General features: G+C 49.1%; 2 protein-coding genes across 6 annotated transcripts; both read right to left on the bottom strand.

Annotated features, from left to right (window-relative positions):
• Positions 1-27,982: 27,982 nt before the first annotated feature.
• Positions 27,983-185,982, bottom strand: LOC144729273 (semaphorin-3A-like). 5 transcript variants are annotated; one of them, XM_078609404.1, is made up of 18 exons: positions 185,742-185,982; positions 102,510-102,693; positions 66,060-66,217; positions 62,007-62,069; positions 60,238-60,357; positions 55,645-55,738; positions 54,590-54,709; positions 48,417-48,562; positions 46,790-46,904; positions 43,964-44,033; positions 38,055-38,199; positions 36,333-36,552; positions 35,026-35,117; positions 33,649-33,690; positions 32,763-32,920; positions 31,922-31,992; positions 31,022-31,167; positions 27,983-28,696 (listed from the first exon to the last, which is right to left on the bottom strand). In XM_078609404.1, exons 2-18 carry the CDS (start codon positions 102,643-102,645, stop codon positions 28,178-28,180), a joined length of 2,415 nt encoding a protein of 804 aa, XP_078465530.1. In that variant the 5' UTR covers positions 102,646-102,693; positions 185,742-185,982; the 3' UTR covers positions 27,983-28,177. The 5 variants fall into 5 exon arrangements, with proteins under 5 accessions (XP_078465530.1, XP_078465529.1, XP_078465531.1 ...); XM_078609403.1 differs by lacking the exon at positions 185,742-185,982 and adding an exon at positions 102,821-102,900; XM_078609405.1 differs by lacking the exon at positions 185,742-185,982 and adding an exon at positions 102,821-102,900 and having other exon boundaries at positions 31,922-31,989.
• Positions 185,983-211,940: 25,958 nt separating this feature from the next.
• Positions 211,941-244,722, bottom strand: LOC144729272 (guanine nucleotide-binding protein G(i) subunit alpha-1). The gene is made up of 8 exons (XM_078609401.1): positions 244,244-244,722; positions 242,057-242,099; positions 241,351-241,492; positions 239,789-239,946; positions 219,480-219,608; positions 217,059-217,188; positions 215,912-216,065; positions 211,941-215,224 (listed from the first exon to the last, which is right to left on the bottom strand). The coding sequence occupies exons 1-8, from the start codon at positions 244,359-244,361 to the stop codon at positions 215,034-215,036; spliced, it is 1,065 nt and encodes a 354-aa protein (XP_078465527.1). The 5' UTR covers positions 244,362-244,722; the 3' UTR covers positions 211,941-215,033.
• Positions 244,723-270,661: the final 25,939 nt, after the last annotated feature.

Here is a 270,661-nt window from a genome sequence, read left to right as displayed (position 1 = left end):
CAGCTAGCTGATGAAAGTTGCAAGCGAGAATTTCATCATTGCTTGCAGCTGGGGTTGGCATCGTCCCCCACTCCACCTGATGTCGAGGGTAAATGGGCGAGGTTTAAGACTGTGACTCATGCAGCTGCAATGGCTGCTTTGGGTACGCGGTCCAGACCTCCCCAGAAACCCTGGCTGACGGAGGAGGTGTTCAGGTTAATTGAGAAAAAGCGACAGGCCCACTCTCATCGCCTACAGCATCCCACGTCAGAGAATGAGGAGGTTTACCGCAGCCTTCGCTCGGAGGTTCGGAGAGCCGTAAGGCGCTGTAAGGATGGGTGGTGGTCGCGGGTTGCTGAGGAGATGGAGTCTGCCTCAGTGGCCCGCGATCACAAATCACTATTTAACTCCATCAAAAAAGTAACCTGCAGCGCCACACCTATTACCATCATTAGAGGAAAAAACGGTGATCCAATCTCCGACCCCCAGGAACAGGTTTGCAGATTTGCTGAGCATTTCTGTGAGGTCCTGGGGGAGGGAAAATCTCTCAGCCAGGAAAACATCATGGCACAAAGTGGGGATAACCCTGCTGAGGCTGCGGTGCCTCAAATATTGGAAGAGGTCACCCCCTGTGAGTGGCTGGCTGAGGTACCAGCAGTTGAGGAAGTACTGAGGGCGATCCGGAGTCTGAGACCAGGGAAGGCACCGGGCAGAGATGATCTCCCAAGCGAAATGCTGAGGGAGGGTGGCGTTTGTGCACAGACTGCCCTATATGACATCATAACAACAGTCTGGACCACTGGACGGGTTCCGCAGGACTGGAAGGATGCCCTGGTGGTCCCCCTCTTTAAGAAGGGGGACCGTACCGACTGTAACAACTACAGGGGCATCTCACTCCTCAGTGTGCCGGGTAAGGTCCTGGCAAGGATTATTCAACACCGCCTTGCTAGGCACGCTGAGGAGAGGCTTGCGGAGCCCCAATGCGGTTTCAGGAAAGGGCGGTCCTGCACAGATGCCATATTTTCTGTCCGTCTGCTACAGCAGAGGTGTAGGGAATTCCAAAAAGACCTACATCTCTGCTTTATTGACCTGGTCAAGGCCTATGATACCATCAGTAGGACTGGGCTCTGGGTTGTTCTTCGTGCTTTCGGAGTCCCTGACCCTCTGCTCACGATCATTAAGGACCTTCATGATGGTGAGCGGGCCCGGGTAAAACTACGTGGCCGGGAGTCGGAGCCTTTCCCTGTACACCTTGGGGTGCGACAGGGATGTCCTCTGGCTCCCACATTATTTAACATCTATTTCGACTGCGTAGTTCGTGAAGCCTTCAATAGCTGTACCGGGGGAATTACCATTTGGTACAGATATAATGGGAGGCTGATCGACGCCCGGGTGCGATCAAGGGATGGCTCCCTATTGGTCAACCACGTTATGTATGCCGATGATTTGGTAATAGCTGCTCATTCAGAAGAGGAGTTGGAGACGCTGCTGCTGAGACTGGAGCGTGCCACTAAGAGGTGGGGCTTTACCATCAGCCCCACCAAAACTAAGCACCTGCCTGGGTATTTTGTACCATCGGGCACTCCACCCCCACAACTCCCAATCGGTGATGGGGCAGTTGTGGAGAGAGTGGAGAGTTTCCCATACCTGGGCAGTGTGCTTATGACCGGCTCCAGTTTATCAGCAGAGGTCTCACTCCGAATCAGTCGAGCGGCAATATCTTTTCATCGGTTGCGTAACGCTGTGTGGAAGCTACCTGGTCTGTCGCTCCGCACGAAGCTTCAGGTCTTCTCGGCCACGGTCATTCCCTCCCTTCTCTACACTTGCGAAACGTGGACCCCCCTAGTGGAGCATCTTCGCCGGTTGGAAACATTTAGGCTGGCCTGCCTACGATCCATCCTGGGTTTAACCAGGCTGGATTGTGTGAGGAGCTCACAAGTCCTTGAAAGATCTGGGCAAAGTCCCATCAGTGAGCTCCTCCGGCAGGCAAGGCTGCGTTGGCTGGGTCATGTAGCCCGCATGCCCAGCCACAACGGAGGGCGGAGGAGCGACGCTCACAACAACGAGCGGAGCGCCGGGTGGCTAAAGCACAGCAAGTTGGCACAGTAGGGGGCACAGGTGGTGGATCAGCCAGTCATCTCGGTCATCTCGGTCAGTCGACCCGTGGCACCTGGGTCTGCCCCGTGACCTCCTGCCAGCGGGCGTTCGACACTTCACGTGGCCTCAGGGTGCACATGGCCTGGCACAAGCATCGTGGTGACGTCACCGCCACTTAGTGGCGAATGGCGGTTGTTGTTGTTGTTGTGTGTGATGTTCGCAGATTCAAACACAGTTTCGATGTCCACGACTGTTGCCTTGCTATCTCGAACGATGGGATCGAATTCAAAGTTCTACCGCTGCAGAAATGTGTGTCGTGTTGTAATGCGTTTGTTTGCGGCGAACGTAAAGTCACCCGACGCTCTAACGCGTTATTGAATGACCACTGATCTGGGGGAAGCAGTAGTAGACAAATTTAAAGGTTTAATTTTGGTGCTAAATTGAAAAACGTACGTCAGGAAGCATGATTGGAATATGGGGCGCGTGCAGGGGAGTGGCACCTTTGATACATCGCGAAATGTTTTTGTATTATTGTTGAAAACAAAATTCCATTCGACAAAGTGGGTGGAATAACAATAAGAAATAAAGACTTCCTTTGGACACGTCCTTATCCAAAGGACACGTCCTTTTCCATTTTAACAGAGCGAATGTCCCACCAAAAACGAGAATGTGTGAAGGTTGTTTTTGTTTGGTAACCAGTCGTCGTCAGTGGCGTGTAAATAAATGCAACGACGCAGCCATGCAATGTGCTGGCTCACAGCGCTGCTGGCAGAAGGTGCATCCACCAGAGACAGCTGCTGGAGTGCATTGGGACTGCTCCTGCACTCGATCACGAGAGGAATTGTATCGATGTGTTGTCTGAACCGCTTGAGGATCGCAATGACAAACATATATTGGGAATAGAGGGAGTACAGATTTGCTTCATGTGCTCAGTTCAAAGTGCGGTTTCAAAACCGCGACCGGGAATGTTTGTCAGCAAATCTGCTGAGGTTCTTAAATCCAGATTGAAAACTAGTTCCTTTAGAGCTGCTTCTGCGTGTGTAGTTTGTTATCCTTCCCCCGCACCTCCGATTAGCGCGGTCGGATACGTACGTGCGAGAGAAGTCCAACAGACTTACAAACATATACGACCAGTTTCGGTTCAAATAGCATACGCACCAAATCTCTGGATCTTTATCTGAGACGGGCATGCCCAGCTGTCCTTCGGACCTATATTTAAAGGTGTTACTGTTGCCCCTCACAGCAAACGTCACCTGGGGAACGAACTCAACTACTTTTATTTTACCATGTAAGTCCTGCTGAGCTACACAGCTCTTTGTCAGAATCTCCCTGTTTACATTAATAGCTCAACGAAGTGGCTTATCATGTGGAAATGTATATCAGCCAAATACTGTAAACGCGTAATGTTGATTCTAAAGGTGGAGGTGAAAACCGGAGGACTCGGAGAAAAACCCACGCGACTGTGTCGTTAATGCCGACTTGATGCCTTTTAATAGGTTTCTATTTGGTGTTTGAACATCTAAACACCTCCTCCATTTATGGGTTCCGTAGATACGCCTCAGACTGTTGACTGCTTGCTGTTTTGGGCCTTTTTGGCCTGTGCTTCGTAACTGTACAAAATAAAAGACCGACCATTCAGGTTTTTGCTCGTCGCAAAGCGGAGTTGCTCGCGATGGCGCTGAGGACGTGTGTGTGTGTCTAGAGCCCTGATGAATGCTGAGTGCCATTCAGACTGTTGTTGAAACCGGCTGGACATCGATGTTGTGGGCAACGATGGCGAGATGTTCACTCCCTCGCAAGGGGTCGTGGGTTCGATCCTGATCCCGACCCCGACGCCTGCTGTATATTTGGAGTTTCATTAATCTCTCCCCCTGCTACGCTTGAATTTGTCTCAGGGTCCTCCGGATTTTCCCTCCACATTTAGAAACACGCGTTTAAAGTATTTGGCTGCTATACATTTCCACGTGATAAGCCATCTTTTTTTCGCCAGGTCCCTTCTCAAAAAGAGCTATATAGCTCTGTGGGTCTTACCTGGTTAAATAAAAATAGTAAAGACATTTTCTCAGTTTGACATTTCGAGTAGGGTGCTATATTTTCCCTGTTTTGGAAATATCAACAAGCACGAAACTAGATTGAAAAACAATTAACTTAATTGAGTTGCAAGTTACTTTTCCATAGAGAAGCAGCGTTCTTATATTTTGTAGTTGTATCATAATACAATCTGCGTTGATAAAGTGCAGATAGCGCGCAAACACCACATCACCACAACAAGATATTACGCGTCAAGGTGCGATCGAACGTCAGGCAAAGCTGCGGTTGGCGACTGCTCAAAAGTCCGAAGAGCAAAGTCAATCTGCGCACGATTGTCGAGATAGTTCATAGAAATGCAGAGTGGCAGAAATAAACTCGGGGGTTCATGTCGATGCGTGGAGGGTAAACTTTTAGTCTCAAATTTGCGAATCAGAGACTGCCCAATGTTGCTTTTCGTTATTTTTTTGTTCACGGGCTAAGAGTGTTTTACAATGTCCAAACTCGAAAGCGAGACGCAGCCAATGCTGCAAAGTCTACTAAACCATAAGGTGCCGATCTCTTATCCTACTTGCGTCATCGTCGCGTGCTGTGCAGCAAAAGGTGTCGCCTATGACTGAGAATATTGGTCACATGAAATAGCCACATGTGTCAGACATGACCTACTCAGCGAACCACAACACACTCCAGACTTCGGCCCTGGGGGTGACCACCACGCTTCTGAGTGTACGGCACCCGTGCTCTTCGCTGCCCCCTTGGAGGTCAAGAAATCTCAGTCGCTGTGTGTATGTTGAACCACTCTCGCACCGCACGTAGCCGACCGTGCCAATCGAAGGTGGATGCAGTACGTTTAAGTTCCAGGCAAAGAACCTGTTTAAAGGGGCTAACTCTCACTCCGTTTTCTGTCTCTCTCTCGAGAGAGTCTTGCTTGCTTCTCACTTATTTTTATTTCTGAAAAATAGTGCACACATAGAGATCACTGGGTTTTTTTCGTTGTTATACAGTGAGGGAAAAAAGCATTTGATCCCCTGCTGATTTTGTACGTTTGCCCACTGACAAAGAAATTATCAGTCTATAATTTTAATGGTAGGTTTATTTGAACAGTGAGAGACAGAATAACAACAAAATCCAGAAAAACGCATGTCAAAAATGTTATAAATTTATTTGCATTTTAATGAGGGAAATAAGTATTTGACCCCTCTGCAAAACATGACTTAGTACTTGGTGGCAAAACCCTTGTTGGCAATCACAGAGGTCAGACGTTTCTTGTAGTTGGCCACCAGGTTTGCACACATCTCAGGAGGGATTTTGTCCCACTCCTCTTTGCCGATCTTCTCCAAGTCATTAAGGTTTCGAGGCTGACGTTTGGCAACGCGAACCTTCAGCTCCCTCCACAGATTTTCTATGGGAATAAGATCTGGAGACTGGCTAGGCCACTCCAGGACCTTAATGTGCTTCTTCTTGAGCCACTCCTTTGTTGCCTTGGCCGTGTGTTTTGGGTCATTGTCATGCTGGAATACCCATCCACGACCCATTTTCAATACCTTGGCTGAGGGAAGGAGGTTCTCACCCAAGATTTGACGGTACATGGCCCGTCCATCGTCCCTTTGATGCGGTGAAGTTGTCCTGTCCCCTTAGCAGAAAAACACCCCCAAAGCATAATGTTTCCACCTCCATGTTTGACGGTGGGGATGGTGTTCTTGGGGTCATAGGCAGCATTCCTCCTCCTCCAAACACGGCGAGTTGAGTTGATGCAAAGAGCTTCATTTTGGTCTCATCTGACCACAACACTTTCACCCAGTTGTCCTCTGAATCATTCAGATGTTCATTGGCAAACTTCAGATGGGCATGTATATGTGCTTTCTTGAGCAGGGGGACCTTGCGGGCGCTGCAGGATTTCAGTCCTTCACGGCGTAGTGTGCTACCAACTGTTTTCTTGGTGACTATGGTCCCAGCTGCCTTGAGATCATTGACAAGATCCTCCCGTGTAGTTCTGGGCTGATTCCTCACCGTTCTCATGATCATTGCAACTCCACGAGGTGAGATCTTGCATGGAGCCCCAGGCCGAGGGAGATTGACAATTCATTTGTGTTTCTTCTATTTGCGAATAATCGCACCAACTGTTGTCACCTTCTCACCAAGCTGCTTGGCGATGGTCTTGTAGCCCATTCCAGCCTTGTGTAGGTCTACAATCTTGTCCCTGACATCCTTGGAGAGCTCTTTGGTCTTGGCCATGGTGGAGAGTTTGGAATCTGATTGATTGCTTCTGTGAACAGGTGTCTTTTATACAGGTATCAAGCTGAGATTAGGAGCACTCCCTTTAAGAGTGTGCTCCTAATCTCAGCTCGTTACCTGTATAAAAGACACTTGGGAGCCAGAAATCTTTCTGATTGAGAGGGGGTCAAATACTTATTTCCCTCATTAAAATGTAAATTAATTTATAACATTTTTGACATGCGTTTTTCTGGATTTTGTTGTTGTTATTCTGTCTCTCACTGTTCAAAAAACCTACCATTAAAATTATAGACTGTTCATTTCTTTGTCAGTGGGCAAACGTACAAAATCAGCAGGGGATCAAATACTTTTTTCCCTCACTGTATGCATGGCGGTCTGAGATATGTTGTTAAAGGCACCTTGTATATCTAAACGATTCGTATTTTCCCACATTTTCACATGTTTCAGTGCATCGTTCTTGTTTAACTGTAGAATGACCTCTCTGTAAAACTTAAAGCTATAAATAATCTGACCCATAAACAAAGTCATTCATAATTTGGAGACATACCCATTCCAAGTCGCCATATATTTTTGTTCACTCGGACGATCCCAGAATTTGCCAGTGTTTATCGCTTGCATTATGAGATCGATTTGCACAATGTCCATTTTAGGCGGCCCAGCCAATGGCATTCAGCCTCCATTCGAACCACTCTCTCTTTTACCTGGCCGATCTCCACTTCCACTTTAGATCACCAGATTTTCAAAATTCTCCCAGAATGTTAAGTGTGTTATCACACACTGAACCATAAATGCCCAAAATGAAAAGCAACTTCTACGTTCTGGATAATAGGTGTCCATAACGGCAAAACATAAATTCTAAAAGTTGGCAAACCTTGAATCTGTCATGTTATTTGTTTCCTCGACAGATACCTCTCTGGTTCTCTGAATGTCAGGCATTAGCAAGAACCCTAAAATACTGTACATGCATTTGTCTACCAGAGTCTTGTAGTGGTGCATAAAATCAATGTGTATGAATCGCCTATTGTTCAATACTTGTCCACAATTCTATATACGTCTGGAGATGGGCATGTAGGCAAGATCGTCTGAAGTGGTCCACGTTTGTCTAATATGTTAACAACGTATCGGAACGGTTCTTAGACTAAATATATGTTTCAAGAAACATCTTTGCTTTGAGATTTAAAAAATTTGGACTCATCAGTACTGAGAGGTAATTTGTTCTGAGCCTCAACCTCAAGGCGGACCAAGTCGACGTCGAAAGGTCCGAAGTGATCCCGGAGGGGAGCTGAACGCCTCTGTTGTCGAAGCTGCCACTTCCCCCAGAGTCGAGCCAACCGCGGCTGAGCGAGTCGGCCCTGGCAACCGACGACCAACCGCCACGTGGGTCACCCTCACGCGGGTCAAGTGAGCAGCCCAACTTAAGCAGGCTCCAGGCCTCCTCCATGAGAGAATGGAAATCGGGGGAAATCCATGGCGGGTTCACCATTGCTACTGCTGTGGTGTCGTCACAAGGCACTTGTTCGTCTTCTTTCGTATGGGCTGATGTTAGACGCAAAGGAACAATTATAATTTAAAATCAGGTGGTCAAGCCAGGATAACCACGTTAGGAGCAGCGGAGTAGTGTGCCATCGCTGCGATGTCTCCTTCGTATTTGTGGATCGGGCACCGCGTCGTTATACATTGTACTTCTGACTTACCTCGAAACAGCCGACTGAAATGTCGCAGTTCCAGCCCCAAAAAACTGGCGTCCGCCTCCAAGATGAAGTCCAGAGGGGGGTTGTGGGGGGTGGGGTCTCCCAGTAGCAACCCCCAGTTGGAGCTTCCGCTGATCGGTCCACCATGACGTTTCGATCGCAACACAAGAGACCGTCTTCAGCTGAGAGTGTTTCCATGTTTCTTTCTGTTGCATCTGTCCTCCTTTGCTCACTCCCACTGTGCTACCTGCTGCTCTCAGTGTTCAACTTGCCAGTTGTTCCCACATTTCATTCACGCCCATCCTAGGCCTTACACGTTTTAAGTTCTCCACAGCTTGCCTGCAGAAGTTGTCTTTCTCATTGTTTAGTCGCCACCAATTCACCCTACTACAGTTCTTTTGTCTCACCTTTCCCTTCATAACTCCTTTCACGACGCAATCTGCCCCCAGTAGTCTGTGTTGTTGTCCAGTCACACACTCTCCAGGGATCACTTTGCAGTTCTCCACTCCTTTCAGGCGCTTCCTCCTCACCAAACTAAAATCGACGTGGCTCCTCACCTCTCAACTCTGGTAGGTCATCAGGTGTCCCTCCTGCTTCTGGAAGGAGGTATTCACCACTGCAAGATCATTCGCCTGGGCCATTTGAAGAATGTCCTCTCCTCACCCATTCCTAATGCCATATCTGCATCATCCATGGTTGCTTTCATATTCGTCCTTACCTCTTTCTACTCTTCCATTTAAGTCTGCGCCCATCACCATTGGTTCATCTACCAGTAAGCTCTGAAACTCCTAGTCTAAGCTCTCCCAAAATGCATCCTTCTCTTGTCTACTGCAGCCCATATGCGGGGCATACGCACACACATTTACAACCCCACTGTCCAGTACTCGTCTATGATCAGTCTGTCATGCACTATTCTGACTTCCACCACCTTAGTCTTAATCTTCTCACTCAGCACAACTCCAACCCCATTTCGCAATGCTGTGGTTCCATGGTATAACAATTTCGAACCACGGCCAATCTCTTTCGCTCTTCTGCCTTTCCATTTTGTTTCCTGGATGCACGCGATGTCGACTTTACACCTTCTTAAGCAGTCTGATATTTCCTGACCTTTTCCTGTCATTGTTCCAATATTCCATGTGGCCAACCTTATATTCCTCTCAAGCATACTTCTGCTCTTCACATTTTGTTTCTCCATCTTGATATGTGCAGGCAACGTGACTACCACCACCCGGGTCTGCACTCCCTGCAGCAGCAGAATCATTGGATCCCGAGATTCGTCACACCCTCTGCTCACCTAAGGGCCGCAGGGGACTGAGGACCACTTGTTTGCAAGGACTTTACATGTTTTGGCTTCAGGGTTTTACGGTTGGTTGCCACCAGGCGCCAACCCTCCTCCTTTTATACTCTTAGTTCTTTCGGTAAAGTCACGTAGGTAAAAAAATGAAATTAAAATTAATAAAAATAAAACAATAAAAATCACGACGTTTCGGAGGCAACACAAGCTTCCATCTAGAACCTCCTCCTTTTATCCTAGCTTGGGACAGGCAGAAAAAAAATGTTCTGACAGAGTTAGAATCATTTAGAATCAACGTGCGTTTCGAGTATATGACTGGCATAAATTTCCACATGATACGCCACTTCGTTGAGCTATCATTTGTGGCCAGGTGGCTTCTGAAAAAGAGCTAAATAGCTCAGTGGGCTTTACCTGGTAAAAAAAAATAGTTTCATTAAATGGTTTAGTTTATCTCATTGGCACCTGGGTCTGTTCCGTAACCTCCACCAGCGGGGCCTTCAACACTTCACATGGCCTCAAAATGCACCTAGCATGGCACTTATTGGTCTACGGCAGCTGCTGTTGTTGTTGTTGTTGACATCACGGTGTTCACTGGTGCCGCCTCGGCTGTCCCAGGGGCTCGTCGGTGCCGCCCGTAGCTGATTGCTGTCCCCTCGGACTGATTGGCCCCAGGGCTGGGCCGTGCCTTTGCCCTCTCTGCCTATCCGCGTGTCCGCGCGGGAGGGGACGGGGACTCTCCGTGTCCTCGTTCCCCCTCTTCACTCCCACCCCACCCTTGTTGTCCCGACTTTTGAAAAGTGTCTTGAGATGGAAGTTGCGTTCAGATGCTGTGCGCGATTTTAAATGGTAACATTTGTTGGGAAATGAATGAACGTCGAGTTTATGTGAATGCAACTTGCCATAATCTGCATTGTGGATGCAATTGCGCTCATTAATGGATGTGAACTTAAATTGTGTCGTGGCAATCGTGGATTTAACGGCTCAAAGAGCATGTTTGCGCCATTCCACGTGTCGCCGGGTTGCTTAAAAACGTTAAAATGTTCTCTTAATTGCCGAACGTGTGCTCTGTGATGAAAAATGTCTGATCGAATGTGATTAATGCTGGCCAGCAGTGATCACTCTCGTGTGAAATGGCGTGGGGGACTGTGGCGGTGAGGGGTGAACGTTCAAGGGCATGATTTAGAGTGGAGGCATTTCTCACAACAAAGGTGTTGTTCCATCGGCATTCAGGTGTAAACACAAGGCGATAACATTATCTTTATGACAGTGTCTACAAGCGGAGATAAGGGGCCGTCCATAAATAGCGTCACGCGATTTTGGTCGATTTTTGACCCCCCCTCGTCACGCGGCATCACAAAAAGTCACAACCCCCCCTCAAATATGACGTCACAAAGCTATGCCCCCCCCCCCCAAAAAACATATTTCCATTTTGAAAATAAAACATGCTTCAAATCACTTTAAACTACTGTCATTGTAGTGCGTATTTAATGTGGCGCTGTACTCTGATGTTGTAGGAGAAAACATGTATTAAAAAGGCGTTGGAAAGCTGAAATTTAGCATGAAATTAATTTGAAAATAGTCATCGTCTAACTAAAACTGCAGATGTTAAGAATATTTATTGAAATTATTTTATAATTATAAAATATTAAAAGTAATTATAACTATAAAAAATGCTTGAAACTTTATAGTAGAACGAAGCAAAATGGAGAGTACAATTTTAAGAATCACATATTCATTCCACAGAATGAAAACCCCTGGTAGAATCGTTAGACTCAAATGTTTAATAACAATCATAAAAAAATACAAAATGTATGCATATCCATTCTCCCATGGAGAAGCAAAATGCTCCTTCATGGAATAAATAGGGAGAGCATGGATCTCTTCATCCTGTGGATTGGATATTCCATTCAGATCAAGCTCTTCTTCGTCTATCCAATCTGCACTCTCTACATTTTCTTTGTTCACGATTACAACCATTAGTTCACGTTGCCAACGTGCAGCGGACTCTCTGTGGTCTGATGCGTTTTGGCGGAATAATAATTGATTCCTGCTTGTGTGATATGACATTTATTGACGGACAATACAAGTCATATGGAATCGACCGATAAGGATTCTCCTACGTACAAACTAGCCCGTTTTCTATCAGATACTCTGCTCCCTTTCACAGGCAAGACCTCTTCGGCAGTACTCAACTCAACCCAATTAGTCTCTATGGTTAAGGACATGGTACTATCTCCTGATGACATCCTCGTCAGCTTTGATGTAGTATCTTTGTTTACCAAAGTCCCAGTACCGGACACCCTAACAATAATTGAGGACTTAGTCCAACATGGATTGAATTCTGATGCACCTGCGCTGGTTAGGCATTGCCTCACCAACACCTATTTTACCTGGAATGGCACCTTCTACAAACAGAATGAGGGTACCCCTATGGGCTCCCCTTTGTCACCAGTTATAGCCAACATGTTCATGGAAAAGTTTGAATCAGACGCCATCCAGACATCCACCCTGCGTCCTTCCCTGTGGAAGAGGTATGTGGATGACACTTTCGTCATCTGGCCACATGGCCTCCCAGCATTGAACCACTTCTTGGACCACATCAATTCTAGACACCCATCCATCAGATTCACCATGGAAGTGGAGAAAGACGGTAAACTACCATTCTATTCTTGGATATTCTGTTTGAGAGGAGGCCTGACGGATCATTGGGACATTCTGTCTACAGGAAAGCCACCCACACAGATTCCTACTTGAAACCGGATTCCCACCACCACCCATCTCAAAATAATTCTCTCATCAAAACGCTATACCACATAGCCCATGGCATTTCTGACAAACACCACCTGACCGGTGAATTAAGACATGTACATCGGGCCCTCAGGATGAACGAATACTCTGACCGTACTATCCGCCAAGCTGTCTCTCCCACCACACAGAAACAGCCACATGAAACTCCGACCAAAACCATCACGTTACCATACATTGCAGGCGTGACCAAAAAGATCTCCAAAATTCTAAACAAACATAAGATCCAAGTCCGATTCAGTACAGTGCATAAAATCCGTGATCTGATTCCATCTGTGAAGGATGTCGTTCCTGACTTACAGTATCCTGGAGTCTACAAATTGAGTTGCATTTGTGGTGATTGCTACATTGGAGAAACGAAACGTCATGTTTCTGATCGTGTCCGCGAGCACAAGTCAGATCTGAAACACGGCAGAACTGATTCTTCTGCCGTTGCCGATCATTGCTACAACTCGGTGGGCTCTCATGAAATTGTCTTTTCCGAGACCAAGGTTCTTAGCAAACCTCCCGGCTACCATCAAAGGTTTGTACACGAAGCCATACAAATATACAAACACAGACATAATTTCAACCGTGATGATGGGTACAAACTTAGTAATCATTGGAAAGATGTTATCAACCACGCAAAAAAGACTTAATTACAATTTTTTGGACCATCTTACCTGACAGGCACTATTTTACTTTACTTTACCGAGTGTTAACATCCCCAGTTATTTTTTAACAGTACTCTCTTCATTGTTCAGCCAGCATTGGTATAAACATGGGCATTTTCGTTCTTTTGTCTATCATGTGTATCAGACCTCCCCTCCCCCTCTCTGTCCATTGTGTTGGCGTGTGCAGTAGTTTGTCGCTTGCGCACAATCGCTTCCACACCGTCGCCCACCCTTTTGGCCCCGCCCCCCCTCCCTCCCGATACGTTCCATTCATTGGCTACCATATTCTGATGAGCTCCCCCCTCCCTCTCCTCCCCCCTCAACTCGCTTTTAAGGGATTACATCTTGAATCATTGCCTCACTTGATGCAGCTAATCTGGCTGTGACGGTCCCACTTGATGACGGAGACTTGTGTTGCCTCCGAAACGTCGTGATTTTTGTTTTTATTTTATTTTAATTAATTTTGATGTTTTACCTACGTGACTTTACCGAAAAAACCCAAGAATAAAGGATTTGAAGGGCGAGGAATGATGTCATCCACTTTCAAACTTTGTGCTGCAAACAGAGATGGGAATTTATGAGATGCTCCGTCTGTTGTCCGTTCTGGAATTTTAATGCAGGGCCTTTTTACATTTAATCGGCTTCTGATGGGGCTCCACTCCACGCTGGCTTCGTTCCAATGATTGATGAGGTTGGTCCTAGCTGAACTGCAGTGGGACTCATGCTTGCTATACCTCGACGATGTTATCATCTTCAGCCGGATGTTCGAAGAACATCTTGATCGGTTACGTGCTGTCCTTCTCATAATGCATGCAGACATTCTCAAATTTAAGCTCCAAAAATGTCACCTCCTGCAAAAATCCGTGCGGTATCTCGGTCATATTGTCAGTAAATTGGGCATTGCAACGGACCCCGAGAAAACAGCGTGTGCTCGGACTTGGCCGACCCCCACGATGGTGGGGGAGTTGCGAAGTTTTATAGGATTCGCGTCTTATTATTATCGCCGTTTTGTTGCCGGGTTTGCTACCATCGCGAAACCGATCCACGCCTTGACGGCTAAGGGTCAGAAGTTTCATTATTTTTTGCGCATAAAATACTAAACCGTGCACACGATATACTGAATCGTGAGGGGTTTTAAAAATTGCATTTCCATAAGGGAACTCCTTAGTTAAATCAAAGATCCTAAATGGTTAAATTCAGTCACTCATGGTTCATAGTCGGACAATGGCGAAAAGAAGCATGACGCCATTTTCTGGGTACAAATAACTCAAATTTCATGGAGGAATGATTAATAATGGAGGACGTGTTGGCTATTGTACGTTTGCCGAAATGACGTCTAAAAGGTGACCTTAATACATTTAAATAATCAAAAAGTTAATAATGAAAAATTAATTAAAATTAGTGTTGTTATAACAATTCTATTTTATTGAGTAGAACGTGTTGTTTATATTTATTTAAAGTTGCGCATTTTTACGTGACGTCACATTTCTCAAACCCCCCCCTCGTCACACATCGTCACAAATGTCTGACCCTCCCCCCCGCCCTTAGGTGCGTAACGTCATTTATGGACGGCCCTTAAGATAACACTCAAAACATGCAAACTAGATTCGAAGCTTTCGTGACTGCAGGAATTACTCTTTGGTTCTTTCGGTAAAGTCACGTAGAAAGAAATGAAATTAAATAATAATAATAGAATACGACGTTTCGATTGCAACACAAGCAACCATCATCAGGTACAAATGAATGAGAAAACAAACATAGTGAACTTGGAAATATAATGCGATACAACACAGAGAGTCGACTAACACAACAGTCAACGCCCCACCTGGTTGATTACGTTCTTCCAAAGATTGCTAAATTTGAGAGAGAGACAAAACATAGACACGGAGACACACAGCCAGACACACAAGCAGAGATAGACTCACACAGAGACAAACAGAGAGAGACACACACATAGACACACAGAAAGACAACGTCTCTGTGTCGAGGCCTTATAGAGAGAGAGAGGGGGGGGGGCAGAGGGGGAGTTGTGTGGAGTTGCTGCCCGCAGCGGACGGACGAGCTGGACACTGCACTTCTACACAAACACGCACGGAGCATTGTGCCTCTCTCTCTCTCTATTGTGCAATCGTACTTTGTCATGCTGGTCCATTGTTTGACAATCGAGTTCACATACGACGACTATACACGCGTATGTTTTGTGCCATCAATATGTACATCTCGACGATATCCACATTTAAACTGCAGTGTCAGCTATATACGGGGAAATCTTGCCCAACGTGGCTTTATCGAGTTCTGGTTTATGTAACAAGGGGTGGGTGGGGGAATGATTTGATCTCGGCTATATACGCGGTTTGACGCTGCCAAGATACTCATCAACGCGTTGGCAAGTCGCGCCGTTAGAACCATTCAGTCGTGCCGTGGGAGTGCTGCATGGGTTGGATGGCGTGTACGAGTCGACTGTGAGAACGACGCATCCACCCTTCTATGTTGTTTTCTCGTTTGTGTTGTTCAGTGCGTTTCGGTGTGACGATGTAACACATTTTCGCGCAGCGCAGCGTGCATCTCGCCGTCCACTCTCGTCACGGACTTCGGTGACACGGACGCCGAGATGACTTTGAGGGGCCATTTGGGGTCCCCTGGGGCCGAGTTGACTCAGTGGAGAGTTTCGAGGACACGGGGGGGGGGGGGGTGAATGGGCGGCGGTGATGCACATTCACCAAATCCCCTACAAACAAAGATCCACGTTTATCATTAACGCCGCTGCCACAAAACTGCCGCGCGTCGAGCCCTTGCGGCAGGCAACGCCGTCTCTGCCCAGCAGCAGTTGGATGGGCAGGGAGAGGTGCCCGTCCAGAGTTGGAGATCACACACACACCCACCATGCACTGTGGGGCCCCGTCCAGAGCTGGAGATCACACACACACCCACCATGCACTGTGGGGCCCCGTCCAGAGCTGGAGATCACACACACACACCATGCACTGTGGGTGCCCCGAAACAAAAACGTAGAAGTTGAGGAAAGCGAATGGGTTCAATGTTTTTTGTTTATTTATTTACATATCTCGAGATATCCCAGTGGCCTAGGTAACACGACTTTTCAACAACCACAACAAATGTCATGTGGCGAGATGCCGCCGCTGGCGAAATGTTAACTACCTCGCCAAGTATTCAGGAGGTCGTGGGGTCCATCCAAACTCTGACGTCTGCTGTACATTTGGAGTTTGCGGTGTCTCTCTCCCCGTGGTCACGTGGATTTCTTCCTGGGTCCTACGGGTTTTCCCTCCACCTTTAGAATCAACATCATGCGTTCAGAGCGTTTGGTTGCTGTCAAATTCCACGTGATAAACCACTTTGTTGAGCTATCATTTGTAATAAGTTTGCTTCTAAAAACACATTCCTGCGGAGGGAGCTGGTAGGAACGTTGGGTTGCTCGGTCAATGCCCAGGGTCAACGGCGGCGTGGTGTATTCCGCAAATATGCCCGACTGTGAGGGCGGGCACAAGCCGGCGTGAGTAGGTTAAACGTTGAGTTTTATAAGGGCACCACGGGGTGACCAGCCCCTCCCAGCCCCACCCCTCCCACCCCTCCCACCCCTCACCCAGCCCCTCCCCACCCTCCCCTCCCCACCCAGCCCCTCCCTGCACGACGGACACAATAATCCCCTGTGGGTTGGTGTAACCAGGAGGTTCCTACCAGTAAAATACTTTATAGCTCAGTGGGCCTTACCTGGTAGAATAATAAAGTTTAGTTTTAGTTGTTTAGGTGATGCAATTAATCTTTTATTTTTACAGTATGTTCTTTAATATAACTATCCGTAATTTAACTCACATGCTAGTTATTTAGGTTTTAAACTGTTTCGCTGTATTGAATTCATGCATTTTGCAAATAATAAAGGACATCTGTATCCTGTTTGTGACTAGGACACGTTTTTCGAGTGAAGATTTCATTTTCATTCATCATATTCATTTTAAAATCTACTTTCATCTTAGTAAATTACGCACTTGACCCTGTTGATCCATAAAACCCTTATTGCGAAATCTCCGCTATACTTAGCTAACTCATTAACCCCATTGTCAAACCTAAGACGTCCATCCATTTGCCTTTTAACGATCCCTCTCACAAAAATTGGAATCTTGACTTACAGCTTTCGTGACTGTGAGGAATTCATATTCGTTGGGTCTTTCGGTAAAGTCACGTAAATAGAAATACAAATATCACGACGCTTCGATCGCAACGCAAGAAATCGTCATCAGGCGGAAGAAAGAGCTCTTTATTTTTATTTATATCTACGTGACTTTAACGAAAGACGCAAAGAATAAGAATTGGAATATGTGACAAAGCCTTTGCCATTGCAGCAACACATTTTTGGAACAACCACCTTGTTTCCTCCCTTAACATCGCAAATCTTCCTTCAAATAATAACATGAAGCAGAAGATTCGTGCTGGGTACAACCTCATTTGCACATGTAATTTGTAACTTTGATCCTTACCCCTGTATCGATAGTTCCATTTTAACTTACAATTTTATTGAGGGACTATGTTGTTGCCTTGGTGTGGTCTGGCACTGTTGTTTTTGTGTGTTTTGCTGCCTTATCCAAGCTTGCATTTGGTGTTGCAAAAATCGTCAGGAATTTATGTACTTATGGAATTTGTCATTATATACTTTATTTATAATTAATTAGTGTTATGACTTACTTGGCCTAAACTTTACACTCCTATCGTTGTTTGTATTGTTGTTGTAGCAACTTTTTGATCCGCCCCCCCACTGGACATCTGTGAGTGAAAGGGCTTCAAAGCTCATCGGATTCCTCCTGCAGTCTCAATCACGATTCTGAGCTTTCATCAATACACGGAAACAGTGTGACACCAGTTGAGGGGTTTTACATTGTTTTTCATTTTAATGTTTCACGCCGCAAGCTAAATGAGATATTCTCCTGATAATGCAAAACAATAATAATAAACGCTAATGAGCCAGACGGTGACGGGAATCCTGTTAGACCGGGGATGCGGCAACCTTTGAGAGAAGAAGAATACATACATTTGCTTTGTTTTTGTAATTTGAACAACTTCGTTAGAGAGCCGCACCGCCCGCAGAGAGCTACTTGTACACAGACTCAGCAGCAGCGGCGGCGGCAGCAGCAGCAGATGGCAACATCCTGACTCAAGTGACAAAAGCAGCTGATGAAATAAAGCGCGTCCAATTCGCGTTTTGTCCCCCTGAGTTATTCTTGAACAATTCAGTTTGACTGCTGTACATTATATCACCACTAAAACATTACATAGCGACACCCCATTCCCTGCCATATTCAATCAATTATCTTTACGTTCAATTACGTTTAATATTAATGTCGGGTTTCTTTAAATGACTGCCTGCAATGGGGCAGCAGCCAAAGAGCCCCAAGGGGGCAGCAGCCAAAGAGGCACAAGGGGGCAGCAGCCAAAGAGGCACAATGGGGCAGCAGCCAAAGAGGCACAAGGGGCAGCAGCCAAAGAGGCACAATGGGGCAGCAGCCAAAGAGACACAAGGGGGCAGCAGCCAAAGAGCCCCAAGGGGGCAGCAGCCAAAGAGGCACAATGGGGCAGCAGCCAAAGAGACACAAGGGAGCAGCAGCCAAAGAGGCACAAGGGGGCAGCAGCCAAAGAGACACAAGGGGGAAGCAACCAAAGAGACACAAGGGGGCAGCAGCCAAAGAGGCACAAGGGGGCAGCAGCCAAAGAGACACAAGGGGGCAGCAGCCAAAGAGACACAAGGGGGCAGCAGCCAAAGAGGCACAAGGGGGCAGCAGCCAAAGAGACACAAGGGGGCAGCAGCCAAAGAGACACAAGGGGGAAGCAACCAAAGAGACACAAGGGGGCAGCAGCCAAAGAGACACAAGGGGGCAGCAGCCAAAGAGACACAAGGGGGCAGCAGCCAAAGAGACACAAGGGGGCAGCAGCCAAAGAGGCACAAGGGGGCAGCAGCCAAAGAGACACAAGGGGGCAGCAGCCAAAGAGGCACAAGGGGGCAGCAGCCAAAGAGACACAAGGGGGCAGCAGCCAAAGAGACACAAGGGGGCAGCAGCCAAAGAGACACAAGGGGGCAGCAGCCAAAGAGGCACAAGGGGGCAGCAGCCAAAGAGGCACAAGGGGGCAGCAGCCAAAGAGACACAAGGGGGCAGCAGCCAAAGAGATACAAGGGGGCAGCAGCCAAAGAGACACAAGGGGGCAGCAGCCAAAGAGGCACAAGGGGGCAGCAGCCAAAGAGACACAAGGGGGCAGCAGCCAAAGAGACACAATGGGGCAGCAGCCAAAGAGACACAAGGGGGCAGCAGCCAAAGAGACACAAGGGGGCAGCAGCCAAAGAGACACAAGGGGGCAGCAGCCAAAGAGACACAAGGGGGCAGCAGCCAAAGAGACACAAGGGGGCAGCAGCCAAAGAGACACAATGGGGCAGCAGCCAAAGAGACACAAGGGGGCAGCAGCCAAAGAGACACAAGGGGGCAGCAGCCAAAGAGACACAATGGGGCAGCAGCCAAAGAGACACAAGGGGGCAGCAACCAAAGAGGCACCGCGTGCGGCTCCAGGGCAGCAGCGGGTTGCCGACCCGTGCGTGAGACAGATCCAGCACAGACGTCGCCACCTGCTGGACAGGTGAAGAGGCAGATGGAGAGGCGCGTGTCGCCTCAAGGCGAGGCATTGGCCATGAGATGAGATCATTGAATTGTACAGCGATAGAAACGATGCGTTACATCTCAGCACGGGTAGCGATGGGATTTTAAAAAACCCTTACGAAAGCTGGTAGCGAGAAAAGCGAAGTCCGTAGCCCACATATTTTAAATCCGAGGGCCTGAGCGATATTTTTTATCGATATTATTATCGATATTATGACCACAGGGTGAACACGGGCGCAGTTATTGGATTGGTCAATTTCGGCGACATCGGCGATTCCGTTGGAGTCCGATTTTATTGTAGCGCTGCATCACGGTGGCGATGGAATGTTAACTACCTTGCCCGGTATACAGGAGGGCATGGGTTCGATCCCGACCCCGACGCCTGCTGCTGTATATTTGGAGTTTGCGTGTCTCTCTCTCTCTCCCCGTGGTCGCGTGGATTTTTCTCCGGGTCCTCCGGTTTTTCCCTTCGCGTTTAGAATCAACGTCACGCGTTTAGAGAGCATTTGGCTGCGATAGATTTCCACACGATAGGCCGCTGTGTTGAGCTATCATTTGGTGCGTCTGATAACGATCCATGCAGCTCAGTGGGCCTTACCTGGTGAAATAAAAACAAGTCACAGTTTAGTTTTAAATCCTCAGCCTGTACATTTGGGCACGAATTGGTTCCCCGTTTCACCAACTCTCACCGTTCGCTGCGGCGGTGATCGTTCTCGATCACATTGCACTTTGCGATCGATGATTTCCAATCCAGCACAAGCCAATCGCATCCCATTGATTGCACGACGGTGGCCCTCGTGTGTTTGTCCAACTAATCAACAGAATATGCGGATCGTGATGCAAATAATATTGACCATGGTGGCATTCGCACCCCATTGATTTAAATTAAAAATGCGTGGGGTTCGTCCTCAGGGGTTCGCATACTTGAGGATCCAAGTGGAATGCAAATAAACGGGGAGGGAAGCCACACACCCGCCTGTACCATCATGCACAGAGGGGAAAAGGTATTTGATCCCCTGCTGATTTTGTACCACTGAGAAAGATTTTGCCCACTGAGAAAGAAATAATCAGTCTATAATTTTAATGGTCGGTTTATTTGAACAGTGAGAGACAGAATGACAACAAAATCCAGAAAAACGCATGTTAGAAATGTTATAAATTGATTTGCATTTTAATGAGGGAAATAAGTATTTGACCCCTCTGCAAAACATGACTTAGTACTTGGTGGCAAAACCCTTGTTGGCAATCACAGAGGTTAGACGTTTCTTGTAGTTGGCCACCAGGTTTGCACACATCTCAGGAGGGATTTTGTCCCACTCCTCTTTGCAGATCTTCTCCAAGTCATTAAGGTTTCGAGGCTGACGTTTGACAACTCGAACCTTCAGCTCCCTCCACAGATTTTCTATGGGATTAAGGTCTGGAGACTGGCTAGGCCACTCCAGGACCTTAATGTGCTTCTTCTTGAGCCACTCCTTTGTTGCCTTGGCCGTGTGTTTTAGGTCATTGTCATGCTGGAATACCCATCCACGACCCATTTTCAATGCCCTGGCTGAGAGAAGGAGGTTCTCACCCAAGATTTGACGGTACATGGCCCCGTCCATCGTCCTTTTGATGCGGTGAAGTTGTCCTGTCCCCTTAGCAGAAATAAACCCCCCAAAGCATAATGTTTCCACCTCCATGTTTGACGGTGGGGATGGTGTTCTTAGGGTCATAGGCAGCATTCCTCCTCCTCCAAACACGGCGAGTTGAGTTGATGCCAAAGAGCTCCATTTTGGTCTCATCTGACCACAACACTTTCACCCAGTTGTCCTCTGAATCATTCAGATGTTCATTGGCAAACTTCAGACGGGCATGTATATGTGCTTTCTTGAGCAGGGGGACCTTGCGGGCGCTGCAGGATTTCAGTCCTTCACGGCGTAGTGTGTTACCAACTGTTTTCTTGGTGACTATGGTCCCAGCTGCCTTGAAATCATTGACAAGATCCTCCCGTGTAGTTCTGGGCTGATTCCTCACCGTTCTCATGATCATTGCAACTCCACGAGGTGAGATCTTGCATGGAGCCCCAGGCCGAGGGAGATTGACAGTTCTTTTGTGTTTCTTCCATTTGCGAATAATGGCACCAACTGTTGTCACCTTCTCACCAAGCTGCTTGGCGATGGTCTTGTAGCCCATTCCAGCCTTGTGTTAGGTCTACAATCTTGTCCCTGACATCCTTGGAGAGCTCTTTGGTCTTGGCCATGGTGGAGAGTTTGGAATCTGATTGATTGATTGCTTCTGTGAACAGGTGCCTTTTTATACAGGTAACAAGCTGAGATTAGGAGCACTCCCTTTAAGAGTGTGCTCCTAATCTCAGCTCGTTACCTGTATAAAAGACACCTGGGAGCCAGAAATCTTTCTGATTGAGAGGGGGTCAAATACTTATTTCCCTCATTAAAATGCAAATCAATTTATAACATTTTTGACATGCGTTTTTCTGGATTTTGTTGTTGTTATTCTGTCTCTCACTGTTCAAATAAACCTACCATTAAAATTATAGACTGATCATTTCTTTGTCAGTGGGCAAACGTACAAAATCAGCAGGGGATCATATACTTTTTTCCCTCACTGTACATCTGCAGAACGTGAAGCACCAATGGCATCTATATAACATCCTTTTAAAAAATACTGGTATAAGAAGCGCGGTACATTATTGTAACGCACATTATTCTGATCTGGTCAGTAACAAATAAAATGTGTCATCCACCTGCTTCATGAAATATTTGACCATCGTGCATCATTGCCAGGTTTATAGGTTACTAACATGAGTTCCTTTGCACATCAATAATCCTTGCATCCTAGCCAGTAGGAAAATCGGAATGTTGTTTCTTCTTGCGATTTTCCGAATAGATTATTTAAAAGATGAATGGTTGTTCTCTCGTCAATGCGTGTTCTGTCTTTCGTATGGATAGAGTATCAACTGAAAATCGATGTCTAAGTTGTGAATCCAGCTTTCGGATTCAGATCTTAGCGAGTGTGAGACTCGTTCACAACGCGCTCCACTCAACACACGAGCTCCACCCCCAACACGAGCTCCACCCTCGACACGAGCTCCACCCTCAACACGAGCTCCACCCTCGACACGAGCTCCACCCTCGACACGAGCTCGACCCTCAGCACGAGCTCACAACGCGCTCCACTCTCGTGGTACCCGGCGGCGGCATTTGGATTCCGAGCCTCTCGCTCCGACGTCCTCGCGGTGCCGGTCTGCATGGCGAGAGCAGCGCGCGCGGACGCTCTGGAAGCACCCGGCGGCGGCTTTGCCTCCATCGCCAATCTACCGGCTGCGCGGTGTCAGAGTGAGAAGCACTCGACGCCACGTCCCAGATCCAACACAAGCGCAGTGCAAGGAAGATCGTTGCAATGACGGATCACAAAACAACAACGACCATATCTACTGTTAGATATTTGTTTGTGTTAATATGGTCACGTGTCGCTTTGTTATGTACATAAATTCCATCGTCTGACAAAATGTAACATTTAAACTTATGCTTATTTTATTCAAAATACAGTTAACAGTAACATGCACATTTGTAAACCAATTCTGTTCTACAGAGCATGACTGAAGTACCTTCATGTGCTCTTACCAAGTTATAAATTCATCTAAGAAAAATAGTGTAAGTTGAGAATATATGCCCATAACGGGTAAAGTACATGGCCCATAAAAGCTATTATGTGTTCTGTTCATTAATCCACAATGTAATATGCAAGAACCTTATCACAATGCAAAACAGTCATACTGCTCTATTTCAATAGGACTGACATGTGCATTTAATGCGGGAAACAGCAGATGTCAAACAAATATTAAGTTAAAATGGTATTCAATCAACGTAAGTTGATTATGAAAAATATGAGCCATGCATCTTTGTATCCTGTCACTTGTAAACTAAGTCTTATTGGCAGGCAGCACAAAATGGGACTGAACGCAACGTGGATTTCCCATGAACTTCTAAATCGCCATACAAATGTACTTTCCGGCAAACCAAGGGTCACGAGGCTTGAAATACATCCCTCGGTTGTCATCCAAGCAAGCCAAAACATGTCGCCACAACCACGTCGATATTCTAAGCCTGCCAACTACAAGACATTGCAAAACGAATGCTCTTCACAATCAAGACGAGTCGTGAAGTCAGAAGGCGAGGGCGGATGATGCTGCCGCGTGGCTCGGAGCAGGAATGTTGTCGCCACACTTCACGACTTAATTCGTCACAAGCGTAACGTCAATTTTCTCTTGAAGTTCATATTATACTGACACAAACCCCTCCGTCTTCTCCACGTGAACGTGTTGGCGGTACCACCGGTGGTGTGTGATTAAACAACAACAACAAAAATCGCTATCGTTTATTTTCCCGCGATTCTCAACCCCGGTCAGGAAATCTTGCGGGGTGGTGGCAGTGGTGATGTTGCGTCCGAATCAGTTCTCGTGATGTCGAAGCCGTGGGAAAGCGAACGTTTATATGAGCGGACCGAACACGAAGGTGCACGGTGTGTTGCCGTGTAGCAGCACCCAGCCCTGATGACGATCGGCCGATCCGTGTTGTTGACGCTTCGTGACCTCGACAGATTTGAGTCGTGCCCGAGGCTCGGTCGGACAATTCCTCAATTCAACTCGCCGGACTATCCATCGGCGGATCAAGAAGACGACGACGAATAAGATGATGCTCCAGTCCGACCTCGGGCTCATAAGGCAACGCAAGGAAGCTGCTGCTGCTGCTCCAGGCGAAACCCTCCTCCTGGTCGGCCCAAAAGGCCCTGGAACCAAGTCAACGGTCAATATTGACCTTTTTTTAGCAAGGCTCAGCCGACTGAATAAAACTTCGAATCGCGTCAAACTTTGCGACAGGATCAATTAATGACTGATAAGAAACAGATTTTCTGATTAACATTCTGATTTCAGGCTGTTTCATGAGGACCATTGGGTGCTATGCTGCACCGGTGTACCGCCAATACGTCCAGAATATCATTTGGAAAAAACCTGTACCTTGATCTGTACCTTTGCTGACACAAGCACTTCTAATATTTTCTTATTTCTATTCAATGTTCTGAAACGCCAGTGAAAATGTGAGCCAACTCGAGTTACAGGATTCGCATTGTAACCTCAGTAAAACATGATTGTAACCAATCCGATCAATTTTCACAACGTTCTATCATTTAATCGCTTATATATATGAATATAAAAACACTTGTTTGCTTTACATATTATAAATATTCTTCAACAAATTACTATAGGTAATGGTTGTGCGCGCCAAGTTTGACGGTGCTCAGAAGCCCACAACTTGCAGGGCTACACCAATAAAACGTAACGCCAACACTGTTATTTGCTCACCCACGAAGATACCAGCACCCTCAATGTTCATCGCATGGCTGGGTGGGGGGATCGTCGATAGGCCCGGGAATTCATTCACTGGTTGTGGCTTCATTCATTCTATCGCGATCCGTGCTGATGACAAGCAAAGCCGAGATGCAAGTTTGACTTGTCAGTTCAAAAGTAAAACCAAATATGTTCTCTGCCTCCTTTCACTTTGTGTGCTGATGTAGTGGTACAGCAGAACCCCTCTTCACGACTGATCGCTTCACGACGGGCCTCTATAGAGACCAATGTGTTCACTTACCGACCATTCCCCTGTTAACGACGGGCTGTTGTAAGTACAGTAAATATTAATGAATGCATTGATTAACCATGTTTCTTTTAATATTATGTATTTATAATGTTTGTATTTTTATGTATCAATATACATTGCTTAATTATTATAAAGTACGTTTTTGGGGTGACAAATTAAGCCTTTAACATGGATTTCCTAGTACTTGCTTTAACGACCAAATCACTTAACGACCGAGTTCGTGGAACCAATTTCAGTCGTTAAGAGGGGTTCTACTCTATTAGAATATCACTCGGCCGCCCGTCACCTGACCTGGTGACTCGGACGGTGCCCTCTCCATGACCTCAGGTGGAAGGCACCACAACCCAGGGCATTCTAGGGAAAAGGTGCCCCCTCCCCTCCCCCCCGAATAATTCCACTCCACCAGCCACCTCTTACTTGTCGTCTTCAGCCATGCTGGTAAGTCCATGGAAGCATTCCCGCCCCCCCCGCTCCCCAGAGAGATCAGCACGTAGCACCGGTCTGTAACACTGCAGCTCGTTTTACAGAATACTGCACACATGTCGTCAGCATGTGAGACACGAGTTGTGGTGCACCCACCAATTATTAAGCATCTGTAGTGCACCCATCGCTTGCACTATTACGCACAGACCTTTAAGTTAGGCGTATGGCATCCAATGAAACGTCAAGCAGCTGTTACCAACGCAGTAGGAAAACGCTATTCTTGTATTATGACTTCAGCCATTCAAATATACATGTCACGTTTAAATGGTTGTTTTGGATTGTGAAAAAGCAATATCCCAATTGTGCAACTGGCATTGTGGCAGAGCTGTAACCAACATCATTATTTTGGTGAACTGGTCGAGAAGCCACAGAACTCAAGCTCCTGTTGGCCTTGTCCCCTCGTGAGGGACAGAGGAAACACTGCCACCAGCCCTCACCTGCCCTGCAACGACAACAACAACAACCACCACCACCGTCCGCCACGAAGCGGCGGTGATGACACCACAGAGCTTGTGCCAGGCTAGATGAACCTTGGGGCCATGTGGAGTGTTGAAGGCTCGCTGACAGGTGGTCACGGGACAGACCCAAGTGTTACGAGTTAACTGCCTGAGACGACTGACAAATGCGCCAGCCTGCCCGCTCTCACCTACGCATACTAAAACACCGTGACCAGACACAAAACCCACTCAACATGAGACCCAAAAGATGATGATTTTGTCACATGCGTGTGCGTATTGAAACATATCGAGTCAAGATTCTTAGAAGAGAACACCTGAATTCATGTTAGCTGACTTTGTCTGAAATGCTCCAAGGCAGGAATTTACAAGATTGTGCTTTTTAAGTTGTGCAGGTAAATGGGAGGCTTACTCCTAGAAATAGTTATCCTTATGAGACTGCCCCAAATGTTCACAAGATGTTGTAAGGGTCATTTGTTGACCAAGCTACGATATTTGATGTGAGATTGTGCTTTCAATAATACTCTTAAGTTGTCTACAGCTAGGGTTCACTGGATCTTGGAAGCTGAGCAGGTTTAAGCCTGGTTAACACGTAGGTCGTCGTGACCAATATTATCCATTAAGGTTTTTTGGGGGGTAAGATCGCATGAATATAATTGTGTCGTGAAACCCACCACCAACCGGCACAGCCAATTGGTAAGGTTTGTCACGTAAACAAAACATGCAAATTAGTTACTAGTCCAACACTCCGCTTGTGTGTTGGAGAGTAAACCCACAACGTTCACAATTTAAATTACAAACCTTACTAATTGGCTGTGTCGGGCGGTGGGGGGCTTAACGACACATTTATGTTTACACGATCTTACCCAACAAAAACCTCTATTATAGGTTGAAGCCTGGTTAAAAGGTGAATGGGAGATTTCCTGTGAATTCCAAGAATTGTAAGGTTGGCAGTACAGAAAGAGGTTTTAGAATCCATCTGTCTAGAGCTTGGACAGGAAGACCCTGGTATGCGCAGCGCGTTTTCTCATGTTTTTTGTTGTTGTTCACACTCATTAATGGAACTGGACAAACATCCCTATGCAGGGACCTCTCTTTAAGGAAATATTCTTGAGACTCGGCGAGGCTTACCTGGATAAAACTAAGGACATCATTAGTATTGTTGTTGTAATGGGACTGTATGATTCTCTCCGGTATTCTCTGAAATATTAACCTTGTGACTTAATACTACTTTGACGAGAGCATTTAGTACTGGACCGCCATGACACCCATACACCACGGAAGTGGTAATCTAAGCATATTTACTTCATATTCTTGGTTCTTTCGGTAAAGTCACGTAGAAGGGAAATAATAAAATAATAAAAATATTAAACAAAATTATCACGACGTTTAGACTGCAACACAAGCAATCATCAGCGAAATCGCTGTCCGTGGTGCTGACGTTAAGAAAAAAACGCCACTTTTTTCAAATTTTCTTGTTGTGGATTTCATAAACGTCGTTGAGAATTTAATTGTTTTATAATTTTATTATTTTATTATTTCCCTTCTACGTGACTTTACCGAAAGAACCAAGAATATGAATCCCTGCAGTCACGAAAACTTTAAATCAAAATATTTACTTCCTTTCACGGTATAAAAAAAAAAGCGTTTTAACGAGCGTACGTCGAAACCTTTGTAGATGCGTATCAGTCCACGTACGAGTTGTAACTCCCAGACACGCATTGTGCTCTTGTGCGTCAGTGGTTCACCATGAACTGCCCGAGAAGAAACGCTCACGAAGGTTGGGTGGCCATAGGCGGAAAAAATGTGAAATGCGCACAACAACAATTTCAGACAAACCTGACTATGTACATTGGATAAAACAGCAAAATCAATCTTCAGACAATTTTCGAATAAGCCGAGAACAAATTCCCACCCCACATGCCTTTTTTTTTGGAACATTTAAACGACGGTTTAATAGTTTTCTTTTTTAATGTACACGAGCTTAATGGAGATACCACTTGCACAAGAACGACGAAAAGTCTTTTTGAAAAGGCGATGACAAATCAACGATGACGATGATTAAAAACCCCAGCATGTCACAGCATGGGGTTTGCAGGTGAGAAGCCATGCTGTGCCACGCACCACGCGCCACGCGCCCACCACAGTCAGGGGCCCACGCTGCGCGGAGACCTCTCGGGCTCGTGCGTGCGACGGTTGCGTCCCTTCTTGCCGTCCTGGAGGTGCTTCCACTTTGCGTGGCCGAAGCCTCCGTGGTGCCGTCCTTTGCCCTGCCGGCCGCGGTGCCGCCGCTCGCGATGCCACACCTGCTCGCAGAAGTCGTCGACGCCGCCCAGCGTCGGGTGGTTGATGAGCTGCATGAAGTCGCGGTACCACAGCCGGCGCGACGGTGCGGCGCCCGGCAAGGACGACGGCGGCGGCGGCGGCGGCGAGGAGCCGGCGCCCTCCGTCGCCTGCGCGATCCTGGCCCTGGACATGGCCTCGTCCTCCTTCCGCAGGAGCTCTTCGAGTTGCGCGGCGTCGATCACCTCGAGGCGGAAGCGCCGCAGGGTCTGCGCGAAGCCGTGCTCCGAGGCTCGGCACAGGTAGGAGCCCGTGTCCCTGCGCAGCGTGCCGCGGAAGAGCAGGCCGTGGGCCGTCTTCACCACGCGGTCGTCCGGCGTCACCTGCGGGGGGGTGGAGGGGGTGGGGGCAAAAGGGCCGCGTCAAAAGGAGACGCGGGACGCACGACGCGGCGGATAACGACGCGCGGAAGGGGGCCGCTGAATTTCACCGGAGACCGTCGATGCAGTTGTGTTCACTCCTTTCTCTTTGAATGCTTGGACGGAACTCAGAGAGTAAAACACAAAGCCCAATCGCATCCTGATCGTGATGTCTCGGATAAGAGGTTTGATGCTTAACGCATGTATGACAGGTTTTTTTACTTAACAATTGATTTTTAAACAGTAGCTCTAAAAATAGCCCCACTTCCTCCAGGTGTGGTCATTAATTTGGTATTGCTTCTGCAGGGTTTATTACAAGTAAAGTTTTCTCGCACGCATCAATCAGTTCGTGCTAATTTGCAATGAATGAGGTCACGAGGCTCCGTGGGAGAAACCCCACGAACGAGGACATTGCCAAAGTGCGTACAGTGTGTACAACAGGTAAGAGGAGCAGTACGGTACAATACAACATTACGGCACAATACAGGATGTTTTGGTTCTTAACTACGGTATGATATTTCGGTACAGTATTTTTGTCATCAGGAACGGTACGAAAGTACAGATATTGTTTTATGTACCCTTTCTGTACCAACTCAGGTGACCAATTATTTTCTGCTAATCATTCTACTATATTGTCTACAATAATTTAACAAGTCAATTATCAAAAACTAAAATGGCAGGCAAGATTCCTTTCTCAAAATGCCACTTAGCGTGGATAACGAATGATAATTTTAAGCGTTTTCAATTGACATTTAAAAATTATGCAATTTTGGATTTAAATGTGTTTTTTGTCAATTCTAACAAAACAATCAAACATGTTAACAGAAGATTGTTTTTTTTAAGAGCAAGAAGCATTCAGCAAAATATAAATCAGGCAAAACAATATACTATAAAGCTTGCTTGTCATCTATCCCTTATTTTCTTTTCTTTTTTATGGTATAAGGTACGAAATCTTACCGTACTGGTACGATACGAAAATGTTCTCAAAGGTACGGTACAAAAAATCTGAAGGCACGGTACAAAGTTACGGTCTGGTATTTTTTCGAGGATCAAATACAAAATATATATCTCCTACCGCCGCACCGTACTGCCAAGTGCTACTGCACTCATGATTCCGAACCAGGAGCCCTGATTAACTTTGTCATTGAAGCTTTAACATCTCAAAATTCACACGATCTGATTTGCAAGGCGGGTGGAAAAATACCAACCTGCTACCCACACCCGCCTGGAATTCACCGTTGTGGATTTGCTTCCCCGATGTTGGTCGTCTATTGTATTTATTCTTAGCACGTAATTAACGTCTTCTCAGTCTAAACATATAGATTTTTTATTCAGTTTTTTCCCTCTTTGCTGTTTGTTAAGTTTTTTTGCGATGTGGGTCTGCTGATATAATAACAAATCTGCCTCCAAATGTTCACACTCTTGTTGCTTCCATTTAGTTTTCAAACCTTGTAAGTTTAACAAACTTTATGAATTATTATTTGGTTCTTTCGGTAAAGTCACGTAGATCGCGTAAGTATAAATGCGTCGTAACCCTCCACCACCCAACACAGCCAATTAGTAAGGGATCTGTCACGTAAATAAAACGCCAATTAGTTACTACTTCAGCCCACCGGTGTGTTGAAGAGTAAATCCACAACATTTACAATTTGAGTAGTACGACGTTTCGCTGGTAATTACACCAAGCATCATCGAGCAATTTGCCAAATCGTCTGATGATGCTGGATGATGCTGGATGTAAATCCATTACTAATTGGCTGAGTCGGGTGGTGGAGGGTTACGACGCATTTGTAGTTACGCGATCTAACCAAAAAACCTTAATTATAAACTTTAGAAGATTAACTTTTCGAGTGATGCCCCTCAATATTAACTATATTACTTTATGCCATATTGTAGCAGTGCCGATATATTTATATCGCTATTTTGGTGACTAGTTAACGATAGTTTGAACAACTGCTTTGTGAGGAATAAAATATTCTCGAAACCGATGGTTTAACATCTCCGACTGGGAGCTTTCACAAACACCCACAGTTGCACTTTACCTTTCTCCACCACAACACCAAACCGTACCACTGCTCTATTAGCACCACTGACGCTGCATTGACACAACAAAGTCTCACTGAAGAAAGCCCAAAGTACCGACGTATTCATTCCCACTCACTGACGGAAACACAACCCGCACGTCGAAGCTTCATAGGCAGCTGCTGCCCGCGACGCTCTCCACGCCAACGTCACTAACGGGGAAGATGCCTGCCAACGACGCTGGTGGTGGGGAGTGGAGGCGGTCACCTCGTTCTTGGCGGACTGGCCGCTGGGCTTGCCGAGGAGCCATGAGACGTGCGCTTGCTGGGACTTGGGGAGGCACTCCAGCAGCAGGCTGCTGTTCTCCACTCCGTACACCAGCTGCTCCTCCATGCTCTCTGCATCCCCAGCCACTGAAGCCACACACACAGCACTCAAGCAGGCCGCTTGTTGTTGTTGTTGTCGTGTTGAGTTTGGTGTCTCCCCCCTCCCACCCGCCGCGCTCCTCCGATGAGCAATGGTTGGCTACGTGCGGTGCGCAGGAAGCTCAACGCACGTACATCCTCCACAATCGCGTTCGTGGTTATTTTGCGTGATGTGTTGTGTGGTTTCGCGTCGGACTGGGAAACCGTTGTCTGACAGAAGTGGGGAACCTTGCCGGTGAGACAGAGAACGTCATAACCCCGTCCAGAGTTTGCACGTGCTGAACCAATTGCTGGTGAAAGATTGGATGTGTAAAAAAAACGAATTTATTTTTGTGCCGAGGGATTGATACTGGAAGGAGGTGTATTGTCTTGCATAATTATTTTGTCTCTGGAGAAAGGACAAAGCCACCACTTTGTGCTTAATAATACGAAAAGCAAACTTGCTGTGTTTGAAAAAACAAAACATGTATGACACATTTTATTGGAAAGACGGTTATTCACAAAATGCCCATGTGAGTATAAAGACTAGCTCTGTGCCCTTCTCTGGAATCCCGTGGATTTCTCAATAACTTATGAGACGTCACAAATATATAAACGCAAGTTTTACTTTTAAACATCACATTATCTGAAAATCTGCCGGAGCAGGAGCAGCGCAAGGCTGCTGGGCCCTGGATCCAGGTGCTCGCGGCCGGCACGACGAGGTCGCGAGTAATCATTGTTTGAAGCGCTGTCGCACACTTACGTGAGTAGTACTGGTCGGAGCACTGCGTGAGGGGGTCTCCGTTGCGAACGTCCTGCCGCCGTGACCTCCTGCTGCGAAAGCAAAAACCGTGATGGTAATGCTCACAGCTGCACAATAGCATCGTCATGGGCGCCCCGGTGGCGAGATGTTAACAACCTCGCCAGGTATACAGGAAGTAACGGGTTCGCCCCCGACCCTGACGCCTGCTGTATAATTGGAGTTTGCATGTTCTCTCTCTCTCCGTGGTAGCGTGGATTTTTCTCTGGGTCCTCCGGTTTTTCCCTCCAAATTTAGAATCAACATCACGTGTTTAGAGTATTTGGCTGCTAGAAATTTCCACATGATGATAAGCCACTTCGTTGAGCTATCATTTGTGCCAGGTCACTTCTGAAAAAGAGCTATGTAGCTCAGTGGGCCTTACCTGGTTAAATAACAAATATTTACAATAAATGTGTAGCTATACAGTCTGTTATCCTGTAACGCGGTAGTTGCATTCCTGAAGAACACCGCGATGTGGAAAAATCGCGTTATAATAAATAATATATAGTAGAGGGTATAAAGCACAATACACGAAAACACGTGAGATGCATATGCAGGTTGAGCACAGACTGAGGCGAGTGGGTAGCATCTACAAGCATCCAGCAGCATCCCAACGCCTTGCGCGATGCTACGCCGAGGCAGCCGCACAAACCGCTTATTCCTTATCGCGCGACGTAGTCCGCTCGATTCGCGCTCTACATCCAATCCGCGTTATGAAAGCCAACACGCGTTTGCAGCAGAACTGCCCGTAACGTCACAGGCAGCTTGAGGACGCGGCGAGAGCGTGGCGGCGGCGGGCAACCTGCGCGAGCTGGGGAAGTATCGCGTGCAGGAGGCGCCGTCCCAGGCGCAGTAGGGGTCCCGGGCGAGACAGCACTCGGCGCAGGCCTTGCCGTACACCCCGCAGCGGTGCAGCGCCAGCTGCGTGAGCCCGCCGCTCGAGCCGATGTAGAGGTATTGCTGTGGTCAAGGGACGGCAAGAAGAGGCCGCGTGCGCGCTGTGTGCGATGTCCAGGCTCTGTCGTGCCATGCTCAGTGGCGCATCCAAGTGGGGGGCGACTGGGGAGATGGGGGTGATTAACCCCCTCCCCCCCCCCCCCCACGAGTATTGGTGTTTTATTGATATTTAACGGAGAATTTTTTTAAAATATTATTTTGATAATAATGGAGAGGCATTCACAAGGGGGCCCCATACCTGGGTCAACTCCCCTTCCCTATTCCTCAGTTTCCGACTCAGGTGTTCTAAAGCTGCGAGGACGAATCGGGAGTTATGCCAAAGGGTGAATGAGGGGGGTTCCCGTGGTTCTTCCAGGAGCTCAGGATACAATGTTGGGTATTATCTCGGTGCCACACATCACGCTCTACAGATCGGTAATTTAAGCACAGAACGTCCTCATGGCGGGGCAGTCCCCAGAGGCGTGGATGCAACGTTTAGATGGTGCCCAGGGGCCACCTGGGCCAGTCGGGGGGTTTGGTTGAAACTCTTTTTTTTTAAACACTCAACTTCGTGTGCGTTGTTTTTTTCATTTAAACTCGAGCAACGTTCGCTCACGTTGAAGCCTATTTACCGACTGTTGAATCCGTTTACATTACTGGCAGCAAGCAGTAGTGATTAAAAAATGTATAGTTTGTGAAAACAACATTGAATCGTACACAGGGCACTTTTGAAAATGCGTTAGGGAACTCACCAGCTTTGATGAGATTTCCATGCTCAAGATGGGTTCAGGTTCCTAAGTTGAAACACACAAATGATGACTGAAATGAGTAAGTAAATAAACACCACAATGCATTCACAACCAGCACAAATTTGTGTTTACGTTGAATTATAGTTTAACCAAAGGCCTGCGACCACATCTCCTCATGCGTTCTGAGGAGCTAAGCAGGCCTGAGCCTGGATAGTGCTTGGATGGGCGACAGCATCAACAAACAGTCTGCTGCTGTAGGGCTGACAGGTTGCTATAGGGCTGCTATGGGGTTGTGAGATGACGCGGTGGGCTTTGGGTTGTTATAGGCTGCTATAGGTTACTGATTGCTATAGGGTTTCTATAGGTTACTGATTGCTATAGGGCTGCTATAGGTTACTGATTGCTATAGGGTTGCTATAGGGTTGCTATAGGGCTGCTATATGGTTGTTATAGGTTACTGATTGCTATAGGGTTTATATAGAGTTGCTATAGGGCTGCTATAGGGTGCTATAGGCTTCTATAGGTTGCTATAGGGGAGCAATAGGTTGCTATAGGGTTGCTATAGGGTTGCTATAGGTTTCTATAGGTTGCTATAGGGTTGCTATAGGGTTGCTATAGGGCTGCTATAGGGTTGCTATAGGGTTGCTATAGGGTGCTATAGGTTTCTATAGGGGAGCTATAGGCTGCTATAGGTTGCTATAGGTTGCTATAGGGTTGCTATAGGGCTGCTATAGGGTTGCTATATGGTGCTATAGGTTTCTATAGGGGAGCTATAGGTTGCTATAGGTTGCTATAGGGTTGCTATAGGGCTGCTATAGGGTTGCTATAGGGTGCTATAGGTTTCTATAGGGGAGCTATAGGTTGCTATAGGGTTGCTATAGGGCTGCTATAGGGTTGCTATAGGGTGCTATAGGTTTCTATAGGGGAGCTATAGGTTGCTATAGGTTGCTATAGGTTGCTATAGGGTTGCTATAGGGCTGCTATAGGGTTGCTATAGGGTGCTATAGGTTTCTATAGGGGAGCTATAGGTTGCTATAGGTTGCTATAGGGTTGCTATAGGGCTGCTATAGGGTTTCTATAGGGTGCTATAGGTTTCTATAGGGGAGCTGTAGGTTGCTATAGGGTTGCTATAGGGTTGCTATAGAGCTGTGAGACAACGCGGTGAGCAGCAGAGGTCAGTGCAGCAACAGCCAGCGCAGGTCTGTGCAAGGTAGCAATAAACCCCATGAATGTGCATCGCTCTAATAACTGGGCCAGTGGCAATTATTAGGTCGAGTGTGATGTCATCGCTACCGGCATTTGCCACCATTTCACTGCAGGGCTACAAATAGAAACTCCGCTCTGTGCTTGCGGCCTTCACCCCTGGAGGTGCAGACGAACCTTGAAGACCTGGATCTCCTCGAGAAGAACCTCCTCCAAGTCCTGCCAGGTCTGGCGCGGCACCGACACCACCTTGAGCACGGTGCCCACGTCTGCATTCGCCACGCGGCACGCACCACACACAAAGACAAAGATCCCCCGTGTAGCCTTAACAGACCGTTGGGGCAAGTTGACGTTAGAGAGCACCTATAAAGGTCGGCACACGAGGGGGCAGCATCACGCACGGCCGCCTTTGTATCCCTAGTGGCGATGTTTACACACCGCAGCAGGTACTCCTTTGCGGCTGAATCGACCTAGGGGAGGCCCAGGACCGGTTCAGATAATCGTCACTGCTGTTGGCCGTGAGCGGGAATCGAACTCCGGTCGTCGGGTTCGTAGCGCAGCGAAGCGCTAACCGCTGCACCACCGCTCCCCCTCCGCACCACCCACCCACCCCATGCCACCGCACACCACAAGCACCGCACACATCACATGACACAATGCTTATATGACACGCAAGTGTGTGTAACACACAAATCGCGCACCCCATTCGTGATTTGACTTCATCACGCAACTACAATGGCTAATTCTTACAAATTACATCACTCTCACTTGAGAGCGGGTAAAGCATTTTACCAGTTGACCCAATGCACAAGATTTATTTTAAATCCCCTGCTGCTGTGCGCCCCAGCAGCATGAAAGGAGCACACAGCAGTCGATCGGCAGGTTATGCATGGTAGGGTAAAGTGTGGGTTACTCTCCCTTCTACCAAGACATCTGTCCGGCGTGGAAGTGTAGGCCAAGTACTCTCCAGACAGGCTCTCTCTGGAGTTGCCTCTAGCGGAGGCCCTTCGACCAGCGGCGCCTTAAGCAAGCAATTCCAGACCCGCAACTTTATCCTCACAGTGGATACGGTGATTCACCATGGGAGTGGCTCAGCCACTGCTGATGGCTTTTGCATCGCCAGCCATGGGAAAGACAGCAAACTAAACACAAAAAGCAGTTCTAAAGAAAAGAGTATTCAATCTCGATTATTTAAAAGTGCATAGCTCCAGTGGCTTCCTAATATCGGAAGGAAGAGCGTTCCAGACGGCCGCAGAAGTGCATCTGAAAGCGCCGCGCGATGACGTGGTGACCACCGCCTTTGTTCGATGGCCAGCCAAAAGCTGCTGCTGCTGCGAGGATGACGGAGTTCACGCGATGGTTTACGCTCCAGGACGAGAACATCACAGAGAGACGACACAGAGAAATGTCACAGAGAGACACACCACGCTCGCCCCACCCCCAGAGAGACGACACAGAGAGAAGCGCCCCGCGTCCCCGCTGACCGGTGGCGATGAACATGACGTCGTAGTGGCCGTCGTCGGCCTCCACGCGGTCCACGACGATCTGCGTGAAGCGGTACCCCACGTCGGTCTGCAGCAGCAGCGGCCGCTGAGCCGCGGGCCGCACCGGGTGCAGCATCAGCGGGTGGCCCTTCACGAAGCTGACCACCTCGTCCGGGAAGGCCTTCGTCGACTCAAACCCCCCGAATATGCGACTCGGGCACTGCGGCGCACGCACAGGTAGATCAGCGCGTGTGTGTGTGAGTGTCATTGGTATTGGTGAGTGTCTGAGTTTGTGTGTCTTTGTGTGTGAGTGTCTGAGTCTGTGTGTGTGAGTGTCTGAGTGTGTGTGTGAATGTCTGGGTGTGTTTGAGTGTCTGGGTGTGTAGACTCAAATGAGTACCTGGTGCCGTATCTAAGTGTGTGTCTGAGTGTCTGAGTATGTGAGTGTGTGAGTGTTTGTGTGAGTGTTTGAGTGTGAGTGTTTGAGTGTGAGTGTGTGTATGTATGTGTGTGGGGAGCGGTAGTGTAGCGGTTAGCGCGCTGCGCTACGAACCTGGTGACCCGGGTTCGATTCCCGCTCACGGCCAACACCGGTGACGATTATCTGAACCGGGCCTGGGCCTCCCCTAGGTCGACTCAGCCTCAAATGAGTACCTGGTGTGATGTGTAAACAACGTCACTAGGGAGACAAAGGCGGCCGGGCGTGGTGTTGGCCACCCACCCCCTCGTGTGCTGTGCCAGCCTTCATAGGTGCTCGCTAACAGCACTTGCCCCTACAGTCTGTCAAGGCTACACGGGGGATCTTTGTATGTATGCGTGTCTGAGTGTGAGTGTCTGAGTGTGTGTGTTAATGTGTGTCTGAGTGTGTGTATGTATGCGTGTCTGAGTGTATGAGTGTCTGAGTGTGTGTTTGTGAATGTCTGAGTGTGTGAGTGTTTGAGTGCATACCTGTCAACCCATACGGTTTACCCGTATTCCTGTACAGGGAAATTTAATTTTCAGGTCCATACGGCGTACAGCCGTTTCAATACAGGCAACAACAAAAAATTATTGTCTATTTGTTTGTGTTTCTCCCTGATGATGGAACTTTGTAGGATGAACGTTGATATTTATAAGGGCACGGGGTGACCAATAAAGTCTTAATTGGTCTGTAATAAGGTAGGCACTGATAAGGGGTTGACATTTACGTGAGTATGTGAATATGAGCGTGAGTGTTCACATGGATACATGCCAGCTTTGTGTGAAAAATTATTCAATGTTAAATGTTTATGCTGCTCTTAAACACACCGTGTAGCTTCCCTAAATTAAAAAAAACGTCAGCGCAAAGGACTATTTACAAAACATCCGTGGTTTACCCAATGGGCTAGAAGCACGTGGTCACAATTTTGAGGTTTATTAAATACATTTATTATCCCACTCAAATTGAATGGAATTCATCAGAAACCCCAAAATATTTGTGCGTCGAATTTTCCAAAGTTATTTTTCCCCCCCACCGGGGTATCCAGAACGTCGTCGACAAGTGAAATGTTTGAAACCACAAATGCCGCTAAACCGCGCATCCCATTAGTCTGCCGGTATGCGTATATAATTCTTGGTGGCTGAACGCCTGATTAGCTGCGTATAGAGTTCGTTCGTGTGTGTGCACGTGTTATTATTCTGGCGATTGCGTTGTTCATGGATAACGAGCGCACGCGAACACACGCTTAGTGGCGAGGGACTCACGGTGCCAGGGCGCGGGTAGGGCACGCGGCCCTGGTACGCCACCCACTTGTGGCTGGGGCCCTCCTTATGGGCAAAGGGGCCCAGGAAGGTGCGGCGGACGTCCGCCATGCTGTACATGCACACGGCCGAGCCCGTGAACACGCTGCTGCAAGGCCACACAACGCACACGCGCACCTCGTCACCGACGTGCGCAGGGAGCACCAGAGCAGCCGTCAGCCTGCTACGAACCGCGGCGACACGGGCTTCGATTCCCGCTCACGGCCAACGCCAGTGAAGATTATCTGAACCGATCGTGGACCTCCCCTAGGTCGAATCAGCCTCAAATGAGTAGCTGGGTGCGGTGTGTAAACATCAACACTAGGTAGACAAAGACGGCCGGGCGTGGTGCTGGCCACCCACCCCCTTGTGCGCCGTTCCGGCCTTCATAGGTGCTACTCGCTTACTGCACTTGCCCTAACAGTATATTATAGGCTATCTTTGTCTTTGTATGTTTGTTGAACTTCTTTTGCACCGTACGTAGCCAACCATTCGAATCGGAGATGCGGGTGAAGGACAACAAACTGAGCACAAGAAGCAGTTGTCAAGAAATAACTTTTCAATCTATATTTAAAAGTGCGTAGCTCCCAGTGGCGGTCTAATATCGGAAGGAAGAGCATTCCAGACGGCCGCAGAAACGCATCTGAAACACTCACACACTCGCGATGTGGTGACCGATGGCCAGCCAAAAGCCGCTGCTGCGAGGATGACTGGAGTATTGATCGACACAACACAACTACGAGATAAATGATTGCACATAGGTGTGTGTTAGTCACGGAGGAAATATCGTTATCACGTTATTTTAACTCGACATTTAAGGCGGTGACGTGGCACAGTCGTTGCGCTTTGTGCTATAAACTCAGTGACTGGATTCCAAGCCATATTCAATGACGTTAAAGTGATATCTAAGTAAGTAGGGAAATAAAACTCAGCTTTATAGAGCGCCATTTCCACAAGGCCTCACGGTTGCTCTACAACACAATGCCGCTAAAAACCCTTAAACATTAAACTAAGAGTAAAACAAGCCTACACAGATGGATATGCAAGGGAACATTTAAATAAGTATACAGAAAATGAAGCCAAAAGACGACAAAGATGAAGACGAGTGGAGCAGGAGCGGCAAATAAGTCCGCCAGCGTCCCCCACGCCCACTCACAGGTTGTCGCCAACCTGAACAGACCCTGGGCCTCCACCCCATCGTCAACCTGCACAGACCCTGGGTCTCCACCCCTTCGTCAACCTGCACAGACCCTGGGTCTCCACCCCTTCGTCAACCTGCACAGACCCTGGGTCTCCACCCCTTCGTCAACCTGCACAGACCCTGGGTCTCCACCCTTCATCAACCTGAACAGACCCTGGGTCTCCACCCCTTTGTCAACCTGCACAGTCCCTGGGTCTCCACCCCTTCGTCAACCTGAACAGACCCTAGGTCTCCACCCCTTCGTCAACCTGAACAGACCCTGGGTCTCCACCCCTTCGTCAACCTGAACAGACCCTGGGTCTCCGCCCCTTCATCAACCTGAACAGACCCTGAGTCTCCACCCCTTCATCAACCTGAACAGACCCTGAGTCTCCACCCCTTCATCAACCTGAACAGACCCTGGGTCTCCACCGCTTCATCAACCTAAACAGACCCTGGGTCTCCACCCCTTCATCAACCTGAACAGACCCTGGGTCTTCACCCCTTCATCAACCTGAACAGACCTTGAGTCTCCACCCCTTCGTCAACCTGAACAGACCCTGGGTCTCCACCCCTTCGTCAACCTGAACAGACCCTGGGTCTCCACCCCTTCATCAACCTGAACAGACCCTGGGTCTCCACCCCTTCATCAACCTGAACAGACCCTGGGTCTCCACCCCTTCATCAACCTGCACAGCCCCTGGGTCTCCACCCCTTCGTCAACCTGAACAGACCCTGAGTCTCCACCCCTTCGTGAACCTGAACAGACCCTGGGTCTCCACCCCTTCGTCAACCTGCACAGACCCTGAGTCTCCACCCCTTCGTAAACCTGAACAGACCCTGGGTCTCCACCCCTTCGTCAACCTGAACAGACCCTGGGTCTCCACCCCTTCGTCAACCTGCACAGACCCTGGGTCTCCACCCCTTCGTCAACCTGCACAGACCCTGGGTCTCCACCCCTTCGTCAACCTGCACAGACCCTGGGTCTCCACCCCTTCGTCAACCTGCACAGACCCTGGGTCTCCACCCCTTCGTCAACCTGCACAGACCCTGAGTCTCCACCCCTTCGTCAACCTGCACAGACCCTGGGTCTCCACCCCTTCGTCAACCTGCACAGACCCTGGGTCTCCACCTCTTCGTCAACCTGAACAGACCCTGGGTCTCCACCCCTTCGTCAACCTGCACAGACCCTGGGTCTCCACCCCTTCATCAACCTGAACAGACCCTGAGTCTCCACCCCTTCGTCAACCTGAACAGACCCTGGGTCTCCACCTCTTCGTCAACCTGAACAGACCCTGGGTTTCCACCCCTTCGTCAACCTGCACAGACCCTGGGTCTCCACCCCTTCGTCAACCTGCACAGACCCTGGGTCTCCACCCCTTCGTCAACCTGCACAGACCCTGAGTCTCCACCCCTTCGTCAACCTGAACAGACCCTGGGTCTCCACCTCTTCGTCAACCTGAACAGACCCTGGGTCTCCACCCCTTCGTCAACCTGCACAGACCCTGGGTCTCCACCCCTTCGTAAACCTGCACAGACCCTGGGTCTCCACCCCTTCGTCAACCTGAACAGACCCTGGGTCTCCACCTCTTCGTCAACCTGAACAGACCCTGGGTCTCCACCCCTTCGTCAACCTGCACAGACCCTGGGTCTCCACCCCTTCGTCAACCTGCACAGACCCTGGGTCTCCACCCCTTCGTCAACCTGCACAGACCCTGAGTCTCCACCCCTTCGTCAACCTGAACAGACCCTGGGTCTCCACCTCTTCGTCAACCTGAACAGACCCTGGGTCTCCACCCCTTCGTAAACCTGCACAGACCCTGGGTCTCCACCCCTTCGTCAACCTGCACAGACCCTGGGTCTCCACCCCTTCATCAACCTGAACAGACCCTGGGTCTCCACCCCTTGGTCAACCTGCACAGACCCTGGGTCTCCACCCCTTCGTCAACTTGAACAGACCCTGGGTCTCCACCCCTTGGTCAACCTGCACAGACCCTGGGTCTCCACCCCTTGGTCAACCTGCACAGACCCTGGGTCTCCACCCCTTCGTCAACCTGAACAGACCCTGGGTCTCCACCCCTTGGTCAACCTGCACAGACCCTGGGTCTCCACCCCTTCGTCAACCTGAACAGACCCTGGGTCTCCACCCCTTCGTGAACCTGAACAGACCCTGGGTCTCCACCCCTTCGTGAACCTGAACAGACCCTGGGTCTCCACCCCTTCGTCAACCTGCACCGACCAGCAGGTGAAGTCTGTGGCCAAGCAACCCCCACGGTTGCCGTGGCATTGGGCTGCCTTCATCAAGCAGATTGCCAAAATGTCTCTAAACCAGCGGTTCTTCACCTTTACTGCAGCCTTGCACCCCTTAGGTTCTCAATCTTTTAGAAATGTATAATGTTAATAAATACATAGCGTTTGATGAAACAAATTAAGTTGTACTTACGTGCCCGTGTTTAATTTGTGTTTCGATGGTTTACCGTCTAAAAAATTCCGTCCATTTATTATACCCCCAGAAAGGGCATCACGCATCCCCCAGGGGGTGCAGCGTGCACCCCAGGTTAAGAAGAACCACTGCTCTAACTGTTTATATTATCTCTTCTTTGTTGATCCACTACAGCGAGCACTTTCATAGGACACCTTACTCGTCATGGTGCTGCCCTCCCCCGCATGATCACAACAGGACATTTGCATTTGAGATGTAGAATACAAAACTAATTCAACCTTAGGCAGCGGATAATTTGTCTTAAAACTGGACTTGAAAATGGGGAGTCATCAGTACAAACAGACGGGGAGAAGGGAGCTCGGGGACAACGGGGAAGGAGAAAACGAGCCGAGCAGAGATTGGCGAGAGTGTCCGCACAAGGTCTCGGTTGATGTGGCAGAGGGCACGGGGAGCGAGCAGAGTGAGACACAGATTCGAGTGGTGCACAGGGACGAGGCGTGGAGAATCTCGAATTATATAAAAATAATATTTGAGATGATTCACAATTGGATTGGGAGCCAGTGGAGGAGATATGAACATCGGGGTGATGTGGTCTCATTTACAGGTATTCCTTAGGAGAGGGTGCCACGGTCGAGAGATGTTAACTACCTCGCCTGGTAAGCAGGCGGTCGTGGGTTCGATCCCCACCCAGAAGCCTCAAAATTTGGAGTTTGCATGTTCTCCCTCTGGTCGCGTAGATTTTTCTCCAGGTCCTCAAGGTTTTTCCCTCCACATTTAGAAACATGCGTTTTGAGTATTTGGCTGCTATTAATGTCCACATGATGATGATAAACAACTTCGTTGAGCTATAATTTGTGGCCTGGTTGCTTCTGAAAAATAGCCGTATAGCTCAGTGAGCCGTACCTGGATAAATAAAAATAGTATTTTAAAAAACGTCTTGTTGGAGTGTTTTGCATCATTTGGTATTTGGAAGTAAGGAATTTGGTCAAGTCCTAAAGGAGACATTCATAATAGTCGAGATGAGAGGTGACGAAGGCATGAAGGAATGTGTCCATCAGCACAGGGGTCCAGCAAGTGCTGGATGCACGCGGGTGGAGGCGTTGCGACTGATTGTGTGTGCTCAGCGTTGAGAGAATGCTGCAGAGAGAGAGAGAGGGAGGGAGAGAACCTTCCGGGTCAAGGGATGTTGATGTTGAAGCGAATATCTTTATTTTAGATGTTTGTATTATTATTATTGTGATTAACTAAAAATGGGGCAGCTTAAGTGCAGAATTTTTGCCGCGCCGTGCAACTTTGTGACTACGTCGATTGGAACGGACAGACAGTTCAACCGTGTGAGGCTCAATGTGCGATGTCATCTTAAAGATTGAGTTTGCGGAAGGGCTAATTCCACTGATGTGCAGCAGAGGGATGTACAAATGCCACTACTTACAGTCTACTTGGACTGGTTCGTGTCTTTTCTTTGCAGAAAGAGGCCCCGTGAGTATTGGAGCAGATACGAAAATTAATTATAACAGAGGAAGCTGATTTGTCTCTATCTTATAGTTAACATTGGAGTGTTTTGTTTCGTTTCTAATAAATCGCATTTTTTATGACTTCAGCTCCATGGGAACCCAGAAATGAAGCCGCGTTACTTCTCCGTACATCAATCATGAACTGTTGTGAAATGCTCTACACAACACATACACACCACTTTGATGGCAAGGCGTCATCATATCCACAACGGCTTTGCCGGTGACGATCAAGTACACTTTACAACTGGAAAATTGTTCCGGCGCTGGAAAACTGTATATCGGGCTTAGTGCATATCACTATTGTTATAATTATAGATCCGCTTGTTTACTCGGTAAAGCCTCATTGAGTCTCAAGAATCTTTTTTTCAGGAGGGTCCTGCCAGGTTTTCACAGTATGGAGCGATGTTGTTGCTGCTACTGCTGCTGTGTGTAATCCCAATTGAGAAAATGGCAGGTATTGTTTTAGCAATGGGATGCGTGGGAGAAAATTGGAGAACCTGGAGGATACCCATGGGGAACAGCGGGTGGGGGAGGGAGAACAAACTTCACGCAGAAAGGTGCCCGGGTCCGGGAATTGAACCCAGGTGCTCCTTGCTGCGAGGCACACCCTGCCGCGCTGAAGCGAAATTTTCATCTGTGCAGAGTTCTCGTCGGGTGCCGCGTTCTCATGCCTCGTCAGTCATCGGCCATTGTGAAAGGGCAGTTGCCCGAGTCATGGGAAAAGCAAGCCTCCTACCTTGTCGTGGTGAAGATCGTGTAAATCACCGGATTCTTCGCATCCCTGGTTTGCAGCAGGTACACGTCCTCTGCAATGAAACCACCCCGCCACAAATGCCTCAGCGAAACTTCGTAGTAGTAATAATAATAAAGCAGCACTTCCTGCACTCTATCGCGGCCACGGTGGTTTGCACACACCTGGGACTTGTTCGTCGAATGAATGCCGTGCGGATTACACTGCAGCCACGAATGTTGCCATCATAATGTTGATGATGGCTTGGAGGGAAACTTTATACCCAAGTGGCCCCTCGGGGCCTTACCCCCTTACATACGTCTGCGGCTCTATAGAGCGCCGATTCAGTTACAGGCGAGGATAGTTATTTGAGATACATTCTATTGAAAATGTGTTTCTTTAAAACTGCAGCGAATGTGAGAACGCACAGATGGATGAATAAGCGAGTACATTAAACGTGATGTCCCGACAGAGTAACTGTACGTTTTCATGGGAAAATTTCGAGCACTTTTTTTTATTAAACTTTTAGCAATGTTACAATTATGTTTTACAAAGGACACTGAGGAAAATGAGTGGGATAAGAGTAAAAATAAAACACTATAAAAAGGTTGAAAAGATATATTGGGAATCAGTAAATATGATTTTTATTTGCAACCCCACATAAAAGTTTGAATACATTTTATATTCTCCCATTTTTTTAATTAAAAAAACTCAATATGTGGACTGGGAAATATGTTTAATTAAAGAGGTAAGGTTTTAAAATATGCCATGTGAGCCACAATCAATCAATGGAAGGGGCTAATCCCAGACTGGTGTAAAGATCACGATTGCGCGCTGAGTGGCTTTCTTTGTCTGACATGAAGAGAAATGCGCGGGTGGAAATTTAATTCCGAGCTATTTATGGGTTGTGCTTGGACCACGTATGTTACGTTATATTTTTCCATCCAAAAAAATAATGTAAATGGAGATTCAAGATATGAACAGTTACCAGATGGTAACGGCAAAACCATTTTTCTTTTGTGGAGGTGCTTTTAATGTAACATTTCGATGACAGGATAACTATTATGTGATAGTTTTACAAATTAAAACACGTACAGTCGTGAACGCACGCGATTTTTTAAGTCAAAACATACGCAGCCTCTTTCTGTCTGCGATTCTGGAATTGGAGCATATTTAACGTTGTATTTAAATGACTCAAATTCTATTATAACTGCGGAACTTGTAAAACAATAAATCACCGCAACTATCATTATCAGGAAATTACATCGGAACTGGCCATCGGCCCCTCGATCACCAACCTGCATTGGTGAAGTATGGTCAAACACCCCCCGTGATCGACATAGCAGGGGGTAGCTTTTCATCCAGCAGTGGATCGACAAGGGCCTGTGACATCCTTTACTGCTACGAAGTTTTGCTGGCTGAGTGGCCGAGGTTCGCGGGAGGTGGCGGCAGTTTGGCGCGAGACAAGCGGCGAAACGCTTTTAACCCTCGCTTCGCCGCTCACTCACTCACACAGCTCGTCAACATGGGTGTCCATGCCGTCCTCACTCACACAGTTCGTCAACATGGGTGTCCATGCCGTCCTCACTCACACAGCTCGTCAACATGGGTGTCCATGCCGTCCTCACTCACACAGTTCGTCAACATGGGTGTCCATGCCGTCCTCACTCACACAGTTCGTCAACATGGGTGTCCATGACGTCCTCACTCACACAGCTCGTCAACATGGGTGTCCATGCCGTCCTCACTCACACAGTTCGTCAACATGGGTGTCCATGCCGTCCTCACTCACACAGTTCGTCAACATGGGTGTCCATGCCGTCCTCACTCACACAGTTCGTCAAAATGGGTGTCCATGCCGTCCTCACTCACACAGTTCGTCAACATGGGTGTCCATGCCGTCCTCACTCACACAGTTCGTCAACATGGGTGTCCATGCCGTCCTCACTCACACAGTTCGTCAACATGGGTGTCCATGCTGTCCTCACTCACACAGCTCGTCAACATGGGTGTCCATGCCGTCCTCACTCACACAGTTCGTCAACATGGGTGTCGATGCCGTCCTGACTCACGCAGTTCATCCAAATGGGTGTCGATGCCGTCCTCACTCACACAGTTCGTCAAAATGGGTGTCCATGCCGTCCTCACTCACACAGTTCGTCAACATGGGTGTCTATGCCGTCCTCACTCACACAGTTCATCAAAATGGGTGTCGATGCCGTCCTCACTCACGCAGTTCATCAAAATGGGTGTCCATGCCGTCCTCACTCACGCAGTTCGTCAACATGGGTGTCCATGCCGTCCTCACTCACGCAGTTCGTCAAAATGGGTGTCGATGCCGTCCTCACTCACACAGTTCGTCAAAATGGGTGTCCATGCCGTCCTCACTCACGCAGTTCGTCAAAATGGGTGTCGATGCCGTCCTCACTCACGCAGTTCGTCAAAATGGGTGTCGATGCCGTCCTCACTCACGCAGTTCGTCAAAATGGGTGTCGATGCCGTCCTCACTCACGCAGTTCGTCAACATGGGTGTCCATGCCGTCCTCACTCACGCAGTTCGTCAAAATGGGTGTCGATGCCGTCCTCACTCACGCAGTTCGTCAAAATGGGTGTCGATGCCGTCCTCACTCACGCAGTTCGTCAACATGGGTGTCCATGCCGTCCTCACTCACGCAGTTCGTCAAAATGGGTGTCGATGCCGTCCTCACTCACACAGTTCGTCAAAATGGGTGTCCATGCCGTCCTCACTCACGCAGTTCGTCAAAATGGGTGTCGATGCCGTCCTCACTCACGCAGTTCGTCAAAATGGGTGTCGATGCCGTCCTCACTCACGCAGTTCGTCAAAATGGGTGTCGATGCCATCAGGGCCCGGCACGGAGCACACCAGCCGCGCCTTGAGGAACGTCGTCCACTTGTTGATCAGGCTCTTCTGCCCTCCCACGTCGTTCTATGGACACAGGCGCGCACACACAAAAAGGTCTTCCCCCATATAGCGTATTAATAGACTGCTGGGGCAAGTGCTGTTAGCGAGTAGCGCACGAGGGGGGTGGGTGGCCAGCACCACGCCCGACCACCTTTGTCTCCCCAGTGGTGATGTTTTACACACCGCACCAGGTACTCTGTTGAAGCTGAGTCGACCAAAGGGAGGCCCAGGCGGAGTTCAGATAATCGTCACTGGTTTTGGCCGTGAGCAGGAATCGAACTCGAGTTGCCAGGATTCTAACAAAGACATCACTAAACAAAAACGCTGCAAGTCCGCACGTTGATCATTTTTGTCTTTAATTTCCAGGTAATAAAATAAACTTCCTTCAATTTCTCTACTTAAAATAAAACATATTTTAGTGATTTAGTCCATAATTGTAATGGTACGTGGAAACACAGGTGGGAGTTTGTTTAATTGCACACAATGCTCAGTTTACACAGCACTCATCCCATTCTGGGGCCACATCAAACACCAGTGGCGAGTGGTTGCTGTATCTGGACAGCGCTCACAACAACGATCGGAGCGCCGGACGGATAAAACACAGCCAGTTGACACAGTAGGGGCACAGGTCAGTCATCTCAGTCGACCCGTGGCACCTGGGTCTGTCCCGTGGCCTCCTGCCAGCGGGCCTTCGACACTACAAGTGGCCTTAAAGTGCACCTAGCCTGGTATAAGCGCCATGGTGGCATCACCGCCACCTAGTGGCGAATGGCGGTTGTTGTTGTTGTTGACCAGCGCTCGGGTTGGTGACGATGGTACAACGGGCAAGCCATAGGCCACGGGGCTACGTGGTGGGCTACGTGGTGGGCAGCAGAGGGCAGTGTAGCACTGTGCAGTACTTCAACACGGAGTTGGCTGTCCCGACCAAAAATATCCATGAGTTTGTTTATTGGGTTAGATTGCGTAAATATAAATGCGTCGTTAAACCCACCACCACCACCAGTCACAGCCAATTCGTAAGGTTTGTCACGCTAACAAAGCGTGCCAATTCGTAAGGTTTGTCACGCTAACAAAGCGTGCCAATTCGTGACTAGTTCAGGACTCCGGTGTGTTGGAGACTACACTGTTCAGTATTCCTTTCCTTGCCCATCTCCGTGGCCTCGGCCTTCACCATCCCACACTGACCAGTGTGGTGAAGTATGGTCAAATTAATGGTACAGCTGACAGGACGCGGGAGGCCTTCGTGCAGCAGTGGATTGACAAAGGGCTGTGTGCACGTGATACAATGTAACTTTACAGGCTCACAAACCGCCGTGCGATAAGGCACGGAGTGCAAAAGCAGCGGTTAACGGAGTCGACGGTCCGTGCAGCATTCCTCGGCGCTTGCTCTCCTCGCCCATTGCACCTCCCCCCGAGTTGTTTCTGATTTCATTTCTCATTCTACCTGATCTCGTCACTCCCCCCGAGTCGTATTCCGTAAAGCGGTGCCATCGCCACGGGCGGTTTCACGAGCAGCGAGGGTCTGCGTGAACTCACCCGGCACACTTGCCCGATGCGCGAGTACACCGCCTTGCCCGGGTGCTCCGACTCCATCGCCGTTTCGCGGAAAAAGAAGTAGACCTTGTCGTCGTCCTCGTAGCCATTGCTCTCGGGAACTCTGTGCGCTGCGATGAACTTCGGCTCTGGAAAAAAACATACATTTGCATTGAACGTCAGTTGAACACGCGGCCAATGATATTCCATAATAGAGGTTTTTTTGGGGTTGGATCGCGTGGATATAAATGTGTCGTTAAACCCGCCGCCACCCAGCGTGGCCAATCATTAAAGTTTTGTCACGTAAAACAAAACGTGCCAATTGGTTACTCGTTCAGCACTAACTGGTTGTGCATTGGAGAATAAAGCCACGACATTTATAATTCGAGTAGAGTGACGTTTCGCCGGTAATTACAACCGGCCTCGTCAGGCGACAGCGGGGGTTGTGGAGAAATCCTCCTCCTGTTTGGTTTCACGTTAGGCCACAACAAGCGCATGCTGGGACGAACTCTGCGTACGGACGGCCGGTAGATCGCACGCTACACGGGAATCGCGTTATTTGCAAAATGGTAATTAAAAATGTGTCAATTATGCAAGGACGGAAAAGTCCGAAATTGCAGTACCACAATTGCGTGCCGATGCCACCCCTGCTAGATCGGGGTTCTATAAAACCACTCTCAAGAGGGTACTTGGCCTACTCTTCCATGCTGGACAAACGTCTTGGAAAATGTGGCAGGAACCAACGCTCCTACCCCACCACACGTGGCCTGCCGAGAGTGTAACTGTGGTATTATACAAAGCAAACCAGTATACACGTGTGATTATAATCTCGTCCATGAGAGCTGGATTCTTCTGAATTATGTGGTGGGGGGGAAGAAGAAGAAGAAACCCAACAATGATATGACAACGTTTCATGCAATCGCTTTGTAAACCGGCTAAGTTATCAACTCGCTACGCTTAGGGCTGTCCGGAGCTGAAGCCACCATCTCGGCAGCGACAGCTCGGTTCTAGCCCCCCATCCCCCCGCCAGGGCACTGCGACGCCCACCGCGACGTCCACCGCAGCTTTGACTCTCGTGCAGAGGTGACTCTCGTGCAGAGGTGACTCTCGTGCAGAGGTGACTCTCGTGCAGAGGTGACTCTCGTGCAGAGGTGTCTCTCGTGCAGAGGTGACACTCGTGCAGAGGTGACTCTCGTGCAGAGGTGACACTCGTGCAGAGGTGTCTCTCGTGCAGAGGTGACACTCGTGCAGAGGTGACACTCGTGCAGAGGTGACACTCGTGCAGTGGTGACTCTCGTGCAGAGGTGACACTCGTGCAGAGGTGTCTCTCGTGCAGAGGTGACTCTCGTGCAGAGGTGTCTCTCGTGCAGAGGTGACACTCGTGCAGAGGTGACACTCGTGCAGAGGTGACACTCGTGCAGAGGTGACACTCGTGCAGAGGTGACTCTCGTGCAGAGGTGACACTCGTGCAGAGGTGTCTCTCGTGCAGAGGTGACTCTCGTGCAGAGGTGTCTCTCGTGCAGAGGTGACACTCGTGCAGAGGTGACTCTCGTGCAGAGGTGACACTCGTGCAGAGGTGACTCTCGTGCAGAGGTGACACTCGTGCAGAGGTGACTCTCGTGCAGAGGTGACACTCGTGCAGAGGTGACACTCGTGCAGAGGTGACACTCGTGCAGAGGTGACACTCGTGCAGAGGTGACTCTCGTGCAGAGGTGACTCTCGTGCAGAGGTGACACTCGTGCAGAGGTGTCTCTCGTGCAGAGGTGACACTCGTGCAGAGGTGACACTCGTGCAGAGGTGACACTCGTGCAGAGGTGACACTCGTGCAGAGGTGACTCTCGTGCAGAGGTGACACTCGTGCAGAGGTGACACTCGTGCAGAGGTGACTCTCGTGCAGAGGTGACACTCGTGCAGAGGTGACTCTCGTGCAGAGGTGACACTCGTGCAGAGGTGACACTCGTGCAGAGGTGACTCTCGTGCAGAGGTGACTCTCGTGCAGAGGTGACACTCGTGCAGAGGTGACACTCGTGCAGAGGTGACACTCGTGCAGAGGTGACTCTCGTGCAGAGGTGACACTCGTGCAGAGGTGACTCTCGTGCAGAGGTGTCTCTCGTGCAGAGGTGACACTCGTGCAGAGGTGTCTCTCGTGCAGAGGTGACACTCGTGCAGAGGTGACACTCGTGCAGAGGTGACACTCGTGCAGAGGTGACTCTCGTGCAGAGGTGACTCTCGTGCAGAGGTGACACTCGTGCAGAGGTGACTCTCGTGCAGAGGTGACTCTCGTGCAGAGGTGACTGTCGTGCAGAGGTGACTCTCGTGCAGAGGTGACTCTCGTGCAGAGGTGACACTCGTGCAGAGGTGACACTCGTGCAGAGGTGACTCTCGTGCAGAGGTGACACTCGTGCAGAGGTGACTCTCGTGCAGAGGTGACTCTCGTGCAGAGGTGACTCTCGTGCAGAGGTGACACTCGCGCAGAGGTGACTCTCGTGCAGAGGTGACTCTCGTGCAGAGGTGACACTCGTGCAGAGGTGACTCTCGTGCAGAGGTGACACTCGTGCAGAGGTGACACTCGTGCAGAGGTGACTCTCGTGCAGAGGTGACTCTCGTGCAGAGGTGACTCTCGTGCAGAGGTGACACTCGTGCAGAGGTGACACTCGTGCAGAGGTGACTCTCGTGCAGAGGTGACTCTCGTGCAGAGGTGACTCTCGTGCAGAGGTGACACTCGCGCAGAGGTGACTCTCGTGCAGAGGTGACTCTCGTGCAGAGGTGACACTCGTGCAGAGGCACAGGGGTGTCACCCCTGGAGGACATGGCCACCGCGGTGAGATCGTCCAACATTACAACAAAGAGTAACGGCTACGGCTATGTTAGTACACACGATCAACAAGAGGTACGGAAACAATGGGCGTGCATGTGCATACGTTGTACATACGTTGATTACCATATAAATAACCCAATTGATACCCATCGCTCAAGGGGTGCTCACAAGTGATGCCATCACATCTACATCCCTCTAATTAAGGAACGAAACAGGAGGATTTCTCTACAAATCTGTCTGTCGCCTGATGAAGCTGGTTGTAATAACTGGCGAAACGTCGTACTCAGATTGTAAATGTTGTGGCTTGGCTCTCCAACACACCGGTTAGTGCTGTACTAGTATACTACACTATACACTACACACTAGTGCTGTACTAGTATACTACACTATACACTACACACTAGTGCTGTACTAGTGACGAATTGACACGTTTTGTTTACGTGACAACCCTTACTTCTTGGTTGTCGGGTGGTGGCGGGTTTAACGACACATTTATATATTTACGCGATCTAACCCAAAAAACTGCATTGTGGATTACAACAAATATTTACACTAAACCCATAGCCATTCTGCTGCTCCGTGTGACACTGGCAGATCTGTCGCAGCAAGGGACGTCGAGCGGACCTCTGCCGGCGCTCGTGCCATAGGGCCAGGATGCGGAACGTGTCCAAGAGTGCGCGTGCGGGACGTGTCCACGAGTGCGCGTGCGAGAAGCGCAACGCGTATGATTGCATTTACATTCAACTGAGACGTGTGGCTCGTGATTTCGATATCCAGATGTAGCGCATCATATATTACGTGCATCGGTAATGGAAGGATGAATATTTCAAGTGAAGCACTATTTGTTAGATATACTGGCACGTGTTTGCTAGTTATTGCCTTGGGGTGTTTACGTGCAATTGATCAGCCATGCAGGGAATACTACTCCTGGAAAGACCCCGTACTCTACTGGAATACATATATGCCACGTAATTTCCAGCAAACACAATGTACACAATATAATTTATTAAGTTCTGTTGTCGTTACTGAACGATGTAATGCCTTCCTCAGATAGGGGCATCGCACAAGCCACTTGTTCTTTCTAAGAACACCATCACCACAACAGTGACAAACATCAGAGGAAAGGCATCGTGGAGCTGATCATGCGGACCCTGACCCGAGTTCAGGACCCACTGTAAAACGAGATCAATAACTGACGTGTGACCGGTTCCCATGAGGGTGGGAGTGTGCTGCGGGCCACAGCGGATGCGCGCCGGGCAGCCACTCACCCACTCACCCTCCCCACCACTGACGGTCACAGGGTCTAGCCCCGGGAGTCGGCGATTGGCGCGATAACAACCCCGCCGCGGTGGTGTGACCCCGAACATCGCGGCGTTATCTTGGGTCGGCTGTGACGAGGCTAATCCCTGTGGAGTCCTTAGAGGATACACTGACGCTGGCCAACAGCGGAGGCTTTGCCTTTCACGTTTGCCCCCATCTATTCCCAATGGCCGCGTCGCGTGCGGTGCACACACTCCTCCTCTGCCCCGATCTCTGCCACGAGGAACTCTATTTGCCATAGTGAGCGCCACGCGAGCTCCCTCCTGCGCCCACGTCGGTCGCCTAGCGTGCAGGAGCCGCCTCCTGGTCCTCTGAGAGAGTTCATGAATTCGAGAGTGGCTTTCTGGTGCCCCACGTTGCTCTTCCTGCCTGTCACGTTCACTCCGCATCACCACCTACCCTCCACATCCCACATCCTCTCGTCATAACTAAATCGCAATCGAAGGGTAGTCGTCTCTAATTCTACGACGCTTGTGTCCAGGTAAACAACATATCTCGAGCGGCGTAAACTGTACCGTTTCAACATTTAAGATCGCAATCATGAAGCACGTGACCAAAACTCGTAATTTGATTGAATTTACATTTTTTTCTAAATCTTCAATGGCAGCTGGATTTAGTAGTTTAATCAATCAAAGCTTTATATGATTAGAATACTCTGATAATATGGTCCACCACTTCCATAAAAATAGTATTCGGTTAAATTGCATGTACGTCCAATTCATTAATACGGGTGTTAGCGTGGCTATGTGCAGATCTCAAGTTTAAGAATGGCATTTGAACAGGATCTACGCAGGATTTGCAGGGTTTGACGCGGCACTAAATGGCACACGACTGTATTATGTGTCTTTGACCCGGGTCAAGTATTAATATAGCTTGTAATGTTCCACACGACGAGATGTCCGCGCGTATTCCATGTCTTATTAGCTCCGATAGGTTCTACATTCATTGCTCCGATAAGTTCCACATTCATTGCAATGGAAGCTATTGTAATAGCTATTTCTACAAAACCACTAATTATTAGATCCGGATTTTTATTTCCAGAACAAGTTCACAGCCAAATTTAATTTGCTGGGGTTTTTTGTACGGTCATTGGTAACTAGGCTGAGCCCATCAATATCTCTGCACTATTATCATTATTATGAATGCGCTTTGTTGCCGAGGGGTGTTTTTATTCTTCCGCGGCATGTTGCGACGTTGACTCGCGAAATCTCAAACAAGTAATTTGCTGGTCGTTTTTCAGCACCAGTTACAGTGCATCATCACCTCAGCTATGGGAGGGGGAACCAGATAACCTGTAGGAAGAACGATGCAAAACAGGGGGAGAACATAAAACATTCAGACGGAAATGAGCTCTCATCGAGATTCGAACCCAGGCGATTCTTGCTGCGAGCCGCCCTGCCGCCCATGAAACACGAATCAGTCGAGGTTCTGTTAGGACGGCAGCAGTGTCCCAGCTGGTGTCGCTGTGAGCATTCACCAGCAGCACCAACAGCACAAGCAGAACCAGCAGCATGGACTGCAGAACCAGCAGGGCCAGTAGCACCAGCAGGGCCAGCAACACCAGCAGCACCAGCAGCACCAGCAGCACCAGCAGCACCAGCAAAACCAGCAGCACCCGCAGAACCAGCAGCACCAGCAAAACCAGCAGCACCAGCAGCATGAACTGCTGCATCAGCAGCAGCAGGACCAGCAGCAGCACCAGCAGCACCAGCAGCAGCAGCACCAGCAGCAGCACCAGCAGCAGCATGAACTGCTCCATCAGCAGCAGCAGGACCAGCAGAACCAGCACCAGCAGCATCAGCAGCAGCAGAACCAGCAGCATGAACTGCAGCACCAGCAACGCCAGCAGTACCAGCAGCAGCACCAGCAGCACCAGCAGCATGAACTGCTGCATCAGCAGCAGCAGCAGCAGAACCAGCACCAGCAGCACCAACAGAACAAGCAGCATGAACCGCTGCATCAGCAGCAGCAGGACCAGCAGAACCAGCACCAGCAGCATCAGCACCAGCAGCAGCATCAGCAGCAGCAGCCGCCTTACCGCTCAGCCAGCGCGAGTCGTGCTGCTCCGTGCGAACGGGCATCCTGTGGCCCAGCGTGCGCACGATCGCGAAATCACGGCCCATGAAGTCCGAGGTGACCCCGGCGTACAACTCCTCTCCTGCACGCGACGCGGAGGGAAGTTCGCCTTCGCAAATCGCTCAACCAAACCACCGGCGTCGTCGGCGGTGCCCGAAGCGTTCTCCATTCTTGAATTCAAATGTGGATGACCGTCGGGTGCTTTGCATTCCGTTATTTTGTGAAGCGAGAAACGCGGCGTCGGGATTCTGTGGGCGCAGCCACGGGGAGTTTGTCGTCCAGCCCACGGCGCGCTGTCAGCGTCGACTCGTCAGCGGCGCGTTGGTGGGCTGCCCCACGTGAACCTGTGCTTTGACCTTAACAAAAGCGTGTACTCGATTCGTTGCACTAATGATTATTTTTTTTTATCTGCAAATCATTACGTGCGTAGGCATTCAATTGCTGATGAAAGTCACATGTCCGCTGCGTCCGCGTGACGTTCCGACCGACGGGACTGTAAAGCGCGTGACACCGGCGCTTGCCGCAAAACGTGCACTGCGACTTGTGGTGAGAAACAAAGTGCGGCGGTGAGACGCATGGCAGCAGCAGCCAGGTGCGAGCCAGGCAGCCGTGCCGGATAGCCACGGCGGGCAGCCGTGGCAGGCAGCCGTGCCGGGCAGCCGTGCCGGGCAGCCGTGCCGGGCAGCCGTGCTGTGCAGCCATGCCGGGCAGCAAACCAGGGGGGAGCCGCTGTGTTCCCACCCCAATTTGGCTTTGATTTACCCAGGAATCACCAAATAGATGACTGCAATGTAGCGATTACTGTCACGTTCATGTCATGACGAGGGTTGTTGGGGAACACATTCAATTCAACGTACTGCTGCATGAACTTAGTAATTAAAACATTTTTTGCACCACAAGTTAATCAGTATACCCCTTCCTGCAATCATCAGAAGACAAATCCTGGAGCGATGACTGTTGTTTGGCCTCATGAGTGCCAATATTTAATATCCTGGATAGCAACTAAATTGCACTTACCTACAAGAGTAGATGCAGTCAGCTGGTTGGGGTCATAGGGGCTTTTCCCTCGCCCACTCTCCAGGGAATGCCGCTCGAGGCTGAACTGCTGGTCCTGCACGGAATACGGTGCAAGCGAATCACGGCACGGAACCACAACACGGCACGGAACAACAACACGATATGGAACAAGGTACACTTGCTGGAGCCCCCAGGCCCAATGAGCTTCTCCGTTGTTGGTAATTAACCGAATGCTTTTTGGAGCATGGGCACACGGTGCCATCGTGGACTAGGAATCCACAGCGGACGTAGTGTGCACAAATGATGCTTCATTTAATCACGAAAAGGATATATACTGTATACTGAGAAGACTTTACTGAAAATAACACTGGACTGGTTTTGTGTTGCTTCATTCAGGTGTGGCCTGCGTGTCGGAACCCAGTGGTTACCCAGCGGGAACCCAGTGGTTACCCCGTGGTTACCCAGCGGGAACCCAGTGGTTACCCAGTGGTCCCCCAGTGGTTTGGGTGCCCAGTGCATACACAGTCAGTACCCAGTGGAATAAATGAAAACATCTAAATTAAATCACGACGTTTCAGGCGCAACACAGAAGAAGGACGCTTGTGTTGCGCCTGAAACGTCGTGATTTAATTTAGTTGTTTTCATTTATTTTATTTTTTACCTCCGTGACTTTACCGAAAAAACCAAAGAGTAAGAATCTTTTCAGTCACGAAAGCTTCAAATCTCGAAGTCCCCAGTGGGTTCCCCAGTGGTGTGGGCACGCACTGGGTCCCGACCAGCAAGCAGGAGCCATCTGTGAACACGGCCAACATCGCGCAGAAAAGTCTCTGAAATCGTTTCGTACAGTGCGTTGGCTCGTTACGGTTAAGAGGAATGGGCGAGGTAAAGGGGGCTTGATTAATTGCAGAAGACACAGACCCAAGCAATTAAAGCCAGTCAATTTGTAACCAGGCCAGGGAAATCGGGGGGGGCGATGCAATTAGACTGCTTGGGGACAAAGCCGTCTAATTGGGTCAGGGAGGTGAGGTGGAGACACCGGGAGGGGAGGGGGACGTGGCGTGAAGGGCAGGTAGGTTGGGTGAGGCGGCGTGCGTGTTGGGTAGGCTGTCAAATGTAACAATGCCGTGCGCATTGGGGGGTGAGCACGATGGGACGCGATGGGAGGGGTTGCGGACATGGGTGAGTGAGGAAAGTGATGGTGGTGTGGGCAGAGCAGAGAGGTGGCAAGGTAAGGTGATGGGTGCGTTGGGTAGGGAAGGGCTGGTGGCTTAAATTCACCCTGTCCACAGGATGGGCTGCCCTCTTGGTTTAAAAGTAAACTTGCCCTCGACCTTAAAGTACACTTCACCGCCATCAATGCGTGTGTTGTTATTCCCATCCGTACCCCTGGGGGGTTTGCGCACAGCGTTTCGGAGCTGTTCCCGGGTGGGCGACTGTCAGAGAAAGAGGCTACTACTCAAGGTTCGCGTAACACCAGTACCGGCTTAAGCGAGTGCGGGGACTGTAGCGTATGTTATAAAGGGGCCCTAAATAAATAAAACGCATAAATATTAAAACGTTAATTTTTAACTTGCATAGTAGGATAATTGTATGTTTTTATTTGCTATACAGCCAGATAATACGACAAATCGATATTCTTAAACACCTAGTCGTTCATAAAACTTGAAGGCAGTTTAGTACTATAGTAAAAGAGCAAGTGCAGAATCACTGAACCGGAATTTAAAGCTTGAAATCATTTAGTGCGGGGCCCGTAGCATATGCAGCTACTTTAGCTACTAGGATAATCCGGCACTGCGTAATACAGCAGCAACGCCAGCGTCAGCAGCAGCAGCAGCCAGAATAAGCAGCAGCAGCCAGAATCAGCAGCAGCAGCCACAATCAGCAGCAGCAGCAACGCCAGAATCAGCAGCAGAAGCAGCCAGAATCAGCAGCAGCAGCAGCCAGAATCAGCAGCAGCAGCAACGCCAGAATCAGCAGCAGCAGCCAGAATCAGCAGCAGCAGCAGCCAGAATCAGCAGCAGCAGCAGCAAGAATCAGCAGCAGCAGCAGCAAGAATCAGCAGCAGCAGCCACAATCAGCAGCAGCAGCAACGCCAGAATCAGCAGTAGCAGCAGCAGCCAAAATCAGCAGCAGCAGCAACGCCAGAATCAGCAGCAGCAGCCAGAATCAGCAGCAGCAGCAGCAACGCCAGAATCAGCAGCAGCAGCAGCCAGAATCAGCCGCAGCAGCAGTCAGAATCAGCAGCAGCAGCAGCAGCAACGCCAGAATCAGCAGCAGCAGCAGTCAGAATCAGCAGCAGCAGCAACGCCAGAATCAGCAGCAGCAGCAGCAGCCAGAATCAGCAGCAGCAGCAGCAGCCAGAATCAGCCGCAGCAGCAGTCAGAATCAGCAGCAGCAGCAGCAACGCCAAAATCAGCAGCAGCAGCAGTCAGAATCAGCAGCAGCAGCAACGCCAGCGTCAGCAGCAGCAGCAGACAGCAACTGGTTGAGAAGCCCTTGGGCTGGAGCTCGCTGGTCTCCGTTGGCCACGAGGTTATTATCCCCCAGATGTGGAAACTCTGAAACACGTGGGCACCGCTCACTGCGTCTTGCTGCGCGCGTTGCTATGTTTGATCTCTGGGAAGAAGCTGACATTGTGGTAAGTGTATTTCAAGGTTTTTGGGTTGGTTGTTTTTTTGTACGTGTATGTGCATTGTGGTATTAAACGCTAAGTTAAGCTGGTCTTTAAGCTGTCACTGATTAAGATTCCCTTGGTTTGCAAACTCGCTGATGTTTTTTTAACCCACCACTAATCCTTAAGAATCCAGAGTGTTTTGGTCTGACTCTACGAGCATGAGGCATTAACGTGGACCCCACATTAACACTGGACCCACATTAACACTGGACCCACATTAACACTGGATCCCACATTAACACTGGACCCACATTAACACTGGACTCTACATTAACGTTGGACCCCACATTAACACTGGACCCACATTAACACTGGGCCCCACATTAACGTTGGACCCCACATTAACACTGGACCCACATTAACACTGGACCCACATTAACACTGGACCCCACATTAACGCTGGGCCCCACATTAACACTGGACCCACATTAACACTGGACCCACATTAACAATGGACCCCACATTAGCACTGGACCCACATTAACACTGGACCCCACATTAACACATGATTCTACATTAACGTTGGACCCCACATTAACACTGGACCCACATTAACACTGGACTTTACATTAACACTGGACCCCACATTAACACTGGACCCCACATTAACACTGGACCCCACATTAACACTGGGCCCCACATTAACACTGGACCCACATTAACACGGGACTCTACATTAACACTGGACCCCACATTAACACTTGACCCACATTAACACTGGGCCCCACATTAATACTGGACCCCACATTAACACTGGACCCACATTAACACTGGGCCCCACATTAACACTGCACCCCACATTAACACTGGACCCCACATTAACACTGGACTCTACATTAACACTGGACCTTACAAAATCTCAAGAGTCTTATTTCGGCTTCCCGAGCCTTCAGCATTAACTCCATGAACATAAAACATTATCGCTCATTGCTAAGAATCAAAAGCCTAAATCTGACTATTTGCCTCAGGCATTAAGGCCAAATATTGTATTTATTATTGTTGTATATTGTTTCTATTTTAGTACGACAGAAATTGTAGTTTCATAATTGACATCTGTGTTGAAGGGGTTGCTATTTCACATATCGGTCTTCTTAGCAATTGGACGTTTTGGCGGTACACCGGTGCGCGGTAATAAAAGAAAGCAAAAAAATGTCCACAATAATTATTCTTGCGCGATTCGCAACCCCGATGTGCGTCAACATCGTTTCTCGTAGACCCTGAGTTTACTTGATTATACTTGGAATGGGACTGACCCCCCACCTCTGCCCCCCTTCCCTCCCCGAAGAAAATCGATCTGACGCACCCCGTACCGCACAACGCTACGGTCCTACACGTCCGCGCTGGTTGTCTGTCCGAGCCGCCTATCCCGCCATGCACCACTCGCCTGTCTCGGAAGTTGTACACCACCCGTGGTTGGATCAATAAAAAATATTTTACGGGAAAAAATCGTTACTCGTGCTGGCGAAGCGGTGGGAAGACGAACGTTACACGAGCGGGCTGAACACGGAGAAGCTGCACGGTCTGTCGCCGTGCAGCAGCACCCAGCCACGATGACGATTGGCTGCTCCGTGTTCCGACGGCAAGGTTTGACTCCTCGTGCCCTAGACTTGGTCGGACGGTTCCTCGATTCATTTCCGGAAGAACAAAAAATGTCTTGGCGGACGTGGTGTCACCACCGCCACGTCCGAATGGTGACAGCAGCTGCTGAATCTAAGGGCAACTTCTGATGGAGGGTCTGCAGCTCGCTCAAGGGCAACAGCGACATCGTCAGACTGCTTGATGAAGAGCGGTGTATTATGCTGGACCGATGTACCGCCAATACGTCACGTGACGACCTTTGGCAGCGCCCTCAACCCCTGCCACCCGGACGCAGGTGCCAATTCCCGGGCTGTCCCAGCGGGGACAGGTGACCACCCTACCTGGGAGCGGCGGCCAACGCGCAGGAAGGCGCAGACGGGGTTGAAGGCGCCCGTGCCGCAGGTGTAGAGGTGCGTCTGGTTGTAATGGTGCAGCACGCGGACGTGATTCCCGCAGTCCTTCTGTGCACAGCAGCAATGCAACGTGGAGTCACACACGAGACAGAGGCAAGGAGCCCCCGTGTCGCCTTCACAGACTGTCAGGACAAGTGCTGTTAACGAGCAGCACCTATGAAGGCCGGATCGGCACACGAGGGGGTGGGTGGCCAGCACCACGCCTGGCCACCTTTGTCTCCCCAGGGGCGATGTTTACACATCACACCAGGTATTCATTTGAGGCTGAATCGACCTAGGGGAGGCCCATGACCAGTTCGGATCCTGGTGTTGGCCATGAGCAGGAATTAAACTTGGGTCACTGTGTTCTTCGCGCAGCACGCTAACCACTGCCCCACCACTCCCCAAATATTTCTCATACACAGATTTTGCATTAAATCAAATACATTTTGGTAAAATTGTAGTAATTAAAATCGAAATGGACTGCCATGGGTGAATGCATATTAACTTTTGAAGCACTGCATGCATGCTTGCCAATTAATCATTTAAAGGTGGTTTTGGAATGAAATTTACAAATATGTATCCCACAGAGTATACCCAGTCTAATGTGTGAGATATCATTATACAACTGCATACTCTATTCTTTACGTATCGATGTCCATAGCTTTCGCACTGGAACCTATAATAACTTTTTTTATGTACTTAGGATTACTGTCTTCCACACAAGTTGAAATTTGAAGTTTTCAGACCGGGCAGGTGATCTGAACGTTTCCGTAACCAATGTTTCCATAGAACCTGGCTTCCAACCTGATGCATCCCTGGCATCATGATATATGCTCAAACATATTCGTGTTGAGAATAGGTTTTCCCCTTTTTTCTGGCAACAAAAGAGGTATTCAGATGTTAAAACACCAAACTGAAATCCTTTACAAGGAATCATGTCTGCATTAACCACAATACTTGTGGTCAGAATGCAAAAAAAAACCTCCTCTGATAATATATGCATTGTCTTTGAAAATGATTGGTCCACACCAGAGACAGCTTTCTTTGGAGCCTCGTCTCAAAAGGTGTTAGACCAGAGGATGCCAAAAGGCATACAGCACAAAGACAAGCATGATCAGGGTAATGAGAGCTCGGGGTGAGCAGCTACATGACATTCCTGTTGGTTTGCACACGGATATATTCCAGGATAAGGGTAAACATTTGGCCACGTTGTGGTGTTGCAGAAAGTTTCGGCGGTAGAGACTTTCAAGACAACACAGTTCGTTCAGTGCGTGAGCAAAATGATGCTCACTGCGCTGAGAGAAAAACGAATGGAACCCTCCAGTGTGGTCTGTGGAGGCCTGGAAGATACTGCCAGAACGATCCCACCAGGCACTGCCCGTGGTGGGGGCCGGATAATCAGGCTCCAAATCTGACACACGTGCACACCACTGCTACAGTGTCACATTTGTCTCGGTGTCTCAGGGACCTCCAGGGGGATGGAGTAATTCCCAACGCTCGTTTGAGCATTGATGTACTTCGATGGGCACTTTCTTCAACGGGTTCTGCTTTAGAGTCGGGAGAATATTATTAATAACAGTTTTAAGCAAACTCTGAAATGAAAATCGCACTAACAGGGTATGGCAGGCACCTATTTTGTATTTGTCTCACCAGCGACTAACGATGAGGTACAGCATGGTGTGTGCTTTGCGGGTTATTGTGTGGGCTCTCCGTACCGTCACGTCCTTCCCAGCCAGCTGGCATTCCAGCATCTTCTCATCCGACGCCGGCCAAGAAATCTGAAGCAAAAATAGAATGGGAAAGATACCCGTTGTAGTCTCTTACAAGAAGCCTCCACACGCTGGTAAACATCAGCGACAGTGATGCGAAAATAATGCAAACTGTGAACCCAATGAAACGTGCATTGCTTTTGTTTTTGAAGTTTGTCCAAGTGGGAGAAGTCATTATTTTGGATTTGAAGCCCATTGGAACACGTGATATTAAACATGCAATATTTTATTTTACAATATCTATTTTACCAGTTAATAAGGCCCACTGAGCTACGTAGCTCATCTTCAGAAGCAACCTGGCCACAAATGATAGCTCAACGAAGTGGCTTATCACGTGGACATTCATGGCAGACAAATACTCGAAACGTGCGTTGATTGTAAATGTGGAGGACTGGGAGAAAAATCCCACGCGACCACGGGGAGAGAGACATGCAAAGTCTAAATGCCGAGATAATGTAAATTGAATGAAAAACCAAATATGCAGTTTCATTTATTTTCTGATAGTCAATGATAATGTTGAAATGATCACCCCGATGTACCTGGACACCAATGTTGAGACCAGATTCGAACCCAATACTGCGACGACGCTGGTATAGTCCTGACACGGATCGTAAGGTACCGTGAGCCACGGAGGCTTGCCAGAGCGGTCGAGATGAATACAACCACATCCGCGTTGTACAAAACACACATCAAAGGCTTCTCTTCTCAAAATTTCCCATCATTTTGCTCGTGTCAAAACAACAATCAAATCCTTGATTTAAAGCGGAGTGTAAATAGACTCAGACGGGTGCTTTTCAAGGGCAATAGCAACGCAAATATGAACAGGGTGAATTTACAAAGCGCCACCGTGACATGAAACACCGCGCGCACATAAACTGATTGTGGGTGGAGAAAAATAATCATCTGAGAACGATCGGACACCACGGCATTGGTGACGCCACCTTCGCATGCACTCGGCTGGGGGTGAACGGCACATCGTCAAGCGATCGCACATCCCCAGATAATTAACTTAGTGGTGGTCTGGGCAGCTCAGAGGCCACGCACACCGACCTGGTGCCGTTGCAACTTCTTAGGACTGAATCTAGCCAATCGCCTGTGTTTCCGCACTTGATTTGGCTCAAACATGAGAGCAGTGAGAACGTGTCTAGCTGTCCTCCCATTTCATGACATTTGCACTCTTCGGTCGGGCGGATGGGAAAGTTCTGCCCCCGGTTGTGTAGACCAGAGGTCACTCGAAGAAACCTCGGTTGTGATTTCTGCATCCGTGGACCATCATCGAGCGCCAGGAGGTTGCAAATCTCAGCAACCGCCATGTTCCTTTCAAAATATATATATACAGTATCAGTGTTTGAACAGCTGATGTGCTGTGCAGATATCAACACCCATGACTGCAGTCAACTACTTAAAAGTTGTTTAATTTTTTTTGTATGTGCCAAAATGTTCCTCTGCCCAACGGGGAAGTTCTCGTCTGTTGGCGGTGCTCACGTAAAAACCTGTTTGTCAAGCTGCGGGAAGGACGTTCTCAATCATCCACTCACGGACGTGGACGCCCGGGTCACTCTAACCCGATGTGTGTTGAACTTCTTTCGCACCGTACGTAGCCAGCCATGTCAATCGGAGGTGTGGGGGAAGGACAAACTAAACACAAAATCAGTTCTCAGGAAATGAGTTTTCAATCTGGATGATTTAAAAGTGCACAGCTCCAGTGGCTTCCTAATATCGGAAGTAAGAGCGTTCCAGACGGCCGCAGGGGCGCATCTGGAATCGCACGATGCGGTTCGATGGCGAGCCAGAAGCTGCTGCTCCTGCGAAGATGACCGCAGTTTGTGTGATGGCGTACACTCCTTGACGAGATCAGCAAGGTATTGTGGTTCATTTGTGGCAAGCACTCTGTGTGTAATGAGTGTGATAGCCCTAAGAGGGAGGGAGGGTGCGGGAATTCTGCTGTGCACTTGTACGATGCGACGGTGCAGCCCTGCATTTGGTTGTGCACCTGAAACGACTTGACCTGGCACGCACTGCACACCATTGTGGGGTTTTAATGGTGAGGAGAAACAAAACTAGTTCCAGTCGTGAACCGAGTGGTATTCTCTCCTATATTTATATAAGACTAATTTAAATGTGAATAATTTAATGGGATTCAGCAGGATTGGATTTACTTGCGGTGACAAATATTATTGCATTGGTACTTCAACATTAAGAGCAAAGCATCAGAATCTTTATTTAAACTGCAAACATCCCATGAGCTATGAAGCTCTTTTTCACAAATGTCCCGTCGAAAGTTACAACAGCAAACAATACAAACACCAATATGAGTGCAAAGTATAGGAACGCTAAGCAAGTCACTAAATATTAATGTACAAGTATAAATTGCATAAGTACATCAATTCATGCCGATATTTCAACACCAAATGTAATCTTGGGCAAGGCAGCAAAACAAAAAGAGTCCCAGACCACACCAAGACAACACACAGTCCCTCGATAAAATTGCACGTTCGCATTGAACTATCGATAGATACATGGAGGGTGGAAAACGTCTATTTATAAACCAGTGAGTGTAATCTGGTGTGGTTAGTGCACTGCACCTTGTACCCAGTTACCCTGGCCACAGCTAACACGCATGGCGGAGTGATATGTTCACTATCACACTTAGCACGCTTGGCACCGTATGGTGCGAAATAATTCAACATAGAGCTGGGCAGTATATGCACAAAGCGTCCACTTGACTCATGCATTTCCCGCTTGCTTACATACTCCAGCTACTTTCAATATTTCCCACCTTCGTGTCATGTATTTATACTTATTTTACAACTCAAAAGAACTACGGTCACCTTAAGAAGTATGTATTTTATAACTAAGCATATTGGGGCGCCGCGGTGGCGAGATGTTAACTACCTCGCCTGGTATGCAGGAGGTCGTGGGTGCTATCCCGACCCTAACGCCAGCATATTTGGAGTTTGCATATCTCTCTCCCCGTGGTCACGTAGATTTTTCTCCGAGTCCTCCGGTTTTACCCTCAACATTTAGAATCAACGTGCGTTTAGAGTATTTGGCTGCTGTAAATTTCAACATGATAAGCCACTTTGTTGAGCTCTCATTTGTGGCCAGGTCGCTTCTGAAAGAAAGAGCTACACAGCTCTGGCAAAACAATATATATTCTTTAAAAGTTTGTAGTATTTGTTTCTGACTTTGCTGCACTGCAGCATTCACAATGCGACGTGTATTTATAAACCTCTCGTTTGCCACATTGAGCGCCGGGCGCGTTGTCTCCCCCATCGGAGACGCCTCTGGTGGCTGCACTCTGCCAGCAGCGGCTTTGATTTCACGTTCCCTGAAACGCCGAGCACAATCACCACGCATGACAGCCCTCTTGGGGCCAATCGGCTATTATTAAGGCCATGACATATGTCAACGGGCAGCCAATTAGTGGCACGTTGACAGGACCTTGGGTGCCATTTTCTCTGCCATGTTTAACAAGCCGACCCAAACAGGGCTTATCGTGGGATGCTATTTAAAATGTGTATGCTGGATTTGTAACACTACGGTTTATATATAACGTTCAACGAAAATATCCCCGTGAGGGCATTCATCACCAACGTGTCATGTCTTCCTCTCTTGCCGCTTGTAAAATATGTTTTGTAATTAACCCTATTTTTAAAATTACACGGGTTGCTGTAATTGCAAAAAAACAAAGCAATGCATAACCAGTAAGAGAGAACAACAACTTGACATCATGGAAGAGGACAGGATACCCACCCACACTTTACCCCACCACACAATACCCTTCCAATCGACGAACTATGCGATGTCCCCATTTAAACGGCTCAGTGGGTAGAGGCGGGGGGGGGATTAAGAAACTTGCTTTTCGCCAAAGAGTGCGTAGAGAGACACATCTAATTTTGCCACGAGTATTCAAGAGGTTGGGCAGAAATTGCGGTTTCACGCCTGGATATGATGCCTCCTCGTTCGATCGCCCAATCAGCAGGTTTGTGCACCCACCTTCGTGTGTCCACGTGTGATGTTGTCAAGGGCCAGGGAGTACAGGACATCCTGGCCACCCACAAACAAGCGGCCCCGTTCCTCATCCAGCAGTAGAGTGCGGTGGTCACTTGAGTTGAGGTCACGCAGGGTCACAGAGCTGTTGGAGGCCTGCAAGTCTGGGTCGGGGCGGGGTGGAGCAAACAAGAGGTGTGGGGGGAACGTTATACATCGGCGGCTCGATAAAAGCAAGCAGCTTGACCGCCACGTAGATGTGCGTGTTGAACTTCGTTCGCACCGTACTTAGCCAACTGCGCGTATTTGGAGGTGCAAAAAAAAATACGCAATCGGAGGTGCAGCATTACGAATACAGAACACAGGTGGGGTCAATTGATACTGCACAGATAATTATATTGCGGATCGCGAAACACAACAAAGGGATGGGTTTTTGTTTGAACATGTTGGGGATTTACTGAGTTTGAAGCCCAATGTCAGACCTATTTTTCAGATGTCTTTTTTACTATAACTTACACTTTCAGTGATTACAAACTATAACTTACACTCCGTAATAACTGAACGTGTTTTTCCTGCTGACAAAAGTGACGTCGCACGATGCCGTTTGAGACCACGTGGCCGGGGGTGGAGTGGCGCACGTGTTGTGACGTCATGTGTTGACTGGCATAAACACATTCCTGCGGAGGGAGCTCGTAGGAACGTTGGGTTGCTCGGTCAATGGCCAGGGTCAACGGCGGCATGGTGTATTCCGCAAATATGCCCGACTATGAGGGCGGGCACAAGCCGGCGTGAGTAGGTTAAACGTTGAGTTTTATAAGGGCACCACGGGTGACCAGCCCCTCCCACACCCTACCCAGCCCCACCCAGGCCCTCCCCACCCTCCCCACCCAGCCCCTCCCCACCCTCCCCTCCCCACCCAGCCCCTCCCCACCCTCCCCACCCAGCCCCTCCCTGCACGACGGACGGACGGACACAATAATCCCCTGTGGGCTAGTGGAACCAGTGGGTTCCTACCAGTATTACCACCCCACACTATTGAGCATTGCACGCACTGAATTGTCAATTGCCAGTGACGCAAAGATGGCATGTGAAGTAAGTATTTTTACAAATTCATTCTCTTTTACTTAACATTACGTTGGTGTGTGGATGAGTTGTTGTTATCCCCCCCCCCCAAACACCCCAGCGAGCAAGCTCAGCCATGCACGGAGAATTGTGTGACATTCGTGACCCTCGCCTTGCATTCCCACGTCATTCCTAAAAAAACGCCCGAAATTCTCTCTTCCAAAGAGCATCATTACATCAGCGCCACGTTTGGGCTGCGGGGGCAGCAGGAGGGGCTGGGGCACATCCTCCCAGCTGCGCATGCACGGCGCATTCCCGCTGGCGGGGAGTGACAGGTAAATGGAGACGCGGGGCCGCACTCAGACGCGCGCAGGTGGCAGTGTCGCCAGACGGTGAACGCACCGCCAGGTAACACAGCGCGTGCGTGTGTCTGTGTGTGTCTGTGCGTGTGTGTGTTTGTGCGTGTGTCTGTGCGTGTGTGTGTCTGTGTGTGTGTGTCTGTGTGTGTGCCTGTGTGTGTCTGTGTGTGTATGTGCGTGTGTCTGTGTGTGTGTCTCTGTGTGTGTCCGTGTGTGTGTGTCTGTATGTGTGTGTATGTGTGTGTCTGTGTGTGTGTTAGGCTGGCCTGCCTACGATCCATCCTGGGTTTAACCAGGCTGGATTGTGTGATGAGCTCACAAATCCTTGAAAGATCTGGGCAAAGTCCCATCGGTGAGCTCCTCCGGCAGGCAAGGCTGCGTTGGCTGGGTCATGTAGCCCGCATGCCCAGCTACCGCATGCCTAAACAGCTTTTGTTCGGCCGGATCGAGGGGGCTAAACGGACGCGGCACGAGCTAGACAAGAGATGGAGTGATGTGGTACAAGAGGACGTGGAGCTGAGTGGACTTGCCGATGACTGGTACCAGCGGTGTCAAGATCGGCCTCTGTGGAGGAGGCTCATGAAGGACGCTACTGGGCAATTGGAGGCAGTCGCCCTCCAACAACAACGGAGGGCGGAGGAGCGACGCTCACAACAACGAGCGGAGCGCCGGGTGGCTAAAGCACAGCAAGTTGGTACAGTAGGGGGCACAGGTGGTGCATCAGCCAGTCATCTCGGTCATCTCGGTCAGTCGACCCGTGGCACCTGGGTCTGCCCCTTGACCTCCTGCCAGCGGGCGTTCGACACTTCACGTGGCCTCAAGGTGCACATGGCCTGGCACAAGCGTCGTGGTGACGTCACCGCCACTTAGTGGCGAATGGCGGTTGTTGTTGTTGTGTGTCTTAGTGGCGAATGGCGGTTGTTGTTGTTGTGTGTCTTAGTGGCGAATGGCGGTTGTTGTTGTTGTGTGTCTGTGGCGAATGGCGGTTGTTGTTGTGTGTCTGTGGGTGTGTGTGAACCCCTCCTCCAGTCCCTGCAGGGAGCGGTGGCGTAATGGTGAGCGCTCAGTGTCGCTGCAAACCCGGCGACCCGAGTTCGATTCCCGCTCACGGCCAACACCAGTGACGATTATTTGGTCCTGGGCCTCCCCTAGGTCGACTCAGCCTCAAATGGAACGACGGGGCGTGGTTCTGGCCACCCATCCCCTCGTGTGCCACAGTGGCGGCCCTCATAGGTGCTACTCGCTAACAGCACTTGCCCCAAACAATATGGCTACACGGGGGATCTTTGTCTTTGTGTGAACCCCTAGCGCAGCCCGGAGCGTTCTCTCTCTACCCCCCCTGGGAATCGCGGGGTACATTTACACGCATGGCGAGCCGCGGGGATTAGCGGCGCGGCTAAATAAACAAAAAGGGATTTAAAAAACGGAGGGGGGGGGGGTAACTTCCCAAAAGGGGAAAACAATTTGGGATGGGTAATTAGCTTCCAAGCTCACTCCAGTGTGAGGGTGTTTGAAATGTTTCTAAACTGAACGTGAAAAGACGATCCCAGCGGTGTACGAACGTCGAGCATGTTTAAAATAAAAACTAGAAATGGTTCGGAGATTGTCGTGATTTTAAGAGACGAGCAGATATCCACGACCTTTAATAGCGTATCGCTCGCTGCTGGGACGAAGGCCCTCGCTGCGAGGCGTGGGGTCGTTTGACTTTGCTTCACCGACGCCGATCAGCGCGGGTTGGAGAACGGATGGCCCAGGACCGGCTCAGATGTCCCTTTGGCAGTGGCCGGGAATTGGCCGCGCTGTGCGCAAACCACTGCGCCTACACCGCCGCATTAATAATATGAACAATGAATAAAATAACCCCCCATGAGAACATACTGCAATAAAGCAATGGTATTGTCGTTTCCACGATACCGTTAGAAATATGCTTATATGTGAGTACTAAACAAATCAACAACATTCCAACTTTATTGATTCATTTCCTAAATCGTATGGCCGTTATCTCTATTTAAGATATATACAGTATTTTAAAGTAGAGTTGAGGTATTTTATTTTTTATTACCAAATATATATTTTGTACTTTCCAATGTAATAATCCAATTTAATACCAGCCGTAATACCAGTTGACGTCTCACCTTGTATCCTCTCCCTTATCCATGACCACACGCTTCAGAGCCTCAATTATCCTTCAGTGTTCCTCAATTATTTCGCTACCCCCACAATGTGGTGAGAGAAGGGAAGGGGAGCCATTTGTAAATCCGAGACCAACCACAAGATAATAACATTCATTATAATTTATTCTGTACTGCAAGCCTGCAAAATTGGTTCTGAACACATCTGTTCCATGCGAATGCTTCAAATGTTATATTTTACTCGTGCTTTATTTAAAATAACACAACTTAATGTTTACAAACTACTTCGGCACCATGGGTGGCTATGAGATGTTAATTACCTCGCCTGGTATGCAGGAGGTTGTGTGTTCGATCCCGACCCTGACGCCTGCTGTATATTGGGAGTTTGCATGTATCACTCCCCGTGGTCGTGAGGATTTTGCTTTCTGTCCTTCGGGTTTCCCCTCCACATTTAGCATCAACAACACGCGTTCAGAGTATTTGGCTGCTTTACATTTCCACATGATAAGCCACTTCGTTGAGCTCTCATTTGTGGCCAGGTCGCTTCTGAAAAGAGCTACATAGTTCAGTGGGCCTTGCCTGGTTAAAAAAACATTGCTTTGTTTTCAGTTTAGTTTTACTTCATGCGCGAGAACAATCGTGCAGGCTTAGCTCTCCCGGCATTGCTCCTCCGCCATTGCTCCTCCGTGCGCTGGCGCCGTCCACCGATTGGCCTGCTGCCTGCGCGAGAGCCCCCCCAACGAGGGGGACGCGGGCGGCCCGCGCGGCTCCTCGTCCACCGCCCCAGCACCCAGAACCAGTTCGACCGCCCGCGAAAAACTCAACACTGGTCACGTGACCTGGAACTTTTACATTGGCGGTTCGGATTTGTGTTTGTCATATGCATCATGAAAACAAGACCTCACGGTACGACAGGATTCCCACCCCCTTTGTGTGTTGCAGCGCTGTGGTGTGTTTACCTGCGGTGTGTTTACCTGTGCCGCACTGAACTGCCTTCACATCGTTTGAGCACGGCCCACGTTTTTTGGTAAAGTATTTTTTTGTTATTATATCCTCGTTTTGCACGCACCAAACAGCTCTTCCGAACAGAGGCAGTGAGTGCAAATCGTGGCATTCCGAAAATAAAACTCGCCTTTGAAAAGAGGCGTTATGTTCGCCCGATTAGTGATGACAGAGTCACACGTTCACCAGAAAGTATATGGTGCAAAACTTGGAATGTGTCCAAAACAAAATAAGCCTCGTAAATTGGTTTATACGGCAATTACAACAACGTGCATTACGTGAAATCATGAGTCACCATCAGCCAACTGGTCTATACAAATAACAAGGTGACCATCTACTCAGACCATTGATGCTTGAACAAGTCTAAACTAAACTCTCCATATATTTTGTTTTACCAGGTAAGGCCCACTGAGCTGCATAGCTCTTTTTCAGAAGCGACCTCGCTATCACAAATGAGAGCTCAACGAAGTGGTTTATGATGTGGAAATGTATAGCAGCCAATTACTTTAAATGCACGTTGAAAAACCGGCGGACCCAGAGAAAAATCCACGCGACCACGGAGAGAGACACGCAAACTCCAAATATACAGCAGGCATCAAGGTCGGTATAGAACCCACGTCCTCCCGTATACCAGATGAGGTAGTTAACATCTCGCCACCGTGGCATTTTTCCAGCCTACCTAGGTGCCAGGTGACTTACATGCTGCTAAAATAGTGCTGAAACTCAGTGAACCTTGGATAAGCAAAACATTATCAATATTTTTTACCTACTTTCACGTCTTAAATTTCACATACAAACATATCCCAAAGCGTTATATGCAAATATACCTATGAATTATGGATGTTACTTACTCACGATATACAATTTCACATTTTGTCAGACAGAATTCTCCCATAACAATTTTAAATGACCCAGCATATATGCAATTCGCAAGTCAAACGAATGGATTTAGGCTCCTAGAAAGTAAAGCGCAGTGCAACGCACAACTACTCGGACCTTTAATCTTGAATAGCGTATTGTGCAATGTCTGTAGAGAAACTTCCGGGGGTAGATTTCCAGATGGCTGCAGTATTGTTCACTTGCAGGCAAACTTCCATTGTGTAGTCATTGCGTCTGTACTGAGGAGCCAGTAGTTAAATGTGAGAGTATCCTCTTACCACTCCTGGTTGCTGCATTGTTATCATTTACATACAATGCAAGCGAAGCAGTCCCCTTCAGGATGTCATCTGTGACTAACCGAATATGATTACACTATGTAACACAATCTTTGTTCCTGGGTATTAAGTGTTATTTCGTAATTGCTTATGCCTAAAAAGTATAGGAAATGGCTATTATTCCCCACAAACTTTGCGTTTGTAACCAGGACAGTGATATTTTGAAATGTATCTATTTTCAATGATGAAACGGCCGAAATTGTGTCTTTTCGTTCACATAAAGTCAGAAAAAAACATGTGAATCAAAATTAACATGTATTTATACTAAAGTAATAAAAAATTACTACAAAAGATTTAGAAGTGGGTAGTTTTTCGAGATTTACGATTATACTGTAAATCACTTTCACGAATCAGACCCCAAATGTAGTCTCCCATCATGTTCTCATTATGCTGTCCTTGGTAGTGGCGTTCAAAGTCCAGTATACCCTGGTGGAAGCGCTCGCCTTGCTCCTCCGAGTACGCTCCCATGTTCTCCTTGAATTTATCAAGATGAGCATCAAGGATATGGACTTTGAGGGACATCCTACAGCCCATTGTACCGTAGTTCTTCACCGGAGTCTCAACCAGCTCCACGTAGTTTTCGACCTTGTGATTGCCCAGGAAGCCACGTACCACTGCGACAAAGCTGTTCCAAGCCGTTTTCTCCTCACTAGTGAGCTTCTTGGGGAATTCATTGCACTCGAGGATCTTCTTTATCTGCGGTTCAACGAAGACACCGGCTTTGACCCTTGCCTCAGACAGCTTAGGGAAGAAGTCTTGAAGGTACTTGAAGGCGGCCGACTCCTTATCTACAGCTCTGACAAATTGTTTCATAAGGCCCAATTTGATGTGCAGTGGTGGCATCAGCCACCAGTGGCTCCCACTTGACAATGTTCCTTCCCACAGAGTCCGCTGTGGCCAGTCCCGACTGTGGTAGTGCGCCTTGGTGTCTAAATCTTTTGTAGTATTTTTTTATTACGTTAGCATAAATACATGTTAATATTAATTCATATGTTGTTTTTATCTGACTTTATGTGAACGAAAAACATTGTTACACAGTGTAATCAGAAGGCATGCCCACAGGCAACAGTTCATCCACACGATTCAATTTAAAACCACGTGCTGCTGAAACATGGCTTTCGTTATTTTAATAAATCACCTGCTTAATATGTGTCAAGTTTGTGTAACGAGGTGAGAACTCGACAGACCAGAATCGCATCACTTGCAAGCGTGACCTGGGCCAGCACGGTTACAAGACGAAAACAAATCGGATTAAGTAATCAGCACGTTACAAATTACAGAGACGTTCCAGATGAGGCGTGACATTTGTGCCAAATGCAATAAGGTAATGTATTTTAAAGTTCACGAGAGATTTAATTTGAGTCACAGTGGCCAATGAGGGGGGCACTGTGTTCTCTGGGTTAGACCCGCCAATCTGTAATCCATCTGATGGGGCATTGACCCCCTAGGCATCAATTTTCAAGGAACAATGCCTTTTTTGTGGCGAGCTGTCAAAAAAACATGCCGCTCTCTCCTGGCTAACTAATCCTTAAAACATCTGCGGACGGAGCAATTCCACAGTGACCCCGCCCCCCGCGACTCTGCTCGCGCGGTATTTCGCTGCTGTCAAACGCGGTTAGTCACTTGGGTGGTGATCACGGGGCCCAGTGTCACAATCGCACGCATCGCACACTCCCCCCCCCCTCCGTGTCCGCCCCTGTGGCCCACAACGCAACCGCTGCAACGCCACACGTGGCTCGTTTTGCTGAGTGCTGAGGGATGAGGCGTCACCCCCCCCCCCGCCTCTTAGCCGGTCGCAGTCACATTTATTTCGTGCGTATGCTGAACTTCTCTCGCACCGTACGTAGCCAACCGTGCTAATCGGAGGTGCGGGGGTAGGGGAACAATTTCGATGGTGACCTAAGGACCATAATGCATTTTTTAGGGAGCTCCTGATGTTTGTTTGCAAAATGCACACACACGCGTGTGTGTGTGTGCTGTTTACAATTTGAGACATTTAGCCACGGTAAAAAACGTGATTGATTTTTTTTTTCATAATTCATTGGGAAAAGGTTTTGCTGGCAATATTCCTGCTTGGATACATGGCTGGCACGTGGTCACGTGCGCGTGCCCGGCGGGGACGTCACCGCACACATCTACGTGATGACGTCACTCGCAGTCCCCACATCCACCCTCCACCCTGGACGTGTATCCCGCGGAAATATGTGGGATACGCTGTCATATCTTATACTACACCAAAACAAGTTTTCCTTGCTGGCTGGCTCACGCCCTTCCTTTTCTACCGAGCCAATGACTTCTCTTCCTAAAGTATCTTCAATCCCGCCCGAGTGTCAATCGTTTCACTTAGAAACACGCGTTTGTAGTATTTGGCTGTTATAAATTTCCACACAATAAGCCACTTCTTTGAGGTATGATTCGTGGCCGGGCCGCTTCTGAAAAAAAAAATATATATAGCTCAGTGGGATTTACCTGGTAACATAAAATAAAATATTTAATTGTTTTAGTTTAGTTTCTTATTCCCCTGCAATCGTTCTGTTTTTTTCACTGTCCCTCTTAATGTGCATGCCCTCCCCCGTGTGTGCATTGCCCTGCGATGCGGTCGCATTTAGACATTTCTTATGAACCCTATTTTAATTGTGAAATGTAAACCTATGCCAAAACATTGCGTTATTTTTCTCCACCGCTTTGTAAAGCTACACACCACGTTCACGATTCATGCATGTGCAGAGGAAAGGCGAGGAGACGGCTATGGGGAGGCAGCACAGCATCAGGCCTCAATGACAATCTCAGCACGAAGGAGGAAGAGAGAGAGAATAACCGCGTGGAATTATTCTTTGCAGACTTTACGTAATTATATATACGATCATTATTTAATACATCCAACCCCTCGTCTATGAATTCTGTAACGCGCAAAGGCCACAAAGGCGCAAGCTGTCCGGCACTATTTCTGTTTTCCAAGGCTCCCCAAAGATTTTCAAAGAATCCGTCGGTCAGATGCTTAATTTATAACCAAGTGAGAGCCCGTGGCAAAAACTGATCTCTTTCGCGTGAATAAGAAAACACAAGATGATGGAGGATGTATAAAAGGGACTGATTAATATTTATATCTATTTTTTTAGGATGCAGCATACGAATTCATATATTATGCACAATTACAACAATCAGAATCAGAATATTTATCTATACTGCAGGAGGAATCCGATGAGCTCTAAAGCTCTTTTTCACAGATGTCCAGTAGGGGCATGGGGTAAGAACGTTACAACGACAAACAGCACAAACACACGATAGTAGTGCAAAGGACAAGAAAGGTAAACAAATCACCCAAACACAAACGAATACAACACGAAACCATCCCCATCCTACCAGGCAAAGCCCACTGAGTTATTGACTTATTTTTGAGAAGCAACCTAGCCACAAATGACAGACGCTCAACAAAGTGGCCCATCATTTGGACATTCATAGCAGCAAAATCATCTAAACAATCTCAATGCACGTTTTATTTATTCTCAACTGCAATGAAGTGGAGGGGGTGTCACGAGAAAGTATGAGATTAGCAGAGTTGTCCTGGGATCATCCACCGTCTTAGAAAGTGACCCGCGGCCTGCGCAGTGTTTGGGCGTTGAACCCCGGCTGGTCTGCACTTGAGCGCGACGCGCCTCGCCGCCGAGCATGGCAGGCGACTGCAAGCGACTCACTGGAGCCCTGGCTGTCTGTCAGCTGCTGACGCTACAAATCCCCGTTTATCTGCAAAAGATCAAAGTCGCTGCAAATCTCATTATCAGCGGATCCCTCTCACGTTATCTCCACGAGTGAGAGATATGAGATGACATTGAAATCCCCTTTCGATCCACGGCTTTGAAAAGGGCCACCCCCGTGCTTTTGCTGGTCATGGGACACTTGCGAGACCGTAGCTCGCGCTCACGCTGAGACACGCCACCCATGCTGCGTTTCCGCGACGATTTTAGACACAAGGCCCCAGCCAATGGGCTGGCGGTGGCTCCTGTCTGGGCCCCAATCCCTCATTTGTCCCCTCTTCCTCCTCAACTGGGGTGGTTGGGGATTAACAGATGATTTCGTTATCTTCGGGGCTGGAAATAGGAAGGAATTACTGGGGGAACTCATTGCCCCCTCCCCACCCCGCCCTAGATCTCGATCATGCCAACTGGACCTAAGAGCATTGACGAATAACTTAATTTTTTTCAGCCGGTTTTAGTAGCCACATTAATTTAAAGTAATAACGCAATTCCACACCCGTGAGGTATCGAGCATTAAATATTGCATGCCCAACATTTCTCTTCAATTTTGCCCTATGCAAGATGAGTTCAAAGGTGTGACTGTCAACGTTATTTTGGTAATAATTCAGGATCAACATCGTACACAAAGGCTAACAAATTAATGAATGCGTGGATGTGGAACTTTTTTCGCACCGTACGTAGCCAACCGTGCTAACCGGAGGTGATTAATGAGGCATCAATCATGATAATTAATTCTCAGAACGCTGTAGAATTTGTAAACGCGCAGTTTGCGCACAGAGGCCACGGGGGGAAACCCACGGACAAGCAGGTTAGGAAGGCAGAACCAGAACCAGCACCTCCAATGCCCAAACTACAAACTCTGTGCTGCTATATCGGGATGTGTGTCCCACCGTGCATTCGCTCTGTGTAATCAAGGGGGAGCCGTTGAGATTGGTCACGAAGCACCGGCGGCGCCACGGAGGATCACAGAGGAGGCCCTTGCATCACCCTGCTGCACCTGGCAGGCGGGACGAGTGAGACCTCCGACTACAAATGCCGTCCTGGGTGACGATGCTTGGGTTGGGAGAAGCCAGTTGGTTTCACGTTCATAGTAAACAGGGCGCGTTGCAGTGTTACTACGCGTTATTTACCGTCTAGAAGCGTCTCGCACTTACGACAAACATTACGGTGTGATAGGCAGTGCCGGATTATCCTCGTAGCAAAAGTAGAATGCGCTAGGGCCCCGCACTTTCAAGGGCCCCGCGCTAAATGATTTCAAGCTATCAATTCCGGTTCAGTGATTCTGCACTTGCTCTATAACTATAGTACTACACTGCCTTCAACTTTTATGAACGACTGGGTGTTTAAGATTAGCGATTTGTCGTATTATCCGGCTGTATAGCAAATGAAAAAATACAATTACTTTACTATGCAAGTAAAATATTTGTGTTTTAATATTTGTGTTTTATTATATTTAGGGCCCCTTTATAACATATGCTACAGGCCCCACACTAGCTTAATCCAGCACTGTGGATAGGCATTATGGTAGGTCGGAAGAGGCTCTGGCCGTGTGTGTGAGACACTGGGGGACCTCAATTGACGCACACCGAGGATATCGGTTCACTCCTCAGCCCCCGGGACAATTTTTGTGGTTTATTTTTCTAGTTTAAAACAACGTTGTTCGAAGTATGACATGTTATTCAATGCGGGTGGAGTGGTGGTGCAGTGGTTGGCACGCTGCTATGAAGCCAACAACCCGAGTTCAATTCCTGACCGTGGCTCACCAACACCCGTGGCGAGTGACGTGAAATGGTCCTGGGCCCCCATCCTTTATCAACCCACACTGACCAGCGAGGTGAAGTATGGTCAAATAACCACCATTATCGTTATGATGTGGAGATGCTTTCATCCAGCCGGAGATGTGCAAAGGACCGGGCATTATTCGTTTTGTTCATGAGTATTGTTCCAAACATTGTTAAAGGATTATTTTTCAATTGTACAAAAATAATGCACGTTGTAATACGAGTAGGGAATTGAACTTATGTTTCGCATGTCAAGGGAAAGCCATCTGGTGTCCCACAGGCAGTCAGCCCCCCACCTGTGAAGCATCGTTGCCACCACACCGCAATCATGACATGGCAGGAGTGTAAGAGGCACGCCGGTCGATATTTTATTTAACACGGGGCCTGCATTCATCATCAGTCCCAGGTGGGGTGGTAAACCGAGGATTATTGTATTCATCATCAGGCCGGAGTGTACACGTCGCACATCGTACGCGTGTGTCCGTGCGCGTGTGTCCGTGCGCGTGTGTCCGTGCGCGTGTGTCCGTGCGCGTGTGTCCGTGCGCGTGTGTCCGTGCGCGTGTGTCCGTGCGCGTGTGTCCGTGCGCGTGTGTCCGTGCGCGTGTGTCCGTGCGCGTGTGTCCGTGCGCGTGTGTCCGTGCGCGTGTGTCCGTGCGTTGTGGGGAGCGGTAGTATAGCGGTTAGCGCGCTGCGCTATGAACCTGGCGACCAGGGTTCGATTCCCGCTCAGGGCTAACACCAGTGACGATTATCTGAACCGGTCCTGAGCCTCCCCTAGGTCGACTCAGCCTCAAATGAGTACATGGTGTGATGTGCAAACATCGCCGCTAGGGAGACAAAGGCGGCCGTGCGTGGTGTTGGCCACCCACCCCCTCGTGTGCCGTGCCGGCCTTTATAGGTGCTCGCTAACAGCACTTGCCCCTACAGTCTGTCAAGGCTATACGGGGGATCTTTGTTGTCCGTCCGTGTGTGTGTCCGTGTGTGTGTCCGTGTGTGTGTCCGTGTGTGCGTCGTGCGCATTATTCATGACGGCAAAGCGGCGCGCAACCACGAGAGCTCAAATTCTCAATCGTATCGAGCAGCTCAGAGCCAAGCAGTGTGCAGCAAACGGTTCAGGTTGAGGTGAGGGTGAAGGCGGGGGGTGTTAGGGCTGGAGGACAGAGAGGTGAGGGGGGGTGGGGACCTTGTTAGGGTGAGAGGGGAGGGAAGTCTGCACCGAGGTTCACGTCTAATTGCCCGACAAGTTCGAGCACGATGGGGCAACGTCAGAATGGACCGAGCCTCTTCTATTGCTGCCACTACCGGTGCGGCGAGCGACGGTTTTAGTGCAGTAGACAGGACGGAAATGTCCAAGGCTGTTGTCGTCGATTTCACGAATCTCACGCGGCTGGCCGTGACGCATGGACTTGCGGTCTCTTCTACAAAGTAATGCATCCTACCTGGTCACAGAACCTACAACGTTACTCAAAACGAATTGACTACTCCTGAATTCGACCGCCCGGGTTCGATTCCTAGCCATGCCACCTCCCCCACATATTTATAAACAAAATAGAGCTTTATAGCTCATCGGATTCGTCCAGCAGCAATACATATTCTGATTCTGACCCCGCTTTCTGAACCCGCGCTAACTAGCGTAGCGAAGTACGGACAAACAACCCTCATCACCGGCGTGGCCTGGTGAAGCTTTCTTTCAGCGGTGGATTTACAAATGCCTCTGATTAATATTTACATGCACAATATATATTATTCTCTGCCGCAAAGTTTAACACAAACGCAAAACATCCAGTTGATTTTAATTCAGTCTAACAATATTTGTTGTTCGTGCCATTAAAAAACGGTATCTGTACTACCGTGAGAATTGGGTGGTGCTTATTATACTTGGGGGCTGAGAGCTGATGGCTGAGACCATCGGTACCGAGTTTAATCACCATTGGGGGAATGAGGGACGCGACGGTGGTGAGATGTTAACTACCTCGCCTGGTATACAGGAGGTCGTGGGTTCGATCCTGACCCTGACGCCTGCTGTATATTTGGAGTTTGCATGTTCGACCTGTGGTCGAGTGGATTGTTCTCCGGATCCTCCGGTTTTTCCCTCCAAATTTAAAATCAACATGTGCTTAGAGTAATTTGGCTGCTATAAATCCACGTGATGATAAGCCACCTAGTTAGGCTATTATTTGTGATAGCCAGGTCGCTACTTCTAAAAAAACACAGCTCAGTGTGCCTTACCTAGTCAAATACAATATATAGTTTAAATAGTTTAGTTTTAAATAAATTGGCAGTTAACCTCTCAACAGCGGAGTGCACCAACAGAGTGGCACCTGGTTGGCCTCTTGTGTTTTTCTCCTACTGTATTTATTTTTAGAGAGCATGAAAAAAAAGGATGATCACATCACCACGCTGATTTTGTTTCTTCTTCTTCTGTGGTTTACATCACTCGCCACCACAAACGTATAATTATAAACACATTCCAGAAAAAATCACATCTTTGAAACCCTGAAAATTGACTAAACCGTGTCTGGGAATGTGTCGCGTGGAGAACGACGCAGCGGGCAGAGCTGAAAAAAACATTCAGGAAGCTGGAAATCACCGATGTCTGCTACTCGGCGGTTGCTTGCAAAACCCCAGCTGCTGGTCGTGTCACTGATTGGATTGAGAAAGACCCCAGGGAAAGGGGCTGCGAGGTAAAATATGCATCGCGCCTCTCATCCACCGCAACGCGTCTCTCACGAACACCACCAACAACAACAACGACGACGACGGCGGCAGTGGCGGCCCTGACTGCCATCTTTAAAAGTAGGCACGCTTGTGTTTCTACCGTCACTTACGTAAAATACCTCGAACGGTATTTGTAAACATTCCTCACCGTCATTAACGTCACTTAAATTCACATCATATTCATAGCTAATGGCTGAATCAACTGCTACGTGGATGGCTTAACTGGCATTACAAGCGTACGATAGGCATGGAGCACACACGCATGGCGTTCACCACAATGTGCTTTACTCTTACCATTCTCTATCACTCGCTTCACATCTACGCACGTCCGCTGAACTTCTTTCGCACGCCGTACGTAGCCAACCGCGCTCAGCGGAGGTGTGGGATTATACAGTGAGGGAAAAAAGTATTTGATCCCCTGCTGATTTTGTACGTTTGCCCACTGACAAAGAAATGATCAGTCTATAATTTTAATGGTAGGTTTATTTGAACAGTGAGAGACAGAATAACAACAACAAAAATCCAGAAAAACGCATGTCAAAAATGTTATAAATTGATTTGCATTTTAATGAGGGAAATAAGTATTTGACCCCCTCTCAATCAGAAAGATTGCTGGCTCCCAGGTGTCTTTTATACAGGTAACGAGCTGAGATTAGGAGCACACTCTTAAAGGGAGTGCTCCTAATCTCAGCTTGTTACCTGTATAAAAAGGCACCTGTTCACAGAAGCAATCAATCAATCATATTCCAAACTCTCCACCATGGCCAAGACCAAAGAGCTCTCTAAGGACGTTGGAGATAATCCACGCACCTCCGATTAGCGCGGTTGACTACGTACGGTGCAAAAGACGTTCAACGTATAAGTGTTCATACATTTTGATGCCCCGTACATCCCCTATTCAGTGCAATGAATGCGGCATCTACGGAGCGGCTACAACCATGGAGAACAACCGCCGGGACGGTGGACAACGTCCCAGGTGGTGGAGCTGCCCCCAGCGACTGCCATTGACGCGGCGACGCGTGCAGGACCCGTGGCCATGCAGCGGGTGACACCAATGGAGAGGGCCCCATGTTGACCCAAACCTCAAGACCCAAATATACCACGGCAGCATCCGTGACGAACGTGTTCGGGAAGTCAATGAAACATGTCCACGTTATTGTTGGGAGAAAAAAAATCGAAAGGCCTCCGTTGGCGTCAGCGGTTCGGATGCTGGACTTACAATCCAGAGGACGCCATTCCAATCTCCCAGCGCGGCAGCTAAAACAGCGGTGCACGTTTCTTAAGCCCCCGGTTCCACCTCTGTCTACCCAGCGGCACGGACGGCTTCACCGACGTTAGGAGGTCGCGTGCGGTGGGGCAAAGTGTGGATAACTCGCACGCCTTGCAAGGAAAGTGTGGCCGGTGTTAAAGAGTGTGCCACAACACCCTCTAGGGGGGCTCTCAAGAGCTACCCCCAGTGGAGCTTCTCGTGCCAGCAGTGGCAATTTGCAGGGCTACAAATATGACGTACACGTGGCAAACATAAAAACAACAAATCAAAACGATAAGTATTGTTCACAAGGGGTACCGACCCACTCGCACGGTGTAGTCGCTGCAATCAAGCAGCCACCCCGCTAGGCAGGGTGCATGGACAGCATCCCCCACGCTTGTCAGAGCTCACTCACGACGAGCAGCCCGCCCAGGTGTTCTCATGAGACGCAGGAATCTGTGGAGCGCATGGCCCATGGACGCACCGAAGCCACCGCCACACTCAGTGGCCACGGAGGACCGTGGCTAGGAGCGTGGCGATGTGACTGGCACACAAAGCAACGTCTCTCCAAGTCTCTCTCTCTCATCGTCTCTCTCCATCTCTCTCCTCGTATCTCGCTCCACGTATCCCTCTCTCTCTCTCCACATCTCTCTCCACATCTCTCTCCACATCTCTCTCCACGTCTCTCTCCACATCTCTCTCTCTTCATATCCCTCTGCACGTCCCACCGTCGTGCCTGTCCGTTATCCCATTTTTGTTTCAATAGCTAATGGTGAAGGCGCAGCCCTGCAATTGCTCGCTCAAGTCACTGCTACCCGGAAGGGTTTCTCCACCAGATGGAGAACCCCTCTGAGAGAGTTTGTTTTGGCCTACTCTTCCACACTGTGTCTCGAATGAGGTGGGAGTAACCCCACACGTTTACCCCACAGCTGTGTGTGCGCCCATTTCTCTTGCTGCCTTGACAAAAGTGGGGAGGAGGGGATTAATTAACAAATATATCTATGGCCTGTACATTGTTTCAACCATCGCGCGGGAAGATTGAACTGGAGACCTCCCGAATGCGAACCGATACACAATAATTCCATAGTAAGATCTCAGTCTATCATCGATTTCCGAGAGCGGTGCACTACCACCATGAGTTGAGCTTCATTTGTCTTCATCTAAACTAACAGAAGACAAGCGTAATAGAGGTGTTTTGGGGTGAGGTCGCGTAAATATGAATGTGCCGTTAAACCCACCACCACCCGACACAGCCAACTAGTAAGGGTTGTCACGTAAACAGAACGTGCCAATTCGTTACTAGTACAGCACACCGGTGTGTAGCAGAGTAAATCCACAAAATGTACAATCTCTATTATGTATGATATTTGTCGCGAAACCCTACGTGTTAAACAGAAGACAGTCGACTGTCTGGTACGTTGTAATGTATTTTAACGTAATTTGGTTTTGTATGGAATTTGCTTTTACTCTTCTTGTGATTTAGTCTATTAACAATGTTTTTTAAAATCTGTACAGCACTTTGAATGGCATCCTTTGAACGAAAAAGTGCTCTAGAAATAAAGACTTAATTTATTACATTTAATCTAGATTTGAAGTTTTTAATTAAGTTAACCAAGGAGATTAAATAAAGTCACTGAGACGCGTCAAACAACAGGGCAAGGGGCGACCCGAGTGCTCGGCAGCTCGGGCCATGGGCTGCCATCGGACAACCTCCTCCCCGTTGTCTCACCCCCAAAAGACAAAGATCTCCCCGTGTCGCCTCGACAGACTGTTGGGGCAAGTGCTGTTTGCGAGTAGCAGCGCCTATGAAGGATGGAACGGCACACGAGGGGGTGGGTGGGTGGCCAGCACCACGCCCGAACGCATTTGTCCCCCCTTTGGTGATGTTTACACGGGGGCTCATTTGAGGCTGAGTCGACCTAGGAGAGGTCCGGCACCGGTTCAGATAATCGTCACCGGTGGTCTCACCTCCATCACCACCAGCCACCAACACCACGCTTAGCAATATTCGTTTATTCCTTCAGAAAAGTTCTACTCCACCTCAAGACCTTTGTCACATGTGTGGCCATTCCCGACACGCGTTGTCGTCCACGTGGGGGGAGGAGGAAACCGATGCACATGAAGAAACCCTGCAGCACACTCGCAAAATACAACTCAAGAATCTACTCAAATAGTGTGGATCGGGATCCCCCTTGCTGTACTGCCACCTCCTGGACACCGTGCAACCCATGCCAGGTTGGGAGTCTCATGGACCAGATGACATTTCAAATACCTCCTCCGATTGTTTCCGTCACAAGCATTGCCGATAATATTTTATGATAGGCAGTAGGTTTGGAAAACTATGCAATATATTGCAATTCTGTGATCACAATTCTGCGAACACTACGCTCAACATTACTTCCAGAAATACATACGAACATCGCATGTGCCCGCCTAACTGACCAATTAGCCTTTTGTTCTCAAATACACAGCGCGCTAAATTATGCACGCGTTTAAAGGCCCTATTGCCATCCGGTAAGTATACATTACTCCGACGATATTATCCCCGTTCGTGTGGATGGCAGGAGTTGTGTCAATGCTCAGGTAAGTCGAGTATTAGCGTGGCCATTGTGCTCCGTGAAGGAAATCGTGTCATTGTGCGTACAGCCAGCTGTTCAAACAATATTCTGGTGTAAAGCACAATTTTATAAAATTTTAATACCCTAAGTGCGATTATGCTTGTGTCGTCACCAAACTCGCATTCGGGACCGATTGTAGAAATGTGGCGTGTGGCTGTTTGGCGAGTGGGGAAGTCTACTTAGGACCGCGCGGTCATTTATTTTCGCAAGGATTGAAGCAAAAGCTTTTAGCAGAATGTGTGTTTGGCCCACAGAAGGAAGGCGATGTATCACTGCCGCGTGCCGGTGCGTTGCCGTCGACAGGTGGTCTCCTTGTCCGCGAGGATTTTTGCGGAAATCCAGTTATTCTTGATGCCGATTGCGGCGAGGGGAAAGCCCCCGTCGTTCGAAGATTCCAACCGCTGCTCGAGGGAGCGTTCGCAGCACCGTGAGCCGTGCCCACGAAGAATCGGTGGGCGATGTTAATTTCCAAAGTGCAATTCTGTCGGCGTGCAGCCGCTGACGCGTAGCATTTGAGTTTACGTTCAACTCCCCTGTCAGCTTAACCTGTGTGTGTGTGTCCCATGCGCTCGCTCTGGCTCACTCATAATCTGTTTGAACAGCAAATGGCGACGATGGCCACCGCCCGGCCGTTACGAGCGACTGTGACCGATGTGCGACTGTGACTGATGACGGGACCGATACTCGCGGTCGCAAGCGGCACTCCACAGATGCGCCTCGAGATTAGTGACCCTGAACATTGCGTACAAACTCGTGGAAGATGTTGCACTCTGCAACAACAATAGCTATTGCTCGTCTCGAAGTTTGCCAGTAAAAGGGCCTCCACGCGCGTGAATGGAATCAACCCCAGAGCGATTTAATGATTCACCACGATTCATGGTTGTAATTGGTTTTTAAAATCTATTATATCGGGGTTTAGTTTATATTATTTCTCATGCGTTCTGTGTAATTTATTCTGTCTCAATGAACGATTTGTATGTAATTGGTGTAAACTGTAAGTAATCGAATATCACACGTAGTAATGCCTGTATTGTAAGTGTATCCATTTTCCTTAATAATTCGATGACGCGTTACATGCCTGGTATTTACGATCGGATTTTATCGACGTAGTAATATTTAGATGGCAAATGCTCGTGAGATTTGCGTGTGACCACTGTCTCTAAACTCAGAGATGACGGCAATATCGGCAGGTGTTCCCCAGCGTCTATCGGGGAGCGTTCCACTCAATCTCAAGACCTCCATCAGCAGTGTGCAGCGCGTTTACATGTGGCCCTAGACGCGTGGTGGACATGTCGGAAGATGCCCATGTTTTTTTTTAAAGCCCCGACGCACACTGGATAATACAAGTCGAGGATGTGCTCAAATACAGTGCATCAGGAAGCTATTTGCTGTACCGCCATCTCTCGGACACCACGCAGCTCCACCAGGTTGGGAGTCTCATGGAGAAGATTGCAATTTAAATGCTCCACGAACACTGGCACCCAATGGCTGGGTCAGTCACGTGCCACTCATTCTGGCACTTGTTATGCATTACTCTGCTTTCTCCCCCTGAAATATAAACTAAACTGTAAATTAAACTATTTTTTTATTTTACCATGTAAGGCCCACTAACTTGTTCAGACGTAGCGTGGCCACAAATTATAGCCCAACGAAGTGGCTTATCGCGTGGAAATGCCAGATACTCGGAAAAAAATTGTAACTGTGGAGAGAAAAAACGGAGGACCCAGAGAAAAATCCACGTGACCACCATGGGGAAAGCATGCAAACTCCAAATATAATGTATAGGCGCACAGGGCCGGGATCGAACTCACAACCTCCTTCATAGCAAGCGAGGGAGATAACATCTCGCCGCTGCTAATGATAAAAACGTTCCCACTTAGCATATGTGAGCTATGATGAAGGTTGATCAAATAGCACCAGGTTTTTTTAGTATTATTATTCAGCTTGTATACTTAGCAAAGCCTAACTGAGTCTCAAGACTCTTTCAAGAGGGTCCTGCCAAGTGTTTTGTAGAAGAGAGCGATCGTGTTGCTGCTGTGTGTGTGTGTGTGATCCAAATGAAGAAACTTGCAGGTAATGTTTCAGCATTGGGATGTTTGCCAAATATCAGTTGCATTGTATGGGGCTTGTTTCTAGCTGTGGGAGGAAACTGGAGAGCCCGACGAAACCCCACGCAGCTCAGGGGGAGAAGATACAAGTTCCACACAGAGGCACCTGAGGCCAGGTGGTCCTTGCTGTGAGGCACAGCTGTTATCACTCCTGCAGGGAGTGACCCTGGGGCCAAGCAAATTGAGTGTGCTCTCAGCGTGCTGAGAACAAATTAATTTATGAACGAACTTAACTCATGAGGATGTTATATGGGCTTCTGGCAGCCCTTCTATACCCTCGATGTAGCGGCCAATATATCCACTTCTAAGTTGACACTAATTTATATGGGATTAGTGAAATATCTGTACACTAAGGAAAACATAACGTCATTGATTACGCATTCCAGCCAGATAAACAACCAGTTTTATTATCTGTCAACCGAATCTGCAGCGGTCTATTAAATCCAAACAGGGCAATAAATTATTATATCCAAGTTAAAGGTTATTTAAAATTAGCTTTCTCAAAAAGCAAATTGAAAAGGTCAGTTCGCGAATTAAAATTAAGGACTTACAAGGGCATACTTGGAGCATTATGAGCGGAACCTCGTGCCTTTAAGAGTGACGCATTAAAAGCGCCGATTGATATGGAACGTCTGTCCGGGTGAAGGGTCCATCTTGACCGCTCGCTCGGCCGTTTTCTTGGCAGCGTTTTGCCACAGCCCCCCCCCCGCCCGCCCCCACCGCATCTCCACGCGGATTTGCGAGGGCGGCAGAGACGTGGCAGCCGCGGCGTGGCGAGGATTAGCGGTTGGGCACAGGCCTCGGGGTCCCATGGCGAACGCCAAACTCCCCCCCACCCTCCCCCCTCCCCACTGGCTATTCCTGCCCAGAATCCGTAAAAAAAAAATCACGGCACAATGCGAGAGTCGCACTTTTTTTTTTACGTTTTTAATGCTCCGCTCTGGTTGCGTAATAGGAGACGGAGCGGGGAGCGCTAATGCAAAACTGGCGACAATACGGAACTCATTTGGTCTCTGCGGTATTGTGCCTGTGAAATTGTCCCTCCGATGCGAGCTTCTACGGCTGTGTTCCCTGAATTGAAACAAGATGCATATGTGCGGGCGCGCTTTGGTCAATATTTGCAAATGTGTGCCTTTCTACTTAAAAATGTACACGCGTCTATTTGTAAACGTGGGCAGGTGTGCGCGTGGGTGCACTCGCGCTGTGCACGTGACGGCACGGGTGTGTGCCGTATCGAATGCATTTTTTCCCCCCACTTATAATAGTTAGGTTTTCCAGTACGACACTTTTGGTTTAAAGAATAAATCATGCATAACGGTTTGTCAAAAGAAATAACGATGTTCGTTTGAAAATGTTGCAAAAAATATATAAATCCCGGCATCAAGACGGCGTTTTTATGTTGAAACGGTCGCTCTGAGCCCGCGTCTATTTCTGTCAAAGTAAAAATTTGATACCGGCGTGCGAGTGTTCGCATTTTTGGCTCGTGCATTTTTAATTAATCAGTAAATTATGCACACGATTGGTTGAGATGCGTACTTTCAACCCAACAACGGTACAGTGTCGGCTTGTTAAATACAAGACGCACAAGAATAACTGTGGTGGGCACGACAGAACCCCGGTGATCCGAGTTTGATTCCTGCCCCATGGCTAACATCAGCGGCGAGTGATATTTGAGCCAGTCCTGCCACCGCCCCTCCATTACCAATCTTCACTGACCAACGTGGTTGAAGTATGTAGTACGTTGAACTTCTTTCGCACCGTACTTAGCTAGCCGCGCTAATCGGAGGTGCGGCGGGGGGAGGGGCACAACAACTGAACACGCAAACAGCGAAGAGGGGAGATGAAGATCGCAATGAGGGTAGAGGGATAGGTAAACAGGTAAAGACACAGCCATGCAATGTGTTGCTCATTCCAGTACTGGCAGAAGGACTTCCACCAGAGCCCCTATTAAGGGTAATTTGGCCTACTCTTCCACAATGGCAATACATCTTGGAAGGGGTGGGCGTACCCACACTTTACCCCACCACACGCGAGATGTCGATTGACTGTGAGGTACCCCGTTTACAATACTGGGTGAACAGAGGTGTTGATTGAAGTGGAATTTTCGGAGTGGGTTTTATGAAACGTGCCCCATTGCTTCATTGCCAAATCACTCCCAATAAGTTACAGAGCTAAATTGTACCTACAATGTATTGGCTACCCAATCAGAAGCCTATTATCCTGGCTATTAATGCAGCAAATGTTAGATGCTGGTGACGATGGCTATTGCCTGAAATGGACCGGTAAGTAAAAATAAAAGCTTGACACATTGCTGAATAGTGTTTCCTGGGTTGATTTCTACGGCCAGGGCACTGTTTGGATGAACCACATCACACGTGACGACTGCTGCTCTTTGCACGGACTGTCCTGAAGACAACAAAGAGGCATTGCTTGTGAATACTATGTCCGCACATCTGAATAACGGAGTCAACGTGGGCCAACCAATGGCCCAGAGCATGTTGACAGCACCGATGTTCCGGTGCGGGATGAAGAAGCTTCTTTTGTGCCCTCCTCTGGGGACCCGTGGGTGGCGAGACCTCATGACGAAGGCCTCACGATTGAGGCCTCATGATTGAGGCTGTGCGAAATGCAAGAGCTGCGTCATATGACCAAAATGAAGCAAGCACACAGCTCTGCAGCTAGTCTTCCCCACACCCCCCCCCCCCACCCTGTATGACTTTGTACACATTGCCATGAATCAATGTAGTTATGGGTTAGCATTGTCATTTGCTATACTGTAAATGAAAGAGAGTCCACACGAGTCATCCTCGGAAGGGAACTTTATTGTTCCAGTAAAGCACACGCAGGAGCATCAACAATCACGCAAACTCTGGTCATCCTCACAGCGGAGGCTTTTGGCTGACCATCGAACAAAGACGATTACCACATCACGCGCTTTCAGATGCGCTTCTGCGGTCGTCTGGAACGCTCTTCCGATATTAGGAAGCCACTGGATCTATGCACTTTTAAATCATGTAGATTGAAAACTAATTTCTTTAGAATTGCTTTTTGTGTTTCGTTTGTTGTCATTCCGTCGCACCTCTGATTATCACGGTTGGCTACGTCTGATGCGAAAGAAGTTCAACGTACATACTGTAACCCACACTCAGGAACGCTCGCAACCCACACCCTAATCTCTTCTCTCACTCACCATCCTCTTGAAACCATCTGCCGGTCTCTCTGAGGCTCTGCTCCTTCCTCATTGCTTACCCCTGAATATCTCTCTCTGTCTCTTGGGTTTCCTCGATTCCCCTTTTTCCCTTTTCACACCTTCGTTAGCACTGGCCTCTTACATGATTTCTCCCGGGTGTGGTCCCGTGTTCACCAACCCAACCTCAGCATGCACCTGCATGAACTTTACACAAATTTATCAAATCACTCCCTGCTAGGGTTGTCACATCTAAGGCACACACAAAAAAACTGGGACATATCATGAAAAGATAAAGGGAGAACTGGCATGTCACTGAAAAAAAAAATCTGGACGTTTAATGTTTAATGTTCAGGGAAGACTTATAGATTTCCCAGGACCGCCATGTCAAAGAGACGATCCTGGGAAAAAATCAGGACAGGTGGTAACCCTACCCCCTATAATGCAGACGTGCCGTTCCTGTATGGGCGTCCTTACCGTGCATGCGACTGTTGCAACTGCAAACAGCAGTGCGTCTTTTTATAATTGCTCCAATGGAGCTGGCGTCAAACTTACACTTTCTGCTACTTTACACAAATCCATGACTTTTCTAATGAGCGGAAGGCATAAACTTCTTGGTTATAACGTTTCAGACAATTCATGGTGCAATCTATCACATTAGCACGGTTGGCTACGTACGGTGCGAAAGAAGTTCAACATGCGTGCACATAAACAATGCATAGGCACAACAACAGGTACCCATGGCCTACGCTGTACCTGTAATTGAAAGACTCGTTACAAATCTTTGCCCCCCGGGGTCCGTGCGCGGCAACAGGGGGCACGCGCTGCTGCCGCTGTCACTGCCGCTGTCACTGCCGCTACCGTCGCCGGGCGTTGTTCAGAGTCAGAGTCTTGACTGAGACTAGAGGAATCCGACGAGCTCCGAAGCTCTTTGTCGCACGTGTCCCGTTGCTACCATCGGTCACGGCGAGCCGGGCCCGGCCGGGGACAACAGCTGGCGCCGAGATTACGATGGAATATGCTTGCTCAGCATTGTTGAAATGGTCACAGAAAGAAACAATACACACACACACAAAACAAACGACAAGAAATACTTCGTGGCATTAAGAGGGCTTTTGTGGGACGGCATGTGTGTGTGTGTGAATGTGCGCTCATCCTGCATGTCACCGACAATGGGGAGCGGTGGTGTAGCGGTTAGCGCGCTGAGCTACGAACCCGGGACGTTTGATTCCCACTCACAGCCAACACCGGTGACGATTCATCTGTATCGGTCCTGAGCCTTCTCGAAGTCGACTCAGCCTCAAATGAGTACCTGGTGCGGTGTGTAAACATAGCCACTAGGGAGACAAAGGCGGCCGTGCGTGGTGCTGGCCACCCACCTCCTCGTGTGCTGTTCTGGCCTTCATAGGTGCTACTCGCTAACAGCACTTGCCCCAACGGGCTGCTTAGGCTACATGGGGGCTCTTTGCCTTTGTGTGTGCGTTCATCCACATCAGATCTTTCAGTGCGGGATCATTTTTTGACGTTGTGGTTTGCGGGGGTTTAAAATGCTGAAATGACAGCACAGACCTGGTACTGCAAGCAACACTCGCAGCGCGAGAGTAAATATGTACAAGCTCGACGTGGGATTACAGCAGCTGTTTGCTTATTGGTTCTGGGTTTGGATGCGAAGGGTGACATACCTCGTTTGGTGAGCATTCCAAATTGGTACGATCACACCGTGTGTTATCAGAGGCTTGAATACAGCTTACATGCACTTACTTATACAGCAAAGATTTAGCAAACTCTGTGAATTGCCGCATTTACTGTTGAAGTGTAACTGTGCCTTTTGGTATCTGCTTCTTATTATAGCACGGGGAGAACATGACTGGGAAACATCGTTAACAGCAACGGAGATCACACACTCAAATGACATTGTAATCTGCATTTTTTATCATCCATTAGACCTCGAGCTGAGACTGTCTCCAGTTCCTCGGCGACTTGCATATCCAGCGCTGTAATTGGGTCGATGAGAAACTGGCTCTTGCAGTAACTGATTTACATGTGCTAATGTTATCGTGACAACATACGACGCTCAAATGCCATCACGGACACAGAGTTCGATCTCGATGTCATCAGAATGAGCTGCAGAGAAAACGCACGGGAAGCCGTGAGTGAGTGAGTGAGTGCAGGATAATGGGGCGTCAAGGTGGTGAAATGTTAACTACCTCACCTCGTATACAGGAGGTCGTGGGTTCGATTCCGACCGAGACGCCTGCTGTATATCTGGAGTTTGCATGTTCTCCCCGGGGTCACGTGGATTTATTCTCCGGGTCCTCCGGTTTTTCCCTCCGCATTTAGAATCAATGTGTTTCGAGTATGTGGCTGCTTTAGAGTATTTGGTTGCTATAAATTTCCACGTGACGAGCCACTTCGTGGAGCGATCATTTGTGGCCAGGTTGCTTCTTAAAAACAGCTTTACCGCTCAGTGGGCATTACCTGGTAAAATACAAAATAGTTTACTTTCACTTTGTTAGTTAAAATGAAAATAAAAGAGACCAGCATCGAAGCTCATCAGATAAAACGTGGCGCTACTTTTTCCCGAACACAAACCCAGGATTTGTGGAATCTGTGCAGTGTGCAATCGCGGCACTGCGTACACGATCCGATATTTTGTGATGTCGCAAAATCGTTGCAAGAATTGGTGGTGGCTTGGGGAGGCCTTCGTCCAGCAGTGGATTGATCATGCCTGATGATGACGACTACTGTAAATAAACATTCAATTATTTGCCTTTGGAAGCCTTTTAATTGCGTCCTGGAATATACGAGAGTTACAACCCTTTTGGAAGTGCATTGTACATTTTACTTCCTCAATGGCAATATAGCTTCACGTTTAAAATAGCATTCACACCAAAATGAATGACATTTTAAAAGATGTACACCCCTTTGCCAATCCCCTTCTGGACGAACATCTCCCGCATGCCGTGTCGGTCGTGGGAAATGTTTGGCCATACGTCACCACGGTGGTCAGGGTGGGTGGGTGAAGGTGGGGCCAGGACCTTTTCCAGACCCAGGAATCAAACTCAGGTCACCAGATTTACAGTGCCGTGTGCCAACCACTGCGCCACCGCTCCACCCGCTTTGAAGATGGCCAGCTAAAGTCAACTGATGCTATACAACTGCAGCACGTTGGTAAGAGATGCTCAGTAGTCCGTTGCATTCCACGCCTGCCCTTACTGGCGATATTTCTGATGTACGTTGGCCAGACATTGCAAGCACTTTGAACACTGACACACCCGTGTTTAAAAGCCTACTCTCTATCCCCAACTAAGTGGGCCTACATTCTCAGAGCTTGCACTTTGCCGGTCCCACACCCAGCACTGCAAACAGACCACACTTATTAGTGGTATTGTCAGCCAATGTCGGCTTAACCCAAAGTGACTTGAGGATATATCTCTGGCCGCTGGTGCCGATATTGAAAGTGCCCTAGCAAACACTATCTGTATTATATCTATAATGTTTGGAAAAGGCAAACACAAAGGTGCAACCTCTGTCATTCCCTGATTGTGCCGCTGCTGGTGGAAGGGTCCCCACTGGAGCGAGCTCTCCACAGCACGTCTAGGACGGTGTTTGGCCTACTCTTCCATGCTGGCCAGATTTTTTTTCTCGGAAGAGTTTGGAAGTAGTCACACTTTACCCCAGCACGTGCGATCTGCCGGTTCGACCCACCGCTGTAAACCCATTCATACTGCTGGGTGGACAGAGGAGAGGGGGTGGGTGGGGGGGGTTAAGAAACTCGCACCGTTGTTTCAACTGCCACGCCGAGAGATTGAAAGCAGCTACCTCTGGATTGCCAGTCCAGTGTCTGACCAGGACAACCACGGCAGCATCTGAAACAAGATGCCAACCTACTCGTTCAAGTGGAGCAGGTCACTCAGATCACTCAGAAGTCAGAACCTTTCATTGTTGAAGCCGTCAAGCAGTAGACACAATTCGTCTCTGCTCGCATCAGCGCATTCTTAAAATTCATGGCTAGAGTTCAATCCGAGATGTATTTGTTGTTTTTTCACCTGGACATTCCCTTGAGATGAAGCATCTAATTTGCAAGACTGTCCAAGGTGTCGATTGACACGCACGTAGCAAACACGTAATGACACGCGTATAAACATCTTGAACATAACACAAAGTCGTGAATGAAAGCACCTCTGGTGGATGTGGACCAGGGGGTCACGTGGACCCATCACGTACAACATTTACGGAAAAAACACAAGCGTGTAAGTTGACTGTGTACAATGAGCCTGAGAATCAATAGAATGCATCATTGCAACCCTAACGCCTACACGCGCTAGGGGAATACAGTCAAAGCGCCACGCAGATGGTGGATTCAATCTACCTGCTGTACTTATATCACCTGGCCCCCTCTCTCACCCCAGGAGATTCAGGAGTTTCACAAATTTGGACGATCCACCAAACATTTGCCCCCGAAATGCTGCGTCACGAGGCGTGGGCTATGATTCCCCCTCGGTCTGCCACTGTACAACGGTACGCATGAGAAATCTGAAGCTGAACCTCACCGGACAGTCGATCCGACCAAGAGTAATAATGCAGATTTTATTTTGTTTAAACACACACATCTGCAGATGGCACAAGTGCAGCATGTTCCCTGCGAGCCCGCCCTGCTGTAGGTGGCGGGACGCTGCAAGGTCGTTTGCTGTCTCTGGGCGATGGCTTCAGCTCGGGAGAGCCGTGAATGATGCTGGCGTGAAGATCGTCTTTTATTATTATTATTAACCCGAGCGGGGAACACACAGGCCTCGCTTTTGTGGAGCAAATTCATTAATTTGCCTCAGCGTTGTCATTCAGATGTTTGCTTTGTGGCTTTCCCACAGGAGAGGGACAAATTGGGCTTTTTTTCTGAACAGCCAAGTCACTATAAAGGCAATGAGTGTGTTTTGTGTGCCTTTGTTTTTTAATGCTCCCAACAGAGGCTTAATCTAAAGTGCCCATTTTGTGCAAGTAATTAGCGGGAATCCTCGGTGCTCTGACAGCACTTGAATGTGGCAACAACTCTCGCACGCAACCTCGCTCGCTCGCAACACCTCGCACGCATCACCTCCTCGCTCGCAACACCTCCTCGCTCACCACCCCTCCTCGCTCACCACACCTCCTCGCTCACCACACCTCCTCGCTCACCACCCCTCCTCGCTCACCACACCTCCTCGCTCACCACCCCTCCTCGCTCACCACACCTCCTCGCTCACCACACCTCCTCGCTCACCACCCCTCCTCGCTCACCACCCCTCCTCGCTCACCACACCTCCTCGCTCACCACCCCTCCTCGCTCACCACACCTCCTCGCTCACCACACCTCCTCGCTCACCACACCTCCTCGCTCACCACCCCTCCTCGCTCACCACACCTCCTCGCTCACCACACCTCCTCGCTCACCACCCCTCCTCGCTCACCACACCTCCTCGCTCACCACACCTCCTCGCTCACCACCCCTCCTCGCTCACCACACCTCCTCGCTCACCACACCTCCTCGCTCACCACCCCTCCTCGCTCACCACCCCTCCTCGCTCACCACACCTCCTCGCTCACCACCCCTCCTCGCTCACCACACCTCCTCGCTCACCACACCTCCTCGCTCACCACCCCTCCTCGCTCACCACCCCTCCTCGCTCACCACCCCTCCTCGCTCACCACACCTCCTCGCTCACCACCCCTCCTCGCTCACCACACCTCCTCGCTCACCACCCCTCCTCGCTCACCACCCCTCCTCGCTCACCACACCTCCTCGCTCACCACACCTCCTCGCTCACCACACCTCCTCGCTCACCACCCCTCCTCGCTCACCACACCTCCTCGCTCACCACACCTCCTCGCTCACCACCCCTCCTCGCTCACCACACCTCCTCGCTCACCACACCTCCTCGCTCACCACACCTCCTCGCTCACCACACCTCCTCGCTCACCACACCTCCTCGCTCACCACACCTCCTCGCGCCGTGTCTAGAATCACGTGGTGGTGGTGGCGGTGCGTTTTGTCAAATTGGCCGAGATATTAAACTGTGGGAGAGAGGTATACGTATTGTTTTGGTTTTCAAGAGGGTTGGGCGTGACCCCACTCACCCCCTCACTCGGCACACTGGCAGGGGGGAGATGAACATCAGGGCAGCTGAGGACTTAACCGTAGCATCTTGGCAAGGGATCTACACACACACACGGGGAGCGGTGGTGTCGCGGTTAGCGCACTGCGCTACGAACTCCGCGACCCGAGTTCGACTCCCCCTCACGGTCACCACTGGTGATGATTATCTCAACCGGTCCTGGGCCTCCCCTAAGTCGCCTCAAATAAGTAGCTGGGTGCGATGTGTAAATATCGCCACTGGGGAGACAAAGGCAGCCGGGCGTGGTGCTGGCCACCCACCCTCTCGTTTGCCATGCCGGCCTTTATAGCTACTCGCTAACAGCACTTTCCTCAACAGTCTGTTAAAGCTACACGGGGGATCTTTGCCTATATATACACACGGTATGATGAAAAATGATAACGTACAACCCTTGTGGTTTCTCTGCCGTAGAAAGAATACGGTGTCAGTGATGGGGGTTGTTTGACCATATTTCGCCATGCTGGTCAAGAATAACAAAGTGCACAGACCACTGCTCCAATGCCCCCCCCCCCTCCAAGTGATATCAAGTGAGCATACATCTATTAGTCGTCGGTACACTTCTATAAGAATACGGCCAATTTCATGTGGGAAATATAATCATTACATTATCACTTCCGTTTTATTCCAATGCTCGTATGTGCTTCACTCAAGATTTGAGCTTCAGTTAACAGCATGATGATGCTAGATGCCATCTCCAGTGAAATGTCCAAACCCATTTCAATGTCGTAAGATTACTCTCCAGCACATTGGGGTGCTGAAGCAGTAATACATTTGGCGCATTTGAATCATGTGACACGTTTATTAATTGGCTTTGTCGGGTGGAGGAGGGTTTTACGACACACATTTTTACACCACCTTATTCAAAATAAACCAATTAAGAATGACAATACTCGCCGTGAAGGCATACGCGTGAAGACATCCTCTGTGATGGTTGCGTCGAGTCTCCCCAGAGAAGCAACCCGTCATGTGCAAGCAGAAGCAACGACTGCACATTCGACTTCAGGCACAGAACTCGCACCCGAGGCGAGTCTAAAGTCACTATTTTATGGTGCCATCGCACGAGGAATCTGTAAACTTTTTAAACGTCACGATCACAGAAATAATCACAACGGCCGTATTTACCAGCAAGCTAAGAAAAGTGTCAAAAACCAGGGTGTGTCATGGAAAGAACGATATCTCAGAATGGCTGAAGAGGGGGGAGACCCACAAGTAAATGCATCGTCTTGAGCGGTGTATTCCTGTGCCTGGGAATTGGAACGCCCTAGGAAACATTAAAAGATTTCCCGGGACAGCAGCTGCCTCGACACGAGGGTGATCCGGGGACAAACCAAGGGAGGGCGCAACCCAAGTCAGCGACCAAGGGGAGAGACCAAAGGCCGGACGGCGGCACGCCGTAGGAGCAGATCGTGGAGGTTGGGGCGTCAAACGTTGTAAGAGCTGCGGCCTGGAGGGGAATAGAACATTTGGCGAGGTTGTCACAGCATCAGCATCAACCAACGCTGGCTGCGATGACCTCTTGACCGCCAACGAGAAAGCTCTTACCATTTATTCAATGGTCGAAAAAAATGCCCATGACACCAAGGTGGGGGCCTGCTGAACATCCGAAGGACGAAGTGAGGCTGACACAATTGAATCAGAGTGCAGTCACATTCAAAGTAAGTGTCCCCATGCTCAAGCAAACACTGCACAGTGATGCTTCCCCACTGGTGGATCTTTGTGAGCCGTACGATTTTATACTCTAATGGCAGGGCGGACTAGGGTCTATCTATAGGGTGGTGACCACTGTTGAATTTCCATCATGATCCAGAAGGATGATGGGCTTTGGTGACCCTTGCCAACAAAACGGCTGGACAGACGTTTTGTTGGCTGAGTCCCACGTGTGTCAGGGCACCAGCTGTGTGGATTTTTGCCGGAGTCTCAAAGTGCCAGGGCCAACACCCTCAAGGTTTCAGGTTTCGTTGCGAATTCCAAAGGCTGCGAGAGCAAAGACTGACACCGGTACGATTCTCATGGTTTCAGTGTCAATGCCCAAGTCTTACAAAGGTCACCTGACACATTTTAGGTTGCTTATGGTCCACGTTGAACTCTGGGGGTGACTCGTAGAGACCCCGTGTCTTGAACTTTTGAGATGTAAGCAACAACAACAACAAATCTCTTCAATAGATAATAAAGGTTCCAATTTCCCTCGATGCCGAATATTAAATGCACAACATTTAATTTTTTTTTTTATTTAACCAGGTAAGGCCCACTAACCTATGTAGGTCTTTTTATAAGTGATCTGGCCACAAATGATAGCTCAACGAAGTGGCTTATCACATGGAAATTTAAAGCAGTCAAATACTCTAAAAGCGTGATGTTGATTCTAAATGTGGAGGAAAGAACCAGAAAACCCGCAGAAAAATACAAGCGACCACAGAGAGAACACGCAAACTCGAAATATACAGCAGGCGTCAGGGTTGGGGCGACCTCCTGTATACCTGGCGAGGTAGTTAACATCTCGCCCCTCGCCGACCGCAGAGACAGTCGGACTGACATGCCTCACGCTGGCCAGGCTCACACACCGAGCCCTCTCCAACAATTGATCTTCAATCCGGCACTCGCTCCACCAGCCGCGTGACTCAGAGTAACGCGGAGCAGCTCGCAGTCGCGAAGGTCGTGAGGTCAAATCCTCGTTCGGGGTTTGGCTTGATCCATCATCCCTCCGGGGGTTGGTAAAATAGGTACCTCTTTGTGGGGAAGTCAACAGTGGTTGTCCCATGAAGAGGCTCTGCCCATGCCATAGCAATATGGAATTTACACCACTGTACCACTATTCAGAACGTGGAATTTCCAGCGCTCATTTGAGCAGGAATTCACTTTTACTTTTTGTTACTTTTACTATCAACGCACAACATAAATGTTGCACGTCCACTGCTAATTGCTTCATACAAATACACCACACTGTATGCGGATATTGCATTCTTGGCAACACCACGTTGAATACGCTGCATACAGGCGTCGTTGTACGAGCAAATTGCGCTCCCGTTAATCCACGCTCCCCGTTATTACATCACGCTAAATGCTTCGCGAAAAACTTACGTACGAGATTAGGGTTAAGTTAAGATTACACGCTTAATCCAGACATTACTGCGTCAGTGGCGTGCACTGTGCCTCTCAAAAGAGTGTATTCATTGAGGGGGTGCGGGAAGAGAGCGGGGGAGGGAGGGGGACCCGAGGAGCCCCCCCCCCCCCCCCCCCCCGGTGTAATTACTCTCGCAAGTTGCAGCAACACATGCAGCGCTTCGGGTTGGAGGCCTTCTCGCCAGGTGACGACACGGAGCCACTGTAACTGGCCTCCCAGCGACTGTACGTATGTATGTTGAACTTCTTTCGCACCGTACGTAGCCAACCGTGCGAATCGGAGAGTGTGGGGGAAGGACAACAAACTGAGCACAAACAAGCAGTTCTAAATAAGTGAGTTTTCAATCTAGATGATTCAAAAGTGCATAGCTCCCAATGGCTTCCTAATATGGGAAGGAAGATGTGTTCCAGACGGCTGCAGAAGCGCATCTGAACGCGCGCGATGCGGTGACCGTCTTTGTTCGATGGCTCGCCAAAAGCCGCTGCTGCGAGAATGACAGGAGTTGTATGGTGTTTATGCTGCTTGACGAGAATCCGCACTCTCTTGCCGCACTGCGACGTGCGGGAGCTGAAGGACTGAATCCGCCAAGGTCTGCTCAGCTGACTGTGTGCCTCACTTGTATTGGCCACGCTCAAAGGGCGCCACGGTGGCGAGATGTTAACTACCTCGCCTGTCAATTTGGAGTTTGCACGTTCTCCCCGTGGTCGCGTGGATTTTTCTCCAGGTTGTCCGGTTTTTCGTGAATTGGTTTAGCATCTTATCAGTTTTCATTAAACTGCATAATAATGATGTACAACAGCCCTTTATCAATCCACTGCTGGATGAAGCCCTCACTTTACGCTGTGCCTATCGTAGAGATAGTTTCACCACATTTCACCGTGCTGGCCAGTGCACCTCAGGGGACCACGAATCAATCCAAAATTTGTAAAGCGTGGATGGGACTGAGACAAATTAAACAACATTTTAACTAAACAGGGGGTGATATCTATGTCATGGCATGTAGAGCTATCACTGTACAACTCATATCAATCATTTGCTGGGAATAAAACCCAGTTGTGGCCAGATTTATAGCACGGCATGCCAAAAACTACTGCTCCCAAACCGAACTACGTAAACGGTCGCTCAAATTCAGAGCCATGTCAGTGGGCCGCGGAGACTACGGGGGAGAAATCCAGAGGCAGCGACGTTGCGCGAAGCCTGTGGACGCCCGATCGCCGTCCCGTGGTGAGCGGCGATGGCTGCGTAAGAGGCTCTCTGCTCTGGAGCGGGGCGAGCATCCCCACGGACGCCGATCGTCACCGAGCGTCATCGTCAATACGGCCGGCCCATCGCTGGTAACCCTCGCGAACGCCGAACGTCGTCAAGATCATCGCTCACCGTTCGCCGACCTCATGAGTGCCGTGCATTCTGCGCACAGAGGAGGCGTATCTTTGTCCTCCAGTGGTCACGCTCTGCGCCGACTATCCCTACGCCAAGCCGGCAAAAGGAGCGCTCCAGAAATACTGAGCCCTGGTCTTGACACATTTAATGGAAGTTGTTTGATCGTACTTTACCACGCTGGTCAGTGTCGGTTGAAATGTGGGGTTGGGGAGGGGGCCCGGGAGTGGTTCAGATATCACTCACCACTCATGTGAGCCATGGCTGGGAATCAAACCCACAAGGAATCAAACCCACCCCAACAAAGTAAAAACATGTTTTAATTAAAATCAAAGTGAAATGGTAACTCGCAATGTCAGAGCAGTCGGGAATACACGCGGCTTGGTTCATAGGAAACGCAGTAGCATCTCAACCTCAGTTTGTGAAAAATGCATTGCTCTGCCACAGTGTGAGTGGGGTTCCTGCAGCAGCAGCAGCAGCAGGAGGAGGAATATTGGGCATGCAGCAGCAGCAGCAGCAGAATGACCACTGGGCATGCAGCGCAGCAGCAACAGCGGCAGCAGCAACAGCGGCAGCAGGAGGGACACTGGGCTTGAGGCGCAGCAGCAGGGACACTGGGCTTGCAGCAGGAGGAACATTGGGCTTGCAGCGCAGCAGCAGCAGGGACACTGGGCTTGCAGCAGGAGGAACATTGGGCTTGCAGCACATCGCAGCAGCAGCAGCAGGGACGCTGGGCTTGCAGCAGGAGGAACATTGGGCTTGCAGCACATCGCAGCAGCAGCAGCAGCAGCAGGGACGCTGGGTATGCAGCGCAGCAGCAAGAGGGACACTGGGCATGCAGCGCTGCAGCAGCAGGGATGCTGGGCTTGCAGCGCAGCGCCACTTGTGCGCATAACGCTAAGAGGCGTTGGATGTAAATTAATAACGGTAATTTGATAGTCCATGTGTGTGCTGTAGGCTGTTTGGTAAACAACGCAGAAATATCGCATTGTGTGCGTACAGATTTATTAAACTTTACTCAAGCGGTGTGAAGTTTCCGCAATTTCACTTTGTTGAAATATCAGATCATGGAAAGGGTTATTTTTGTGTCCATATAGAGTATATATAAAATACTTTAACAACATTTACACATCACAGATCAAATAGGGTCGATGCAACGAAAATTAAATTTCACAAAAATCATGTAGGTTTACACAGAGAATTAGCGCAGATGTTAGATAACAAGGTGACTATAATTTATCGTCGTTGCTATCGTTGACTTAACGTGTCACTTTTTACACTCCCGCATTCCGATGAGCGCAGGTGCAGTGCAGTGCTCAGAGCACTCCGCCGCGGTATAAATCCACAAAGTTCGGCGGTTCGACCTCCCGACAAGGCAGCCAAAACAAAACGGCCCACGTCGATTATTTTGCCGTTACCAATGTCCAAATGATGAGCCGCTTTGTTGAGCTCTCGTTTGTGGCTCGTGTGGCTTTTAAACAATAAGTTAATACCTCAGTGGGCTTTGCCTGGTAGGATGGGAATGGTTTCGTCTTATTTGTATGTGTGTGGGTGATTTGTCTACCTTTCTTATATTTTGCACTACTATCATGTTTTTGTATTGTTTGTTGTAACGTTTTAACCCGCCACGACTGAACATCTGCGAAATAGAGCTTTATAGCTCATCGGATTCTTCCTGGAGTATAAATAAATATTCTCGTTCTGAACCTCCCACCTCCCCCCACCCAACCTCTGTCCACCCAGCATCACAGACGGATTCACCACATTCGTGCAATCGGTAGGCCGCGCGCGGTGAGGGCAAAGTGTGGGTAATTCCCACGTGTTGCGAGGAAAGTCTGGCCAGTGTAGCAGGGTGCACCCCAATACTCTCTGGGGGAGGGGGGCTCTGTAGGGCTACCCCAGAGTGGAGCCTCTCGTGCCAGCAGTGGCACGAGCCGGCAATTGTTGGCCCTCCACCTTGGCTACGTTTTTTGGTATATAAATATATATTTTTTAAGTACCAATATTTCTTAGATGTGCCGATTCATAGTTATTTAAGCCTCACGCGTATATATCTCAACGTGTTTTCGGTTGTCATCTCGCGCATGAAGGTTCATAGATACCGTCGATACTTTGTCGTACATTAGCTCCTCTGATAAAATAAAATATAAAAAATTGCTTGAAACTAAAATGGAAATGGGGTTATGTAAAAAAATCAACAGCAATGTGAAACCCATAACCCCATGAAATGGACACGTCTATTATAAGAAATCAGAACTCTCTATGCATTTTAATCATGCTTAAACACCAGTTCCGCAGCAATCTATTAATGTACATTTAAAATATTTAACCTGCCATTAAAAACAAAGGTTAAACCAAATTGCACTGTTAACTTATTTTAAAAAAGACTAAAGCTTGTTTTTTTTACTTTTTGCAATAAGTAGAAATGTTTGTTTGGTACTCATCACAATCTCCACGAAACGTAGCACGAAAATTCACAATGTTCATTCCGAATACAGTAACGCGCTTGCTTGGCTCCACGAAGTTGCAGGCGCTTGTGTCGCCTGACTCTGTGAACGTGAATTTCAGAAGAACCTCTGCGACACCACTGGAGAGGAGCAGCGCGGGCGTCGACAGGGACCCACCTTTGTACGTGAGCTTGAGGCGAGGGATGCTCGTGGTCTTGCTGGAGGCAGACGCAGCATCGCGCAGCAGCAGCAGGAGCAACAGCAAGAAACCAGAGCGCAGCAAAGTTGCGCTGCCCTTCACGCCGACAGCCATCCTTGACCGCTCTCGTGTTAATTGCGGTGCTTCGAAGTGCTCGTCAAACTGCAACAGGGGACAGGTTGAAACGAAAAAATTATAAAAACGGCACGTTCATAAAAACAACAACAACAAAAACCGAAAGCATGAGAAATCACAAATGCCGCGACCGTGAAAGTGACTGGCACCAGACCTCGGGTTAACAACGTTTCCCCTGCCAGCAGCGGCTGCGACACACCGCGTAACAACGCCCGCGCTGCTGTCGTGCGTGGGACGCACGGGCGGCTGATAATAACGAGGCGCTGTAGGAGGGGGTGGGGTGGGTGGCGGTCGGTCGCGCTGCCCACGCCGCCGGTATCAAGATTTGTCTCGCGCACACTCGCCACGAACCAACGCACGGAAAAGTTCCCTCGCCCCCACTCCCCTCCTCCTCCACTCCACCCACCCACACTCACTCACTCACGCCTGCTGGCGGCGTTTGAGAAGAGGGTAAGCAGGAGGTCAGCGCACAAAGTCTTTAACCTAAATAAACCCCGAGGGTCCACGCTCACATCTCAAAACAGCGTCAACACGTCCCTTTTGGCAACACTTTTGAGCTGATGTACCGTCTCCCCTGAACGCTTCCTACTGAACCAAAAAAAAACCCAACCCCCCCCCCCCCGCCTGTGCGGAAACATATGAACTTCTGGCACAGCGGCCCACTCCCCCTGCGGCCAGGAGTAACCCGTCACACCTGCTCTCGAGTTCAGGTAAACTCCTCCTGGTTTCGCGAGCGCCGGCGGCGCTGGAGACGCTGGCCGCGTGAGCAAATTGAACACGAATGGCGACGTGCCGTTGTGAGTTGTTAAACGTCGGGGCACTCCGTGGATACCTGCAAGCGAGGCCTCTCTTTGGGGTGCCGCAAACGAACGCGCGCGGTGCGCAAGTGTGCAAGTAGCAAGCGCGCGCATCAGCCGAGATGTGCGTTGGTGTGGGCCGCTTTGCGAAACGTTGAGTGCCCCGTCTAATTTTGGGCAGTAAAACGACGCCGCGAAATCGTCTACTTGAAAGAACACCGCAACAAACAACAACAACAACAACAACAACAAAAATGAGACTAAATTTCAGGCCGACTTTTGTATCCTCCAGATGGGGCGAGTGGGAAGAGAAAAGCGGCCAGGAACAAAGGCAGGAGGCGTCGTCTCTCTCATTATCTGTGTCCAGGGCACCACCCTGCGCGCACGTGTGGGCGGATGGTAGAAAGGAAGAGAAAAATCGACCGTTCCCACTCCTGACAGATATTTCTCCGGCATCTTCAATCGCCGCTTGACGGATTGTGTCAACTTCCACGAGGCGTGGGCTGCCCTTTGTCGGCGTTTCTCCACGCGATGTCCCTTTTGTGTTCTCGGACAGGCTTCGTGCGTGCCCACCTCTCCCCCTCTTACAACATCTATCCCTGTTCTTTTGGGGGGGGGGCACCTCCCTTTGTTTTTCAAGTGGCCTCTTCCGTGGCCTAAATAAATACAAACGTTGAATCTGACATTTTTAAAGTTCCTTATTTTTTCCCCGTGGCGACCGACCCGGGCCACATTCATCGAACGCGGCGTCTACCCGGCTACATTTTGAGCCGCCAGAAATGTACAACCGAAGGTGACGCATTCTGGTTAAAACGGCTCTCTCGGTTTTTATTCTATTGTTTTCAAATGGGAGGAGCGAGCCTCGAAATGATGAACTCTGCTTCAAGCTTTGATGTTGACTCGCCCCCGGCTCAACTGTTTTCTTAGTGCCACCGTCCTGATGCCACATTTGGTTTGTCCCACGCATTCCATCCAACCTCATTCCATTCGAACTTAAAACTAACCGTAAACACAAAAGGGGGCATTAGCAACATATTTGCATTGAAGGAAACTTTACTTCTTTACATTAGCAAATTAGTTGTCGTCGGCAGCAAATATGCAAAGCAGCTTCACAATACCTGCTGTGCTTACAATGCGTTTAAAAAATGTTAACCCCATTTTATGACAATATAATAGCAATATAATTGAGAATATAATAATAATAATGATAATACGGAAAAGCAGGAAGCTGTTTCCATAATCATGTGACAAAACATTATTCACTATATTTATCGGGATTCCGCCGTGGTGTGTGGGTCACCATACTGGAAGTCTAAACGGCGTGGCAAGTTAAACAACGATGCAGGCTTCCAAATAAATCCCTCTGCCTCTGTCCACCCAGCAGTCTAAAATGTATAGACCACAGTTAGTTGATTGGTATGTCGTGTGTCGTGGATTAAAGTGTGGCTCCTCCCACCTGTTTCAATACATCTGGCCAGGATGGAAGTGTAGGCCAAATATCCTCTAGAGCTCTTCAGCCAGCAGAAGAGCAACGAACAATGCCAGGGCTGCACCTTTACCTTTATACACTACACACGCCATGAATGTCATGATTGTCTCGAGAATCGATACCCTCGTTCAATGTACGTGAACTCCAGAGAGCATCAGCAATAAGATTAATTAGCATTTCTGTAGCAAACTAATTTTAATTGAGTGAAAAAAATCTTCCTCTATCCCATGGGACTTCATGTAATAACAGCTCGGAGTTTATTTTATGACATGAAAAAAAAAATAGAGTTGTGGAAAATATATATAAATAAAAAATACCAGAAGAAATATAGCTTGCAATCAAGGTAAACACAAACACTCTATCGCCTTAACCCCTCAGTCTAACACTAGCGCATATTTAAAAAGGAACCAAAACATCTAATCACATCAAAAAAAGACACAAAAACCACATCTGTTACATTAATCATGAACAGGAAATATAATTTGGGAAGAAAATAATACTTCCTTAATCGTAATGCCCTACGCTTTGGTGGCATTTTGGAGAGAAATCGAACAAAATCAGCGACAAAAAAAACCCGCAGAGTAAAGGTCATACGATAAGAGTCGTGTCATTTAGTACGAATGCAAACGTGCACTTCGTCGAGGTAAAGCCGCCGCTGCGGCGCCTTCCCGGCGTCAACTGTCGAAGGCGCGAGCGACGCTGTGGACCGTCACACGTCGCGCGGCTCTCCCCGCTCCGCTAGGATCTGACGACGCGGCGTGCGGTATCAGACCAGAGAAAGCCAAAAGGCGTTCTCTGGTCTAACACTGGTGGAGACTGGGCCCTAAAGAAGGCTGTCATCTGGTGGAGACCAATCAGTTTCAAAGACAATGCTTATATTACCAGAGCAAGTGTTTTTTTCATGTTCACCACAAGTATGTGAAGTTAATGCGGACGTGATTCCTTGCGAAAGGTTTCTATTTTATTGCCAGAAAGGGTATAAAACCTATTATTATACAGATTCAAACGTCGCACTTGAAATCACGGGCAGTTGCGCCACGCCGCTAAGTGGGCAATACTCTGTCGGCGATTCAACATCGTCTGCGATAAAATCCCTTTTCCTTCAAAGGGTTCGTTGATTTTAAAGCCAAATACTTCGTGACATACCTTCACTTTCCACCAGGTAGAAGGCCCACTGAGAAGCGACCTGGCCATCACAAATGATAGCTTAACGAAGGGGCTTATCGTGTGGACATTTATAGCAGCCAAACACTCTTAGCACGTGTTTATTCTAAATGTGGAGGGGAAAAACGGAGGACCAGGAGAAAAATACACGCGATCAAGGGGAAAGAGAACATGCAAACTTCAAATATACAGCAGGCATCAGGGTCGGGATCGACCCCACGACCTCCTGCATACGAGGCGAGGCGATGCAGATAACATGTCGACACCGTGGCACTGTGTGCGTGAACCCAGTCCAGACCCGAAATAAAGTTTTAAACGTGAATTTTAAATCAGGCCTGCAGAAACCTTACACCCAAGTGTTTTTTTATAACTTGCACAAATCATGACAAGCACAGTTCCTTCAACACGCCGTGTTCCTCGCCCCCATTAAGATATAAAAGGAGAAATGTTCTGCCCTCAGCTAGGGGAATTAACAATTTAACATGACATGCTCATAGCAGCAATGATTTTGCAATTCCATGATCTAAAATTGACGACGGATCAGCGTGGGACTACACTACGCGTGCTTGTGTGCAGCGAGATATTTTTGAAGTCTGTGGGACGAGAGTTGAATCACAGCAGCTTCTCTTTGATTGAGCAGACGCCCACACTCGAGCAAGTGCATCCCGCAAAAGGTAAAATTTACTTGCAAAAGACTTGGTGAAATATTCACGTATAATTGCTAAAATTGCAAAGGCTATCTATGGCACGGTCACCCTCACATGAGGTGACAATTCTACGGGGGTTTATGAATTAATAACCTGCTCGATAAAAAAAAATATGGGGAGTCGAGGTAAATGTAGCAAATGTTGTAACAGTACGTGTTTACAAATTAACGTGGTAACTCGTCATAACAACAGCCAGTTGATTAATAAGAAACTCTTTTCGGAATCACAAATCCCACCAGAGAAAAAAATCCACACAATATTAAAATTAGCCGTCTGTGGTTGAGGGGCATACTTTTAGTGCACATGTCACTCGGGGGTCATTAAAAAGCCCCGAGTTAGTCCTCCACCAAAATTAGTGGCATATCCATATCCAAGCAGTATTCCCTGTGTGCCCCTCCTGATAATGAGGGCGTAAGCCACTGGCAGCGACAACTCCGACGGAGCCCACCGATGGGGCGTGCTCACGAGGCGCGAGACTCAGACGAGTCGTCGATAATCACTTACAGGGCCACGCGGTGTTGGGAATCACGCGCCATTCCCTCGCCTCGAGTTGGCGGGTCCGCTCCGATTGACGAGCGCACCCCAATAATTGTGAGACTGCGAATCGCGTCGGAGGTTGTTTAGGGCGCTGTCTCGCACAATCTTCCTGGCACCGTGAATTATGCAAACCCCGTGCGGAGTTTATTCTTACGATGCTTTTAGTCTTAAATCTTCGGATATTTATAGTTTTAGTTCCAATTTATTCATGACTCAGCTCGGCAACGACACAAATTGCAGGGTAACAAAAAAGTGTTCTCATTTGCATGTCGTTCTGTGCAAAAATGTAGGCCAATAAGCTGATACTATAAGGTGATGTTAATTGCTAATGTATTTACCATGGAAAATACACCTCATTCAACATTCGCTGCAGATGTACATATTGAAGTCAAAACGGTGTACAATGTCACTTGGTATTGGCCACACATCTCAATGCAGGATCCTAATCTTCGGGGCTCAGTCTGGCTTCCCAGTGTAAGTACTCGCGGGTGAATAAGTCATTACATCTCCAGCACTACCACTGGGATGCAGGAGCGTCCACTGCGTGACATCACAGTGGGACCCCACGTGCAGTGTTTATCGCACGTCACGCGCCGGTGGTTACGTGTGAGCGGGTCCGCGTCCTCTGAGCCCACGTGCTCTTGAGACCTTGCTGTACTTGACTGCCATGAATTGCCACGCGATGATGAAGCCACATTGGTCGAGCTGCCGTGTGTGATGGCCAGATCGCTTCAGAGCAAGAGCTGCACAGGTCAGTGGGCATGTTGCCTGGTAAGATAAAACAAAATAGTTGCGTTTTAAACGCCGCCAGGGTCCCCTCCTGCACCTCCCATACAGGACGCGGGGACACGAAGAGGAGGAGGAACTCCCTCACCTCATCCTCACCTCACATTCCGCATAAACGATTGTACATATAATTTTTTCCCTTCTAACAATCAATAATCGATCGTGATGTAGGTCATCTATTACAAATGGATAATGCCTTTCGAAAGTTGATGATGATGAATAAGAAGAATAGGCTTCACCCTTTCTGCCAATAAAACAGGTGTTAAGTAGATACCTTTTTCAAGGCATCAGGTCTAGATTAACCACACATACTTGCGGCAAACATGCAAACAAACATGCTCTGATAATATATGCATCGCCTTCTAAACTGATAGGCCTACACCAGAGGACGGCCTTCTTTATGGGCTTGTCTCACCAGTGTCAGACCAGAGAAAGCTAAAAGGCAAAAAGTACAAAGACAATGCAAGTTGATAATATTCAAACACTGCATTTAACTGTTTTTTTTAAACACTTCAATGAACGGCCAATTAGTGATTGTAAAGCATATGTATAGAAGAGGGACACGCCAACTCCAGTACAGCTTCTGCAGTGAGCTTACAGCGCACACAAAGACAAAGATCCCCCTTATAGGCTTAACAGACTGTTGGGACAAGTGCTGTCAGCGAGCACCTATGAAGGCCGGCACGTCGCACGATGGGGTGGGTTGGCCAACACCACGCCCGGCCGCCTTTCGACTCCCCAGTGGCGATGTTTACACGCCGCACCAGGTACTCATTTGAGGCTGAGTCGACCAAGGGGAGGCCCAGGACAGGTTCAGATAATCGTGAGCGTGAATGAAACTCGGTTCACTAGGTTCGAAGCGCAGCGCGCTAACCGCTACTAATGAGAATGGCATCGCGAACAGTCCACCAGCCATAAAGTGTGATTACCCTCGTCTCTGACGTGAAGAATTAATTGCATGATATTTTAGGTACAAGTTAAGTACAAGGAGATAAACCGTGGGTGGGAAACATGGGAGGACTGCAAAGTTGCGTTTATACTATTTAGATTATTTTGCTGCTATAAATGAATACATGATGGGCTACTTTATTGAACTATCATTTGTGGCCAGGTCGCTTTAAAAAAATAAGTTAATACCTCAGTGGGCTTTGTCTGGTAGGATGGGGATGGTATAGTTTAATGTGTTTGGGTGATTTGTTTACCTTTCTTGTGCTTTGTACTCCTATCATGTTGTTGTATTGTTTACTGTAACGTTCTTACCTCGTGCCATCTGTGAAATTAGCTTTATAGCTAATCGGATTCATCCTGCAGTATTAAAACAATATTCTGATTGTTGAATATGTGCACAAGTTATTGCATTCGTATGCTGCTTCCTAAAAATATAAATATTAATCAGTCCCTTTTCTACATCCCTCAGCATCTTGTGTTTTGTTATTCACGCGAAAAAGATCCGTTTTTGACACGGGCTCTCACCTGGTTATAAATTAAGCATCTGACCGACTGATTCTTTGCAGTATAAATAAATATTCAGATTCTGAAAAAAATTCTGGACAAAGACTGCGAACACAGTTTTGCGTGGCTGCCTCAGTGTTTGCAAAACGCCAATGTGCGTGGCATTGGTTTGCATAGATTTAGATTTCCCTCAGCCTTGATTAGAATTCGTAATTCAACTTTCATAGGATATGAGTGCACACATGAGCGGTCGTGGTCTACGGAGACCGGGTGTAAGGAAGGCGACTTAAGAAGCAGCTGGTCGTGAAGGCACGCAAGCACAAGGACAATTAAACTCGCCACCTTCATGAGTCGCACTGCCCTGTGGCATCGGCGGTGGCTAGGGGAGAGGGTGCACGAAGAGGCTGGCGTGTGAGAGCGATGAAACCGCCACCGCTGAGATTCCAAATGGGAATCTGGGAAGGCTGCCCCAGAGCTAGCATGGCACTTTTTCAGAAGCGACCTGGCCACAAATGATAGCTCAACGAGGTGGAAATTTATAGCAGCAAAATACTCTAAACCAGGGGTGCCCAACCCCCGGGCCGCGGACCGGTAGCGGTCCGTGGTCTGTTAGGAACCGGGCCGCACAGCAGCAGCAGCAGGTGAGCGGTGAGTCCGCGCGCGGCCCGTCCCCATTGTTGTATTATTTACCACTGCCGTCCGCGCCTCTTTCCTGCACTGCGCACTTGTCTCAGTCACAGTGTTGGTAAGCCCACAAGCTCTAACTCTAGCAGCCAAAATGAGTAAAAAACAAACGTCGCTGGAGAGCTTCTTTGAAAAGAGGGAAAGACCCAATGATGACCCCCCCCCTCCCCCGGTCCGTGAAAAATTTGTCTTCCACGAAACCGGTCCCTGGTGTCAATAAGGTTGGGGGCCGCTGCTCTAGACGCGTGATGTCGATTCTGAACGTGGAGGGAAAAACCGGAAGACCCCGAGACAAATCCACACGACCACGAGGAGAACACGCAAACTCCAAATATACAGGCGTCAGGGCCGGGATCAAACCCATACCTCCTGTATACTAGGCGAGGTAGTTAACATCTCGCCACCGTGGCGCCCGACTATTAATAGGCTAACCCCCATCACCAATGACTTGGCACGCAAAAGCACGATAATGTAAAAATGTGCTTTGTCACTTCATTTGGCACGATTTAGTTTTGAGAATTACGTGTTTTAAATGTAATTGGATTGCCACGGGCACGGTGTCTAGAAATATGTACACCACCCAGTATGAATAAGAAGCCACCGAATGGCCTTCAGGAGAGGTTTTGTCAGTTGTATTTAGTGCAATCATTTAACAACGATGAAAGCGCAATGGGGAATATAAGTGGCAGAAAGAATACCTTGCAGTTGGCTAATGTTTCCAGCAGTGGCCTTTCTTCAGATAATTAGGTCATAAATATTGACTGGATTACAGTTTAGAGGCCACACTTTACAAGCGCGGTGCCTTGAAAACACGAGTTAAATTTGAACATAGTTGGGGAAAGAACAGTCTTTAACTAACATATGACAAAGCCATTCACATGTCAATGACCGTAATCATATTCCTCGTGCTATGCCATTGATTTAGTTTTCAGGGCTTCAAAGCCACTCCGTGCATCTTGGAAGCAGGTTTTTCAAGATGCCAGGGATGTGGAATCTCGCCTTCATTTGTGGCCAGGGAAGCTGACTCGCGATTGGCCGCTTGTGGTCACGGGACACGATGTCCACATTCCTGGGCTCTGTTGTTGTGTTTATTGGGGATTAACATCACGCCGGCACGGTGGCACCAGCCTTGTCCTCCGAGGTGTTCCGTCGTGGCGTTCGGGTTCAACAAGTGCATGGGAAGCCAAAACTGGGGCACTTTGAATGTATCCGCGATGAAATCAGTACGGCCATCCCCCGATTTACAAACGATTTACGGTTTACAAACTTCCGCGTGAACGCAATTGACAAATTACAGACACTTTTCAGTTAACGAAATCTGTGAAAAAGAGCTTCATGGCTCATCTGATTCCTCCTCCACTCTAAGCAGAGCTTCTGATTGGGATGCGCAACGGTGTCACGGTGTCGCTGCGCTGCAGCAGTAACGCCTGTCCAGTCATTCCAACCTACAGCACATCTTTTGGCGAGTTCCCTGAAAAGATTAATTATTTTTTTTATCAATTAGTGTTCAATCGTCTGAAGTTTTATGTTATTATTATATTTGTATTGTGAAAAGTCAGGTGTATATTTTTAGGTTCGGTGCATAGTTGGATTAACTGTCCGAAACACATCCCTAACTTTTAGTATGAAATTAATTTATGAGATTTCGTTTTACGGGTGCATGTTGAAGAACACATCCCTTTCGTAAATCGAGGGATAACCTGTACGGTAAAACATTATTGCCGATCGTTTTGCACGGAATTTTAACGGTACCTCCTCTTGTACACACGGATTTTAAATTGGACGCTCTGGTTTGCTCGCACGCACAAAAATACTCGTTAAGGAGTTGACCAAACATCGAAAGTAGGACACGGTATCACACATCTCGTGTTATACAATACCCCCACCGCATTTTTGTGCTTTCTGATATGCTAATACTGTTGTGTCAGCCCGCTATCTCGGCTGCTTGAGCCGTGTGCCGTACATTTCGGTGATCTCACTTCCATGGAGGAGCCCACCCACGCACTACCTCACCACTCATTCACTCACCCGGCCTCTCACCCACTCACTCACCCAGTGCCGGATTATCCTCGTAGCAAAAGTAGCTACGTATGTAGTAGTAGCTAGGGGCGCCGCACTTTCAAGGGCCCCGCGCTAAATGCTTTCAAGCTATCAATTCCAGCTCAGTGATTCTGTACTTTCTCTATTACTATAATACTATACTGCCTTCAACTTTGATGAAAGTTAGCGATTTGTCGTATTATCTGGCTGTATAGCAAATTTAAAAATACAATTACTTTACAGTTGTAATATTTATGGGGTTTTAATAACATGCTACAGGTCCCGCACGAGGTGAATCCGGCACTACCCCCCCCCCCCCCATATTTATTGTATCTATTCACAGCCCCACGTTACTCAATTTCAACACACGAGTGCAATGGTGGAGACAATTGGGCCCTCCTGTCTGTCACGTCAAGCCCCTTTTCTGCCCCCTGCCTTGAGGCATCGTCAGCGCGGCCACAAAGCGCCCTCCAGAGGAGGGGAGGGCGGAGCAGCTGTCCTGGCCACTCGTGCAAGCTGAACATTCGCTCGTGAGGTCGGCGGGAGGGTCGGAGGACTTCGGTAATACGCGAGTCAGAGTACCGGGGCCAGCACCTCGCCGCATTCAATGGGTTCTATGATCTCACCGTGAACTGCCATAACAATAGAAGACAATTGGTAAATAAAAGCAAAAGAGGTTTTCCTCAACAGATGCGTGTATGTATGTTGAACTTCTTTAGCGCCGTACATAGCCAGCTTTGCTAATCGGAGGTGCATGCAGAGAGAACCACGTGACCAAGCTGTGCAGCCGATGACAGTGTTCAGGGAGATTCATCATCACGGCATTCGCTTGAGGCCCGGGCCATTGCTTCTTATCCGTTGCTGGCCCCTGAAACGGTGATTGTGTATTTGTCCTCTGTACATTGATTGGAAAAATGTAACATTCTAAAGTAAAAATGCGCAGCATTAACACACTGTATATATTTAATTACCATTATTATTATTTTACCAGGTAAGGCCTACTGAGCTACATAGCTCTTTTTCAGAAGCGACCTGGACCACAAATGCCAGCTCAACGAAATGTCTTATCACGTGGAAATGTATAACAGCCCAATACTCTAAATGCGTGATTCTAAATCTGGAGGTAAAAACCGGAGGACTCGGAGAAAAATCCATGCGACCACGGGGAAAATATGCAAACTCCAAATATACAGGCGTCAAGGTCAGGATCGAACCCACAACCTCATGTATACCAGACGAGGGAGTTAACATCTCACCAAGAGTAATGCTCATGGTGTTTTGTTGCAAAAAAACAACAACAACAACTATACAGCCAGCCACCAATATTCATAAAGCAGTTGATTGGCAGGGTGCGTTTTTTAGGGTAGCGTGTGGAAGAGTAGGCCAAATTCGCTCTCTCGAGGGGCTCTCTCTAGAGCTTTCTCTAGTGGAGGTCCTTCTACCAGCTGTGGCGTGAACCAGCAATTGCAGGGCAGAACCTTTACCCTTTATTCATATTATGACAACCAAGAACACGACCGGGATGAACTGCAGACTCCCAGCCGTGAAATAATTGAAAGAGTAAAGAAGTGAGCCTCACCTGGTGAGGCTGAGAGAGTTAAGAAGTGAGCCTCACCTGGTCAGGCTGAGAGAGTTAAGAAGTGAGCCTCACCTGGTGAGGCTGAGAAAGTTAAGAAGTGAGCCTCACCTGGTGAGGCTGAGAGAGTTAAGAAGTGAGCCTCACCTGGTGAGGCTGAGAGAGTTAAGAAGTGAGCCTCACCTGGTGAGGCTGATAGAGTCAAGAAGTGAGCCTCACCTGGTGAGGCTGAGAGAGTTAAGAAGTGAGCCTCACCTGGTGAAGCTGAGAGAGTTAAGAAGTGAGCCTCACCTGGTGAGGCTGAGAGAGTTAAGAAGTGAGCCTCACCTGGTCAGGCTGAGAGAGTTAAGAAGTGAGCCTCACCTGGTGAGGCTGATAGAGTCAAGAAGTGAGCCTCACCTGGTGAGGCTGAGAGAGTTAAGAAGTGAGCCTCACCTGGTGAAGCTGAGAGAGTTAAGAAGTGAGCCTCACCTGGTGAGGCTGAGAGAGTTAAGAAGTGAGCCTCACCTGGTGAGGCTGAGAGAGTTAAGAAGTGAGCCTCACCTGGTGAGGCTGAGAGAGTTAAGAAGTGAGCCTCACCTGGTGAAGCTGAGAAAGTTAAGAAGTGAGCCTCACCTGGTGAGGCTGAGAGAGTTAAGAAGTGAGCCTCACCTGGTGAAGCTGAGAGAGTTAAGAAGTGAGCCTCACCTGGTGAGGCTGAGAGAGTTAAGAAGTGAGCCTCACCTGGTGAGGTTGAGAGAGTCAGGAAGTGAGCCTCACCTGGTGAGGCTGAGAGAGTTAAGAAGTGAGCCTCACCTGGTGAGGCTGAGAGAGTTAAGAAGTGAGCCTCACCTGGTGAGGCTGATAGAGTCAAGAAGTGAGCCTCACCTGGTGAGGCTGAGAGAGTTAAGAAGTGAGCCTCACCTGGTGAAGCTGAGAGAGTTAAGAAGTGAGCCTCACCTGGTGAGGCTGATAGAGTCAAGAAGTGAGCCTCACCTGGTGAGGCTGAGAGAGTTAAGAAGTGAGCCTCACCTGGTGAGGCTGAGAGAGTTAAGAAGTGAGCCTCACCTGGTGAGGCTGAGAAAGTTAAGAAGTGAGCCTCACCTGGTGAGGCTGAGAGAGTTAAGAAGTGAGCCTCACCTGGTGAGGTTGAGAGAGTCAGGAAGTGAGCCTCACCTGGTGAGGCTGAGAGAGTTAAGAAGTGAGCCTCACCTGGTGAGGTTGAGAGAGTCAGGAAGTGAGCCTCACCTGGTGAGGCTGAGAGAGTTAAGAAGTGAGCCTCACCTGGTGAGGTTGAGAGAGTCAGGAAGTGAGCCTCACCTGGTGAGGCTGAGAGAGTTATGAAGTGAGCGTGGCCTGGCGAGGCTGCAACGTGTTATGGCAAGGCAGCATGGCTCAGCACCGGGACGACAGGAGAGCGCCTTCCAACGTTCACTTGAACTTGGGAGTACGGCGCCTTGACTATGCCTTTTGAGCACACCCCCACACGCACACCGATTGTCAATTTAAGTGGCGTTTCATAGTAGCATTGTGTATAGACCAATACATACTTGTCACCCCCCTATCAGTGCCCTACCTTATGACAGACAAATTCAGACCTTATAGATCACCCGTGCCCTTCTAAATCTCAAGGTGCATGCTACAAAGTCCCATCACAAGGGAGAAACACAAATAGACAAAACAAATTGCCCGTATTAAAACGGCTGTACGCCGTATAGACCTGAACACTCAATTCCCTGTGCAGGAATACGTGGTAAACCGCCGTGTGGGTTGACGCGGTGTGTCAACGTCAGGCGACGGGAGTGATCTCTATACCAATAGGGTTTTTCCCCTTTTTTCTGGCAACAAATCTGACACCTTTTGCAAGGAATCATGCTTACATTAACCACAATACTTGCAGTCAAATGCAAACAAAAAACAATACTCTGATCATTTATGCATTGTCTTTGAAACTGATTGGTCCACACCAGAGACAGCTTTCTTTAGAGCCTAGTCTCATATGGTGTTCGACCAGATGACGCCAAAAGGCGCACAGTTCAAAGACAACGCACTACCAGAGTAATGAGATCTCGGGGTGAGCAAGCTACACCATGGGACCTCTTTTGCCAGTACCAAAATATACTAATAGGGTTTTTCCCCTTTTTTCTGGCAACAAAATTGACAAAGACAATGCATAAATTATCAGAGTATTGTTTTTTGTTTGCATTTGACTGCAAGTATTGTGGTTAATGTAAGCATGATTCCTTGCAAAAGGTGTCAGTTTTGTTGCCAGAAAAAAGGGGAAAACCCCTATTAGTATATTTTGGTACTGGCAAAGGAGGTCCCATGATGATGGGAGTGATCTCGTTCGTCTCAGGTGTTGTTCCCGTGGCTGCTCTCGGTGATTAATGCCGAGCCTGGGCCAGCCACTCTCAGCCCCCCGGCACGCAAAAGTCCGTGTGGGAGCGGCTCACTGGCAACAGGCATTCAACGCCAAAAAAAACCACACACACAAAAACGCGGACATATTCATCTCTCTCGACGGGGATTCGTGCGTGCATTTTTTTTTTTGCGAAGCACCTGGTGGAGACAAAGACAGAACAGGAAAAATAAATGCAACGCTGCTGTCAAAACATTCGCTCGCCCTCTCGGTATGCGTCAGCTGTTTACCCCTTTAAGCTTCGACCCTTCGCAGCGCATTTTTGTTTGCCCAACATTTCAGAGAGGACGTTGTTGTTGTTGCTGCTGTTGCTATTGTTGCCTAATCGTTAGGCAGCGGAGATCGTACGCGTGTATTGTGCCGTTTGGGGTTTTTTTTTTGCGGATGGGTGGAGAGGCAGAGTCGGCGTCGCTGGGCACCGCCTCCCCCACGGCTCCCGGAGCTGACGCCGTTTTCATTTCATTCAAACCAAAAAAACCCCACAGCAACAAACTCACCCCCCACACGCACAACGAACTGCCCTGGCCGAGCGTTGCGCAGATGCCGAGCGTGCATTTTTACGTGGCCAGGGTGAGAAACGTCGCCGATGTTGCACACAAACAATTGGTGCTGGATGGGGGGGGGGGAAACCACGTACCACATTTAATTGGTATTCACATACATGGGCAAGTAGGGCCCCGCGTATGTCACACCCCCCGCCCTCGCCGCTGTTGGACGAGAATCGAGGTCGTGGAACCTCCAACGTGGCTCGGTGGAGGTCCCACGACCTCGGACGTCGCCGATTTGTGAAAGGCGGCGCTGAGCACACAAGACGTGGGAGCGCAGGAAGAGAGTCCAGCAATCAACGCTGCTGCTGCCCCTGCTGCCCCTGCTGCTGCTCTGTCCTGCGTCGGGCCTACTGCCGATGAGAACTGCAGCGGGCGTGGGGAGCACCAATTCCACACCCAGCAACTGCTCGGGATTAAGCCCTGCTCAGCTTCGGAGACCCTTTTCCATTTGACGTTGACGTCGGCGAAATTTGTGGCCCGTATTTGAGGTGATTATAAAAAGAAGAAAATGACAGAAAAATTTTTTTGACAATAAAAAAACGACACACGGTTACCAGAAATTATTCAAAACGACCGCTGCATTTCACCGTCCTTCTGTCCCCCCTTCGCGCGACCGCTCTGCCCCGTGTTATCACACGGACAGCAGAACTGTACTTCTTATTTGTGGGGGTGCGAAGGAAAGGCCCGGAACACAGCCTCACTAAATATAGACCCGAGGTGGCTTCTGCTGCTGCTGTCCGCCTGCACAGGACCCCAGCGAGCACGGCCGCTGCCGACAGAGGAACACAATCGTGAGCCATCGTTAGAGCAACGATAATCACGGCTTCCATATGAAAATGATGAGAAACCCAGCGCAATAGAACGCGCAGTGCAGGCCCTGAAAGCCGGTCTGCACTTTGCGTGACCTTGTTTCACTGCTGCCCATTGGGACGGTCACACTTTCTCAAATCTTTGGAGCTGGTGTTCTTACGCAAGGCTGGACGGCTGTTGTAGACATGCAAAGCTCATCTTGCTGCGTTGTTCAATGCATTCGGCAAATAAAAGTTTAACCATTCTTTCCCGTTGTTATGAAACAGAAAATAGTTACGTTTTGTTCCGTACTGTTGGGTTGCGCTTATTTTTTCTTCAGTTCAACCATTCTCGGTGTCTGAAGAGCATATTCCTTGATTACCTTAACATTCCCCTGGCATGAAACGAATGGAACAGAAAGCAATGCTCCGTAACCTTCTCGAAGCAAACTGTGCGCGAGTTCCTAGACTCAGTGAGAAGGCCTTGGGGTTCAGGGGTCTCAAGCGAATGGATAAGATGAGGACTACTTTGCGAGCAGTAAAATAGTGGAGGCCCCAAGGGTATACTGGTGCCTGTCATAGGAATGAGGATTCTACGCAACTATCTTGGGTCCACCAATGGAGTTGAGAGCAGCCCGGTGCCTGAGAGAGCAGTGAGACACTTTGAGTTGCTTTGTTGTCAACCCAACACCACTGTACTCAATCCAGCACTGTACTCAACCCAACGCTGTGCTCAACCCAACACTGTACTCAACCCTAACACTGTACTTAACCCAACACTGTACTCAACCCTAACACTGCACTTGAAACTATACTCAACCACACACTGTACTCAAGCCCAACACTGCACTCAACCACAACATTGTGCTCAACCCAAACACTGTACTCAATACTGTACCTAACCCCAACACTGTACTCAACCCAACACTGTAATCAACCTAATACTGTACTCAACGCCAAAACTGTACTCAACCCAACACTTTCAATCCTAACATGGCAAACGGCATTGTTTTTTATTACATATTTTGCTGAATGGTTCAAAATTGCATTGGAACATTCCAGAGCAACAACGGAATGAATGTGTAAATGAGTCACTTCTGATACACTAATAGTAGGAGGGAACACACCTTTATACTACACCTTTGGACACTGTTCACACACGGGGTAACTATAAATGGGTCAGAACAGCCGGCATGCTGTCTGACCTACGACGCCGAAGACGAAGACGTTGCACCTTGGGTTTCAATCCACCGACAGACAGCCCTTATCCAGCCTCGGGACTTCCCTTTTATGCCCCCCAGTGTGGCCTGGCTTTGCCCTCGGCCATGCCCCCTTCTGGAACCTACCAGAAGGTTCTGGGCCACCTATCACATGTCCCCTGCCTGGCTCTGCTCTTGGCTATGCCCCCTTCTGGAACCCACCAGAAGGTTCTGGGCTATACCTCACTTGTCCCCTCGGTCACGTTTGCCCCACATACTTTACCCCGGCCTATCACGTGCTCCACCAGCCAGCCGGGGTGCCACGTCCTCATATGCCCCCTTCTGCCCACAGCCAGCGCCACGCACCCTAGTGACCCACTCCGTGGCATTGCATGCTCTGCTGGCAGAACGGCTGCCACACCCTGCTCTGCCGGGAGGTCGGCCGTTATGCCCACATTCCCTTTCTCTGTCAGTAACCAGCGCTACACGCCGTAGTGACCCATTCTCTGTCACTACATCACCCCCCCCCCCCTTAAAAAAAACAGCCGTCCCGTCTTACCTCCATACCTCGTGCAGCGGGACGACCCACCATCAACCAACAACAATCCCGATGACAACAATCGCAACAAAAACAACCATTAACCCCCCACCCCCCCCCCCCCCCCGCGAGTCAACACAACAACAACAAAACATTTGTGAATGCACCATAATAAACCCAACCCCCAGATTATATACAATACCCGACGACCACTGGCACGCCACAGCCCACGAACACAGGAAGGTCCCAGTTCAACCAGCAAACACAGCCCGGTTCGTGTCTGTGACCACTTGCCAGACGGTGGCAGAATAAATAGGACTGGGGCGGTTATTTAAAACGTACAGTTTTTGAACGGGTCCTCGTCGCCGGTCCCCCAGGTGGGACAAGGGCAGGTTCCCTGGGGACCTCGGGGACGACTTGAAGATGGCCTAATGGGCACGGCCCCTCCCGGAAAGAAGATGGGGGGAAGAAGAAGCAGGTGTCAGTCCTTCCTCCCTCATTTGATGGCTTTTATACGGCTCAACGGGTGGTTCCGCGGTTGTCAAGTGCTGGATTCCTTTGGGCTCGGAGGAGCGGAGGTCGACGGAGTGGAAGATGGCGCTAGTGCGGAGAACTGTCCCTGCTCGGTACGGCATCCCTTGGAAATGTAGCCCCGCAGGCCACACTTGAAACAGGTGACGAGAGCCCTCCATGGTGGAGTGACAGTTCTCCCTTGCAGTTCCCGCTCCTGTCAACGTCCCGCGTCGACTTTCCCCCGTGGACTCCCAGCCAGTAATGCACAAATTTGAGGGGGCTCCTTATCCTCAGGCTCTTCCACTTCCCCCAACTGTCCTACACAAGCGGCCACCCCTACTCGCCATCGCAAATTACAATGTGCCTGTATGCATGGAGCCACCTTAATCGAAGTCAGGTCGTCCTCCTCCATGGTGGGCAGAAAAATGGTCATTTCCCGCGCCAACGCCAACAACCTCTCCAACACCAGGGAGTCCAACCCCGCTTGCTCAATCTTGGGGTGTACGGCTTGGGCCAGCGACATCAACGTGCTATGGAAGGCGAGGGGCGTCTCGGCCTTCCCCCGTCTTCGCATTGCAATTTGTTGTCGCACATTGGATGGTGGATCGAAGATAGCTGCCATCTGGCATATGCCTGTAACGTCGTCCTGTCCGTCGGGGGAATCGCATAAAATGCCGCCAAGGCGTCGTCATCCAAAGTCGTAGGCAGTGCTCACAGCGCCTCAACATCAGTCCATCCCGCGAGCGCACATGTAGCAGCAAACCGCCTTTGAAAGGCAGCCCAATTGCCCCGGCAGCTGCTTTCATACAAACAGCAACCGCTTCTTGAGGGTGGGCATCTCCGCGCACGAAGTTGGCGGCGAGTCAAATTTGACGGGAGCTCTTTCCCACCAAACCGATAAAATGGCGGCCGCTCACATGGACTGGGGCTCCGCCGTTTCCCACGCTCAGCTAATGGCGGCGGCGGGGCTGTCCACTTGCCCTTCTCGAATCACGTCTTCCTCCAGCTCCTCCACGTCCATCTCCACCACCAGCGCTGCCGCCGCAGACAACAGGTCCGCGAGGCACGCATTTTGTATGCGGCGTCCTCCTCCTGATGGCCGCAGCGTGGAGTCGCAGCCTTCCTTCCACTGCTCCGCCGGAAGCGCCTCCTCGGGATTATTTTCCGTGGTCCCGGGTCCCAGGGCTGTCTGGGGAATCACCTTCCCGCCATCTTCCTCGTCCGAAGACACCACGGTGAATGTCTTTCTCAGCGGCAACATTGACATTCTAATTTTAACTTTCCCTAATTGTTTTAATTCATTGTTAACATTTCTGGCACCAAATGTAGTGAGTCACTTCTGAGACACTAATAGTAGGAGGCAACACACGTTTATTCTACACCTTTGGACACTGTTCACTCACGGGATAACTATAAACGCATCAGAACAGCCGGCACGCTGTCTGACCCACGACGCCGGAGACGAATAAGTAACACCTTGGGTTCCATTCCACCAACAGACAGCCTTTATCCAGCCTCGGGACTTCCCTTTTATTCCCCTGGCATGGCCTGGCTCCTCCCTCGGCCACGCCTCCTTCTGGAACCCACCAGAAGGTTCTGGGCTAGACCTCACGTGTCCCCTCGGCCTAACACGTGCTCCACCAGCCAGCCGGGGTGCCACGTCCTCATATGCCCCCTTCTGCCAGCAGCCAGCGCCACGCACCCTAGTGACCCACTCCGTGACATTGCATGCTCTGCTGGCAGAACGGCTGCCACACCCTGCTCTGCCGGCAGGTCGGCTGTTACGCCCACATTCCCTCTCTCTGTCTGTAACCAGCGTTATGCGCCGTAGTGACCCATTCTATATCACTACAAATGCATAGCGACTGGTTCCAAACTAAGATTGTTGAATCCCTCAAAGGGCAACCCTTGAAAGTCATTAAAGAGTGTGTCAACCATCCATTGCAGGCGTGTTCAATTGCCATCCCTGGCAATCAATAGTATTCAACTAGTATACACTAAGCAAGCAGAATGTATATTTGTAATGTAATTAATCTGTATTTAACAATTCAACCCCCGACCACCCTGCCTCCCCATGTAATGCATTGTGCACAATGTAGGGTCGCAATTTGATCCAAGAATCAATTGTTATTTTTAGTTCGTCTTGTTTCACACATTTCCATCTCAGTTGTATCATTTCTGTCAGCCGACACCGTAAAGATTCATGATTTCGTCGATGTCTGCTACGCTGTGGCTGCCAGATGGATGTGACCGATGAAAGATGAACGGAGGCGAGCCGTGAGTTCGCTCTCCCAGCCACCGTGTTACAGAGTTGCGATTGGCGTAATGTTAACTCCCTCGCCTGGTATACTGAAAGATCATGAGTTCGATCCCGGCCTTGACGCCTGCTGTATATTTGGAGTTTGCGTGTCTTTCTGCCCGTGGTCGCGTGGAATTTTTATGCGGGTCCTCCGGTTAGTCCCTCCACATTTAGAATCAACATCGCGCGTTTGGAGTATTTGGCTGCGATAAATGTCCACATGGTGATAAGACACTTCGTTGAACTATCCATTTGTGGCCAGGTCACTTCTGAAAAAGAACTATACAGCTCAGTGGACCTCACCTGGTAAATAAAAATATATTTTTAGAGTTAGATGAAATGATAACTCCATTCAGCCACAGCTTTGCTTCTTCTCACCGCAGTATCTTCGCTTCCCCAGCGATAACGAGCACAACGACAAAGTGCGCATAGCAAGCCCAACTTGTGTATACCGTGGTGGAGTCATTCACAGCCTCGCCACCACTGGGCCAATGGCAACAAATGAAGATTGACAGCGACAGGCAACACGAAAGGTTCAGGCGCAGAAGCAATCGTTAAACATTCACACGTCTACTTAAACGTATATACACACAATGCTAAATTGTGTAAACACAGGCGACGGAGCGGCTACATGTAAACATGACATGAAGACCGTGGAAACGTCTCCCTCGACTCGTAACATGGGTGCCTGTGGTGCCCGTGTGTGGGAGCGTGCCTACTCTGCTACGCTGCGCGTGGATGAACCTGAGAAAGGCCAATGCAGCCGCGGCAAAACTCGGCACTGAACTGTGGAGAGAGCTCCGGCTACCTTCCTGAAAGGGCACAAACTTATGCAACCCTGTGACCAAAACCAAAGTGGCACACTCAAGAATGCGTGGGTTGTTATCACATGGCCATGAGCAGTCAATCAAGGTTCTGATCCCAGGCCAAAAATGCAGTCTTAGATTGCAAACCTTTATTTTTCCTGAAAACCACACTGCTGGGTGTATATTTCAGCATGCAACCAAAACCACTTTGTTGGATGACAGGAGGATATGACCCTGGATGTATATGCAGCCTAATACTGGGCAGATTCTACCCAGTTTCACACCTGTGGTAGCAGCCAACAATGACCTTCATCTCATGTAATGTTTCAAACATTTTATTTCAAAGCCTCTCTACACGTCTCCCACCAATCTCAATGCACTTATTAACCAATGCTGTACATTTAGTAAGTCACCGTTCTTCTGGAAGACACGGGGCCAACGCTTCCACAATGGATCATTCAACAACCGTGCGTGGTGTTAATTCACCTGTTGTGAAAATATTGGGTCTGAAATCAGAGTATCCATAAATTGATCACCCTGTATAGGTGGAAAGCTAAAAGCAAACGAGGCAATGATTGTATCAGTCGCCAGTCGAAGCCAAGAAATGATCGTTTCTGTCTACAGCACGGCTTCCGAGTCTTCAATTATCCAAAAGCTATAAGCTGGTCCAGTTGTGCGCTGTATGTATGTCTGTTGAACTTTTTTCGCACCATAAGTAGCCAACCGTGCTAATCGGAGGGTGCGGGGGAATGACAACAAACTAAACACAAAAAGCAGTTCTAAAGAAATGAGTTTTGAATCAAGATTTAAATGTGCACAGCTCCCAGTGGCTTCCTGATATCGGAAGGAAGAGCGTTCCAGACGGCCGCAGAAGCGCATCTGAAATGTCGCGCGATGCTATGACTGTCTTTAAAGTGCAGTGACCCAACTGCACTCTGCTTGGGAAAATAAGTGATCAGAAATGCGATGTCCCTTCCAACAAGTCTGCCCATCGTGGGAGAGGAGGTCAAATTCCTTTCAGAGGCGCTCTCTAGAGCTCCCGCTAGCATAGGCCCTTACCACCAGCGGTGGCGCGAGCAAGCAATCGCAGGGCTGCACCTTCACCATTCACACAGCCACGCACGCACTCTGCAGAACACACGTGATGTGCATCGCGCTGGAGATAGAAATCACGTGGGAGACGCACGCAGGACGCGCCGTGACGCGCGCGGACGCGCAAGACCCTTCCCGCCGATTGTTGAGAAAGTTCTCCACAACTGGCCTGACCCCTCGTCCGCGCGTTTCCACGGGGAAATACGGCGCGTCACAAGCGAGCCCCCCCCCCTTCCCCGGAGCCCAAGTGGCATTACCTGAGCAGAGGCCAGGTGACCTTCACGACCCCAGCCCCGCCCGCTGCACACGGCGCGGGTGAAACGACAACGCCACTCCGTACTTTGAAGCGCGAGGCTTGGACAGGAAGATATAAATATTGGGCGCTGACTTACTGTCATGCATTGCTGAAGGTAACGTTCTTGTTATCAGCGCACGTCTCGTTCAGAGGGGGAGGTGTTGGAGGTACTAATGCATTTTTAAAAATACTCCGCGTCGCTTTTGCACGCTTACTTTGTCCCTTCGGTTATGTTCCATTCCTCGGTGTTATATCCATACAAGAGAGATCCAAATTTAGTTGTTTTCATTTATTTTATTTTATTTCTTGAGATCCCATTGTGTGTTGTGTGTGACCACTGTGTTCTGCAACAACACGGCTCTCCTGCTGAATTTGGCTGCTGATTTGTTTTGAAATTCACCGCGGTAATTAAAGACAAGTCTCTACCTGGTATTATTTAGAGTGGTAGAGGATGCTTGAAGAAGGAGTTATTATTCCTTTGGCTTGGCTGGTGTGCGTTTGATACGCCATGATGGCGCGATGTTAACTACCTCGCCTGGTATACAGCAGATCTTGGGTTCCATCCCGACCCTAGCGCCGGCTGTATATTTGGAGTTTGTGTGTCTCTCTCCCTGTGGTCGTGTGGATATGTCACCGGGTCCTCCGGTTTTTTTTCCACATTTAGAATAAATCAACATACGTTTAGACTATTTGGCTGCTGTAAATGTCCACACGATAAGCCACTTCGTTGAGCTATCATTTGTGGCCAAGTTGCTTCCGAAAAAGAGCTACATAGCTCAGTGGGACTTATTTGGTAAAAAAACAACCGTAACAGAGTATGCAGAGTAATAACATCGATACTTCTCAGCTCATTAGTGATTTAGTCATCCCTAAGAACTACATAGCTGTCGACCCATACGGTTCTTGTACAGGGAAATTTAGTTTTTAGGTCCATACGGCGTTCAGTAGTTTGAATACGGGCAAAACAATATCTGTGTTTCTCCCTTGTGATGGGATTTTGTAGGATGAACGTTGAGATTTATAAGGGCACGGGGTCACTAATAAGGTCTGAATTTGTCTGTAATAAGGTAGGCAGCACTGACGAGGGATTGACAGGTATGGAAGTATTTTGTTCGGGCACTGCTGTCATTAATTGTGCCTCCCAACTTCCACGATTATAACATCAGACAGAGAGGACGCGCACAGCGCCACTCCAATGACATTCTCGTTTGCTCCGCTATCAAATATGTATCGACTGTAAAAAAAAACAAAGATTCTGCTCAGCAGCTTCACAAAGAACATCGTTCCGTGTCTCATTCCCCTTCTTTTGATCTGAAACGTCTTTCTTTGCTCACGCTGTGATGCGGCGCCTCTTGTCGACGTGTCCGTTATAACTTCCTTGTATATATCCACGGCCAACGGTGGTGCCTGCTGAAAGCCTCAAGGGGAGTGAAAGAAAAACTCTATTTTCGTGACAAATGAAACCCAAGCCCGAATGTTATCCGACACTCGTTGAACTCCATACACGAGTCTGCCGCTCGAAATGTCGCACGAGACGTAGTAAACTTGCGCGCGCGCGCGTGCGTCTCTCTGCCGGAGATGTCTCAATCAGCGCCGCGCGCACCCAACCGGGACAAGGCCGCCGACGGAACGACGCCGGGTGGGGGGGGGGGCGCAGCGAAGGATTCAAAAGACGGAGCGCGGCTCGCGCGGAGCGGCGAACGGAGAAAGAAGAAAACTCCATTGCTCAGATTAAAACCGAGAAGGCAAGCGGGGACGTGTGTTTGTCGGGACAGACAAAAAATACAATTGTAACGAAGAGCGTTAGGAAACGCGGGGGTTGGGGGGAGGGAGGCTGACGGTGAAGGCACAAGAGGCGGGGAGCGAGCGAGCGACGGAAATGCCTTCGGAGGTGTCGAGCGCGGAGGAAATGAATACGGGGGGTGGTGGTGGAGGGCGCGTTTCGGAGTGAGATTGATGACGGCGCTGTGGGATGGAGGGGCCCGCCGCAGACATCGCCGCGTGAGGGGGGGGGGGGGGCAGGCAGACGGGGCGACACGGCGGCCGGGATTTGGGGGTGACAATTGACCAACACTCCCAAGTTTTGTTGATTGCTTGCAAAAGGTTTCCATTTGGTGTTTGAGTGGCTTGGCACCTCCTATTTTATTTCCATAAAGCAGAGGTGGGGAACCTTTTTTCTGCCAAAGGCCATTTGGATATCTATAACATCATTCGCGGGCCATACAAAAATGATCTGTAATATTTGGTCAAACATTTCATTAACTCACCCCTAATGTGATGGCTGGAACTGCTTGTCTTTGGTGAGGCGTGTGATGTTAGCTGGTATTGATGATGATGTTGCTACTCGCAACTGCTTTTCCAGGTTTGCTCCTAGATTTATTGAATTTCGAGTCCCGCCTGCGGTTGCTTGGCAGGGCAACACCAAATGATTTCGCGGGCCTTATACGGCCCGCGGGCCGGACGTTTCCCACACCTGCCATAAAGGATAAAACCTACAAAAAAATGTCATACTTTGATACTGTCAAAAAGGTCCTAATTTGTAGCTTCTCACCCCGAGCTATAAATGCTCTGATAGTGCATTGTCCTGTACTTTTCGCCTTTTGGCGTTTTCTGGTCTGACACTGGTTGAGATTAGGCCCTAAAGAAGCTGTCTCTAGTGTAGGCCAATCAGTTACAAAGACAATGCCATATATATTATATTTGCATGTTCACCACAAGTACCGCGTGTGCTTAATACAGATTTGATTCCTTGCAAAAGGTTTCTGTTTGGTGTTTGAGCGTCTTAGCACCTCCTGTTTTATTGCCAGGAAGGGTAAAACATGTTCTTATTTTTTCATACTCCCAAGTTGCTCGCCATGCAAAAAGTTTACCCAAGACATGTTTTTGAGCCGACAGCATTCGACGCGAGTTTCGAGGGAAATTCATGGACGAATGCTGACACGCAAAATGTGCGTTGCAGATTTAAACACAACGCAGTGCTGTGCATAATTGTGACAATAGTGAGTGGCTTTGCGTGTGAAACCCGCGTCCTAGCAGACTATTTATTCCGTATGATTGTGCTCGTGCCTCGGTGAGCCTCACGCCTCTTTAGCAGTGGGTCCTAGGAAGTTTTCACAGTAGGGGGGATGCGATGATTGCAGATTTACAGGATTACAAATAAATGTGGTACCTTGATGCAGGCTCACAATGGCTTACTTTAACATCCACCGTCAAGCAGACCGGGGAGTAGTTTTTTTTTATTATTATTTTATTCTGGTTCCTACTCGCCGCAATATTAACCAGGTGGCGGCCGCTGGAAATTCGAACCGCGACCCTCTGCAAAAGACGCGCGGCGAACGCAGCGCCACAACCCCGCCGGACCCAGGGCGACGCCAGCTCAAGGTGCGAATTCACCGCCATGGCCCCAATGTCAGCAGCAGCAGCGACACACAACAGTGACAAGTTTAACCGACACAGCTTTCACACACACACACATGAGAATCTGCCCCATTGTTATCACAGTTTGCAAGGCTTTCTTCAAGGCGGCATGATGATAATAATGTCGATAGAGGAAAGCGGAAGAGAAGATATTATCCTTAACACTGGATGGTAAAAAAAGGTTACAAGGTAGCTATCTATGAGAATGTTCGTGGAGCGTCTTGGGCCGATTGCATCTTGTAACTTGCAGGAATATAACATTTGTGACAGTTTCACAGTTCTCAGTGGGAGGCCGAGCAGCAGCGATCTCTATCTGAAGCATAACAGCTGAACAGACTGCAGGAGCCACCACAGTGGAATTAATAAAAATGTATGTTGTCTGCGATTGCTCGACCTCGTACGCTTCACCTTTCTAAGCTGCCGTGCCAATGCCCCATCTTGTGCCGGAGAGACGCGCACGAGGCTCCCCGTGACAGTTTGAGGAAGCATTGGCTGCAGAGCGGCTGCCACGTTCATCATTGCACAGTCAACGAAACCAGTCCATCGTTTGTTCATTCTCATCCTTCAACAGCAGAGCCCAGCTCTTCAAGTCCCCCCGCCCCCACACTCGTTCCCCTCCCTCTCCCTTCACACCTCCACTCACATCTCAAGCCTCACCATGCCCGTAGTCTCTACAGTCTCCCCCAACACCCTCATCTCCCTCTTGCCTCCCCCCCCAATCTTACAAACCGAGCCATTTCAAATACAGTAGCCTACTATACGCGCACGGTATTCAGGCCACGTCGCCACCGTAGAGGAGAGAGGCCAACGGGGACGCGATCACAGCCGAGGCCGTGCGGCCCTCCTGTGCAGCGGCGGACTCAGGCCCGACGGTGTGGCCCCGTGCAACGCGTTGGGAGGGAAATGAACACGCAACGCAAAGCCCGCGCCGCTGCCCCCACCCCCCGCCGCCACAACCGCGCGCGGGTTATACGACGCAGACGAGCCCTGAGCGCACGCCGTGGGGCTTCTATAAAAATAGCGGCGCATGCAGATTTCATGAAAACAGCAGGGACGGCGCGGAGCTCGGTGCCGCTGGGCTGGTGTAAGGCTGGGGTGGTGTGACGTGGGCTGGTGTGACGTGGGGTGGTGTGACGTGGGCTGGTGTGACGTGGGTGGTGTGACGTGGGGTGGTGTGACACAGCTGGTGTGATGCGGGGCTGAAGTGACGTGGGGTGGTGTGACGTGGGGTGGTGTGACACAGCTGGTGTGACGTGGGGCTGGTGTCACGTGGGGTGGTGTGACGTGGGGTGGTGTGACACAGCTGGTGTGATGCGGGGCTGAAGTGACGTGGGGTGGTGTGACGCGGTGTGGTGTGACGTGGGGCTGGTGTCACGTGGGGTGGTGTGACGTGGGGTGGTGTGACACAGCTGGTGTGACGTGGGACTGGTGTCACGTGGGGTGGTGTGACGTGGGGTGGTGTGACACAGGTGGTGTGACGTGGGGCTGGTGTCACGTGGGGCTGGTGTGACGTGGGCTGGTGTGACGCGGGGCGAGGACTCGTCGCTCGCTGCCAGTTATTTGGTGATGTGGGGCGAATACCCAGAGGGTGGCAGCGTGTCGGTAAGTGGATGTTCGAGACCTTCCTTCACAGAAAATAAAAAACCAGGACATTTCGTCGTCTAAGCACAGATTAAACTCCAAACGTGCATTCCAGCCGACGTCAATTGTAGCGTCGCCCGAAACGTCGCAGGCGGCGCGGTGGCGCATTGGTCAGCGCCGCTGCGCGACGATTGCCCCCCACCCAAGTTCGATTCCCGGCCACGGCTCACGTCAAGCAGCCGAGTGACATCTCGAGCGGCGCTCGACTCCTTTCACCAAACCCCACACGGCACGGGGAGGCGTCCATGCTACTCGTGGTTTCGTGCCAGAGCTGCACGTGATCGCCGCTACTTGCAGCGTTGCAAATGTCACGTTAGAAAGCGAAACCCTGACAGCGGTTCTTAGCAATTGAAACGGTGCCGCAATCACAGGGGAAGGCGCCTCTGCTCAACGACAATAAATGTCACAACAGCGAACGTTGCGGCGATTTAACTGCGATGGCATTCGCAATGAGCAGGGCACGGTCACCCAGAAATACGCACATACAATATTTATACTGACACACAAGAATGTGCCGTTTAGACTCCTATAGTATCCATTGCGCAGCACCTATCAACACACAAACACAAAATACCCACATATACAAGCTTGCACTTACACCCGGCACCCGGAGCAACACTGCACACTCACCTGCAGCCACACCTGTGAATACACACACACACAATACACATACACCCCAGATAGCCTCTAACAGACTGGAGGGCAAGTGCTGTCAGCGAGCTCTAAGAAGACCGGGACGTGTTTACGAGGTGGTGGGTGGCCAGCACCACGCCCAACCGCCTTTGTCTCCCCAGTAGGATTGCTTGCATACCACACCAGTTACTCATTTGAGGCTGAGTCAACCTATGGGATGCCCAAGACCGTTTCAGATGATTGCCACTGGTGTTGGCCATGAGCGGGAATCGAACTCAGGTGTCAGGTTCGCTACACTATCGCTCCCCCAGTCTCCTCACACACCTGTAGATGTACACACCTGTACACAGTCTCCTCACACACCTGTAGATGTACACACCTGTACACACAGACTCCTCACACACCTGTAAATGTACACACCTGTACACAGTCTCCTCGCACACCTGTAGATGTACACACCTGTACACAGTCACCTCACAAACCTGTAGATGTACACACCTGTACACACAGACTCCTCACACACCTGTAGATGTACACACCTGTACACACAGACTCCTCACACACCTGTAGATGTACACACCTGTACACAGTCACCTCACAAACCTGTATATGTACACACCTGTACACACAGACTCCTCACACACCTGTAGATGTACACGCATGTACACAGTCACCTCACACCCCTGTAGATGTACACACCTGTACACACAGACTCCTCACACACCTGTACACAGTCACCTCACACACCTGTAGGTCTATAAAGTCACCTCACACACCTGTAGATGTACACAAACTCCTCACACACCTGTATACTCTATCGCACTCAGAAGTGTTGGCGAGTCACAACTTCGAGTCGTCCCGCACCTCCGACGGCTCCGTGCGCGCATTTGCAACGCGAACGCCGCCCTCTCCGGCACGCCCGTTCCTTTCACGACGAGGTGCAGCTAACAGGGGGGGGGATACAATAAAAATGAAGCCGTGGAAACTCCACGAGACCCCCCCCCCCCTCATCCTCCTCTACCCGGGCTCTAAACAATCAAATCATTCGGATTCCCGATGCTCCGCTCGGCTACGCACCCCCGACAGATAATTAGCGGTGACGCGGCGACTCGCGTCGTGGAAGCCGCGCGTCCGTCTGCGCTCGTCGGACGATGATGAACGCGCGCCGGGAAAATCTTTAGGAGGCGACGAACAAAAAAACTTCAATCGGTTCCGCGGATGAACGCGGATGGAGGTGGTTACCTGCGCATCGCTCCCGAGGCGCGCGCGCACGCGCGTGTCCGTGCCGCCGCCGCCGCCTTCGTAGCCGCGCTTCACCACGGCCGCTCAGCGCAGCGTGCGTGGCGACATCGCATCAGCGGCGCAACCACACACACACACGCGCCTCGTCCCTCCTCCTGCTGCTGCTGCTCGCGCTTCTCCAGCTACAGTTTCACGAGCGGCGACCCCCACACGCACGAGAACGCGCACGCGAGAACACACGAGCACACGCGCACGAGCACACACGCACACGAGCACACACGCACACGAGCACACGCACACACGAGCACACACACACACACGCACACACATACGCACACGAGCACACACACACACGAGCACACGAGCACACACACACACACGAGCACACACACACACACGAGCACACGCACACACACGCACACGAGCACACACACACACACGCACACGAGCACACACACACACACGAGCACACGAGCACACGCGCGGGCAGTCCGAGCGGGCCGCCCTCTCGCACTGTTCGCGCTCTGCCAAGTGTCCCTTTTCAAAGCGGGCAGACTTGAGCCGCGGTGTTGTCGCGCCGCTTTGGAAATCAGCGCCGTGGAGAACACAAAGGGAGGGGGGGAGCGGGGGGGTCTCTATGGGATTGTGGTCACGGGCAGATTCCGCGGACGTATAGGATGTCGTGGCGCAGATAACCCCGCCGATAGCGCCGGGGGCTGGGAGGTGGTGGTGGTGCTGTGGCCGGGCATGACAGTCGCACGGAATGCCCTGGGTGGGGGTGGCAGATGAAAGTGGACACCGCGCGCTTCGCAGCAAACGCCGCTCGCCAGGACGCCTTCTCGCACTGTGGAGGCGAGATCACGGCATAATTAAAACGCGTACTGTACTCGGCACGGCTGTGAACCAATTAAAATGCAGTCACGTTCGTTCAAATGACAATTGGGCCAAATATCTCGATTATTTCACAAGTGTGTAATGTGAAAGAATGATTATAATAGTAGCGGCACAGAGTAGTTGCTTTGACATAAAGAATATTTTCAACTCGATACGGATCGGTTTGCAGTCAAAAGTGAAGCTATCAGTTGCTAACAATTGTACAAACACGCCTCCTATTCACCATTCTCTTATCCTTCAACCTGTCATCCAAGGTCGCAGCAAACCCAGGACGCGTCCTCAATACATTCACAACCTCACACGCACAGCAGTGTGAGGTTCGAAGCATCCTTCGCTTCCATGGCCACGGTCAATTCTTGTTCCGTGGCACAGCGTTCCCATGCGTCCTCATGTCACACATGGCACCCATGTCTTCATAAGGGGACATTCACGCGCTATAAATAATCTACACAAACACAGATACTATTGCCCGGGCACTGGGATTCGATCGCCCCGTTTTCCCCACTTGTAATTGTCATGTGATGAAGTAAACGCCAAAAGCGACCTTCATTCCGCAGCGTCGGGTACCAGAGGGAGCCCTGGGGTTTCCCAGTGCCACCGCGTGCGTGGCGTGCCATACATCATGCGGCACGGACGTCACATTTGTTATCGCGGGGAAATGTTACGCGGCAGAAATCATCTGCTCCGAATTATGGTGGATTTCCCACCGCTGGCTTCGGGCCGCCACCGACAGAGAGAGCGCGAGAGGGGACCGACGACCAGCGCCGCACCGAGCAACCAAAACACGGCGGGGTGGAGCCCGTTGCGTGCCCGTGACTCCACGTGTGCCGCCGCGCGGACGTCGCACTCTCGCGTTGCTAATCCTCTGATCTTCGACATCGGTGACTGGGTTCGCTCATCGCGCTCACCCATTATCCCACAGGCGAATGAAACATGTGCATTGATTGTCGGCGTGTTGAGGAATACCCGGGCTGTGTGTCGCTTGGTGTTTGGCGCGTGATGTGGCGTGGATAATCACCGACTGATAGGGGCAGTGAACAGACGTTCAACAACAGCCGACTTATTTCCTGGATCATCAGAAATGAACCCTTTCCAGAAAATTCTCAAAAAACGCTCCCCACATCAACATGCCAGAGTTTTATCGCGTGGAATATGTTATGACACGCGGTAATACCAACACTGACCAACACATTGTGTGCCAAAGGTCCCGTGTGTTGCATACAGAATTAGCGTGACAGAGCACCTGGGCTGCACCGTGGCATCGCCTTGCACTGCATTACTGGCACTACAACATAACAACTATTTATATCTGACAAAGCTTGTAGACGCCAATCAACCACTATTAATAAATAATTGTATAAGGGATATGCCGAAAAATGTATCAAATCTCACACCAGACAAAGTACGATTATGCCACTGTGTTGTCACTTGTTCGCATAATCCCCGGCACAAACGATGCAGTTTTCCATTAGGACATCACCTACCTACATATGCCATGAATGTGCCACTCTGGTTTGACATGCCCCACCCACTGAAGTTGGCCTATCCATCGTCACCACCAAACGTGTCAGCACACACGTTATAACCGTTGCAATTCGGATAAACGCTTCCCGTACGTTAGGATGGCCAATCTGCAATGCTCCCGATGCCTCAACGCGCGATGTCCCAACTCTCTTAACAACCTCAACCGTTCCCTCCCGCCTCCTGCTCCGTGCGTTCGCTCCGGGCCCTCTGGAGTTGCGAGACCGGCGGTGCGAGAGAGCGCTCGGGCGGTCCCTGCACGAGAATCGATTGAACTGGGACTTGGGGAGGGGGAGATGGAGAGCAATTAGTGCTGGCCTAGTCTGAGCGAAGCCTAATTGGTCAATCCGCCCGCAGGGAGGAGGCGGCATTAGGCTGTTAACCAATTTGTAGGTTGCAGTGCTGTCCTGTCGAAGGTGTTTTATGCCCAAGGACATGGAACCCTCACCCTTTGCCGTTCATTAAATACCAATTGCCATGCCCCAAACGTGCAGAAGATTACCCCCTTCCCCCACCCCGCTCCTGTTACTGCAACCTTACGAGAGGCGATACCTCTGCTGGGCACGCTGCTACTCTCGGTCCCCTCGCCTTGGCCCACGTCCTGACATCGCTGTAGCGACGCGTGCAGGTGTGTGTGCCCATCCACAGGGCGCCCAATCGTCCGTGCAATCCCGGCCACCCTTGGCCGCTTCTTCCAACGGCCATTTGAACGCAGTGGCGGTACACCGGTGGTGCGAGATATATATAAAAAAAAGTTTCATTGTCGCAATAATAATTTATTTTCTCGCGATCCGCAAACTGCGGCCGGAAAGTCTTGTGGGGGTGGTGTTGTTGCGTCAAAATCAATGCTCGCGATGTCGAAGCAGTGGCAAGACGAACGACGGCGCAAACGTTGCTTTGAGACCGTTTCGTGAGGACCGGTGCGTTGCGCTGCACCGGCGCGTTGCCGCCAACCTGGTGGCGTCTCTCTGTCGCTGCGGCCACCTCGCGCTGCAGACAACCGCTCGAACTGCACGGCGCGCAAACTTCGTTTTCTCTGTGTGCGTGTGTGGTGGTTGTTGTTGTTGCAGTCTCGCTTTCATGATATAGATGTTCTACTCCGTATGCTTGCGTTGTCGTCATCCTATCCTAGGTATCATTTGGAATCGTCCCGCTGGTTCAGGAGTCGAGGATGCAACTCTACTCTCCCAGGGGTTCACATCCTGGTTGAGGGTTGACTCAGCCAATCATTCCCCATGGAAGATAAACAAAAGAGAGTAGTACCACTTTGTGGGAGAGTCAACAGTAGTTGTTTTATGGATAGACTCACCCCTGCCATATAAACATGGAATCTCTCCCATTGGCTCAGTGCTATAAATAGGGAATATCACCTCAATTCACATTTGAACAGAAAATCACTCACTTTGAATTTCTAACGTAACAAATACTCTAAGGAATGTTACCGAGTAAAATAAACAAATGAAGCCATATTCTAATGGTGGTTTGAGGAGGCCTCCATACAAGCAGTGGATTTACCAGAACTGATTGTTCTACATATACATAAAGTAAATAATCTAGAAATTAGCCTGGAGACAACTGCATCGATTACAATTGTAGTTATTTTCAGACACAAAGTACATTGCTCTGATTTTTATGGGGTAATTGGCTATTAATGACCTGGATGGTATTTCAATTTGTCGGGTGGGGACCCAGTTAACACAGGGCCCACCCCAGGCTCTCTGGGAGCTGTGCAGACGCGGTGGCCATCGTGGCCCAGGAGTTCCGTGACGCTCACGAGGACCCCGTGGCTGGGCTCGGACGCGAGGTGCAACGAGAGCACGACGCCCTTGCTGTTTGGGGTCACGCGACGAGGCATCGCAGTCCCCTTGGTGGCTGGATGTGGGCGGGCAGATGCCGGCTCCTCCACTGTGGCTGCAAGTGCGCTCCAGTTTATAATCCGCAATTTTTTGTTTAAAATATATTTTGTATTATCTGCTTTAACTTTTTTTTTATTTTTCCAGCTATTATTTGACAGATGAAAGTGACAAGAGTGAAGACTGCTGTCACAATATTGGTGTCAGTTGTCAAATGCAGTGACCTTGTTGTTAGTGCTTACGACCTTGACAGCATGGCATCGTACTTGCTAGGCAGAGGTGGGATAGGCCGATACCTGAAGGTGACTTGATACTTTTAAGCGACCGAAATTCACCGGATACCCGACTGTGTAGATCATGTATATCTGAAGATGTCCGGGATTCTCAAGAAATGGGTTTGCTGCATAGATTAGAATTTCAAATACTTTTCGCTGCGTGGAATGCGCGCGTCTCTCGCGAAAGCTGCACACCTGCAACGCCTGCCAGGGCCACGGGGTGCCTCGTGCTAAACTGCGGAGAGATCGCAGGAGATATGCGGCTCGAGGAGACTGCGTCGTGGTGAATGGGGGCTGTAAAAAGAGAGTAGCTGTGCCTGGGATGCCAGGGGCGGTTTGCGGCAAGCAGCGCCGCCGCGCGAGACCCGCTTCAGACAAACGCGAAATCGTCGTCACGAGGGAGCCGGCGCTCGGAATCGATCTCAGGTCGCGGAGTTCACAGTGCAGTGGGCACCAATCTCACCGCGCCCGCCGCTCCGCCACACGCTGAAAACACGAACGAGATGCGGAGACGTCGTCGATGAGCGGAAAGGCGCGTTTGGGTTATTTGCGATGACCTCTGGTAACCCCCCCCCCCCCCCGTAATATCACGCATGTCTCTCAAACCCCCACAAAAACGCGGCTTGCAAGAGGCAGTGGAACGACCGCTTTGTTCCCGCGTAGAGCGCAGCGCCGCTTGAAGAGGCTTCGCGGCTAAAAGCTCCGAGACCGCCGAAAACCCCGCGCGAACGCACGACCTCATTGTGGAGCGCCGCAAGGACTGGGCGTGATCTCCCCTCTCCCAGGGCACGCGGCTGGAGGAGAGTGCTTCGTGGACGGCCGCGGTGCGGAATCCTCCCACACACGGTGCCCCTTGCAAAAAAAAAAACAACTAAAAACGGGGGGGGGGGGGGGGGGGCCTGGGGCAACCGAGAGATTCACACTCGGCGGGGGAGTCGCCAAACCCCTTTACTTACTACTTGACACAATGATTACTTAGTCAAGGGGCTACGGAAGAGCGATCCGTGGGGCAATGCGGATGATTGTACAAATGTGTTTCAAGCTGAATGACGACATATCCAGTTTGTTTACAAGCAACTCGAGTGTGGCACATTTAAACATGCAGCTCCTCTTTTACGTTCTGTGCGAAACGCGACCATTACTAAAATAGATTCTGCCGCTATGATGTAGCGCGAGCAACAAACGCACCATTTATATGCTTTTCTCAATCGCGGTAAAATTGAACGCGTTTTAATGCGCAATAATGCCCCTTTCCCAGGCAAGGTTTAATTCAGATCTGCACAAAAGATGCACGCGCACATAAACGTGTTTGTTGCACAAACAACATGCGCAGACCAGCACAAGGGCAGCGACGGCGTGAAGACTTCAATTAGCAGAAGAATACCGGGGCGGAAAGCGAATGCGCACGCGGATAGCCGCTAATGAGCATGCGTGCGCATTCCCACATCCGCCAACACTAAATCTTTCATGAGTTGAAAGCGCAGAATGCACCCCCGGTGCCACCGCGCTCGGACGTGCCAGGCTGCTGCCAACCTGGCAGCAGCCCCGTTCATCCCTCGCTCCAGTGAGCAGCGCAGCAGCAGCAGCGCACGCAGCAGCAGCGCACAAGCGCCACAATGCCCGCATTGACGAGCCGTGCCCAAGTGCCTCGCCGGGGTTCCTCCGCACGCAATGGTCAGGCCCCACCCCCCTTCCCCCCCCCCCCCCCACGGGACAGCGGTCGCAGGGGAGAAGGTGTAGCCAACCGATGACTGTATACAACCTAGACGTCATTCCCTGCGCACGACTTTCTTCACCTCTCGCAAAGTATGGGAAGAATGCTTTGTGTGTCGACGGCCGCGTAATCTCCGATGTCCGTGCGTGCCAGACTTGCAGAGCGCAGCGGCCGGCGTGAAGCCATTTAATTAAGTTGCTGGCACCGTAATGGGGAGGGCCACCTAACTCCGTAACATTTTGGTTTGTCCGCCTTGAGCAGCTTTTATTTCTTCTCCCCACTGTACAATAATAACGTTACAGTTCGGGTGACCGCGCTCACAATGACAGCAATGTCACTCGCTAATTTACCTCCCATGCGTTTACGAGCTCACATTCTCCCTGTGCAATGCAAATCCCCATCAAAGTAAAAATGCATGCAGGCCACCGCGCGTCGTGGAAATGCGCGATAACGTGGAAAATATTCGGTTCAGTACCAAAGCGTGGCGAGGGTGAGGGGGACACGCCTTGCAAACCCAACAAAGACAAAGATCCCCCGTGTAGCCCTAACAGACCGTTGGGGCAAGTGCTGTCAGCGAGTAGCATCCTGTGAAGGCCGGCACTGTGGCACACGAGGGGGGTGCGAGCCCCGACAGAAGGCGTGCACTCACACACGCGCTGCAGACAAAGACGGCCACCATGGCATTGACTGGCCGCGAGGCCTCGTCGCAATCGAACGGCGGCGGCCTCACGACCGCGAGGAGTCGTCGGTTCAGCAGAGCCCCGCCGCGGGTGCGTGCGGGGACTGCGCTGAGAGCTGTGGCCGCGGCTCCGTCTCTTCTTCGTCCGTACGGCGGCTGATGTCGACACAAAGCAACGACTACGATGTCGCAGCCAGGTGACGAAGCCAGCAGATAGCCGCGTCCAGAGCAGCGGAGTGTATGGCCGCGATGGCTTCTTCGTTTATTTGTGGATCGGGGGCGTTGCGTCGTCAGACGTTGCACGGCCTGTTCTGGATGACCACAGTCGCACACTGCTGGAGATTTGTATTTTCTATTTGTGCATCAGGTATCCGCATATGCCATGATTTGTGTAGATGCGGTTTGGGGTGGATCATGAGCTTCGTGGAATATAAAAACCAGGCATCTTCTGCGTTGGGTCTTCCACAATGTTTTTTTTCTTGTTGCTGCGAGTTCTTTTTGAATGCCATTCATTTCTCCGAGCTTCATCGGGGTAGAATTCGCGTCGTTTTAGGTGAAGCGATTGCCTCCACAAGGGCTTTGTGGTCCTGATGATACGAGAAGGCGACCGTTTCTCCGAGATTCTCTGGGCGGGGGGGGGGGGCTCTGCCAGCGGGAGACTCGGTGCCCGCTGGTTCCCAACACGCGGGGGGGGGGGGGGGTTTACTCGCTGCTTTAACGACCCGTCGCGGTGTCTACAAATAAAGCCGTGTGGCTGGGACACTGCCATAGCGGTGCGATGGCGAGCACGCCGGACTTGCGATGCAGAGGCCAAATCATGCGCGTTGAGATCGGCTCCATTTAGAGCATCAGGTATCCGCCTCTGCTGGTTTGTGCGGATGCGGTTTAGGGTGGACCACGAGCTTCATGGAATATCAAAACCAGGGATCTGCTGCGTTGGGACCTCCACAAGGTGTTTGGCTGCGAGTTATTTTTGTTTAATTCCATAAACTTTGCACCACAGTGAGTGAACCGCTAGGCTGCGCGTGGCGAGAGGTTCGTGTCCGCCCCACTCCCACTTATCCCAAGACCTACCGGCCAGTGTGGAAGAGTAGGCCAAACACCCTCTCGCGGGGCTCCCTCGAGCTCCCTCTAGCGGAGGCTTTTCTCCGGGCAGCAGCAGCAGCAATCGCAGGGGCGGCGCTTTCCACCTTCCACTGGGGCTGCGTGGCGAGGCGACTGCCGCCAAGAGCGGCACGGGGTGGCTTCGCAGGCCCGTTGTTTTTACAACCGAGACATTGTGACTACGGCAGAGTGCCTCAGTGGGTCCCTCCTTCCTCCTCCTCATCATCATCCCGCCTCCAAGAATCGCAGGCCCGAGCGACCGTACGTGGCAATCGTTTCGGGTCGAGCCTCGTCGTGCACAGCCAAACAAAACACAACAACGCTACACTCACATATCGGCCAGAAGAGGGGGGGGGGAGGAGTGAAGTTGGTGGGCTGGAAGAGAGGATGTGTGGGGAGCAGTTGTGGAGGATGGGATGCCCCCTAGACATGACGTTTTATTCAAGTTGACAGGACAAGGGCAGGTTGTAGAAACAACTGCATGGACGGAATTAGCCGGCATTATCTACTGGTTACACTGGAATGTGTCTGCGCTCTGGTGTGCGAGTGTGTGAATTGTCTTTGTGTGTTGTGTGAGTGGTGGTGCATGGGCCAGTCATCTCAGTCAGTCGACCCGTGGCACCTGGGTCTGTCCCGTGACCTCCTGCCAGCGGGCGTTTGACACTTCACGTGGCCTGGAAGTGCACCTAGCCTGGCACAAGCGTGGTGGTGACGTCACCGCCACTTAGTGGCGAATGGCGGTTGTTGTGTGTTGTTTGTGTGTGCGCGAGTGTGTGTTATGCGTGTTGTGTATGTGTATATTGTATGTGTGTGTATTGTATGTGCGTGTTGTGTGTGAAAAAGACAAAGGCGGCCGGGCGTGGTGTTGGCCACCCACCCCCTCGTGTGCCGTGCTGGCCTTTATAGGTGCTCGCTAACAGCACTTGTCCCTACAGTGTGTTAGGCTATACGGGGGATCTTTGTCTTTGTGTGTATGTGTATTGTGTGTGTGAGTGTATGTGTGTATTGTGTGTGTATTGTGTGTATGTGTGTTGTTTGTCTGTATTGTGTGTGTATATATTGTATGTGTGTGCTGTGTGTGCGTGTTACTTGTGTGTATTGTGTGTGTATTGTTTGTGTGTTGTGTGTATTGTGTGTGTGTTTATTGTGTGTGTTGTGCTGTGTGCGTATTGTTTGTGTGTTGTGTGTGTGTTGTGTGTGTATTGTCTGTGTATATATATTGTATGTGTGTGCTGTGTGTGCGTGTTATTTGTGTGTATTGTGTTGTGTGTGTATTGTTTGTGTGTTGTGTGTATTGTGTGTGTGTTTATTGTCTGTGTGTGTTGTGCTGTGTGCGTATTGTTTGTGTGTTGCGTGTATTGTGTTGTGTGTGTTGTATGTGTGTATTGTGTTATGTGTGTATTGTTTATGTATTGTGTTGTGTGTGTATTGTTTGTGTGTATTGTTTGTGTGTTTTGTGTGTATTGTGTTGTGTGTGTATTGTGTGTTTTGTGTGTGTGTAGTGTGTTGTGTGTGTATTGTGGTGTGTGTGTATTGGTTGTGTATTGTGTTGTGTGTATATTGTTTGTGTGTTGTGTGTGTATTGTTTGTGTGTGTTGTGTGTGTATTGTGTGTGTGTTGTGTGTGTATTGTGTTGTGTGTGTATTGTTTGTGTGTTGTGTATTGTGCTGTGTGTGTATTGTTTGTGTGTATTGTGTGTGTATTGTGTTGTGTGTGTATTGTGTGTTGTGTGTATTGTGTGTATTGTTTTTGTGTGTTGTGTGTGTGTTGTGTGTGTGTATTGTGTTGTGTGTATTGTGTGTGTGTTGTGTGTGTTGTGTGTGTGTTGTGTGTATTGTTTGTGTGTTGTGTGTGTGTTGTGTGTATTGTTTGTGTGTTGTGTTGTGTGTATATTGTTTGTGTGTTGTGTGTGTATTGTTTGTGTGTGTTGTGTGTGTATTGTTTGTGTGTTGTGTGTGTATTGTGTTGTGTGTGTATTGTTTGTGTGTTGTGTATTGTGCTATGTGTGTATTGTTTGTGTGTATTGTGTGTGTATTGTGTTGTGTGTGTATTGTGTGTTGTGTGTGTATTGTTTGTGTGTGTTGGTGTGTGTGTTGTGTGTGTATTGTGTGTGTTGTGTGTGTTGTGTGTATTGTTTGTGTGTTGTGTGTGTGTTGTGTGCATTGTTTGTGTGTTGTGTGTGTTGTGTGTGTGTGTTGTGTGCGAGCGAGTGTGTTTGCTTTGTATGAGCTAACCGTTGCACTGTGAGCCAGGTGACCCGAGTCCGATTCCCGCTCACGGCCAACACCAATGACGATTATCTGAAACAGTTATGGGCCTCCCCTAGGTCGACTCAGCCTCAAATGATAACTTGGTGCGGTGTGTAAACATCGCCACGAGGGAGACAAAGGCGGCCGGGCGTGGTGCTGACCACCTTGTGTGCCGTGCCTGCCTTCATTGGTGTTCTCTAAAAGAACTTGCCCCAAACGTATGTTCAGGCTGTACGGGGGGAACTTTGCCTTTCTAGTGTGAATGTCTCTGTCTTTTATTGTGTAATGTGAGCGTGTGCATTGTAAAAATTATGCTTAAAAATGAAAGTTAAAGTTTTAAGCAAATACTTTTTTCTGAGGCATATTGATGACAAATTAGCTTTGTCAATGTTTGATGATATTCACCACAATGGCGCTCATGATAATTTGGCGTTATGTATTGTACAATTTTGCTCGAAGTAATATCTATCCAAGCACATAATTTGGCAAATTTCAGCTCTGAGAATTAGAATGTCGATGGTTTACTGCCATAGGACCAACAGCGGTCTCAAAGAAGTGTTTGAGAAAGTATCTCCACGTGTTGTGTAGAGATGAGGACCATCTTAAGGATTCTTCCGAGCAGGTCCTGTGCAACTATTTTAACTCGGCCGTTCTCGGAAACACGATGTTCCACTGATGTGTGAGATTTCCGAATGGCTTCTTGTCCAGTTGCTTTGTTAATAGTCTAAGCACTCTCACCAGCCTCGTATCACACGTGGCACTTCTGCCTCAAGGCTCCATTTCCATGTCTTTTTTTCCCCAAATGCATTCCCGATGCCGTGAAGAAAATAAGTTCCAGCACGTGGCTCATGCTAAAATATCTCACGGCAGTACAGGGTAGACAACTTGTATATTGGAAATAGAACACAGCATGAGAGCGTTATAATTCTAATGTCCGTGTGCATGTTGAACTTCTTCCGCACTGTTACGAAGCCAACCGTGCTACTCGGAGGTGCGGGGGGAGGACACCAAACTAAACACGGAAAGTAGTTCTAAAGAAATGAGTTGTCAATCTGGATGATTTATAGTGCATAGCTCCAGTGGCTTCCTAATATCGGAAGGAAGAACGTTCCAGACGGCCACAGAAGCGCATCTGAAAGCACCGCGCGATGCGGTGACCACCGCCTTTGTTCGATTGTCAGCCAAAGGCCGCGGCTGCTGCGAGGATGACGGAGCTCACGCGATGGTTTGTGCTTCTTGACAAGACCAGCAAGGCGTGTGGCTCACGTACAGGCATTGAGGAGAGCAGGATAAAGAGGCTGGCATGGGAGTGGACAGCGCAGAGGTCTGCAACCAGATGGCGGGATACTAAAACCAGATGGCGGGAGGCTGCAAGAATAGACTCTGGAGCTCGGGTGACGACTGTGCGACAGCTGCGGGAACGAGAAGAAGACAGAAAGTGATCGCAAGGTGTAGTGGCATCAACACAATTTGAGGTGACGGCCCCCTGATCTCGACACATAGGTATGCGCACCCTCTATAGCGCAGGCATTCGTACGAATATAACCACCGCACCGCATCTCTGTGGGAAGGAGGCACACTTGCTCTCCCCCGTCACGGCAAATTCGACGAAGTGCCCTTGCGCGCGTCCGCGTCGTTTCGCTCCGACATCTCCGTGCGGCTGGCTCGGGGCGGGGGGGGGCACAACTTGTTGCAGCTGAAGGAGTCACGGCGCGAGGTCGAGCAGCGGTGGCGTGAGGCCCGGCAGGTGGTGGCGGTGCCACTGCTTCTGCAGTTTCTTAATGTAGAGTTGTGGGGGGGGGGTGGAGGGGGGGCGAGGTTTTGTGTTCTCGCGTTACCAGGCTCGGCCGTTTCTTGGCCAGAGAAACGGCGAGGGGAGAATCGCCCCGTTCGCCACCGCGAGCAGCGCCAGGGACACGGCGGGAGGGAGACCCCGAGAAGGACACCCCGTGACACCCCGCACGCCATGCCGCGGGAGACCCTCGCTTTGTCCGCAGTCCGCGTCGCGGGTGAACTCGCGGGACGAGCGCTGCGCGTTGTTCACCTCGCGACGCTTCTGCGTCTCCGCGCGCTGCGGCGCTCCCGCGTGCGCCTGCACAGCTTGTCGGGCGCGTGACAAAACAAACGGGGCCACGGCGGCGAGCACAACGCCCGCTGCGACATCTTCCTGGATTTAGATTTACGGCTTCCCATATCAATACGGTGATATATTTGTACACGAGAGTCGCCGATGTGCCTGCTAAAGTATGTCAACATCAGCACGAGATATCCACGGCCGGTCGGGTTGGTCATCGCCAAAGCCCCCACCCTTGCCCCGGCCCTCTCATGCCTGTGCTGTGACAACCTTCTTAGCTTCCCACCGACTTCACTTCAACGCGGCATTTGTCTGTTGATGAATGTGTTCGTGTCCAGCCTACATTAGGTGGGGGGCGGTGGTGTAGTAGCGGTTAGCGCGCTGCGCTACGAACCCGGCCACCCGAGTTCGATTCCCGCTCACGGCCAACACCAATGACGATTATCTGAACTAGTCGTGAGCCTCCCCTAGGTCGACTAGGCCTTAAATAGGTACCTAGCGCGGTGTATAAAACAACGATATTGGAGAGGCCAAGGCAGCTGAGCGTGGTGGTGTCCACCTACCCCTTCGTGTCCAATGTGGGCATGTAGAGGCTATGGTTCACGGCACTTGCTCCAACCACCTGTTGTGGGATCGTGTATACGCGTGTGCACTGATCGCACTGTGCAAGCTCACACGATATAGCAACAATAGAGAACTTCAATAAAAATGGCAAAACACCTTGAAAACAATTGACTAATACACGTGCTATTTTAAGCCGCATCACATGAAAGCATGAGATTGTCACCACTGGTCATTGTGAACCAGTATTCATATCCCCTGCATGTTTCGTTTGAGCTGACAGTATTCCAATTGATATCATTAACAGATCTATAGATTTTGTATTTTGAAGGTGTTTATTAATTTCTGTCCTCAATGATTCGTCACTACCGAATAATCATCAGCTGATGAAGAAAATCCTTATCTTATTCAACCACAGCCTACTAACCGTGGCCCCTATCCATCTTCGTTAATACATCTTGCTGATATTATTCGTTAAAGTATCTGTCAATTTTTATGAAAATCAATAGCTACAATGAAAAAAAGTAATTTGTTTCCCACAGAATGCGCAGGTAAGTAGGCAACCGTGGGAAGAATGAGTAATCAGCTGCAGTCAGACAGCTGTCGTGGTGACGAGATGTTAACTACCTCGCCTGATATGCAGGAGGTCGTGGCTTAGATCCTGACCCCCTTGATACAGTAGTTGGTGTCTGTGTGTCTCTCTCTCTTTCCCGTGGTCGCATAGATTTTGAATTTTTCTCTGGGTCCTCGGGTTTTTCCTCCACATTTAGAATAATGTGCTTAGATTATTTGGCTACTATAGATTCCACATGATAAGCCACTTCGTTGAGCTATCATTTGTGGCCAGGTCGTTTCTAAAAACGTGCTACGTAGCTCAGTGGGCTTTACCTGCTAAAATAAAAAATAAAAAATTTAAGCTGTCGATACGACAGCAGTTAACTGACCAATTAGTATACATCAATAACACCGAATTACCAAATGTGTCAATACATCACGCTAATATTATTCGTTAAAGCAACCGTTAACGTTGGTGAAAATCAATATATGTGTTAAGCACACACGCCGTTATCTTGAGTAACACCATTAGCATGTTGCATCGCTGTGCACACACAGACACAACTAGAATTTCCATTGGCCCTGGGCAGGGCACTGAATATTAACGAGGCACGCGCACCCTGTTATCTCCCACAACCCGGCGATCCCATTGAGTAACGGGACCTGAGCTGCCGCTCCTCAAGAAAATGCTGGCAGTCAAAAAATTAGATCAGAAGATTCAACAAGGGGCGCATGTCAATTATTCATCCTCCTAATGCACCTTGGGAGATAACCGCCAACGCCGCACCGCTAGCCTTCCCTGAGATAAAGGGCCTTCAGGAAATGCGCCCATCACTTTTAATGAGCATGCCCAAGGCGTCTGTCCGTCACGTAGCTCTGCTTAATAATAATAATAAAAAAATCCAAGCATCCGGAAAATAAAAGTTAACACCGACATATTTAGCAACACATGTCAGGCACCGAGTATCCGCCAGTCACGTGGTGTTATTATAAAGAAGATTACGATGACAACGCTGAAGATGAGGGCAATGTTTTTGAATACCTCCATTGCTAAAATTCCTTGCGAACCAAAACAAATCAGCTTGCAATTAAAAACAGAGCTGGCTGTCCACGCTCTCTCTCTCTCTCTCGCTCTCTAGCTTTAGCTCTGTATAATTTCATCAAGTACAGTTTTCAATAACAGGAGAAAAAAATCCATTTATGAAAATCAGTGTGCCAGAGTTTGTAATTTACAGAGAACCCGTGACATTTGAAGTTACGGGTCATGCTTTAAAAAAAAAACTCAATGTGGATGAGCTCAATGTTGTGGAAGGGAATAATCCCACACAGTACGTTAAAGTGACCCCAGTGTACAGATGTTATCACGCCATGGGTTAGCGCGAGTTGATCCCACAGCGTGCAGGGTTCAGGCTCAACGCAAGATTCAGCCCACCTGGGGTTGTGAGAGCTGTTTCCCAAGTCTGCAGATGCCCCCCCCCCCACCCCGGATCTGCAGATAGCACCAAGGCCACACGTCTTGCTCAGCGGTTTAAGCTCAGACTCCAGCAGCCTCGCATTCCCGTGCAGCGCACGGAGCCTAATGCCAACATCTCGGGGCCAATGTCCACGTTGATAATTTTTCAGCGTCAATCTTTTTTTTTATCTTTCCAGCCTCACCCTAACAGAGCAACAGGTGAGCGTTGTTGCATTGCACATAAAGCAATTAAACATGATAATAATTTACCATGATAATGTAAATGCATAAAATATATATAATTTATATATCAAATATTATTTGTTTTAGAGGTAATGACCACATACGTCTGTATGCTACCATGCACAGCTGAATTAATTAGCATATGGACAGTGTTCTGTAGAGTCGAGATTTTGTTTTGGAAAGCCATTTTGAGATACCCTGAACTCTGGCTTACTTGTATGTTTGTTGAACTTCTTTCGCACCCTACGTAGCCAACTCTGCTCATCGTATTTTGAACTTATTTCACACCCTACGCACCCAACTGTGCTAATAGGAAGTGCGGGCGAAGGACAACAAACTAAACACAGCATTCAGTTCCAAAGAAATGAGTTTTCCATCGAGATGATTTCAAAAATGCATAGCTCCGGTGGCTTCCTCACATCGGAATGAAGAACATCGCTCCAGACGGCCGCAGAAGCGCGTCTGAAAGAGCGCAATCTTTGTTCGATGATGACAGATGTTCCACTCTTAGTGTCGCGGTGGAGCATCATGGGTATTTAAATACATAAAACTGGCTCCCATTACGTAGAACCAACACCCTTTGGTCTTTTCTGATCAACATTATTGAGTAGCAATTAAATCGTTTTTTTTGTTGTTGCAAGGACCATGGCACTGAGGTTTAGACGGGGTGCTCTTGCCAATAACAGCTGGCAACCCAGCAGTATTTGTTGAACGAGCCCAAGTCTACTGATGAGAACCTGAAGGTCGAAGCCCACCCACAGTTTGTTTTTGTAACAAACACCGATAGTAACCGTCTGGAAATGTCATGAGGTGGACTAAACATTATTTTTTTTTATGTATTGCCCATAACACTTCACAGCAATGCATAATATGCTGACACTTGAGTGTTATCCCTTCATAAATGTGGATATTCTTTGGGTGCTCTGCCAGTTTCCACAAAGTAACAGGTCAGTGAAACTTCAGTCGATTAATAATTTCCGTATTGTTACTGTACAATATCATTCGTCACTTTGTCTTCTCAGAAATGAGAGCGACAAAGACGTGGTTGTCATTTTAATTGGCTTGCGCGCCGCTCTCGGTTGCTCTTACACGAAGTAGCGTGCTCCTCGTCTCTTCAACACTTTAGTACAACAGTCACACTCCATCTGTTCAGTGTTGCTGTAACTTAATTGTAATTGTGCTATGATCAGTATAAGTTGATTTGGCCGAAGGGGAATGTATTATTTCACAATGCTCTACGTTTGTGCAAAAAATTCAAATTCTCCTGCGATGCAGCTGCTTTTGCTCTGAATTAAATTTTATTTCAGCGCTGTACTTTACTTTATTTGTTTTGCTTTAGTCACTGTGGTAACCCATGTCACTCTTGCAAAGGACGCCTTCCTTAAATTCCCACCTGGATAAACAGTCCTCCACTTGAAAGTTGAAACTCAAAAGCCATGAATGGAAATACAGTATCAGGTGGATCTACTATTCAAGTGCATAGTTTGTTGGGGTTTTTTTTCCAGGAAATTTTACTCATTAAGATTTATTTAGAAAGGGGCACAGCAGGTCAAAACCCGTGAAAACTCAAGCAGCATCCATGCCCGTGCTCTGGGTCCATCCCAGCTTACTAACGATTGAACCGTGGCTCTGCACATTCAATCCCATTAATAACCCGAGCGTGGCGTTACTGCTCGCTCTGGCCTCAAGCCAAGCGGCGGCGCTTCGCGATTCACGCGACACCAGAAACCCCAGCGCCGGTCACTCGCGCCGACACTGGCGGTCGCGTGGAGTGAGACGCGGCGCCCAAACACGGGACGATAAACCAACGCTTCTGAATAAACCATTGCCGAGAACTGACAGCCAGCAGCCGATTTCAAAACTCAAATGTCATTTTCGCTAATTTCGTTGAACTTCCGTGGCACCGTACGAAGCCAACCGCAATCATTTCGCTCATTTCCCAGCTTCACATTCCTTATTGCCGTACAAATACGGTGCTTTTTGTGGAAGACTTTGCTGTTTTTTCCTAGATTTTTCTGTTGCGCGTAGTCACTTTAAAATGTTTCTTGTTCATGTTTTTGTTTGTTGCGGTTGCACCCGATTCAAGAGCCGCATGGCTCACAGGGCTATACCTAATAAATAAACTGAAACTGAAAATTGAAACTCATTGGACGGGCTTCCACACAGAAGCGATGGACACCGCAATACGCACTGCGATGGTGCCTCGGCCAATCACCCCGATGAGTTCTCGTTTCCGAGCGATTGGGACGCTTTTGGGTTCCCACGATCTCCTCTTCGGCCACGACGCCCTCAGCTTGGCCGTGCGCGCTCCGAGTTACCGTCATGAGACCTGGCACTCGGGGCGTCTCCGTCAAAACAGGAATCGTGCTGTATCAGGCCCAGCATTACTAGGGGGGGGGTTCTGAGTAGGCCACAGCGCATAGATAATCTAACCAATAACCACCAGGAACCACTCACGAGCAGGACGCCCCCAACTTCCATTTGTGCCCTGCATCACAGCCAGTGCCGATGATGCCACCACACTCCGGCACGATGCCTTCCTATCCTCAAACGTTACCCACCCAACACCCAACCTCCAACAGCTACCCCCATGTTGCCTCTCCAATGCCTGTCACAATAAACCTGCCCTCCTCCGAATTCGCACACCCACTGCTCCCAAAGCACCGCCACCTCCTCCTCGTCGCGATGGCTGCGATGCGCCTTTGCCACGCTCTCTTCCGAACTCCTCCCAATGTCCCACACCCTTCCTCATTCCTTACCGAACGGTAACAAACAAACGAACGGATGTCGCCTTTCCCCGCTGCTCCGACCCCACACCCACGCGACCTTAGGCGCACTTCTCTCCGCTTGTTTGTCTCTTTCAGCAATTAGCGAAATTTTTTTTTGACTTTTCCAAAAGCGACCCTTGAATGCCGAACGCATTCATCCACGCTATTTCCTATCTCCCCTCTTATGCAATGGGATGATAATAGCCTCTATCCAGCCCCGCGGTAGCTGTTCGCTGCTCCGCGCAGCCTCGTGTTATGCAGCTCCTCCCAGCATCTGTCGACACCCTCCTTTCAACATCTCAGCGGCAATGCCTCACACTCCGCACGTCTCACACCAGGAGCCAGCTGCTTCGCTGTTGCTCGAAAATCTCACGGCAGTCCGCGTCGATGATCGTCGCACGTAACAACTACAGGATCCATCATAGAGGAGGTTTTTTTGGTGTGGGGTTAGATCGCGTAAATATGAATGTGTCGTTTAACCCACCACTACCCGACACAGCCTGTGAGTAAAGTTTGTCACGTGAACAGAACGTGCCAATTCGTTACTCGTACAGCACTAACCGGTGTGTTGGAGAGTAAACCACACAACATCAACTCTGGCTGTCGCCTGATGATGCTAGTTGTAATAACTGGCGAAGCGTCAGGGTACTCGAATTGTAAATGTTGTGGGTTTACTCTCCAACACACGGGTTAGTGCTGACCTGCACAGAGTTGTACAATTTAATAACTCCAAGTTAAATGTCATCGTTGAGACGTGATTCGTTGATCTCCTCCCTCTTTTAGCAAACGCTTGAAGAGAAAAAAACACAAAATAGTGTGCCGATTTATACTACATTGTTAACTTAGTATAAGTTCAATCATGTATTTATCACTCAATATGTCCTGGAATACTGCCAAGCTACCCTGGAAAGGGGATTATCACCATAAGGCACTACCACTAGAGTACAAGATACGATTATCCATAATCATCCTATATTATTGTATTCTATATTCCTATAATCATATTAATGGGCTTATATAAACATTAGCTAAATTAATCCGTAAAATACTTGAATGTGAGAAATTCTGCACATCACTTAAATTGTTCCAGCTCCACCGACTCTACATCTCAAGGATGCAAGCGCAGCAGGCCACCCGTATTTTTTTGGCAGCCCTTTATCACTCCACTGCTGGATGGCCCCATCAACAACACGTTAACCGCCCGTCCGCCCGTCCGTCCATGCGTAATCTCAAGCAACGTCCCCGTACCGTGCGGACGTCGCGAACGCGAAAACAAATTCTGGTGAACGCGGGCAGCCCTGCCCACGGTGGAGCGATGTCGCCCCTAGCACGGGACGCGGGTGACCCCTCGTCACCTGTATCTCAGGTGTGCATCTCACAGCAGGGATATCACCCACAGTCGATGATGTTGAGACCCAGAGAGGTTAAGACTGGCGACAAAAACAAGGTATCCCGTAGATGTGGTTGCTCGACCCCAGCTATACGTGCTCTGATACTCGCATTGTCTTTGTTACTGACCTCGCTAACAGCACTTGCCCCAGCAGTCTGTTAAGGCTACGTGGGGGATCGTTGTCTTTGTGTGCGCTGTAAGCTTACTGCAGAGGCTGTACTCGAGTTGGCGTGTCCCTATTCTATATGTCTGCTTTACAACTGCAGTGACATAGAATTAGCTACGCAGCAGCATAGAGCGCGCTGCTGGCGGGGAAGGGGACCTGCGACTTATCAGCAGCCCTGACGTCAGCAGGCCCGGTGACCCACCAGAGGGGATATCTGGGGGAAAGGTTATAGAAGGGGCACGTGGGGGAAGTCCGGTAAACCGATAGTAGGTTCTAGAGAGGGGGCGTGGCCAGGGCGGAGCGAGGCCACGCCCCTGGGAGCATAAAAGGGGGCCCTGAGCGAGAGCTCGGGGCTGTCGTGTGGAGTGGGATCCCCGTCGTGCTGTTGAAGAGCGTCGCCATCGTCGCTGTCGTCTCGTCGCCATCATCGCTGTCGTCTTCACTCGATATTGCGCTGCTAGACGGTAGTTGGCTGTCTCGGTTCAGCGCCGTCAGTGTTAGACGGCTAGTATCGTGTATAGGCTAGCGACTTACGTAGCGTTGTGTATAAACGAGCGACAGAAGAGTGTGTACCAGCGTAGGGTGTGCATTGTGCAAGTCTTAGCGTCTCCAAGTTAAGTCACTACACAATCACTGAATAGGCCGTTAAGTTAAGTATTTTTTATAAGCAAGTTTGCAGGTGACCAAATCACTTGGTACCTTTTGAATAGAATCAACTTGCATTATCCTTATACTGTTGGCATTTTAGCGTGCTCTGGTCTGACACTGGTGAGACAAGGCTATAAAGAAAGGCTGCTGTCTCTGGTGTGGACTAATCAGTTTCAAAGACAATGCATTTATTATCAGAGCATGTTTGTCGGCATGGGTTGCCACGAGTAAATGTGGGCGATGCAGACATGATGCCTTGCAAAAGGTATCTATTTGGTGTTTGAACGTCTTAACACCTCCTGTTTATATTTCCAGAAAGGGGAACCCCTCTTTTTATTTTCATCATATTCGATGCTGGCAAAGAAGGTCCCATGGATATAAGAGGTCGCGCTCACGCGCCTGTGTGTGCCATGCCCGTGCCTGTGTGTGCGATGCCCGCGCCTGTGTGTACGATGCCCGTGCCACGGTACGGCGCGAGGCAAAAGACAATATTCCAACGGTGAGGCGAATTCACACGGGTGCCCGTGGCTCACGTAGCCGGGTGTGAACTCATCTGTGCTTAACCACACGTGTACAATTGAGCACTCTGTGTGCAATATGGGGAGTTAAGAAACGATGTTTGCGCGATCAGGGGATTGTGCCCCGAGCCCCCACGTGCACAGCAGAGGACGGAGGCACGGCCCACGAATTTAGAATTGGGGACTTGGGGCCGAGGAATTGAGCTGCGATGTCGTGACATGGAGGGTGTCTCTCTGGTCGCTTTTGCAGAGACGCCACTGCCCCCTCTGACGAGGAGTTTCGAAGGAAAGTTTCGCCGTTTCACAACCACCCCCCCCCCCCCAACGGCGCTCAGCTGTTGTGGAGTCGCCCACCACTTCTCCGGAGGACAGAATCACAACGCGCAGTCTCTACTCATCGTCTCCGAAATTTATTAGTTTTTATCGTCGTCGCTGCTGCTACTGTATATTTAACCGACCTGTCCCCCCACTTCCGCAAAGATCCACGACTGGAGGAGAGGGATGGGGACAGGGAGGGCCCGGCCACACTTTGCCTCCTTACCGCAGGGAGACGGCACGAAGCTGAAGGAGCAATCGCACGAATCGTACGCGGCACTCTCCTCGTCGCGAAGCGATCTGGGAGCGCCGCAGGGTTGCCACCTGCCCCTCTTTTCCCCCGCGAGGAGGTGCCTCCTCCTGTGCTGAACAAATGTTGTTGAAAATGCAAAGGGCCAGGGACTCTGTCGTATTGCATTGTGAATGCCGGCAGACAGCAATTAGATTGGGGAAGATGCTCGCGTTGTGCGCTTGAATGGGAAAACAAGGAGGAAAAATGATGCACACGCGTGGATTCTGGCACACTTTTCAAGCTGTCTCCCTCTCTAAGCCTATCGCAGGCAGTGCTAGATTGCTGTCTCCCACGCATTTTAATCAGCGACAAAGAATTTAAAATTAAAGACAAGCCACCGCTGTGCGGTTGTAGCCATGCAACCCGAACTCTGGGCCATCGAGTAGACCCACTGTGGTCTGCGCTCCTTCAGCGGAGGAGGAGGAGCAGCAAGAGGACACGAACTCTCTGTCTGCTGAAGCCCTCTCGGCCGTGGCCAGCAGCGGACCAAGGCATTGGAGGGCATCGAGCTCCTGAACACATTGTCATGCGCAAGAATAGAATGGGCGACGATAGCGTTGCCTTCAGACAGGCACGGCGAGGGGACACGTCACACAAAATCAGGTGTCAAGTAACGCACAGGAGATAATCCTGGCGTGAAATGACGAGAACGTAAAATCGAGTACACAAATCATCATCCGCATGAGCAAAGCCACCCAGACATGTTCGCCGATGTCCCTTTCCTGCTAAACACGGCCGTGAAAATTCGGAGGTAATGTTCCTTGAGCGACCTTTCCCATTAAAACAACAACTGTGTGTCTACGCACTCAGAAATACATATATGACACCTGTGGCCAATGCAGAGGAGTTGCCGGGTCGGCTCACGCGAGGCACGGCGCGCTCCAGAGGGGGAAGAGGGGGAGGGGGGCAACGCAGACCCCAGACCCCAGGGTCGGGACATCGTCGCGGTTCGCACACCGGAAGTCGCCGGTTCCATTCCATCTCCCAGCACCGGCGGTTGAAACGACGGTGGAAAATTAAATTCAATAGACAATCTTGTCGAGCGTTTGGTCACGCACATTGCAATCTCACAATCGCCCGAGCGGGAGCCACGGACAACGAGCTCGAAGGCCGCCAGGCCGTTGTGAGCCGGTGCCAACAATTGTTCTGCAGTTCTCTACATGTGAAGATATTTTCAGCCAAACATTGAGTGTGTTTTATACGTGTGGCAGGATACCGGAGTACCAGGAGAAAACCCACCCATACGAGGGGGGACTCTTAAATATCCCCCAACCCCACCATTGAGGCCCAACCGGGCGGTATTACCTGGTAAAATACAAAATAGTTCAAGTAAGCGGTGTCACCACCGTTAGCCGCATGCGGTAGGCAGAGCGTGAACATTACACCCGCCTAGCGTGGAGGAGCAGAAGAAAAAGCTCCGAACGCGTGGGGGCAAACATCGATCGTCGTTCCGAACGACACGCGGTCCAAGCCGAAAGCGGATCAGAGAGCTGGACAGCAAATCCTCGAAAAGGCTACGCAATAGTCTGGGAAACCGCTCTTTCTACAGGGCTCGCGTTTGTCAGGACGTGACCTTTCGTCCACACGGCACGCGAAGCCTGCCACATGGCAGTGCCAGTACAAAGCGTTTGCCCTGGGCAATATCCGAGGCCCACAGCTTGGCGATACCGTGCCCAGGAAGAATGGCTCTCTGTTCTCTGCTCGTTTTCAGCATCGCTATGCCATGACATGCGGGTCCACGCATTGGCTTGATGGGAGAAATGTTGGCGCCGTAGTAGCCAGTGTCTTCATCGGAGTCCATCCCGGATAGCACGGCACAAAGCAAGGCATTCGTGAGCTCTTAAAACATCGTCGCGTTATTGCCAATGTTGAGCACGTACACAAATGTAACTTTAAACAAAAAAACGGGGATCAAACTGAGATTTGACCGTGCATTAAACTCTGTAGCTATTGTGGTCAAATGTTAATAGCACGGCGAGTTAATGTTCCATACGAGATCGCCGTGCAAGTTTGATTACAAGTAGCAGTATGATCTGCATCGTTTCTAAAATTCACAACGATGCAGCAATGGTGTATATTGCTGCAAAGTTTGGCTGCTACCCAACTCTACAAATATCTATACGAATTGGTATTACCCTTTCTGGCAATGAAACAGGTGTTAAGATGTTAAAACACCAAACAGAAACATTTTGCAAGGAATCCTGTCTTGTAGCAGCTGACCCCGAGCTACAAATGCCCTGATGGTGGCATTGTCTTTGTGCTGTTCGCCTTTTGGCGATGTCCTCTGGTCTAACGCTGTTTGAGACGAGGCTCTAAAGAAGGCTGTCTCTGGTGTGGACCAATCAGTTTCAAAGACAATGCACATATTACCAGAGCATGTTTGTGTTTGCATGTTCACCACAAGTATGTGTGGATAATGCAGACATGATTCCTTGCAAATTGTTTCTGTGTGGTGTTTTAACATCTTAGCACTGCTGTTTTATTTCCAGAAAGGGTATAAACCAATTCTTATATTTTTATATTGGCAAGAAAGGCCCCATGATCTACACATATCACACACACACACACTGCCTCGGAGCAGCAATGCGCAATTATGTTGCTGGATTAAGGACGATCGCCCGATGCCATGAGCCGAGCTTGCTCTAAAATCACGACGCCTGTCATCAGAGTGCCAAGCTAACGTTGCTTGGAGATCACAGAAACTTAACCGAACTATTTTTGTTCAAATTTAATGGCATCCAATTAACCGGGCGCCAGGGACGCGCGACGCCTTTTCATGCACTTCTGGTTTTTTTCCCTTCCCACGGAACACGAAAAAAACCCATTCCGCGTCTCCTCACTGCGCGGAGGGGTCGGACATCAAAAGGCCCAGATCGATGGGCCAGCGGCAGAACCGTTGGCACACAATGGGCCGAGGGCCTCGGGAGTCCAAGGGAGTTCACTTTGTTTTTGCGCTGCCTCGGCCGTGCCCAGCGCAGCTGCCGTGCCGATGACATCAAGTTCACCCTTCATTCTCTCTCCAAATGTCAGAAGCCAGATACCGCGCACCAATACCAACACCAAAGCTTTTCGCTGTCCGGTATATTCGAAATTCACATTGAAACTTCTGCAAAGGTTTGCACGGTCTCGCTCCGAAGACGTTGTTCCTGCCAAGCACTGAAACGCATAATTCAAGTCCAAAAATGTAAACGTTCAAAGCATTTCACTGCCAACGCGGTCGATAGGCCTAGCACCGAGCGCAAAAATGCGTCGTGCTATCTGTACCGCAAACACAGGCATAGATCCGTACGCAAAGGCTGCAGGCAAACACAACAATGTATTAGCGCGGTGCTTAAAAGATTAAAACGGAGCAAAAGAGCGGCGGTGTAACACGCACACGCGCGCACACGCGCACAGACACACACAGAGACGTGATGCAGCGTCAAGAACAACAACAAGAAAAAACCACCGGCGCCGTGCAATACAACCCACCGCATTCCGGGGCACATATCGCGACTTCCCTCATGGCGAGGCCTCTGCCGATCAGAGACAGCCAGATCACCACAACCAATTTGGGAGCTGACAACAGGCAATTAGCTTCCACCGTGCAGGCTTGCTGCACGCGTGCACTCGCGCTAAACCGTGCCATTCAACCTCTCGGCATGCCAGCTTTAGTTATTTATTTTCTGCTGCCAAGCGAAGGATAGGAGGAGTATTAAGGGGCCAGACCAAACCCACCCCTAAGCCCTGCCACTAGAAAAAAAAGCTCGGGGTGGGACAAGCTAATTGATGGCTGACAGCTGTAGGCTGGTCCATCAGACGCGAGATGAAGACCTATATGGGGGGGGGGAATTCACAGCCGTGCATTGTCGCGATAGTCTCCGTCCCCCCCAATCCAACAAGATGACTGTGCGCTTCAACAAGTATTGAGCGATGATATTCCAAGGCAGTGTGTGTGTATGTGTGTATGTGTGTGTTTGTGTGTGTACGTGTGTGTGTGTGTGTATGTGGGTCGCGGTTAGCGCGCTGCACTACAAACCTGGCGACCCGGGTTCGATTCCTGCTCACGGCAAACACAAGTGACGATTATCTGAACCGGTCCTGGGCCTCCCTTAGGTCGACTCAACCTGAAATGAGTACCTGGTGCGATGTGTAAACATCGCCGCTAAAGAGACAAAGGCGGCCGGGCGTGGTGTTGGCCACCCACCCCCTCGTGTGCCGTGCCGGCCTTTATAGGTGCTCGCTAACAGCACTTGCCCCTACAGTCTGTTAAGGCTATACGGGGGATCTTTATCTTTGTCTTTTGTGTATGTGTTTGTGTGTGACACTTGTGGAGTTGGGTGACAGCCAGGCAGGTTGTCCCAAGTTACGCACAAAAACAGGGGAGGATTAAAAAAAGTGCTCTGAATGGGAAGAAGTCGCGTATCGATTCGATACGCGGCGAGCATTCGAATGCCCGACACAAACGAGTGGCGTGCAACACGACCGCGGGACTGGGCTCCACACGACGACCCACAAGAGGTAGCGCGAGATGCGCCCTGCCCTCCCAGGGCGGCGAGGAGCAAGTTTACGAGCCATTTAGCGCCGTCAATCACGAGTCAAGCACCCTCACACACGGAGGCAGGGACCCACGGAGGCCCTCATACCACAAAGCCGCTCATTATTCTACCTAACAGCGCGCGCACACAAACTATCACAAAGAGAAACATAACTCTTTCTGCCTTATTTAACTGGAAAGGGGCTCTTTAAACAAAGACGGTTTTTTTGTCTACTCTCAGGTCTAATAATTAAATTACCAATTGCAAAATACCCAAAGCAAACGTGCGACATGCGTTACCCACTTGTTCGCGGTATTCAACGCGCGTCTCATTCATCGGCGGCGACGCTCCGCTGCGTGCAAGATCGGTGCGCGCTTCCCATGCAAATGTGGCATTTAAAAGGGGGCCAGCGCTGGAAAGAAACACGGGAGACCGACCGCATCTCCAGAAGCCTCCATCGCAACAACAGCAGCAGCAGCCGCGATAAATAATGCACTTGAGGGATTCTGGAGAGACTCAGAAACTTCCAGCATCAGAATTTCCGTTTCATGTGCAAAGTCCTCTCTCTCTCTCTCGCTCTCCGCACAGCAGCCCAAAGTGCATTATATGAAGCCAAACCCAAAAAAAGCAATCACACAATCGTATAACGTTAACAAATAACTATGCCACAGAGCGCACGGGCGGTCTGCTTGCTGTAACGATAACAGATGTAACAACAGCAGGTCACGTTTACTTATTTAAGAGTTGTTTTTTTAAAGACGTCTGAGATCACGGTCGCAGATTGACGCTTCACTCGGCGCATCGCTGGCCTCACCCAAAGCCTCTGCCGTGCAATGTAAAGAGGGCCACCTCCCACAGTGTGTGGGAACAACAGGGCGAAGCCAGGAAGGAAAGGATAGCATTTGGAACCCCTTCGCTCGCAGATTAAGAACCCAGCTTTTAAACGGAGCAGGAATAATGGCATTCCAGCAGTTACCTTCCATGTTGCCATATTTGGAATTCGGGCCCAAAAAGTTAGGAGTTTCAAGATTCTGGAACTCACTTTTTGACCCAGAAACACTGCTCTAACAAGCAACGTAAATGTGACTTCATAGGCTCTCAAGGGTTTAGCTCGCACAATAACCCGGCCTGTGTACGCAGTTGTACTGATGAGGGAGAAATGTACACTATCTGCGGAATAAAGTGTCGTCATAGGTCAAATGTAGCTGGGCTGAACAGCATAAAGTCTATAAACCGCTTTTCGAATTATTGTTTTTCTCACACAAATGTTATCCCGATTGTCCCCTCGGAGTCGTGTCTTGAGAAAATAGCGCCAATTCAGATCTCTCAGAGGGATTGAGAGAATGATCCACGGAGGCAACTATCACAGAGCTACCGCCGAGCTCTGAGCCAGAGAGCCGTCTCGCGCACTAGGGGGCAGCACTTCGCCACCTGCTCTGCCACCGAGAGTCGTGTTCGTCACGTGACAGGCAAACCGATATGTATATGTTTTGCTCTCAGAGCTGTAACATAGTCAAATCAAGTGTGGAATCAAATGTAATGTCATGGTATTTTGTGTTGAATCATTGGCAAGCAGGCTGAGACGATCAACTCACCAGCCGTGAGAATCTGCTGAAATCACAAACAACAGATGAAGCCTCTAACGAACCTAGGATCTTGGCGGTGCCACATCAAGTGCTCTGACCTCTGAAGGAAAACTTCGCTCATTCGTTCGTTTCTCAGTCCGCTTGTCCCGGTGAGGGTTGTGGGGGTATCATGTTGAGTAGGGCGGTCCAGACCTCACTTTCCCTGGTGACGGACTCCAGCTCTTCCTGGGGAATTCCCAGGCGTTCCCAGGTCAGCCGAGTGACATCGTCCCACCAGCAGCAGCGTGTCCTGGGCCGGCCCCGGGGTCTTCGCCCAGTGGGACGTGCCGCCCGGTAGAGTTCCAGGGTGAGTCTACCGGGGGGCATCCTTACTGGGTGCCCGAACCACCTCAATTGGCTCCTCTCGATCTGGAGGAGCTGCTCAGCCGATCACGGAGAGCGGTAAGCCCAGCAACCCTGCGGAGAAACCTCATTTCGGCCCCTTGTACCCGCTATCTCATCCTTTCGGTCATCACCCAAAGCCCATGATCATAGGTGAGGGTAGGAATGTAGATCGACCTGTAAACTGAGAGCTTTGTTCATGAACTCAGTTCCCGCTTCACTACCATGGAACGGTACAGTACCCGCAACACTGCGGACGCTGCACCGATCCACTGGCTCATCTCCCACTCCCATTCGCCATCACTCGCAAAAGAAACCTTGAGGAACTTAAACTCCTCCAAGAAGGGAAGATGTTCCCCCTCACATGGAGAGAACAATCCACCGTCTCCCGGGAGTGAACCATGACCTCTGATTTGGAGGTGCTGATCCTCATCCCAGCCGCTTCACACTCGGCATCAAACCGTTCAAGTGCCCGCTGGAGATCACAGACTGACGAGGCAAAGAGGACAACGTCATCTGCAAAAGCAGCCATGCCACCTCCATGCCCCCGTACTCGATACTCTCCATATCTCGGCTGCGCCTCGATATCCTGTCCATGAAAATCACAAACAGGAATGGCGGAGTGCAACACCCACAGTGAACGACTTTGATTTAACACCAAGAATACGGACACAGCTCTCACTCCGGGAATAGAGGCACCGGATAGTCCACAAAAGCGGCACCGGTGCATCATACTGCCGCAGCACCTCCCACAAGACATTGTGGGGAACACGGTCATATGCTTTCTCCAAGTCTGCAAAACAGAGGTAGACTGGAGAAGCATACTCTCATGATCCCCAAATATCTGTAAAATGGAAAAGAGCTGGACCATTGTTCATATGACCATGACGGAATCCCCATTGTTCCTCCTGAATCTGAGGCTCGACCACGGGGCAGAACCTCTTCTACAGCACTTTGGTGTAGGCTTTACCTGTAGCTGAAGCACACTGTCTGGTCCCCTTTTTAAAAATGGGAGCCACAACCCCAGTTTTCCAATCTAGAGGTACTGTACCCGCCTTCCATGCGACATTGAAGAGGCGTGTTAACCACGACACTCCTACACTGTACACTGCTTTCAATAAATCTGGGCGAATCTCGTTCACTCCAGCACCGTTGCCGCTATGAAGGTCATCGACTGCCATATCAACTTCAGCAGCCATAATGGATCGCCCCCCCCCCCAGCTGTGTGCAGGGCTGCCTCCTGAGAGGAGGACATATTCACCAGCGTTGGGGAGATCCTCAAAGTGTTCCTGCCACCTCTCGACGACCTCCCTAGTTGAGGTCAATGTTATGCCACCCCCAGTGGCGGCTCCTGCAAAATCTCTCAGGGGGGGCAAATGTCTGGATGATTGATAAGGATAAGGTCCACCCATGCAATGGATAAATTAACAGCTTAAGCATGTAAAGGCAACTTCACTTCTTTAATATTAATGAAAAATAAAGTGACTCTTACAATACATCTTGTTTGTTTCTATACTCACTATTACAATCCACTCAGTTTCTTTTATTAAAGATTCCACTAGGTGGCGACAAATAATATTGTTGGATGAAACGTGCTTACGTATGATGACGTAAGCACGTATGATGACGTAAGCACGTTAGGGCGAGCCCTCCCGGAAGCCATAGAGAATGCATTGCAGCGCCCCCGTTCGAAAAAAAACATCTTTGAATGTAAGTCTATGGGACCACTCGGGGCGATTCTCAGCTGGAGGGAAATCGCCTAAAAAGAGGCGGTACTCCACAGAACGTAGCATGACGCTGATTGGACTATATCCAGAGGCACAGTGACGGCTAGCGTGACTCTGTGGTTGAATGACATTGGTGGTGCGTCACCCAATCGCCCTAATGAAGAAACCGCCCCTGGCCACCCCTACTAAAAACAGCCTATGTCCTGTCGACCTCTCCTAAGGCGTTGGATGGTTTGCTAGAACATATTTGAGGCTGCACGGTAGTCCCTCTCCATGGCCTCTCCAAACTCATGCCCGGGCTTTCGCTTCAGAAACTGCTGCCACTGCTGCCCTCTTGGCAAGCCGATACCTCTTTATCGAGTTGGGAGACCCTTTTCCGAGCATAACTCGGAGGAAAGCCTCCTTCTTCATTTTGACAGCTTCCCTCACCATTGGTGTCCACCAGCGGGTTCAGGAGTTGCCGCCATGACAGGCCCCAACTGGCTTCAAGCCACAGCTTTTCGCAGCTGCATCCACAATCAAAGTCCTGAACATCGCCCACTCGGACTCAATGTCCACGACCTCCCCGGGAGTGCAGGAGCAGTTTTCCTGGAGGTGGAAGTTGAAATCTTTCTGCATTGGGTCTTTCGCCAGACGCTCCCAGAAAACCGGCACTATTCGTTTGGGCCTTCCCGGTCTATCTGGTCAGTGCCCCAAGCGTCGGATCCAACTTACCACCAGGTGGTGATCAGTTGACAGCTCTGCCCTTCTCTTCACCCGAGTGTCCAGAACATACGGCCTGAGGTCCGATGCTACAATTATAAAGTCAATCATTGACCTTCGGCCCAAGGTGCCCTGGTACCCAGTACACTTAAGACCATCCTTGTATTCGAACACGGTGTTTGTTTTTGACATTCCGTGACTAGCGCAGAATTCCAATAACATCTCCTCATTCGGGTTCAGGTCGGGGGGGCATTCCTTCCAATCGCGCCTCTCCAGGTATCGCCATCGTTTCCCACGTGAGCATTTAATTCGCCCAGTAAGACTATGGAGTCAGTAGGCGGCACTCTGCCACGCACTGCACCCACCGTCTCCAAGAAGGGCGATTACTCTGAACTGCTGTTTGGTGCATACGCACAGACAACAGTTACAGTTTCCCTTTCTGAAACTCAAAGTCTCATTGAGGCCACCCTCTCATCCACTGGAACAAACTCCAACTGAACAGCGCCCAGCCGGGGGCTTGTGAGTACCCCCACACCTGCCTGTGGCCTCCCACCAGGGCTCACTCCGGAATAAGAGAGAGACCACCCCCGATCAAGAAGTCTGGTTCCAGTGCAAATGCTGTGTGTGGAGGTGACACCAACTACATCTAGTCGGTACCTTTACACCTCCTCCACCAGCTCCTGACTCCTTCCCCCCCAGTGACGTGCCATTCCACGTCCCAATAGCGAGCGTTCATCTCCAAGGTCCAGTGCATCTGAGGTCATCCCTGTCCCTGCCAGACTGGCATCGCACCCGCCCCTCACCCTTCATCCTGCGGATGGTGGGCCCACAGGACGTGTGTGTGCGTGTGTGTGCATCCATCGGCGACTGGACCGAGACCTTCGATTCATTGAAAACGCGAGAGGGCTTCACTCAAAAATAGCCTCAGAAGAACGTCATCCCATCCCTTTGGGTAGCACGCGGAAGCAACGGCGTTCTGCAAGTGGGGGGTGAGGTGACGAGAGTGGCGAGGGGGGGGTGCGGTGTGTTGACCCACTCCACGCTTCATCACTTTAAAGCTCGGACTGAATCCAGGGCCGCTGAAGGAATCCGCCGCGCCTCTTTTTCTTCACTTCTCTAACAGGTGGCGTGGAGGCACAAGGAGCTCTCTCAACCGGGCGGAAATGTCTTTTTTGCAGAAAAAAAAATGTTCCACCGCTCAAGTTTGACCGTGCACACCACGTTCCACTGAAACTCCTGACACGTGCCTGAAAACCTGGTTCCGTTTTTAATTACGAACCCAGCCGCCTCAGTGCAGCAAAGTATACCACCAACGTTGAACACGTCGGCTTTATACAAATACATTAACCCCCCCCCCCCCACCCCTCTGGACTTCGCACGTGATCACATGTATTATCCCTCTATTTAAGACTGAAACAGGAGGAGAATTTCTCTACAAATCTGCCTGTTACCTGATGAGGCTAGTTGTCACGGTACTCGAATCAGAAATGTCGTAGTGAGTTTACTATCCAACACACAATCGGTGTGCTGAACTAGTAACGAATTGGCATGTTTTGTTCACATGACAAACCTTACTAATTGGCTGTGTCGGGTGGTGGCGGGTTTAACGACACATTTATATTTACGCGATCTAACCCAACAAAAACCTCTATTATGTATAACACCAAACCTGCACGGCAGTGGCAGAAGTACACCTGGTGTACACCTCTCCTGAAAGACACAAGTATGTCGGTGCAGTCTGTTCTGCTATATCGCGGTCGTTGTGCTCCTGAAGAACACCGAGTTATGGAAAAATCCTATGAAAATAAATAATACAGGATAAAGCAAAGTCCCCGACAACGCGTGAGATGCGTACGCAGGCTGAACAAAGACTGAGGCGCGTGGGTAGCATCCAGCAGCATCCAGCAGCATCCCAACGCCTCGCGTGATGACGCTACGCCGAGGCAGCCGGACAACCGCTTATTGCTACTTGCGCGACGTAGTCCTGTTTACTCGATCGCTTTGTATCAAATTCGCATCGGCGTTATAAAAAAATGTGTTCCCTGACACATTAATCATCGCGTTATATCCAATTCGAGTTATGAAAACAACACGCGGCGTTATAGGAGAACAGACCGCACATCAATGCAGATGGTAGCAGAGATACCGGCCGCGATTGATGGAAGTCGTGGGCAATGTCATCCTGCCGATATTCTTTGCGACGCACACGTCTGTAAGGTCTGCTCCACGTGGGCCCCACGTGCCAAACAACCGGGCGTTGCACACGGCAAGGCAGTGGCACACAAAGATAAGATATCGGCACTCGGAATGTGTTACGACAGAAGGATACTGCTGCGTCTATGCTCGACCCTATGGGTGACCAATGCAGAAGTAATACAAAGGTTGCGCATAGAAGATAACATTATGATGATGCAGGCAGTGATGAGAAGGAAACTGGCACTGTTTGGACACATTATGTAGGATGGACAACAACATGAAAATTAAAAGTGTTTTGTTTTTGGAAAAATGGAAGGAACTGGAAAGAGAAGAAGACCTCACAGGGTATGGCTTGACGACGACATCACAAGAGGCTGGTGCCAGACAGGCGTGGCACCACTTGAGCATATTGGCACAAGACAAGAGGAGAGTGGAAACAAATGACGACATGTGCAGTGCAGTGGACACGTGTGGGCTATCTGACCATGGATCGTGATGATGAAGATTATAAAGACAGTGGTACGTGACCATCGATATAATCTTGGCAGCCGAGCATCTCTGCTCAACAATTCGTGAGGCACTGCTTAACCCAACGACTCGTAAGACGTTCGCTGCGGTCAAAGAGTCAGATGTGAAGCCGAGCAGAGAACATTGTCAATGGCGAGTTGATGCCAAACGTGAAACAATAAATACGGAAGCCAGCTTGAGAAGAAGGAGGGGGGAGGAGGAGGCGGCGGAGGAGGGAGGAGAGAGGAGGTTGAAATAACTGCAGGACCAGGGGTTGTCCAGCGAGATGATTCACGAACGCCGTCTGAGACCTCGACACCTGGAATCCTGGAATCCACGAGGCCACCGGTGGAGTGGCCAAAAAGGGGGCATTGTAAAGGTCACAAATAGCCATGAGCAGGTGGTTCTCTCAACTTCGGTGAGGTCCTGCAGCGGTCCCGAAATACCGTGCAGCATTCCACACGACGTTTGACAACGCAACGAGTGTTGTGCACAACATTTGAAACACAACAGGCAACCCACCCCCTCCCCCATCAGCTGGTGATCAATCAGGTTAGGCTGACCGAGTCAAGAGTGTCACGTTTAAAAGGACCACACATTAACAATTTATCCATCACTCGGGTGGCCAACAATGAGCACTCGACATTGACATGCTTCAAAAGAGAAGGCACAAGAGGAGACGTGCCGGATGAGATGTGGTCGACCTCCCACCTTCATGGACCAACAAACGGAAGCCCTCCAAGGCCTATTAGAGACGCCGCGAGTTGGCTCTCCTCTCAAGAGCCTCGCAAGGTGACTGAAGCCGCCTGTGATTATACCAGGTTCCCGGAAAGTAACACGTGGTAACAAAAATGATTGTTAAACCACAGTATATATATGAAGAAAAAATATCTACAGTTTTTTGACAAAAAAACCCCCATCAAATGCTCTACTAAACAATGTTGCCATGTCGTATGTATTCAACATTGACTTTGTGCCACCTGCTAGGCCTGACTGGGTTGATCATTCCTGCAGTGGTTCTTCTTCACCTGGGTACATCACGCACACCACCCTGAGGCTGCGAGATGCCCTTTCTGGGGGTGCGAGACACGGACAAAATTTTGTTTCGAGGGTAAATCATCGAAACACAAATTAAGCACAGGACACGTAAGTACAACTTGTTTGTTTCATCAAACATGTGTATGTATCAACATCATACATTTTTAACGATTGAGAATTAAAGGAGTCCAAGGCTGCAGTAGCGGCTAAGAAGCGCTGCGTGGGAGGCAGCATTACAGAGTCAAGGCCACCTTTGATCAAGGTGGCCGGGTGATGTGGCGTTGTGCCCTCAATATTAACTCACTGATGCAACCGGGATTGCTTCCAAGGAAGTTAATGTATTTGTGCCTCACGTCGAAGGCCCTGTTTAATCAGCCATCTCAGTGACCAATATGTGGCCGAATGCCACATGCTTGAAGGAGTTAATAAGTTGCGTTGCATCTGATCCAGCCGTGGGGAACGGATCGTCCAATGAAACAAATTAACATGTGGGAACCACGACTCTGGCATTCAGGAATGGAACAAGGAACAGGACATAAAAAAAACAAAATTCGGAATGAGAAACAAAATGGAATATTATAAATTTCCATTCTTCCTTTGTTTGGTGGCCGTTCAAAATGTCCCCCCTTTCACTACGTGCTCCGTATCAATGGGTACACGCGAGTCAGTCCAACGGCAGGCCGCGTGCGGTGGGGTGTACCGTGGGTACTCGCCCACCTCGTCCAACACGTGTCGCCAGCGTGAAAGAGTAGGCAAAGTATCCTCGAGATGGGCGTTCTAGAGTTGCCTCCAGTGGAGGTCCTTCCACCGACAGCGGCCTTAGGAAGCGATTGCAGGACTGCACCTTTACCGTTACTCATGTCCACCCTCCCACCTTTTCTCCATCTTAAAAAGAAATTCCCCTCCCCCTCTCTATCTCGTGCTGGATCAGGCACCAAACAGGTCAGTGATGCTCGTGGCAGATGTCCTCTCTGCCGTGGTCTCCCCCCGCCCGTGGTCTCTCCCCCCCCCCCCCCGTGGTCTCCCCCCACCTCCCCCCCGTGGTCTCTCCCCCCCCCCGTGGTCTCTCCCCCCCCCCGTGGTCTCCCCCCCCCCCCCGTGGTCTCTCCCCCCCCCGTGGTCTCTCCCCCCCTCCCGTGGTCTCCCCCCCCCCCCCCGTGGTCGCCCCCCCCCCCGTGGTCTCTCCCCCCCCCGTGGTCTCTCCCCCCCCTCCCGTGGTCTCCCCCCCCCCCCGTGGTCTCTCCCCCCCCCCCCCCCCGTGGTCTCTCCCCCCCCCCCCGTGGTCTCTCCCTCCCCCCCGTGGTCTCTCCCCCCCCCCCCGTGGTCTCTCCCCCCCCCCCGTGGTCTCTCCCCCCCCGTGGTCTCACCCCCCCCCCGTGGTCTCTCCCCCCCCCCCGTGGTCTCTCCCCCCCCCCCGTGGTCTCTCCCCCCCCCCCCCGTGGTCTCTCCCCCCCCCCCGTGGTCTCACCCCCACCCCCCCCGTGGTCTCTCCCCCCCCCCCCCGTGGTCTCTCCCCCCCCCCCCGTGGTCTCTCCCCCCCCCCCCGTGGTCTCTCCCCCCCCCCCGTGGTCTCTCCCCCCCTCCCCGTGGTCTCTCCCCCCCCCCCGTGGTCTCTCCCCCCCCCCCCCGTGGTCTCTCCCCCCCCCCCGTGGTCTCTCCCCCCCCGTGGTCTCACCCCCCCCCCGTGGTCTCTCCCCCCCCCGTGGTCTCTCCCCCCCCCCCCCGTGGTCTCTCCCCCCCCCCCCGTGGTCTCTCCCCCCCCCCCCGTGGTCTCTCCCCCCCCCCCGTGGTCTCTCCCCCCCCCGTGGTCTCTCCCCCCCCCCCCCCGTGGTCTCTCCCCCCCCCCCCGTGATCTCTCCCCCCCCCCCGTGGTCTCACCCCCCCCCCCGTGGTCTCTCCCCCCCCCCCCCGTGGTCTCTCCCCCCCCCCGTGGTCTCTCCCCCCCCCCGTGGTCTCTCCCCCCCCCCCCCCCGTGGTCTCTCCCCCCCCCCCCCCGTGGTCTCTCCCCCCCCCCCGTGGTCTCTCCCCCCCCCCCCCGTGGTCTCTCCCCCCCCCCCCGTGGGTCTCTCCCCCCCCGTGGTCTCACCCCCCCCCCCCGTGGTCTCTCCCCCCCCCCGTGGTCTCTCCCCCCCCCCCCCCGTGGTCTCTCCCCCCCCCCCCCCCGTGGTCCCTCTTCCCCCCGCACCTCAATTGTGTGTGTGTGGAGGGGGGGGTCCCTTCTATATGAAACCAGCGCTGGGTTTGGCACGGTTCATTGGTTAGTTTTCCCCATGGAATGGAGCCCTGCACCTGTTCTGAATTAATATCACCCGCACGGGGCCTCCTCCGCTAATTGTTTCACCCACCGAGCGCGCTGCACCGCTGGTGCATTGCGCGACCTGGATGAGGCTCCTCAATTCCTTCATCGCCTGGCAAACACAGAACGTGGCTCTTCCTCTGCCCCCCCCCACCCTGTATCAGGATTGAACCTCCGCGATATCCCGCGCTCCACTGCTCTCACATGTAAGTATAGTTTTAACATTACACCATTGAGGCTCCATTGTATAACGTAAACACTCAGGCTAGATTTTTCATTGATTGCAACCAGAGAAACCTTGTCACCCATCATACATATAGGACTCCCGGCTCAAACTATACTATAAAAAAAACCTTTTTTTATTTTACCAGGTAAGGCCCACTGAGCTATGTAGCACTTTTTGAGAAGCCACATGACCACGAATGATAGCTCAATGAAGTGGCTTGTCACGTGGACATTTATTGCAGCCAAATACTCTAAACGCGTGATGTTGATTATAATCGTGGAGGGGAATACCGGAGGACCCAGAGAAAAATCGACGCGACCACGGGGAGGGAGCCATGTCAATTCCAAATACAGCAGCAGGCGTCAGGGGCAAGATGGAACCCACGACCTCCTCATTGTGCCCATTAGGCCAGTCGTAGAAAATGCACCTGTCAACACGTTTCACCCCGTTCCTGTCATAACGACCCTGCTGACATCGTCTTCATTGGCACGTCGTTCTCTCTCAACTCGTCTGGAAGCCACACATCGTCTCCGTTGATTCGGGCACCTCCAAGAAACTTTGGCCCTCTTTTTTTGAGCGCCAAAACTTCTGTTCAGCAGCTGCTGCTGGGAGCGCTTCGCAGGTCACAGCCCGAGCAAGCCGCCACCTCCGAGCCGCGCCATCAAAGGCGACGCTCAAACTTCGTGATGAAACCCAACGCCAGTTTGCATTATTGATGATGTCACCTTGTTGCTCCTCTCCTGCCTCCTCTCTCTCTCTCATCGCTGCTCGCTTCCCTCCTTGGAACTTCAATGGCCGGCGCTCTTCTGAAGTCTCTGGAGCGACTCGTCCCCTCTGCCGCCCCGCCCGTTGTGCCCTTCCCTCTTCATCGCACCGCGGGAATTGTTCTTCCCTGCCAATCTTCCGCACAGAGTGCACGGGCCCCATCCTCCGTGCACTGCGCTCCTAAAACACTGGAACTCATTAACCCAGCCTCTGTGTTTCCACCAGATTACAATTTGCAGTCGAGAGGCTACCGTCAAACACGCACCACTCTTGGATGTGCATCGCCGATACGATTAGAGTCACTTTTAATTTAAACAAAAACGGCGCTGTCCACTGCGCGCACGCGGCCTGTCACTCGGCACAGCCTTGCCGGAACAGCTGCAGCGAGCGATGGGAGGGTTTTTTTTAAAAGAAAATGCATAAAAAAGTGATGCAATGTCTGCGCTTGTGCTTCTAGTTTTTATAGAGCCAGCGTGACCCTCTCTGCTGCTACCACAGGGGCCAGTGAACTCGAGTGGACGACTGTCGTCATGAAATAATTAAGCAGGCAAGACGCCTCCTTAATACACTTGTCCTTCCGCACAACAAAAATGAAAAAAAAAATGTACACACCCGATCACTCACACGGCCTTCTGGGAATGCATCATTCCAGCAGCATTGCCTCAACACAAGCAAACTCGGGGCTGGCTTTGACTTTCAGTATCTCATCAGAAGGATCTATCCACCAAATAAATACCTATGAACAGACGTTATCGTAGGGAGAGAAGAGTGAGGTACCCTGTTGACTGGCAATTGAAACGCGGCCCATGGACCATATAAAACAAATCTTTCTAGAATGCATATGTAATGCTGCCAGAGTGTATCGTATTATCGAGACAGCACTTTAAAAAGGAATATGCTAAGTCACCCGGCTTGGGCGTGCGCTTAAAAGAGGAAATAATCGAATTCTTCCAGTCAATAACCGTTGTATCGCATGACGAGCCCAATGAGTGATCGATACGGAGCTCCCGTGAAACACTCGGCCGCCACTATAAATAGCGCAGAACAAGGGATATTTTTGGTCGCGCAATGTAGAACTCGGCTTCTTCATATCCGCTGCGCACATCGCTCATGCCAGAGGCAAAGCGGCGTGGGACCGTGCCTAGCACGACCAATGTTTGGGTTCTGTTTCAAATGAAAGGAAATGAGAGGCAGCAGCAGCAGCCGCAGGACCGCAGCCCATCACAACATCCAGCACGTTAACACAAACGCCACATCGCAATTCTATTTTTTTTAAACACACAATTTAGCCCTGACAATTAACCCCTGGGAGATGTCGCATTGTGTTAAGATAAACTCAACTTGTTTTTTTTTTACCAGGTAAGGCCCGACTGAGCTATGTAGCTCTTTTTCAGAAGTGACCTGGCCACAAATGATACCTCAACAGAGTTGATTATCATCATGTGGACATTTATGGCAGCCAAATGCCATAAACGCTTGATTTAGATTCTAAATGTGGAGGAAAAAACTGAAGGACCCACATGACCAAAGGAAGAGAAACATGCAAACTCCAAATATACAGCAGGCATCAGAGTCGATATCGAACCCACGACCTCCTTCATACCAGGCGAGGTAGCTAACATCTCGCCACCGTGACGTCCCATGACCATGAAGTCATCTCTGTACAAGGTCACTGAGGAGGCCGTACCTCCCTCGTCTGATCTCTCACCACCGCCCGTCAGACCCCAAGGAGCGTGACTCACCACCAGTGCCGGATTAAGCGAGTGCGGGGCCTGTAGTATGTATGTTATAAAAAAAAGCCCTAAATAAAATAAAAACACGTAAATATTAAAACACCTAAATGTTTAGCTTGCATAGTAAAGTAATTATATTTTTTCGTTTGCTATACAGTCAGATAATACGACAAATGGCTAACCTTAAACACCCAGTCGTTCATAAAAGTTGAAGGCAGTATATTAATATAGTAATAGAGCAGGTGCAGAATCACTGAACCGGAATTGATAGCTTGAAAGCATTTACGCGCGTGGCCCTTGAAAGTCCGGGGCCCGTGAAAGTGCGGGGCCCGTGGCGTATGTAGCTACTTGTGCTACGAGGATGATCTGGCACTGGTTGCCACCGTGCCCCGCCACCCAAACGCTCCCCCAACCGTCTGGGGCCATGGCCCCGTGCCTTCACGTCTCCCGTATCACTGTCCACATCGAGTGCATTCGAGTGAAAACGAGGAAAAATATAGACTCAACGTTGAGGATATTATGTTTTTTTTTTTTAAAGCAACAAATATTGTTAAAACCGCACACAATGAGCTTTCTTGAAGTGGCGGCTGCTAGGCAAGGCCACGCTCATCGGTGGGTGGCAGATTGCTGTGAATTCTGTGAATTCTGCGTTCGAGGGAATGGCCTGTGGGGACCACACTGTGCCTTAATCCATGCCGTGTTGGATTTGACGACATCGCGAGTACGTGTGGAGTTGCGGTTGTTTCTCAAAACAAGCTTTTGCTATTTCTCACATTTTCTGTTAAACCTGCGGACGACATCGCGGTGATGGCCCGTCCAGAGTAAGCGCGATCTCAAACGGCATCCTCCCAGTCGTCGTGTGGTGTCAGAATACGGCGTCCTGAATAAAGAGCAGCATTCAGAGACACACGCGGCAAAGTCCTTTGGGCAATTATATTAATTTCCGGTGGGTAACCTCTCTGTCCGAGGTGTGAAAATGCGATTTTCACTTTGGTTGCCAAGCGTGCGGGGGGTTTGGGCGAGACCGGCGGTGATTCTTCAGGGGCACAGTGTCCTGACAACGCTGACAACCACACCATGGGCGGTGTGTTAGCCAGAGTTGTCTGCCTGCCGACGCTCAGCAGCAGCAACAACAAAAACAAAACGTTGCAGTGAAACGGCGCGAGTAACGCAACACATAAATTGTGCGAGGAGGAATGCAAGCAATGTCTGCCTTAAGCTTGTTCTCTGTACGGTATGTTGAACTTCTTTAGCACCGTACGTAGCCAACCGTGCTAATCGGAGGTGCGGCGGGAGAACGACAAACCACTAAAAACACAAAAAGCAGTTCTACAGAAATGAGTTTGTCCATCGAGATGATTGAAAAGTGCGTAGCTCCAGCGGCTTCCGCATATCGTTAAGGAGGCGCGTTCCGGACGGCCGCAGAAGCGCGTCTGAAAGCGCCGCGCGGTGCGGTGACCGCCGCCGCCTTTCTTCGACGTCGCTCGCCAGAAGCCGCCTTTGCGTGGCCACCGCCGCAGACCGCGCGTCCCACGTCCACCGTGGACGACCCTGCGACGTGACGTCCCACGTCCACCGTGGGGGACCCTGTGACGTGACGTCCCACGTCCACCGTGGACGACCCTGCGACGTGACGTCCCACGTCCACCGTGGACGACCCTGCGACGTGACGGCTGCGCTCGAGGGGAGCCCGGACACGAGCACTGGGCGCCCCTTTTTGAGACGGAGTTCGTGAGTCCGCTTCTCGAGCCGTCTCCTCGACGCTGGCCCAGCCAGGCAAGCTGCGCTGGGAATCTCGGCCCGAGGCGGCGAGGCGAGGGGAGCCTCCTTCCCATTGGCAGCGGAAACGGTTGAGGTGAATTCACTGCCGATGGACGCCAGGAGCGGCCTCCCCGTGCACGACGCCCACGAAAGTTCCCCAAAATGGCAGCCGTCTGTAGCCAAGCTCAGGGAATGCGATGTGCGGCACAGGAATAACATCAGCACTCACAACAGCGGGGCGTCGAGGAGATGGGGCCGTGCAATTCGGAGGAAGAGCTCTGGCTTGTGATCCCATTTGCTTTCCTCTAGCCATGCTCGCGAGGCCTGTGCGGTGAGACGCAGCCAGACGGCGGTGGTGGTGGCTGTGGTGGTGGTGGCTGTGGTAGTGGTGGTGGTGGCTGTGGTAGTGGTGGTGGTGGTGGTGGCTGTGGTGGTGGCTGTGGTGGTGGTGGCTGTGGTAGTGGCTGTGGTGGTGGTGGCTGTGGTGGTGGCTGTGGTTGTGGTGGTGGCTGTGGTGGTGGCTGTGGCTGTGGTGGTGGTGGTGGCTGTGGTGGTGGTGGCTGTGGTAATGGTGACTGTGGTGGTGGTGGCTGTGGTGGTGGTGGTGGCTGTGGTGGTGGTGGCTGTGGCTGTGGTGGTGGTGGCGGTGGTGGTGGTTGTGGTGGCTGTGGTGGTGGTGGTGGCTGTGGTGGTGGTGGTGGTGGCGGTGGTGGTGGTGGTGGTGGTGGCTGTGGTGGTGGTGGTGGCTGTGGTGGTGGTGGTGGTGGCTGTGGTGGTGGTGGTGGCTGTGGTGGTGGTGGTGACTGTGGTGGTGGTGGCTGTGGTGGTGGCTGTGGTGGTGGTGGTGGCTGTAGTGGTGGTGGTGGCTGTGGTGGTGGCTGTGGTGGTGGTGGTGGTGGCTGTGGTGGTGGTGGTGGCTGTGGTGGTGGTGGTGGCTGTGGCTGTGGTGGTGGTGGTGGCTGTGGTGGTGGCTGTGGTGGTGGTGGTGGCTGTGGTGGTGGCTGTGGTGGTGGTGGTGGCTGTGGTGGTGGTGGTGGCTGTGGTGGTGGTGGTGGCTGTGGTGGTGGTGGTGGCTGTGGTGGTGGTGGTGGCTGTGGTGGTGGTGGTGGTGGTAGCTGTGGTGGTGGTGGTGGCTGTGGTGGTGGTGGTGGCTGTGGTGGTGGTGGTGGCTGTTGTGGTGGTGGTGGTGGCTGTGGTGGTGGTGGTGGTGGCTGTTGTGGTGGTGGTGGTGGCTGTTGTGGTGGTGGTGGTGGTGGTGGCTGTGGTGGTGGTGGTGGCTGTGGTGGTGGTGGTGGCTGTTGTGGTGGTGGTGGTGGCTGTGGTGGTGGTGGTGGTGGCTGTGGTGGTGGTGGCTGTGGTGGTGGTGGTGGTGGCTGTGGTGGTGGTGGTGGCTGTTGTGGTGGTGGTGGTGGCTGTTGTGGTGGTGGTGGTGGCTGTGGTGGTGGTGGTGGCTGTGGTGGTGGTGGTGGCTGTGGTGGTGGTGGTGGCTGTGGTGGTGGTGGTGGCTGTTGTGGTGGTGGTGGTGGCTGTGGTGGTGGTGGCTGTGGCTGTGGTGGTGGTGGCGGTGGTGGTGGTGGTGGCTGTGGTGGTGGTGGTGGCTGTGGTGGTGGTGGTGGTTGTGGTCGTGGTGGCTACACTGCTGCCTGTAGGCCAGCAGCGCTGTGGAGTCAGCAGCGAGGGTTGGTGCATCGCCGCACAAATGTTAAGAAACTCCCTTCCTGTGGGTATCGATGTGCCACAGCCTGGCTTGCAGAAGGCAGCAACAGCAAGTGGTCTCATCGCTTATATGTTTCCGTATGTACGGGGATGTATGTATGTTGAACTTTTTTCGCACCGTACGTTGCCAGCTGCGCTAATCGGAGGTGCGGGGGAAGGACAACAAACTAAACACTAAAAGTATTTTTTAATTATTTTCCCAATCTAGGTAATTTAAAAGTGCATCGCTCCAGTGGCTTCCTATTATTTGAAGCAAGAGCGTTCCAGACGGCCGCAGAAGCGCAAAAATACGTTGTTCCCTGATCGGGAAACTAACCTGCTCCGCTGTGGCGAGATCGCCGAATCCTAACCGCGAGACCACCAGGGATAGCGGGTGGACTATTTGCCATCTGTTTCCCTCTGTACGGGGATCGAGTGTTCCCCCCTCACATCCTTGGGTTGTCGCCACGTGCTCAGGTTTTCTCCCACTCGTTATACAAACGCTCATCATTAATTTGCTGGGTAAAAAATCTGGAGTTTTTATTTTTAAAACCCCGACGCAGGTTCCTCCTGAATAAAAAGAAGAAGAGTCTTACAACGCAACGGTGGCTCTCCTTGGATAAATTAGTGATTTATTTTCATCTGAATAAAATTGACACGAGTTCCAAAGACCATTGCCGCCCCTAGGGGCTCGTGCAGGATGTGACAGGGCACGGGATGCGCGCGGAGGATTTCAATGCGGGTCTGTGTCCACTCCGGTGGCTATGGTGGCTTGCGTCTTGTTTATCGCATTGTTCGGATACACGAGCAAAGTGGATTACGGGGGTTTAGCGAGGGGGCCTCGTGCTGCAGTTCACATTGCAAAGCACGCGAGCAACGGGGATGCGATTGGCTTACAACACTTCACACGTCCGCCGGCAGAAACAAAAAAATCTATTCTCATACTCTTAGCGGTGCGTGCCTCAAATTGCTCACTGGAATATTAATTATTGAGTACAAGTTGTTCACGTTGCCGTTGAAGAGGATGTTATCTTTTGGGGGACGGTTGAGAAAATGAAACGGAACGAGAACACAAGAAAAAGGAAACTCACAATCCAAGCGAAGACGGCGAATGACGCTGCAAGTGGGATTGTCGAGCTCACGGAGCGTCGGGCAGGTGGCATCGTCGCATATTGCCGTTCCGTCGCCTGGCTCGACAAAACTGGCGTCACTGGACATCCTTGGGATGCACACGATGCGAGAGATTATTGCGGGAAATGTCACGAGTTTTTTCGTCATTGGATTTCATGTACGTGGAGAGTAGATCGTGGTTGTCTAGTTGAGTTTGTTCGTGATATAACCATGGCTAGCATATTACGATTTCAGGATGTTATTTTCCATGAAATTGTTCCAAATCCTTGTATATGGGCAACATTTGACAATGACATCTGTCGAGCCTCAGAGATGAACAGTACACAATGAAGTTTAACTCGCGTGATCAACACAATTCCTGCAGGATGGCGCACGACTGAGATGTAATATCCTGAAAACTAACACACGGTGTGTGCCTTAGAGGAATCCCACAGGTGTCTCATGTCAATTCCTGCAGATGTGAGTTTAATCTTTGTTATATTTATGTAAACCGTAGTTTGGCGAGATGTTAAATACCTCGCCTAGTATACAGGAGGTCGTGGGTTCTGATCCCGACCCTAACCCCTGTATATGTGTTTGTACGTCTCTCCTCGTAGTCGTGTGGATTTTTCTCCGGGTCCTCCGGGTTTTTCCCTCCACATTTTCGAAACACCACGCGTTTGGAGCATTTGGCTGCTGCAATACATTTCCACGCGATGCTAATTAACCACCTCGTTGAGCCATCATTATGATGGCGAGGCCGCTTCGTGGAAAGAAAAAAGAGCTAGACAGCTCAGTGGGCCTTACCTGGTAAATTACAATTTAAAAAAATAGTTGAAAGTTGCACTTGTTTGATTCACAACGCAATCTTGAGCATGTGTGTTACCGTGGAGACAAACGAACGGAATACCCGGAGCGGAGCCACCTCCATTACAAAGCGAGGCGGGGGGGTGTGGGGGGTGGGACAAAGCGGCGATCGGATACCGACAAACTGCGGCCGTGCGATGGTTACTCTCGCCGGCCCCTGCCCGCTCGTGGGCACACACGCGACCCCCCCCCCCCCCCAGAGCGCTACGACAGACAGCAGCCGTAACGCAACACCGGCAGATTTATTCCGATGAAAATTCAGAAGTGAAAAACAGAAGCCGAGTCGAGGCGGCCGCCTTCCCTGAGCAACGCGTGACGGCCCCACGTGGGAGGGCAGCCCGAACCCCCGCGACGGGCCCGACCACGTGAAACGATCCCCCCCCCCCCCCCCCCCATTCTCCCCCCCCCCACCTCTCTTCACTTTGCTTCTAAAGATATCGGATAACTGATGTGCGTCGATGGTTTTTTTTCATTCTTCATCTGGCTTTAAAACATAAGATGAGTAAACTTTCCCGAGTAATACGAGGAGGTTAAATCGTTACCTGTCCCATATTAGGAACGTCACTGAAGCTGTCCACTTTGACATCATCTCGATTGAAAACTCATTTTTGTTTTGCACATTTTTATTGTGTCTCGTTTTTACGTCCTTCCCCCGCACCTCCGTTTAGCCACCGTTGGCTACGTACGGCGCGAAGGAAGTTCAACATGCACACTTAATCGGTTTAATGAGTAAAATTGTAATCACGTGTTAAATGGGTAGCATTGTGATATTATTATTTTACTAACGCGCTCCATTTTCTTCACACCGTTCACAATGGAGCTGCTCCCCTTACCACCCCAACACCCCCCCCCTCATCTCGTCGCCATCTGGGGCGCCACGGTGGCGAGATGTTATCTGCCTCGCCTGGTATGCAGGAGGTCGTGGATTCGATCCCGACCCTGACGCCTGCTGTATTTTTGGAGTTTGTGGTGTCTCTCCCCGTGGTGGCGTGATTTTTTTTCTCCGGCTCTTCTGGGTTTTCCCTCCACATTTACAATCAACATGCGTTTAGAGTATTTGGCTGCTATACATTTTCCCATGTGTGTATGTCGAAAATTCGTTTACGCCGTATGTGGCCAACCGTGCTTATCGGAGCAATAATTTGTCTGACCGTCTGTTTTTTTGTGTTTGCGTCTTCCTCAGGTCGTCCCCTGGAGTTGTGTGCTGTACTGTGCACGTTTTTAACACCGTCTCTGCTTCAACATTGATAGTGGTGTGTGTGAAATTTCAGTCGTACAAATGAACAAAAACTTCAACGGAGCAATGACCATCGACGCGACCTTTGGGATGCGAGTGGCCTGCACTGGACACGGGCACGCGAGCCGGTCAGGCACGAGGCGCGAGGCACGAGGCACGACTTAAAGACGATCCCTTCACCAAACCTGCACCGACCCAGCGTGGTCGAGTCGGCTCAAACAATAACCTCCACCACTGTCGCAACACATGGATGCCTCCATTCAGCAGTGGATGGATCATGGCTGATGTTGATGATGGCGATGATGTTGATGGTGACATTGCCAAATGTGCACTCCTGCATGGTTTCCTGCAGATGCCAGTGTTTTTCAATTCACCACGGGTGCCTTGCCATGCCTGCCAAGCACAAACCCGTCGATAAGACTCTCAATCGCACAATCAAGCAATTGAATCGGTCCTTGCGCAACAACTCATCCGGATGTGCATGGCTCGTCACTTTGGTCTGGAACCACAATTGCGCATAAATGCTCTTGACGCAATGTTGTTTAATGCTTAAAGCGGAACAGCCTGCTACCGTAGTGCCCATGAGCAACACGGTTTTTAGTGTTGTCACGCGTTAGGGGTTGACCACTCCAACTGCAGTCGCTGGAACCACGACGGATACGAAAAGGCGAGAGGGGCAATGAGAATGAGCGACGCTCCTCTGCGCTCGCGGCCCCCGGCTGCGTTGGCTGTGTGCCGGCCTGCGGAGACGGTCGCTCAGCGCAGTGGATTCGTAATCAACTCCACAGAGTCCCAGAGGCGTCAAACTCCACCCCCCACAGGCCACAGAGCGGCGCGCCGCCGCCGATGAAGTCACGAAGTTTCGCCCGTCACCTCCCGTCCAGCGGCACACATGACGACAGAAGTGAGACTTCCCACCCCCCGCAACTATCTTTGCATTATGCAATTAGTTGAACCGTCAATAAGTTAGTTAAGTCATCTGTAAGCCCAGCTGCAAATGCAAACAACCTCTTTTTAACTGCACCACTCGGCAGCAAAAGTCTCCATTTATTTGTTTTCACGCGCAAACATTTGACAATGAATCGAGCTACACGCTGACGAGTCGCCACCCTCAATTCACGACGACTTCGCATTCAGCGGCCGTGGCGGCGTTTTCAATTGCTGCCTGCCAGCGGCCGCGCGTCCTATCGAGCACCGTGACGGCAGCCAGCCAGAGGTGGCTTTCTTGTCGATGGCGACACCAACGGTGGGTGGCCACCGCCCCCCAACACTGCGACTATCGCATTACCATCGCACCACCGCGCTACCGCAGAGACTACATTCACGAGCCAATTAGAATCCACCGTGGGGCTATATAGGGAAAACTAATTGCTCATAAACAGCGAGCTGGCTTAGAGCCTGATCGACTGTAACAAAATATGGTATGTCCGCTGTAAAAAGATCCAAAATGCTTTCCGATTTAGCCTTTGTTTGTTCAGTTGCCTGTTCACCAACCACTCTGGCTGTATTCCCGTCCGCTGGGTCGTGTGTCTCTTTTCCCCCATAGCTTTTGTGTCCGCGTACAGTGAAGTACATGACACGTCCCGCAAGCTACATCAGGCAGGCCCCGGAGCAGGTTCACGTGTGCTGCTGTGTTTGTTGATTTTTTTGTATCACCGACGCAGAGGTGGCTCGGGAGACTGAAACGTCAAACGCATTGAAGAGTTTGGGCTGTGAATTCCACTCGCGGTGTGGCGACTGCAGCACTCTGCACACTCTCCCGTCACAATGGTAGTCGGGTGGCAAGTGGTGTCTGTGCCCTCATTTTGGTATGCTTTAGGAAAGTGTTGCAGATCATGAACACCAGTGAAGAGGTTTGATTTGCCCCTGGCATGTGACCATTTGGGGTGCCCCCGTGGAGAGATGGCATGGGTTCAATCCCAACCCTGACGCCTGCTGTATATTTGGAGTTTGCGTGTTTCCCTCCCCGTGGTCGCGTGGCTTTTTCTCTGGGTCCTCCCATTTTTCCCATCCACATTTAGAATGAACATCAAGCGTTTAGAGTATTTGGTTTCTATACATTTGCACGCGATAAGCCACTTCTATGAGCTATCATTTGTGGCCAAGCCGCTTCTGAAAAAGAGCTGTATAACTCAGTGGGCCTTACCTGGTAAAATAAAATACAAATTCAAGGCATTGTCAGTTGAAGTTATCTATGGCACTGCAAAGCTGAATGAAGCTATTCACCTGTGAAATTAAAAGGGATGTTCTCCTGCTATCTGTGCACTTTATTGAACGTGGCAGATGATTTTTAACATGCAAACACAGGATAGCTCCTTCTGACAGCCAGTTACACAAAAGTATCTTGAAACATGAGATCCACGGCCATATCTCGACTGTTTAGTTGGAAGGGGCGCCACGGTGGCTAGGAGATGTTAACTACCTCGCCTGGTATGCAAGGAGGTTGGTGGGTTCGATCCCGACCTTGACGCCTGCTGTATACAGTATTTGTAGTTTACGTGCCTCTCTCTCTCTCCCCGTGGTCGTGTGGATTTTTCTCCGGGTTTTTCCCTCCACATTTTCGAAACACGCGTTTAGAGTCTTTGGCTGCTGCTAGAAACTTCCACGTGAGGATACGCGACTTGGTTGAGCGCTATCATTTGTGACAGCCAGGTGGCTTCTGAAGAAGAGATACATATCTCAGTGGGGCCTGACCTGGTCAAATAAATAGTGTTTTTTTAAAGAACGCGAAAACATCCACTGCCGAGCTGAGTGTTGGTAACATGGCAGCGTTCCGTGGCGTCTCTACAGCCACAATGGAGCACTGCAGACTAAGATGGCCACAACGGATCTGGAGTCAATGACAATTTGCAACAGCATCGCCAGCTGAGATTACAATTACGTTGGGCTTGCAATTCATTACGGGTAACACAATTACCGTTGTAATGGACCCCCACGTCTGCGCTATACTCCTGGAAAAAAAATCCACTGAGATTTGTCTCGTGCGGCTGCTGCTGCCACTGCCACGCGGGCGCTGATGAACACGACGGGAGCGGCAAGTCGGAGCAGGTGCACGAGTGGAGCGGTGAGGCTGCAGCCCGTTCGCAACAGTTTTCCGTTCACCAATTATCCTTCTGTAGTCGCGGTGGAACAACATTTCCTCAGCCGTAGTAATTTTGCCAGCGACGTATTTTTTTAGCGGGGGTCATTTTTTTTCCTTACATTTTTAAATTCGTAAATGAATCTTCTTCTTCCTCTTGGTACGGCCGATGTTGCTGTAGGACAACCACCGGGATGTTACATCGAGGTGACGAAGCCAGAGGATTGCGTCAGGAGCAGCGGAGTGGCGAATCATCGCGATGATGCCACTTCCGCCTTCGTGGTTGTGAACTTCGTGAAGCGAATGAGTCTGCCACAACAAACAAAAACATTGAACGTCGGGCGAAGATCATTTTCGGGGTTATCTCTCCGCCCAGACAAGACGTACATTTCTCAAGGTGCACAACTTTGCGCAAACGATTTTCAGGGGGGATGGGGAGTGCCGGGCAATCGTTTCCCGGATGACGGAGCGCCCGCGGAAGCGCTGCCACCATCGCCCAGCCGGGCACAGCGGTATCCCCCCCACACACCGCCCCTCCCAGCACCATGCCTCTATGTACGTATGCACGTTGAACTTCTTTCGCACCGTACGCAGCCAAACGTGCTCGTCGGAGGTGCGGGGGACGGACAACAAACTGAACACACAAAAAAGTATTTCTAAAGAAATGAGTTTTCAATCTAAATTATTCAAAAGTGCCCAGCTCCAGTGGCTTACTAATATCGGAAGGAAGAGCGTTCCAGACGGCCGCAGAAGCGCGTCTGAAAGCGCCGCGTGATGCGGTGACCGCCGCCTTTGTTCGATGGCCAGACACAAGCGGCTGCTGCGAGGGTGGCCGGAGTTTGCGTGATGGTTTATACTCCCCGAAGAGATCAGCCGCACGGCATTGTGGTTCACTTGTAGCGAGCACCCTGTGCTGAACGAGCGCGACCTCATCGTCGCCTACTCGTTGGGCCAACCGGGACGGCGCCTTCTCACGCCTTCATGTGCAACGTCATCCCACAAGCGCCGATTTCAGTGGTGGGCTGCCATCATTTTTACCCGCGTGCCCCGCACCGCAGCGAGCTCGGGTCGGCCCGGTGCGGTCACCGCAGGCTCACGGGACACGCGCACACACTTCACTCTCGCGCAATCTGCACGGACAAGATGAACGCACGCACGAGTGACATGGTACACACACAGAGCACAAATACGCACACCAGATGGATACACGCACTCATTACGAGGGCACGCAACTGATTTTGATGAGCAGTGACACTGCGCGTTACGCATCTGCCCCGTAGAACAACCCAGCTTAAATATACGCTCCAAGCGTGGTGGTGTTTCATTCAGACGCTGTCTCCCCGACAGACCTGGTCTTCACCTGAGGACGGCTGCTTGCGTTGTGGCCGAATTATTGTATTATGTTTTATTTTTATTATTTTATTACTTCCCTTCTACGTGACTTTACCGAAAGAACCAAGAACATTCATTGTATGGTTCAGCCATGGAGCACCAGTTGATATTTACAAACCGTAAATCATGTTTTAATTATGAGCAGCAGAAACTTGCATCCATTGTAGGAGAAATTTACACTTAAATATCAGATTACCATATACATATTGGTATAAACGCCCTCGTCTGCTTTTAAATTAAATGGTTTGTGTTTACGGACCGTATCTGTTTCCAATACTTAACAAACACAAGGACATTGTATCGAGTTAAAACTGTTTACCACATCAAGTGGTAATGCGATCTCGTTAAGTGTGAACCAAGTCAGCGATGCGCCATGCAAGATTGCATTCGGAGAACACGCCTCAAGCTGACCACACACACACAGTGCTCATGTACGTGTGTGTGTGTTTCATGAGTGATTAACACGCTGTGCTACGAACCCGACGACCCGAGTTCGATTCCTGCTCACGACCAATAACAGTGGTGAATAATTGAACCAGTCCTGGGTCTCCCCTAGGTCGACTCAGCCTCAAATTATATCCTGGTGTGGTGTGTAAATATCGCCACGAGGGAGACAAAGGTTGCCGGGCGTGGTGCTGGCCACCCACCCCATCGTGTGCCGTGCCGGCTTTCACAGGTGCTACTCGCTAACGGCACTTGCCTAAACAGTCTGTTAAAGTTACACGGGGAATCTCTGTCGTGGTACTTATTTGACGAGCTGAAGAGGAGCTGGAACACACTCGTGGCCTGTAGCCCAGCACTGTGGGGGTTGGTGGACAACGCACGGATTTTGTGAAACTCCCTTCCCGTGGGCGTACAGGAGATGCCATACTCTGGCTGGCCAGAAGAAGGCAGTACACCAAGTGGACTACTTGCCATTTGTTTCTATCTGTACGGGACAGAGTGTTGCCCCCTCACACGTATGGGGTTTCACAGGCGCTCCAGTAGTCATCCCACTTGTTTGAACACTAATTGGGTGAAAACATTTCTTTTTAAAACCCAATGCAGGGTCCTCATAAAAATGAATACACACAGTGTGACTCTGCTGGACAGATAAATATGTAATATATTATTATTATAACCTCACGTTCTATTCTCCACGTCAATGATCCTGGGGTGGTGTGGAAGCAGTGGCGGATTCCCTCCTTGGGACCCGCAACGTTGGTATTGTATTGGTATTGTATTGGTATTGTATTGGTATTGTATTGGTATTGTATTGGTATTGTATTGGTATTGTGTTGGTATTGTATTGGTATTGTATTGGTATTGTATTGGTATTCACCGTTGAGAGAGTGACATTGAATGTGTTGTGTAATTATTAATTGCGGGCCAGATTTTAAAATCTTTGCAAATTCAGGACTGCCCTGTCCCCCGTACCTCGGGAAGTTTCTAGATCCGCTTCTGTGTGGTGGCGTGAGGTGAGGGGGGGGGGGTGGCCGTGCTAAATAAATCAAGGGGGCCATGAAGAATATTGTTTTAAATAACTATTAAACTATTTTTGTTTATTTTGCCAGGTAAGACCCACTGAGCTATGTAGTTCTTGTTCAGAAGTAACCTGGCCACACAAATGAGAGCTCAAACGAAGTGGCTCATCACGTGGAAATGTATTACAGACAAATACTATAAATGTGTGATGTTGATTCTAAATGTGGAGGTAAAACCTGCAGGACTCGGAGCAACATCAACGCGACCACGGGAAAGTGAGAGACACGCAAACTCCAAATACAGCAGCAGGCGTCAGGCTCGGGATCGAACCCACGACCTCCTGCGCACCAGGCGAGGTAGTTAACATCTCCTAGCCACCGTGATGATGATGAGAAAGAGACACGCAGACTCCAAATATACAGCAGGCGTCAGGCTCGGGATCGAACCCACGACCTCCTGCGCACCAGGCGAGGTAGTGAACATCTCCTAGCCACCCGTGGCTTGCTCCCCAGTCCCTCTGGGATCCGTGCTGTCACGCCGAACCCGCCCCGTGCGACTGAAGAAGCCCATCCCTGCCGAGGGGCATCTACGGGGTGTGTTGCAGCACGTGCAGCAGGGCGACGATATCAAAAGACACCGGGCAGACCACTCAGCCACGGTCAGCCGTCGCGACCTCAAACACAACGGGGTCCGCGACGTGTCCGGCCATTTACCATTCCACACAGCCCCTATGCTACCGCGCATTCGTACACCGCCGGTGTACACCTGCCTCCACACACACACACACACGTACACACACACACGTACACACACACACACACGCCCAAACACACGTACACACACACGCACACACACGCACGCACGCACACACACACGCACGCACACACACGCACACACGCACACACACACGTGCGTGATTGACCATGCATCGTCGTTGTTGAAGATATCTCACAGGAAGACGTTTGACAAGGATGTGCATTCAAAGTGAGCGAAAGGCACGTGTCTTCAATTGGCAGATTGAGCGTGGCGAGGTAAAGTGTGGGGGGGTACCCGCCGCAACCTCTCCACGGGCGTTGGAAGAGTAGACCAAGTTACCCCCTAAAATTACTCTCCCAGCGCTCCTTCGAGGCGTGGGTCTTCCACCATCAGCGGCGTAAGTGAGCAACTGCAGGGGCCGCGCCTTTGTATATTTTTAGCATTCACACAACGCTCACTAGCTCTACACAACACGTGCCTCTACACAACACTCACCGACTCTACACAACACGTGCTGCCTCTACACAACACTCACTGACTCTACACAACACGTGCCTCTACACAACACGTGCTGACTCTACACAACACGTGCCTCTACACAACACTCACTGACTCTACACAACACTCACTGACTCTACACAACACTCACCGACTCTACACAACACGTGCCTCTACACAACGCTCACTGACTCTACACAACACTCACTGACTCTACACAACACTCACTGACTCTACACAACACTCACTGACTCTACACAACACGTGCCTCTACACAACGCTCACTGACTCTACACAACACTCACCGACTCTACACAACACTCACTGACTCTACACAACACTCACTGACTCTACACAACACTCACTGACTCTACACAACACTCACTGACTCTACACAACACGTGCCTCTACACAACGCTCACTGACTCTACACAACACTCACCGACTCTACACAACACTCACTGACTCTACACAACACTCACTGACTCTACACAACACGTGCCTCTACACAACGCTCACTAGCTCTACACAACACGTGCCTCTACACAACACTCACTGACTCTACACAACACGTGCCTCTACACAACACTCACTGACTCTACACAACACGTGCCTCTACACAACACTCACTGACTCTACACAACACTCACTGACTCTACACAACACTCACTGACTCTACACAACACGTGCCTCTACACAACACGTGCCTCTACACAACACTCACTGACTCTACACAACACTCACTGACTCTACACAACACTCACTGACTCTACACAACACGTGACTCTACACAACACGTGCCTCTACACAACACTCACTGACTCTACACAACACTCACTGACTCTACACAACACTCACTGACTCTACACAACACGTGCCTCTACACAACACTCACTGACTCTACACAACACTCACTGACTCTACACAACACTCACTGACTCTACACAACACGTGCTGCCTCTACACAACACTCACTGACTCTACACAACACTCACTGACTCTACACAACACTCACTGACTCTACACAACACTCACTGACTCTACACAACACGTGCCTCTACACAACACTCACTGACTCTACACAACACTCACTGACTCTACACAACACTCACTGACTCTACACAACACGTGCTGCCTCTACACAACACTCACTGACTCTACACAACACTCACTGACTCTACACAACACTCACTGACTCTACACAACACTCACTGACTCTACACAACACGTGACTCTACACAACACTCACTGACTCTACACAACACGTGCTGACTCTACACAACACTCACTGACTCTACACAACACGTGCTGACTCTACACAACACTCACTGACTCTACACAACACTCACTGACTCTACACAACACTCACTGACTCTACACAACACTCACTGACTCTACACAACACTCACTGACTCTACACAACACTCACTGACTCTACACAACACGTGGCTCCTGCAAGTGCGCGCGTGCATTCTCTGAAGCATGTCTTGCGCCGCTGCTGTAGTACCCCCCCCCCCCCGCCTAATCGGTGTTCCAACTTTAGCGAGGGAACACGGATGATGCGCACCGCACAGCACACGGGGAATTAAACAACGACGACGACGACGGAAATGCGAATGCCGAGTTTACCTTCCAGTCGGCCCGGGCGGCGAGATCTTGGGGGGGAGGGGGGGGCACGAAGTGGCAGCGTCTTGGCCACCGGTCTCGAGCTGCGAGCTGAGTGGCGGTGTCTTTGACGGACTGGGGAGGAGGACTGGGGAGGGTTGGAGAGGACTGGGGAGGACTGGGGGGAAGGACTGGAGAGGAGGACTGGGGGGGAGGACTGGAGAGGGCTGTAGAGGACTGGGGAGGGTTGGAGAGGACTGGGGGGGAGGACTGGGGGGGAGGACTGGAGAGGAGGACTGGAGAGGGCTGTAGAGGACTGGGGAGGGTTGGAGAGGACTGGGGGGGAGGACTGGGGAGGAGGACTGGGGAGGGTTGGAGAGGACTGGGGGGGAGGACTGGGGAGGGCTCCGCCGCGAGGAGCGCGCGCGCGTCCCTGTCTCGCGCGTGCTCCTAGCGGGGGCCACGCATTGTCACCACCACCAAACAAAAACAATGATCCCCCGGATAGCCTTTCACACACTGTCGGGGCAAGTGCTGTTAGAGAGTAGCTATCAAGGCCGGCACGGCACACGCAGGGGGTGGGTGGCCAGCACCACGCCCGGTTGCCTTTGTCTCCCCAGTGGCGATGTTTACACACCGCACCAGGTACTCATTTGAGGCTGAGTCGACCTAGGGGAGGCCCAGGACCGGTTCAGATAATCGTCACTGGTGTTGGCCGTGAGCGAGAATCGAACCCGTGTCGCCAGGTTCATCGCGCAGCGCGCTAACTGCTACACCACCGCTCCCCACACACAATCTCACACACACAATTTCACACACACACACAATCTCACACACACAATCTCACACGCACAATCTCACACACACAATCTCACACACACACTCTCACACACAATCACACAATCTCACACACACAAACTCACACGCACAATCTCACACACACAATCTCACACACACACAATCACACAAATCTCACGCACAAAATCTCACACACACAATCTCACACACACAATCTCACACACACACAATCTCATACGCACAATCTCACACACACACAATCACACAAATCTCACACGTAAAATCTCACACACACAATCTCACACACACAATCTCACACACACACAATCTCACACGCACAATCTCACACACACACAATCCCACACGCACAATCTCACACGCACAATCTCACACACACAATCTCACACACACAATCTCACACACACACAATCACACAAATCTCACACACAAAATCTCACATGCACAATCTCACACACACAATCTCACACGCACAATCTCACACGCACAATCTCACACACACAATTTCACACACACAATCTCACACACACAATCACACAAATCTCACACACAAAATCTCACATGCACAATCTCACACACACAATCTCACACGCACAATCTCACACGCACAATCTCACACACACAATCTAACACACACACAATCACACAAATCTCACACACAAAATCTCACATGCACAATCTCACACACACGCACAATCACACAACAACCGCCTTTCGCCACTAAATGGCGGTGACGTCACCACGATACTTGTGCCAGGCCAAGTGCACCTTGAGGCCACGTGAAGTGTCGAACGCCCGCTGGCAGGAGGTCACGGGGCAGACCCAGGTGCCACGGGTCGACTGACTGAGACGAGTGGCTGAGCAACCACCTGTGCCCCCTACTGTGCCAACTTGCTGTGCTTTAGCCACCCGGCGTTCCGCTCGTTGTTGTTAGCGTCGCTCCTCCGCCCTCCGTTGTTGTTGGAGGGCGACTGCCTCCAACTGCCCAGTAGCGTCCTTCACGAGCCAACCTCCACAGAGGCCGATCTTGACACCACTGGTACCAGTCATCGGCAAGTCCACTCAGCTCCACGTCCTCTTGTACCATATCACTCCATCTCTTCTCTAGCCCGTGCCGCACTCGTTTAGCCCCCTCGATCCGGCCGAACAAAAGCTGTTTAGGCATGCGGTGGCTGGGCATGCGGGCTACATGACCCAGCCAATGCAGCCTTGCCTGCCGGAGGAGCTCACCGATGGGACATTGCCCAGATCTTTCAAGGATTTGTGAGCTCCTCACACAATCCAGCCTGGTTAAACCCAGGATGGATCGTAGGCAGGCCAGCCTAAATGTTTCTAACAGACGAAGATGCTCCATTAGGGGGGTCCAAGTTTCGCAAGCATAGAGAAGGGAGGGAATGACTGTGGCCGAGAAGACCTGAAGCTTCGTGCGGAGCGACAGACCAGGTAGCTTCCACACAGCGTTATGCAACCGATGAAAATATATTGCTGCTCAACTGATTCGGAGTGAGACCTCTGCTGTTAAACTGGAGCCGGTCATAAGCACACTGCCCAGGTATGGGAAACTCTCCACAACTGCCCCATCACCGATTTGGAGTTGTGTGGGTGGAGTGTCCGATGGTACAAAATACCCAGGCAGGTGCTTAGTTTTGGTGGGGTTGATGGTAAGGCCCCACCTCTTAGTGGCACGCTCCAGTCTCAGCAGCAGCGTGTCCAACTCCTCCTCTGAATGAGCAGCTATTACCAAATCATCGGCATACATAACGTGGTTGACAAATAGGGGGCCATCCCTTGATCGCACCCGGGCATCGATCAGCCTCCCATTATATCTGTACCAAATGGAAATTCCCCCGGTACAGCTATTGAAGGCTTCACGAACTACGTGGTCAAAATAGATGTTAAATAATGTAGGAGGCAGTGGACATCCCTGTCGCACCCCAAGGTGTACAGGGAATGGCTCTGATTCCCGGCCACGTAGTTTTACCCGGGCCCGCTCACCATCATAAAGGTCCTTAATGATCGTGAGCAGAGGGTCAGGGACTTCGAAAGCACGAAGAACAACCCAGAGCCCAGTCCTACTGATGGTATCATAGGCATTGACCAGGTCAATAAAGCAGAGATGTAGGTCTTGTTGGAATTCCCTACACCTCTGCTGTAGCAGACGGACAGAACATATGGCATCTGTGCAGGAGCGCCCTTTCCTGAAACCGCATTGGGGCTCCGCAAGCCTCTCCTCAGCGTGCCTACCAAGGCGATGTTGAATAATCCTTGCCAGGACCTTTCCCGGCACACTGAGGAGTGAGATGCCCCTGTATTGTTACAGTCTGTGCGGTCCCCCTTCTTAAAGAGGGGGACCACCAGGGCATCCGTCCAATCCTGCGGAACCCGTCCAGTGGTCCAGACTGTTGTTATGATGTCATATAGGGCAGTCTGTGCACAAACCCTCCCTCAGCATTTCGCTTGGGAGATCGTCTCTGCCCGGTGGCTTTCCTGGTCTCAGACTCCGGATCGCCTTCAGTACTTCCTCAACAGATGGCACCTCAGCCAGCCACTCACAGGAGGTGACTTCTTCCAATATTTGAGGCACCGCAGCCTCAGCAGGGTCACCCCCACTTTGTGCCATGATGTTTTCCTGGCTGAGGGATTTCCCCTCTCCCAGGACCTCACAGAAATGCTCAGCAAATCTGCAAACCTGTTCCATGGCGGTCGTAGATTGGATCACCGTTTTTTTCCCTAATGATGCTAATAGGTGTGGCGCTGCAGGTTTCTTTTTTGATGGAGTTAAATAGAGATTTGTGATCGCGGGCCATTGAGGCAGACTCCATCTCCACAGCAACCCGCGACCACCACCCATCCTTGCAGCACTTCACGGCTCTCCGAACCTCCGAGCGAAGGCTGCGGTAAGCCTCCTCATTCTCTGACGTGGGATGCTGTAGACGATTAGAGTGGGCCTGTCGCTTTTTCTCAACTATCCTAAAAACCTCCTTTGTCAGCCAGGGTCTCTGGGGAGATCTGGACCATGTACCCAAAGCAGCCATTGCAGCTGCATGAGTCACAGTCCTAAACCTTGCCCATTTACCCTCGACATCTGGAGGAGTGGGGGACGATGCCATCCCCAGCCGAAAGCGATGATGAAATTCTCACTTGCAACTTTCATCAGCTAGCTGAGACCAGGCCACCTTAGGTTGGAATGGGGTCCTGGGTGTACACCCACCACCGGAGTGTAAGAATGGCAGGCGCATCTTACAGATGACTAGTCGATGGTCAGAGGGCAGATCAGCTCCACGATAGGTGCTGGTGTCAAGGACATGGGCCCGCATCCGCTAATCCGTCACTATGTAGTCCAGCAGATGTTCTTGCTTGGACCCAGCATGCATCCATGATGTTGTGTGGATGCGCCGATGCCTGAACAACATGTTGGTAATTGCAAGCCCATGGGCTGCACAAAAATCTAGCAGCCTCCTACCGTTGTTATTAAGCTGATCTGGCCCATGGCCTCCAATCACTCCAGACCAGGTGCCAGCATCATGACCAACTCGAGCATTGAAGTCACCCAACAAGATGACTCTATCCCGAGGGGCCACTTTAGCCAGCACCTGTGACAGAAGGTCATAGAAGCATCTGACTCATCGGCCTTGCCTACATCCCTCCACGGATGTTCGTCTTTGGTGGGGGCATAAGTAACCACGACTACCACTCCTCGCCTCCGGTTGATGGGAAGGTGAGCCCAAGTAGTCTGGGGCTTACAGCTTCCCACACCTCACCGCCACGCTCCCACGCCCCCTTCATTCTTTTGTTCAGGAGAAGAACCACTCCCTGTTGTTTAGTAATTTCCTGCCCCGAGTAAAGAACTGTCCACCCCTTATAGTGGCAGGAGTTAGAGCCGGTCCACCGGACCTCCTGAATGCCACAGAGATCCAGGCGGTACCGGTCCAGCTCCCAACAGAGGAGTGGCAGCCTCTCCTCCGCAGTGAGCGTTCGAACATTCCATGTGGCCATCCGTAGTGGCTTTTTGTTGTTTCTGGAGGAGCCCCGAGGGTAAAGATTCAATCTCATGGCTCCGCCAAATGGGGTTTGGCCAGAAGACGTCATAGACGCCTGTCCCCCCGGAGCCTCCGGCGCAAGCTTATTAATTAGATATCTTAGACGTGGTTTAGTGGCAATTTATTGAAGGTGGAGGGGTTACCAGTCCCTCGCACCCGTCCAAAGCCCCCATTTAGCCGCTGTGGTGGCTACAAATGCCCCGAGGGGAAAGACCAATCGGAATTGGCCCTCCCCCCACGGCACTGCCCACGACAACGTTGCCCGTCCGGCACCACGAGGAGGTAGGGAGTTGTTTTGCCAGACTATCTCACACACACAATCACACACACAATCTCTCACACACAAGTTCACACAAACAATATCTCACACACACACAATCTCTCACACACACACAATTTCGCACACACACAAATCTCTCACACACAATCTCACACAATCTTACACTCGCTCTAGACTCGGTGTGTTGGCTGGGTTGAGGGGCCACGTCGTCTGTAAATGTAAAATGTAAGATCTGTTGGCTCACGAATCCCACACTCGCAAGAGCACCATGCGACATTCTTAACCTTTACAAATTCGCGTCACGTTAACCGGATTATAAGACGCACACCTCCATGTGTACGCCCGGGACTTTAAAGCGCACGCTGGGAGTGCGTCACGGTGTGATGACCCGATTGTGGTAACCTTTTTGTGGTAACCCAATTGTGGTAACCTTTCTGTGGTAACCTTTTCGACCGGGGTGAGGAAAGTGGGCCAAGGGTGAACGAGGGGACACGGGAAGAGGAGCTGAGAACGTCTGGAGAGTTCCCGAAGGGGGCGTGATTAAGGGCGGAGCCAGAGAGGGAACAGGTGTGGTGTCGCCTGGAACTGTCGGGAATATTCCAGAGGTAGGCGCGGCCGAGGGTGGAGCCAGGCCGCGCCGAGGAGGATTAAAGGAAAGCTCCGATCGTATATCGGGGCTGTCTGCAGCTGAAGTGGAACCCGAGTGCTACGTCTACGTCTCCGACATCGTGGGTCAGACAGCACGCTGGCTGCTCTGACCCGATTATAGTTATCCCGCATACGAGAGAAATAGGCGTATTGTGGTCCCGTGTGTAACAAGAGGGATAGATAGGTGTATATAGTCCCATGTGTAACGGTGTTACGTAATTGTAGAATAAAGTTGTTGCCTTCTCAATAGTGTATCTGAAATAACTCACTACAGATGTATACTCTGATCGCGAAATCCTACGTGTTAAAGATACTCTGGCATTCACCGTTTGCTTAAAACATTACCTGAAATTGACCACATGTTTAATTAGTTAGTGCGAATAAATAAGCCACTCATTTTTCAATTTCACCCGCAACGCTGCGCGGTCAATATCGCGCCGAACGCGCATTGGAAAGAGCTCACGCGTGGCATCGCGCATGGCATCGCGCATGGCATCACGGGTGGCATCGTGCGTGGCATCACGGGTGGCATTTACCCTCGCTCAAGGACAACCAAACCCGGGTGCCTCCTCTCCACAGCTGGGCTCGTGAGACGTCGACAGCTGAACGCGAGCAGCGAACGCTCACGTCAGCCTCACCGCGTAGCACAAGTCGCAGTTGTACTTTTGAACAACGGGAGTTTACACTTGTATTTTCCTTCCCCCAGCACACTCGTAACAAGATAATGACTACACTTTGACCGACGTACTCTTTTAGTGCTGATGAACGTAGGTTAGTACGAGACGGTTTTGCATGGGTGCTGTATTGGTATTTTTCAAGTCGAGTTCATGACGGTATTTATTGTTCTGTTATGAATTGTTCTGCTATTTATTGTTCTGTTCTGCGATCAGAGCTTTGGGGATGAATCAAGAGCGTTCATCCCAAACAGCTTTGGCAAGAACGAGAGTGTTTATGTTGGGAATATCACTCGTGGTATAAATGTGCTCTGCCCCTGCCTGAAGAATGTGGAATTTCCACCACTGGTTAAGGTCTTAAAGAATAGGAGATCAGTACTAACCCATGCTCATATACATGTAAACCCGCTACTCAATTTGACTTTTCTAAATGTGTACAGTATTTTATGTTAATCACAAGACACTTTTTGTACGCTTTGGAAATCACTGTCATGATTTATTTGGAAGCGGTGTTCAAGTTACAGTTTATAATCAGAAGATATTAAAGTGTGTTTCTCTGGGTTTTTTTTGTTCCATGGTTTCCACACACAATGCGGTGAACGAGATAGGAAAAAAACATTAAAATAAATATGTTTAATTTTAATTGAATTTTGTTTAATCATTTATGTTGCACCATAGTCCATGGGAAGTGCAAACAAACTTCGTAGCATCTTCTCTGTCTGCCATTCCCATTACAAGAATTGGGATTAACAGGAATTATCAGCTTAGGACTGTAAGAAGCAGACTTCACACAGAATGGAATTACTGTAAGTCGAAACAATTAAATTACTGTAAGTCTAAACAATTAAATTACTCAAAAGCTCAGGTTAAGAACCGCGTCAGCTGCTGCTTTAAAATGTTGACTATTATGTATTTATTTTTACAAAACTTAATGTAGCACAGCAATCTTGAGCCAACTTAAGGAGTTACGTTCCTGAAAATCGCCGTGGTTAGCAAAAACCGCGGTTGGCAACACTGAGGCCTCATTGGAAACAGGAGGTGAGGGCAGTCGTGGCCACGTTCACGCTCGTCAAAGCCGACGTTGCCTCTTCCTTCACTAAACACAAATAAAATACACAATAACACGATAACAAAAACACAATAAACATTCAAATAACATAGCTTTAAAAATATATATATATAATGGTATTTAGCTTTAATGCTCAGGGTTTAAATCGATGGTGTTGATGATGATGAGTTAATGGGGGAGGTGTTTGCGAGAATGAACGTGGCTTTCTCAACCCTCTACCACCACCTGGTGGTGGGAAGAGAGCTGTGGCGGGGAGAGGAGACGCGCCGAGTGAGTCCCGATGCGAGGTGATTTGAAATCACAGGCGCCAGTCGCCGTGCTCAAACGCGGATTCGCAAAACTCCGTACCGCGGTTTTGCAAATTTGGCATGCCGGAGGAAAACCGTGGATACATAAATACCGACGATGTTTAAAAGGCGGTTGGTGAGGGATCGCTGTGTTTCAAAAAAGCATGCTGGTAGCAGCCGTATCCGTGAACAGAAACCATCTGACCTCTTGAGTGCTTATAAAACGTCCAGGTGTTTTCATAAGGAATCCACAAGTGTTCATGCCCTGGTGGAGACAAGGCAGTTTAGCTCCTGATCCACGCTGACACGGAGGATGCTACCGGTGGATTCGAGTGAGCACGGCCATTGGGACGACTTTCCACTGATTGTATGCATTCCTCCTCGTGTGCTGCTGTCCTCTGCTAAACTTTAGTGGCATCGTTATTGCGGAACGTTGGGCCGGACAGACCACCACCACCACGTCTCTCCCGGCTCGTGTTGTCACGCATGGCCAGATGCTCTTTGTGCGATGCCTTCAGGCGGTAATAAGATTCATTTGCTCCCACATCTGAGTTATATTCCGCTCACGGGTAAGTGTGGATGTTATCACAAGTCATATGAATATCCATGGCTATTCTTTTTTGGGGGGTGTGGATTATAAAAGGAATAGATAATAAGAAGGCTGCTATGCATCAACGAGACAAACAGTGTTTCTCTGGCAGTGCTCGTGTTTATGTGACTGTGCACCCAAGACCGACACGTGGATGGGAATGCAGAAGGTTACAGGAGGAATCTTATCCGCGTGCGAGAAATTACAAAAAAATTTTTGGGGAAAATCGTTTTTTAGCCATTCACACGCAACAACATCCAGCAGAGCAACCGACTCCAATCCAGCAATCGAATCAGGGGTGGCAGAGAGAGACGGGCATCCGAGCAGGGCAGTCAACAGGATTGCTGCAGCTGCCCTACTCCAGAGCCTGTGCGTCACCGTGGCTCCAGGTGAGAGAGGCGTCTGCTGGGAGAATGGCTCAGAAAATAATTCGTTTCCGCTTGCCGAACGAATACAGTATGGTAGCACTCGTGACACACCAAGTTCCTGCCACGAATGAACCACAGCACCTTGCTGATCTCGTCAAGGAGTATGAACCATCACGCAAACTCCGGTCATCCTCGCCGCAGCGGCTTGTGACTGACCATCGAGCAAAGACGGTCGGTCACCGCATCGCGCGCTTTCAGACGCGCTTCTGCGGCCGTCTGAGACGCACTTCCTCCCGATATTAGGAAGCCACTGGAGCTACGCACTTTTAAATCTAATGGATTGAAAACTCGTTTTCTTCAAAACTGCTTTTTGTGTTTAGTTTGTTGTCTTTCCCCCGAACATGCACGGTTGGCTACGTACGGTGGGAAAGAAGTTGAACACACATGAGTCCGAGCCGTTCCACAGAGCATAGAGGGTAGTTACAGGGAGCTTCACTGGAGCCATTCCGGGTACATTTGTGACACCTCAGCATCTCTGTCAATGAAGGAGGCCTTACAAGCATCAACTGGTACAGCAGGAGGCGGGTACAGGACAGCCCATCCTGAAGGCCGAGGGTGGTTGCGATTTTCTGTCAGTTCCTTTTTTGGCCAGAAAGGGTCGACAACTTCCGAGACGGAACACGCTGCATTGAGTGCTGGATATTTAAGATGAAATCATTTTGAGTAGAAGAACCACCAAGCAAGGGCCACCAAGGAAGGGCCACCAGGGAAGGGCCACCAAGGAAGGGCCACCAGGGAAGGGCCACCAAGGAAGGGCCACCAGGGAAGGGCCACCAAGGAAGGGCCACCAGGGAAGGGCCACCAAGGAAGGGCCACCAAGGAAGGGCTACCAGGGAAGGGCCACCAGGGAAGGGCCACCAGGGAAGGGCTACCAGGGAAGGGCCACCAAGGAAGGACCACCAAGGAAGGGCTACCAGGGAAGGGCCACCAAGGAAGGACCACCAAGGAAGGGCCACCAGGGAAGTGCCACCAAGGAAGGGCCACCAGGGAAGGGCCACCAAGGAAGGGCGGCCAAGGAAGGGCCACCAGGGAAGGGCCACCAGGGAAGGGCCACCAAGGAAGGGCCACCAAGGAAGGGCCACCAGGGAAGGGCCACCAAGGAAGGGCCACCAGGGAAGGGCCACCAAGGAAGGGCCACCAGGGAAGGGCCACCAAGGAAGGACCACCAAGGAAGGGCTACCAGGGAAGGGCCACCAAAGGCCTTCTGTCAGCGCTCTCCACGTGAGCCGCGCCTCCAAATCCGGATTAACGCAGTTACGAATATTGGTGGGAAATCTCGGAATGTGGGAAGTTTCCACTGTAGGTTGACCGCTCGCCGCCCACTTGGGCGATGTAAAATGGCTTGGTAAAGAAAATGCAACGGTGATCCCAGCCGATTGTAAACGTGTGAAGTTCTGGTCTCAGTGCAAGGTTGAGACTTGACATTGGGTGCATCTCGGGTGGGTACGCGTGGCCATGTCACCTCCTGGTGGTCTCACGACAGAAAACCATTTCACATTTTCCAGTGCCACTGAATTCACCATTGCCGGATACATCCCAATTGCTCTGCGGTGTAACATGATGAGACAAAAACAGGAGAAACAAAATGGTTTCGCGTTATTTATGGCCACCAGTTTAAAATTGTGGCCTACAATTTGGAGAAATACTTCTGAATATATAGGACATTAAAGAAAACGTTTAATTATTGTCATAACAGTTTGTAATTAGGGTTCAACAAGTCATAAACAAAATTCACTTCAAGCAAGCTCGCGTGTACGCGCGCCTTATTATGTGACACAATTTATAATGTGACACATTTCTGAAGCTCTCAGCACGTGGAGCGAAACGTCGGACATCATGATGAACAACAGCTCCCCCACGCCCTCCCAAAATCGCAGGCGAGCTGTCGTGTGGACTCCACACTGTGGAGGCCACCTTACCGGGGATTCCGCACCACAGGGGCGCAAACTTTGGTGAGAGGCCACAATGGACATTGTAACGTTTTGACCCCGTGTCCCTCCTGTGAAAAATAGCTTTATAGCTCATCGGATTCCTCCTGCAGTATAAATAAATATTTTTATTCTGAAAATATTGTATTTGGTATAAGTATAGGTTGTACCCTTTCTGGCAATAAAACAGTTGTGTTAAGATGTTTAAATGCCAAACAGAAACCTTTTGCAAGGAATCCTGTCTGCATTAACCACACATACTTGTGGTGAACATGCAAACAAAAACATGCTCTGGTAATATGTGCATTGTCTTTGGAACTGATTGGTCCACACCAGAGACAGCCTTCTTTAGAGCCTAGTCGCAAGCAGCGTTAGACCAGAGGACAACGCCAAAAGGCGAACAGCTGCTCTGGCAAGAAAGTTCCCATGTTATTGTGTTTGGTGGTGCCGGAAACATCACAGCGCCCCCTCGTGCCGCGCCTGCTCTAAACTCTAAACTAAACTTTAAACTAAACTCTAAACTAAACTCTAAACTAAACTAGAAACTAAACTCTAAACTAAACTCTTAACTAACTCTAAACTCAACTATTAACTAAACTCTAAACTAAACTCTAAACTAAACTTTTTTTATTTTGTCTGGTAAGGCTCACTGAGCTAACACGTAGATATTTTTCAGAAGCGACCTGGCTATCTCAAATAATATCTCAACGAAGTCGCTTCTCACGTGAACATTTATAGCAGCCAAATACGCTCAACGCGTGATGCCGATTCTAAAGTGTGGAGGGGAAAAACCGGAGGACCTGGAGAAAAATCCACGCGACCACGGAGAGAGAGACACGCAAACTCCAAATCAGGATAAGAATGTTTATTTATACTGCAGTAATCCGTTACAACAACAAACCGCACAAAAACACGATAGTAGTGCAAAGGACAAGAAAGGTAAACAAATCACCCAAACATAAACAAATACAACACGAAACCATTCCCATCCTACCAGGCAAAGCCCACTGAGTTATGAACTTATTTTTTAGAAGCGACCTGGCCACAAATGGTAGCTCAACAACCAAGTGGCCCATCATTTGGACATTTATAGCAGCAAAATAATCGCAATGCATATACAACAGGCGATCGTGTCGGATTCGAACCCACGACCTCTTGCATACCAGACGAGGCAGTTAACATCTCCTAGCCACCGTGGCGCCCTTGGAGTGTATCCCTGACCACACATCGGACACGTGCCATAACACATGTATGTTGAACATCATCACTATCGTCATTTGACAGCGACTCCTTCACTTACGAACATTCGACTTACGAACTTTCAGAGATACGAACAAACCTGTACGTATGTCCAGTTGCCCGTTCGGAACGAGAGTCGTAAGTTCAACCGGCGCGCAATAGGCGGTGGTGGCATCTACATCTGCAGAACGTGAAGTACCAGTGGCATCTACATCTGCAGAACATGCCCTCGTCGAGGAGGCCGCTCTCCGATCTTACATTTACCTGCTAATTTTTCACATTAACATCACTAGCCCCGCCCACTTCTTTATGATCCTTGGGCTTCACACATTTTAAACCTTTTAAAACAGTCTGCCTCAGCAGCAGATCATGCTTTCAAACCTGATGACAGATGCTTGTGTTGCGCCCGCAACGTCGTGATTTGTTTACTTTATACCTACGTGACTTTACCGAAAGAACCAAAGAGTATGGATTCCTGCAGTCACGAAGTTTCAAATCCAGAACATAAAAAACCAGTGGCATCTACATCTGCAGAACGTGAAGAACCAGTGGCATCTTCATCTGCAGAATATGAAGAACCAATGACATTTGCAGAACATGAAGAACCAGTGGCATCTTCATCTGCAGAATATGAAGAACCAGTGACATCTGCAGAACATTAAGAACCAGTGGCATCTACATCTGCAGAACGTGAAGAACCAGTAAAATCTGCAGAACATGAAGAACCAGTGGCATTTACATCTGCAGAACATGAAGAACCAGTGACATCTGCAGAACATGAAGAACCAGTGGCATCTGCAGAAGGTGCAAAACCAGTGGCATCTACATCTACAGGATATTATACAACTTCTAAAGCTATTCCCCATGTTTAGTATACATGCTATACAACGTGTTTGGATTCGACAGGAGTAAGTTGGACTTACGAACAAATCGACTTACGAACAGTCCTCTGTAACCTAACGCTTTCGTAAGTGGAGGAAACCCTGTCTTCTGTACTATAATGGAGCAATTGTAAATGTATTACCGTACTCCGTTTGTCCGGATTTTTTTGCTTTAAAACCCATTATTTTGTGACATTAACATTCCACGAAGTATTGATTTGTATGTATTTTTAAATGTCACGGACAAAAAGGTCGATTTACAGTTAGGAAAGCATTATCCCCGGTTTACAACAAGCCGATTTGCGACAAAAGTCCACCGTGGATCGATATCACGACACAGAATTTTAATTTACGACCCATCTTACAACATCACTCTGAACACATTTTAACAGCGATGTTTCTACTTTACAACGTAGTAGAAAGTCAGTGAGTTTTTCTACATATATACATAAAAGGTCAAGTAGTCACTTACGCAGACGAAGCAATAAGATAAAGAAAACATATACATTATGGGACCTCCTTTGCGAGTAACAAAATATGATATTAGGGTTTTTTCATTTTTTCTGGCAACAAAACAGGTGTTAAGATGTTAAAACACCAAACTGAAACCTTTTACAAGGAATCATGTCTGCATTAACCACAATGCTTGTGGTCAGAATGCAAACAAAAACATACTCTGATAATATATGCATTGTCTTTGGGTCTTTCAGCAGTACGCCTGCGATCGAAACGTCGTGATTTTTTATTATTTTATTTTTCTATCTACGTGACTTTACCGAAAGACCCAAAGAGTATGAATTCCTGCAGTCACGAAAGCTTTAAGCCAATATATGCATTGTCCTTTAAACTGATTGGTCCACACCAGAGACAGCTTTCTTTTTCTTGGTCTAACACCGTTTGAGACGAGGCTCAAAGGAAAGTTGTCTCTGGTGGGGACCAATCCGTTTCAAGGACAATGCATATATTATCAGAGTATGTGTTTTGTTTAATTCTGACCACAAGCATTGTGGTTAATGCAGACATGATTCCTTGGCAAAGGTTTCAGTTTGGTGTTTTAACAACTTAACGCCTGTTTTGTTTCCAGATAAAAAGGGAAAACCCCCTATTATGATAAGAAAACATCATTTTCAACATGTATACAAAAAAAAATGTGTGTAAATTTCAGTGTAAAAAAATACGTTCAGAGCTAAGACATGACTGTTCGTAAGGGCCCGACATCTTCTCGTTTTATTCATTTACACCCAGAACAGCTACGGCCCACGAATTCGAGCCCATCAGCTGCGCCAGATGGGGTCACATCGCATCGGTGACAGCACAGACAGCCTCCTACCAGACGCCACCCAACGCCCCGTGGGGGAAGGCGAGAGAGGGGCCCCTCCTTCGTGCTGGTGAAAGCCGTGCGCACTGTTTTGTGATGTAAGGCGCTGATAAATCGTCGTGGCATTTAAGCACTCTAACCACAAACAAAATATTTAATCGGCTGCCATCAAAACAAACCAAGAAACTACCAGTGCCCATAGTTTAACAAAGTGCTTACCACAAATGAACCACACCAAAAAAACCTTGATGCTGATCTCGTTAAGGAGCATAAATAAACCATCCACCACTCTGGTGATCCTCGCAGCAGCAGCAGCAGCGACTGCGGCTTTTAGCTGCAATAAAACACAGACGGCAGTCACCGCATCGCGCAGCGCTTTCAAAAGCACTTCAGCGCCCGTCTGGAACGCTCCTCCTTCCTATATAAGGAAGCCACTGAAGCAATGCACATTTAAATCTAAGTTTAAAACTGTTTCCTTGAGCACTGCTTGTGGTGTTTAGTTTGTTGTCCTTGCCCCGCACCTCTGATTAGCACGATTAGTTACATACGGTGCAAAATAATTTCAACATACATCGGGCAGTGACCCAATGGAACTACTGTACCCCAACCCCTGCCCGCTCCCCAGGTGAGGTACAAACACTCAGCTACTAGAGGCAGCATCAGTGCAGCTGAGAGGTACAGGTGACGTACAAACACTCAGCTACTAGAGGGGGCATCAGTGCAGCTGAGAGGTACAGGTGAGGTACAAACACTCAGCTACTAGAGGGGGCATCAGTGCAGCTGAGAGGTACAGGTGAGACACAAACACTCAGCTACTAGAGGCAGCATCAGTGCAGCTGAGAGGTACAGGTGAGACACAAACACTCAGCTACTAGAGGGGGCATCAGTGCAGCTGAGAGGTACAGGTGAGACACAAACACTCAGCTACTAGAGGGGGCATCAGTGCAGCTGAGAGGTACAGGTGAGACACAAACACTCAGCTACTAGAGGCAGCATCAGTGCAGCTGAGAGGTACAGGTGAGACACAAACACTCAGCCACTAGAGGGGGCATCAGTGCAGCTGAGAGGTACAGGTGAGGTACAAACACTCAGCTACTAGAGGGGGCATCAGTGCATCTGAGAGGTACAGGTGAGACACAAACACTCAGCCACTAGAGGGGGCATCAGTGCAGCTGAGAGGTACAGGTGAGGTACAAACACTCAGTTACTAGAGGGGGCATCAGTGCAGCTGAGAGGTACAGGTGAGACACAAACACTCAGCCACTAGAGGGGCATCAGTGCAGCTGAGAGGTACAGGTGAGGTACAAACACTCAGCTACTAGAGGGGGCATCAGTGCAGCTGAGAGGTACAGGTGAGACACAAACACTCCGCTACTAGAGGCGGCATCAGTGCAGCTGAGAGGTACAGGTGAGGTACAAACACTCAGCTACTAGAGGGGGCATCAGTGCAGCTGAGAGGTACAGGTGAGACACAAACACTCAGCTACTAGAGGGAGCATCAGTGTAGCTGAGAGGTACAGGTGAGACACAAACACTCCGCTACTAGAGGCGGCATCAGTGCAGCTGAGAGGTACAGGTGAGGTACAAACACTCAGCTACTAGTGGGGGCATCAGTGTAGCTGAGAGGTACAGGTGAGACACAAACACTCAGCTACTAGAGGCAGCATCAGTGCAGCTGAGAGGTACAGGTGAGACACAAACACTCAGCCACTAGAGGCAGCATCAGTGCAGCTGAGAGGTACAGGTGAGACACAAACACTCAGCCACTAGAGGCGGCATCAGTGCAGCTGAGAGGTACAGGTGAGGTACAAACACTCAGCCACTAGAGGGGGCATCAGTGCAGCTGAGAGGTACAGGTGAGGTACAAACACTCAGCTACTAGAGGGGGCATCAGTGCAGCTGAGAGGTACAGGTGAGGTACAAACACTCAGCCACTAGAGGGAGCATCAGTGCAGCTGAGAGGTACAGGTGAGACACAAACACTCAGCTACTAGAGGGGCATCAGTGCAGCTGAGAGATACAGGTGAGGTACAAACACTCAGCTACTAGAGGGGGCATCAGTGCAGCTGAGAAGTACAGGTGAGGTACAAACACTCAGCTACTAGAGGCAGCATCAGTGTAGCTGAGAGGTACAGGTGAGGTACAAACACTCAGCTACTAGAGGGGGCATCAGTGCAGCTGAGAGGGACAGGTGAGGTACAAACACTCAGCTACTAGAGGGGGCATCAGTGCATCTGAGAGGTACAGGTGAGGTACAAACGCTCAGCTACTAGAGGGGGCATCAGTGCAGCTGAGAGGTACAGGTGAGGTACAAACACTCAGCTACTAGAGGGGCATCAGTGTAGCTGAGAGGTACAGGTGAGGTACAAACACTCAGCTACTAGAGGAGCATCAGTGTAGCTGAGAGGTACAGGTGAGGTACAAACACTCAGCTACTAGAGGGGCATCAGTGTAGCTGAGAGGTACAGGTGAGGTACAAACACTCAGCTACTAGAGGGGCATCAGTGTAGCTGAGAGGTACAGGTGAGGTACAAACACTCAGCTACTAGAGGGGCATCAGTGCAGCTGAGAGGTACAGGTGAGACACAAACACTCAGCCACTAGAGGCAGCATCAGTGCAGCTGAGAGGTACAGGTGAGACACAAACACGCAGCTACTAGAAGCAGCATCAGTGCAGCTGAGAGGTACAGGTGAGACACAAACACTCAGCTACTAGAGGCAGCATCAGTGCAGCTGAGAGGTACAGGTGAGACACAAACACTCAGCTACTAGAGGGGCATCAGTGTAGCTGAGAGGTACAGGTGAGGTACAAACACTCAGCTACTAGAGGGGCATCAGTGTAGCTGAGAGGTACAGGTGAGGTACAAACACTCAGCTACTAGAGGGGCATCAGTGCAGCTGAGAGGTACAGGTGAGACACAAACACTCAGCCACTAGAGGCAGCATCAGTGCAGCTGAGAGGTACAGGTGAGACACAAACACGCAGCTACTAGAGGCAGCATCAGTGCAGCTGAGAGGTACAGGTGAGACACAAACACTCAGCCACTAGAGGCAGCATCAGTGCAGCTGAGAGGTACAGGTGAGACACAAACACGCAGCTACTAGAGGCAGCATCAGTGCAGCTGAGAGGTACAGGTGAGACACAAACACTCAGCTACTAGAGGGGGCATCAGTGCATCTGAGAGGTACAGGTGAGGTACAAACGCTCAGCTACTAGAGGGGGCATCAGTGCAGCTGAGAGGTACAGGTGAGGTACAAACACTCAGCTACTAGAGGGGCATCAGTGTAGCTGAGAGGTACAGGTGAGGTACAAACACTCAGCTACTAGAGGAGCATCAGTGTAGCTGAGAGGTACAGGTGAGGTACAAACACTCAGCTACTAGAGGGGCATCAGTGTAGCTGAGAGGTACAGGTGAGGTACAAACACTCAGCTACTAGAGGGGCATCAGTGTAGCTGAGAGGTACAGGTGAGGTACAAACACTCAGCTACTAGAGGGGCATCAGTGCAGCTGAGAGGTACAGGTGAGACACAAACACTCAGCCACTAGAGGCAGCATCAGTGCAGCTGAGAGGTACAGGTGAGACACAAACACGCAGCTACTAGAAGCAGCATCAGTGCAGCTGAGAGGTACAGGTGAGACACAAACACTCAGCTACTAGAGGCAGCTTCAGTGCAGCTGAGAGGTACAGGTGAGACACAAACACTCAGCCACTAGAGGCAGCATCAGTGCAGCTGAGAGGTACAGGTGAGACACAAACACGCAGCTACTAGAAGCAGCATCAGTGCAGCTGAGAGGTACAGGTGAGACACAAACACTCAGCTACTAGAGGCAGCATCAGTGCAGCTGAGAGGTACAGGTGAGACACAAACACTCAGCTACTAGAGGGGCATCAGTGTAGCTGAGAGGTACAGGTGAGGTACAAACACTCAGCTACTAGAGGGGCATCAGTGTAGCTGAGAGGTACAGGTGAGGTACAAACACTCAGCTACTAGAGGGGCATCAGTGCAGCTGAGAGGTACAGGTGAGACACAAACACTCAGCCACTAGAGGCAGCATCAGTGCAGCTGAGAGGTACAGGTGAGACACAAACACGCAGCTACTAGAGGCAGCATCAGTGCAGCTGAGAGGTACAGGTGAGACACAAACACTCAGCCACTAGAGGCAGCATCAGTGCAGCTGAGAGGTACAGGTGAGACACAAACACGCAGCTACTAGAGGCAGCATCAGTGCAGCTGAGAGGTACAGGTGAGACACAAACACTCAGCCACTAGAGGCAGCATCAGTGCACGTGGAGTGACATCGCGCGATGTCAACGTGCAGTGCCGGCCCGAGAGAGTTATTGGTCTCGGTCCGTAGTTGCAGTTACATTGTAACTAGTGTAGTTAGCCTGGTGGTGGTAACTAGTGTAGTAACTAGTGTAGTTAGCCTGGTGGTGGTAACTAGTGTAGTAACTAGTGTAGTAACTAGTGTACTTAGCCTGGTGGTGGTAACTAGTGTGGTAACTAGTGTAGTAACTAGTGTAGTTAGCCTGGTGGTGGTAACTAGTGTAGTAACTAGTGTAGTAACTAGTGTAGTTAGCCTGGTGGTGGTAACTAGTGTAGTAACTAGTGTAGTAACTAGTGTAGTAACTAGTGTAGTTAGCCTGGTGGTGGTAACTATTGTGGTAACTAGTGTAGTAACTAGTGTAGTAACTAGTGTAGTTAGCCTGGTGGTGGTAACTAGTGTGGTAACTAGTGTAGTAACTAGTGTAGTTAGCCTGGTGATCACCACCTTAGTTACCCCGTGTGTTGGAACTGAATGAATGCGTTGCCTCCACGTCTCCGTCTGCGACTCGGTTGAAGCCACGACACTCGCATGGTGCACGACACGTGCTCACGGCACGTGCTCACGACACGTGCTCACGGCACGTGCTCACGGCACGTGCTCACGGCACGTGCTCACGGCACGTGCTCACGACACGTGCTCACGGCACGTGCTCACGGCACGTGCTCACGGCACGTGCTCACGGCACGTGCTCACGGCACGTGCTCACGGCACGTGCTCACGGCACGTGCTCACGGCACGTGCTCACGGCACGTGCTCACGGCAGGTCTCTTTGTTCACCTTCCCAGTGCTTTACGGCGGACAACTCTCAGTGTCGCAGAGCCACTGGGGTCATGAGCGGGGGGTGATCGTGGGTGAAATGAGTGGACACGGGCAACGTTGAGAAGCCACATTTCTGGAGATTGTGGATCACTCTGCCGTGCAAACCCTGTGCCACATCATCTTATCTTAACGTGGTTGACAAAGCGCCTAAACCAAGGCGCTGTACATAGAAGAACGGTACAACATACGAATGTCATAGTGGAGATGAGGTGAATGAAATAGATAAGAGGAAGCAATGGGGGGGGGGCGAATCTGTGATGCGTGAATTCGGTAAAAGCGAAACTGATGACAGTAAACGAGGGGATTCCATCCCCCGGCACGGAGGGGCAGGGGTGGGGGCCTTCCAAATGGCCAACCCAGCAGACCGGATGAGAGGATGCAGCCGCACGGAAGCCGTGGGTTGCGGTCTCGGTCATGAGCCCAGAGCTCAGCAGCAGCACAGGAGGACGAGGAGCAGCAGGAGGAGGGGATCGGGGTCGCCACACTTTGGAGACCGCACTCCAAGCGGTTGGCCGTTTTTGGCTGCGTCTCGTATCACGGAATGTTTACAGAAGCACTTGCAAGTGGCAGAATGCTTCTTGCAGTGGCCACTTTGTGTGTGTGGAACAAAGACAAAGATCCCCCTTATAGCCTGAACAGACTGTTGGGGCAAGTGCTGTAAGCGAGCACCTATGAAGGCCAGAACGGCGTACGAGGGACTGGGTGGCCAGCACCACGCCCGGCCGCCTTTGTCTCCCCAGTAGCGATGATTTTACGTACCACATCAGGTACTAATTTGAGGCTGAGTCGACCTAGGGGAGGACCAGGACCGGTTCAGATAATCGTCACTGATGTTGGCCATTAGCGGGAATCCAACCAAGGTCGCCAGGTTCATAGCGCAGCGCGCTAACCACTACACCACCGCTCCCCCCTACCGTACACACACACAGAGACACACACACACAGAGACACTCACATACACACAGAGACACTCACACACACACATACACTCACACACACACATAGAGACTCTCACACACAGAGACACTCACACACACACAGAGACACACACACAGAGAGACACCCATACACACACACAGACACACACAGAGACACTCACACACAGAGACACACACACACACAGACACTCACACACACACAGAGACCCCCACACACACAGAGACACTCACACACACAGAAACTCTCACACACAGATACACTCACACACACACACAGACACTCACACACAGAGACACACGCAGAGACACTCACACACACACACAGACACACACAGACACTCACACACACAGAGACACTCACACACAGAGACACTCACACACAGACACACACAGACACTCACACACACAGAGACACTCACACACAGAGACACTCACATACACACACAGACACTCTCACACACACAGAGACACACAGACACTCACACACAGAGACACACAGACACTCACACACACAGAGACACTCACACACACACAGACACTCACACACACACATAGAGACTCACACACACAGAGACACTCACACACACAGACACACACACACACAGACACTCACACACACAGAGACACTCACACACACAGACACACACACACACAGACACTCTCACACACACACAGACACATACACAGAGACACTCACACACAGAGACACTCACACACAGAGACACTCACACACACAGAAAGACACTCACACACACAGACACTCACACACACAGAGACACTCACACACAGAGACACACACACACGCGTGGGGAAACCCCTGCTCCTGCACCCAGAGGCCAGGATGAGTCTCATTTGAAGGAGTCACCTGGGCCTACCAGAACACGACTGGGAAGGCGGCATGGGAACCCTCACCGTGGCTCGAGTTCACACCGCACTCACACAGAGCTCTCCACGCACCTCATCCACGCACCTCATCCACGCACCTCATTCACGCACCTCATTCACGCACCTCAACCACGCTCCTCATCCACGCACCTCATCCACGCACCTCATCCACGCACCTCATCCTCGCACCTCATCCTCGCACCTCATCCACGCACCTCATCCACGCACCTCATCCACGCACCTCATCCTCGCACCTCAACCACGCACCTCATCCACGCACCTCATCCACGCACCTCATCCTCGCACCTCATCCACGCACCTCATCCTCGCACCTCATCCACGCACCTCATCCTCGCACCTCATCCACGCACCTCATCCACGCACCTCATCCACGCACCTCATTCACGCACCTCAACCACGCTCCTCATCCACGCACCTCATCCACGCACCTCATCCACGAACCTCATCCTCGCACCTCATCCTCGCACCTCATCCACGCACCTCATCCACGCACCTCATCCACGCACCTCATCCTCGCACCTCAACCACGCACCTCATCCACGCACCTCATCCTCGCACCTCATCCACGCAACCTCATCCTCGCACCTCATCCTCGCACCTCATCCACGCACCTCATCCACGCACCTCATCCTCGCACCTCATCCTCGCACCTCAACCACGCACCTCATCCACGCACCTCATCCTCGCACCTCATCCACGCACCTCATCCTCGCACCTCAACCACGCACCTCATCCACGCACCTCATCCACGCACCTCATCCTCGCACCTCAACCACGCACCTCATCCTCGCACCTCATCCACGCACCTCATCCACGCACCTCATCCACGCACCTCATTCACGCACCTCAACCACGCTCCTCATCCACGCACCTCATCCACGCACCTCATCCACGCACCTCATCCTCGCACCTCATCCTCGCACCTCATCCTCGCACCTCATCCACGCTCCTCATCCACCTCCTGGGTGGAATGAGGGCGCCGTCAAGCGACTCGGGGGTTCGGCAACTCGCTGCTCCGCACGCAGCTCTTCAAGGACCGCTTGGTGACAGTTTTTGATTAATTACCGCCCCGTGTTCACCACCAACGCTGTCGATATTGCGGCTCTTGAAATGTTGATGTTTGTGTATATATACTGTAGAAGTGTAGAGTTCGAGCAAAAAAAATTTTGGTTTGCCACCCAAGGTGAAGGGAATGAGGCCACTCTTATAACACGGACAGCAGCGCTATTACGGAGAGGGAATGAGTTCTAACGCGATCTAACCCAAAAACGTTTATTATGAATTAGTATGAGTACTACACGAATTAGTATGAGTACTACACGAATTAGTATGAGTACTACACGAATTGGGTTAATATCTTGGGGTGGTGGTGGTGGGGGGTGGTGAGGGGGTGATATTTCCGGTAACCGCATGGAGACAAAGCAAACCGGTAAAAACCGGTTGCCGGTGGTTCCGCACGCAGACACGTCTCTGGGCGACACCGTGACTCGATGTCCCCCCCCCCCCCCCTTGTGTACCCAGCGAGGGGAGCTGCCACCGCGGCACAGAAATGGGCCCAAAACTCCCCGCTGAGGACTCAAAACTCCCCGCCGGGGACTCAAAACTCCCCCGCCACCTCCCCTGCAGCGCCTCTGCAGCGGCGCTTGGCCTGGCCTGGGCACAGTCGGTGGTCGCGTGTTGGGCCACCGTGGTGGATGAGGGCCACCGTGGTGGATGTGGGCCACCGTGGTGGATGTGGGCCACCGTGGTGGATGTGGGCCACCGTGGTGGATGAGGGCCACCGTGGTGGATGTGGGCCACCGTGGTGGATGAGGGCCACCGTGGTGGATGTGGGCCACCGTGGTGGATGAGGGCCACCGTGGTGGATGTGGGCCACCGTGGTGGATGTGGGCCACCGTGGTGGATGAGGGCCACCGTGGTGGATGTGGGCCACCGTGGTGGATGAGGGCCACCGTGGTGGATGTGGGCCACCGTGGTGGATGTGGGCCACCGTGGTGGATGAGGGCCACCGTGGTGGATGTGGGCCACCGTGGTGGATGAGGGCCACCGTGGTGGATGTGGGCCACCGTGGTGGATGAGGGCCACCGTGGTGGATGTGGGCCACCGTGGTGGATGTGGGCCACCGTGGTGGATGAGGGCCACCGTGGGTGGATGTGGGCCACCGTGGTGGATGTGGGCCACCGTGGTGGATGAGGGCCCACCTCCTCGCTGCTCATCTTGCCTCGGACACTATGACCGGTTTCATGGCTTTCGCACCGGTAAATCGATTCTCAAAACCGGTTTGCCGGTTATACCAATTGAGACCTCTGCAGATGATTCAATGCTCTTATTATTTTATGAATGTTTGAGGGTGGTCTGGTGGTTCATAATGCAACGGCTGAATGCGCCTTCTAGTGGTGCATTGTGTAGACGCACACGATGCGTGTTGTTTGTTATCACGGTGCGCTTTATGACGTGTGCTGCTGCTGTTGCAGATGATTATCATGCTGCCGCTGCTGCTGCTGCTGATCGTGTCACTTATACTCGTGCTTCTGCTGGTGGTGGTGGCGAGATGTTAACTGCCTCGTCTGGTATGCAGGGGGTCGTCGGTTCAATCTTGAGTTTGCGTGTCTCTCTCCCCGTGGTCGCGTTGATTTTTCTTCGGGTCGTCCGGGTTGTTCGTCCACATTTAGAAACGTCCGTTTAAAGTATTTGACTGCTGCTCTACATTTCCACGTGATAAGCCACTTCCTTGAGCTGTCGTTAGTGGCCACGTCGCTTCTGAAGAAAAGCTACGTAGCTCAGTGGGCCTTGCCTTGCAAAACAAAAAATTGTTTCAAACGTTTAAATGGTGATGTCGAAACCCATGGAAGCTGAATTTGGAAAGCGGCAGGCATCTGTTTGGCCGGCTCCATTGTAACGAGTGCTAGAGGAAAAAGGATTTTAACACCGAATAGGCTTTCGTGACAAATATTATCCATGAGGTTTTTGGGTTAAATCACCTAAATAAAAATGTGTCGTTAAAACCGCCACCACCCGACAGCCGATTAGTAGGTTTTGTCACGATAACAAAACATTCCATTCAGTTACGAGTACAGCACACCAGCTGTGTGTGGGAGAGTAAACCCACATTTGCAATTCGAGTACGACGTTTCGCCAATAAGTACAACTAGCATCATCAGGGAACAGACATCCTCCTGAGAGCGAAACAGGAGGATTTATCCACAACCTCCACCTCCCGATGAGCACGATTGGCTACGTACGGTGCAGCAGAAGTTCATACTCCACCTTTGCACGTGCGCGCTAATTGGCATTGCTTCCTAACCGTGATGCTCGCAGATTATAAGGGGCCATCCATTGAGTACGTACGCATAGAGGGGGGGGGGTAACCAAATGTACTCATAGGAAACGGGGGGGGGGGTGAAGCCTCGATAATAATTTGTTTACATTGGCCTTCAAATGAGTTAAGATTGTCCGGCGGTGGACCGTTTGCTTAAACACGTTACTATTATTAATCCTTGATCGTTTCTGCGTGGATTAAATATCGGCCGTTCTATAGGATTCGGCGGGGGGGGGTGTAAAAATTCCACGTGCGTACAGGGAGGGGGGGGGGAGGGGTCAAGTCGGCAGATTTTTGCGTACCCACTCAATGGATGGCCCCTAAATTGCGTGGCAAATTCATCTTTCTCATCCTTGTTTCGTGAATAATTGTGAGAAGTGATTGTGAGGGGCGCCACGGTGGCTAGATGTTAACTACCTCGCCTGGCATGCAGGGTCGTGGGTTCGACCCCAACTCTGGCGCCTGCTGCTGTATATTTGTCTCTCCCAGTGGTCGCGTGGATTTTGTTTTTCTCCGCTGTCCTCCAGTTTTCCCCTCCACATTCAGAATGAACATCACGCGTTTCGAGTATTTGGCTGCGATAAATGTCCACGTGACAAGCCACGTGACAAGCCCACTTCTTTGGGCTATCATTTGTGACAGCCAGGTCGCTTCTCAAGGGAGTTTCACTGAACGTGTTGCTCCCTCGAATTTCGTCGGGCACAATTATCTATCACGGCTGCCAACCCTTAGAATGTTTTAACGTAAACAACAAATTCGCGTGGTTATATCATTAAAGTACCTGTCATGATACAGCTCACGAAATCAGCGCGTTCCATTCATTAAAAAAATGCATCTCGCCTCGCCAATTAAAAAGTACTTCAAAGTAAGATTGTTATTCTCTCGTGATGACCAACAACATCAAGGGATTCACTCTACAGGGAGAGAAAACCATTCATGGCAAAAACAGCAATTAGGAGAAATTGAAATTCAGCGAAGTGTAAACGGGAACCGGAGTGTGGGGATTTGGTCACCCCTGGCATTCGCTTTTCACATAATTGCCGTCACGCTCACCCATCAACGCATCACGTTATGCTGCTCCGTAAACAAGCAACCACGGCGTTTTAAAAGCCAAATTTTCCTCCAACATAGCCAACGCAGCGGTCGCAACCCAGTTCAGGCTGGTGTCAAATGTGGCCGCTCGATTAATTTGCGGAGTAAAAAAATGAACGTCACACGAATTAAGACATGCATTGCATTGTCTTCCGGTGACACGTCATTTTAAAATCTTTAAAGTACATGTTGAATGCCATGGACTTAAACCTCGGATAGCTCTCTCGACCCATTACGGAACTTGACAGACGGCGACGTCCTGGGGAGGCCTTGATCCGTTAGTTGACGATCATTCAGGTGCATTGTCAAGGTCCGCCACCGATCACCATGTCCCTCGATTTCAATTCTCCTTCCGCTTGAGAAGGCTGTGCAGAACCTGTCATCTCTCAGCTTTGTAGGGCCTTTTGAGGTGCAGAGAGAGATTTGAACGAGCAAGCCCAGTTCACGTGATGAATCACGTACCGTGAAGGGAGGCACCCTGCTTTTACTCCTAACGGTGTATTCCACTTCATAGCAAGGTAGCCCAGACATTGAACCCGAGGGGACTAATTTAGTTTTTGTTATCCTGTCCCCATCGCTGGAAATTTCCAATAGGATTACGATTAATCGAAAATTCTAATGTCAAAGTGTTGAAATTCTTTATTGTTAACAGCAACACATTTTCACAAAAGGCGTATTTAAGCTTCATGTTAAAAGCAATGTACACAAGTCGCGGAGAAGCCAAGGAAAAACGACGTGGATAAAAAAATTGGTCTCCGAGTTGGTGTCGGCATCCAGTTAAAAGCAGAAGAGACTCCGTCACGAGATGACACGGCACGCGCGCGTGCACGGAATGTCGCGAGTTAAGGTCACGTAAAAATGTGCACAATGCCTGCGTTGAGGCAAAACATTGACACAGTGAAAAGGCATTGCAGACATGCACAGTAAAGTCACTCAAAGTACATTTTCGTGAACGGTCAAGAGGAAATCGCCCATAAATATGGCTAATTTTAAACATGGCTGATTTATGAAGGCAAGAGCAAAAAACAATCATGGTTAAGCGCGCACACGCACACGTGAAAGCCGGCTTGCACAAAGCGTGTTATGCTCAAGGACACAAGACCGCTCGTACACGACTACACCAACCTAGGAGCTTAGTACTCAACGTTCGGCGAAACTAAATTCAATGAAAATCAAAGTGGACCAAACTATTTTCACAATGCGTCAAACATTAAAGCTTAACACAGCCTAATTGAAATTATGGAATCGTTGTTGTATAAGGCAAAGATTAAGAGAGAGAAATGCATATACGTATCAAGTTTAACAAAGGTACGGTCAATACAAAATAAAACCATCTGTTGAATGAGATTTGTCCTCGACTGGCTGCTCCCTGGACACACAAACAACCTCGTGAGCGATCATCTCATCGGTCGTTCCTGCAGCAATCAAGCACGGAGCGCTGTTGCGGGAAAACAAATATTGGACAAGTAATGAGGATCACACGGCACAGTGCGTTAGATGTAAACTCATGGAATCGCCAGTAAGGGACATTGAAACGAAACAAAAAGACACTCACGAACCAATCTTCATATTAAAATATAATTTTGCAGTGCTGAAATGCAACGTTTAACCTTTATAAAGAACTCATGCATAATTGCCACGTGTTATTTTTGCTGGTTCTCTTCAATTCAAATGTGATTACTCTGGGTTGTCCACAGTAAAGTGAAATGGGCACCGTGTATTAGGACCATGCACACTGGCTTGCGTGTCTGCCTAGAATGCATTCAGGATTGCAGAGTGACCGACAGCGAATGGCGGTTCCTAAAAGACAAAGAACAGCTCTTTACACGCAGTCTACCCATCCATCCAAACGCTGCTGCCAGTACAGTTTTCTACAAGACAAACATTACCTGCAATGTTGGTGACACATCACAATGGGATCCGCAATTAAAAGGACGAAGGAATCCTACACGACGGTTTACGAGACATTCTGTGCGACCGTTGATTTAGTGGCGTGTTCCGATCACGCACGATAACGTGGGTCAACCGCCAGCGTTAACGACCAGCGAGTTTGCACTGCACGAGGTGAGAAATGCTTCGAGCATAATGAACTTCAATGAAGCTCACCGTCCCCTAAAGGTTAGGTCCCAGGTTTCCGACTTCAATGTGGAGAGATCAAATGGCAATCTTATCAAATACTTTTAACTTCATGGATCCTAATGGTGAGTAAAATGGTTTACCGCACACACTGCCACAGCACACGCACAGTTAGAAATTGGAAACGGAGTATCCTGCAGCTGCTCGGCTCACGGCTACCCAACACACAGAATCAGCATTGGCCTCCGCACCTCCGACTTGGTGCTTGCAGCTCTCAGGCCAGCCAGCGACTCTAGATTCTCAGCTTGGTCAATTGCCTGCGCGCACAAAAAATACTAACGTCGGCTCCAAGTAATAACTTGGTCTAGCGAGGGTTAAAATTTGCGACTGTATGGCAACTGGGCACAGAATAATCTACTAATTCGCTTAAAAAAATAACACAATATATTGGTCGTGGAGGTTACCAATTAAGGCATTTGCAATGAGACAGCATCGGCTGCCCTAAGTCTTGCAATAGAAAAGTGATGCTCCGTACCCACACTACCGTCAGCAGCACAACTCTGAATTGTAGAAAAATGCAAAAAAATTCTAACTTGCAATGGCTACTCTGACCTTAAACTGTGATGTAGCAGTAGTAGCTCACTGAAGTTGTTTAATCTGTGAAGAAAAATACGTGCCTTTACAGACCGCAGTGTGTGCATTTACGAGACACACCGAGCCCCTGGACCAAAGGTTCTGAACTTGGCGGCCAACCTTGCCTTAAAGTGACTGAAAATAAGAGCTGAGGATTATGGGAATGAAGAGTCCTGACCGATTAGGGAGCACACGAGGTGCAAAATACAGAGGGACTTAAGCGGGCGGGGTGTGGGATGCTGGTCTCTTACAAACCTTTGGGTGGATATTGGAGGAGTTTGGACTCAATTCTCTCCTCTCACTCTTGTTCAGCGCCTCGTTACAATGGAATCACAAGTGTAACGCAGACATCACGGGAGAACGTGAAGCACGGTTTAAAGTCGATACTTCAGGAAAATTGTGAGACGTATGTAATGGACATCGCTGACAAACTAAGATATTTTACAAACGTATAAATTGGTGGATGACTGGCGCATTTTGTTTACGTACAAAACATCAATATATCAGCTTCAGTTTAATGAAAATTTAGTTTTCTTCCGATAAGACAATTTGCCCAATGAGTGCAGCAGATAAAGTGAGTAACGTGCCGGCACACAGCGGTGGATCGCGCGGTGGTGCAGTGCTACAGCGCTACGTTCCAGCTGCCAGATTGGAGAGGGGACTCGCAAGGCTCCGATGTTCCGCCCCAGACTTCTCTTAGTCAAGGCTGCACCGCACACGCAAGCCATATAGCTCACATGCACAGGGTTGGGAGAGGCTTACTTCGTCACAACTGTCATCACACATTGGATGGGACAGAGGGTCGTGCAGAACAATGGAGTACGCTGAACCATTATCATACTACCGCTGGCTTCTGTGTGCATTGAAATTTCTAAAAAAGGTGCACTTGAAATACAAAATAAACTAAGTGTGTGTGTTTTTATGGCATGGACCATTACTAACCCTCATCACTTCATCATCATCATCACAAGAACAATGTTTTACCATGAGTGTGTTTTCAGAGCAAGCCTAGAAAAGACCGCAGTCCTTTAAGTTATTCTTGATTATTACATCGGTGACTGCGTCAAACACAAACTGTACATTCTTGGTGTCTGTGGCGCAAGTGAAGTGGGTGTAAATCTCCTTGGACTCCTTCCGCTTGTTCAAGTTCTCAAACTGCGTCTGGATGTACGCGGCGGCCTCTTCGTAAGTGTTCCCTCCTGCAAGAAATAAACAACCGACAGATGCGTTGCATTCTTGCGCTACTTCCACTCGGAGCGAGGTTGCATGTTACCGCCAACGCGGCAATGAAAACATAACGGTAAAAGCCCACAGGGCTATTGGTCGTAAGGATAGTGACGTTTGGTGATACCGTGTTTGCAAGTTGTGCACAAATTACTCAAAACTCGTCAAAACCGTCAATCACACTGCCTTACAAAGAACAAAACATTCAACGTGACGTTTTGGGCAATGCCCCTTTGTCATGGCACAATTCATTTGGCTCTTCTTTTAAAGCAGTGGTTTAGACAGTGTTGAGTTTATTAATATATTACGACTACACTTTGTATAACGGGTGTTCAATCCTATCCGACATATGCACACAGCCCATGTCGACGTACTTAAACACTTCAAGATGTTATATGCATTTAACAATTCACATCAGAATCAAAGAATGCCATTGCAACAAAGCAATATAAATTTACGGAAACAATAATAATTGAAAGCGACAATTTGTTGGGTTATGTTAGCTGGTGAAGGGTCTGGACTGCACAAATCTGGCCAGATCATTGCACGTGACCCAAAAACTGTTGTCACGTATACAAAAACATATACACAGGCACACATTCATCAGACCGTCGCGACTACAGACACAACTGTGCTCACTTTGCGACACAACTGCAAGCTACCTGTGTACTCCGGGTAGCAGATGGTGAGAGGGCTCCGTGTCACCTTCTCCTCAAACAGGTCCTTCTTGTTGAGAAACAGGATGATTGACGTCTCTATGAACCACTTGTTGTTGCAGATACTGTCAAACAGCTTCATGCTCTCGTGCATACGGTTCTGCAAAACATACATTTTCCAGGAAAAAAATAATAGAGGAGCATTGCAATATCAACAGAAACCCGCAGTTCGATTATTTTCCCCGAAACGCTGTAAGCTACTCGTGCGCAACTAGCGTGTGCCCTGGAGGTCCCTCTTATCCACTTGCCCATTTATCAGGGAAGGCCAGGGGACGCGCGCGAACCTTGTAACTATGCACCCTTGAGAATTCAGTGTTGATAAAGTTTCCATTCATATGAGAACACCGCCCAGACGTAGACTCACGTGTTCCACTTGCTGTGCCTGTTCATGTGTTTTTTTGCTATCGTGCGGCTGCAGACTCTTACACGGAGAAATAGCACAAGCTAACTCGGACACTTCGACATTCATGAAGCCATTTATATTCCATTGGCAATGCAGTGGAATATTTTAATGCACGTTTATACATTTCAGATGTCTATTCTTTGTTTAAATTATTGCCAATTAAAAATGGGTTCATAAACCACGTTGGCCACGTTGTACATTCCTGTTAACGCTGTGAAACAAGTCAAGGAGCACGTAACTATCTACATATTTAAACACATATACAGGTGGACTAGGATCTACACACGTATAATTCGCAATGTTTTAGAGATGATGCCAAAGTAAAAAAAAGAACACAAGTGTGCACGGGAGGTACGTACAAGAAAGTGAATCCTCTCATTGTTCGCGTCCGAACACTAAACCTAGACTTCACAGGAAGGTTGTGTGAGACTGTGTCTATGTTAAATAGGCTGTCCCTTACAGGGTGGTACTGTACATGAGCTACAGATTGCATCTACTGGTTTAAATATTTTATCTAATTTTAACTCTCATTTTTACGTTTGACTTCCACACAGCTGTGGAAAGTTTAGAAAATGTGAAGTTTCGTCTGCATTGTGTGACGTAGTTGTTCCTGTACAGGGTCTAGAGATGCGCATAGTGTTAAGACGCTATAATTATTATTATGAGGAAGAGGCAGCAGGCAAGACTCACCATCTCTTCATCCTCAGCCAGCACCAGGTCGTAGGCACTGAGCGCCACGCAGAAGATGATGGCCGTCACCCCTTCAAAGCAGTGGATCCACTTCTTGCGCTCGGACCGCTGACCACCAACATCAAACATCCTGCAGGGAGGATCACTTTTAAAACCCGCCACTAACGTATGCGCATTTGGCTTCAAACACAGACTGCTTTGTCGTGCAGTGCTTCAAAAAATGCAAAGACATTCCCTCAATTAGGATAACGTGTCTCGTGCTACGCAGCGACATATTTTGCAAGGGTTGCGCAAGCAGCGATGCACATGATGGCACTTCCCATGGTGGCGAGCAATGTGAGACGGCCTCAACGCAGTCGCACGCAGTGCGCGCTGCATGGGTTGCACCAAGCGTAATCTCAGCAGCAGGAACGGTTAAAACGTTCTGTTACACGACCTCTTCTCGGTCAACAGGGTGCGTGGCTTCACCTCCGCAGAATGGCCACTGCCACTTCATTTCCACTTCCTACCGGATGAAGATGCAGGAGGCCCTCTCCTCTCTCCTCACCACTGCCCATCAACTCCATTTCAGGAAGGATCTCTGTCAAGAACCTCTATCCCGCTTCGTTGCCTCAATCTGCAAGGGATGTGCAGTAGTGGAGACCGGGGGCTACACGGACCTCTTTCCACACAGCATGCGGTGTGAGCTATGGCTAGGCCGATGTGATGCTGTCTATGTGGAATGCGCTACAACACTGCGCACTATGGCATTTTTATTGGGACCTGGATATACTGCACAGTACTCTGCAGACCTGTGTTCTGCTGCACGTTTAGCATTCCGCTACCAGGATGTGCTGTACATTGGGTTGTAAGGGTTGCAATTAAATGGTTTCTCATTATACGCGGTTTCGATTATTGGTCAATATCCCTGTATTATTACAGATAAATGGGGTCCCACTGTACGTCTTAACAGCACACGATGCCCGACTCCTAATCACAGATGTTCTTTAGCGGTCTGTGTTCGTTACCTGCAATGCCAAAACAACACAGATACTCGTCCCTCTTCTCTTTAAACATTTCACATGTTTGCACCAAGCTCAATATACACAAAGTGCTTGCCACAAATTAACCACAACACCTTGCTGATCTCATCAAAGAGCATAAGCCATTACACAAACTCCGGTCATCCTTATAGCAGCGGCTTTTGGCTGCCATCAAACAAACACGGTCACTGCATCCCTCGCTTTTTCAGATGCGCTTCTGCGGCCGCCTGGAACGCTCTTCCTTCCGATATTAGTAAGTCACTGGAGCTATGCACTATTAAATCATCTAGATTAAAAACTCGTTTCTTTAGTACTGCTATTTGTGTTTAGGTTGTTGTCCTTCCCCTGCGCCTCCGATTAGCACGGTTGGATATGTAAATTGCAAAAGAAGTTCAACATACACACGTACATAACCATATTCCCAGTTATTGCATATACTCATGGAGAAACTACGGTTTATGAAATTACATGTCGGCTCAAATCATCTTGGTGCAATAACGTTGTGGTTATGCCTTGTTTTAAATGTACATTGTACAATACATAGTTCAGATAGTATGTTCCTGCAAGCATGCATTGAATGTTTCCTACAAACTAAGACTGATCACAATGTGTATGCAACATGCACACTGGTGAGCTTGAGAACGTTTCAGATGAGAATCCCTTCCTTTTTTGCAGATGTCAAGTAAATAGTTGTGCTCTGCACAACATCTACCGCGTTACTGCATATACTGCTTCATTGAGGCACATCCAGACATTGGCTTTCTGTGGTAACAATCAGGGGCTTGGAGTCAGCAGTGACGCTATGCAGGGGTCCGGCATCTGTGGCTAGGATGTACCAAGTACCTTGTACAGCACTGCACATGGACACCACTGTGAACAGGATGAACAGACAATGACTCAACGCTACCACTCGCCGTCCCCTTTGGCACAACCCGTGTGCTGGTGGCTATGCTGCAAGCCAGTGATCCAGCACCGTGAAGGCAGCGAGGAGTTGGTGGATCACACACATTAGTGGAACTCCCTCCCTATAATCATTGAGCATCATGGTCACCATAGCTTGGCTTGCCAGGGAATGGCAGTACAGCAACTCGATTCAGATTGAGTGTTAGCACCCTCACAGCGTGTGGATTTTCTCTGGATACTCCGGTTTTCTCCCAAATTCATAAACTCTGATTCATGGAGTTGCCCATCAATCCCAACGTAGGACGAGAGCTTGAACAATTGTAGGCACCGGTTCTGGCTGCCTTCCCGCTTGCCTGTGGTTTCTCACGCCTCAAAACATTTTCTCTCTCCCCCTCTCTCTCCGAGAGTGAACAAAAACCGCACGTGACAAATTCTACGTTATTTATTCTGTAAGGGACGCGTGGTAACCGGGAAGTTTGCATGAGCACGTTCTCACTTGAAGTGAAGGTCTTTGAATGTGAAGTGAGTCTCCACGATGCCGGTGGTCTTCACCCGCGTACGCAGCACATCCTGCTGCGTAGGCACGTAGCTTGGCTGCGAGATCCTTTCCAGGTCGTTCAGGTAGCTGAGCACGCAAGTGGAGAAGACAAAAAAAGGGAAAAGCACTCGTGACAATAAATAAACCCAACAATTAAAAATGGATGCGAATGTTACCGCAACACTGATGAAAATAATACAATTTAATGAGCTTCCAACTTTCGTGACAGCTGTGATGAACGTTATCCTCACTGTCACTTGAAGCAATGTGAACCCACATATAACACTGATGCGTTGTCTATCTGTGATTTAACGCTGCACTTTCCGTTGTTTTCATGCAGGGGGTGCTGCAAACCTACACGCCCCCTGCATGAACGACGGAGGCGCAGGGACAGACGTTTGATTACGTTGGAATCGATCTGCAGACGGCGGTCTTCTAGCACGGCCAGCTCTATGTCGCTTTATCTCGATCCACCAATCCCAAACAGGTGAAAGTCCGCATGGAACCAAACCCACAGCAAGGCCGTCTACTTAACGACGAGAGATAATTGACACGAAATGTAATTTTCAATGAAGTCTTGCAGATGTAAAATTATATAAGCTTTTAATAAAGAAATAAAATTATCTAATTCAAAACATAATACAATTCAAAGATGTTTAATTTTAACACTTCTAAACGGAGCATCAAGTGCTTGAGTGAATGCGTCGTTCGTGTGCAATTTTTTGTGACTTTCCTGGCCGAAGGTCGTAAATGGTTGTGAGGGGCGCCACAGGCGCCCCCGAACAACCCCGAGTTTTTAGATAGTATGACAAACTAGCAGGGTTGATGTTACCTAGATGATACGTACTTAAGTTGCTTCATAAGGACATTATACCATCAGCGGTGTTGTATCTACTGCTGGATATTAGTCGTTTTTAGTAATAGTTTAAAATCGGATGCAGGCTGCCTCATCCCATATCCACATCACCTTAACATGAGTAATTACCATAAACTAGTTGTATTATACCCAAGTGAATTATCTATGGGCACTATAGGCTCTAAACTACTGTAGTTTTCAAGTGAGGTGGTGGCATGGCCTGGCGGTAGCCCATTGTTTACAGAACAAACCTTGCCAGTCGGCTATGTCCGGTGGTCGCAGGTTATGGATAATATTGGTCGTGAAAGCCTACGTGGTGTTCAACTGCTTGAAGAGGTTCACAGTTGAAATGCAATGGCCGTCCTGATTATTACTGTGGCTGTAATGACAACCAATCCATCTTCATTTTACGAAACAATATTGCCCTCAATAAAGTCAGCATCGGTGCACATTACAGTGGAACTGGAAGGGTACAGGGGGCATAGAGCAGAGGTGATAAAAGAAACCCGTCACGCCCTCAGCGGCCAACACCGACAGAGCAAAGCAAATTGCAACCGCACACAACAAATCGCATAATAAAGTTAAAAGCCGTAAATAAAAATAAATAAAATAAATTGAAAGCAAAGAGACCGTTTTTATTTTTGAATTTATGGTAAGTCAAGTCTGAACCAGTGCGTGTCTTGCACAGACCACGGAACCGAGAGGCTCTCGGCACGTTTCAGATGTCCGGTGGCATGCAACGAGGCGATGTTCCAGATTTTTGGGGCTGCGCTATAGAAGGCTTTGTCCCCCCCAGCATCGGGTGAACAACCCTGGGCTGGGCCAGTCTTGCCGTTTACGTGGAGCCGAGTATGTGACCACAACACTAGTACGCGCTGTCGGCTTCGCAGAGGACCTCAAAGATTCCCATGACATCACTGAGAAGAAGCGAAGACTCGTCCTCCGAAGCGTTCGGGGTCCACATTTTCCAAATTATAAAATTACTTTGGACTGTGTTTGTCTTTTGGCGTCTTCTGGTCTAACACCGTTTGAGACGAGGCTCAAAAGAAAGCTGTCTCTGGTGTGGACCAATCAGTTTCAAGGACAATGCATATATTATTAGAGTGTGTTTTTTGTTTGCATTCTGACCACAAGCATTGTGGTTAATGCAGACATGATTCCTTGTAAAAGGTTGCAGTTTGGTGTTTTAACATCTTAACACAACTGTTTTGTTGCTCTTTGGTTCTTTCGGTAAAGTCACGTAGGGGAAAAACCTATTATCATCCTTAATTGGGATTACACACATCAACCATAGCCCCCTTCCGACAGATTAATGTTTGAGCTCACTCTTGCAAATGAGATGCATCCTGGTCTCCGGTTCTCACCTGGGTAAACTAAATCAACTTGAAAATGCGAAATTTGAGTAGTAATTTTAAAACGAAGCATATTTTTGCAGAAATTAAGAATGAAGCTTGTCAGACAAGATACACGATCCAGTATCACTTCACGCAGTGTTGCCACGTGGTGCTGTTGTGACATTAAAAACAAAATGGAAAACAATAGCTCAGTGGGTTGCACCTTCCTATCAAAAGCAGCGGCATCCGGGGGGGGAAAACATCCGCAACAGTGTGATGTGGCGTCCAGAGTTCAAACGTGTCTTATGGCGTGGCACTGGAAATAACAACATCAATTATGTTCAATCTGACAATACTTCAAACTAACTCGACCATGGGAGCCTATTTTCAACGTAGCCGTTCCCTGGGTTTTAATCTTCCACGAAGCTCATGGTCCACCCTAAACCGCATCCCACTGCACAAATCATGGCAGATGCGGATACCTGAAGCACAAATGGAAAATGAAAAACTCTCCAGTAGCGTGGAACTGTGGTCATCCAGAACAGACCGTACAACGTGTAATGACGCAACACCCCGATCCACAAATACAAAGGAGACATCACGGCAATAAGCAACTCCGCTGCTCCTGACACGGTTATCTAGTTTGACGATCTTAATGTGAAATTGTAGTTGTTGCTCTGCATCTATATCAGCAGCCATACGAAGGAAAATTGCTCCCTATACATTATATATTCATACTGCCATGGATTCTGCACACATTGCAAAGCCCAATTGAATTAATGATGAAATTTGTGGCAATTCATTAATCGCAGTATAAAGGGGTGAACCATTACATGTACGTAGAACGTCTTTCACAGAGTACCTCGCCAACCGTTCTAATCTGAGGTATGGAAAAGGAAAGCAAACTAAACGCAAAAAGCAGTTCTAAAGAAATTAGTCTTCAAACTAGATTTTAAAAGTGCATAGCTTCGGTAGTTTCCTAAAATCGAAAGGAAGAGCGTTGCAGACGCCAGCAGAAGCGCATCTGAAAGTGAGCGATGCGGTGACTAGCGTCTTTGTGTGATGTTTAGCCAAAGCCGCTGCTGCGAGGATGACCGGAGTTTGTGCGATGGTTTATGCTTCTTGACGAGATCAGCAAGGTATTATGGTTCAATTGTGTGAAGCACTGCTAACCAGAAGGCTTAACCATATTCAACAACCATAATTTTGAGCCGAGCCTGACTAAAGATAGTCCTATAACAAGACGAGCTCATGTCAAAGGAATGTGGAATTTTGCTAATTAAACTGAACACCGCCCCTCTGATAATTAGAGCAGGGAGACAGTTTGACTTTGAACTAACTCTTACCAACACAAAAGGTCACATTTTTCAACAATTTCCAAGGGGTAGACTAATTTTCCATACTCCCCCCTCTTCCACCCCACCTCGGAGAGAAGTCATTAAAATGTTACATCTCTAAGGATTCGGCTTCAATCTCCCTTCACCGAACATTCAGCTTCCTGCCCCTCCCAACAAGCCATGTGTATGCACGTGATAAATGTTAATCGTTCCCTTCCCTAAACAATGCCTCAAACTCGAGCGGTCAATTTAATCCCCAACTAGAAATCACGAGCATACATAGCACCAAGGTTAACCCAGAGTGAAACGCGAGCCCTACCTAGGGTGTCAATCATGTGGCTCACAGGGCTGCTGACAGGCTTTGTGAGGACATGTTTTTGTGCCTTCAAGCATTGTCTTTCAGTCTGGGTGTGGTCCTCCAACAAAGCAGTGGGCTAAATAGCCCGTTTGCTCAAGCAGTCAGTCTCTCAAAGTTGAGGTCACATGTTTTGATATGGGGCTGAAAATTTGTATTTCATCAAAACTATATTAATCTGTTAACAATATAAAATATATCTCCATATATATATAAAAGGCAAAGTTGTGAATATGTGTGTCTGTTCAAAATGTTTAGCGTACTTCCCGACATGAAACAAACTGCAAATTTGCCATGTGGGTACTTTCCAGACTGTACACCATGCAAAAATTATAAAAAATACACTTTAGTTTTTTTTTTGGGGGGGGGGGAGCTAATGCAGAGATTTTTTGCACGGCAAGTGAGCTGTGACGTCAAATCTGTCATGTGACCCGTGCATGTGGAAACGTAACGCATTATAGTGTAGCGATTAGCGCGCTGCGCTACGAACCTGGCGACCCGAGTTCGATTCCCGCTCACGGCCACCACCAGTGACGATTATTTGAACCGGTCCTGGGCATACCCTAGGTCGACTCAGCCTCAAACAAGTAACTGTTGTGGTGTGAACATCACCACTGGGGAGACGAAGGCGGCCGGGTGTGGTGAATCCAAGTCCCGGGCGAAGCCGGGTAGTACGGCTAGTACTTTATATAGTTGGAGATGATACCCCCTCCCCCCACGACTAATCAAGAAAAACACACAATGGTGATGAAGAATGCGTCTGGACTCATATTTGTTGTGATTGCATCGTTTCTACAGCCAAACGGAACGGGGCAATGCAGGCCCAGTTGTGACCCAGCATCAACACCAGGGGCCTTGGGTTTTCTTTCGTATGTATTCCTAGCAGCAGCATAAAGATGTATTTTTTTATTTGTTATCCACTCAAAGTGTCTGTTCAGACGCAGAGTGGATCTCGCCCATTCCTCCTTTAAAGGAGTGAAGACAGCAGCTGTTTACAATGTGGTCGATTGTTTGGGATTCGTGGCCGCACTCACAGGCTGCCGATTCTTTGATGTGCCATTTGTGCATCAGGTGCCCGTATCGGCCCTGCCCGGTCCCAATTCGGTTGATGGTCGACCCATTGGCAGAGTGGAGGGTTGAAAGCAGGAGGTTCGACTGTAAGGTCCTGTACGAGATGTTTATTTTTACGTCGGCCGCAGTCCAGACTTGCTTCCATCTCTCACCTTCATTTACATTTGCAGCGTGGAGTGAGGCTTGATTCTAAGCAAACAGGTGGCACTGGGTTTATGTCCCGATGTATCGGAAGGTGCGGGTTAACGATAATTTGTTGGTACTCCCGAACGGCCGCTGTTTCACGACGGGTTTGCGGTGGAGCGATGTGGGCGAGCACTGGGAGCCACTGGGTCCGCGCCGACTTCAGTGTACCTGAGATGGCCACGCATTGCAATGTTCAGCTGTGTGTCGATAATGCGAGTGTGAGCGCTGTGTCCCCACACAAGTGAGCAACTCTCCCGTCTAATACACAAGGGCGAGCGTGGCAGTCGGAAGTGTTTGCGCATCACAGCCCCAACGAGTTCCCGCCAGTTTAAGGGTAATGTTCGTACAAGTTTTTATCTTGTTGCTCAACTGCGCAATGTGTTGCCTGAAGGTGAGACTTCGATCGAGCACCACTCAAAAGATATTTCCGGAGTGGGTCGTGGGTGACGGCTTAGCCACAAAACTCGATCTTCAGCGTACTTTTTGCCTCCGCGTTGTTGAGATGGAACGCTGAGGACACTGTCTTGGTTGGATTTGGCTTAAGTCGCCAGTAGTAGTAATAATCTTACAATTTATTTTGGTCGGTGTTCAGCTGCGGTGAATGTTGTCGCTTGGCTGGCCAATGCTAGATCATCTGAACATATGAACTTGCGGCTTAATGTGGCCGGCATGTCGCTGGTATAAAGATTAAACAGGTCTGGTGCTAATACAGACCCGTGCAGTAGGCAATTTTGTAGAGTTCGTGGGCAGCTGATCCGGTTTCCGAGATGGACGCGAAATTGACGGTCACTGAGCATGCTGGCGCTGAGGCAAACTGTATTTTTGCACTTGATTGTGTTGGCGAGTTTAAAGAGAAATCCTCGGCGCCAGACCAAGTCGTATGCAGAGGACAAGTCTATGAAAGCAGCCGTTGTTTTCTGTTTATGCTGAAAGCCGGCTTCGATGTGTTATGTCAAGGCGAGGACTTGGTCACAACAGCTTCGTTGTGGCCGAAAACCTACCTGCTCAGGTGGTATGTTGGCTTCCAAGAGAGGAGAGAGTCGAGTTAGCAGTAATGGCTCCAGTAGCTTGTCGTCTGTACAAAGAACGGAGATTGGCCTGTAGCTGTGCGGGTCATCAGCAGGTTTTCCTGGCTTGAGGAGCGCAATGACTTTTGCTTTTCACCAAAGTCTTGGACGCTTGCTGGTGGCGATGATTTTTTGAAAAAAGTTTCGCCAGCCAGGTTTCATCCTTTGCAGCCAAGGTGTTTTAGGAATTCTGGGTAATCCCATCTATTCCTGCGGCTTCACCTGCCTTTGTTACCACCAGTGCAGCATCTATTTCTTCTGCGAGTACAGCTACAGACAGAGGAAAATTTGTTATGCTTGTGGAGTGTATATTTTGCGGAACGTTTTACTGTGCGTTCTTGTTTTTGACTTATGATTGTTTTTGCATTGCCGAGAAACTGCGCCGCAATCCCATAAGCAGTCGCCTTACGAGCCCGATGTTCTGAGGGTGCAGCACCACCGAGCTTCCGCAGTAACCCCCATACCCTCCTGCTGGAGTGCGTGAAGTCAAAAGACTCCATCAATGCTGCCCACTTTGCTAATCCGGGGTTCCCATGCTCCATGAGCCATGAGGCCTCCGTGGGATCAGCCTCTCCCACTTGGCACCCCCTCCCCTTTCTCCATCTCTGCACCACCTTCGACAGCTGGGGGTGATTCATAAAATAGTAAATGTTTTATGGGCTTTTTTTATAACTCTTAAACGAATTACAGATTTTAAACTAAAAGCTACGTAGATTAATTTTTTGTTTGGGATATGTTTTAACACCAACGCGGCCATGACAGTACACGCCCACAAGTAGCGTCGCAGAGAACGCCGGGCATCTCGCTTCCGCGTTAACCCCACGGTGGCACAGAGCTGCTTGTGGAGATGGCGCAGCTCTCTCGTCACCACGAGTTCGGGATGAGGAAGTGAGTGTGGGTGGGCTTGTATGGCCATCGGCTGGGCCATTGCCTGGGATGGGTCGGGCTAGGAAGCGATGATGCTGTGCAAAATCCGGATTCTCTGACCCAACCTCAAAACGACGCCATGTGTGACGGGCCCGGCTGCGGCTGCAGTGAGAATGAGGAATACGCGAGCTAAAAAGGTTTCCTGACAGGAACTATGGTCTCTACTGGAGGGGGGGGCATTGTGAACTGCCAAATGTCACGAATAGCTTCGAGTTGATATATTTTTCACGCAAATGTAAGAAACATTACAATATGAAAAACCAGCAGCTTCTTGTCAAAGTTTAAACTGGTAAAAAAAAGAAGTGTGCCAAATGTACACTGGTATGGAAATAGTGTGATTAAAAATAATGAATAAACGTGGCTTTTAATTGACGACAAATTTGCCCAAAAACACTTGGGAATACATTCTGTCAATTTAAATAATACAAACATCTATATTTAACGTCCATGGCATTGAGTGAAATATCTTCGTACACACAGGGTCCTTCCTATGTACTCCGATTTGCAGCTACAAACAGAAATACAAAACCCCTCGTGTAAACGAGTCCTCAGACACAGCACGGATCAATCCAGTGTTTCTCTGGGCGAATGAGCATTCAACAGGACTAACTCCCGACGGGATTTTGACCTGCACCCTCCTGGAAGAGATATAATCACTTTAACTGCAACACCGACCGGTCGGAGCCCAGTATAAGCACACTGTCAATACTAAATTGATCTTAATTATTATAACAAAGGAATACAGGGTTTTTTTTTCCACGGTGATTATTGTGACTTAGAACATGTCTCATCTCTGCCACTATCGTGAGCCCAGCAATGTACAAAAAGCGAATCATTAGCAATGTTTCACTTTTCTGAATAACAAAATGTACTTTAAATGGTCTCTAAAACGTAGTAAATAATAATTTCTGCCAGGCTCTTCACCTCATTCAATGTAAAACAATTACAGTGACCCTCAAATCAATCCACTATTTTGTCATTTGCTTACACATCTTCAAAATTGTGCTCAAGAAACTTGAAGCAATGCTATGTCTCCTCAAAATATTTAATTATGGAGGGAAATGAAAAGTACACTTTACAACTAATGTCACCCAACAGCCAATCAAATTATATATTATTGCATTTACACATCACATCAAAGCTAGTCATTTAACTGTAAATTATGTACATTGTTAAATCACAAAAGACTTTGCATGTCACAGAGCATATTTGCCAACGTTACTGGTTCAGGAGCTGCTTATTCTCGCTCCGTCTCACATGGGCAGCATTCCTGTGATCCACCAACCCCGAGTTGCTGGATTTCAAACTTGCATTACGACTCCTTCATTGTGCAATTCACAGGAACTCAAATAAAAATATCTGAGATGACTCCTTAACCCTTAACACTTAAATTCATGTAACTTACCCCACAACCTTTTCCTCCCTTTACGATTAGGAAAAAGGGTTTATCCTAACCTAACACGCATCTCCACGTGACAGAAGATAATGGAGATTCATTGTTACACCGCTTTCGCCTACAGTAAAATAAGTTACCTGCCACTTTCCTGTATATTAATCGCAAGTGCATTACACACGCATCAATATTTTTAACAGACGCGTACTTGGCAGGTAATCTCTTATATTCTTGCAAGAAAACGGGGAAGAAATATAATGAGCACAATGACACGGCAGGTGCATGCGTCGCCTAGGGAGCGCCAAGACGCATGACACTGCCAAGGGCAATCTGTATGCGGCACGAGCCACCAAGGCACAACACCTCCGTATCCATGCCTCTTAACGAGTCGCTCGACACGGTGGCCATGTGAAATGTCTGCAGTCGACGGGCATCAAACCCAGAAATATACCTTTTCGAAAACCTCAATTCTGTCGCAACTAAATGCTTAATTTGAATTACATTTCCACTGCCAAAAAATGTCATTTGCGACCAAAAACTTAGGACTCATCGAGGAATGTTACAAGAAGGAAACTAAAACAGGTACGCAAGGCACAACTATTGCAATCCACGTATTGCACACTCGCTTAGCAAGTACGTGTACAGTAGACTGATGCAGCACCAGCAGCCCTAATGAGGCTTGAATGTGGCGTTATAATTTGACGGCTGTAAAGAAACACGGTAATTGCATAATAGAGGTCCACTTCGTATTACCTATTGCTATGGCTGCATAAGCCGATATCATCCTGCGAACACACATCCTTTGCTTACACCGGAAAATATATTTCTTCTGCAATACAGTGAAAACACAAAAGGTCACGCTGCTAAATTGCCACACAATTTCAAAAGCCACACTTTCAATATTTTAATGCCAGCGGCGATCAGCCTGCTAAGCAAACATAACAGAATAGGTGACACGGTGGATTTCTGTCTCCAGAGGCATCGCACATACCGGTTTTACATTTTAGCCTACAATTACTGTAAATGTCACCTTGGGCCACACGCATTAACACCACGTTACTAGGATTCCCATTCAGCGGGTTCCCATGAAGTAGAAAGAACGTGTATTCAAATCTAATTTCACACTGGTTTTCTATTCGTATGCTTTTAGCAACCATTTACAAAAAAAATGTATGGCACTTGACAATCATTTTGGGCAGTGCAGTGTGAGAAGTGGATGTTTTTTTTACACAGCGACTCCCCCATTCATGTACACATGAATGGAGGGGTCCCTGCTGAACCAGGTCCTCCCCATGCCTCGCATGTCCTGGAGTTTTTTTTTTACCACGCCAATCAGCGCAGATTTATGAAGGCTGGATGTATGTATGTTTAACTTATTTCGCACCGTACGTAACCGACCGTGTTTGTCGGGCGTGAGAGCATAGAAGAACAGTGCAACATTTGATATCGCTGAACTAGCCGCTGCTGACCTCGCAGCACATCTCCGCAGCCACGTATTGCCAACCTGGCGTGCGTGGTAGTCACTCACTCAACCACTATCCCTGCTCAGCAACACCTGCCACGCTTCCCAGATCTGACGACATTGCGCACCCCCACTGGGTCATCTGGTCATAAGTCTCCCGATTTATACACGCCTGTGATTGTGAAGAATCGATCCCCGTGTGGCTTATTTCAAGTCAGGACTTTATTCGCCGTGCCACGGACGCGTATGTGTGTAGAATGAGGCAAAGGCAGGTCGAGCGTGGTTCTGGACGCACCACCCCGAATGTGCGTCAGGCCAGCGTTAAAATAACGCCACGATCCCGTGACCACCGAAGAGCGGGCAGGCTGCACAGTTTGTGAAACGAGCACGTGGGCTTGGCCTGAATTCTATTGGCAGCCTTCCTGAACCATGTGAGTGAGCACTAGACTGGCAAACACAGCTTTCCTGGGGTAGGCCATGCAGCTCACTCTGCCAATGGAGCCACATACTCTTAACTGGGTCGTTTTCCCATATGGTAAGTCATGACGTCACCTGGATCGACACATAAAACACGTGCGGTCAACGGCATCTCTAAATTAAGAAAACTTTAGGGCTGTGTTTTTATCGTTTTGTATTAAACACACCTAATAAAAATTACACATGTTAATGCTTGGGAAAGTGTAAGCTAACACAAGCAAAATTTTACCTCATTATTTTGCAAGCATAAGACAAGGTACAGGAGGCACCAAAACCCACAGAGCAATGGACTGGGGAAAGTGCCGAGCCGTGCCAGGTAAAGCCCGGCCACAGCCTGGGTCTCATTTCTGATGGCCTTGGATGCCTAGAATTTGCCCCTAAGGTCTAGAAAGCTAAACAGGGGGCCTCTCTTCATGTTGTGTGTTTCAATGGTATGCAAAGAACCAGCACTCAAGATTCAATGTTCCACCCATTTGCTAAGATAGAGACAAGCCATTTCTCCGTGAAAAGCAACACATCTCCGTTGTTGCTCGTCTCTACTTGTGAATGACAACCAGTGGTGGAAATGCCACATTGCTGTGGTGTGGAAGGGGCCTTCCTTGCAGGAAGCAACTACGTACTTCTGAAGGAGTGTTACTTCCTTAATTCGTCCCAGCTGGTTTGATAGTCCGAGAAAATCACAGACCACCATTTTAACTCAAGTACACTCTGACTGCAGACCTTACGATTGTCAAATTATCCATAAACATAATTACAAAACAACCACAGGGACTCCTCTACTTAAGAAAATTCGACTTACAAACTTTCAGAGATACAAACAAACCGGTCTGTATGTCAAGTTGCTATTGCCTATTAGAAGTTGATTTGTGAAGAGAAGAGAGCAACTGTGCAGATATCTGTTGGTAAGTTTTTCAAGAGAGGAGAGAGGAAACACGAGCACAAAAGGGAATTAGCATCTACATCTGCAGAACATAAAGAACCAGTGGCATCTGCAGAACATGAAAAAACAGTAGCATCGACATCTGCACAATATGAAGAATCATCAGTATCTACATCTACAGGAGATTATACAACTTTTAAAGCCATTCCCCGTTATTAGTGTACATGCCGTACAACATGTTTGGAATCGACAGGAGTGAAGTTGGACTTAAAAGAAAATCAACTTACGAACAGACCTCTGGAACCTAAATTGTTCATAAGTAGAGGAGTCCCTGTAATTTCTTGCTAAGGCAAAACAATATCATCCCTGATTCGACATCTTTAATCGCATCAACCAAGTGGCTTTCCTTAAAACCCTCTGCTGCTAGACCACCCAGATTTGATGGCTTACCAAAAATCCATAAAGAAGGTACACCACTTCATCCTATCGTCTCCACCATTGACTCACCCACCTACAAACTGGCCCGATTTCTGTCTGAGACCTTACAACCATTCACTGGTAAGACCACCTCAGCTGTACTGAACTCAGCTCACTTGGCATCGTTAATTAAGGACATCTCACTGTCTCCAGGTGATTTACTTGTCAGTTTCAATGTAGTATCTTTGCTTACCAAAGTTTCTGTGCCTAACACCATTGCAAAAATTGAAGATTTGGTCCAACAAGGACTGAATGCTGATATACCGGCCCTGGTTAGACACTGCCTCACCAATACTTACTTCACCTGGAATGGAACATTCTACAAACGAGATGAAGGTACCCCAATGGGTTCTCCCTTATCTCCAGTTATAGCCAATGTTTTCATGAAACAATTTGGAAGAGGTACGTAGATGACATGTTCGTCATCTGGCCACATGGCCTACCAGCTCTGGGCCAATTATTCAACCACATCAATTCCATACACCCAGCCATCAAATTCATCATGGAGGTGGAAAAGGATGGCAAGTTACCATTCTTGGATGTTTTAATCGAAAAGAGACCAGATGGCTCGTTGGGACATTGTCTACAGGAAAGCCACCCATACAGATGCCTACCTGAAACATGACTCCCACCACCATCCATCCCAAAATAATTCCCTCATCAAAACTCTACACCATAGAGCTCGATGTATTTCCAACTATCACCACCTAGCCAGTGAACTGGAACACGTACACCAAGCCCTCAAGATGAATGGATATTCAGACTACACAATCCGTAAAGATTTCACCCCAACCGTTGGGAAATAACCCTCTGAGGACCCAATCAAAACAGTCACCTTGCCATACATAGCAGGGGTCACTAAAAAAATTTCCAAAATCATGAGCAAACACAAGATCCAGGTTCGATTCAACACGGTACGTAAAATTCGCAATCTGATCCCATCTGTGAAGGATGTGATCCTTGACATGCAATATCGCGGTGTCTACAAAATAAGCTGTGTCTGCGGCAGTAGTTACATTTGGGAAACTAAGCGACACGTCTCGGACCGTGTTCGTGAACATAAGGCAGGTCTGAAACACCGTAGGACCAATACCTCAGCCGTGGCTGATCATTGTTCTAATGCAGTGGACTCACACGTAATTTATTTTTCCAAGACGAAGGTACTCTGCAAACCCACTGGCTATCAGCAAAGATTCGTTCATGAAGCCATCCAGATATATAAACACAGACACAATTTCAACCGAGAAGATGGGTACAAACTGAGCAATCATTGGAAGTTCGTTATTAACCAGTTTAAGTCATAACTGGCTGTGATGTTTCCATCCTACCTGGCGATGTTAGCACATTAACAGGTTAAATGTCTTTACATTAACAGGTTAAATGTCTCACTAACACAGCCACCGTTGCTCATTTTCCTCGCTGTGGCGGTGGCTCTGCGATCTTACATTGACATGCTAATCTCTCACAATACAATGGCCACCTCCGCAGCTTCGTCGTCGTGGAGGTAGCTCTTCGATTTACCCGATCTTATATTTACATGCAAATTTCATCACTAGCCCCACCCACTTCGCTTATGACCCTTGGGCTATACCAGGCCTCCTAAAACTGTAGATTCGCTATAAATAGCGCCACATATCTACAAACTAAGCCTGGCTGCGTCTACAAACTAGTGAGTGCGCGGAGTGCGCAGTTGCGTAATCCGCGGCAAGACGTACCGCATCGTTATACCGAGCATTGCAGCTGCAGCAACATGGGAGGGAAGAAAGTGGCGACGCCGTTCCAATCCTCACACACCCTTCAGTATGGGATGGAGCTCATCACGACAAAGGCCAATGGCGCGCAGTCCTGTCGTTGCTTGTTGTGTTCACCAAGGCCGTGATGTGGTTGAGGTGACGGGCGACTCGGGCCGCAAGCGCAAGAACCGCACCGACATCAAGAACTTCACGAAGCCATTCCTGCCGCAGCACAAGGAATCGTGGATGCTCTACCAGACGCTGTCGCCCGATGAGAAGAGCTACTTCAACGGCATGGCCAAGCGCACCAACACGCTCCACAACTACATGGACCTGTCGACCGCGTCGATCGACTACGTGATCCAGAACAGCATCATTGAGACAATTATCGGGGACTTGTTCTTTTGCGATGACGACGAGGACAGCGGCGACGACAACGACGACGACGACGCGGCCGCAGCCATCGCCAAGAAGGCCGCCAAGAAGGCCAAGGAGAAGGTCAACGCGATGAAGCTGTTCGTCAAGAAAGTGAACATCGAGACGGGGACGTATACGTACACGGCAACAATCAAGAACGAGATGCGCTTCGAGCTCGCCATGGACCACGTCGGTGTCGGCATGTCGTTCCGTCAAACGGCTGCTGCCATCGATCATGCCAGGATCCGCACCAACACGCCGAAGCTGCAGGGCATGAACGACCTCATTGTCGCACAGTCAGTCCGTGTTCTGGTGGCCGTCGGGCTGCAGATGATCGCCAGAATAATCTACGATCCATCGGTGTGGGCCTTCTCTCTGGCTGGCGACGGCAGTACTCACCGCGGCCAGTCGTTCTTCGACCTGCGCACCCGCGTTTGTTACCGCGGCTTCCTCGTCAATCTGCACCTGGTCGCGATCCCTATGTTCGAGCGTCACACTGCTCAGAACATCTTCCGCATGCTCGTCAAGTTCCTCGACGCGCTGTACCCCAACTGGCGCGCCAAGCTGATCGGCTTTTCATCGGACGGCGAGAATACGATGACTGGGCGTCATGGGGGGCTGGTGACGCTCATTGTGAAGGAGGCCAAGAACGACGTCATTCGAATCTGGTGTCCGCCTCATCAGATCGATATTGTGGTCCAGAAATCCGCCGAGTGCGTCATCGATGGCAGCTGGGTGAAGATCGTGTACGACTTTTCGGTGTACCTCCGCGCCCAAAACAACCTGATCATCAAGATGAAGGTCAAGTGCCCCAGGAAGGCTAACCGATGGGCCAATCTCGGGAACGTGCTCAAGTTCTACAAGCAGTACCGCCGAGCATTGATCGAGTACACTACTGAGAACAACCCCGCGAAGCTGCCCACCGCCGATTGGTGGGTTCTTACCTACGCGCTCGCGCCCGCCATCGACGCCATCAACGCCATCAACGTCACTATCGTCCAGCTCCAGAGCCAGTCGCTGCTCATGGCGCAGCAGGAGGAGCATATTCAGTCGCTTATCGGGTCGCTCACCGTTTTGTTCAGTGTTGAGATTGTTGATGGCGTCAACAATCATGATGAGGCGTACGTGTCGTATCATGATCAGTCGATGCGCATCGCGTCTGCCGCGATCATTGCCCACATTGAGGACCAGGGATCGTTTGCGCAGGAGAGCTACGAGGGTCTCAATGAGGTCGACAAGACAAGGATCGTCAAGGAGATCTCGATATATGCGATGACGCTGATCGCGGGTCTCAACGACGTCAAAGCAGAGCGTAACGACGCCAATCGAGCTCTCGACCAGGATGCGGTGCCCGTGATGCCCGCTCAGCTCGTGAAGATGCGTCCTGGTGTGTTCGTGAAGGACGTGCTGGCAGTGCGTCGCGTGCATGTTACGAAATTCTGGTCAGCATGGTTGAGGAGGAGCATCGCCAACTGGTCAAGCTCTACAAGGAGGACACGATCATTCACGACGCCATCAACAAGCACACCAACACGACGACATTCAACGACGCGTGGGATGTGCTGCCGAGTGGTTTCGACAACCTCCGCGCTTTCAGCGGCGGGTTGGCATCGGTGCTCGCCAACACGACGGCGGTCGAGTCGGACTTCTCGATACTCAAGTGGGAACTCGACGAGTTCCGCAGTTCTATGATGCATCTGTCCCTTGAGGGCATCTTCCAGACAAAGCAGCGTCGCCTCCTGGTGTCGTTGCTTCGTTAGCGAGCGTAAATCAATGAAACAATGGGGCTCTATAGATGATCTACATTTATTCTACAAACTAATCCTGGCGGTGTCTACAAACTAAGCTAGTCTGTATATTATTTGTTTCTTTCGGTTAAGTCACGTCTAAAGATAAAATAATAAATTAAATTAAATAATAGAATACGACGTTTCGATTGCAACACAAGCAATCATCATCAGGTATAATGAAATAGCGACATAAAATCTAACCAGAAAACTATAGACAGACATATTAGCAGACAGATCTCACCAAGATACATAGCGAGAGCAACACAGGTAACAGAGAGGGGTGATCGTCTCTGTGTGGTGGCCTTAAATAGACAGAGGGGGGGGCGGAGGCAGAGAGAGGGAGGAGGGTTAGAGAAAAAATTAGCATATCAATGAGTGGTCAACAGACGTGGTGCTGTGAATGCGATGGCACGGCAAGCAAGCCTGAAAATCAGGAGAAGGACACACTAAAATTAAATAACCTAGTAAAATATCGAAATGTAATGTAATACAACACAGAGGGTCGGTTGTATTACATTACATTTCGATATTTTACTAGGTTATTTAATTTTAGTGTGTCCTCCTGATTTTCAGGCTTGCTTGCCGTGCCATCGCATTCGCAGCACCACGTCTGTTGACCACTCATTGATATGCTAATTTTTTCTCTAACCCTCCTCCCTCTCTCTGCCTCCGCCCCCCCCTCTGTCTATTTAAGGCCACCACACAGAGACGATCACCCCTCTCTGTTACCTGTGTTGCTCTCGCTATGTATCTTGGTGAGATCTGTCTGCTAATATGTCTGTCTATAGTTTTCTGGTTAGATTTTATGTCGCTATTTCATTATACCTGATGATGATTGCTTGTGTTGCAATCGAAACGTCGTATTCTATTATTTAATTTAATTTATTATTTTATCTTTAGACGTGACTTAACCGAAAGAAACAAATAATAATTCCTGCAGTCACGAAAGTTCTAAAATTAAGACTAGTCTGTATAATTTGTAGATATGCACAGTTTTAGGAGGCCTGGGCTATACCCATCTCACACCTTTATAACATCCTGCCTCAGCAGCTCTCCCGCTATTTTTTCAACTGATGACGATTGCTTGTGTTGCGATCGAAATGTCGTGATATTTTCTTTTCTATCTATGTGGCTTTACCGAAAGACCCAAAGAATAAGGCAAAACAGTTAAAAAAAGCCTCGAATTATATCATATTTACAATAAAGTGCCGCATTACATGCACATCAATACTGGCTCTGCTAAATGCAAAGCGAGTATTATTCTAACTATTTGAATGACTACAAGTGATTAGTATGTAAAATACTTAACGATCATCGTAAAAACGTGATGCGTTTCACGAATTAACATGGGCAGCAAGCATGCCACCCTTTCAGCCCTAACCGCAATTATTATGATCCCACAATCAAACTGTCCTGTGAATAATTTTAGTATTTTATTATTTATCCTTTTCAAAAGTGACCGTCACTCCAAAACTACATTACAAACTGCTGCATAAAGGGGCGGAGGTTAGTCGGACTCAAGAGGTTTAACATTAGTACTGAACAAGCACTCGAGATTGCAGAATGCAAAGCTCCCTCTGCCCCGTACAAAGCGGTGCACATATGCAACACACAAATTGGACTTTCTACTTTATGGTGTTCCCGCTCGTCAAGGTAAGAGTTTTGATATGGAACATGACAACCCTCTAAAGGTATCGCAAAAGACAAAAACGCAACTGGAAAGGGCAAATTCCCACAGTTTGTGGTTATGATCTGGAAGTCACACGTCCATTCGAAATTCCAAACGTAGGGTAAATTATTTTACTTTTTATCGCCATCACAAAAAGGAAGCTTTCACACCAGGGGTGCAAGAATGTCATGTCACACTCAAACCCAGCCACAACTTTTCATCAGTGTAACGTTTTTGAATCACCTGCCTCCTGGTAAGTAAAAGTGGATGCTAATTCGTCTTATTGAAACACAGTCTCAGATCCAATTATACACGTGTTTATCCATCCATTTCCCTCTTATTCAAGGAGCAACTTGCGGATAAACACGTAAAATAGGATGAATGTGTTGCCACTTCAAGTCACTCCTCTTAACCACACGAAGGCTGGGATGATAATAGAAACATGTTAATTAAGTGCAACTTATTTCCTTCTGTTTTGCAACACAAGTCAAATTCAACTAAGTTCCATGTCCTCAAGAAACGAATCAAGGTAAAGGCATGGAGGTCTGTATCCCCCCACCTTGCTCGCTGGTTGCACAACCTGGCCCAGAGAGCCTAGCAGGGAATGGAGGCAAGGAAGGGCAATCGCTTGCCCGAAAGGTTCAAATAATGTACTCGCATATGTTATGCAAATTAAAAAAATAGAATTACAACTACTGTACCAATGTGTTATAGGAGTAACTCGTGTAGTGTTATAGTGGGACAGCGTAATTAATAGGAATACATCAATCGTTTATTATTAACAATAGGATCCCAAACTGACCCAATGCAATCGATAATCCGATGCTTCAAAATCTGTATCGGGTTTTATTTTCATCCAAACCCGAGCAATGGGATCGTATTTAAATCACTGCGTAATGTTTCAAGTTATTATGCAATGTGTTTACGCGTATCAGGAAGCTGCAGCCCCTTGAAAAAAAAACCACAAGTACAAGGGGATACCAGCTCAAACATGTGCTGTCATTTCCTGGCCACCTTGCATCCGAGTCGCATGAATCTCACAAGCCCCACCGCGCCAACAAAGCACTGGGTTACACAACCACCAACAAACACGACTTTACACCAGCATAGCAGTCCCTCGGCTAACGGTGACATCGGTTCACGGTTTTTCGGTTAACGTTTCACCTCCCACAGGACCCCGTTTTTGCTCAATGTTAAAATTTTGATTAACAGTAAAGTGTTTACGTCATGCACGCTGGCGCCAATTTTGGCCAAACCGTAAATGGGGCGTGCCCTCAGCCAATCAGCAACGGCTATTTATGAGCAGTTTGACTCTCATGGCTTTGTTTACATTCCAGATTAATGCTTTTAACGTGTTATTCCTATACTGTATTCGAGTAACAGTTATTTGCGTTCACAGTAGTTGTGAAACGGATTTAAAAAACGTTAACCGAGGGACTACTGTAATATAAGAATCTAACTCGTGAATTGACTCATCGAACTTGCAGACATGTAATGATTCAAGATTCACCCCAACGTGACTCAACTGTCATGACTGATTGTGATACGATTCCAGAATGTAGTCCCCCATGCTGCTATTTACTGTCTCGTTTGTAAGTAGAGAAGTCCCTGTATTGCCCAACATTAGCATATAATTTACGAGTCTCACAGGCACGATTCTATATGCAAACATTGCGAGCACAAAAACATCTATTTCAATGGAAGTGATGCACTGAACGTGTAAAATAAGGTAAATTGTACCTGTACAACAAATGAGATTGGTTATAAATATATGTTTAACAATGGACTCTGTCACCTGCCGGAGAAGACGCCAAGTAATACTTTCGTTACCAGGGCATACATAGTGCCCGATTCACTCATCGCACAAAGTCACCTGGAATTCTTGTAACGTCTATGTTTTATAGGTTTAGGATGCTATGTTACATGGTAGCATGTTATGTACCTTGATAAACAAACAGCTCATCACCATCACACTAGGTGAAAGCCAGCCATGTTTTTTTTAAACGTTGCCATAACAACCACAAGGGCACGTCCTATCGAATTGCATGTTGCTGATGCAAGGTACACATTCCAAAATCTTTTTTCACAATTCCGGATATCGCCTGATGAAGCTAGTTGTAGTAATCGCCAGCGAAATCTCATACTCGAATTGTGAATGTTGTGGGTTTACTCTCTAACACATTGGTGCCGAAGTGGCAAATAAATGGCACGTTTTGTTTAATTGACAACCCTTACTAATTGGCGGGTTTAATGACATTTATATTTCCGCGATATAACCCAAAAAACATTATTATGGATAATATTGGTCGCGAAAGCCTACATGCTAAACCTATTCCAAAAACCTCCGTCTAACAAACCCAAAAGGCAACAGACTTATTTCAGTTCTTTGAACAAACTAGTACTTATTTTGTAATTAACAAACACACTGTGCCTCTCCTGTTCTCTCCATTAATTGACTACAATTAAAGTAATAGTGGGTGATGACACCATGCACTTGGGGATCATTGCATTATGTCAGCAGCGAAGAGCACTATGCCCCGGGCCTTCGGGTGCCAGTTAAAAAATACGGCCTTAACCCGTAACTTTATACAGATATAAAAGTGTTGATGCGACAATTGACCAGCTCAGCGGTACTCCGAAATGAGCAAGTCGAATCATGCAAAAGCCAAAAACAGGTTGCAAATTGATTGCGGGTGAAATCCTGTTCCTCTCGATTCAGCCTCAAACCAGTTGGAAATAATAATAAAAACATAACTTTATCCTGTGCATTCATGCTTTTATTACAAACTAGTTCAATGCCGTAATAAAACATTAAAACTCAAACCGAGTTACTCACTATGCAGCCGAGTCATTGAGCTGATACTCGCGGGCTCGCCGAAAGCACGCCTGCACGCCCGGATCTGCCCACAGCCGCTTGATGACTTGCGCCAGCTCGGGTGTCATCAGCCCATCTTCCGCCGACCCCGCCAGCACAAACAGCTGCCGCGCATCATCCTGCACGCAGACCAAGTGTCAGACAATTACCTTGGTGCATCATCGAATTAACTGCATGAGCAACAGGCCATTTTGAATTATATCACCGCACACTTGTTACTCTATTTCTAAGCAGATATTTAGGTTGAATATTTGATATTAAATATTGTGTTGGCTGTTCCCAAGTCAGTGAGGTGAGTATACTTTCCTTACATATTAACATGTATTACACAAACAATGTATCACTTAAGGACACCTCAGATTTGTCCAATTACTTTAACTGGTAATTATTTTAGAAATGTATCTATGCTGGTAACAGACTGCTAAAACAACCCAGCTCACAAATTAAAATTAGGGCAACAAACTTTCACAAGCAATGGTAACAACTCTGCTAACTACCCAGCCATGTGTTACATTTTATTATTTTCATGAAGACACACCTACATGTGTAGGTTTATTTTAAGAGAGTTTCATAACACATGGTTAAAGCCTCTAACTCGCTATATCTCAAAGGGCTGTCCATTGCTTGTGGAGCACCATAATACATTTCCTTTCTGGATTGCAAACCTTATGAAGCCATTGACTTATTTTGAAACACTGTAAAGCAGAAACCAATGTCCATGTTTAAGTTAGTACCCAGCGGTAGCTTTGCAGCTTCACGAACACAAGGGCGAAATGTTTGTGTTCAATCAAAAAGGCTGGTTCAGCGGATGCATGGCAGGAAAAGCATTCAAATGCTAAACTTTTTTATAGTTCGGTCACTTTCCGTAAAAAAAAAACCCCAGCAATGCGATTAACAAAACCATGAACGAGAGGCAATGTTTCACATACAAGGTGGCTTCACATGGGCAACCTTACCACCTGATCGTGATTAGCAGGCAGGGGGAAGTGTATTGCAACAAGGATTAAGGCTGGTTACAATTACAAACCATGTTCGAATGACATTTCATGCAAAATAACCACTCGCACATCTCCTAATGCTTTCGAGAAACCAATCAAAATTTTTTGGTGCGTGTTTTGTTTCTCTATAAATGTTCATTCAGATATTATTCAGTGTGTTAAATGTCATTTCCCTCTGCCTAACCACACCCTTTTTTGTCTTGAATACATAAGAAATGTTCCACTACACGACAGGCACATGTTCGTTTTGAGTAAATCCGAGTAATATAGAAATAAAAACCTCTTGAGCATACGTAAAAACCTGTTTTAAATGTGTGCGTGAAAATGCAGAACCAATCTATACTGACATGCCACAGTTAAACCGAACACAAAGGCAGACAACAATTGTTTTTGACTGGTTATCTGTCTGACACCGCAATTTTCGGATCGTCTCAATGTAATAAAATGTGTAAAATATGAATTGAATTGTTATTTGATTCTACGTAGAAACAATGAAACTTGCAGACAATGATGATGTTTACTTACCGCCCGGCCAGCATCCCCAAAATCAATCCTCAGGTTTCCCATTGCCCTGATGATGGCGATGACTGACTGGATGGTGTTGCTGTACACCACAGCCTTGTACTGTTTACATTCCTCCTCTGTGTAGCCAGCCTCGTGAATAATTCTGAAAACACGGGACGGAATAGGTGAGAGGGAACACAAAATATTATCATGTTTAATATCAACGTCTCATTAAAACACGACAGGCCTCGTGGTTGGTTATGGGTGGTTGAGTACGGTGCGAAAGGAGTTCAACATAAACATATACGCATGTATGTTTCAGCTTAATGGAATTATTTGTAGTGATGAAGTTGGTCACGCCTTCTTCCAAAAGTTAGCAGCTCTTTTCCAAGAATGTTTAAGTATTACCTTGAAAGATAGGATAGTGGACACTAGGGGATGTTTACTGTTGAATAAGTGTGCTTCGGCAGGACCCGTTGATGTACGGGATGATTGCCAGTGGTTGAGACCAAAGATGGAATCGCAGCCAAAGCAGCGGACACGCACGAGTGTCCACCGCAATTTAGAGCGACATGTTCACGAACCTCATGGGTGCCAATAGACATGATGATTAAGCTCATGAGTGGGGCTTGTGGAGGGGGAGACCAGTCGCCTTCATTGGGTGGGGGGGGGCATATAAAAAAGGGTTGAGAACATGGGCTTCAAGTGTGACATCCAACCAACTTACTTCATCTGCTTCACTATGGTGCTCTTCCCCGATTCTCCAGCACCTGCAATAGAAACAACCACACAAGCCCCGGGATCAGCCCTCCACTCTCTGCACCTCTCATGTGAAGGTTCATTTGAATTCACTTCGAACACGAACGACAACAGTTCGTGTCTTGGGCTACTGCTGGGGGGACACGTTGTTAGGCTATTAGGAACAAGCGACTGCTCATCTGTAACAGGGCAGCCGCAGTGCTCATGGCCGAAGGCAGCGAAGTTTTTCGTGTGTTTGCGTGCCATGTTCTCGTGTGCACCACTGCCAACGCAGTCGCTTAATTTGTCACTTTAACTTGGAATAGATCACGTTACACGCTTGCTTGAAGATTCAGAAACGGTTACACACTTGCTTGAAGATTCAGAATCAGAACATGTATTTGTACTGGAGGAATCCGATGCGCTATAAGGCCCCTTTTCACAGATGTCCAGTACGTCGTGCTTGCTTAAAACAGAAGTGGGGGGGGGAGTGAAGAGAGGCAGACATCCCACGGCCTCTTCCTCCACGCCTTTGTTCTCTCGCCTCGCTTGCTCGATTCGCCTCGCAAGAGCCAGTAGCGACAACAGCCCTCTCACGAGTAACATTCAACTCGGCCTACCACAGTCGACGCGCTCTCGTCGCTCGTCTCTCTACGTCTGTGTGTGTGTGGATGGTGTTCATCGTGAAACGTGCGGGACACAGCATGCGGCGGGGTGGAGACGGCGGTGTGGACACAACACACGCGTGGCGGTGCTAAGGCGGCTGGGGGGGCACACGAACAGGCTCGACCACAGCCTGTGACGGACACAGCGAGCAACAGCATTCCACTTTTGAGTCGTTTCCACTGCGGCAAGCAGATTGTAATCATCACCACCAGCAGCAGCAGCAGAGGCGGCCAGCAGTGTGCTTTGCCTTCTGCGAAGGCGAGGAAATTCCAGGCTGATGGTGACGACGCTCTCCGCCACGCACACGTGGTTTTCTCACAAAATCTCTTGCCTGTTCAGCAAGAGGTTAGGGTACCCCGATTTGGGGGGTGATGTATAGAGGGGACGAAAATAGATGGCGTTTGACTGTGCCGCATTGTGGGTGCCCGAATAGCTGCGAAGGATAGCCAAGGTCTGTTTGTACCCGCGTGTCATTGTGCCCTGTGTACTTGCCCCAACAGTCTGTAGGCTACGTGGGGGATCTCTATCGTGAAACTGCGTCTGTGTGATGGGGGGGGCTACAGGGACGCACCGAGCGAGCAGCATGAGGTTGTGAATAATTGATGAGATAGTATGCGAGGTTTGCCGATATCGTTTAATTCTACCGTGTTATTGCTGTATTGTCCTGTTTGTGTGATGTGGAGAGCTGTGTTTGTGGAGTTTGTGTGGAGCGTACGCTGTTTAACAAGTCGACTTTCGCGACCAATATCATCTATAATGTAGGTTTTCTTGGGGGTTCGATCGCGTAAATATAAATGTGTCGTTAAACCCGACAACGAATTAGTGAGGTTTGTCACATGAATTGAACGTGGCCAATTCGTTACTCGGACAGCACACCGGTGTGTTGGAGAGTAAACCCACAACATTTACAATCTGATTACGTGACAAACCCGGTGCGATGTGTAAACATCGCCAATAAGGACACAAAGGCGGCCGGGCGTGGTTCTGGCAACCACCCCCGCGTGCGCAGAGCCAACCTCCCGATAAAGGATTCTGATGAAGATGCTCTCAAACACACACTGGCCCCAACAGTCTTGGGCCTCAATTTGGGCGATCTTTGCCCTCAATTTGGGCGATCTTTGTCCGTCTATGTCGTGGGGAGCGGCAGTGGAGCGGTTAGCGCGCTGCGCTACGAACCCGGCCGGCGTCCCCGAGTTAAGATTCACGGCCAACAAACAGTGACTATTTTAACCGGTCCTGGGTCTCCCCTAGGTCGACTCGGCCTTAAACGAGTACCCGGTGCGGTGTGTAAACATCGGCACTATGGACACAAAGGCGGCCAGGCGTGGTACTGGACACCCACCCCCCCCCCCATGTGCCGTCCCGGCCTTCATAACAGCACTTGCCCCAACAGTCTGTTACAGGCTACACGGGGGGTCTGTGTAGGCATGGCCATTCGTGTGAGTATACGCGACCGTCGGTACACATTTGTGTGTGGCGCGCGTGTGTGTGTCGAGTGTCCGGGACGCACCGAGTAGCAGCAGCTTGACCTCTCGGGACGCCTTCTCCCCGTCCTCTCGAAGGTTCCTGTCGATCATGCGCGACCTCTCCACGGCCGCCTTGTCCTCGGTGCTCAGCGTGCAGCCCATGCTGGAACGATCGCCTGTTTCTCGGCGGTTGTTACTGCTGCCGCTGTTGTTATTTGGTTGTCGCGGACTCCGCGAAGTCGGGCGAAGGCGCGGATGGGGAGGGGGGGGGCAGCGGTGAGAACGATAAAGTCTCAACAATGGCGAAGAGTTCGTTCGCGAAACGACAGCCGCGGCAGCAGCAGCAGGGAGAGAGAGAGCGCGACGGCACTCGGCGAGCCGTGGCCGCACGAGCGATGTGGTCGCGGTGGGACGAGAGAGCGCTAGGAGGTAACAATAGAGGGACAAGGGGGACGAGACGCAGCGGGCGGGGAGGGGGGAAGTAGCGAGGCGCCGCCGCAGCCACCGCTTGGGTGATGTCGCGCCCAGGAGGTGAACCTCCCGAGACTCCGCCCCGCTGCGGTCACTCGCGCCGAGACCGCGCGGCCGCCATCTTGGGTCAGGTTGGTTGCGACGGCGCGGTGGCGGTTACAGCAGGGCGCGCGGTGACGTCTCGCCCCCTCCCTCCCTCCCTGCGTGTCCCCGGGAGCGCGGGAGCCGCCCTCACCCAACATGGCGGCGCTAAGCCCACGCGAGCGGTGCGACGTCACATCCTGGCGGGTCGTCGCGTGGCGGCGAGGGGTCACTCCCCATTGGCTTGTCCGGCTTCCTGTTGAATTGCGGTTTGACCAATGGCGGCGCGCGAGACAACTGACGCAGCGCGAGGTGGCGGGGGAGGGGTGGGGGTGTGGTATGGTGCCAGAGGCGAGGTTTTCCCTCCAGATCCACGCACCTCCCCACTCCCCCTCTCATCCCCCTACTCCCCCCACTCCTTCCCCTCACTCCCTCATCCCTCCCACTCCCTCTCTCACCCCCCGACTCCCCCCCCACTCCCTCCCCTCACTCCCTCATCCCTCCCACTCCCTCTCTCACCCCCCGACTCCCCCCCCCCACTCCCTCCCCTCACTCCCTCATCCCTCCCACTCCCTCTCTCACCCCCCGACTCCCCACTCCCTCCCCTCACTCCCTCATCCCCCCCCACTCCCCCTCTCATCCCCCTACTACCCCCCCCACTCCCTCCCCTCACTCCCTCATCCCCCCACTCCCCCTCTCATCCCCCTACTCCCCCCCCCCACTCCCTCCCCTCACTCCCTCATCCCCCCCACTCCCCCTCTCATCCCCCTACTCCCCCCCCCCCACTCCCTCCCCTCACTCCCTCATCCCCCCACTCCCCCTCTCATCCCCCTACTCCCCCCACTCCCTCCCCTCACTCCCTCATCCCCCCACTCCCCCTCTCATCCCCCTACTCCCCCCACTCCCTCCCCTCACTCCCTCATCCCCCCCACTCCCCCTCTCATCCCCCTACTCCCCCCCCCCCACTCCCTCCCCTCACTCCCTCATCCCCCCACTCCCCCTCTCATCCCCCTACTCCCCCCACTCCCTCCCCTCACTCCCTCATCCCCCCACTTCCCCTCTCATCCCCCTACTCCCCCCCCACTCCCTCCCCTCAGTCCCTCCCACCCCCCCACTTCAATATGAGATCCACACTCAACATCTCGCATGGACAGTGGCGTTGTGCACAAGCAAGACAAACATTCAACAACGCCGCATTCCTAACGCTGGGCGTATAAAAGTACAAATATATCGGCGACGTTTCGAGCAATGGCCCTTCTTCAGGACACATGGTCAAACGATGACGATTAAACTCGGCGACGCTCCCTCCCGTGGATGGTTACTGGTAGAGCGGCGCAGTCTGCAGGAGGTTCACAGGATTCCATGGGGGTCACGGTTCACGTCTTTCTCAGCCAGGAGAGCACCCAAGAGACAAAGAGTGACCTGGGGTGACCACAATGACACAAACTAAACAAATCACAGAAAATAAATTAAGCCGGACAAAGATAAAACAAAACGCGACCACACGAGGTAAAAAAATATTTCAAACGTGTAAAAAAGCTGCATTTGATGCTGTGTGTATTCCCAAATGAATAAACTGCATTGTATTTGTTTTAATTATGCACATTTTGATCATGACGCAGGCACACAATGGTCTTACTTTTGCAAATTATGTCAGAGGATATTTTAACATCCACTGTGAAGCAGCCGAGGTGCGTATGTTATGATGAATACACCAGGGCGGCCTGCTGGAGCCGAACCGCGAGCGTCTGCACCAACAAGAGGCGAACGCGCCACCCACCGCCTCCCACTCGCTTCGCTTGATACCGAAGCAATCCGATGAGCTATAGAGCTGTTTCACAGATGTCCAGTCGAATAAAACAACCCCACTCACCCACGCTGATTTCACTTCACAGTTGTTTTTGCAGTGATTAATTTTTACTTTATTGTACAGTACTTAGCTTTGATCACATTTCTACATGTTGTGTGTGTGTATGTTATCCCCCTGTTTCTCATGGGTTTCCTTCCATAGCAAATTTTTTTTATGCAACTGGTATCGGCCAAACATCTCAATGCTGCATATTTCCAGAAAATTACTAAATTGGGATTACACAACATTGGCCCCGGCAGGACCCTCTTGAAAAATTGTCTTGAGACTCGGTGAGGCTTTCCTGGGTAAACAAGGGGAATAATACAACACACATTTGAACATGGGCATGTCCTCTGTATACGTGTAGCCCATGAGTTTGATGACTCAACCATCTATCTTGTTTTAAGTCGTGCCATAAACATGACACAATGGCTATACAATACTCCACTGTTTGTTAATTGTCCATCTGTCTCTGTCACATACTGTCCGCAACTGAAGCCCCTTCAGCCCACATATAGCAAGGCCTTCAGTTGTAATTACCTCATCCATAAAATTAACTTCACCTCATCTATCTTTGATCACGAACCACAACCATACCAGTCATACATTATCTGTGCTGGGCATGACCAATAATGTTTGAATAGATTGAGAGTTTTTATTATCGCTGTATGAGCTCCCCCATCGTGACTGGCGAACAGAAAAAAGAATGGAATCCAATGCAAATAAAGATGCCTGCTTCGTGTCAGCTGTACACCACTTACACTGTAGTGATATTGTTAAACGTATTAAGACCACAGGATCACTGCAGAAGATTCCACGGAAGATATTACAGGAGATATGTCCACCTAACTCTGGACGTTGCGTGCTGATTGTCCAGATAACCAACACCTGTATCAGCGTGTTGTTCATATGCAACCACTTGTCTAAAAATAGTCATCTTATAGTTATCCGTGAAAAACATTCAAATATCAGCTCAGTTATGCAGTATTTCCAATATATAAGTATTAAATCCAGGTTGCCTCGTCACATTTTAAGTGATACATGGAACAGAAAAATTGAATTGTTGTTTTCTGTCAAGAGCCATCACATGGCATTCAAAGTGTTTTACGTAGCAGGTTTCACAACCAATATGATTCATAAGTGATTTTTGGTTTCGGCCACATACTAATCTGGCCAAATCTTCGTCGTAATTTATTTAGCTATGATGGGTGGTGGAAGGTCTTACGACACATATTTAGCCAGACAATTACGGAGCCTAACCCAAAATAATTATTCTGAATGTTCAAGTGTGGAGAATAGAGCTTCAGCGAATTGTGTCTTCCTTTGCATTTGCCACATCCTGCCTGGATAATTAGCATCCATCTCAGAACCGCGGCCATGACGCTTGGTCATGTGGCAAGAGAAAAGCACTGGCCTCGTCGTGACAGGTTACGCTCGGCAACAACTATAAAAACAAAACGACTCGAACAATAATTTTAACTTGCAAAGTAAAAATGTTACCCCATCTTGTTTTTGCAGCATTTTAAGATACTTTATTTTTTTCACACGAGTGTATAATTTTGTATTTCAGACGTATTAAGTGCTGCAGTTATTTCTAGCGTGCTGTTGTGTTTTTAAGTGATGCCAATCAAGTTTTTGTGAAGGTGCCAGTTCACAGCAGGCGTTAAAACAGAAGGAAGTGTTGTTTCGTGCTATGTATTGCAGTGTTATAACTTTGCAATTACTGTAAATATTACAATGCCTTTCATGTGTGGCACGAACATCCAGAATACTTGGAATAGCAGCATCAGTGCTAACAGTACTCACCATTAATCACTGCCCCTGCCTGCGATACATAACGTTCTACTATCACGGCCAATAACTTCATTGGCGCACCACCACTTTAATTCCCGCACAACCATAACCACATGTGCATTTTCCAAGTGCACACATATCGACAAATTTCAAACAAAATCTTCCTTAAATGGACAGAGGTCTCACCAAGTGCTGCCAACTATAGAACTGTGCTGCTATATTCTAAGCGCACTAGAGGGCAGCATGCACAACACCACGAACGCAAGATCTGTCTGCACATTACCTGTATGGCCTCTCTCTCTATGGCAGGCGTTTCAGAATCATAAGCGTAAAGCCCATTGAACTGATAAGCTATTTTTTCAAGGGCAACTCGGTCCGCAAGACAACATCAAAGCATTCCACAATCAAATATTTTTGTTAAACAAACTTGTGGTGTGAGGGCCCATTGCCCGAGGCGTCGCCAATTATATGCTTTTTTTTGTGGCGACGTTGTTCAGCTTTTTTGTTGTCTGTGATCGTGCGCCACTGCCAATGCAGTATCACAAATAATCTGCACACACTTATTACACTCTGTGGACCAGAACAAACCACATGCACCTACATTACTTAAAACAGCACTTCACACCATTCACTGACCTGAATTTACGTGTTTTCTATCCAAATACTTCAATTAGAACATTTTAACTGCAACATTTGCTATACTTTTCGATAGTATATATTTGTCTGGAAAACCCATTAGGTTTACAAATAAGGGCATTGCAATCTATTGCAGCCACAACTGTTTCACACTTCTAACTTCGACGGCACAACACCATCACAATAACAGAATGTAAACATTAACTCTGGAGGTATTTAAACGTGCACGAACAGGTTCTAGCCTGTGTCACAATCGCACTTACAATCAGCCACTTCAAAGCACTGGAGGTAAATTGTCAGCTGCACACACTAAGATGCCAGTTTTACTTTTTTTAAATGATGAATGTCCACAAGCCACAGTGCGGGCAGTGTGTCCTGGCATACCACATCCTCAGTTTAGCTTAACTCGGGGCATTAAGAGGTCTTGGTGTATCGTGTCTGACCTTTCTTGTGCTTGACAGCGTGTAGTATGTATTGGAGGAGGATTTGTAGGTAATTTTCAGAAGAATTTTCATCAGTTGTAAAAAAAAAAGTGGCTGAAGATTGTTAAACCACACATGCTCGGAGGAAGCAGAAGCGTAATGGTTGTCGCACTGCCCTATAACCTGAGAAAACGGAGATATATTCTTGGCCAGGACTAACGTCAGTGGCGAGTGATAGTGGAACCAGTCCTGAGCCCCCGCCTCCACAATGACCAGTGTGGTGGAGTATAGTCATATACACACAATGGGAAGGCCTTCCTCCGGCAGTGGATTCACATTATTATTATTACTGACAAGCTACGTTATCCTCTCCACCATGGAACAATCTGGCCTCGTGTGAGTGAAACATGCCAGGAAACTGTTGGCTGGCGCAGCTCCGTGGGCCATGCTGAGACTATTTTGTTGTTGTGACTGGATCTTGGTCTCATGATGAATCCTCTGCAAGAGGCTTTTCGTCCTCTTTACAAGACAGTCTCCCCCCCCCCCTCAACACGTGTGACGTGAATGAGCCATTAGTAAAACGTAATGAAACTATATCAGGACAATATACATTTGCTTTGCACTTGAGATGATAAACCTCTTAATGTTTCTCCACATTATAAACTGAACACATTTTTTATTTTTACCAGGTAAGGCCCACTGAGCTAAATAGCTCTTTTTCAGAAGTGGCATGGCCACAAATGATAGCTCACCGAAGTGGTTTCTCATGTGGAAATTTATAGGAGCCAAATATTCTACACGCACGTTGATTCCAAATGCGGAGGGAAAAACCGGAGAACACACAAACTCCAAATTTCCAGCCGGCGTCCGGGTCGCGATCAAACCCACGACCTGCTGTATAACACTCCAGGTAGTTAACTTATCGCCATTGTTACAAGGCTGCAAGAACAATGGTTTAAAGGTGGCGGTGGGTGCGGATGCACCTGCCCTTTGTCATTTATATGTTTGGAATAAGTGCTTTCCTGGGGGAATTCTGTATCCTGTTGGCCAATGTCGACTGACCTCAAGCCCAAAAGCACAGCCAACCTAACAATGGAATACAAATTCTTTGTACACTGGGCTTATCGAATGTTAGAGCATTGTTAACTTTCACTAGATCAACCACCTCACACCCATTGTAGAAACTGTTAAAGCTACATGTGTGTGTTAAACGTCTTGCCCACAAATAAATCACACGAAAGCATCCACAATGCTCTCAATATATGTACTAAAAATATTAGAGGCTATGCAAAGCTGAGAACACGTAATGCTTTGATGGATAAATCAGCGGCTTTGCCAGATGTTGTTGGTGCAGAACTGAGAGATTAGCATAAGATGGCATTGCTGGCTGTGTCACCCTCTCGTATTGCATGGGCTTACTCCGAGTGCTCTGGTTTACCCCGACAAGCCAAACACTCATTAATAGTATGAGTCAAACATCCTAATAATGCAGGTCCCTGGATGGGGGAGCAACCTTGAGAATATAATGACAGAAAAAGAAACAAAAATCAATGTATACGAGGCCGTGAAATAAGGCGACATGGAAATCACTCCCGTGGATTGTGACAATTCATGGATTTACAGTACTATGGGGTGAAAAATGCCTCTTACACACATGCAGACACGGGGGAATACAGCTCTACACAATACACCGCTGTTGACTTCGCACCTCCGATAAGCACGGTTGGCTACGTACGGTGTGAAAGCAATTCAACATACATACCATTATAACCATTCTCATCACCATCATTATGACCAACGCTACCATCCTCCCATTATCGTTATACTGTATTTAATGCATAATATATCATAAAACCAGTAAATGACGTACGCTATTGAATATGAAACACATTTATCGTCATCATTATTGATACCAGTACTGGAGTCTCCTCCCCTCCCACCCCCAAAGGGATATTTTTTAAAGTTGGGTCCCTGAGTCATCTGCACGTGTAATCAATAATAACGAGCCTTTTGCAGTGAATCTGAAACTTGCAAGCGAAAAGCAGACCGTGACGTGATATCCATTGCATCAATGCGTGTGCAATTTGTAAGGGCGCGGTGAAAAAGACCTATTTAATTTTAAGGTTGGAATCCCTTGTTCACCATGACGTCCTTTTTACTTTGATGTCTCAACAGCGTCACGGAGACCACGTGACGTGAGGGTTCTGCCTTTGTAGTGAGGGCTGTGAGTTGACGCCGAGGGGGGGGAGGAGGTGCCCCGACCCCCATGTGGAGTGACGTCACCCGCTAATTATTATGAATGGAGGGGGTTGTCCATGTGGAGTGACGTCACCTGTTTATGATTATTAATGAGGGGGGCTGGTCGATGTGGAGTGGCGTCACGTGCGTTAAGGACATTCCTGGGTGATTATAGTTGGTCTGCTAATTTGTAACGCGCGTGATTTCCACTTGACCGAAGGCAGCCCCTTCAGGCACGGTCACTTGCCCCCCTCGTGGGCTCAGCTGCCAATGGTGGGCAGCAACGGAGGTCCCAGTCCTCAGACTGCCCTGGAGGTTCAACAAAGCCGAGGAGGCGTTTCTTGCAAGTGTCTGGGGTGGCACTTGCCGACACCGTGGCTATATCCGTAAGAGGCGTTTGGGTGAGATCACCATAGGTGGCGCCAGCGAGCTCCCTGGCTGCTGGCCTGTGGCAGATGGTGGTCAAGTAGCGTCCTTCCACTGTGCTGCAGAATAAATATTCACTTTGCAATTGTGGGTGCCACTTAGATGGCATTAATTCATTTTGAGGTGGTGCCAAAGGGCCACTTCCAATGTACCTGAAAGTGCACGCATGTGTATCCTGCTGCACACTTACAGAACTGCTTCAAAAAAATGTATCTGGTCATTTGCTTCTTCCCAAACGTAATCATGTTGACGAACACAGATACCTTGGTGTTAATCCCCTCCGCATAGAGGCGACAAAGCATCATATTTCTATTACTTAAAACACTTCTTACATATTGGCCTTGCCCACTGTGAAATTCACAAGAGTTCTCGATTGGTGCATTTGCTGTATACTTGATTGGAGGAATCGCCCATGATGGCTCAAACACACCCTGCGTGTCGCTACTTTCCCTCTGCTGAATGTTGAACAATGGAATACCCGGGTGGTCCACTGTATGGTGGTCTGTCAATACCCGAATATTTGCTTAGGGTCGATAGTGGTCCAGGGGTCCAGAAATGTTGGGAACCACAGCCAAAGGGCTGTCCTGTGAGTGTCAGTGTGGTCAATTGGGTTATTAGAATAACGCAGCAGCTGTCTTGCTGAGTTCAGTGCAGATTGTCTGGTTATCCAGGGCCAGCAGAGCTACAGGGCACTCAGGATGAGCTTCAAAGGAACATGTTTTTTTTCTCTCTTTCTCTGTTGGTGCTCAGTTGTCTGCAATTATTCCTGGGTCATTAGTTTGGACTCTGAACCTCGCATTTTATTGTCTGGAGCCAATTTTACTTTTCTTTGTGGCAGGTATATCGCCTGTCAGCTGTGCACGATAAAGTGCTTATCTTTTGTGGCTCCATAGATGCGGTTCTTTCTCTAAAACCAACAACAGCTGACTGTTTGCCTGCCCAAATATACAGTCCAGGACAACAATGCATGGCGATGCAGCGTTGGCAGTGGTGCTTTGCAGAAGAGGGGCCATTCCCTGAAACGTCGCCTTTATTACATTTTTATTTTAAACCCACACAACGTGTTATTAACTTATCTGTTGAGTTGTTCTTTTTGCTTTATACAGGACAGAACTTGTATGTTTACAACCCAGAATTTGGTTTGGTCGGGCACAGGTAACCCCCATTTGGGAAATAAATGCTCCTTATCCATGGGCCGGGGGGGGACCTGGTTCCACAATAGAAGCCTGGTCTCAGCAACAACAACACCACCACCACGACCAAACAACAGTGGTAGGTGGTCAAGTTCCAAAATGGCATCACCATGGTGTAATAAACCAGCACACACACAAGTGCAAAATAATGTATAAAAACATAATATACGTTAGCCCGAGATGAGTGAGAGTGTGAATGTTAGCAACAGCCAGGCCCCACCCACCACCACAACCAACCAATCAGAGCTGCCCGCGAGAGGCGAGGGCCCATAGCGACAGGGCTCCCATTCGCTGTGGCGGCGGCCAATGGCACGGCGGCCCGGGCCGTGTTTACGTTGCGAGTGAGTGGGACGAGAAGGAGGAGGATGATGAGGCGGAGGCGGCCGCCCGTGTGAGCCGTGGGACCTCGCTGGGGGATGGGTGGGCGATCCCTGTGTGTTTTTGGTGGAGGAGAGATGTCATCTTTGACCTCGGCCATAAGTAGGATTAGGCTGATTCTGGTGTCACACAGAAGAGGCGAAGGAGACTGTGGGGGTGGGGGGGACTGCGCACACAACACCGACTTTTCTTGCCAAATCTAGTTTAAGGCGGAACTTTCATTTTACAGTTCAGTCGCTGTTCACGTTTCTTTATTCTTCGGGCTCGGGCAGATGCCGTGAAGACACAAAAACACCCTCCTCCTCCTCCTGCTGCACCCCCAATGTGTGCAGACGGGGAGGTCGCTGCAGGGCGGACAACACCCCCAGTGTGTAAACACAGCAGGGCCAGGCCACACAACCTCACTGTGCCTGGAGTTGTCAGCTGTGCAATAACAGCCGCAGGAGTAAACATGTTCAATCCACTGCTGGGCCAAAGCCTGCCCTACTCCAATCTGTCATCATCTGTCACAACGCCGGAAACGTAGAGAGACATGCTGATACTAAACACTACAGCACATGTGGTTGCACCAGCACAATACCATCAAGTACAGTAGCAGTGATCACACCAGTACAATACCATCAAGTACAGTAGCAGTGATCACACCAGTACAATACCATCAAGTACAGTAACAGTGATCACACCAGTACAATACCATCAAGTACAGTAGCAGTGATCACACCAGTACAATACCATCAAGTACAGTAACATTGATCACACCAATACAATACCATCAAGTACAGTAACATTGATCACACCAATACAATACCATCAAGTACAGTAACATTGATCACACCAGCACAATACCATCAAGTACAGTGACAGTGATCACACCAGTACAATACCATCAAGTACAGTAACATTGATCACACCAGTGCAATACCATCAAGTACATTAACAGTGATCACACCAGTACAATACCATCAAGTACAGTGACATTGATCACACCAGTACAATACCATCAAGTACAGTAGCAGTGATCACACCAGTACAATACCATCAAGCATAGTAGCAGTGATCACACCAGTACAATACCATCAAGTACAGTAACAGTGATCACACCAGCACAATACCATCAAGTACAGTAACAGTGATCACACCAGTACAATACCATCAAGTACAGTAGCAGTGATCACACCAGTACAATACCATCAAGTACAGTAACAGTGATCACACCAGCACAATACCATCAAGTACAGTAACAGTGATCACACCAGTACAATACCATCAAGTACAGTAGCAGTGATCACACCAGTACAATACCATCAAGTACAGTAACAGTGATCACACCAGTACAATACCATCAAGTACAGTAGCAGTGATCACACCAGTACAATACCATCAAGTACAGTAGTGATCACACCAGTACAATACCATCAAGTACAGTGACAGTGATCACACCACTACAATAGCATCAAGTACAGTAACAGTGATCACACCAGTACAATACCATCAAGTACAGTAACAGTGATCACACCAGTACAATACCATGAAGTACAGTGACAGTGATCACACCAGTACAATACCATCAAGTACAGTAACAATGATCACACCAGCACAATACCATCAAGTACAGTAACAGTGATCACACCAGTACAATACCATCAAGTACAGTAGCAGTGATCACACCAGTACAATACCATCAAGTACAGTAGCAGTGATCACACCAGCCCAATACCATCAAGTATAGTGACAGTGATCACACCAGTACAATACCATCAGGTACAGTAGTAGTGATCACACCAGTACAATACCATCAAGTACAGCGACAGTGATCACACCAGCACAATACCATCAAGTACAGTGACAGTGATCACACCAGTACAATACCATCAAGTACAGTAGCAGTGATCACACCAGTACAATACCATCAAGTACAGTAGCAGTGATCACACCAGTACAATACCATCAGGTACAGTAGTAGTGATCACACCAGTACAATACCATCAAGTACAGTAGCAGTGATCACACCAGCACAATACCATCAAGTACAGTAGCAGTGATCACACCAGTACAATACTATCAAGTACAGTAGTGATCACACCAGTACAATACCATCAAGTACAGTAGCAGTGATCACACCAGTACAATACCATCAAGTACAGTGACAGTGATCACACCAGTACAATACCATCAAGTACAGTGACAGCGATCACACAAGTACAATACCATCAAGTACAGTAACATTGATCACACCAGTACAATACCATCAAGTACAGTAACATTGATCACACCAATACAATACCATCAAGTACAGTGACATTGATCACACCAGTACAATACCATCAAGTACAGTAGCAGTGATCACACCAGTACAATACCATCAAGCATAGTAGCAGTGATCACACCAGTACAATACCATCAAGTACAGTAACAGTGATCACACCAGCACAATACCATCAAGTACAGTAACAGTGATCACACCAGTACAATACCATCAAGTACAGTAGCAGTGATCACACCAGTACAATACCATCAAGTACAGTAACAGTGATCACACCAGCACAATACCATCAAGTACAGTAACAGTGATCACACCAGTACAATACCATCAAGTACAGTAGTGATCACACCAGTACAATACCATTAAGTACAGTGACAGTGATCACACCAGTACAATACCATCAAGTACAGTAACAGTGATCACACCAGTACAATACCATCAAGTACAGTAGTGATCACACCAGTACAATACCATCAAGTACAGTGACAGTGATCACACCAGTACAATACCATCAAGTACAGTAACAGTGATCACACCAGTACAATACCATCAAGTACAGTAACAGTGATCACACCAGTACAATACCATCAAGTACAGTAGCAGTGATCACACCAGTCCAATACCATCAAGTATAGTGACAGTGATCACACCAGTACAATACCATCAAGTACAGTAGTGATCACACCAGTACAATACCATCAAGTACAGTAGCAGTGATCACACCAGCCCAATACCATCAAGTACAGTGACAGTGATCACACCAGTACAATACCATCAAGTACAGTAGTGATCACACCAGTACAATACCATCAAGTACAGTAGCAGTGATCACACCAGTACAATAACATCAAGTACAGTAGTGATCACACCAGTACAATACCATCAAGTACAGTAGCAGTGATCACACCAGCACAATACCATCAAGTACAGTAGCAGTGATCACACCAGTACAATACTATCAAGTACAGTAGTGATCACACCAGTACAATACCATCAAGTACAGTAGCAGTGATCACACCAGTACAATACCATCAAGTACAGTGACAGTGATCACACCAGTACAATACCATCAGGTACAGTAGTAGTGATCACACCAGTACAATACCATCAAGTACAGCGACAGTGATCACACCAGCACAATACCATCAAGTACAGTGACAGTGATCACACCAGTACAATACCATCAAGTACAGTAGCAGTGATCACACCAGTACAATACCATCAAGTACAGTAGCAGTGATCACACCAGTACAATACCATCAGGTACAGTAGTAGTGATCACACCAGTACAATACCATCAAGTACAGTAGCAGTGATCACACCAGTACAATAGCATCAAGTACAGTATCAGTGATCACACCAGTACAATACCATCAAGTACAGTATCAGTGATCACACCAGTACAATACCATCAAGTACAGTAACAGTGATCACACCAGTACAATACCATCAAGTACAGTATCAGTGATCACACCAGTACAATACCATCAAGTACAGTAACTGTGATCACACCAGTGCAATACCATCAAGTACAGTAGCAGTGATCACACCAGTACAATAGCATCAAGTACAGTATCTGTGATCACACCAGTACAATACCATCAAGTACAGTAACAGTGATCACACCAGTACAATATCATCAAGTACAGTATCAGTGATCACACCAGTACAATACCATCAAGTACAGTAACAGTGATCACACCAGTACAATACCATCAAGTACAGTGACAGTGATCACACCAGTACAATACCATCAAGTACAGTAACATTGATCACACCAGCACAATACCATCAAGTACAGTGACAGTGATCACACGAGTACAATACCATCAAGTACAGTAGCAGTGATCACACCAGTCCAATACCAGCAAGTACAGTAACAGTGATCACACCAGCACAATACCATCAAGTACAGTAGCAGTGATCACACCAGTACAATATCATCAAGTACAGTGACAGTGATCACACCAGTACAATACCATCAAGTACAGCAGTGATCACATCAGTACAATACCATCAAATACAGTAGCAGTGATCACACCAGTACAATACCATCAAGTACAGTAACAGTGATCACACCAGTACAATACCATCAAGTACAGTAACAGTGATCACACCAGTACAATAAATACCATCTGACTCCCACAGTACATCCACTTTACACACAGCGGCAGTACTTATACCATTGCTAAAAGGGCGAGTAAGGTGAGAATGAGACCTTTAAAAACATTGCACAGGACTCATGTTGGGATTGAGCAATGTTGGGACGATGCAGTACAGTATCTTTTATATTTGGACATGGCATTACATGGGCTTAACGACAGTACTGTTTGTTGAAAATAAATGGAATTCGACATTTTTACATCCCGAGTAAAACAAGAAATAATCCGCGTACAGTACTGAAGTGTGTGTGTATACCAGCGGACACAAAGGCCCCTTGGGCACTGTAATAGCCACCAGGTCGCATCTTGTCACACACATCCCTCCTATTCACGCGAGATCTACGATGCGACCGTCATACGTGTCCATAAATGCTCCACTTCCATTACAGCGTGGACGTAATTCATAGTTGCACTCTGGTGACCCAATTTAAAATCGAGCTTACAAGCTCACCGTGCGGATTTGGAAACCAGAATAGCGCCTCGTTGTCATGCCCATGCAGCCGTGTTCTACTTGATTTTGCCTATCTGTCCAAGATTGCATTTCCATCCGATTATATTTCACATTTTACAAATATTGTTTACAGTTCTACATACAGATTGAACATTTTTCGCACTTCACTACCAGATTTCACATTTTCCCCAAATGCCGTGTGGTTTATTCATAAACAGTTTTGACTTTCAAATGCTTACCAACATTTCAAATACTTTCTGATATGCAACACGGCAATGACCTTCATTACCTAAATGTTAAAACATCTTTGAATGGCGCACATTTATGACTTTAATTTGCGTGTGATTTCAAAATCGAACCTTATTTAGACAGTATCACTTTCACATCTTTCCTAATTCTCCATCAATGTGTGTTTTGTGTAAAAACATTTCCGTCGCAAACATTTTCCCAGTTAAACTCCTCTCGTCAGTGTGGGGAACTGTTCACAGATCCCAGCCATGAATTAATTAGTCAAGTTAAGGATGCCATACCATCCCCATCGCAATTATCAACACCATAATTATCATCACCACCAAAACAACCATTTAAGTGTATTTTGTTTCATCCGGTTAGAAATAAAGTGACCAAGAGAGTCTCATTTGTAAAAAAAAATACCTGGTTCACCAAAATTACAAACCGATAGCATCACCATCAAACATGACCACAATCACCATCACGACCATCCTTATCATCATCACCATTATAACGAGGAACGCTAACTCCGTTAGCGTTCCTCGTGTGGTCATGCGATGCCACAATCCATCTCAGTCTACCCATGAGCTGATCTCATCGGCTCCATCTCCCCAGTGGTCGACCACAACGCAAACACTGCCCTCTGACACAACAGCCATAGACCGAGGCCACACAAGGAGCGAGATCTCACTTGAGCTGAACGGAAGTAAACATTCACTCATGTTCATGCCATACCAATGCATTTAGTTGTGTTGGCTAAAATACAGTATGCTGTGTACAATGTTTGGAAAATGTAAAAGTCCATGCTTGCAAGTTTGTTTGTCCCCCCCCCCTGTAAATGAAAACAGATTTCGGTTGAAAATCATTTCACTCGAACAATATATACGATAGATTCCAGGAATTTATTTCTGTATAGTGCATATCAATCACATGTGTTTTAAATCGATATGGAAGTTTTCTATTCGTCCCGCCCTCAATGCTGCATCTGAAGGAAAATACGTACAGTATTGCATTTGGTTATGCAATGAACTGGAATGAACTGGAATATATTATGTGCTGTAATGCTCTGTAATTAAGGTTAAGGAGTCGTGGCAAATGTCAGTGATACCACCACATCTCACATCATTATTTAGTGTTCTGTGCGCAGACCGATCCGAGGCACAGTCTTTATGTATGTACAGTATGTTGCACTTCTTTCGCACCGTACGTAGCCAACCGTGCTAATCGGTGGTGCGGGGAAAGGCCAACAAACTCAACACAAGAAGCAGTTTATGTTCTCTCCTCCATGTTGCTGTCATCCGCTGCTCTCTTCATATGTGTGTACGTCCCCCCTTGTGGAACTTTGTCGAGCATCGCCATTCTTTATTTTGTCATCTTGGTCTTTTCCCAAATAATCTTCTCCCAAGCAATTCTTTCAAGAAGCCATTTCCTCTCACTCCATGCCCAAATCTAGATTTTCATCAACACATCGCTTCGATGAAATGCCACGGCATTGTACTGTCACCTCACCTCCACGCTCCGCTTTTGCAGCATCCTTCCAACTGGGTTAAGATATTCCCCTCTGACCTCTAGGGCCATTTCAAGTGCCTGCCATGGTAACCTAACCCCTGTTCTGCACACTTGCTCAAGTGCTTCACTCACTGAAACCTCGTCTTCCAGATTACGTCCACATTTTATCCCGATCGATTCTAAACACACTGGTGGGAAAATGCCAGTCCTTGATATCTATCCACAATACATTAAAAACATTATGCACTTGTGGAACATTATTTTGGGGAGTAAAGATGAATTTTACGGGGAAAGGGTAAGGTCCATAATGCACCACAACAGTCGTAGGTTTCATGAGTTCTAATTTATTTTCTTTTTTTAAGCTGTGCAGGTGCAGCCCTATGGCAAAGGACATTTGGCAACTGAACAGCATTTTTTAAAGACGCTTAACTATTGTAATTTAGAAAGTATGTAAAGCCCATAGGCTGATGGAATAAATTGAATATATCATATCAAATAATATATAGCAGTACAGTCCAGTGTATATTGAGTTTGACTGACGTTGAGTTTTAAACAGTGTACTCACTAGGTGTAGGGTACCTGCACATCCAATTAGCACAGTTGGCTACGCACGGTGTGAAACAGGTTCAACACACATGTAAATAGTAATGGTTCGATAGAGGTGCACACACTATCATAGGGAGGCAACACTATTTATTAACACAACTTGTAATTACACTGCACATAGGGTGGTGACTACCGACCTATCCTCGCTTAACACTGACACTCTGACAACAACTGGCGTGGCCAAGCCAGGAGGGCTATGCTTGGCCACGTTTACTTGAGGCTTGGCTTCACTCTTCAGGAGGCGTCTTCATCCCGGACCCGAGCAGCCCCACACCAGGTACGGGGCCCCCTTATATGCGCCTCGGCGTAGCCAGGCCACACCCAGGCCACTCCCATCTTCTCGAACCCTCGAGAAGGCTCTGCTCCTGGCCACGTGAACCCCAATGTCCCCCTGGGGCCCCCGGCCCCCACCTTGATCCGGTCATGTGTCCGGCCGGGTTCATACACAGCAGATCAACTTACCATTGCTACAAGCTCACTGGACCGGAATGAAAATCAGATTGGGAAAAACATGTTTACAATGCTTAAAGTCCGATGTATTTAAACATATTTACAAACAGAGCTTTAAAGCATTCTTAAACAGGATTTAAAACAAACGTCTAAATGTTAATATTTTGATTAAATTGCGATATTTACACTTAAGCAATAAATCGTGTGAGGAATAGCAAACATATCTTAATCTTGTTTTGGCTTGCATAAGGTGCATCCTCTCACAGTGAAACGATTTGCCACGATTCACGACCACAAGTCGATGATCCATCAATGCACATTCCACAAACGTGTGTGTCATACACAGCTTCATCAAAATCACAATACACTCGTACTGAATGTTCACAGTATTCAAAGCGGCATATTTATATTCAAACCCGAATTTACGATTGGCTGTTCATTTGGAGACGCCACTGTAATCCCATATTTGTTGAAACATTAACTTAGAATTCCCACCACTGGCTCAAGACTGCGAAGAGGAGGATAGCGCCTTCCCATGATTACTTTTTTTACCTTGCATTTAATCATTTTCTTTAATGGTTTGTATCAGTGGGATTTTGTTGTTCAAATCATGCTGTCGATTGTATTTTCTTAATTGATAAAAACAAATGTAATTTTAAATAAGACTTGTTTACCTGCATGGCTACATTAGAAAACATGAGCAACTGTGGACATTTCTACACAGAAAAGAAGAGTCTGTATCATTATTATTTATCACGTGTAGGTGCGCTCCGTGCGGTTAGGCAGAGCGACATTTTGAGTTCTGTTAATAGAGCAGAATAATACAAAAACGTGTTTCACTGTCATTAGTCCGAAGTGTTGTGCAAGCAACCAGCACAGCTGCTATGGCTGCTTTGGCAAGACCGTGGTAATAGACAGATGGCATGTGGTCCTCAATGTTCGAACAATGTGCCGATTGTTTCTGTGCTCTGCGACGCACCGAAGGAATGTACATAGTATTCGCTAAATAAATGATCCAAAAGCAACAAAAGCACGGAAGGGATCGAGAAATATCACACCTACTAGCGAGTTTGACTCGGATAAAGGGGCCAGCATTTAATTGAAAAACTAAGGCAGTTGGGCAGACTCATGGGAACTAAAATATTGTTTTATTGTTCGTGATTTAAATAGCCGTGCGTATTGAAAAATCTAGATGCCACCAAAGCCATCTAAACTGTGTTGACCAGCAGTTTTTTTGCTTGTTGCCAAATCACTTGGAAGATTTTAGGCAATCCCACTCCTGCTAACATCGACTGAATCAGACAGCCAAGTTACAGTATGAATCCGAACCAAACTGTCTGGCTTGAGAAGATAACACTGCTAGTGTGGTGACGAAGCAAAGCGTGCCTCTGTTGTCTTTTGTATTTAAATATAGTCAGCTCAACCTTCATCGCGGTGTGAATATTTCGCACACATGCAGAACCTGCGCACGCAAATGCGCAAATCCCCGCCGCTGTTGCGTGTTGAACTTCTTCTTTCGCGCCGTGCGTAGCCAACCTTGCTAATCGGAGGCGCGGGGGAAGGACAACAAACACTAAAGGCAGTCCTGAAGACGTTCTTTTTTTTATTTAGATCTAAAAGTGCGTATCTCCAGAGCGTTCCAGACGGCCGCAGAAGTGCGTCTGAAAGCGCGCGACGCGGTGACCACCGTCTTTGTACGATGGTTAGCAGCCAAAAGCCGCTGCTGCTGATGATGATGTTCGGAGTTCGCGTGATTGGTCATGCCCCTCGACGAGATCCAAGGTGTTGTGCACAAGAAACACGTTTGCTGCATGGCATGGCCATTTGGGAACGTGGCACGCGAGATTTTCACGTGCGATTGTACCCGTGCACAGTCATGTACGCACACATGGGCAGTGTGCAATGGCACGCGGGTCTTATAACAGCACGGACTTATTTTAATAAAAGATGTGTTTGGCCAGTAAGGACGTGGATGAAATACCATCAAATATCATATTATCAACACTATTATCAATAGATTGGGTACATTATACGAGCAAGGTACTGTCAAAACGTCATTACATTACAGTTGCAACTCAATCTCCAAGCTCTGCTCCATGCAGCGTCCCACCATCTGGCGGGGCTTTGAGTAAAAAGCTTCTGGGCGGCTAATCCATTGCCTGCTTTGGTAAATGTCCTCCTCCACCGTGAACGTGTCCCACCCACGACACGCTCCTCCTCATATGATTATCTCTGCTGTGGTTTCTGGCCATGTTCTACTTCAAACGTTAAAACCCTGTTCAGTATACTGCCAATGAGTGTCTCTCATCACCCACAAGCATCGATATTCATTTGTCAGAGTTTATTTTCCGCTTTGTTAAAGTGCAGCTCACTGTCTGATTCGGTAATACAGACATTATTTCTGTTCTGACTCAAACATCCATCTCTAATTATCACTATGGTTGATCTCTGGCACTTATCCAAAATTAATGGCATGTCTCTGGATCTGTTTCTCACAACCACCTCGGACCCTGTGGCGTGCCACGACTGTTTAAGTGGGAATGAGTGGAATGGTGACAAAATTGACGCTAAGTGGAAGTGGGTAGAGAGAATTGGAAAGAAAGTGCAGTGCAATTTTTGGGGTTTTTTGGGCATGATATCAAATGAATCGTAACTTTCCATAACGTTATAGTGCCTCTATTTCAAGCATCCTACGCGTTGAATGTAACAAACTCATTCATTTGTAAAACAAAAAATGAAGGCTATAAAAATAAATATTAGTTCACACTTTTGTAACATGTCATGAACACTGGAAACATCTATACAGTACTGTAGTAGGCTAACGTTTTGGGTATTGGCCCTTTTTCAGAGGACACCACTGCCATCATAGTCTCATAATTCTCACCTTTTCATTCTAGAGTAAAGTTAATACAAAAATATCAAATTGACACACAGCAAAGAGAACATTAATTCACGGACAATGAACACACAGATTAGACTCTTAAACATTGCATGCATCTGCAAAACGTCAATAGATGGGGGGGTGAAAATCCCCAGCAGGTTTTAAAAACGTAAAAATGATTCCGTTTTTTTGTTCTAAGATGTGTCGGAAAGATTTGAATGTTTACTTTCATCCAAGTGTGCGTCACAGCGCTGCTCTTTTCCGCAAACACATTTCTAGCAAACATACTGCAGGGGGTAAAACATCATTCTCGCGTTGACCTTTGTGAATTGACAGATCATCAAAAGAATGTTCCATCGGCAAAGCACGTCGTTTTCCTTTTCAAACTGCTGACCCTTATACGTCATCCTAATCCAGACGTTTGTTTAAGGGATGCGTTGAAACAATGTTTGCTTGCGAGAACAAGCTTACAAGCTATTTAGTGCGATTAAATAATATAAGCCCCTTTTATAAGAAATATTTCAAGAATATAAACACAATCAGAATATTACATTTTAAGCTCAGAATATTTATTTATCCTGGAGAAATGCGATGAGCTATGAATCACTTTTTCACAGATATCCACAAAACCTAAGATTTTTTAATATGAAAAAAATAAAAATAAAAAAAATCAGAGCAGGCTGTAATTCAGTAAACTAATTTATGTAGCTCAGTAATACGCTTTGGTTCTTTCGGTAAAGTCACGTCGGTATAAAATAACTTTACCAAAAGAACCAAAAAGTATGGATTCCTGCAGTCACGAAAGCTTCAATTCAAGATAGCTCAGTAATATTCAACCTTAATTAACTACTGTTGTAGTCAAGGAGACAATAATACAATTCAGTTTAACAAGTAGGCTTTCGCGACCAATATCTTCCATAATAGAGGTTTTTGGGTTAGATCGCATAAACATGGATCTCACCATGCGCGATCTAACCCAAAAATCTATATTATGAATAATACAATCGTATATTTAATGGATTGGGATGTCTGATAGGATGTCCATGCTGGTTCACATGCTAACAGGAAGGCATCACACCAGGAAAAGCAGGAGCTGTGTCCTGTCCACAACACTTTTGGCAACGTATTTTTATCCGATTTCATATCCTCCAAGGAGACGCAGGGGTAATGAAAGGCAGGTTGCTTCTGTGCCCTGACAATATCGCCCATGGATGCAACACCTCCAGTCATAGTTATCACATAACTCATTGCGATGCAAATGACACCTGCACATCACGAGACTCAGACTCTGCAATGTGGGGGCTCTCTTTCCTTCATAGAAACCTCAGCTCCGTGTCTTCCTTCCCGTCGGGATAGGTGACCAGATGAGGCAGGCCGCCGTGCCTGTTTCCACGTCAACCCATCACAGGAGACATCCTCTGCCATGAGTGCAACTTGATTCGGAGATCACGGCAACATGGATCTCACCATGGTAAGGAAAGCACTTCGCACACTATGTGGCCACAGCGATGACATCGCAGTCACAGTAGAGTGTCACATTCGTGATGTGGATTCCTTTGTGAACTCTCAAGCGATCCACAACAGTAGCTTCTGCAGTTCCAAGGCCAGTCACAAAGTGCTTGTGCTGATCACAGCTCAAAGGAAGACCGAGGGAAAAATGTAGATAATAATTCCTTTTAAATATCCAGGAAAGCATCACTGAGTCTCAAGACCTGCTCAAGAGCATCCTGCTTGAGGTTGATGGGCCATTCCCATTTATGACCGTTTGGCACTTGTGAGGAAGCTGAGAAACCCCACAGATAGATGCAAATCTCTAACTCATGTGGGGATGGAAGCGGCTCCTATTCTGCCATCTGGCCACCTCACCGCCCCATGCCTAGAACCGGCACCGTCCATAGAGGGGGGTGGGGGGTTGAGGCAAATCCCACTGTGGCTTTTATTTTGGTGATTTCAAAAACATATGGTTAAGCCATGTTTATTGCGGAAGTGCGGAGTTGGCCTGATAACTTTAATCTAAATTGTCTTATGGTTGTTATTGTTTGACTTGCATCACACTGGGATTTTTGCACATAGCGTTGTAATACGGTGGGTTTTTTTTCTGGAAAATTTGCTGGTTTATCCAGGATCTTTCTGTTGCGCGTCGTCGCTTTAAGATGTTCTCTGTTCATATTTTGTTTGTTGCGGTTGCACCCGACTCAAGAGCCGCATGGCTCACAGGGCTATACCTCATACATGAAAATTGAAAACTTGAACTGTGGCCCCTCGACGCCTTCAACTAAACCGGGAGTATTACATCTGACAGCGTGACCTCGAAGCGCAGAGCCCCCCAAAGCGTGGGGCCCGGGTTCGCCGTGTGCCCTCGGGACGGTTCTGCCGGGAACACATTTTATAGACTGGTGGTCTCCCATACAAATACCAACCAGGGTCAACCCCGATCCGTTTCCGAGATGGTAAAGTGACCGCGTGAACACGGCACGTTTCCTCATTGCTGATGTTTACAAATCGCACGCAGGCCCCGTTTAAGGCTGAACTTACCGACGGGAGGATCAGGATATGTTCACATGCCACGTACCACTCACGTACATGGCTGAATATTGAACACACATGAAGCACACGCCAACATACAGAATAACAGACATGCGTGTCCAACCGTGTAGCCTTTCAGACTGTTTGAGCAAGTGCTGTGTGCGAGTGCCGATTACGGCCCGAACGTCACGCACGGAAGTGTTGTGGCCGAATTTGTTGACCCAATTCTGAAGTTTATCACCGTAACCTGGTATTCGTTTAAGGCCGAGTAGACCTAGGGGAAACCTAAGCACTGGTTCCGATATATGCCACTGATGTTGTCCATGCCCGGGAATCTAACTCGGCCACGTGGTTTGTATCGCATGCCCCCCACACCATACATCAACACACACCAAGACGAACAAAGAGATGCCCTGTGCAACCCCCTTGCACAACAAGGGGCCAGTGCAAGCGCCTATGGCGTATAGCCTGTAGAGACTGCATGGGCAAGTGCTGTTAGCGAGTCGCACTCTACGAAGGCCGCAAGGGCACACGAGGGGGCCGGTGGGTGGCCAGCACCACTGCCACCAATTCACGCACTTCAGTGAGTGTGGTGGTGAAGAAGGAACCCCCCACCCCCCAGTCCCCTCGTCTCATCCCGTCGTCACCCGGCATGCCACCCAGAGACGCGGCCCCTCCAGCTCTCCTTGCCCCCACCACGCGCCCTCTCTCTGCGCTGCCATTCTCGTTCGAGCGACCGAGCCTCGCTGGGATTCTTCCAAGAACGTCGCGGCCACTTTCATGTCTTCGTGGTGTCTACGTCCGGCGTTGTACTTCTTCTTTTGCAACGCACGTTAGCCAACCGTGCTGAAATCGGAGGTGCGGGGGAAGGACAACAAACGTAATCAAAACAAACGTAGAGACAAAAAGCAGTTCTTAAGAAATGAGTTTAAACGTTAAAAGAGACATGTGGCTACTTTATGGCTAACAGCTTCCAATTTTGTCTTAACAATGTTGAACGTCTCAAAAGTTTGGTGATGCTAACCCAAGAAAATATTTTCGCTTTGTAACTTTTTTGCTCACTAAATGATGGCCGTTAAAGTTGACATAAGCGAGGCGTCCCATTGTCAGCGCGTCTGTCTTTCGAGGTTGACTCAATGATATCACACTTGGTTATGGATTAAAGCCACTGCTCCCTGAGCAAAGCGAGAAACAGGCCCGCGATAAGAAGGCTACTTAGATCTGGTAAGTCTTGTCAATGAACACCCAGGTACAAGTCGAATTGCCCAGTCTAGGAATTTGGCCAGAACGCGCTTCATTGATCATGGGAATGTGGTTGAGGTCTGAATTAACTATTTAAATAGTATCAATCTTGATTTGTATCCTTCAGTATCCAATTCTTATCTACACATGTTTGCAATGTTCCATGCTCATATTTGGTTATAATCGTTGCAAATATTTTTCAGAGAGAAAAAAATGTACTCTGAATATGGGAAAAATGGGTTTTAAAGACACAGACGGACATGGAAATACTGAAACCGAATGAGACTGTGGGAGACACAACCAAAGAGAGACACAGACACTTAACACAAATGGAGACAGAGACAAAAATATTGACAGGGACACGGAGAGACGGAGCTACAAGAGTGACACAGATCAATATTATTTTAAAAGTTATTTTCTTTAACCAGGTGAGAACTCAAGAGAAGGATATAACCGTGGTCTCATTTGCAAGAGTGACCTGAATCACCAAAATGACAACGTCTGAAAAAGAGCCCTACGACCCAGCGTGTCTCTCCTGGATTAAAGAAGTAAAACAAAGTAGATAATCCATACTCAGGAGAGAGCCTGTGAGTTTCATGGGCCTCAGAAGCTGTGCTGCACCGGCCCTGGTGCTCAAGTTGCTCGCAAACTCTCCCGACCCCCATCGCCGTGTCCAGCCCAGCCTGTGGGGGTGCCTCTGCCCCCCACCCCCGTGGCGTCTGCAGAGGGGTGACCGCGCCCCCCACCCCGACAGCTGTAACCCGAGCCCCCCCCCCCCACGTCACGCACACATTTACTCGATGCACCTCCTCGTGTGCCGGTGTCGCCTTAAGCTGCTGAGTTATAGCTCGCAATCTCTCTCGTTACGCACTGGCTATAGATAGTACATCGTTGACGTAGCAGTTCGTAGCGAAATAGCGATGATCATCACCCTTTGGGCAACTGAAGCTTTCATTTGTGTTGCATCAGTACGATTGTGGCCATGCAACGCAAACTATGGACCATATAATAATAAACTTTTGTATTCTGCGCTCTAACAAACGGGAGGAGGAATAGCACCGCGACACAGACGCTCGTTCCTGAAGCCCACTCGTAGCGAGCACATCTCCACGTTGGCATTTAGCTTCTTGAAAATATTGATGCCACGCACAAGAAAAGAACACGCGCATTTAATCTTCCACTCTCAGCGACGAAGAGGGGGGTCGTTGCCCGAAACGTCGCCCTTTACAAATACGGTATGTTCCTTTTAAAGGGGCGCTGTTGTTGCCGCGTGTGTTGAGTCGTGGTTATTTGTGCTTGGGCATCACTGCCAACGCAGCATCACACAACAACAGCAACAAGAATGCCGATTGTACGCTTGCCGCACACAGCACCTGCACGATGATTGCGCAACAGGTGGCCTTTGAAATGTCGCGACAAACGGACCCGGCTGCTTGACTTTTGGTTCAGAAGAAGAGTTACGTCGACTGTCATCATGTGAACCTGACAAACACACACTCGTGTCGCCTGTGTGTAGCCTGAAGGAACTGGTGGTTCTGGTGGTGGTTAGCGAACTGCACAACAAACCAGCGAGCCGAGTGACTATTCCTGGTCACGGCAGCACCACATTGCGGCGACACGGACCTCCAGCCAGTGGTGGATTGACAAGGCTGCTGTTAATTACTGCCGTGTAATTACCTTTAGGGGGGGGGGGGCAACGCGTTATACAATGCATAATGAGGTAGAGAAATGTAGGATTTAAATAGTTCAAATACGTTTTACGAGGGTTGTCCGCTACGTGCGTCTTCGTTGCACGTGTACACAAGCGTCGTAACGCGTTCGTGCAGCTGGTGCACATAAATATTGCGGTGTGGGGTGGGGGGTATGCGGTGTGTGTGGGGGGTTTGTGTAGGGTGTGTGTGGGGTGTGTGTGTGGGATGTGTGTGGGGGGGTGTGTGCGTGGGGTGTGTGTGGGATGTGTGTGTGGGGTGTGTGTGTGGGTATGTGGGGGTGTGTGTGTGGGGTGTGTGTGGGGGGGGGGGTGTGTGGGGTGTGTGTGTGGTTATGTGGGGGTGTGTGTGTGGGGGTGTGTGTGGGGGGGGGGGTGCGTGGGGTGTGTGTGGGATGTGTGTGTGGGGTGTGTGTGTGGGTATGTGGGGGTGTGTGGGTGCGGTGTGTGGGGTGTGTGTGTGGGGTGTGTGTGGGGGGTGTGTGTGTGGGGTGTGTGTGGGGTGTGTGTGTATGGTGTGTGGGGTGTGTGGGGTGTGTGTGTGGGGGGGGGGGTGTGTGTGTGTGTGGGGTGTATGTGTGTGGGGTGTGTGTGTGGGGTGTGTGGGGGATGTGGGGTGTGTGTAGGGTGTGTGTGTGTGGGGTGTGTGTGGGGTGTGTGTGTGTGTAGGGTGTGTGGGGTGTGTGGGGGGTGTGTGGGGTGTGTGTGGAGGTGTGTGTGTGTGTGTGGAGTGTGTGTGTGGGGTGTGTGTGGGGTGTGTGTGTGGGGTGTGTGTGGGGTGTGTGTGTGGGGTGTGTGTGTGTGTGGGGGGTGTGTGTGGGGGGTGTGTGTGGGGGGGTGTGGGTGTGTGTGGGGTGTGTAAGGTGTGTGTGTGGGGGTTTGGGTGTGTGTGTGGGGTGTCTGTGGGGTGTGTGTGGGCGGGGGGTGAGGTGTGTGTGGGGGTGT

Source organism: Lampetra planeri, chromosome 32 (assembly GCF_965212315.1).
Source record: "Lampetra planeri chromosome 32, kcLamPlan1.2.h2, whole genome shotgun sequence".
In the NCBI taxonomy this organism is placed as follows: Eukaryota; Metazoa; Chordata; class Hyperoartia; order Petromyzontiformes; family Petromyzontidae; genus Lampetra; species Lampetra planeri.
This window is presented reverse-complemented; position numbering and strand designations above follow the sequence as displayed.

Excerpts from the sequence above, each read along its gene's own strand:
- LOC144729273 (XM_078609404.1), bottom strand. The coding sequence starts at position 102,645 with ATGGCTGTCGGCGTGAAGGGCAGCGCAACTTTGCTGCGCTCTGGTTTC. Across the intron at positions 31,168-31,921 it reads CTCCGACCAGTACTACTCAC|TGGCTGGGGATGCAGAGAGC; the intron begins GTAAGTGTGCGA and ends GTGTGGCTTCAG. Across the intron at positions 28,697-31,021 it reads GCCAGTCCGCCAAGAACGAG|GTGACGCCGGACGACCGCGT; the intron begins GTGACCGCCTCC and ends ACCCCCCCGCAG.
- LOC144729272 (XM_078609401.1), bottom strand. The coding sequence starts at position 244,361 with ATGGGCTGCACGCTGAGCACCGAGGACAAGGCGGCCGTGGAGAGGTCG. Across the intron at positions 239,947-241,350 it reads TTGGGGATGCTGGCCGGGCG|GATGATGCGCGGCAGCTGTT; the intron begins GTAAGTAAACAT and ends GTCTGCGTGCAG. Across the intron at positions 216,066-217,058 it reads TGGCTGAGGATGAAGAGATG|AACCGTATGCACGAGAGCAT; the intron begins GTGAGTCTTGCC and ends TATGTTTTGCAG.